Genomic DNA, 288,358 nt, shown 5'->3' with positions numbered 1-288,358 from the left:
GAATTTTCCAGTCTTGTGAAATATTTTAAAGACATGTTGCACAAGAATCAATACCTGTCAAACCCATACAGCCCCTCAGAACTCATCCGCATTTGCTTAATCAAACTGCCTGAACATTTACGACATATTATTTTAGCAGGACGTTGCAAAGACGACATTGAAGCTTTTCAGGGACTGTTACAAGAATTAGAAATTGACACAGACAGTCGCGGGATGCGAAAACAGGAAAACAATCACTACAGGTCACTTCCGTCACAATTCCGTGACGACAGAAACGATAACTGGACACGACAAGGTTATTCTTACAACGCAAAGCGTGACCAAAACAGACACCACCCGTATGACAACCGTTGGCAGAGTAATAATAGTTACAGAGAAAGATCGCATTTCTGTAGTAATGAATATGACAGAGACAATCATAGAAACAGACAATATGGCAATCAGAACAATTATTATCAAGGGAGACGGAATAACTTCAGATGCAACGGTCCACCGCGCAGTTACGATTCCGGGAGAAATTCTCCACCACATGACCAACAAAACAGAAACTATGTAAACTACCGACAAAACGACAGATCTGAATTCCATCAGAACTGGCGAACTTCAAACAGGGCAGAGCCTTCTCGTCACGGTGAATTTGTGGAAGTTAGGTCTCCAAATCCCAATAACGACGCGCGCCAACAAAGAAACAGACAATGACTCGCACCGCAGGCAGCCGCGTGCGCCGGCTGGCTCCGAGAAAAATAACATTGACGCTAACCTTGAGCAAAATTCCAGTATTCTTTACGGACGAATACCGCATGATAATTGCATTCAAGTTGAAATTCTGCGTACTATGAAGAGTAAAGTATCGCACTACATTTCACATGTAAAACCGTGTATTGAAAGATAAGCTGTTTTTTAATTTAGTCTTTGCTATAAAATTTTTCACTTCACGTTACTAGTACTCTTTGTCACACTTAGAAACTGTTAACATGCAACAATGTTTGAAGTTAAATATCCAGTCAAGAACCAAGAGAACTTATTTAAACAGAAATTACGAATGCATTGTTATTGTGAACAGACGTCACAGTGTTATCGTGTGTATGCATTCTTGCTTGTTAGTTGCACGATTACGTAACGACTGTAAGTCTCACATACTTAGAACATTTACCAGTACTGCTAATGAGATTCTAATGCAACATTTTGGTTTACTGGAAAATACATTTGAGATTTAAAGTACTTTCTGTGAGATTAAAGATGACTTAGTATTTGGTTTCTTTGACAGCTACACGGTTATGTTATGACACTACTAATGTGTGACACAATTTACATTGTTGCTTTTGCGGTGAATCTGTTTTATATCTGCACGGTTCTTCTGAATTCTTCTGGAAAGCAAAACATGTTTTAGTAGTAACCTTTGTGGTATAGCTACAAGGAGACAGCCTTTTCTGTAGCACAACAATACGTTACAGCACAGTACTTTCTTCATCACGGCAATAAGCGTAATAAGTAAGATATCTATACGCAAAGCATTTCACTTTTGTTTATCATGAGGTAAGTACTGATTTCTGCAGAACTTAGCTTTTGGAGGACGATAATTACGACACTTCCACAGAGATTATCTTACAGCAAGATGCACATTTAACGCTACAGGACACGTATTTGAGTGATTAATTTTGTACTTAAAACATTTATTTTTAAAGATTTTTGAATTGCAAAGAAGGTTTTCCGTAATACATTTCATTCCATTCTTGTAAGCTGTAACACCTGAGGGTATAATTACATTAATCCTCAGGGGGGTACGCGCCTGCTTTGTGTACCATGTGTTTGGCAAGCACAAGGAGCCCTAGCTAATATGGTATTTGCTTATACAACTTTACACATCGGTACCATATTTCTCTAACACACAAATTACCCAGCTATCTGATCATTTAACTGAGGGAGACAAACTTTTTTATTACATCAGTGACACATGTTTACGCAATTACACAGTTGGGTAACTTCACACTTACGAAATTGTATTTTGTCTGTACTTTGTGCACTGTTCATATTTTTTTGGAACCATTGTGATACTATGAGAGCTTTGAATGATATATTTGGTATGAGATCATGATTTTTAAAGTATGTTTGAGGTATATGACACTACTGAAATGAGCAGAGAATTTCTTTAGGTTTTGAAATTATTGGAGGAAGCTACGACGATTTTGAGATTTGACTAAGGTGTTATGATGTTATTTTTACGACGACGATGTGTATTATGCTGTTGAGGTATGTTTATGTCAATAAGATGATGCTACCATATATGACACTACTGAAATGAGCAGATAATTTCTTTAGGTTTTGAAATTATTGGAGGAAGCTACGACGATTTTGAGATTTGACTAAGGTGTTATGATGTTATTTTTACGACGACGATGTGTATTATGCTATTGAGGTATGTTTATGTCAATAAGATGATGCTACCATATATGAGGAATGTGATTACGTGTTTATACGAGTATGTATATGAATAATGAATAGAAGTTAGCGACGCTTGACTTGTGAAAAAGGATGTTGGAAACCAAGAATCGTACTTTAAGAGTTATGAAATGGGTGTAAATGCGTGAATGTATCACAATGCCGGCGAAAATTTTTTTGGACACTGTTATATTCATAGGATTTTGTTTCTACACATTTGTAAATTCTCGACCTGTGAAATTTTCATATGAGACTGTCACTGTAGCGGAAACTGGTGTCGTAAATATTTCCGTAAGAAAGTTAAGTGACCACCTGCACGTAATGCGTCATGGGCACACAGCTGTGTCAAACACCTGGAGAACAAGCCATTAGGGTGTGCCTTTCCGGAAGCACAGGTAGAAAAAAAAAGAAAAGAGGCAGGCCTTTATCCTCGCCATTGACATTCCTTTAGAGAAAATATTGCAAATGTGACACCCTCATTACTTCCATTAACCTTGCTATTGACATTCCTTTGTAGAAAGCATCGCAAATATTACACGCTCATTACCTGAAAACATATGATTACTCGTACTTTGTGCTAATTACTGAAATGCTTATGAATTGATGGGAAATATTCGTACATCTGCACACCTGATTATGACAAGTGTCTTTCTACGAGAGTTGAAAGCTACTGACTTACGAAATGCCACATGACTATTGAATGATATTTTTATGCTTTGGTTTGCGTAATTGCTTATTTCATTTGATATCTGGTTTCCAGCTGTGTTGCAGCATTGCTTTTATAAAATAAAATGCATTTGCTAATGTGAACACTTTCTGTCAACAGATCTATTAAATAATTATTTTATGATCCACATTCTTTAAAAAAAGGAGCACTTGGAAAGGAAAGAACAATAAGAAGGGACTAGTAACAGTAACTGGACACATAATTTTCTTTTCAAGTACATGGTAATATTTTTTTTACAATAAGTTGTTGTGGTGCACCACTTTGATTACATAGACATTAAGATGTGAATATACATTTCCCTTATCTGCATTGTTGTTTTTACTATAATATTTTTTCTGCTTGAGCTATGTCATGTTTAGGTATAAGTTGCTGCTGTTTGCCAGGCATAGTGTTATTGAATTTGACTTTGTATTATTCTGTTAAGCCAGTTTTACTAATAATTCATTTTTATTGTTTGCTGCTCATTGCCTTATATTAGTTGTAATTTATGCTGCTTGCTTTGCTAATTTCTTACTGCTGCTTGCTTTGCAAATCTGCGTTTTTTTTCATTGCTGTTTATATTAATTGTTTTATGTGATGCTGCATTGCCTTGTCCCTTGGTATATATATCTGAGCTCAGTAGATTTAAGTTAGCTTAAGAGGGGTAGACTATATAAGAAACTAACTATGATGACTTGGAAGAAATGTATTGAGAAGCTATATGAAAATGGTTTGGGCGAAAAAGAAGGATACTGCACAGTGGAGAAAAACTATTTTTGACAGAGGATGTGAACAGAATACAGAAGGCAGGCTTAGATAGGACTTTTGGGAATAATGATGAATGAAGGGAGATCTCCAAGAAGCAAAGAAAGTTTTGTTTGAAAATACTGCAATGAAACAAACCCTGTCCTTTCCTTTTGTGTTATCCCACTATGTGTTTGTGTACCCTTGTGTAGTTGTTTTCTTCCTGTCTCTGTGTAGTTTCATAGAATTTTTTCTTCTTTTAATATTAAGCTACATTCACTATGATGAGGAATACTGTTATCCTCAAATATAATTGGCATTAATAATATGTTATTCACTTTGTAAAGATGTCAGACATTATTTATTCTGTTTTAATGCTCATGTGTGAAGTTGATGTTTCGAAAGTGATTCTGATCTTTTATGTATGTACTTATCTCATAATTCCTGTAACACTGATGTATATGTTAGTTAAATTCTTTTGTAAAGCCTGTACTACAAATGTTATCTGTATTGTTATGTTCTTTAATGGTGTATTTTGTATCTTTGTAATTGTATTCTTATGTTATAATATTGTAATTGACACCAGTTCATCTAATTAAGTAACTTGTACGTTACATTTCACTGCACACATTCTGTTGGTCATAGTATATGGAAAATATGTGAGAAGTAGGGACTGTTAGTGTTTGCACGTGTGTTAATAATTCAGCAAGGGACTGGATAACAGCATTGCAAGACTTGTAAGGACAATTCCAAAAACTTTGTGCGTGCACAAGTGGTGGTTTATGGACTTGCTATCTTCTCTGCAAGACTCTTCGATGGTGATTGTGCACCTGCACAGTCGCAGCAGATGGCTGCTGGCCGTCTCTACAAGGACTACAGTGGGTCTACACCTTTGCTGACTCACCAATACCATTATTTCTACAAGGACTGCAGTGGGTCTGCACCTCTGGTGGCCCACCAATACCACAATCTCTACCAGGACTACAGTGGGTCTACTCTGTGATGACCTACCTACCAATCTTCTTCAAAATGTCGAATGACTCTGCTGTGGGTTTGCTCTGTTGTGGCCCATTACCTGTCAGCATGTCAAGAGTCAGCACTGTCTTTCCGTTGGAAGGACAACACTACTTCTTCAAGACTGCATGGAAATCCACTACTTCTGTGTGCAATTTCTTTTACTAATGAGAAACTGTAATTACTATTATGATGAATGATCAGGACTATCTTTATGGACTGTGAGAAAATTTTAGCTTTTGACCAACATTGTATCAATAAGTGTGTGCATTTTATATCTTTGTTACTGTAATTGTGAAAAATTTTTTTCAAATCTGTATTGGCCAGTGCCCAACACCATTTGTAAAAATTTTTTGTGGGGAGCATGGGGGCTATGTAAGTAGGCTGTTTAGATTTTTATATTGGTAATGCCACGTAGCGCTCTGTATGAAAATCACTGGCTGTGCTGTGTGCAGTCTGTGGCTAGTTTGCATTGTTGTCTGCCATTGTAGAGCGGCAGCTGGATGTGAACAGCGCGTAGCGTTGCGCAGTTGGAGGTGAGCCGCCAGCAGTGGTGGATGTGGGGAGAGAGATGGCGGAGTTTTGATAATTTGTAATACTGGATGTCAATTATGAATATTAAGGTAAATACATTGTTTGTTCTCTATTAAAATCTTTCATTTGCTAACTATCCCTATCAGTAGTTAGTGCCTTCAGTAGTTTGAATCTTTTATTTAGCTGGCAGTAGTGGCGCTCGCTGTATTCCAGTAGTTCGAGTAATGAAGATTTTTGTGAGGTAAGTGATTTCTGAAAGGTATAGTTTAATGTTACTCAGGGCCATTCTTTTGCAGGGATCTTTGATAGTCAGATTGCGTTGCGCTAAATAATATTGTGTGTCAGGTTAAGCATAGTCTTGTATAAATTGTTCTAAGGGGACGTTTCATAACGTGTGACATCCTCTGTTTCAATGCCATTATCATCCCAGAGTGTCTGAATATGCTGTTTCGATCCACTTACTGATTTACCGTAAGATCAGAACTTCCTAGGATTTTCTGTCAAATCGGTAAATAGAATTTTACTTTCGAATTCACGGAACGCTTCACGCATAGCCCTCCTTACGCTAACTTTGACATCGTTTAGCTTCTGTTTGTCTGACAGGTTTTGGCTACGTTTAAATTTGCAGTGAAGCTCTCTTTGCTTTCGCAGTAGTTTCCTAACTTTATTGTTGAACCACGGTGGGTTTTTCCCGTCCCTCACAGTTTTACTCGGCACCTACCTGTCTAAAACGCATTTAACGATTGCCTTGAATTTTTTCCATAAACACTCAATACTGTCAGTGTCGGAACAGAAATTTTCGTTTTGATCTGTTAGTTAGTCTGAAATCTGCCTCCTATTACTCTTGCTAAACAGATAAACCTTCCTTCCTTTTTTATATTCCTATTTACTTCCATATTCAGGGATGCTGCAACGGCCTTATGATCACTGATTCCCTGTTCTGCGCCTACAGAGTCGAAAAGTTTGGGTCTGTTTGTTATCAGTAGGTCCAAGATGTTATCTCCACGAGTCGGTTCTCTGTTTAATTGCTCGAGGCAATTTTCGGATAGTGTACTCAGTATAATGTCACTCGATGCTTTGTCCCTATCACCTGTCCTAAACATCTGAGTGTCCCAGTCTATATCTGGTAAATTGAAATCTCCACCTAAGACTATAATATGCTGAGGAAATTTATGTGAAATGTATTCCAGATTTTCTCTCAGTTTTCTGCCACTAATGCTGCTGAGTCGGGAGGTCGGTAAAAGGAGCCAATTATTAACCTAGCTCGGTTGTTGAATATAACCTCCACCCATAATAATTCACAGGAACTGTCCACTTCTATTTCACTACAGGATAAACTGCTACTAACAGTGACAAACAAGCCACTACCAGTTGCATGCAGTCTATCCTTTCTAAACACCGTCTGTGCCTTTGTAAAAATTTCAGCAGAATTTATCTCTGGCTTTAGCCAGCTTCCCGTACCTATAACGATTTCAGCTTCGATGCTTTCTATGAGCGCTTGAAGTTCCGGTAATTTACCAACGCAACTTCGCCAGTTTACAATTACAATACCGATTGCTACTTGGTCCCCGCATGTCCTGATTTTGCCCCGCACCCTTTGAGGCTGTTGCCCTTTCTGTACTTGCCCGAAGCCATCTAACCTAAAAAACTGCCCAGTCCAAGCCACACAACCCCTGCTACCTGTGTAGCCACCTGCTGTGTGTAGTGGATTCCTGACCTATCCAGCAGAACCCGAAACCCCACCACCCTATGGCGCAAGTCGAGGAATCTGCAGCCCACACGGATCAAGTAGATTTAACTCAACACAACAAACACAATTTTGTTCATGACATGACTGATAAATTCAAATATAAAATGGTTAAAAGATTTATTGAAGGATAAGTGGTGTCCTGGGCTAATCGAATAAATCATGCAAATATAATCTGCAAGGAGTAGCCACACTACACAACGAAATTTCATTGATTTTCTTCGTGGCCTTCAACTGGTGGGCCACCAAGGTTCCTTCAGATGACCAGATATATAGATCTGGTAAAGTTCTCCCAGACATCAGTGTTTAAGAACGGCAGGCGACCAGGAGTAAAGTGCAACTGCAGTAGTGCCATATGAAGAGTAACTGCTCGATAAGCAGAGACTTTCTTATTCAATTTACTGGCGTCACTAACTTGCTGGTTTGCTTGCCTGTGCGTGGCAGCAGCAGCGCGAATCGATAGTGCACTGTTGAACTATCTCTGGAGCGACCGCTAGTATTTCCGGATCGTCGAGTGTCGGGAGTTTAGACGGGGACGGAGCGCCAGTGATGTGCGGACAGCCAGTACTTGCCGACCGCTGGCCACACACATGAACTGCCCGACAGAAGGAGATTGGAGCGGGAACGACTGTTGGTTGGTCGTTCGGTCGATCGTCTGATCGGACGACATGTATTTGGTCGCTGATCGCTTCTGGGCCCCTTCAATTGATCATCTCACAGGACTTGGGTCGGTTGCTTGCTTCTGCGTAGATGTCGGATTGCCAGTGGCCAAGTGTTCCGTCTGCATGGTTGGGTCCGAGCCAATGTGCCAGGTTCGCTGTGTCTCCGAATTTCGAACGGACATCGAGTTGAGTCGGGTTGCAGCTGCTGTGAGCTCCGGACAGCCAAGATGCGCCCGACCATTGACGACGCACATAATTTCAGTGGGGACGACCTTGATTGGTAGTTCGGTCGGTCGTCTCGTCGGACGACGTGTATTTGGTTGCAGACCTCTTATGGAAACTCTGTGTATGTGCGTCGACTTATCATTTCTCTTTATTGTTCCACGGTGATTGGTTTTAGGATTGTCAGAGTTCTTGGTGCAAGTGTTCACGTGGAACTGTGTGTAGCTTCTGTGGTTTCCACTCCGCAGATGAATGCTGTCTGCATACTGGAGTAGCCAGTCGGTCGGTTGCAACAGAGCAGTGAGTGTGTGTTTTCCTCGCCGTGTTGATGCTGTCCAGCACGGCATGTAGTTCGACAGCCTTGCTGTTTTTCATTTCGCCTTTTAATCGTTATTGTCCCTTGACTGTGTTTAGACACCAATTTTCAAGACATAGTGCTGCTGGAATCTTCCTCGTCACTGATATTTTCGGTTGTCGTGCAGTTGGTTGAATGGAAGGGAACTGATTAGGTTGTTGGTTGGTTCTTCAGCCGTCCCTAGGTCGTGCTGTCACCCGATTATTTGGTGTTATGCTTGGCTGCCTGTCTCACTTAAACTGTTGTTAGAGTTTCCTCCCCAGGCCGACCCTTGGAACACTTCTGAGCACCACTGTTCTGTTGTTTGTGATTTTCATTTTATTGGGTCGCAGGCATTGTGACAGGCTTTCAGCCATGTATTAATATTGTCTGTTTTATGTTTAGTATATGGCCTTCAGCCGAACTTCATAACAGCTTTAAGATTAGGCCTTCAGCCATGTTTAATTGAAAATTCTTGTTGCTCTGTATTTAGGCCTTCAGCTGCGTTTGTTTAAGAATTTGTGGCTTTAATATGTAAATCCTTGTCTGTATGGTTTATTTTTAATTATCTTGAATTCTTGAAACAGCCTTCAGCCGTGTTCTGTAAATGTTTATCTTAAGGTTGTCTTTTATTATTCTTGAGTAATGGTTTGGGTCTTCAGCTGACAAGATACTTCAAGTTTTCTTAAGATGTTTTTCTGTTGTACTGTATAAAAGCTAATCTTTGAAGTCTCTCTTTTATTATGTAAAGAAAAAATTTTTTAACTAGGCTTTCAGCTGAAGAATTAACTTAGCTGCAATTTGTAAATGCTTGGCTTTTAAAGAATTTCCTTAGCTGACCTGAAATATTATTTCGGCCTTTAGCTGAGAAGATATTGTAATTTTACTTAAGTAAGGCCTGCAGCCATTACTCTAAATCCTGGTCTTCTAAAAGCAATCATTTAAAATTATTCTGGAGAAGTTACTTGGGCCCTCAGCCATGAATTGATCTTTGTTGTTTTAAAGAGAAAACTGTGCATTGGTTTCAGGAATAAAGTTGTATGTGTTATTTTATAAATAACTGTAATTGACCTTGGCTCCTTTCCACAACTTGATCCACTCTGTCCTGCGAAACAAGATTTCAAATATAATATGCAGTATATGCTGTGACAATAATAAAGATTTCAAATGTGAAGTACATTTGCACTGACATGGAAATTCTTGGAATAATTCCTTTATCTTATCCACCAGTTTATGTATTTCAGAGCTAATTTGCAACTAATTTTATAAAACAGAAGAGTAACTGGCATGCTTAGGAGCAAACACAAGGCAGTATGAAGTTTGGGACAGCTACACACTTGACGATGGCAAGTAAGGAACTACAAATGGGCTATCAGAGGGTTTGACTGTGACTCAATGTACAATGCGGCTTGCATAGTCAAATGGTTGATTATTCCCATAGTGAAGATGGATAATATTTAAAAATTAGCAAAGCACACCTAAGTCGTATTGCTAAGGTGTATTGGAACATTATTCAGTTTTCGTCCAGTTATGGTCCTTTTTAGCTACTAAAAACAGATGGCATCCTAAATTATTGAACTTTCTTCATAGTAACAGAACCACTGCAACATGTCAGTATTCGTTTGATGCAGCACTGCAACATTCAGTGATCTGTTTTCTCTTTAAAATGGGTCAACGAGCTGAGGGATAACTATACAGTGCACTACTTGAAAGTATTAGTATTATGTTAATTAAAAATTACTATTTCAGCGAAATTGTCTGTATGTGGCATAATATTGCTATAATTGATAAAATGCTAAAAACAATATAACAATACTATGCAAATTCTACTCACATATGATCAATATCTTATAGACTTGTTAAAACACAATCAAATGCCCCTTGATAATTATTCAGGAAAACAAATATACTTCTAGCTGTCACTTTGCTTTACAACTTGGTAGGTCAAATATAACATTGACTCTTTGTAATGTGAGTCACTGTCCATTAGACACAGCACAGGCCAGGGCCTATTCCACACAATACCTTAAATTTACTGGCAAATTCATCAATAAACCTGTTTCGTCTTCGTCTCCAGCTTTGTTAGAAAAAATATTATTAAACAATCTGTGCTGATAGTAATGTGTCTGTAAAGCAATAATGTAAATTTTAAATGTGCCACATCATTGCTCAGATGGCACTGCTCCAATGATGATGTTTTTGCTCCACTGCAGATTATGAAAACTGGGATTATTTCACACTGGTTGAACACTTCTATAAACAGATGTTTTGATATATATTACTTTAGGTATATTACAATAAATTTTTAAAACTAGAAGCAAAATAATTTAATTAAGGTCTTTCATTGGTTTTTAAACATTTTTTTCAACTTTCAAACTGTCAAAAAGTTTACTTTATACTGTTTCCACATGTATGTTTACATCCTCCAAATTAACATCTTTATCTAAGTCTGTACCCTGTAAGCCAGTAGCTGATATGTTGTACTTGTGCACTATTCAATTCATTCCCTGGAAGAACAACTGTCAGTAAAATTCTTGTAGGGTAGTATCACACCAGTTTTTGTATTGTGCTCATTGCTGAAGAGTAATGAGTGCATTGAAACACAGTAATATCTGATATCCTGTACAATTTCATGAAAATAAATTTAAAATGTGTATTATATTAATGCACTTTGTTTCACTCACATACACTATTAACATGTCTTAAGCTCATTTTTGGAAGTGTCAAATTTCCTATACAAAGAGGATATGTATTCATCTTATTTTTATCACTAGACATGCTAATAGTTTTACTCTTTTACTTTTTTGACAGGCACAAATATCCTTACATACAACAGTAAAAGAACAAGTAAAATTATTTGTATACACTATGCGATCAAAAGTATCAGAAACCTACAAAAACATGTTTTTCATATTAGGTGCACTGTGCTACCACCTACTGCTAGGTACTTCATATTAGCGATCTCAGTAGTCATTAGACATAGTGAGAGAGCAGAATAGGGTGCTCTGCAGAACTCAGACTTCGAACGTGGTCAGATGATTGAGTGTCACTTGTGTTATATGTCTGTACACGAGATTCCCACACACCTAAATATCCCGAGGTCCATTGTTCCCCATGTGATAGTGAAGTGGAAAAGTGAGGGGATACATACAGCACGAAAGCGTACAGGAGGACCTCGTCTGTTGACTGACAGAAACCACCAACAGTTGAAGAGGGTCATAATGTGTAATAGGCAGACATCTATCCAGACCATCACACAGGAATTCCAAACTGCATCAGGATCCACTTCAAGTATTACGACAGTCTACATGTTATTAAAACATATATGTTGATAGCGACTGAAAGTTTAAAAATATAACATCTGACGTCATTAAAAATGCACCTGCAATGTAGTAGAACTGCTTAAGATGGTATGCTTAAACAGTTGCACTGAAACACATAATATTTGGTACTGGTCAGGTAGTTTGTTGTAGAGCTGTATTCCTTTTTGCAAATGTTGATTTTCCTTCATTTTTGTATGTGAATGTTCTGTATGCATCAATTGCTAATTCTTCCTGATATTGTAGGTGTGGATTTTCTGGTTTGTACCAACAAGTTGGTGTCAGTTCTCTCTAATTTTATTTACGAATTATGTGATCTGTAAGGCAATGTAAAGCATTTTTTACTTGCGTGACAGTTTCCCCAAAGAATTACTTTATTTTAACAATGATACCATCTGTACACAGTACATATTTTTTAGCCTGCTGTGTTGTATATCTTGTAAGAATTTTCATACAATAATATTTGGTAATTAATTTGTTGGTTATAAAGTTCACATGTGCGTCCTATTTTAAATTATCTTTATCCGTTGTAGATGGAATTTAAATTCATTAACAAATTTTAGTTTGTTTTTAGACAGAATTACTTCTGAATTTTGTAGGCTTTTTTTGTGAGGCATGTAAATGCCTACAAATTGTTTAATCTGCATTTTTCTGTGCTTTTGGATACTTATTCTGCATTCTGTGAACGTATGTCATATGTGTGTTAAATAACTGTCTTATTATGAAACCTTGTTTCATAATTTCACTAGTATTACTACTACTTTGAAATGTTCTCCACATCACTTTTTATTAGACCAGAAGAATGTATAAAACCACACTTGCCATCAGTGCTCCATTTAGTCTGGCAGTATTACTTGTGTAAACTTTTTAGCTGATTTAGCAGTCAACACTTTGCTTTGGTATGTAATTTACTATGTACTTATCACTGAAATTTATTTGCAAAGTTCTAAATTTGTCAGGTATGGGTTCACTTTTATTAGTTGGTAATATTTATTAATGCTTCTCATTAATCATGTTCTTAATTATAGTGTCAGAGTCGAAATGTGTAATTTAAAATTATATACCAGGCAGTTGTCAGACATGGTCAAGCACATGGGTTTACTATAATTAAATAGAATTGAAGACTGACCACATTTTACAAACACTGTATCCACATTGTCTTGCAAAAAGTTAATGCCCATAATGATTATTTCAACTGAGTGGCAAACTGCTTCTCGACAAATTGTGAATAAGTCCCAGTAAAGATTTACACTGCTGTAATGTGTGTATTTTTTAAACTGAAGTTCAGTTGTCCACCAAAGAAAACTCTGTCTTTCATTGAGCGCCAGTCACAATATTCAACCTTGGGTTATGAAGTTCCTAGATAGACAATAATTGTTCAGATGCGCCATAATATTGACTGTCTAGGAATGAAAGTGAAAGGTTGCATACTAATACTGAGAACATCGCCAACTTTGGAAATATATGGCACTGTTTGGAAGTATGGTGCTGCCTGTGAGCGGAATCGACTATACTATTGACAGTTTTTACATGCTGCACGGTTAAGGATACTGGGTTAGATTTACTTTTTTCTGTTTTTGTGTTGTAAATGAGTTCAAAACAAGACGAAAGAACATTGTAATTAGAGTACATCAATATGTATAAATCATTGCAGATGTTAGGACTGATGAATATAACACAGCAATGTAAAGAATTATTTCATGACAATTTTCCGTAAATATGTCTCAAATACTGTAAAGTGAAAATGCACTAGTGAATTACAAGTCTTCAAAAGAATCGCCAGTAGCAAGGTGTTGTTGCATAATTGTTAAGCCCTGACTTGGTGGAACTCCATCTCTCATTGAATTATTTTGTTTTTTGATGATGGGACCCCAATAAAAATTTATCCATTGGAGGGGGAAGGGGAGGGGGCAACAAGTGCCTATGTATGGAGGTACCAATGTATGGGAAAAACAAATTCCAGTAAAAATTTTGGACTGTCAACACATAAAGTTATGACAATGTTTTTTTAACGTTCAACTATATTTCCCTCAAGAAGTTTTCATGGGTGAACTTTCATACCCCTTGAACCCACTTTTCCACCTTTGTTTTTTTCTTGCAACAAAGTAGAGCACTTATCAGAGCAGGAGAGTGTTTTACCGTTCAACATTCGAAATCACAGTATTACTGCACAACATTATTGACAGTATTATTCAGTTACCTCGGGAGAAACACAATAGTGTTGCTTAACATTATGTGCAATATTATTGACTCTCCAGGAGCTGCTTTATACCTCCATATGTTCAATGAGAAATATCTAAACCTGCCTGGTGGCAAGATTTGTGGAGAAACTGTATCTCAGGAGTGTACTTTGTCAGACTATAGACCATGTATTTGTATAAAGTTTTGTTAGAAATAATGTAACAGAGTTGATGTCTGATTGTTGTTCCCCAAAAGAACTGCCTTGTTTACACTTATTATTTGCATGTTTGCTTCTAGAAGTCGCATGTTGTATACTGGAATTCGTGACATGTTCAACATATGAGACATGGTCATTATTTAAGTAATGGCAGGTGTGATGTGGCCTAAACTGGTTTAAACCTAATCTATGAAACTGGTGTGTGGCTGAAACCGGTCGGTATTTGGGTTTAAAATAAAAGCAGCTGATCCTCAAACATGCATTTTATACATTACTTGATGGCTGGTGATAGTTTCCACCCAAAAATGTTTAAAAAATGATTAATACTATTGTTTGGTGGCCAGAAACTTGTGGTGGACGCCACGTTTTATGTGCACAACTGTAACAAACTTTAAGGTATGTCAACTCGCTTTGAATATAATATGGCAGATGCGTTTGCAACACTTCCCTCCAAGAGGCACATAAAAAACATGCAACTGCAGCAGCATTAATTTAAAAGAGATACCTTAAATAAAAGAAAAATGCTTACAACTAAATTTGGGTCGACAAAGCTACACTAAAAGTTAATAATTCACTTCAAGCACTTTTCTTTATATAGTAAAAGTTACGAAAGGTAAACATAGAAAATAGGTTTACAATGAAACAAATGATTTACAATATGAACTATTGAATTCTGTTAGTCTTTAACTTTGGAATGTGTATGGCAATGCAGCTTATCTGTTCATTGTTGGAGATGTGTGGCAGAATGTTAAGATGACAGTGGTGACTTGTGATGTTGCAAAGTTGTTTTAACAACTCTGTTTGTTGTATTTCCATGGCGAATAATGCTGGTGACATCTATTCTCAATTGGGCTGCAAAGTCATGTGTAGTGCCGTTTAATAGGCCACTTCCTGAATAGACATAACTGTTGGTGTAATCCACATGTTTAGTATGAGCACATTTAATACACGTTATACACGCCCAATTCTCGTTTCAGTACTTAATACGCTCTTTGTGATAATTCCCAATCATGATACGACTGTTTGTCATGTTTGCATTCAACTATTGCAATCCCAAATTCATAGTCAGTAAAATGGTTATTACACCTGATCTACATTTCTAATTACGTTAATCATGACAGCTACAGCTTTGAACACTCGTCTGCTCACTAAGAAGACAAATACGATGTGTGATTTGAAAGTTTTAAGAATAGGCTTGTAATTGTACAATGGTGGTGCTTACATGCCACTGTGATGCATCACCTTTAAAATAGTCCCCTTCTGATTGAACACACCGACTCCAACTGAGTTTCCAATTTTGGAAACGTTCCTCGAAGTGTGTTAAGGACCCTCTCTGTATCTGCCTGGATGTCTTCAATCTAGTGAAATCGCTCCCCTTTCAGATAAAATTTCAGTTTAGGAAACAGGTAGAAGTCCACAGGGGCCAAATCAGGGGAAAATGGCGGTTGTGGAAGCACAGGAACTTTGAATTTGGTCAATAATACAACGATGGAGAAGGCAATACGAGCCAGAGCATTGTCATGGTGTAGCACCCAACTCTTGTCTTTCCACAATGCAAGCCTTTTCTTGCGCAACTTTTCGCGGATACGCTCAAGGACAAGTTTGTAGTAATCTTGGTTAATTTTCTGTCCTCCAGGGTTAATTTTATGATCCATCGAAAAAAATCACCTTCGACCGATTTTGCCATGCTTTTTTCGGCTGTGGTGAACCTGGAGTCTTCAACTGCGAGGACTGCACTTTGGTTTCAGGATTATATCCAAATACCCACGATTCGCCACCTGTAATTAGCCTAGTTAACAAATCTGGGTCATTTCAGTCCTATTATTCAGTTCTTGGTACACTTTAAGTCGGTATTATCTCTGGTCACTTGACAATACGTTTGGAATGAATTTTGCGGATACTCGATGCATGTTCAGATCTTCAGTTAAAATTGACTGATCTTCATAGAAGTTCATCAGCCATCTCCCTAATTGTAAGTCTACAATCAGAGCACACTAAGTCGCAAACTTTCACAACAGTTTCATTCGTTTTTGAAGTGGAAGGACGACCGGACCATGGTTCATCTTCAAATGATTCGGTGCCATTTTTAAATCTGTTGAACCAGACAAAAACATTTGACTGGCTTATACAATTATCTCCAAAAGCTGTTTCTAATAGTTCATAAGTCTCAGAAGCTGATTTACTGGTTTTAAAACAATTTCGCACAAACTCATTGCTCCGTTTTTGCGTCCATTTTCACGCAGACAGACTCCGACAACAAACCCTAACAGACCTGCACTCAGCCAGCTGTCACAACGAACTGAATAAAGGAAACGCAGTTTCCTGCAGAGGGCGTTCAAGGACAAGGCAATGGCTCACTCTCCATCCTCTGTGTACTTGCCTGCCAAACCACTAAGCAGTAGAGGATCCATTCTTAAAACTTTCCAGTCACATCTCGAATACTGCACAGCGGTATGGAGCTCTCGCGATGTGGATAAATATAAAAGGAGTTTCATTCATACGGTAGCTAGAGCTGTAATGACTACTCGCGACAGCACTATCAGTACCAATTAAGACACAGTTCATGTAGTAATACTCACATTGTGCGAACTTTCTCTTCATAACGAACACTTCAACTTTCATAACACTCTGTGTCAGTAATCTGAATTGTCAATCTTAAAGTTACACGGTTCTCTGTTTCACCAAGTTTTTCATTTCTAATCAACAATGCACGCCTCACCATACTGCCGCCGTACACATTCTAACACTTTCTCACTATATATCGCTGCTCAACTATTCCTCTTGATATTGCTTTTGTGCTTTCAGGTCTGTGATTTACATAACAGTTCTTCACATAGCAGTTAATATTATAAATGTGTATAACACAAACAAAAGAATTTAAAGTCTTTCCATATTCAAGCAAAAATAAGGAAACATATTTACCTCTAAGAGAAAAAGAAATAAATTGCAGTTATGTTTTAACATTAGTACCAGACACAGCTATGCTACACCATCAAAGATATAAATACTTAATATAAGAAAGCAAAACAAATTACAAAAAAAGAGAAAATTCTCTATCACTAATGGCTATTTCTTCATATGCAGCCTTAATTTTATCATAAGATGTTCCCAAGAATCTATCAGGATAAAATGTTCTTGACACATGTCAGACATTCACTACCCCAGAATTTATCAAAATTTTTTTAAGTATTAGCTTATAATGTTCAAAATTACTGAAATCCTTTTCTACATTAAAGATCACCTAAATAAAGAAAAATTAGTGGGCAGTTTTCTCAGCAATAACGAACACAACACCTTACATTACATAAACAAATCTTTGAATGATTGATTAAGTGATACATTATAAAAGTAACACAAAGCAATGGGTGAGTTCTAGTTTACAATCTCAAAATTAACAGTAACGTTTTACTCGGGTGAAGATCAACATTGTGGATTTTTCACTTATCAGTTGTCAGTTAAAGTATGAATGTCAGTGTACCTCGTCGATTTCTTACATTTCAGTATTATCTTTTACTCACATACGTCAAATTACATAAAACGAAATTGAAACTAAGTGAATTACACAATATAAATACTAAAAAATTGCTCTTTAAATGTATAACTCAGCTAATTAAAATTGTCATTGTAGACTACTATTCTAACATTCCCTCTGGATCCCCTGTACTGCTCTCAATGGACCACGTTCCATAACATTCATCTTCACTGATTGTGCCACTGTAGCCTGATACAATTTTAAAATCCACTATGATCTTAAGACCAAATTTCTACATTGACTTTAGATAAAATAAATAGAATGCATTCAGGTGTGATACATTCATCACCTAAAATGGACCTATCTGTACATAAAAAAATTTAATATCCCATTATTTGTTTCTCTGGATTTTTCATATGCCGTGACTAACACTGAATTTTCCAGTTAAATATCAACCTTCTTTATTTTCTCATTATATCTTCTCTTTCTCTCCTCCAGTTTCGTTTCCACCAATTCCCTCATTCTTTTCTTATTTTCGTTCCAATTTAATTCATTTCGAATGGGAAAAGGCGGTTTCTCCTCTACAAAACTCTATGATCTCATTACATATTCAATACTCCTACAATATCTCCACATGAGATATAATTGTTGCTACAGTATGTGTCTCACAACTATCCAAATTCCTGCATATAACACACTGGAGGATGCCCTGCTGGATTATAGGTTGACATATATATTACTGTTATTATGTGATCTATAAGACCTTCCTTCCATTTTCGATATGTTAACCGTGACCTGTTATCAGTAAGCATGGCTTTTGGGTTTATTAAATTTAATAAAATATTCCTTTTTATTCCTAACTTAGTCAAAATCGCTTTGCCAGTTGCTTTACACAAAAGATAGAGCTTTACGACTGTAAAGAATACCTCCAACATTACAAAAATATAACCAAAACCTCCTTTTGTCTTCAGCAAATGGACATAAGAAACCACTGCTAACAGTTCCATCAAGTCGTTGTATGGGAAGTCTGAACTGTGGCTGGTAGCCTTCGCTCTCTGACACTTGTCACACATTTTAATATGGTTATTTACCCTTCTCACCACGTTGTCAACAATTACACACTCTCTTAGTTTTTGTATACACTTCATAGCACCTACATGTCCGAAACTGAAATGGACGTAGTCAATACATTCTCATGAATTTACAAATTCCTTCTATTTTATTCTCTTTCTAAACTCCTTCTATATGAAACAATTTTACATGTACCTCATCTACATCTTGTCTTATCTCATTATTCTCACACAGTGATAGTCTGGATAATGCATCGGCTACTTTGTTCTGCGTACCATTGGCATACTAGATTTGAAATTCAAATTGTTGCATGAACATGGTCCATCTTGTCAGTTGTGTATGCATTAGTCTAAAATTCTTGAAAAAAAAAAGGGCTCAGTGATCAGTATAAATGATAGTTTTGATTCTTCACGGATAATCTCAGAACTTTTTATTTTTAATTATCCACTAGTTTAATTATCCACTACCACCCCATCGAAAATTACTTTCACTTCTGATCTTTCACTACTGAAATTGATAAAATTGTCTCCACAAGTAATTTATGCTCTGAATTCCATTAAGCAATCCATCCCTAAAATAATATCCATACTCAGACCAGTTACGACAAAGAATTGTGGACCAGACGAATGCTCCCAAGACAGAATTCCAAAATAATTTGATGCTTAACAGTTTTAGCCAACAGCCTTGCCGTAGTGCTAACACCAGTTCCCATTAGATTACTGGAGTCAATTCTGTCAGGCTGGGCTAGCACTAGGATGGGTGACCATCCGGTCTGCTGAGCACTGTTGGCAAGTGGGGTGCAGTCAGCTCTTGTGAGGTAAACTGAGGAGCTACTTCATTGAGAAGTAGCAGCTCTGGTCTCAGAAACTGACATACGGCTGGGAGAGCGTTGTGCTGACCACCCTCCATATCTACATACAGTGACGCCTGTGGGCTGAGGATGACACGGCGGCCTGTTCGGGGAGTTTTTAACAGCTTTACTCAGTTTACCTGTAGTGCACAGTATCTTCAGCCCTAATACTCTCACATCAATTATCTCGTTATCATCTGTTATACAATTATAAAATTCCTCAGCAACTGTACCAATTCCCAAAAGAGCTTTTTCTTTCCTACTATAAGACCTTATTCTCACAAATGGTTGTGCAGATTTAATGTCATCGACATCCTCTTCCTCATGTAATAAATCTCTCTCAATATTGCATGTTCCTAGTCTCTTTAACCTTACTTTGACTTTACTTCTTCTCCTGACTTCTTTCCAGTTGCACATAAACTTCTTTCCTCCTCCTTACAAGTTGCTATTCTCCTGCTTTTACCAGTGATGAAAATGTTATCCTTCTCCTCTAAATATGCTTCTTTGTCACTGTTTATAGGATCTGTAGAAGTCTCCTCTCCAACAATTTCAGAAATTTGCCCTTCTCGTTCCTTAAAACTTTCCTCCAACCTACCATACTTCTTCATTACAATTACTTTCACCAATATCTCGTTCTTCACTCTGAACAGTTTCAGTTTGTATCATTTTATCTTCATTTATGATATGTCTCCACTCCTCTTCATATTCTTTAATACCATCATACATCTGGAAAACACTACCTCTACATTAATTATTCAATTAACTTCAGGCACTATCTCCTCAATCACAAAATTCTGACTTCCACATCTCATATGACAATGACTAATATTGCGTGTATTGTATATTAGTGTATTGCCTCACCATGGCGACTTGTAATATTGGAAGGCCTGAACATTGGAGCTACCCCAGTGTTGGCCCTCACTATTGTGAGGTACCATTGCCCATCTGAAATTCTCCTCTTCTGTCATAAGTTCTACTGTTACCTCTAAAATATATTCGACCCCTTCCTCTGTGCCTCTCACATTTATTTGCTTCACTCTCTTTGTCTACTCTCAGTTCTTCTGCAACCACTCAGACTTGCTGTTTTCATGAAATGAACGATGTGTTTTCCATCTGTCTACATGCCTCACACTACTCAAAAAGTCTTTAATAATATTTTTATGCCCTATAAATCTACAATCTTGTTAGGAGGTAAATCCTCCATAAATATCTCTTTAGTTCCCTATCAATCCAATTACTACCCAAATGTTTCATATTATTGATCTACCTCTCCCAAAATTCTCACATATTCTCCCTGTTTCTCTTATCCTAGAAGAGAGCTTTCTTAAAAAGTTTTGTAACATCACTTTGTTTTTCTTTGGACCAGTACCCCGCCAGAAAAGCTGACTCAAAGTCCTGAGAAGTTTCATATTTATCAGGTACATCTGCCCACCAATGCAAACATTCTCCTTTTAAGCATGCACTGGCCATCCTTAACTTATCTTTCTCTGTTCACGATTTGCATTCCCTTTATGTTATTAAAACTACTGCCATTTCTCACATGTACTATCAGAACTGAAGCTGCATCACTTCTGCCTTGTACTATTCTCTCTAATGTCTCTATCCTATCCTCAATCACACAAGCAGTTCTTTTTAACTACTTTCATTTCCACCTTAGTCTTTTGGCTTTTGAAAATGCGATTACAATGTTCGTTCACTTCAGTCTCCCTTTTTCCACTTTTGGACTTCAACATTTTTAGCCAAGCGTTCTACCTTTTCCTGTACTATGCTCTCAAACTCAGTTTCCTTAAAAGGCTCTCTAACATCATCTTTGAATTTATCAGAATCTTTATTTTCCTCGAACTTGAGCTCAGACATCCTCTTTTGTATCCCAGCCAGCCGGAGTGGCCGTGCGGTTCTAGGCGCTACAGTCTGGAACCGAACGACCGCTACGGTCGCAGGTTCGAATCCTGCCTCGGGCATGGATGTGTGTGATGTCCTTAGGTTAGTTAGGTTTAATTAGTTCTAAGTTCTAGGCTAGTGATGGCCTCAGAAGTTAAGTCGCATAGTGCTCAGAGCCATTTTTTTGTATCCCATCTTCCAACTCCCTTTTAAAATCCTTCAAGCTATGTTTGAATCTTTTATCCAGCTCCTTTTTTGACTGATCGAACTTTTACCTAACAGTTTCTATTTGTTCACTAAGTTGTTTCTTCAATTCTTTCTGTCCTTTTTTATTTTCTCTTCCCTTTTTTCCTGTGGTCTGATCTCGGATTTCATCTGCTCACTCAGTTCTTTATGTCCTTGCTCCATTTTCGCTAACAGCAATTCAAACATCCTTTGTACTCATCCCTTTCCATCTATTTCTCCTTTAACACCTGGACCCAATTTCATGGATGCTCCTTTTTTCTGCATATTCCATAACAAGTCCTGGACCTTTATCTACCAATTGTTCACTGTAACTAGCCACCCAATTATCCTCTTTAACTGTAATTTTGTACACTCTATGAAAACAACACGAAACAAAACAAGTCACCTCCTACCAAATTCCAAACTTTGATCCTAAGATTAACAGATTCGTGAAGACAGTATTAAAATAACTCTCTCCTGTCACAGCATAGTTAATATATGTGGAGAAAACTTATCCCAGAAGTGTACTTTATGCGACTACAGGCCACAAATTTACATGAGGTCTGTTAGAAGTTGATGTCTGATTATTTCACCTCAGAAAAACTTGTTTTACTTCTATATTGTATTGGTGTGGAGAAAGTGATTCAACCTACTCACTGAATTATGTAAATCACACACAATTCCGATACTTATCCTGTTAATACTGTAGGATAAGACTCTTTATCCGTTCACTTATCCCTGTTATCATCAACAACCATGTTATTACACCTGAAAGTGTGGCAACATGACTCCAAGTACGAAGTAAACATAGCCCTCATGGTTTGACAGTTGTCACATCCAATTTTCCCTCACCGTGAAGCTTAGACCAGTAGCAAACAAGTAGCTTTAATTCTATTGACCATTGGTCAGAAATTAACGATAGATGTCACGATTTAAGTGCATGACCGTATCATACTTTAAGGTATGCCAGTTCGCTTTGAAAATAACACTCTTCATGTGTTTACAAGACATCCCTCCGAAAGGAACATAAAAAAACATACAACTGCAGCAGATTTATTTAAAAGAAAGAGATAGTTATAGTAAAATACAATTCTTGTAACTAATGGTGGGTCAGCAAAGCTATATTGAAAGTTAACATTTCATTCAAGCACTTTTATTTATGTAGCAAAAGCTAAAAAGAAAGAAAATAATTTTGTAGTGAAACAAATGATTTGCAGTCTGAACTACACAATTCTGATACTTATAACTCGAAAGAGCACATGATAATGCAGCTTATCTGTTCGTTGCTGGAGAGGCGTGGCAGTGTGTTTAGAAGATGATTATGGCTCGTGATGCTGCAGACAATGTTATTACAGCAACTCCATTTGTCGTATTTCCATAGAAAAATATGCTGGTTACGTCTCTTCTCGATCAGGCTGCAAAGCCATCCACATAATTGTTGGTGAGAATCCACATGTTTAGTATATGCACGTTTATTACTCATTATACACGTCTAGCTCTCATGTCAGTACTTTATTCACTGTTTGTGATGATTTCCGATCACACTACAACTGTTCGTCACATTTGCATACTACTATCGCAAACGCAAATTCACAATCAGTGAAATGTTTCTTATACCTGATCCACAATTGTAATTATGTTCACCATGACAGTTAACTGCTTCAAACAATCGGCTGTTCACTAAGAAGACAAATATATTACTCGTGTTTAAGGAACCTTGGCTCTCTCGATGTAGTCAAATGGCAGAAAAAACTGTAATATCTACTCTCAAAAGCATTGTTGCTAGAGTTTGAGACACAGTCCATTTCGTAATAATCAAACCATATAATCTTTTTGTTTGTAATGATGACTTCAGCTTGGATTATGCTCTGTGACAGTGATCGGAATCGTCAGCTGTAAAGTTCCACAATTCACTGTTTCAGCAAGTTTTTCAGTCCAATGGAAGAACACACCCCTCGCCATATTTTAGCACACATATTAACACTCCCTCACAGTATACTGCTGCTCAATTGTTACTCTCAATATCGCTCTCTGTACTTTCATGTCTAGAATTTATGTGGCAGTCCTTCATAACACAGTTAATATTATAAATTCAGATAAAATAAACAAAAGTATTTAAAGTCTTTCCATATTCAAATAATAATAAGCAAACACATTTATCCAATAGAGAAACTGAAATAAATTGCAGTTACATTTTAATATTATTACCAAACACAGCTATCCTACACTATCAAAGATATGAATACTCAGTCTAATAAAGTGAAAGAAACTACAGAAGGAAACGAAAAAAATTTACCTATTAGTTATTGCTATACCTTCACTGACCACAAACAACTCGTAAAATGACAAGGGTTGGAAAAGTTACTTTTTGAAAGTAACTAAGTTACAGTTAATGTTAATTCCCAAGAAAAGTAAATAAGTTACTATACACCAAAATTAACTTCATCAGTTACTGCTTGTTCTTTTTCAACAAAAATAGTTGTTTAGATGTTTCATCTCTCAATTTCTTCCTCATTGCCTTAAAAACAATACCTCCTATACTGAAAGGTCATTCTATATGTGCTCTAGTTGGTATGTCTGTGTTATATTTAAGAATGAACGTCTTGATTGTGGGAAACTTCTGTATATCTGCTGGAGATTGTAGTACAAATTGTTGAAGGTCCTGTTGATCACATAAGGTAAATGTATTAGGTCTACAACTTTGCTTGCTTCGTTTTGCAATAGACGGCAGTAGCGACAAGTGGGGATTGGGTGGTTGGTCATAAGTGTAATACGGTAAGCTTATGTATCGGTAAACATAACACCATAAAAATATTAGTCGATTTGTGATTGCATTATAAGGTTATTCTCGATTAAGTACGTCAACTTACGTACCCATTTCTCGCCATTTGCGGGATGTTTTAATTTTCTTCTTCAACAAGAAGAAATCTGTGGTTGTGGTTCTTAAAATGCTGGGTAAGACCAATGGTGAGGGAACTGTTAGTGTAAGAACATGTAGAGAATGTTTCCAACGCCTTAAGAATGGTGATTTTGATGTTGAAGACCAGCATGGCGGAGGAAGACACAACGTTGTCGTAGCTACTGAAACAGACGAACATAGTCACAGGACATCATTATCGAAACGACCGCCCCCAGTAGCTGACTGGTCAGCGCAAAAGAATGTCAATCCTGAGGGCCTGGGATCGATTCCCGGCTGGGTTGGAGATTTTCTCCGTCATGGACTGGTTGCTGTGTTGTCCTAATCATCATCATTTCATCCACATCGTCTCACAAGTCGCCGAAGTGGCGTAGAATCGAAAGGTAATTTTGCAGCAGGTCAGTGCTCGACCCCATGTCGCAAAACCCGTCAAAATGTACATTGAAAAGTTGAATGAGAAGTCCTATCCCTCCCGTCGTATTCTCCATACGTTGCTCTCTCTGACTGCCACCTTTTCGATTAGTGGCATACAGTCTGGCTGACCAGCAATTCCGATCAGATGAACGAGTGCAAAATTGAATCGATTCATGGATCCCCACAAAGGCGCCCAGTTCTTGTGCCACGGGATTCTTATGCTATCCAGAAGAAGGGAGAATGTAGTGGCCAGCGATGGGCAATAGTATGAATCATAATTGTTTGTAGTTTTTCACGATAAAGCACCAAACTTCGAGAAAAAACGGTGGAAGCAAAGTTGTAGACCTAGTATTATGTCTCTCACAGCAGAAAAAAATCTTTCTCCTCATCATCGAGTACTTCTGACTCTTCTCTGACAGTGTCTCTTACAGTTATTGTTTGCAGCATAGGTTCCAGCACGTGAGCCTTGTCTACACAGAAATGTGGTTGATTTATCCAGTTGGTTTTGAATTTTTGGAGGAAGCATGTAGACAGGATTAGGTCTTATTTTCAGATACAACTGCAGAATGACTGCATCAAGCAGAGTTCTGCACTGTGTCAGCTTAGAGGATAAATTTTTTGGCTTTTGTTCCAAAGCAGTCAGAGTTGGGAGAAAGAATTCCATGAGAATGTTGTTTAACCTTGTAGCAAGTTCAGAGCCTGTGCCAGTGAACTCAAAACATCACAATATTCTCTTAGGAAAGTAACTTCTTCAGGAGTCAGGGTTAGTCTTGGGAATTAACAAAAGGTCCATGTCACTGTTTTTTCATTGTCACTATCTATCAATTTTTGGGCCCATTGGATAGCCTCATACATTGAATTCCAACTCATAATTACAAATAGACACCGCAAGCATCTCAAGTATGGTCTGCAACTTGGGTTGACTGATTCTGTTTGTCCCAAAGCCTGTAACACTTTACCACAGAGTTCCTTGAAACTTTTTTGAATTTTATATTTCCAAGTGCATGTTAATAATCTTTCATGGTAATCAAATTTAACGTATGAGTTGCATAATGTTGGTAAGAGGTCACTAGTGTCTCGTCTTCAGCACTTTCTGTTCCACTTACTGATTCTAATATATTGAAGCCATTTATAAATTGTAAATCATTATAATCATCATCAGTTTCACATTGTATTCTTACTCATCAACAATATTTTCCCTCTGGAACAATCTAGAAGTCTTGCCAACGTTTGTGCCATTGTCTGTTGTGGATACTTTATTTGGTATGTGATATCCTAACAATGTATCACTTATTTCCTTTGCCATGCCATCATATGTATGTCTTCCTTTCATAGGTCTACATGCTAAGTCTGTCATTCTTCTTTTTAGTGTGATTGTATCAAGCCACTGACCAATTATTCCAGTGAAGCTCCTGAAACACAATAACATAAGACAATTGAAAAGTCAATGATTAGACCTTGATGACACAAGAAAAGTGTGATCTCCACATTAAATTACAAAATATGTTTAGAAAATAAATAAAAGATAAATGATGTTATCTAAAATATGAGGTATTTATGAGAATACCTTTTCCCTTATTCCATACATTTATGGTCGATGACACCTCATATACTAACTCAAGTTCATCTTAGTTTTGGCTTTACATTCTCTCAAATCACTTATTTAATCTTAGCATTTACAGTTTTGCTAGCGCAACTGACAGAGACTTTTGGAATCCCAGACATACAAGATGTTTAAATGATGGCTACAGTATGAATTGCTTCCCATAATTTGGACAACCACCTTATGACATCTGGTAGGTCAATTCCCTTCAGAATGGTTACACAGTCTACATAATTATCAATCACTGGTATCAACAACAGCGATACTTTTTCTTCAGCACCCCATGGTCCATTGGCTGGCAAAAAACAGTCATGTTTGGTGGTAAAAATAAGGCTTTTGTTAAAAGAAAAGAAAAAATTCCTTGACGTCTATATTTATGTGCTGCTCCATGACTCTGCTGTCAATATCTTTATTCTTGGCTTGTGTGTAACTTCTGTGTTTTTCTTACAGTAAATGTTTTTTTTCGTATCCAGGGTGTAATTACAAAGCTAATAAAATGTTTTCTTGCCTTTGAATAATATTTTTCATCAGGTTATGGGCCCAGTATACGTATAAAGGCAAAACACAGTTTAATTAAAACAATATTTGAAATGAGCGTATGTCTGTAAAGAAACATGATTGCTAGCGGCGATTATAAGGTCAGCATTAATAAGCTTGAAGGACCTGACGTCTGGGCCAAATGGAAATGGCATATTTCTATGGTGCTACGTTCATATGGACTAGAAGATATTATTAACGGTACACGTGAACGTGTAGAGTTGCCACAAGATGCGACAAGTGAACAAAAAGAAGCGTATGTGGAATGGCTCAAGGACGACGCAAAGGCAGCAAGTCTTATAGCAAGTGCGCTAAGTAAACCTGTTGCAGAACTCGTCTTAACGTGCAAGAATGCTAAAGAAATCTGGGACAAATTACGCGCCCGATTTGAACGTAGCAGTACTCAGCGTTTGAATATGTTGATTGAAACATTTTTCCGTGTTAAACGTGATGAATCGGAAGATATTAGTGCGCATGTGGCCAAACTGCAAAAGTTATTTGTGGATCTGAACGATGAATTAGCAGAACATGAAGAAAATACGCTATCTGAAAGAATCTTAAATGGTCGAATTTTGTCTACACTGGGAAAAGACTACGACAATTTTAAGGATCTCTGGGATACGATACCGACAGAAAAGCAAAGCTTGAATTTATTGATAGAAAAACTCTGTACTATTGAACTGCGTGAACAAGACGTTAATGGAAGTGCAGCTTTTGTCGTTTCTAAAACAAGAAAACGGCAAACAAGCAGTTCACTGACATTCTTATTGCTAAATTCTTTGCCACCATCACATCTAAATTGTTTGTCAACATGTCCATTAGTTCGTGCTTCATTTAAAAACTGCTTAAGCACAGTACACACTTCACTTTTGTGTCTTAAAAAGAAAATTCGACGAAATTTACTAAAATCGTCTTTGAAACATACATAATAATGCTTGCCTCCAAAAGATTTCGTGCTCATTGGTCCATTTACATCCGCGTGGATTAATTCACCAGTAGGACAACTTGATCGTCTCAAAATTTTTGGCACAGGCTGCTATGTTCACATTAACAAACAATTCCGTTCCAAGTTTAATGATAAGGCAGTTTTTGGACGACTTGTTGGATATGTTAATGACAAAGATGGGTTCAGAGTTTGGATTCCATCTAAAAGAAAAGTGGTGTTGAGTCACGATGTAAAATTTAAGCCAGAAATTGTTTGTGATTTACATAGTGATCATGTTGAATTTGAAGTCCCTCGGGAAGAATTTAATGATCCGAATTCATCTAAAGATGACCAATGTAAATCTCCTAGGCTGTACACTTCTGAAGGAAGCCAAACTCAAGAAAAAATTGGCACTCTCGATTCTAGAGAAAGTCAAGAGTCGAGTGAATCTGAAGAAAATAAAGGAGGAGGAGGAGGATCTTGGTGTTTAACGTCCCGTCGACAACGAGGTCATTAGAGACGGAGCACAAGCTCGGGTGAGGGAAGGATGGGGAAGGAAATCGGCCGTGCCCTTTCAAAGGAACCATCCCGGCATTTCCCTGAGGCGATTTAGGGAAATCACGGAAAACCTAAATCAGGATGGCCGGAGACGGGATTGAACCGTCGTCCTCCCGAATGCGAGTCCAGTGTGCTAACCACTGCACCACCTCGCTCGGTAGAAAATAAAGAATTAACAGAATTTCTAAAAGCAGAAGCTGCTGAATTTTCTAATGAAGAGAAACAGAAGAATAAAAGACAACGAAGAAAACCAACCTGGATGGAAAGTGGTGAATTTTGTATGGCAACAAAAGTTGATGCACTTGGATACAAAGATCCAAACTGTTTTTCAGAAATATTGCAGTCAAACGAGAAGGAAGAATGGATGCAAGCTATTAGTGAAGAACTTCAATCACTTAAGGAAAACAATACCTGGGTGCTGGTTGACCGTCCGAAGAATGCCAAAGTATTGCAAAACCGCTGGGTTCTATGGCGAAAGGTCGCAGTCAATGGAAGTACTCGCTTTAAAGCCAGATTGGTTGCAAAAGGCTGTATTCAGAAAGCAGGAATTGATTATGACGACGCCTTTAGCCCTGTGGCACGTTATGACACCATACGAACTCTGTTGGCTGTAGCTGCTTCAAAGAAAATGCTGCTAGAACAATTCGATGTAAAGACAGCTTTTTTGAATGGAATACTTGAAGATGAAGTACATATGGAACAACCAGAAGGTTTCGAAGATGGTACAGGCCGAGTATGTTTCTTAAAAAAAGGTCTTTATGGGTTGAAGCAAGCGCCACGTTGCTGGAACAAACGTTTTGTTGAGTTCATGAAGAAAGCTGGTTTTTCAAACAGTGATGCAGACCCATGCCTATTTTATCGTAGACAAAATGGAAATAGCCTTTATGTGGCAATCTACGTTGATGATGGCCTGATTGTCGGCAGTAACAAGAAAGAAATTGCTGTTTTTATGGATGTTTTACAACATGAATTCGAAATAACAACTGTCAGTCTTGACAATTTTCTTGGCATAAAAATAAAGCAATATGAAGATGGAGCAATAATGATAAGTCAAGACAAATACACAGAAGAAATTCTGCAAAGATTTCGAATGGCAGAATGCAATACAATCTCAACTCCTATTGGACGTGAGGACAATAATCAAAACGAAGAAGTTTCGTCATCTGTACCCTACCGTGAAGCAATTGGTTGTCTCATGTACCTTTCAACAGTAACTCGTCCAGACATCACTTTTGCAGTCAATAAAGCTGCTCGAGCTATGGAGAAACCAACCACTGAAGACTGGAATAGAGTAAAGCGCATTTTCCGGTATTTGAAAGGGACCTTAAATTTTGGAATTGTATATAATAAAAAAGAAGAGTTAAAGATTTACGCTGATGCAGATTTCGCAGGTGATAACCGGACAAGGCGCTCAACAACTGGAATTCTTGCAAAGTACTCAGGTGGTGCAGTGTCATGGACAAGTCAGTTGCAGAAAGTAGTGGCCACATCCATAACCGAGGCGGAAATAATTGCAGCTAGTGAAGGAGCAAAAGAGTTAGTTTGGTTACGTCGTCTGCTATCAGAATTAGTGGAAATGTCAGGGCAGCCTCCAGTTCTTTACATTGACAATGCTAGTGCATTGAAGTTGGCAAAAAATCCAGAATATCATCGACGTTCTAAACATATAGAGGTCCGACATTTCTATGTTCGTGAAAGATATCTGAATGGTGAGATTTTCTTGGAACACATTGATGGACACAACCAGTTGTCAGATATTTTGACGAAACCTCTTGAACAAGTTCGATTTAATTTTCTATGTTCAGAAATTGGCATGCAAGAGACAAAGCAATAATTTCATGATTTTTTCTTTTGGAGGAAGTGTTAAAAGAAAAGAAAAAATTCCTTGACGTCTATATTTATGTGCTGCTCCATGACTCTGCTGTCAATATCTTTATTCTTGGCTTGTGTGTAACTTCTGTGTTTTTCTTACAGTAATGTTTTTGTTTTTTTCGTATCCAGGGTGTAATTACAAAGCTAATAAAATGTTTTCTTGCCTTTAAATAATATTTTTCATCAGCTTTGATATCTCCATCTGTGAGTTTGGCACTGGCAGGATGTAAATGTGCGTTGCCAAGAAGGAGTTGAGTGTTCCTCAGTAAACTGTTGTCTTTCAAATATTTCTCTACAACTGGTAAATATTATTTTGGGAACGTGGTTTTAAAGATTACTGAATTCATTTGTGCTTTCTTTTTGAAAGCTCTAGATTTCTGTGTTTTCCCTTTTAATGTAAGCTTCAGCTTGTGGTTGCCAGTTGTATTAAGACAAGCAAATATGGGAACTCGTTCCTTACTTTTATTGTACCTGGATGTCACAACTTCCTTTTTTGAATCAAACTTTACAGAAATCAGTTTTCCATTCACAGTCACTACAAGTTTTTTCACTTATCACCAGTTTTGGAATCTTTAAGTAAAGCACAGAGGACAGCGCAAAACAACAATTTAACAATGAATGTACCTTGGGTGTCTGATATACAGCTGAAGAAAGAAAGAACACAGGGTTGTCAACAGAGCTGATTTTTACATATGGTCATTGTTGTTTGTAAGTGCTAGAAGAAGACTTGTAAGTACAATTTGTTGAAGAGTGGTTCCAATAATTGATTTAATATTATTAATAGAGCATGTTTGGTACATTACAACTGTAACTCGAGATGTGTCAGAAGGACAAAAGAAACATAAAACATTTTGAAAGGCCACACAGCATTGTAGCTGGCGCCTGTTTCCTAGAGCCTGTGAAAAGTACAGTACATACAGTAAATTAACCATTATTTTATCATGGAGAAGTATTATTATGATATTAATTAAGTTGCCCAGTGGAACAGAGGTCAGATAGTGATGAGCTGCATTGTGGAGAGTCTACTGTATTTATAATGCTGAGAATGTTCCCTATTTGAATAAAGCAATGGTATCCATCACATTTTTATTTAAAGACCTAATGCTAACAGCAACAGAAAATTAACGTGCACATTTTTTTAAGTTCGCTGTGAAGCTCCAACTGCTTTGCATTCTTTTCCCATCGGTGCACTATCTGCAACGACAGGAATTATTTACTTCCATCTGATGTCGAAAATTCAACCACGTCAGTATAATCCAGCCAAAGCATGCTTGTGTCGTCTTCCTTCTCAATGTTGTAGAGACGTGTGAAACTAAACATAACATTAGAGACTGCATGCTATTCATAAGTGACATTTCACTTGACTGTAACCTACTCATTGGTGTGTACCAGTGCATATTTTCAAATAAAAATGTTATGAATAAATGAGCAGGAATTAAATGCAATAACAGCACTAAAAATTATAATTCAGTCATTTCATATGTTCATTGTTGAAAAGATTTAATTTCTGAACAAATGTCACGTTTTTTAAACTAAAGGCTGATATTACCCTGTCTTATGATACTTACAACAAAATTTGTTACCTGCAATAAAAAGTAACGACACTTTCGTTAAATCGTTACCAGTGTTGCCAACAGTTAAAGTGAGTTCCTCATCTGTTTCAAGTGCAAAAAACCACCATAAAACCACTAACAAAAATACCCCTACTCCCATAATAGCTAAAATTTCCAACAAAATTATTTAATTATTACAACAGAAAACAGTAAGTATATTAGTAATTAGTATCTTTTATTATTAAATAAAATCTTCACAATCATTAAATGAACATACAATAAATCAATCAACAAGTCAAGATCAGGAGCATATAAAGAGCTCTGTAACAACAGCTAATCACATAAATGAATTCGCCTTCTTCAGATGAATCATTTTTGTGTGCATCATCATCATCATCAGTTTCAAACTGGTATGATTATTTCGTACCGAATTTTGTACAACGTATATCGGAATTTCATATTCGTTGCAGCATTTTCCTTCCAACCTTAAACCGCAGCTATACGTAATACAGTAGTTAAAAGAGTTAACTTCATTCTATTCCTCTGCTTGTTTTTTATGACATTCATACTGCTACATAGTCTCTCAACATCAGCGTTGGAATGGGGCAGTATAGAGAGTAATCGCAAAAGTCACTAATTCCTCAAATGTGGATTCCCCTTGAGCATCTTTGAAACGCAATATTTCATTCCAAAATTTTTTGTGTCTTTGGTTTCGTGCCAGTTCAACAAATGAAATTGTCGCCACTGATCATCCACTCTTGCTATAAATTCTACACTTCTATTGAACTGATCCATCATCAATTAGATTTTCTTTGTTGTGATTAAGTGCTTGTTCAACACTTATCCCAGAATTTTTTTCATCAATTTCAAATTTTCTGCCAACCTGTTTTTTATCTCTTCAATTAGACTGACTTGCTATAAATGTTATGCACCGATTACGCAACATTTCTTCGTCTTGCCATGGTTATACTTTTTCTCTCATTTCAAGCAACTGCCTTTCAAAGCGAAATCCGCGATAGCATCTTCGATCGAAGAAATCACGAATATTTCTAGTAAAATAAATAACTTTATTTGCAGATAAGGTAACTTTGCTGACAAGCATATCTATCAGGTTGGTCAACTCTTCAAAGAATTTGGTGTGATCTGTATCTTTCGATACGAACATTTTATTCATTATGTTTATTTCAATTAATATTGGATATAAAAATGAAATATATGCGTAATTACTCTCGTTTGCACACACAGCGTGCAATAACTCTGCCATGTGACACCTTTCGCGCACTTTAGCTGATGAAAAATTTGTTTTTAGCTCTGATCATTGTGTGCATGTTCTTGATACAGCGGATTCTATTGATAGCCACCTTGTATGACATGCTTGAACTGTTTTTGACGGTTTCTGTCCATCGTTGATGGTTTTGTATAGCTCCTTATAAAGAGATTGTCTGGTAGAGGAGCAACTAAACCAATCATGATGTTCTTGTTGTGGTCTTCAGTCCCGAGACTGGTTTGATGCAGCTCTCCATGCTACTCTATCCTGTGCAAGCTTCTTCATCTCCCAGTACCTACTGAAACCTACATCCTTCTGAATCTGCTTAGTGTATTCATCTCTTGGTCTCCCCCTACGATTTTTACCCTCCACGCTGACCTCCAATACTAAATTGGTGATCCCTTGATGCCTCAGAACATGTCCTACCAACCAATCCCTTCTTCTGGTCAAGTTGTGCCACAAACTTCTCTTCTCCCCAATCCTATTCAATACTTCCTTATTAGTTATGTGATCTACCCATCTAATCTTCAGCATTCTTCTGTAGCACCACATTTCGAAAGCTTCTATTCTCTTCTTGTCCAAACTATTGACTGTCCATGTTTCACTTCCATACATGGCTACACTCCATACAAATACTTTCAGAAATGACTTCCTGACACTTAAATCTATACTCGATGTTAACAAATTTCTCTTCTTCAGAAACGCTTTCCTTGCCATTGCCAGTCTACATTTTATATCCTCTCTACTTCTACCATCATCAGTTATTTTGCTCCCCAAATAGCAAAACTCCTTTACTACTTTTAGTATCTCATTTCCTAATCCAATACCCTCAACATCACCCGACTTAATTCGACTATCATAGGTCTCTTTAATTAAAAACTCCAAATCTCTTCGTAAAAATTCTTTTGCAGCAACAGAAACAGCCAGTTGCAAGGAATGGCACAAGCAACGTACTAAAATTCGGTGTGGTACCTCTTCTTTCAATTTCGTAAATACTCTGTTATTTACTCCAACCATGACAGAGGCATTATCTTTTCCAATTTTCATGTCACAAATCAGATCGTTGAAGTGTCTTCTTTATAGCAGAGACAATAGCTTCAGCATTACATTCGTGCAGTTGAGCGAGATCAAGGCATGTAGATACTAGTTTTTAGTGTAATTTACTGTAATAAACTATAATTAACCCGAAGTATTTATGTACAACAATATCAGTAGATTCATCAGTTAATAAGCTAAATGGTTGATCATTGCAATCTTGTTTTAGAACGTCAGTGAAATGCAGTGCTAACACATTTTTTTGTAACTGAGGTGCACTTAGTTCGATGTCTGTTTCATGACTGTGATAATTACCTGTCCCGCATGGTCAACTACATGTATACTTAGGCTGACCAGACGTCTGGTTTAATCCGGACATGTCCTCCTTTTTAGCTCTTTGTCTGGGGTCCGGGCGGATTTTTACAGTGTCCGGCTTTTTCACAAAGTTGAGCGTAATACAGTTAAATTTACAATTCGTCCCGTTCTATTGCTCTTTTCTTAAATACTTTAACTATTGGCACCAAGCCCCTACCACGCCGTAGCGAAGAAGTGAGGTAACTGTCCCCCAATTGAAGCAGCTGATCGCCGCCGTTTGCAGGGATGAATCCTAGTACTGGTCTTGTGATTGGAAGTATATGAGACGCAACAAGAGCAAATTGAAGCACAAATTAAACACGTTTGTTAAAAAAAATACTGAGTATTCGAGATTATTTTGAAAGTATACTTAAATGAAAGGAGTTTCCTAATTTCTGAAATACGTCTGCATAGAGACGCAAGATTTAAGAATGTAAGGCTCTTTCCTGACGAGGTGGAGCGAGTTTACATCGAGTTATTTGCGTTAGATAATTACGTGAAACTTTTAAAGTAGCAAACAGTACGATTATTATTTAATTCACGTAATTTTTCTGTCAGGTCCTGTTTGCTTTTTTTCGACTACTGTGTACATTTTGCACGCTTACTTTTGTTTAGCACAGTATTGTCTACACTCGATTTTTGGTGTGATTAATTGTAATAACCCATATCGCTTTAATAACCCATATCGCTTTAAATAACGTAGGAATTTCATTCGCACATTAGTTTTTAACACTGATAGCACCTCTGAAAGTGGTTTGCAACATTTGATCAAATATTTTACCATTTACGAAGTATAATCACCAACTGACAGTACATGTTAAGTATCTAAACGCAATTATTCGACCTACCTCCGATTCATACTTAATATATATTTGATTAAAAATCTAAATACCTATCATGTGCCTAGTTCTTCATTCAGTTCATTTTAGTACATTAACCCTGTTAGTATTTTTAGTAATTATATGTAAATACATCATAAGTACTTGACATGCAACAAAGTACCTTTGTCTGTAATCTAACACTGCAAATTTTTCCCTATGTAGCTTGCAATTTTTGTAGCAGAAAGTTTATTAGATACAGTATAAGATATAAGTTTAGACATCAGGTTAGGCTATAGAACAATCTTCTGTCAGCTACATTTAGCATTTGCATTAATTGGATTTGTGTACAAATTGTTACTTTCCAATTTATCCTACAACTCAGAGACATCACATATTGGTTTATCACAACCAAGATGTAGTGTCACTTCAAAAATATCCTGTAACAAACTATTATTGGTATTTTGACAACTCTCCATTAATACCCTTTATCATTATCAACATTTCTCACTTTAAATAAATAGTGAAAGCAAGGAAATAAAATACTAGGACCAAAAAGAGCCTCTGCAAAGACCTAAAGGTATTAAGAAGAGTCAGCTATCCATGTTTTCAGTAACTTACCAGAGCACATTAAATGTCAAGTAGTGGAGGTCAAAACAATCAAAGAACTTTCTATGTGGCAACTCCTTGAAATCTATTCAGTAAATCTTAAATTTATTATTTTGGTTATAGAATTAGCACTTTAGTACAATGATGTAATGATGTTTCACTGTCTTACACCGACATGTACATTCCCAACTTCATTCTACACCTCATGGAATACTACTGATGTAAAGTTTAGTAGAAGGAGGTAAGAGGTGTGAGGAAGGACCACCACACTACAGACATTAATTGGCATAATTAGTTTCACACAATTTAATTTTGTACGCATACATAAGAAAGACATTTACAACTGTCTGAATTATTCATACACAGGTGGTAAATGCAAGAGTTGGAATGATACAACAACGCTATTTTCAATTTTAAACAGTTTGATTTTTAATTAAAAGTATCATATTTCACCCATCACAGATTTTGAAATAAAATTGATTTTGTCAGTGTCTGTCTAATAACTTTTTTGTGTAATTTTGCATTGCATGTGTTTGCAATATGGTGACAACAAACAGTAACATACTGCCTTACAATTTATTTTACAATAATGTACAAATGATTCTCTGGGAAAACATTTTCCATCATATGGTCCTTCAGTTCAGGAAATACGTCCTGCTGCATTACTATTGGCACAACATGTGACATTATTTCAATGAGTGTATTGCTTTTCTGAATTACATTAGTTGATTTTACAACCTGTAGCCATATTATCTTCTCAGCTTCTCTGAAAACCACAATTACTCCTGCTGATGGCATAATCAAGCCACCATTGTTTTTCCTCCTTAACAAATCAGAGAACTGAACTGCTTCTCCACTAAATAAACTATGTACACAAGAACTGCAGTTCAATTTCTTTACCAGCAAAACCTGAAATGTATACAACAACACTACTAGTCTACTCTGTTAAGTTATTTGGCAATATCACATAATCATGGTCAGACGCAGACTCCACATTTCTTTCATCAGTACAGTCATATCTCCTGTTATTGCAAAACTCAACTGGGTCATACGAAACACGATTATTTTTCCCATGCCAAGGTAAAAGACATCATTTTGAACCTGACAGTTAGCAGTTGCCTTAGGTCTGATCTCATTTGAAAGGAGGAGGTTCCTATATGCTGCTCTGAACTGCAGGTAGGATGGATTGTTATTCCATCCTAACCTAGATCTAACTAAAGAAAAATACATTTCCAGATTATTCCGGCTAAACTTGTACATCAGCAAGTAGTTCATCTTTTTTGTCATGATTACATCATTATACCCGCCTTTAATAGTTTCACACAGTGCTAATATCCCAAGTATGGCTGTCTTTCTATTACTTTTACATAATAGATTCCCATATGTATCTCTATGGAATGTCAAATAACCAGCTACTGTGTCAAGAAAAGGCTCCAAAACACACTTATTACTCTACCGTATTGGTGCTTTGTATCCCTTAGCCAAAGGATTTTTTGAATTGAACATATCAAATATTTGATCAAAAATGAGACAAAAGTCTGCTGTTTCTTCAGATCCCTGAAATTCCTCTAATTTTAAATCGCAGCGTAAATATTGCAGTGCAGAACTAACTGAAGCTAACTTCAATTTCATTTTTTGTTGTCCAGACTTCAAGTGCAATAATTTCAGTCTATTAGCTAGAGTAAGCCCCTCCCTTTCTTGTGTACAATGCAGCTTTTCTATATATTGCCAGGAGACTTTCCTTCCACTTCCATCGACTAAATTCTTGTATGTACCAAACATATTTCTAAGTAACTTGATCCTATGGCAAGGATCTAAAATTATATATACATTGTCACCTGTAACAGGATGAGAAAAATAGGGTTTCATATCTTCAACAGTAATATTTGCCCCTAACTCCTTTGCCATTGCAATGTTAGTGGAAAGTCCATCACAAGTAACAGCTAACACACTGACATTTACATCATACAACATTGTAATGGCCATTCCAATAACTGTTTTCTTCTCCCAGGCAGAAACATGATCAGTTAGGAAGTATCCTGGAGGGGTCTTCCAATGATGGTTGACACCTACTGCCATAAGAACTAATGCTTCTTTACATTCAACACCCTCTAGTCCTGATGTTGGCACACACTCAAAATTAACATAGCCTACAAATTCACTTCCATCCCACTCAACACACTTTTTCATTGACATTTCGTCAAACATTAACGCACAATACACTTCACAAGACGATTTTGCAACTCTTGCCTTTATAATGTCAAAACTTTCTGACGTAAAACCTGGCAAACCTTCTACGCAATTGTACCGTCTATGTAAAGTACTTGCATGTGGTAGGGATAAATTAAATGTAGGCTACTGCAAACATATCTGTAAGCAGCAGGTGAATAAAAATTACAGCAAAAACGTTTAATCTATCCGAATATTGCTGTTATCTGTTTTTGCTTCAATCTAGGATCTCCAATAACATGTCACTGTGAGTAGCGTTAATAAGTGAGATTACTTTATCGTTTACTAAGTTTTTAGCTTTTAGTTCTTCTAAAATATTTGCTAATTTGCAAATTTTCTGCGTCTGTCTTTTGCACTTTTTGTTCACTGTATTTAACTTAGTCTTATATTTCACAATTTTTGCTGCCTTCCTTTCTTCAAGTTTTTTGGACTTTCCCTTCAGCTTACTTGGGCTTGATGGAAATGAATAATTGTCGTCTCTAGTGTAACCAGAAACGTGCACATCCACACACGTTTTCTGCTATCTCAACATTTCTTGGCTTTGAAGGTTTCCTTGCCTCGGTAACCTGGAAAAGTAACGTTGAAAATTATACACACTGACAGTATTTCCACACTATTTAACCTAGGCCTATATTGTACAATTTCCAGGCCACTATACCTTTTTCAAATGAGTTGGAAATCCAAATACTGTCGGTATAGCATCGTCCTTCAGTTGACATCTATTTACATAATTTTCCATGTAACAATTCTCTTCAAAATGAGGAGTGCACAGCAGATGATTTGCTGTCCGTTGGAAGTTCTCTCTCCGGGTAGCAACTATCCATTTCCGATTTAGAAAATCATTTGTAAGGGGAAACCTAAACAAAAACAAACGTTCATGATGTATTATTTCTCCATGAAAATACTAAATACAAGTAATAGAAAGTAACAAACAACCAGAAATGACTGACCTGTGAAATGTAACATTGTTTCTGTCTTCGTCTTTGCTTCCATTCTTACTGTTACAATTAAAAGCAGCACACGAACGAACCATGTTTACGCACTGTTTCCCTGCTAATGGCTTTTATCACGTTCATTGTGGGGACGCGACGCTAGCGCCAATGCGCAGTCTAGTTTTTATTTAGTAAGTTTATGATTGGCACAGCCTTCGAGAAGGCGGTGTTAGTTGGTGGCACCAGGATCGTTGATGTTATCGTTGATCAACCTATAAGCGAATGCAAATATCGATTATTTAAACTTTTCGTTTCGTATCTTCACTTTGTATTGGCTTGGCTTCCTGTAGTGCACGTGTGATTTGTGAGTGTAATTTTTAACCGAGTGAGTTACGTAAAATATTTGGCTATGCCTACACGAAAGTGTACATTTTCTGATGTCCTTTCCTGCAAATATCCGGCTTTAAGAAAGGGAGAAACGAATTTGAAGCAGAATGTAAGATACGTGGAGCTAGAACGAACGTCTCAGTGATCAATAAAGGTAAGAAATAACTCGACAGATTAACTGTCATGGTTTTATTTCATTGTTTCATTGTCATTCAATTTATTTGTATTCGGAAGGTTAAAGTGCAGTTTACACGTCGTCAGCTGCTCCTTGAATTGTAGATCTTGGTAGCGGTGTGTCGAATGAAGGGAGGTGAATGGTCTTACGTTTTTCACTTTATAAACAATTCCGTGTTGTTGACATAAAACAATTGATGCCACACTGTCACCACAATCAAAGTTTTTAATTGTTTTTATATTGCTCAGTTAACCACCACCTGACCATCAGTAACAATTAACTACTAGTTTTACCGGTAATTCCCGGCAGTCACATGACTTGTATCCACATATGCAGTTGACCCGTTTGATGTTTCCTCTTTTTTCTTACTTTGTCCTCCTTTTTGAAGCCGTTTGTCCTCCTTTTTAAACAATTGATCTGGTCACCCTATGTATACTAGTATGCAAGGCTGTGTTTAATGCAAGTCTTGCTTCTTCCTTTTTTTCTATTCCCAATGGGCTCTGACTTAAAAGAAATTTTAGGCCGCTTAGTTACAATCTTCATCAATTTACTTAATCAAAGAGTGGTCAAAGACGTAAAACAGATTAATGAATGGCTAATCAATCTGGAAAAAAGGTTGCTTACCTTTTTATTTTGTAGAGGCTTCTTTGACTCCTCATGAGACGTCACATCTCCATAGTGACTCCTAAAAACTATGCCACAAAATATTGCAGTTGACTCCCTAACCTGTAGTACTTTCAATAATTTGATGCCAATTTTTAAATGTGGGTCTTCAAGCCAAGAATCCAGAAACTTTTGCGTATGTTGTGGTTTCGGCATAGCTATACACGCATCAAGTCGTGAAATAATACCATTCACAGAGAATCACATTTGTATAGTGCATACCTCGAACGACGACAGTCAAGTTCCTTTTGCGGCACGTCTGACATGACGCACCCTGTCTGAGCCACCAAGCGTTCAGTGGTTATTCGAAGCGGCAAAGAAATAAGTGAGCACCCATTGTTTGAAACCAGATGCTGCACTCCCTACCTCTGCACAAGCCGCCTTAGCTCGTGAAATGAACTATAACTATGTGCTACTAAATACTGTTCATTCTGAAGGGAATCCCCGCATGTAGCCTATCGAGTGCGATGGTTGATTCGATGCCACATCGTTACGCATCAGTGTTGTCTTCGCAGTAAAAGTTAAATACTCCTGAAATCAAAGAAAGTAGAAATAACGTATTTCGAAACATATAAATAGCTTAGTGGTGTAGAGATCGCATTTTCAGTAACTGAAACTGAATTCTATTAAACCACTATAAAATCCACCAGCCGCTAGAATCAATATTTCGCCACTAAAAGGATGGTAGAAACCACCAGTTTTAGTGGAAAATCCACTAAGTTGGCAACACTAGTCGTTACCGATAAGATAAGAGTAACTTAGCTACAGTTTACCTTTAAAAGCTAACTGTTACTAGTAAAGTAGTGATGGGCTAAACTGCGATTTTCCGATATCAGTGATTTCTGTGAATGCTACTTTTGAGTATCTGTGATTCTTAACTGTGATTTGTCGCAGTTAAGAGTCGCAGTTAAGGAACATAGGTCGTGTATCCCTCCGCCACTGCTATTTCTGCGATTTCTGCTACTTCCGCGATTTCTGCTACTTCTGCGATTTCTGTGACTTCTGCTACTTCTGCTACTTCTGCGATTTCTGTGACTTCTGCTACTTCTGCGATTTCTGTGATTCCTGCGATTTCTGCGACTTACCACCGTATGAGAAAGTTACATCTGTCAACACAGAAAATTGCATCTCAACAAACCTGTCTTTGGCAAGTATGTTTTACGTTTTTTCTTCCGTTGGCTTTAATTTTGTATTAAAGAAACAACTGTGAAAATATTAATAGTGTAATTAATATGTAAGTAGCCGTACAGTACCGTAATAGTTCGTATTTAGAAAATGAATTGTAACATATTGTTATGTTCACAGGTACCTGAACTACATTTCAGTCACTCAGTAAAGTGATAACTCAAAATATCATTGTCAACAGATCTGAAGAAATTGCCACTGCGTCTTTAGACCGTTTTCGTCAGACGAGAGGTGAGTTTCTAAGCGTTTCGATGGACTTAATTACTTCAGTGTGATCGTTCTTGCAAATGTGATATTCATTATAGCAAATATTAGCAATCTACTCTGTCAATTATATTGCTAGTAATTAATGACAGCAAAAATTGTTTAATAATCCTTGTGTTTTTGCAGACACAGTTCTGACTCTGATTACTGGTTGCTGTACGTATCTATCCACATCAAGGCTGTTTTTGAGAGAGACTCGTGAAGATTCAAGACAGTTCTTAGAGGATTTGCAGTTTAAAAGTGAAATAATTGTGAAATAAGTGTGTGAATGATTAAACTGTGTTTTATTGAAGTTGTTGTGCGATTTTAAAGGAATAATAAATGTCGAATACAGTGAGTGAATAATAAAAATCTCATTTTCCACATGTTTAAGCCGCCCTATACCCATAATTTTCCGCCACTTACTTATTGGTAAACACTTGTTGGAGAGTGACATGCCGCCCCCACCCCCTTTCTCCACAATCGTGGTGTGACACTGACCTGTAACATATCCCGAAGTCTACAATATGCATTTTGAGGCTGTTGATATGAAACTGGGAAGTACAGATCTTCCAGTTACATCAGGAATAGCTTAAGTGCATTACTTGAAAGTAACACAGGAAAAGCTTACTTATGTAGGTGGTAGTAGTGTCGGTAAAAAGTTCTTGTGTGTGAAGTTGCCATGTAGAACACCAGGTGTAAAACTTTTCTCCCGAGTCTTGAACTGTGTCGGAACAAAAGTGAGGCATTCATATGACTGTTTTCATTTCTCTACACTTATACAGATGTCTGAGTTCTGCTGTGTAAACACTACAAAGTCCTGTAGGCATGTGGAGTATTAACCAAAACTGTCATATTGGAAGCAGAATCAAACACATTTGTTACGTTACTTGATATTTTCAGGAGAAAAAGGCAATGTTGTTTCTTATTAATATAATACATTCAGAGTCACAGCAGTATTTGACCAACCATAACTGATGTTGAATGTGCATGTCGTCATATAATATGAAGGGCTTATTTCAATAGTGGTACAAGTCCATTACCTCCACTTTTCTGTCTACAATGCGTCTGAAATTAGTGATCCAAACAAACATAAATAAAGGTTCATCTCTAGCAAGAAGCCATATGCTTGAATATTTCTGGTATCTCAAATGCAGATTTGTCAGCGCTCATTTAACTTTACGACTCTGTATCTCAAAATGAACAAAAATGGACTTGTACCACTATTGAAATAAGCCCTTCATATGCACACACAGCACATCGTTCTCGTGAGGCACAAGGCTCTCATAACGAAGTACGTACGTCGGTCAACAGATGACACTAGGAAAAGTATGTTAACTGCGCTTTTTAGTTGCTACTTGTGACTCTTACTTGCGATTTGTCACAGAAATCGCAGTTTGACTCGGTAGCGAATAGCGTAGTATGAACTTTGCTCAACAGATGGCAGTGCTAACTGCGCTTTTTAGTTGCTACTTGCGACTCTTAGTTGCGACTTGTCACGGAAATCGCAGTTAGACTTGATACCGCATAGCAGAGATGGACGTAGTACGAACTTTGGCCAAAAGATGGCACTGTTAACCGCGCTTTCTAGTTGCTACTTGCGACTCTTAGTTGCGACTTGTCACGGAAATCGCAGTTAGACCCGATACCGTACCGCAGAGATGGACGTAGTACGAACTTTGGCCAACAGATGGCACTGTTAACCGCGCTTTCTAGTTGCTACTTGCGACTCTTAGTTGCGATTTGTCACGGAAATCGCAGTTAGACCCGATACCGTATCGAAGAGATGGACGTAGTACGAACTTTGGCCAACAGATGCCACTGTTAACCGCGCTTTTTAGTTGCTACTTGCGACTCTTAGTTGCGACTTGTCACTGAAATCGCAGAAAGCAGTGCTAAATTCGAGCAATAGATGGCTCACGTCTTTGAATATGAAATACTACTTGCGACTGCTAACTGTGACTGAAATCGCAGTTAGATTCTGTAAAGTTGCTACTGTGATATCTGTGACTTCTCAGTCACTGTGATTTCTAACAGATACGCGATTTCCTGCCCACCACTATAGTAAAGGCGTTACAAGTACGCGTTACTCACCAACCCTGAAAGGAGCGAGTAGTTTTTCGATAGAACTGCAATTACGAATATCTTTTGGCGATCTAGAAAAAGTTGTGCACAACGCTCGTTATGATTATAGATACGTAACGGGAATTTATTTTCTGTAGCAATAGGAAATTTTATCTTTCATTGCAGTAACTGCTGCATTTTCATAGCAAATAACGTTTTATTTTGATGTTATGCTCTTGTTCATGTTTTATTACTGGATTATTACTGTGCGGCTGAAGTAAAACGCTTTGTTGGAATTCATAATATTAAGGGGATTTCAAATTGTATGTCCGCGAAAATGCAGTGCATCTTTGGTACCACAGGTCATATTTGAGTATTCTCTGTGCAGTATTTACCTTACATACATTACACACTACACAGGACATCCAGTCATATATTACACTGTTCAGAGTGGAAATTCAGCGCGTGAGATGCGTAGTGCAATTATTGTGTAACGTAGACATGTCGTTCCAGCAAATAAATCCTCGACAAGGTAATGCAGATATCAGGATGTCAATAAATGCCAGTTGAACGTAACTCATAATTTTAATAATGGGCGGATAGATTTTTTTTTTTTTTTTTATTTGTAAGAGGATGAAAAATGTGTTAGAACAGTGTAAAAGTGGACTGATGCTTTCTTCTAACCTACATTAGTTTATGAGCATTAGGAACTTTAATGTTGGTAAATAGGAAAGAAATGTTAATTACCAAACAAAAGCAGAGTGCTCGTATGAAATAACTGAACAATCACACATTTGCTCTGTAGAATTAGATACGTTATGGAATCATCCCACCTCAAAAGTGAGAAATTAATTCCATTTTCAATTAACCAAATGTAATCATAACTTAGTGACTGCAACAATCGGTGAAGTCTGAGGAAACACTTAGGCACCCCGTATCACCATTGAGACTTTTTGAACAGAATATCTTTACCATCAGCTCCGTAGTTGGAATGTTTATCAGATTGTGCTACTAGTGTAGTAGGGCTTGCTTAGAAAGCACTCAAAACATTACTGTATTCTTAGTTAATATAGGATTTCCTTTGTGAGAATCAGTGTGCCATATTGGTAAAGGTCCATATTAGAAAATAGTGATTCAAAATTAATATTTGCAATGTTTCAAACTTGCTTGAAGTGTTGTATGTGTTGGGAAGAGTTTTTCTTGTATGGATAGACCATTCTGTACAGTTCAACCATGGGTAACTCCTTGTATCATAAGCATTTACAACCATAGTTCGTGTATATTTTCCTCGGCACTTTATAATGGGATAAGATATAATTGATATTAGGTGTATCTTGATATTTTAGTGCTGCTGGCCATGGTAATGGAACTAATGTGTGCAGATCATATTGATAACTGATCATATTGATATTTAAGCAGTTAAGAGTAATGTCAATGATACATTTAAAATTATATCTCACCCCCTCCCCCCCCCCCCCCCCCCCCCATGAACGATGAACGTTGGATGTTGCTGTTGGTTGGGTTGCTTGTGTGCGTGTGCAGTAGGCTTACAGGTAGCCATACCATAGGTGCAGCCACATAGGAGGCTTATCTGTTGATAGGCCAGACAAATGTGTGGTTCCTGACGAGGGGATGCAGCCTTTTCAGTTGTTGCAGGAGCAACAGTCTGCATGATTGAATGATCTAGCCTTATAACATCAACCAAAATGGCCTTGCTGTGCTGGTACTGCAAACGGCTGAAAGCAAGGGGAATCTATAGCCATAATTATTCCTCAGGGCATGCAGCTCTTCTGATAGTGGCATCCTTAAGGGTAAAATAGTCCAGAGGTAAAGTAGTCCCCCATTCAGATCTTAGGGCAGGACTAATCAGGAGGATGTCATTGTTGGGGGGGGGGGGGGGGCTGGCATATGTATCGGAGCGTGGAATGTTAGATCCCTTAATTGGGCTGATAGGTTAGAAAAATTAAAAACAGAAATGTGTAAGCTGAAGTTACATATTGTAGGAATTAGTGAAGTTAGATGGCAGGAGGAATGGGACTTCTGGTTAGATGAATTCAGGTTGTAAATATAAAATCAAATAGGGGTAATGCAGGAGTAGGTTTAATAATGAATAACGAAATAGTAACATGGGTAAGCTACTGAGAAACAACTTAGTGAAAACAATATCATAGCCAAGAGGGACACAAAGCCTGCACCTATCACAACAGCAAAAGTTTATGTGCCAACTACCTCTGCAGATGATGAAGAGAGGAAAGAAATGTATATGATGTGATGGGAGGACTCTAATTTGACGGTAGGAAAAGGAAGAGAAGGAAAAACAGTAGGCGAATGTAAAATAGGGGAAAGGAATGAAAGAGTAAGCTGCCAGGTAGAATTATGTATAGAGTAGGAACAATTTAATCGTCGCTGGCACTTGGTTTAAGAATCATGACAGAAGGCTGTAAATGTGAAAGATACCTGGAGCCATTGGAAGATTTCATATTGATTATATAATGGTAAGTCAGATTTTGGAACCAACTTTGAAGTTGTAAGACATTTCCAGGGGCAGATGTGGACTCTGACCACAATTTATTGGTTATGAACTGTAGGTTAAAACTAAAGAAATTGCAAAATAGGAGGATATTTAGCAGAGGGGACCTTGATAACTTAAAAGGACTAGTGTTGTTGTGACTATCATCAGTGTAGGAAAAGATAGATTGCTAATTACTGTAAAGAAGACACATCATGTTGCGGAAAGGCACAATTGAGACACTTGAATAAAGCTTTTGGCCACAGCGTTCTTCAGCAAAAGGAAATTTACACCATCCATATACACTGGCAAGCACACATGTTGCAGTTGAAGGCCATGACCGAAAGCTTTATGAATGTGTCTTTTAATTGTGCCTATCTGCAATGTAAGGTGTCTTCTTTACGGTAAGTAGCAATCTGTTTTCCAACGTTATTAGTTTAAGAGGGAGCATTGGGCAACTACAGGCTAGAACAGGGAAAAGGAAAACAGTAGAAGATGAATGGGTACCTTTAAGAAATGAAATAGTGAAGGCAGCAGAGGACCAAATAGGTAAAAAGAAAAGGCCTTGTCAAAATCCTTGGATGACACAGGAGATGTTTAATTGATGAAAGGTGAAAATATAAAAATGCAGCAAATGAAGCAGCAAAAGGAATACAAATGTCTAAAAAATTAGATGGACAGTAAGTGCAAAATGGCTAAGCAGGAATGGCCAGTGGACACATGTAAGTGACGTAGAAACATACATCACTAAGGTTAGATTAATGGCACCTATACAAAAATGAAGAGATATTTGTATAAAAGAGAACCACCTGTATGAATATCAAGAGCTTGGACTGAAAACAAGTCCTAAGCAAAGAATGAAAAGGAGAAAGCTGGAAGAAGTGTATAGAGGGTCTGTACAAGGTAGATGAACTCGCAGGCAATATTATCGAAATGGAAGAGGACATAGGTGAAGAGGAGATGGGAGACATGATACTACAAGTAGAATTTGATAGAGCACTGAAAGACCTAAATAAAACAAGGCCCCAGGAATAGATGGCATTCCATTAGAACTACTGACGGCGTGGGGGAGCCAGCCATGCCAACTCTTCCATCTGGAGTGTAAGATATGATACGGGAAACACCCTCAGACTTCAAACAAGAGTTTAGTAATTCCAATTCCAAAGAAAGCAGGTGCTAATAGGTGTAAGTATTACCAAACTATCAGTTTGATAAGTCACAGTTGCACAAATTCTTTACAGAAAAACAGGTAGAAGCCAACCTATGGAAAGATCTGTTTGGATTTCAGAGAAATGTAGGAACATGCGAAGCATTACTGACCCTATGACTTATCTTAGGTGATAGGTTATGGAAAGCTAAACCTAAGTTTATAGCATTTGTAGATGTAGAGAAAGCATTTGACAATATTGACTGGTGTTTAACACTTTGAAATTCTGAAGATGGTAAAATACAGGGAGCGAAAGGCTATTTATAATTTGTGCAGAAACAAGACTGCAGTTAGGAGTCGAGGGGCGTGGAAAGGAAACAATAATTGAGAAGGGAGTGAGACAGGGTTGTAGCCTGTCCCCAATGTTATTCAGTGTGTACATTGAGGAAACCAAAGTAAAATTTGGAGAAGGAATTAATGTTCAGGGAGAACAAATAAAAACTTTCAGGTTTGCCAATAATGTAATTCTGTCATTGACAGCAAAGGACTTTGAACAGCAGTTGGGTGGAATAGACAGTGTCTTGAAAGGTGGATATAAAATGTATATCAGCAGAAGAAAATCAAGGAAAATGGACTGTAGTCAAATTGAATCAGGTGATGCTGAGGGGATTAGATTGGGAAATGAGATACTTCAAGTAGCACATTAGTTTTGCTATATGGACATTAAAATAACTGATGATGACTATAGTAGAGTGTACATTAGCATTTGCAAGAAAAGTCTTTCTGAAAGTATTTGTGAGGACTGTCGCCAAATATGTAAGTGAAACACGGATAGTACAGTGTAGACAAGAGAATAGAAGTTTGAGATGTGGTGCTACAGAAGCAGCTGAAGATTAGTTGGGTAGAGCACCTAACTAATGAGGAGGTACTGAATAGAACTGGAGAGGGAAGAAATTTGTGGCACAGCGTGACTAGAAGATGGAATCAGTTGATAGGACACATTCTGAGATATCAGGGGATCACCAATTAAATATTGAATGGAAGTGTATTGGAGGGGGGGGGGGGGGGCTAAAAATCATAGAGGGAGACTTGACACATGAATACAGTAAGCAGATTCAGAAGGATTTAAGGTGCAGTAGTTGGATGGAGATGAAGAGGCTTCCACAGGATAGAGTAGCATGAATAGCTGCATCAAACCAGTCTTTGGACAGAAGACCACAACAGCAACCCTTGTATCTTTTGATATTGTGTATTCAGAACAAACCAAGACACTGTAATACTCCATATTCCAGCACTTTTAAGCTAGTATCTTCCAGGTTTTAGTGTAGAAACTGCGTTAATTAATTCATAGTTGTTGATATTCCAACCTGGACACAAATATTTCTGACACAGAGGAATAAATAAATGATAGGATAACAAGAAAGTTTTCCTATACCAGATTTCAGTTCTAGAAAAGCATGTAGATTGATAAACTATTGTGCACCAGGTGAAAGATAGAGTAGTATTTGAACTTATAAAACTAACTAATACTACATGAACTCGTAACTGAGACATGGGAAAGAAAACATACACCAAAATATCATAAAACTCTGTCTAGGCATAAAAAAAGAGAAAAGTTGGCTCGTAAGAGTCCTGTCGTTTGAATACAACATAAAATATCATTTGTATATAAGTGGAAAAAGGGTAAAGAGTACAAAAATATCCATGAAAATGTGATTTTCAACCAATTAGAGGTGTCTTGGATCAGTTTTGTCACTTGGAGCATTAAGAAAACAATTTACAAATGACAGACTCAATTACTTGGTGATTGTAAACAGCAATTGGAGAGCTCTCCTGGTGACAGTGATCTGTAGCATTATTTGTTTTCACGTTTCCCTATTGGCCTTACTCCCTCAGGTTTTTTTTTTTTCCCACCCATACTTCATCTGTCCTGTCCTTTTTGTGTTTTTCCCCGCGTGTTTTTGAGCTTGTCCCCATTCATTTTTATGTAATTTTTGTTTTTACACTTCTTTTATTCTCCAGTATGGATCCTTGTTCCTTCCATCTGAACCAAAACAGAAAAGTTTCCTTATTCATAGGCAGAACCCAACCCCACACACTGTTCCTAAGTTGTTGTCGAGCTCATGGAATCTCTTCCTCGCACCCCCAATCAGATTAAGCATCTCTGGCTGCAACCACTTTTCATAATGACCTCTATTTGTCCAAATTTTGCAGTCCATAGCTCTCGTTAACCTTGTTCCACAAAACCGTGCAAATTGGGCCCAAAACCCTTCCAATGCCTCCTCTCCGTCCATAAAATTCTCCTTCTCTGCAGTCCCAAATTACTGCATCTCGTGTCTCTCACTGAAACCACTATCCACCACTGCTACAACAGCCTCAAAACTTCCTTCATATCCCCTCATAGCCGACAACCCTGCCTCACAGACCTATGCTGTTTACCACTCTCTCACAAGCTCCCTTACACCGCCATACAGAATCCAAACTAAACAGACCCTAAACACTGTTGTGAACGTTTGCTCTAAAAACCATTTAGTCCCACAGAAGTATTGGTCCTTTCCAGGTGCCTTGTCTTTTGCCACATTCTCAAAGTCAGTCACACTGGAATTGTTAAACACTTTCTCCCCTTCTCAATCCATACTGTGGAAACACTTTTTTGATGAAAACTGTGTCACTCAACCTAATGCCAATGTTGAGCCCTGCCTGACTCAGTTCACTCCTTCAGTCAACCATGATGCATCCCACTGCCCTTCAACTTGCCCCTATGAACATTGAAGAATTTATTAATCCCAAACCTTGCCTCACCATCATTTTTCAAATCCCTTAACATGGAAACCAACCTTACATCTGCAGAAAGAATCATAATCCACCACATGAAAACTTAACCCTACTTGCTGACAAAGGATCAACCAGTATAGTTTTGACCTGCAGGGATCAACTGACAGAGGGACTCCACCAGTTGTTAGATTGCTCCACCTACAAATCCTGCCACAGTGACCCAAATCCAACAGGATATTGAGTCTTTCCTCAAATTATTAGGCTCTATGCAGAACTCCCCCTCTTCCTGTGCTCCTACCTTCTACATGCTTTCTAAAGTCCATAAAACCAACCACCCAGCATGCCCATTGTATCCGGTCAGTGTACCCCCATTGAGAGAATCTCTACTCATGTAGACAAACGCCTTCAGCATATTACCCATATCATACCCTCCTATATAAATGACATTAATCATTCCCTGTACCAGTTCTCCACAGTTCTTGTCCCTTTACCACATAATTTTATTGCTACGATGAAATAGAATTCTGTTTAACATAAACCACAGACTAAATTACGATAAAATCCATACAGATATGTGCATATGAAGATATTGAAATTTTTGCAAGAAATAGAAGTGCACATATGGAAAAATTAAGGCATAGTTAGTTTCAATTCAGGCAGGGTACGAAAAAATCTTACCTTCATAGTCTCGGATGTTATTGAATTTAGCTTACGTTAAAATGAAGGACTAAATAAGGAACACTTTTTTGCTTTCTCCAAAAAAAATTCTGCTCAGAGATTCAGCCCTCCAAAGATGATGCTGTGCATACGATTTTGAAGATGCGAATTTTGAAAAAATTTTATAATGCCATATCTGAAACAGTTCTACATATATTATTGGTTTTTTGTTATTTGAAAGGTACTTGCTTTATGATTACAAAGAAATCCTCCATTTGGACTTATCTGTCAAAGTTCTTTTACAATAGCATTCTGAACTTTTTATAATTTATGGAATTTTTTCAGAAATGCCAGTCCATATTTTTTTTTTTTTTTTTTCTGTTGATTAGTACCATAGGCCTATAGTTCTACATTCCCTGAAAAGGAGAGCTTTCATATTTTGGTTGATCAGGCTTTATAAACAATTGAAATTTTTGCCATACATAAAACCTGTTTTATTACCACAGTATCACATAACAGGCTCATAAAAATCAAAACCTAGCCTTATTTAATATGATTTTAGTTTTGAAAGATGAGGAAGAGACTCATTTTTCAAGCATTTTAAATGGTTCCGAGATGTGTGTGAAAGGTCCAAAGACTTAAAAGTTTCAATGTATACAACTTCTGTGCACTCTGTTTTGTACTGAAATTAGCCAGTCAATGAACTAAAAGTGTGTTGCATTGCTTCAGTATCTTCCTTTGATATAGAGTGATACCTTCCTGTTGAACCAATAGGAACTGGAGCACTTACAATCTTCGAAACATTGTGAACAGGAAGTGAGCACTGATGGTGTTATTGCTGTCTTTCAACTGGAAACTTATATCCAGCAGCTGGTCTAAGTTCACTACAATTTCATTTAACTCACAACTGGTGTCTGTAATCTCTGCAATCCACCAATCACCATCATACACACACCCCACAAATACCCCCTTCGCAGGTTGTGAATCTGAATATTATCCTGCTGTTACTGAGGTGTTTGGCGGAACGAACGAAATTTCTTCTTTCTTGCTCAAAATATGAGTTTGACCATCACTTTGAATCCAAAAATGTGCCTTCTGAATTCCTTTCACAGGAGTAGTTTGGTTGGACCATTCTTCTTTTTTCTGCTCACGGAATTCGATTTCCTCTTTGGACAAAAGAGTGAGGGCTGTGGATGTGTAAGATTTCAAGACTCTCAAAAAAATTCTCAGCATTCTGAAGTACAGCTGTATTTGGTCTGGAAAGATTGTTTTGTAGCATGGTTCTTCAGCAGGCCTTCTACACTATCACAAGGCCCCTTCCTGTGACCAGTAGCACTGTATACCCAGTCAGTTGGCACAAGCAACTTACTCAATTCAAACAGCTGGAATGATTTTTAAAATGACTGGGAGCACCATCATAAATAATGATAATCTTCCCTGCTCCTGTTTGCTGTTGAATTTTGTGCATTGCTAGCAAAGCATGTGCTGAGTCACGTCCTGTGTCATCACTTATAACTGCAACACTTGTAGTCTTGTTTTGAAAATACGTCAGTCCTGTAAAAACTGAAACCTGGTCATTACTCCAATGATAGGCTTGTACTTCTTGTGGGAGAATTACAGACTAGTTCTCAGCAAATTCACAGTGAAGCACTAAACATAGGCTAGTTCTTCAGCCTGTACACACCCTTTAACTTCTGCAATGTGTTGTTGCAATTTCTTCAAATGCTGGTGTGTTAGTGCTTTCACTGACCATTTACCAAGTTCATCAGTGAAATTGTCAAAGGCAAGTTTGTTTTCTTAATTAGTTTATTTTTCTCCCATGTTGCATATGTAATGTCTGCAGAGTTATCTGCTATGTCTTCCAGGCCAAGTGTCTGTAAAGACAGTCCTCCCTTTCCAGGGCAGTCACCACATTCTTGAAACAAACAAGTCACTTGCTTTAAATCACAGACTGCTAATGACTTAACACGCCCAACCAAGGTGTTGTATGTCAAGTGCTCCAGTAAGTTCTTCAAAGTTACCACACAAAGTTCAAAATTTGTGCAGTAAAAACATAAACAGACATCTCTAGGTGGGTGTGGAACAACTACCTGCTTAGGTCATAGTGCATAAAATGTTGATCTTCCAATATGTGAAGTTGTATATTTGCTCTTATTAACTGCAAAAGTTTCTTTAATACTGCGAGTCATGTACCTCCTCACTTTCACAACTTTTTGACCTTCAACTGTTACAGTTTAGTGCCTTTTTTGTTGGCACTCTGGTGAGAACAGTACTATTTATCTTCCAGATAAAGTGACTGCACTATTTGAACTTGGTATGCTCGTACAAGATGACCATAATAAGGATCTGGTGTTCCAAAGACTCCTTTTAAAGGCCTCACATTTCTTGATTTGTCTACCGTGTACTTTGATACTGATGGAATGTGATTCAAAATTGTTTTCTTTGAAAATGTCTCTGGAATATTAGTTAAAACTTGCACATTTTTACAGTAGGTTGCACAGTATTAAACATCTGAATTTACATTTGGTGGAAAAACTGCTGGCAAGAGGTGTAAGAGTGCTTTGGTTCATTTTCTTCTGAAGATGGAATTCCTACTTTGAAGAGTGTGGTCAGCTTTGCCGTAGTGTATTCAACCATAGTTTTAGTAATTTCTTTGTTTTCTTGATGTTTAGAGCTTATGACTCGACTTCACTGACCACGGTTCCTTAACAGGACTAACACCTACCTCTGCAGTTGACTGATTCAGGTTATTTAATTCTCCTCTATTGGTGCAAAATCTTCATCTGCAACATGGGAGGCTTCACCATGTTAACATACTATCATTGTTATTCAGTCAAAAGATTTAGAACACAAAAAATAGTCACTGGAAACATCTTCACTTCTTCCCAACCCAACAGTCTTATATATATATATATATAACTCTTTTATGGATATTCAGATAGTCAGCACACTTCACTCTCCTGTGGCCCCTGTCAGAAAACATTTCAAACAGTCCTTTTCACAGAACAAGCTGCAACTGTGTCAACTGGCAAATTCCTCACAAAAACACGGAACTCACTGGATGGTCTCAGATTTCTTATAAGCCTCTTCAGGAAGCAAATTAGCACTGAACAACTAGAATACAGAAACCTGCAATGAACAACCACAACAAAGACACTGGCAAGAAACTACAACAAAGTGTAAGAAATAACTGCAACAATGAAAGTGAAAAGAAATAACTACAACAAAGACAACAGAAATAAACATTGTAACAAGGAAATTATCAAGAAACAACTTTAGTAAAGACATAAATTACCCTTGAAAATGGAAAAAAAAAATAAAACCTGTCCTGGAAGCTCTCCTTCACATAGAATATAGTACTAAAAGGTGCTAATCAACAGAAGAAAATCTAACTTTGAACTGGCATTTTCGAAAAAAAATGCTGTAAATAAAAAAAAAATAAAAGATGACAGTAAAAGAACTTTGACATATAAGTCCAAACAGAGTATCCATTGTAATCATAAAGCAATTATCTTTAAAAAAAATTCTGAAATTTGCATCTCCAAAATGGTGTTCGCAGTGTCATCTTTGGAGGCCTGTATCTCAGGGCAGGAATTTTTTTGGAGAAAACAAAAAAATGTGTGTTTCTTACTTGCTCCTGAATTTTAACATGTGCTAAATTCAATGACATCTGAGCCTATGAAGGTAACCCCTGCCTGAAGTAATGAAAACAAATGGAACACCATTTGGACTAACTGTAATGAAAGGCAAAGTATATAATAATGTTAATTTCGTAGGTTTTAATGTCATATGGCTATGACTGCTAACAAGTCTCTGAAAGGTGTTGCATGCTTCAGTACTTTCGTTCAGTGATGATGATAATATGAGAGTATGAGTGAAAGGATGCAAGCTGGAAATAGGTTTTGTGCAAACTTACAGAACTGCTTAATTACAAGAACAAAAAATGTTGATGCTACTATACTGGAAATTCTAGGATGAAACAACAGAAAATGAGGGAATGCAGCCAATCACCATAATCAATCTAAGAGCATTTGAACAGCTCCGTGAGGCTATTTGCAGATGACACGGTTGTCTACAAGAAAGTAGCAACATCAGAAGACTCGTACGTACTCCAGGAAGACCTGCAGAGGATTAATGCATGGTGCGACAGCTGGCAGCTTTCCCTAAACGTAGATAAATGTAATATAATGCGCATACATAGGGGCAGAAATCCATTCCAGTACGATTATGCCATAGGTGGTAAATCATTGGAAGCGGTAACGACCGTAAAATACTTAGGAGTTACTATCCGGAGCGATCTGAAGTGGAATGATCACATAAAACAAATAGTGGGAAAAGCAGGCGCCAGGTTGAGATTCATAGGAAGAATTCTAAGAAAATGTGACTCATCGACGAAAGAAGTAGCTTACAAAATGCTTGTTCGTCCGATTCTTGAGTATTGCTCATCAGTATGGGACCCTTACCAGGTTGGATTAATAGAAGAGATAGACATGATCCAGCGAAAAGCAGCGCGATTCGTCATGGGGACATGTAGTCAGCGCGAGAGCGTTACGGAGATGCTGAACAAGCTCCAGTGGCGGACACTTCAAGAAAGGCGTTACGCAATACGGAGAGGTTTATTATCGAAATTACGAGAGAGCACATTCCGGGAAGAGATGGGCAACATATTACTACCGCCAACATATATCTCGCGTAATGATCACAACGAAAAGATCCGAGAAATTAGAGCAAATACGGAGACTTACAAGCAGTCGTTCTTCCCACGCACAATTCGTGAATGGAACAGGGAAGGGGGGATCAGATAGTGGTACAATAAGTACCCTCCGCCACACACCGTAAGGTGGCTCGCGGAGTATAGATGTAGATGAAAGAAAGCTATGGGCAGTGTGTTGAAAAATAACATGTAGGCCTAACAATGTATTACTGAAATATATACAAGGGTAAGCGTCATTGCTGTTTGGAAACTACAAGCAATTTTATGAGATTTTTGCCTTTGTTTGTATTTTATAATCTTTTGTCCACAGGACACTAATGCTCAATAACTGTGAATCCAACTGCTTATCTCTTGTGTTTCTGTAGTGCCTGTTACAGTTTGTGGTTGTCAGTCCAGCACTAATAAGGTGGGTGTTGGAAGAAATTATGAAAACTGTGCCATTCTTTTCTCATTGGGAGAGCCAGTTTTACTCCCAATATCTTTCTCACTCATTTAAATGCTATTTATGTTTCACAACATCATTATCAGACCTAGTAATGACATTAATTTATTATTAAAGTCCTATATTTTTCCTCAGCTATTATGTGAAAAACAGTTAATAAATTATCTACACTGAGGGTTGTCATTGTATTGATGGCCAAAATGTCGATGCCGTGACACACACAGGCAGCAGTGAATAGCACTCGCTATCAGGAATGTAGTGTCTTTGATGCAGAACTAGTAGCCATTATGCCAGCTTTGCAGTATATCAGCAGCTGCTCACATTTAACTTTCGTAATTTTTGACTGGCTCTTTGAGAAGTTTACAAGCTGTAAGTTACTGTTATCCATGACACCCATTTATACTGTTCGCTCAAGACCTTTCTGAGCCCCAAAACACCAGAAGGCCAATCATTTCTCCCTGCACCCTCAGTCATGTTGAAATACCTGAACATGTTATCACGTATGATTTTGTCAAGGAGAGCACCAAAGACGACGCCTGGGAAATAAAGGTACCAGCCCTGGCTTAGGGTGACCGTATTCCATTACATACCAGTGCCATGGCATAGTGAGTGGTATGCTGTAGCAAACATCAGCAAACTAGCCTATGTACTGTAAAGGATCCTACATTTGCATGGATGCCTTCATACAGAATGTCCCACTCGGAATCTAGAATCTGTGCTGATGCCACGTCCACAACAATAGAATGACCCATTTGTATGATTTTAATAAGCTGTCCCACCTTACTGCAATAAGGCGAACTATGAAGCCAGTGGGCTCATTATCTGCAAATTTAACAAGTGACATCCAGTAGAAATTTGTTTTACATTTTGTCAGACAATGTTGCGTATCTGAAAGTCGGACACTGAATTTTGCTGGCACCCAAGTGGGGTGATTTAGCTATTTTACCAGTCTTTTAAAATGATAGGGGTGTTCACTGTTTGGATGTGGAAGGTGTGCCTAGCCCCATTTGTCAAGCCCAGTGGATCTCCATTTATTTTCAGCGAGGTTATTTTCTGCCTCCCAATGGTTATGGTACGTTACTCTTCCAGTATTTTGGTCCCTTAACCCATCAGTCCAATCCAGTTTCACATGACAGTTAATACTGTATGAAATTTGTTCATTATTCAACATTGATAATGATCAAAATAATTTGTACTTCTATGTTTTTAGATCTTGCAAGCAGGAAGATACTTGAAGAAATCCAATTAAAGAAACAGATGCTTTTGAAGCAAGGTGTGGCGCCTACTCTTAACTCCTCTTCAATCAGTGCTCTGCCTGTCGGAGTAACAAATGTTAGTAATAAACATCTAACTTAAAATACACAGTACTGTACTGTAATGGCTGGAATTATTCTTAGTGTATTGTGAAGACAGAAATGGATTAACACTTTTGCTGTTTGATGGATGCAGAATTAAAATATGTAATGCAAACTTATAGTAAAAGTTAAGAGCCACTAGTTTCCTGAGAAACTTGCTAGCTAAAAAATATTTGATCTTCACATTCTTGAGCTCTGATAACTTTTCTTTCTGTTCTAGCCATCGTCGATGTCGGCTGAAGCCCATATGCTTTCTCCATCACAGAGAGTTGCTATGCAGCAAGCCAATTCCATGTCATTTGGTTTCTTTATTACTCAGGATTCACTATTTGGCAACCTTATACTACCGGTGCTTCCTCGCTTTCACAAGTAGATAAACTATTGTAAAATGGCGTGCTTGAAATTAAAAGAACTTGAATCTTGGCTTCAAGATATTGACATTTTTGAAAAACCAAAGGTGTGGCTAGAGCAATATGCAACCTCTCCACACATCAGCAGCCGTATGCTATATACAATGCAGTCTTGTTATGGAGACATAGCAGGGAAGTTGGTAGCAGATTTGGGCTGTGGGTGTGGTGTTCTTTCGGCAGGTGCTGCAATGCTTGATGCAGCACAGTGTGTGGGATTTGAGATAGATACTGATGCATTAAGTATTTTTTCGCAAAACATATCAGAACTTGAACTTACAAATGTTGATGTAGTGCAGTGTGATGTGACTAATGGGTTGTCGGTATGTTTTGACAAAGTGTTTGATGTTGTTGTCATGAATCCACCATTTGGTACAAAACACAATCAAGGTGTAGATGTTAAGTTTCTTGAAGTGGCTGTGAAATTAGCCAGTGAGGCAGTTTATTCTCTTCATAAAACCTCAACAAGAGAATACATCCTAAATAAAGCCTCAAACTGGAACATGAAAGCTGAAGTTCTAGCAGAGCTGCGTTTCAATTTACCAGCTTCATATAAATTTCACAAAAAGAGTTGTGTTGACATCGATGTTGATTTCATTAGATTTTCATTTTTATCATAAAATAAATAATGTATGTAAATACTTTTGTTTTATGGCAACAGTAATTTTAAACCATGTAATTCCTTATGTCCTATATTGATATGCTCCTAATAACTGTCTGTGTGTGTGTGTGTGTGTGTGTGTGTTTGTTTTTCCTTCCCCTACAGTTTTCACTTACTGCAGCATTGCAAAATGTGTGGCTGTACATACAATTACAATTTTGTAATAATTTTAGCAGGAGGCAGTGTTCGGTTTTTATCATGGTGGACCACATTTCCTTTGAGTGTGTACCTCAGTATTTATCCTACGACTAAAACTGCTTTAATGTGACATTTGTTCATTGTTTACATGAAGTGACATTCGTTGTACGACCAGTCCACCATATCCAGTCGTTACATGCACTGCTGTGAAAATTGTTACCCTTAGATAACTGGTTAATGCCCCTAGTGGTGAGAAGCCAGCCATTAGATTGATTGTTTTTAATTATTTTTCTACTTCATTAACAAAGTAGTTATTATATTATTGCATTCCAAGCATTAGTAAAATATCAGTAGATTGTGACATAAACATAAAATCACCAATTCAGTGACATAATTTGTAAACGATATCATTCCACTTTAAGCTGTTTAAAACATTATTTATTGCAATTTTGACACATTGTTATTTTCAAGCATGTTGGGAATTTGTAACCCACTCAGTAATATAAAATTGTGACATGCTGTGTAAGAGGCAGTTGCATATGATGGTTTGAATTTATCTGCTGTTCCATATACCGTACCCATGATAAAGCTGGTGAAATAATAATAATAGAAACACTTAAGTTTAAATCTCACAAGATATCTGTGACAGAAGCTACAAGTTATTCATGAAGATACATTGACTGTGTATATAATTGCAGCTTACTCTGCTGAAAGCAAGAAAGTATAAACAAACATTTCATGCTTGATCAACATATATTTCTATTGTCTGTTATTATGATAGGCACTTTCCTTGACATACAACATTTTCGTATGAGTCTTAAGATTTGCACATCCTTACATTTCACTCAACTTTCTAATACACAAACATTTTTGTAAATGTAGCAACTTGTGCTTCAGAAGCAAATGTGTTTAAGGTTCTTGCTGTTTATGGTTCAGATGTAGCAAAAATTGTGGAATTGGTTTCTTTCGTGTTGGGGGACCTTCTATTTCTTTTGACGTTTTATCATTCAAATATGTGTGGGTCCCTCCCCCTCCCCCTCAGCTGCAGTTGTGGTCTTATTTGCTATGTAAATAAGTATTGCATTTCATACAAGTTTCCGATGCTCCACTTTCACTGATTTGCTGGGAGTGTAATTGTTGTGTAGATATATGATGAAAGATAACGTCCTTTGCTATTTACTAGCCACTTTTTGTTTGTTAAAGAAACAACTGTAAGTCACAGCAGAATCATAAATAAGCTGCTTTGTTTTATACTGTTTCATACCATTCAGGGTGTTTAGGCAACTAAATAAAGACAAATTGGTGTCATTTTTTATTTAGTGCTGAGTTTTATGGTACTCCAGATACTCCCTTTTCCAAAAACTGTTTCAAATCGATGTAGAAAATACTGTTCACACTCATCTGACATTGTATTCAGAAATATAACTTTCCGTCCACTTGGAACACTGCTGTCAAAGTGTGTAACAAGAATGAGCAGGAGCATTATGACTGTGTGCGTTAATCTGTGGTATGGTTTTCAATATTGTATAAGAAAAAGGACAACAGTACTGACAAATGGGTGATTAAAGACTTTCCCCCTTCCCTGACCATACATACATACATTCATTGGTCATGATTACGAGCAGGTAAGGGAATATATTGAGTTGTGATGCAAAATCCAGTGTTCTTGTTAGAATAAGGCATAAATCCTTAACATTATATACATGATAGAATGAAAGTTCAGCAAATGGTCATTTTCAGAAATCGGAGAACTTAATTGTGCACATATTGATTTTATTGAAAATATATTATTGTATAATTTATTATCAGCTTGATAGAAGACAAATTGATTAACATTATTCTCTGTCTGGTATCTATAGATATTATCCTGTTGTGTGTGGGATGACCAAATTTGTTGGTTGCTCTGGGTTAGAGTTGGTACTTCAGTCAGCTCTCCACAGGCCAAAGAAAATGGTGTCCCACACTGTGCTGCCTGAATGTCACGCTCTTAATCACCGTTAAATGCTAGTGACCTCTATCAGGTCGCATGTCAGCCCTTCGCTGTCTGTCAATGACTTTTGCATCTGGTGCAGTTCCCACTCAGTAGCCCTGGCTGAATGCCAGCTTCCCTCCTGCAAAAAAGCGGGTCATAGTCTTGCCACCATACCACGTTCCATCCTGACTCGGAACCCTACTTGGGTATCCAGCACTTGTAATTGTTGCAGAGTCCAATTTTTTGGGCCTCCTTTTTGATAAGAAACTGACTTGGCTGCCCATATTCACCAACTTAAGACTAGTTCACATGGAAGGTTAATGCTGTCTGCTTTCTTGCCCATATCTCTAAGGGTGTGGATTGTGCTACTCCACTCCATATGTACTGGTGCTTTCTGCTTTGAAATTTAGACCCAGCCCATCATCATGGAGTTTGGCCATTGGTGCCTTCCAGACTAGTGCTGTATACAGTCTGCTTGCTTAAGCTGTGAACTTACCTCTTTAGTTCTGATGGTACCAACTTGTTGTTTCGTATGCGGTCACCATTCAACTATTTCCTGATCATCCAACAATCCCATTCCTTTCGCATACAAGGGGCATCGACCTCCTGATACTTGCCCTCGTGGTATTACCAGTAAGATTGTGCCTTCCAACTCGTTGCCAGAGTCTCCACCTCGCCTCCCTGGAATTTGCTCCCCAAGTTTCCGTGCATGTCTCCTTTGATCGGTGCCCAATCCATGAATTAGGATAGATATTTTTCTATGTTATAAAGCATGTCACCCCCATGACCATTTGGTGTCTCTTACTCTGTTCTTCAGGAGTTTGTGTGCTCCCATCTTTTACATTGTCTGCTCTAAAATAGTGGACAAGACACAATATGCTTTTGCAGTCTGTGTGGAACACAATTTGTTGCTGGGAACATTTAGTGTCTTCACAGCTGAGCTGATAGCTGTTAACACAGCCCTCCGCTTTATCAAACAGGTCTCCTGTGGCCATGTCTTAATATGTAGTGGGTTACTCTTTTCACCTGTTGGTCTCTACTATTTAAGACCTTCTTGCGTAGTTATCTTTGTGTGTCCTAAGTCGTATGGGTATCACAGGGAATGAACTGACCAACCATTTTTGGCTAGAGGGGTGATTACCTGCTGCTGCCCCCCCCCCCCTCCCCCATTTGCTTTGCTGATCCCGAGTGCAGATTTGCATGGCAAATAAGACCTTTCACTCAGAGATGGAATGACATAGGTTAGCTACTGCACCCACTAACAATCTCCACACTATCAAGAAGACTACTGCTGCATGTCATTCTTCTTTGTTCCCCCTGAAAGGAATCCACCATTCTATGTCACCCCTGTATTGTTCATAGTTTCATTTTGCATAATGAACTACCCCAACATTGTACTTGGGGTGCCTTACAAACAGTTGCTTATATCCTGGTGGAATACCCCCTTCTTTGGGCCCTCAGTGCTGAGTGTGGCCTTCAGAATTCTATGTTTCAAATACTGTCAGACAATTCATGGATGGTGGTTTTTGCATCCTACTTTCTGTTTTAGAGGTCTCTGTTGAATGGTGGGAGTTAAAAGCCTTGACTACAGTGGGGACATCAGTGTTGCCTTCAATGCCTCAGTCTTACTGCTCATACATACTTTCATACTCGGAACATGTACATGGTGGATGTCTTGTGGATGAACTACTCCTGGATAAAGGGGCTGATGACCTTGCTGTTTAGTCCCTTAATCCCCAACCATCTGATGGCCAAGAGCAGAGTTGACCACCTAGTGCTGGAGCATGCAGCCGAGCAGAACATACTCAACTTCAGTGGCTGCTTAACAAAACGTCATGGATCTTTTCCCTGAACAGCAGCTTCTCTGAATTAGATTGGAACTGTCCTTACAACACAGCCTTCAGTCCCTCCTGCACTTAATCTTCACTGATCCGTGCCCATAAACATATGTCTGTCTCTGCCCCCATTTCATTTAGCAATTTCTAATCTTCTTCGTGCTCTGTTCTATCCCCTTACGCCAATCAACTCCTCCAATTCATTGTGTGCCAAATAAAACTCCCCTTCTTGCACCAGGGCATGTGCACTAGTGCCACATTTCTGCCGGTCTCTTGATACATCTCCCTCTCTGTTGTCATCCACACCTCCTCTCACCAGCTCCCACCAAAACAATTCCCTGATCCCAGTTGAGCTGCAGTGCAGAGCAGGATATGTCAGAGACCTCAGCAGTGAACTCGTGCTTATTTAGGTGTGTATCAACTGTATCAACATGCAGCTCTACTGTATGATTATATGATGATGGCGTCCTCTTGGGTAAAATATTCCGGAGGTAAAATAGTCCCCCATTCGGATCTCCGGGCGGGGACTACTCAGGAGGACGTCGTTATCAGGAGAAAGAAAACTGGCGTTCTACGGATCGGAGCGTGGAATGTCAGATCCCTTAATCGGGCAGGTAGGTTAGAAAATTTAAAAAGGGAAATGGATAGGTTAAAGTTAGATATAGTGGGAATTAGTGAAGTTCGGTGGCAGGAGGGACAAGACTTTTGGTCAGGTGATTACAGGGTTATAAATACAAAATCAAATAGGGGTAATGCAGGAGTAGGTTTAATAATGAATAAAAAAATAGGAATGCGGGTTAGCTACTACAAACAGCATAGTGAACGCATTATTGTGGCCAAGATAGACTCAAAGCCCATGCCTACTACAGTAGTACAAGTTTATATGCCAACTACCTCTGCAGATGATGAAGAAATAGATGAAATGTAAGACGAGACACAAGAAATTATTCAGGTAGTGAAGGGAGACGAAAATTTAATAGTCATGGGTGACTGGAATTCGACAGTAGGAAAAGGGAGAGAAGGAAATATAGTAGGTGAATATGGATTGGGGGGGAAGGAATGAAAGAGGAAGCCGCCTTGTAGAATTTTGCACAGAGTATAACTTAATCATAGCCAACACTTGGTTCAAGAATCATAAAAGAAGGTTGTATACCTGGAAGAATCCTGGAGATGCTAAAAGGTATCAGATAGATTATATAATGGTAAGACAGAGATTTAGGAACCAGGTTTTAAATTGTAAGACATTTCCTGGGGCAGATGTGGATTCTGACCACAATCTATTGGTTATGAACTGCAGATTGAAACTAAAGAAACTGCAAAAAGGTGGGAATTTAAGGAGATGGGACCTGGATAAACTGAAAGAACCAGAGGTTGTAGAGTGTTTCAGGGAGAGCATAAGGGAACAATTTACAGGAATGGGGGAAAGAAATACAGTAGAAGAAGAATGGGTAGCTTTGAGGGATGAAGTAGTGAAGGCAGCAGACGATCAAGTAGGTAAAAAGAAGAGGGCTAATAGAAATCCTTGGGTAACAGAAGAAATATTGAATTTAATTGATGAAAGGAGAAAATATAAAAATGCAGTAAATGAAGCAGGCAAAAAGGAATACAAACGTCTCAAAAATGATATCGACAGGAAGTGCAAAATGGCTAAGCAGGGATGGCTAGAGGACAAATGTAAGGATGTAGAGGCTTATCTCACTAGGGGTAAGATAGATACTGCCTACAGAAAAATTATAAAGGACTTTGGAGAAAAGAGAACCACTTGTATGAATATCAAGAACTCAGATGCAAACCCAGTTCTAAGCAAAGAAGGGAAAGCAGAAAGGTGGAAGGAGTATATAGAGGGTTTGTACAAAGGCGATGTACTTGAGGACAATATTATGGAAATGGAAGAGGATGTAGATGAAGACGAGATGGGAGATAAGATACTGCGTGAAGAGTTTGACAGAGCACTGAAAGACCTGAGTCGAAACAAGGCCCCGGGAGTAGACAACATTCCATTTGAACTACTGATGGCCTCGGGAGAGCCAGTCATGACAAAACTCTACCATCTGGTGAGCACGATGTATGAGACAGGTGAAATACCCTCAGACTTCAAGAAGAATATAATAATTCCAATCCCAAAGAAAGCAGGTGTTGACAGATGTGAAAATTACCGAACTATCAGTTTAATAAGTCACAGCTGCAAAATACTAACGCGAATTCTTTACAGACGAATGGAAAAACTGGTAGAAGCCGACCTCGGGGAAGATCAGTTTGGATTCCGTAGAAATGTTGGAACACGTGAGGCAATACTGACCTTACGACTTATCTTAGAAGAAAGATTAAGGAAAGGCAAACCTACGTTTCTAGCATTTGTAGACTTAGAGAAAGCTTTTGACAATGTTAACTGGAATACTCTCTTTCAAATTCTGAAGGTGGCAGGGGTAAAATACAGGGAGCGAAAGGCTATTTACAGTTTGTACAGAAACCAGATGGCAGTTATAAAGAGTCGAGGGGCATGAAAGGGAAGCAGTGGTTGGGAAAGGAGTAAGACAGGGTTGTAGCCTCTCCCCGATGTTATTCAATCTGTATATTGAGCAAGCAGTAAAGGAAACAAAAGAAAAATTCGGAGTAGGTATTAAAATTCATGGAGAAGAAGTAAAAACGTTGAGGTTCGCCGATGACATTGTAATTCTGTCAGAGACAGCAAAGGACTTGGAAGAGCAGTTGAACGGAATGGACGGTGTCTTGAATGGAGGATATAAGATGAACATCAACAAAAGCAAAACGAGGATAATGGAATGTAGTCGAATTAAGTCGGGTGATGCTGAGGGAATTAGATTAGGAAATGAGACACTTAAAGTAGTAAAGGAGTTTTGCTATTTAGGGAGTAAAATAACCGATGATGGTCGAAGTAGAGAGGATATAAAATGTAGACTGGCAATGGCAAGGAAAGCGTTTCTCAAGAAGAGGAATTTGTTAACATCGAGTATAGATTTAAGTGTCAGGAAGTCGTTTCTGAAAGTATTTGTATGGAGTGTAGCCATGTATGGAAGTGAAACATGGACGATAACTAGTTTGGACAAGAAGAGAATAGAAGCTTTCGAAATGTGGTGCTACAGAAGAATGCTGAAGATAAGGTGGGTAGATCACGTAACTAATGAGGAGGTATTGAATAGGATTGGGGAGAAGAGAAGTTTGTGGCACAACTTAACTAGAAGAAGGGATCGGTTGGTAGGACATGTTTTGAGGCATCAAGGGATCACAAGTTTAGCATTGGAGGGAAGTGTGGAGGGTAAAAATCGTAGAGGGAGACCAAGAGATGAATACACTAAGCAGATTCAGAAGGATGTAGGTTGCAGTAGATACTGGGAGATGAAGAAGCTTGCACAGGATAGAGTAGCATGGAGAGCTGCATCAAACCAGTCTCAGGACTGAAGACCACAACAACAACAACATCAACTGATCGACAACTCATCTGTATAGTGAATAGTTACCTTTACTCCTTTTAATATTTGTATTCCACTTAGGATCTTCCATTACATTTTTAAATAACACAACTTTGATTTTAACACTTAAGCGCCGATGCCCGTAGAAATATGGGTGTGTGCGGCCTGCCCAAAAGTCCGGCACCCGTAATTTTACGGGCACATGTTCTCATTCTTCCCCTTCCTTCCTTTGTGTTTTCTTATGGCTCCCGCTTGTCCGGGAGGTGCTGCAAGGACTGTAGTTCAAGTATTGGTCACTAGATGGTGTGGGCATGCTGTGGAAGGGTGTGCTTCCCTTTTTATTTGTCGGGTTTTGTGAGCGATGATTTTTTTCCCGCGTGATCTCAGTAGCGTCGACATGGCAAAGCGTGGCTTGACGGACAAAGAAATTGCTCGCGTGTTATATCGTGATTTAGAAGAAAGTGACATTGATTTGTCAGAGGAAGGTATTGTAGATGACTCTGATGATGATGTGGACTATGTTCAAGAAGTAGTTTCTGGCAGTTCAGGTAAAGAATTCTGACAACAAAACATGTATAATTTTTGTTCAGATTTTCACTGAAAAAACTCGCAGTATGTAATTATGATTTTATTTGCAAATACTACTATTCTGATGGATTCAGAAGAGGAGAGCAGGTGTCCAAGCACTTCAGCAGCAAGTAATCCCGTCAATATCGGCGAGGGGGGAAGCAGAGACCTGCGCGCCGCACCGATTCTGAGGTAGGTTGGACGACTACTGATCGTGCACCAGATATCGATCTATTCTCAGGACAATCCAGAATATGCAATGTTGACAGTTTGGACGAGAACAGTGCACCTCTAGAATTTTTTTTCATATTTCCTGACAGACAGTATGATGAAACATGTAAAGGATCAAACTAATCTGTATGCTCAACAATGCATCAGGAAATTACGAAGCACAAATTCCCTTTCACCCACCTGCTCATTATCAAAGTGGACAGTAGTTACACTTATGGAAATAAGGAAGTTTCTGGCAATTGTAGTCCATGTGTGTGTGTAAGTGTGAGGCCACGTATACGAGAGCACTGGTCCAAGAACCCTGTTGTGTCATGTAATTTCTGTCCAAACATCTTGAGCCCTGACAGATTTCTTTCTATTTTGAGAAACTTCCACATTAGTGATAATTCCTTAGCTAAGAGGAAAGGAGAAACTGGCTATGACCCACTGCACAAGGTGAGACCCCTCCTAGATAATGTGTGCGCTAATTTCCAGCGTGCATATACACCATCTCTAAAAATTACAATAAATGAAGGCATGAGTAAATTTCGAGGTCATGTGTATTTCAAACAGTACATGCCACAAAAACCAAATAAATATGGTATGAAACTGTACATGTTGTCCAAATCTGACACAGGTTACATCTGGAATTTCTCTGTTTACGTGGGTGAAAGGTCTGACACAGTGACGCTGGTCAAGACATTGCTTGCAAATCTGTCAGGAAAAGGCTACACTTTGTTTACAGACAGATTCTACACAAGTCCAATACTTGCTTCAGAAATGGAAGCTGCAAAAAACTGCTCTTGTGGGAACAACAAGAAAATCTTGGCAGGGATTGCCTCGTGGTATAAAAGATCCGAACCTTCAGCTAGGTGAACTTATTTTCAGGCATAAGGAAATATGTTAGCACTGTGTTGGAAGGACAAAAGAAATGTGCATATAAGTACAAGGCACACTGCTGGGATGGCCACTTTCACTGATCAGAGAGGGAGAGAGAAGTCAAAGCCAGCCTGTGTAGTGGACTAAAAAAAAAAAAAAGTTTGGTGTTGGCTTATCAGATCAGCGATTGTCATACGGTGCATTTGAACATCAAACTGTGAAGTGGTGGAGAAAGTTGGCATTCCATGTTATACTAATGGCGATTGTGAATTCCTGCATATTATACAGTAAGGTTACTGGAAAATGCCTCACATCTCACTTCATGACAGTTATCTGTGCAGATCTTGCACAAAGCAAAGATCTTGAACCCTGACCTGGTCCATCTGGACTCTCAAGACTTCAGCTGGAAATCATTTCCTGGAAAAGATTGAGACAGAAGTAGGTAAGAAACAGAAACAAAAAGAGTGTGTAGTGTGTCCTCTGATGGGGAAAAAACTGACTGGAAAAGTGTGGCGAAAAGACACAAGCTACCAGTGTAGTGAATGTAAAGTAGCATTGTGCAAAATGCCATGCTTCAAAATTTACCACACAAAGAGCAAAATCGCATCCTAAAATAGTTACAGGAGATAAGACATATTGTATCCATCATAATTACAATTTTTGTGTAAAATAAAAAAAAATTCCTTCTAGAAAATAGTGACTATACCTTTGACCAATTTTTTTCCTTTTTTTCAAAAACAATGTTGTAATAATAATGCTTGTCAAAAGTATGTATTAATTCAAGAGAAAGGTATTTATATGGTTTTAAACAAGAAAGTCTAGGGTTTTTCAATAAGAGTAATTTTATTGCTATAACTGAAAACTTTCATGAGTTGTAGTAGTTTGAAATACGTTATCAGCCAGTCTTTATGACAGACACCTTCGCACAATGGCTCAGGACCCAAAGTGTCAAATTATATATTACTTTCCACTCTAATAGAGGACTGGAAAAATAAATGACAGGAAAATGCTATAGAATCAGAATTGTTAAATCAGTTTCCTTCAGTGCATTGTACCACCAAAGTGATGGTGTTTTGAGTGATGAGTGGATTTTGTCTTAGTGGAGTGCGTGGAAATATCTTGGCCTCAAGGCCAGGAACATAAACTGGTTGTAATGCTGATGCATGCAGTTTGTTTCATATGCATGTAGAAATTGGAGACTGAGAAGAGTGTAATTTAGAGACTGTTACTGGCTTTGAATTTAAAAAAGGCATTTGATAAATGCAAAAAGTATACGCTCATTGGACTAAAACATGTTTCTTTCACTATTACGACACAAAGCCCACATCAAAACACACATTTAGGCACATGATGGCATCAGTTCAGACAAATCAAGAAAACATGGAGCACTACTGTGAAATTATTTTAAGATATTTTTGGATGCTATAAAAATGGAAACAAAACATGACTGTTTTCCAACATAGCGGTGAAGTAGTAATTTACGTGCAGACACTGTTGTGGTAGTTACACAGGCTTATAGGGGCAAAATTCTTTTTAAAAATATAGTTCATTAATGTGGAGTGGCAGTATACTCCCACATTATGCAAGTGATGGCTGGCTGTGAAATATAAACTGAGGAATGCTGAAAGTAACTCACACAGAGAAGAATGGTAAAAATGTGAAATGTTGCAAATAAGTACAATGAGATCCAATAAGCAAATGATCCTGGTTAGGTGCCATTGCCCTGACCACAGTGACAGTGACAGTGCAATTAGGTAGGGGGCCCTATTTAAATGGCACATAGTGGACAATTAATACACGTTACGATCTCATCCCAACTCGGAGATGACATTAGTAGGCCCAGAATGCCAGGTAGACATGTTAATTACATTTCTCACAGTACATCCAGTTTGAGAGGGACCTAATCATTGGCATGAAAACTGCAGGTTGGTCAATACATCAGGTCGATGATCATTAAGTCGAGTTCCAACAGATGACAATTGGAGCAGTGGCCATGAGATGGCACACACGACATACTGGGCCTGGAGCAACCCGAAAGACGACGATGAGAGAGTCGAAGGATTGTGGGGCAAGCAGTCAGGGATACTACAGTGACTCACTTCATGATACAAGCAGAGGTACAGGTGCCAGATGTTCCGCAAATGATATCCAGGCACCCTTGTCTTGTACGGCTGTTAACACTGAGACATCATCGACTCAATCTTCAGTGATGCTGAGCCAGAACAATGTGGACTGCCACAGATAGGCAAAACATAATGTTTAGTGATGAATTCCAATTTGTTTTGGGGACAGATAACTGTATATGGATATGGTGAACAGTACAGTTCCACCCACACCGTCACGTGCTGCCCCATCTACACAGCTGGTGTAATGGTATGATCCCCTAAAATTGTGATACGTTGGAACCTTAATGGGTAAGTGTTATGCTGACTGACATTCTTCATCCTGATGTTGGACCTTTTCTACGTAGTGTACCAGGGACATTTTTCCTGCAACATAATTCTCATCCTCATACACTGTGAGTTGCTCATGACTTTGTACATCATGTTCAAACCTTTCCATGAGTGGCCTGCTCTGTGGACTTGTCCCGTATACAGCACATGTGGGACTAGCTGAAATGGTAGATGCCGTCGTGTCACTGTGTACATTATTTGGAGGTGGCTGTGCAAGATTTTTGGATCAATCTTCCTCAGAACATCAGATGTTGAATCAGCTCGATGCCAGACCATGTAGCAACACATATTGCAGCAAAAGGTGGTCCAATGTGTTACTGATGTTGCATTGTATTTGTCTACTTGTACTATCTATTTGTTTACATGTCTCGATTTTGGGATCAAGGGAATCTTGCATCTGCATCATTGTCTAATAAATTTCATTTCGATCTGATGCTTCCGTCGTGGTGCACTATTTTCAATGTTCCCTAGTGTGTTATACATGGAAATTCCAAAATTCTGTAGCTTCTGTTTTTTCATTATCTTGAACCTGAAATGTTCCCCATAGCAATTTGTTTTCATGACATCATTAACAGCATCTGGTAATATAAATGTAGAAAAGTGATCAAACTTGTGTTTTAAAAAGGCAGTTCACCGGTGAAATAAATTACAATATTTAAAGAATAGAAGGATAATTAGAACAGTTAAGGTGCAGTTTCATAAATTGTTGGAGAGGGAGGAGGAGGTGGTGTAATGTGATTATGGCTACGACTGATGCATTATGTCCCCTCACATGGTTGCATAATATGTGGTTTGGTTTGCATCTGAATGCTTCTGGTAAAACATTACTTACACAGGTAATAGGCAGTATGACCTAGTTTGACAAAGCAGTATCCATCTTTTCCCAGTGATATCCAATGTGGTCCCTGGGCCTTTAAGGTGAAATAGATTTGAAAGGCAGCGATGCAGAATAAATATGTTGTTGATGTGGTCTTCAGCCCGAAGACTGGCTTGATGCAGCTCTCCACTCGGTCTTTCCTGTGTTCCTCTTTCTAACTACAGTAAATCCTTTTGAATATGTTTACTCGAGTCAAGCCTTGGTCTCCCTCAACGATTTTTACTTCGATACCTCCAACTTTGTCCCTTTTTTTTAGTCAAGCAGTACCCTAAAAATATTTTCTCTTAAATTAAATCACCTCATTAAATGCACACTACACCCTTCAGCTTTCTTCTGTAGCACTAAGTTTCAATGGCTCCTATTAACTTCTTAACTGTTCATCATCCACATTTCTCTTCCACACATTACACTCCATACTGTACTTTCAGAAGCAACTTCCTAAAACTTAAATTTATACTAGGTGTTAAAATGTGTGTCTTTTTCAGAAACATTTTTCTTGCTATAATAAATCTGCATTTTACGCTCTCTCTACTTTGGCTCCCGTCTCCGGCCATCCTGATTTAGGTTTTCCGTGATTTCCCTAAATCGCTTCAGGCAGATGCCGGGATGGTTCCTTTGAAAGGGCACGGCCGATTTCCTTCCCCATCCTTCCCTCACCCGAGCTTGCGCTCCGTCTCTAATGACCTCGTTGTCGATGGGACGTTAAACACTAATCTCTTCCTTCTCCTCTACTTTGGCCAGCATGTTATTTCTGCTCAAACAGTAAAACAGGTCGTCACCTTTTAATGTCTCATTCTCTTGGCATTACCCAATTTAATTCTATTACTTTTGCTGATACTCTCTTTTCAAGATACTATCATTGTGTATAACTGATTTTTCAAGTCCATTTCTGTCTCTAATAGAAATGAACCTTTAAAAAATTTTGTCTTCTTTAACTCAAGTTCCCTTTATTGCTTGGTCAATGCACAGCCTTAACATCGGGTGTCAACTGCAATCCTGTGTAACTCCCTTCTCCACCACTACTTCTGTAAACACTACTAACTGCAGTCTGGTATCTGTACAACTCTTCTTCTCTGCTAACTTCAGAACTTCAAAGAGAGTAGAGAGTATTGCAGTTAACACTGTTAAAAGCTCTCTCAAAATTTACTAGACCTGAAAAAAGAGGGTGTGCCTTTCTTCAACCTAAATTCTAAGATAAGTTGTTGGATCAGAATCACCTCATATGGTCCCACATTTCTCTGGGACCCAAACTGATCTTCCCAAGGTTGTCTTCTTCTGCTCTTTCCATTCTTTGGTATGTAATAACCCCACACACACAAGAAAAAAATGGAAATAATCTTGCCTGTAATTTACAACCATAATGGATCAGTAAGGTTCACACCTGTCAGAAACTGTCTTCCTTGGAATTGGAATTATTACATTTACGTGAGGACTTAAGGTATACCTTGCATATAAGGTGGAATAGTTTTTTTTTTACTCCAGGTGCCTGGTTTTCACTTAGACTTTACGAGGCTCTGTCAAATCGTCCTCTCAGTATTGCATCCCCCATTTCATTGTCAAACATTTCCCTTTCCCTTTCAGTAATATTTTCAAGCTTTTTTATATAGCTCTCCTATACAAGATGTGATCAAAAAGTAACAGGAATTTTTGTTTTTCATAAAGAACCTTTATTTATACGTCAGCATCAACTTTGTCCTCTGTAAAGTAAACCCCTTCAGATATAATACACTTGTCAGCACTTTCTCCAACCTTGGAATCACTTCCGGAACTCACTTTTTATTATGGTGTTTAGCTCCTTCAGCAATTCTGTTTTATCTCAAAATTATGTGCTTTCATAGTTCTCTTCAACCTCGCAAATAGAAAGAAGTCACAGAGGGCCATGTCCAGCGAATATAGTGACCAAGGCAACATAAGTTTTGTTTTTTGCCAACAAATAATGAACAGTCTTTGAGGTAGGAGTGAGAGCATTATCATGATGCAATTTCCACGTGTGGTTTTGCCACAGTTCTGGTCATTTACTTTGGATTGCTTCATGTAAATGGCACTTAACTTCCAGGTACTGCATTTTATGGACTATAAGACACACCTTAACCCTGAAGCAATTTTTTTAAAATAACATTTTTACCATTTTTATTATTAGATTGCAAAGCCAGACTAAAAAAAGTTACTTATATTATAAAACTGAAGTGACCTTTAAAATCCCTGAATCTCATCAGTTGAACTTTCTCTCTCCCCTTCTTCCATCATTGTTCTCCTCTTCATATATAAAATGATTTTCACTGCCACCAAGAGCATTACTCATGCCGCACTTCTTGAAAGATTTAACAGGAATGTCAGAGTTACTTGAGACCATGACTCTCTTTATCCATTGACACACTAGTTTGACTGAAGGTCATTTTAAAGCTCCCTTCGGTGTGAATTCATGTTGGGTTTCATCAATCATATTATCCATTTGTTCCATTCCTCTCTCATACGTAGTTCAAATGGTTTATTTATTGAGACATTAAGAGGTTGCGATTGTGAAGTCAGTCCTCCTGGAATAACAGCAAGCTCTGTACGTCTCTGTTTCAATTTCTTTCTTTTTTTATTTCTTCAAATGACTACTAAACTGATCCAGCACAAGAAGAGAACTCTTCTTCACCTTTCCTTCTCTCCCACACTCTGTTAATCCAAAATTTCATTCCAGTCTAGTCCATCCAATCCTTGTCATGTACCCAGTATATGAACACCACCACCTGGTTGAAAAGAATCATTGGATTAAGTTTAGTATTGTCAGCACAATATGAAAGGACAACAATGTAGTGCACTTTTTGTCCAAGTCCACTTGTTTTTATAGTTACAGTTTTAGTACCTTTCTTGGCAACAGTTCTGTTACTCAGCACATCAGATGTCAGAAGAGTTTCATCCATGTTTGCTATTTGGCTTAATTCCACACGGCTTTTCTGACAATGTTGAATAATAAAGTGATAGAAAGATAATATTTTCTCTTTGTACTCCTGTGGCATTTTTTGAGATATTTTGGTTTTGTTCTGCATGTTAAGTCCTTAACACTTCATAAACCTCTAGCATCAACCAACTCCACCATTAAAGTCTGTTAAGTTCCACTGTAATGCTAGCTTACAAGAGTGTATTTGAATAATTTTTGTATTAGTTCCAATGCCATTTTGACGGTGTCCTCGATATCATTTCAATACAGCATCATCTAGTTTTGGCCAGCTTACATTCAGTTTTCTATTTGCACATTTAGTGTTCATTTTTACAGTTTTTTACTAGTCCACCTATCACAAATGGTAATTTTTTTCTGTTTAATGGAGGGCCGAAATGCTGCTCAGCTACTCTGTTTCCATGTTCTTCTACATATGCTATTACTTTCAATTTACAGCCTTCATCATATTTATTTTTTCCATCATGAAACTAGCTATTAACAAGAATATTGTACTGTTACCAATAACACAAATAACTTTCAATTACAGTTCACTGGCACCATAGACTGCTATGACACTTCGTATGCTACACAGTGTTCTGGGTTTGTGATGTTGGGGCAGGAGGCGCCGGTGTTTTTAGCGCATCGAATATTAAGATGCACCTGAATTTTTGAGGCAATTTTTTTTGAAGAAAAAAGTGTCTTATCACACCTCGTTTATTCCTTCCATCTATCAATCGTACCATCTTTGTTTAGTACCGGCTTTCTAAACAGATGTTTCTCTTTTCTTCAGTTGTTTGTTTAATTTTCCTATAGGGTACACATATCAATCCCATAGTCATGGATGCTTCTACAGCTTTGCATTTTTCCTATAGCCATCCTTGCTTTACTTTCGTACACCATGTCACTCATATTTTAGCTGTCTGTATTCCCTTTCGCCTAATTTTTTAAAAAAATTTAATCTCCCAAAGGTATTCATTAGTCTTCGATTGTATTCCTTTCCCTGTTTCAGGTAATAGATGTCTAATGGTTATTTTGATACATTCAGCAACCTTTTGTTCTGTCAATTTATCCATATCCCATCTCTTCAAATTCAGAAATTTCATTTTAATCTGTTATAAAATTATCAATTAATTATGTCCTGGGTCCCCAACCCCATCTGGAAATGTTTTCCAGTTTAAAATGTAGCTTTTGGGATCTAATAACGAAACCCTTTGGGCCTCTCCACTTGGACAACCTTCTTCCCTGATTGTTAGTTAGTGTTAGCAATGAGTAAATTGTTTTCTGCGCAGAATTCTACCAGGCAGCTTCCTCTTCCTTTCTCTCTGCTATCCATGTTCTGTTATTTCTCCTTCTCTTCTTTTTCCGACAGTTGAATGCAGCCTCATCATCTTTAAATTTTTGTCTCTCTCAACTTGTGAATAATTTCTTTAAATCCCATCATCTGTGGGGATAGTAGGCTTTAAAAGCATACTTCCGTAGTTGTTTGGTCTGTATTTATATTGGTTTGATAATGTGCTCACTATGTTGTTAATGTTTATTCTTTTTAATTCATTATTACATGTATTCAGCCGATCAGAGGTCCTGTTCTTCATGCTACGGCATTTCAATAATTCATGCTATCTAACTTCGACCGATCTATTTCCATTTTTAATTCTCTAACTTACATACACGATTCAGGGATCTGACATTCCATACTTTGACTCTTAGATATTTTGTTTTTTGTAATGCTGATGCAACTATTGATGGGCATGTGTGCTGATACTTGTCCAGCAGTAATTAAATTAAAAATACATTCTGAGTATGATAACCTTGCATGTTGCAGAGCATCATGCTATTGCTACTTGTCCCAGTTTTCTACAGTGCATTTGGAGTCATACAGGGTGTTCAGAGCTTCCCTGCGACAACACTGTAGTGGACTGACCCGACAGCCAATCCACTATGACTTGTAGCCGAATAGAACGTGTTTAAGCTCACGCAGACTGGCGTGAGGTCTGGAACAGATTAAGTAGTTGAGTCTAATAAATAAAGTACGGAGTTGATGTAATACTTAACTTTAATCCATAATTGGAGAACATCGCTCTTGTTGATACATTATATAATCTCAATATAAACTGGTCATGGCGCCTTGCTAGGTCGGAGCAAATGACGTAGCTGAAGGCGATGCTAACTATCGTCTCGGCAAATGAGAGCGCATTTGTCAGTGTAGCTTTGCTAGCAAAGTCGGCTGTACAACTGGGGCGAGTGCTAGGACGTCTCTCTAGACCTGCCGTGTGGCGGCGCTCGGTCTGCAATCACTGACAGTGGCGACACGCGGGTCCGACGTATACTAGCGGATCGCGGCCGATTTAAAGGCTACCACCTAGCAAGTGTGGTGTCTGGCGGTGACACCACAAACACTAAATCAGGTTCATACTGCAGGCCACGCCATTTTGCCCCAGGTTTCCAGTTTTATGTGCAATATGGTTCCTGTCCCTCCCATGAATTACAGACCTTGCCGTTGGTGGGGAGGCTTGTGTGCCTCAGCGATACAGATAGCCGTACCGTAGGTGCAACCACAACGGAGGGGTATCTGTTGAGAGGCCAGACAAACGTGTGCTTCCTGAAGAGGGGCAGCAGCCTTTTCAGTAGTTGCAGGGGCAACAGTCTGGATGATTGACTGATTTGGCCTTGTAACAATAACCAAAATGGCTTCGCTGTGCTGGTACTGCGAACGGCTGAAAGCAAGGGAAAGCTACAGCAGTAATTTTTCCCAAGGGCATGCAGCTTTACCGTATGGTTAAATGATGATGACGTGCTCTTGGGTCAAATATTCCGGAGGTAAAATAGTCCCCCATTTGGATCTCCAGGTGGGGACTACTCAAGAGGACGTTGTTATCTGAAGCAAGGAAACACGTTCTATGGACGGAGCATGGAATGTCAGATCCCTTAATCAGGCAGGTAGGTTAGAAAATTTTAAATGGATAGGATAAGTTAGATATAGTGGGAATTAGCGAAGTTCGTTGGCAGGAGGAACAAGACTTTTGGTCAGGTGAATACAGGATTATAAATACAAAATCAAATAGGGGTAATGCAGGAGTAGGTTTCATAATGAATAAAAAAAAAAATAGGAGTGCGGGTAAGCTACTACAAAAAGCATAGTGAACGCCTAATTGTGGCCAAGATAGACACGAAGCCCACGGCTACTACAGTAGTACAAGTTTATATGCCAACTAGCTCTGCAGATGATGAAATGTATGATGAGATAAAATAAATTATTCAGGTAGTGCAGGGAGATGAAAATTTAATAGTCATGGGTGACTGGAATTCGAGAGTAGGAAAAGGAAGAGAAGGAAACATAGTAGGTGAATATGGATTGGGGGTAAGAAATGAAAGAGGAAGCCATCTGGTAGAATTTTGCACAGAACATAAGTTAATCATAGCTAACACTTGGTTCAAAAATCATATAAGAAGGTTGTATACATGGAAGAACCCTGGGGATATTAAAAAGTATCAGGTAGATTATATAATGGTAAGACAGAGATTTAGGAACCAGGTTTTAAATTGTAAGACATTTCCAGGGGCAGATGGGGACTCTGACCACAATCTATTGGTTATGAACTGTAGATTAAAACTGAAGAAACTGCAAAAAGGTGGAAATTTAAGCAGATGGGACCTGGATAAACTGAAAGAACCAGATGTTGTAGAGAGTTTGAGGGAGAGCATAAGGGAACAATTGACAAGAATGGGGGAAAGAAATACAGTAGAAGAAGAATGGGTGGCTATGAGGGATGAAGTAGTGAAGGCTACAGAGGATCAAGTAGGTAAAAAGACGAGGGCTAGTAGAAATCCTTGGGTGAAAGAAGAAATATTGAATTTAATTGATGAAAGGAGAAAATATAAAAATGCAGTAAATGAAGCAGGCAAAAAGGAATACAAATGCCTCAAAAATGAGATCAACAGAAAGTGAAAAATGGATAGGCAGGAATGGCTAGAGGACAAATGTAAGGATGCAGAGGCTTATCTCACTAGGGGTAAGATAGATAGATACTGCCTACAGGAAAATGAGAGAGACCTTTGGAGAAAAGAGAACCACTTGCATGAATATCAAGAGCTCAGATGGAAACCCAGTTCTAAGCAAAGAAGGGAAAGGAGAAAGGTGGAAGGAGTATATACAGGGTCTATACAAGGGCGACATACTTGAGGACAATATTATGGAAATGGAAGAGCATGTAGATGAAGATGAAATGGGAGATATGATACTGCGTGAAGAGTCTGACAGAGTACTGAAAGACCTGAGTTGAAACAAGGCCCCGAGAGTAGACAGCATTCCATTAGAACTACTGACAGCCTTGGGAGAGCCAGTCCTGACAAAACCCTACCATCTGGTGAGCAAAATGTATGAGACAGGCGAAATACCCTCAGACTTCAAGAAGAATATAATAATTCCAATCCCAAAGAAAGCAGGTGTTGACAGATGTGAAAATTACCGAACTATCAGTTTAATAAGTCATGGCTGCAAAATACTAACACGAATTCTTTACAGACGAATGGAAAAACTGGTAGAAGCCGACATCGGGGAAGATCAGTTTGGATTCCGTAGAAATGTTGGAACACGTGAGGCAATACTGACCCTACGACTTATCTTAGAAGCTAGATTAAGGAAAGGCAAACCTCCGTTTCTAGCATTTGTAGACATAGAGAAAGATTTTGACAATGTTGACTGGAATACTCCCTTTCAAATTCTGAAGGTGGCAGGGGTAAAATACAGGGAGTGAATGGCTATTTACAATTTGTATAGAAACCAGATGGCAGTTATAAGAGTCGAGGGGCATGAAAGGGAAGCAGTGGTTGGGAATTGAATGAGACAGGGTTGTAGCTTCTCCTCGATGTTATTCAATCTGTACATTGAGCAAGCAGTAAAGGAAACAAAAGAAAAGTTTGGAGTAGGTATTAAAATCCATGGACAAGAAATAAAAACTTTGAGGTTCGCCGATGACATTGTAATTCTGTCAGAGACAGCAAAGGACTTGGAAGAGCAGTTGAATGGAATGGATACTGTCTTGAAAGGAGGGTATAACATGAACATCAACAAAAGCAAAATGAGGATAATGGAATGTAGTCGAATTAAGTCAGGTGATGCTGAGGGAATTAGATTAGGAAATGAGACACTTAAAGTAGTAGAGGAGTTTTGCTATTTGGGGAGCAAAATAACTGATTATGGTCGAAATAGAGAGGATATAAAATGTAGACTGGCAATGGCAAGGAAAGCGTTTCTGAAGAAGAGAAATTTGTTAACATGGAGTATAGATTAAAGTGCCTGGAAGTCGTTTCTGAAAGTATTTGTATGGAGCTTAGCCATGTATGGAAGTGAAACATGGACAATAAATAGTTTGGACGAGAAGAGAATAGAAGCTTTCGAAATGTGGTGTTACAGAATAATGCTGAAGATTAGACGGGTAGATCACATAACTAACGAGGAGGTATTGAATAGAATTGGGGAGAAGAGGAGTTTGTGGCACAACTTGACTAGAAGAAGGGATGTTGGTAGGACATGTTCTGAGGCATCAAGGGATCACCAATTTAGTATTGGAGGGCAGCGCGTGGAAGGTAAAAATCATAGAGGGAGACAAAGAGATGAATCCACTAAGCAGATTCAGAAGGATGTAGGCTGCAGTACATACTGGAAGATGAAGCAGCTTGCACAGGATAGAGCAGCATGGAGAGCTGCATCAAACCAGTCTCAAGACTGAAGAAAAGAACAACAACAACAACAACAACAACATGGTTGCTGTAGTGCAGGGTTCCAACATGTTCACAAAATTTCATAATATGTAAATCAAGAGACTGGGATATCTTAAGCTGTTTTAGAGTATGTACAAGAACAACATTACAGAATTTGTGGCAATATTTTTAGTACCTATTGAAAGATAAATTGTTTTCTTCTACATCTATACTCAGCGAGCCACAACATGGTGTGTGGTGGAGGATACATCATGCCCTGTTTCCATCCAAATCTAGTTTTTTTTTTTCCTCTCTCTTCACATTTTCTTTCTCTGTTTCAATATATCGTGTTGCTCACTATTCCTTAACTGAAAATGCAAGTCTCCAATTCCAGTCCGCCTTATTACGCAAGCCCAAGAAGCGAGTTAATCACCTCCTTTATTTGGGGCTGGAATTATTGTACATTTGGAATGCAACTCTGGATGTGCATGGTGTAAAGTTTATAAATGTAAGAGGAGATATCAAGCTAAGTAAATAATAAGTGTAATATATATATAAATGTTGCTTTCATTAAGAGGTGAATAAACTATGATCTTATATTTCTTACTGACCACAGAATATTTATGATTTTGAATTCAAAGTTTAGAACAAAGTAAAAATCATGCAAGAGAAATTGCAATTCTGTTTGATGGAGAATAAAATGTTGGAATCTGAATACAATCAAAACTGTGTTTGGTTGAGTTACTTCTTGTAAATACTTATTTCCATATTATCTTAGAATAGATATACACTGATCAGCCAAAACATTATGACCACCTATGTGTATCTAATAGACAGCATTTCCATCTTTGTCATGGATAACATTGATGATGCAAGGAAGCAATGAAGTCTTGGTAGATTGCTGGATGGAGTTGGTGCCACATCTGCAAGCACAAGTCATCTAATTTCGGTCAGTTCCTGGAAGGGGTGTGATGAGCTCAGACACCATGTTCAGTTCAGGTCTGGAGAGTTGGGGGGGGGGGGGAGGGAGAGAGAGAGAGAGGGGGGGGAGCAGCTCGTCAGCTGGACCGTCGCACTCCTCGCCTTGTGGTATGGCGTATAATATTGTTGAAATATGCCAATGCAGTCAGGAAACATGACTGTCATTAAAGCTGTACATGGTCTGCAATCAGCGTATGGTACTCTTTGTCTGTCATGGTGGCTTGCACAAACTCCACTGGACCCATAGATGCCCACGTGAATATTCTCCAGAGCATAATGGAGCCACTGCCAGCTTGTCTCCATCCCACAGTACTAGTGTCAAGGAGCTGTTCCCCTGGAAGACGGATTCACACCCTCCCATTGGCACAATCAGACCATGCAATGCTCTGCCACTGTGCCAACATCAAGTGCCGATGGTCATGTGCCCATTTCCACTGTAGTAACCGATATTGTGGTGTTAACACTGGTACATGCATCGGTCGCCGACTGCAGAGGCCCATCATTGGGAGTGTTCAGTGCACTGTGTATGTAGACACACCTGTACTCTGGCCAGCATAAATCTGATGTTATTTCCACCATAGTTCACTGCCTGTCCTGTTTTATCAGTCTGCCCAGCCTACGACGTCCGACGCAGTAATGAGGGGGCAACCCAACCTCACGATGTCTGGATGTGGGGTTTGACCTTGGTTTTGCCACTTGTTGAAGACTCACCACAGCATTCATCGAACACCTGACAGGCTGTGCAGTTTCCAAACTGCTTGTGCTGAGCCATCACAATCTGCCCTTGAAAACTCACATCATGCCCATTCCCCATTCTACACGTGGATAGCACTGATACAAAATGCACTGTACGTGCATCTGACTAGCAGTTATTCCTCGCCAGGTGATGCTACTATTACCTGGACTGGTTTATAATGATAGGTCAATTTTCTGGATGTTCAGTGTGCATGCTCTGTAAACTATTGAAAAGCAGGGGCATTAGGCTTAACTTGGTAGCTACATTCTACAGACTAGTTCTTACAATAACAGTGCATTGATTTTCGCATCAGGTGAAGAGAGGGCAGAACAGTTCAAAGTTTCTTAAGTTTGGTTATTTTTCTCCAGACTCTTAACGTGTGACAAATTTACATTCCTGGTGTGTGCCAATTTTAGGGCAACTTCCCCTGTCGTAAAGTGACAGCACATTGTCGAAGCATGAAATCACCCTTAGAGACATGTGGCAGACTGAACAGTGGTTCACTCCAAAGAGAATTCAGGCATTCTTTTATGTCCAGTACATAAGTGGCTATACCTATAAATTTGCTGTGGTCTATAAAAAGTATTGAGAAAGGGGTCTGCAACAAAAAGTCATGAAGGTGTTGCAGAACTTTCGAGCAGTTTATTTATAATACTGAAGAGAAAGTCATGTTACTAATTTTCCATTTTTTATACAAAAGAAGTTTAAGTTACACAATCGGACATTTTCTACTTTTTATGTAAATGCAGATCAATGAATATTTACACTCTTACTTTTATACTCTATTATTGTTTGAATTAAATATAAATCATAAAAGTACAAAATTAAACATTTTGAGAAAAAATGTAATCTACAGAAAATATACAAGATATAAAGTACATGCTATGGAATCAAGGTGCACTTGGTGTACCAGGTGAACCTACTACATCAATAACTTCTGAAATTGCCTTCTGTTTCACAGCTGGAGCATCACCTTCAGCACTCTGTGTACGAGATTCTTCAGAGTCTAAAGATATTGCACTTGGTACAGGGAGAGTCTGAAACATATACATCACTTTCACTTAGAAACAACTATATGGGTACCAGATGGAAATAGCTTAATGAATAAGTGTAGCAGTTCTAATTTTTTTTCCTTTTATGGGACAAGAACTTCATATAAATTTCATCCGATAATCCAAATCAAATGGCAAGAAAGATTCACAAGAAAATAATTCGTAATTAGAATTTGTGCTTGCAGCCTCCACTGGACAAATTCTACAGTGTTAGAAATGGCAGAGTTAACAGTTAAGAAGATTGGGAGGGGGGGGGGGGGGTGAAAGAACTTAAAGCAACAGCCATCCACCAGACCTCAACTTAGGCTTTTTGTTTCCCTCAAGTACATTCTCTTTTTCCCTTTCTCACATCTTTTACCATGGTTCAAATGTTTTAAAATTTATTTTATCTTTTCTTCATATTCTGTGGACTGTCCAACTGCCTTTCTTTCCTTGGCTGCAGCTGCTGCATCGCCATTTGCCTCTTCCTTCCATACCTCAGATGTCACTAATTTTTGCCTCACATACTGTAAATCAGTGAGATACCGAAATCCTTTTCTGTCACTTTAAAATTCCATCTATTTCTGGCATTTTATTATTTTCTCAGTCATTCTGTCTTGTTGTGTATTGACCTGTGTTTCTGGGAGGCTTTCCTGATTAACTTGCAATGGGTACACAGGTCATTTCAAAAGTCCTGCACACAGTGCATGCACAGGCGTTATGATGGTGTGATAAAGTTGAAATTCATGTCAGTTGTGAGCGAGACTTCAGGCGTGATGGTTGTATATGTGTTCGCTGGTTCGCATGGCTGAGTCATGAGTGATTCAGTCTTAAAATGGAAACTGAAACAGACTTATCTTGGATTACCCATAGTAACCTGCATTACATCAAAATCGAATCCCTGCATGGAAAGAACCCACTGGAAATTTACAACGCTTTGAGAAAGGTGTGTGGGACTAGTGGAGTGGATCATAGGTTATCTTAGGCTGTGTCCTACGTGATCGACAGAAGCGAGTGTCTTCTGGATACGCGACACTCCAGTGACAAACAGCAGCATCGGGCGAAAACTTTGGTGTACTGCGTGCGAGCAACCATGTTGCGCTTCAAGATGGCTGCTCAGAGCCAACCAGCATCCCTAACGTGTAGAATACTGTAGCTGGAGAGTAAGGCTACAGAATTAGGATTACTTAAGAAAATAAAGTGAAAAGGAATGCTGTGCATGAAACTTACAAGGGAGGAATCTCCATGGAGAATTTCATAAATATCAAATACGAAGATTACCAGACAAATTCTTCGAATGCACCTGAATGAGCAGAGGAGCATTATACTCTCATCAATATATATATTAAAAAAATGCTGTTACTTACCAAACGGGAAAGCGCCGGTAGATAGAAAAAAAACACAAACACACACACAAATATCAAGCTTTTGCAACCCATGGTTGTTTCATCAGGAAAGAGGGAAGGGGAGGGAAAGACGAAAGGATGTTGATTTTAAGGGAGAGGGTAAGGAGTCATTCCAATCCCGGGAGCGGAAAGACTTACCTTAAGGGGAAAAAGGGACAGGTATACACTCGCGCGCGCGTGCACACACACACACACACACACACACACACACACACACACACACACACACACACACACACATATATATCCATCCGCACATATACAGGCACAAGCAGACATATGTAAAGGCAAAGAATTTGGGCAGAGATGTCAGTCGAGGCGGAAGTACAGAGGCAAAGATGTTGTTGAAGTGACAAGTGATGTACGAGGGGCGGCAACTTGAAATTAGCGGAGGTTGAGGCCAGGTGGGTAATGGGAAGAGAGGATATATTGAAGGGCAAGTTCCCATCTCTGGAGTTCTGATCGGTTGGTGTCAGTGGGAAGTATCCACATAACCCGGATGGTGTAACACTGTGCCAAGATGTGCTGGCCATGCGCCAAGGCATGTTTAGCCACAGGGTGATCCTCATTACCAACAAACATTGTCTGCCTGTGTCCGTTCATGCGAATGGACAGTTTGTTGCTGGTCGTTCCCACATAGAAGGCTTCACAGTGTAGGCAGGTCAGTTGGTAAATCACGTGGGTGCTTTCACACGTGGCTCTGCCTTTGATCGTGTACACTTACCGGGTTACAGGACTGGAGGAGAAGGTGGTGGTGGAAGGGTGCATGGGACAGGTTTTACACCAGGGGCAGTTACAAGGGTAGGAGCCAGAGGGTGGGGAAGGTGGTTTGGGTATTTCATAGGGATGAACCAAAAGGTTACAAAGGTTAGGTGGATGGCGGAAAGACACTCTTGGTGGAGTGGGGAAGATTTCATGAAGTATGGATCTCATTTCAGGGCAGGATTTGAGGAAGTCGTATCCCTGCTGGAGAGCCACATTCAGAGTCTAATCCAGTCCCAGAAAGTATCCTGTTACAAGTGGGGCACTTTTGGGATTCTTCTGTGGGAGGTTCTGGGTTTGAGGGGATGAGGAAGTGGCTCTGGTTACCTGCTTCTGTACCAGGTCGGGAGGGTAGTTGCGGGATGCGAAAGCTGTTTTCAGGTTGTTGGTGTAATGGTTCAGGGATTTGGGATTGGAGCAGATTCATTTGCCACGAAGACCTAAGCTGTAGGGAAGGGACCATTTGATATGGAATGGGTGGCAGCTGCCATAATGGAGGTACTGTTGCTTGTTGGTGGGTTTGATGTGGACGGATGTGTGAAGCTGGCCATTGGGCAGATAGAAGTCAACGTCGAGGAAAGGCCTTTAAATATGTGTGTGTGTGGTGTGTGGTGTGTGTGTGTGTGTGTGTGTGTGTGTGTGTGTGTGTGTGGGCGAGCGCGCGTGCGAGTGCGAGTGTATACCTGTCCCTTTTTCCCCCTAAGGTAAGTCTTTCCGCTCCCGGGATTGGAATGACTCCTTGCCCTCTCCCTTAAAACCCACATCCTTTTGTCTTTCCCTCTTCCTCCCTCTTTCCTGATGAAGCAACCATGGGTTGCGAAAGCTTGATATTTGTGTGTGTGTTTGTGTGTTTTTTATTGTGTCGATCTACCAGCGTTTTCCCGTTTGGTAAGTCACAGCATCCTTTTTTTAATATATTTTTCCCATGTGGAATGTTTCTTTCTATTATATATAATATGATCAAGAACTTTTAACAGCCAATAAATGCGGATGACTAACTACGATAAATACAAAAAAGTACACAGATTGATACCAGTAAACAACAGCTAGCTGTGGTGTAGAGTTAGAGTTTGCAGTTCATGATTACGTGTTAGAAAAAGGTCCTGGGTTCAATTATGGATCATTTTTATATTTTTACTGATGGTTCAAATGGCTCTGAGCACTATGGGACTTAACATCTGTGGTCATCAGTCCCCTAGAACTTAGAACTACTTAAACCTAACTAACCTAAGGACATCACACACATCCATGCCTGAGGCAGGATTCGAACCTGCGACCGTAGCAGTTGCGCGGCTCCGGACTGAGCGCCTAGAATATTTTTACTGACACAGTTACAATTCTGTATACTAAGTTTTATGTATACTGTTCACATTGCATTGCTCAGTATATTTTTAAGGTCTTGCCAAAGAACACTGGAATAGATGTGAAGATCAAGTTCTTTGGCAAGACCTTAAAAATCACACACATTTAGTTCCTAGTAAATTACAATGAACCATGAAATTTTACAGATATTTGATGTTGCGAGCATAATTCATCAGCAGTCAATGTTAAGGCAAAGTGTTTCAATTACTCTAAATAGTCTGTAAAAGTAAAGCTTACAAGATTTTTGAAGAGGAAGTCAAACATTTTGTGTAATGATTTGTCTGAAAGTATGAAATAAAAAACATTAGGGAAATTTTTGGTGGACCTCATTTTCAGTTCATGATTTCGACCATCATTCAAAGGCACGCAGACCATTTCTCTGATCTACTTTTTTTTTTTTTTACACAAATCAATTCATTAAATATTTGACTGATTTCTTTCATTTTTTAATTTCAAATTTTATTCAAAAAGCATGATCTTACTGACTCCTCATTTGCCTTCCTACCATACTTGATTCGAAGGAAGCCTTTTTGACATTTAAATACCGCACCAATGTATCTTTTTATGTGCAAATAGCTAGGTTCTGAACGGATGAAATTTTTGAAACTTCATTTACATATCTTGGCAGCAGCTTTTTGTGTAATACTTCAATTTTCCTCAGATTATTAATTAAGTTTTCTTTGCTTACTCAGATTACTTTCAAGCAGTTAAAATATTTTCATGCCAAACTAGACCTCATGATGGTCACTTTTATACACCGTTTACCTATTTCTCTCCCTTTGTTTGGCTATGAAAATTTGGACAAAATCTCATGGTGTAAGTTATGGGGAGTCTTGTTTTTGCTCTGCTCACGCATTTACAAAAACGTATTGAATGTTAATCATGTGATAAAATAGTCATATCTGTGAGCTGTCATTTCCAAAATTTGTCGTTTCGATGTCTTGAACCTTTTATGAGATATGATGATTTTTACGACCACTTGATTCCTAAAGGAAAGGTTCGGACGTGCCACGAGCGACCCGTCCGCAGATACAACAACCAATATCTCAAGAATGAAGAGAGAGATCATTCCGGTCTCAACTTTAAATACAATTTACATACATTGGTTACATTTCATATGCAATAATGTATGGCTTTAAATGAACTATACAGAAAGTCTACACAATGTGATTTTACCTCTGCAAATTCTTAAAAATTTTGTGCAGTCATATACTCAATTTTGTGCAGCACAGTAATGATGACGAATAACAAAAATAAATTTAGACCTTTATCGTTTAAAGATATCAAGCTATAGGTTGCTGAAGAATCGAATTTTTTCACCAAATAGTTTTCTTAAAATCGGATGTTAAGTAATTCATAGCTGTCATCATGTCCGCTCCACTGCTGTGCCGAGATGACACATGGCTGTCGCTCTATGTCGCGCGTGCTGCAGCAACAAGCTTCAAACGTGTTTGAATTCAAACGTCGCCAGCTGCAGCGGGAGATAGGCAGCGACACAGATGTCGCTCACGTAGGACACTTCCGTAACTACACCTGCGGTTGTGTTTTGTAGCCTGAACCTGTTGCTCACTTCTGTCACTCATGTAGGACAGGGCCTTAGTGGCCTGCTCATTTCCAAGAATGATCGGGTAAACACTGAGGACAACCCAAAACCAGATGACCATCAATGCAACAGACTACACCTCTCATGCTATTGTTAATGACACTTTGAGAGAGGATTGATGAGAAACATGAGGCAATTGCATACAATGCCAGAATGTCTGTCACTTCAGTTTACAGACTCATACTTGAAAAGTTGAAGAGAGAAAAAGTTGTAGCCTTATTCAATGGAAGGAGAACAGTTTCTGAAAAGGATTGTTGCACTCGATAAAACGTGGATACAAAATTTTGCGCCAGAACTGAAGTCTCAGTCATCGCAATGGAAATGTTCTGACTCTCCATGCCCAAAAAAATTTCAAAGGTGAAACTGATAACGATCTTTTGGTATGACATGAATGGAGTCGTAGCTACAAAGGAAGCACCACAGGGGATGTAACATGCGCATACTGGAAAATGTTTCATGCCTAAAAAGTTGTCAAAGAAGGCCTTACATGTTTGCAGCTGGTGTCCTCATTTTACATGATAATGCGAGACCGTATATTGCCCTTCCAGTGAGAGAAGTGCTCAAAATATATGGATCGGAAATATTTCCCCATCCACCATACAGTTCTGATAAGAGACCACCAGACTTTGATTTGATTCCCAAATTGAAGCAACAAGTCTATGGAAAACATTCTGGTACAACTGTTGAAGATTCCCAAGTAACCAGACAGCTCAACAATGAAGGTGCACTACCCAGAATACCGAAGTAGCCAAAATGTTGGGAAGCTGTCACAAGCACCAATGGAGATTATGTTGAAGGCCTGTACAGGTATTTTGTTTTGTAAAATAAATGCAGAACTTTTGAAATAACCCACATGATATTTAGCATGGAGCCACAAGATGTGGACAGGATACAAAATGTGATACAAGGTCTCACATACACAGTAAGATTTTACTGTGAAAGTGAAACTGGTACTACAATTGTGACTAACCCCATTTTCTTCAGTCCTTTTGTCTATGATGCTATATGAAGGTTCCCTTGGTTCCTAGCTTTAAATCGTTCATTTTGAATCTAAGTTTTTTATTTATTTAGGAGGCTATTGATGAGTGGGGAGTTTTCAGTTAGTGAATTCTATGATGTCTACCCCAAAAGTAGGACTCTTGAGTCTTCTCAAGTACATTCTCCTCTTGATATAAATAAAATCAAAGCTATTTCTATTGAAAATTTATAGCTATTGAAACAAACTGCACTATATAGTATTATGTGAAGAACCTTTTCCTGAAATAAAGGAAAAGGCTTTGTCATCTTGTTGTCACTTCTTTTGTAGAAAGTATTTCTCTTATTTTCTTCTGGCCATTGTCATTTTCAAAAAAGACATAATTTAATGGTTTTGACAAACACAAACTCTGAAATAATAATAATAATAATAATAATAATAATAATAACAATTATGATGATGATGATGATGATGAATTATTTGTGGAGTACTAACCTTTCCTGGATTGAGGGCTTCATACTGATGACGAAGTGTTTGCAGTTCAAATTCACATGTTGCTAGTGCCATTTTTAATTCATACAGAAGAACCATATCACTACGCAATTCATTAAAATGTTGGCAAATGTCTTCTGTTGGCATGGGGTTTAATTCTGCAACATATAACATAATAATACATGTGACAAGAATAGAATATACAAGTGCAAACTGAAAAGTAAGCGGAGAATTTCAAACATTTAGAAATGTGTGTCTTTTGTGGAGGTAGAATAAAAAAAAATGGGAAAATGTGTGTGCTGGGAAAGGCAGGATACATCATATGCGATACTTAATACATAGTACTGTCTTACCAAATATTAGGCTACACAGAAACAACGCCAATGCAGAAAGATGTCTCCATTTGTAATAGTGTGTACACTTAGTAAATGAAAAGGTTGGGCTTTGGAGCACTGTATAAGATTGCAGAAGCTATGCCCAAATAGTCTGAAGTTTAATTAGCATATAATTAATGAATTTTATACTTAAATGACATTAGTGTTTCAACCGAATGGAAAAAAATAAAAATATTGATTCCACCTGGAATTGAACACAGGCCCCCCGCACAGTGAGCAAACACTCTACCACAGAGTCACACTGCTCACATTTGTACATTCATCTTATTTTAGTATATTAAATGTGACTGGAAAAATTAAAAAGTCCATTTTCTCAAGAATTTTTGACAATTGCATTGAATGGCTTTGGAGGAGGTATTTTTGAGTTTTGAACCTCATGCATCATAAATGTAAAAAAATTACAAAAATCTTGACTGGCATGTGGTACCCTTGCAAAACAAAAAACATTCAACACAAAGTGTTTTGAATAGTGTCAACTTTTAAACAATCAGTTTTTGGGGGCTGACAGCTAACTTACCACACCCTTACTATGGCTGGTCCATTGAGGGCTCATAAATTACTAATTTATGTAGGTTCTGCATGAATAATAAGATCAGTACATAAGCAGCAAGTTTGACAAATGCTGACCTAATACTTCACACAAAGCATTTTAACTTTGCACAGATCACTATCAGCTTTGTACATACTGGCAATATTAGAATCTGTCTGATAGAAATATTAGGGTTAGGCAGAATTTAAATTCCTGAATCCAAGAATTCAGACAGATTGTAGAAGTAATGGCTAATGAGGTATTATTTTACTTTGTGTTTTAAGTATTTGGGGATTTTGAATTTTCTATCATATGCCCACTGGCAATGTGTTACAGACTTCTGTACTGGAACATAAGACTCCATTCTTAACCCTAGAGGGGGATGCAGTCTATATGGAAATTATTTCTACTTCTAGTATAGTGACAGTAATCTTTTTCATATTAACCACAAACACTGTTTGGGAGTATGTGTACTGGCATGTAAATGTAAGTCTGCTACAAGGTGTTTAGTTATCAACTTCACACAATATTCTTACTTTATGCTTCTGCAGAATAAATATTTTTTATCCACCTTCACTGCAATGCCCTTGAAGATTGCTGCATAGGACAGAATTGAGCAAAAACGTGCAAAATATGCTAACAACACTGTGAGAGAAGACTTTTGAGTGCAAAGCTGCTAGAACTGAACTTTTTGGTTAACTTGACCACATGCTGGCACCACCTTAGTTTAACACTCATCTTGATGCCCAAGAACTTCACATACTGGTACTCAGTGTAAGCCCCTTGTTCTCTACTTCTAGTACCTGTAAGTCATATTTATTTGTTTGGAATAGCATAATAAGAGTTTTGCAATATTAAGGATTAAAATGTTGGCTGTGAACCGGTTGTAAGATTGTTCCATTATCCTCCTGGCTGTGTCTGATATGAATTTGTATGGACCTTTGATCAATATATTTGTGTCGTTAGTGAACATTCCAGTTTTTGGTGAGTCCTCCATTGTCTTTTATAAATTATTTACGTAGATCAAAAACAGGAGCAGGCCAAGCACTAAACCTTGCAACACACCATATTTAATGTTTCACCAATTTGAATTCAATCGTATTCCTATTATATCTGATGTGACCCTTGCTTTTCTACTGATAGTTTATGACTCCATTCATACAAGGGAAAGACCTTTAATGCTATACTATTTGCATTTCCCTATCAGAATTCTATCATCTACACTATGGGTTCCCAGACAGTGGTACTTGCACCACTGGTGGTATGCAAGGATATTGCAGGTAGTATGCATACAAGTAAACAAAACACATACTGAAATAAGTAAAATTATTAATTTACATTACCTTATTTTTAAACTTAAAATGATAGTGAGAAAATTGACTGATAAAATTAGTATATGTGTAATGTATCTTTGACAGGCTTCGCATTTTGAATATGGGCCTACACGGACAAGGCACAACAGCTTTTTTAGCAATAACAAAATACTGTCTTCTGAAAGAGAGGCGATTCCTTTTAGATGACAAGTACTGAACAATACCTTTTTCACATTCTCTTCTTTTACATCAGTTTTGGAAGACAATGAACTAGCTCCCATGAAAGATTTAGTTTGGGACATTATCACACATTTAGAGATCATTCAAAAAAGTTTTGAGAACTACTTACCTGTAAATTACACAAAATGTGACTGGGTAAGAAATCCATCAACAGAAAAAGTAGCAAAAAAGTAATAATAAAAGAAGCTTTAATTGAAATGGCTAACAACAGTTCAGTGGCAGATGCTTTCAAAATGAAAACTCCCCTTTTTTTGGGAGTGAATAAAAACAGATTACCCTCTTTTGAAATAAGCAGTCTGATTATTGGTGCCGTTTCTTACTACTTACATGTGTGAAACTGGGTTTCCTGAGTTGTACGATAAAAATAAATAGAGAAACAGACTTGGGAGCTACATTGAGTTCAATCGAGCCAGATAAACAGCAACATGTCTCCTACTGAAACACGTAAAGTTCTTTGATCAGAATCCAAATATGAAAACTGACTTGCTGATTTTGAAGTCTAATTTACCATAAAAATTTGATTCGAGTCTGAATTTTTTTGCTTTTTGCACTCTAATTTTTTGTACTTCATATTCAGTTTACGTGTCTCTTGCACAACTGGTTTATTTTACTTGTGATGTAAAAGTTTAATAAATACTTTTATCAGTAAATACTGTAAATGTCATTCCTAGGGACATTAAATTTTCACGAAAATGATAACATAACATTGTCTGTTTTAGAGAAATATGACGAAATTGGAAATTTTTGCGAAATATTATGAAATTTGTCGTTCTCCCTTATAAAAAGTGTAGTAAATTTGAGGACAATTTACCAATATTCTTAACTGATGGTTACTGAATGGTGAAATTCTATTTTGCCTTCTTCCACCTCGAGTTTGAAGTTCATGTATAATCTTAAAAAGCTATAATGTGACTTTGAAAACAGCTTGAAAAGAGGCCAAAAATAACAGTGTTATTAGTACAAAAACACTGAATACATAGAAAAAAACACCGAATGTGCCAAAAAATATCACCAAACAGGAAAAAACAAACACAAAAAGAAAAAATATAACACCGAGTTTGTCAAAAAAAGACCAAATTTGGTGGAAAAATAACAGTGAAATTAGAATTTGGCATAAAAGTCACACTGAATATGGCAAAAAATATTCAATGTTTCAAAACATTGGCCAAAAAAGCCCTGAAATAACAGCAAATTTGGCAAAAATAAACCTTAATTTACAGAAATGCACCAAAGTTGGCAGGGAAAAAAAACTGCACTGAAACTTGAAAAAAATAACAAGGAAATTAACTTGGAAATTGGGGAAAAAAAAATAACACTGAGAGTGGGGAGGGGTGGGGGTAAATTAGTTACAAAATGGCACTGAAATCGGGGGGAAAAAAAACTGAAATAGAAAAAAATAGCACCAAATATGGTGATAAAATAAAATGATTTTCCTGTCACTAGTCATTGCTCTCTTACATTTGCATTTATTTCATTTTATTTCATATTATTTGCTACAAATAAATAACACGTAAGAACATGAATGACTGTAAAAAATGCTTCCACGTAACCTTTTTACTTGTGTGTGTGTCACTTTTCTATCATACATAGAAGTTGATCAGCTTGATGCAAAATCTGTGTGTTGTCAGCACTGAGCAAGATGGTGAAAATTATTCCCCTCATACTGTAACTCCCCCCCCCCCTTTCCACCACCTCAGCAGGTTCCATCAAGTGAATAAGCTGTATGGGTAGGCCCAAATGTCTAAAAATGTGAAGCGCTACACAGTGAACCCCTGGCCTTTACAGTCAAAGGTCTTGGCAAGACCACAGATAATGACAACAGTGTAATTTTTGTTGTTTGTATCTGCTAGAATTGCTTTTGTGGGTTCATAAATCACATTCACACAAGAGAACACATTACAGAAGCCAAACAGGGCTGTTGTTAAAAGGTTATTCTCAGAAAGATGGTTCAGTATTCTGTTGTAAGTTGCTGTCTCAAAAATTTTTGACAACACGGGAAGGAGTGAAGTCAGTCTAACAGTTCCAAAAGCTAGGATTCTATCATTACTTTGCTTTTACACGTTTTTATTGGTTGAACCAAGTATTTCGTCTTCTGAAGATATGTACTGGCCAGCAATTCTGTCTCATAATTTATTAGTTTTCTCAATTGAATTTGCTTCTGATAAAATTAATATTATAAATAAAAATGTAGTGGGAAAATGTACTACCCCTTGCAATGAATTACTTTAATTTCTATGCAGAAAAGTATTGTGAAAATACTATATTGTATTACAACAATTTTCTCAGACATTTAAATTTTACTATTCCTGCACTATGATGAGAAGAGACATCACCTCACTAGCATGCATTATGTGACATCATGATAAACAGGTTAACATTACAGTTTCTGGAAAAGCCAGTAAACAAAATGCTTGTTTGTACTACATCTAATGTTACAATACCAATGTGAAGTTCATGAAGCAGCTGCTCAATAGCTTTAGTTTTCTTCTGGCCAATGTTTGCTGGTAGCTTCATACGCTGGGAACGCAGAGACACACCACTACCCTTGTAATCAGGGAATTTTATTCCTGCAGTTTCCACCATCTGTAACATACATCAGAGAATAATTCCAAAAGCACTATTTTTGCAACATACGTATATACGCTCTTATATCGTGCACTTACATTAGCATCTAGCCTCGGCCTCATTTGATGAGTCAGCTTTTTTTTTGTTATTTTCTTTTCTGTTCGCCGGACATCTGACTGGCTGTCAGCAGCTGTTATTAATTTTTGAAGATCTTGTTGTTTCTTTTCTCTTTCCTTCTTTCTTGCTTCAATCTTCCGCAGTTCATTCAAAAGAGTTTGTTCCTCCTCTATCTGCACATGTACAAAAACAGACTGTACAGTGATGAAACTAATGATCTTTAAATTTCTATAAAAACACTCAACAGACAATACCTTACAAAGTGTACTATCTAATAAGCAAAATTTTTCATGTCAAATTCCCACATTTTACTATTTATATATTTACTCCTATTTATAAATGACCTGCCACCTAGGGAAAGACAGGCCAGGTTTAACTCTACTTCGAATTGAACAATGGAAAATCCAGGATGCTACTCACCATATAGCGGAGATGGAAAGTCGCGATAGGCACAATAAAAAGATTCACACAATCACAGCTTTCGGCTATTAAGGCCTTTGTCAGCAGTAGACACACATACACACACACACACACACACACACACACACACACACTCATGCAAACGCAACTTGCACACACGTCTGCAGTCTCAGAGAGCTGAAACTACACTGCGGGCAGCAGCACCAGTGCATGATGGAAGTGGCAACTGGGTGGGGGTAAGGAGGAGGCTGGGTCAGGGAGGGGGAGTGATAGTATGGTGGTTAGTGGCGGACAGTGGAGTGTTGGAGTTTAGACAGAGGGCAGGACAGAAGGTGAGGAGAGAAATAAAAAGAAATTAAAAGACTGGGTGTGGCGGTGAAATGACGGCTGTGTAGTGCTGGAATGGGATCAGGGAGGGGGCTGGATGGGTAAGGACAGTGACTAACGAAGGCTGAGGCCAGGAGGGTTATGGGAACGTAGGATGTATTGCAAGGAAAGTTCCCACCTGCGCAATTCAGAAAAGCTGGTGTTGGTGGGAAGGGTCCATATGGCACAGGCTGTGAAGCAGTCACTGAGATGAGGGGTACCATGTTTGGCAGCGTGTTCAGCAACAGGGTGGTCCACTCGTTTTTTGGTCACAGTTTATTGGTGGCCGTTCATGTGGACAGACAGCCTGTTGGTTATCATGCCTACATAGAATGCAACACAGTGGTTGCAGCTTAGCTTATAAATCACGTGACTGGTTTCACAGGTAGCCCTGCCTTTGATGGGATAGGTGATGTTAGTGATTGGACTGAAGTAGGTGGTGGTAGGAGGATGTATGGGACAGGTCTTGCATCTAGGTCTTTTACAGGGGTATGAGCCATGAGGTAAGGGATTGGGAGCAGGGGTTGTGTAAGGATGGATGAGTATATTGCCAGAATGAGATTTTCAATCTGCAGTGGACTGTGCGCTGATATGAAACTTCCTGGCAGATTAAAACTGTGTGCCCGACTGAGACTCGAACTCGGGACCTTTGCCTTTCGCGGGCAAGTGCTCTACCATCTGAGCTACCGAAGCATGACTCACGCCTGGTCCTCACAGCTTTACTTCTGCCAGTATCTCGTCTCCTACCTTCCAAACTTTACTGAAGTTCTCCTGCAAAACTTGCAGAACTAGCACTCCTGAAAGAAAGGATACTGCGGAAAATAATTTGATACAGAAATGAAACAGAACTGTCTCATAGCTCTTAAAAGAGCAAAAGCAGCACTTTCTTTCAGCAATGGATAATTTCTGAAAGAATATTTTGTGAATACTGCAAAAATTTTATGTACAGCTGAAACCATTCTTCTCAAAGTATTTCCTCTGTCAATGTGAAGCATTTGCAGATGTACTGAAGAAACTGTGAGCGACATGGAAGTGCAGTTCAAATACAGAAAAAGATTGGGTTATTTTCTCCTCAGCTCTGGATAAAAGCAATGCTACAATTGACGCTACTCAGATTGCCATTTTCATGAGTGGTGTTGACACTGATTTCAATGTTGTGGGGGGAACTCCTTGACTGATTCCAATGCAAGACAACTGTGGCTGACAATAAATTTTCTTGCTTAGAAAGCATAATTGTTGTTGTGAAAATTTTCCTCGATTGCAACAGATGGAGTCTTTGCATTGACTGGTCGCAAGTCTGGGGTTAATGAGAAAATTAGCAACTTTCAGAAAGTTTGTGTGTGCACTTTCTAAAGGTGAAGGAATCGCTAATCCAGTAAATTTTCTAGCTGTAGCTGACTCCAAAGTGGATAATATTTTTGGGACATACTCTTTCCATGCTTTTGGATTTATATTTCATGTAACAGCAAACCCTCTTGCTCCAGAACGAGCCATGTAACTTCCATTGAATGTTGTCCTGCCCTGTCTTCCATCTTGGTGCACATGAACATCAGTCTACCACCACTCCCTGTTGCAGCTCATATGGATCAATCACCACCTACATTTTTCTCTCCTGGCAATCACTGCAGGACAGGGGGTAATAATAATCATAATAGTGAAAGAACTCAAGCTTGTCTCAGGCACAACAACAACATTAATATTCAGCACATACAAGGATATAACGTGATGCAGACAAATGTCTTTTCTGCAAATGTAAAATAGCATGTAACATTACAAAGTTGAAGTATGTAACATTACATCCCAATGAGATACAATGGAAATATTCTGTATTATCTCTCTCAGAATGAGTATAAAAAAGAAGGTAATTGTTGAAGGAGGTTATTCACTGCCAAGTTATAGATAAAAAGCACAGCTGTTATAACAAAAGTGGATGCTGAGCAGCACTTCTGACACACCTCATAGACTTCAGGGAATGTTATACAAGATGAGAATTTTTGTAACACACAATTTCAATTCAATGTTATAGCACTATACTGGGTCCAGACCAGATCTGGAAGAACTTACAATATTATCGTACCAGATGTTAAATATTGTGCAACAGACTCTACCAGATCTCACTAGGAACTCCTGGTTACTTCCTATGATCTTGCCACTATGTAAGAAGATAAAAGCTGGTGATGAGGTGTTCCAGCTCTGCCACAATACATCAGTTGCAGGTATGGCTGTCAACTAATAATCAAACATCTTGTCTCAATGAATTAACACATCTTGTCTCACTCGGGGCATCTGCCTGCCTCGCGAACCAAACACCTGTCGTCCTGCCAGCTGCTGCCACTCTCCTCGGTTGCCGATGCCCAACATTTGAGAGATGTGTCCGGTGGCTGCTGTGGATAGTGACTTTTTTTGCTCGGCTGCTGATGGACAGAGTTTCCAGAGACCCAGTCATCACCAGCAGCTGTTACATGTTGAGCCATGCTCCCCTCCACTGCTGAAGCCTGTCATCCAGAAAACTGTGTCCTCCCTCTGGCAGCCGCCACTGGTTTAGCCATGCTTCCTTCGGCTGTCACTTCCCTATATCCCACAGGTTTCATCGTCCTCAAGGCTATCACTAGCAGTTTGTCCACCTTCAGTCAAAACCAGGCAATGTGATCCCACACACATCGCCTCATCTGCGGCCACTGTCCTGTGCGACCGGCACTGTACAGACACAGCTGGTAAAGTGGTTGTTCCAGCAACCCCAGCATCTTCATCAGGCAGCTTACATCTGGACGTGGCTGCTGCTGTGTCCTCCTGGCTGAGCCAGTCAACATCATCGTGACTCCAGCACTCATGTTTGTCAAGTCAACCTCATGGCAGCTGCAGACATCTGATCAATGTCCCAATGGTCCATCTGCTTTTGGCTGAGCCCACTAGTGTCCCAGCTGATGTCCCACTGGCCTATTGGCATCTGGCCACGCCACCAGTGTCTCAATGTACGCCTTGCTGCTGTGCTGACATCCTGTTAGTACCTTCACATCTCCAGCAGCCACTGATGGCTGAGCTCCTTGCTCCCACTGGCTGCTACTGACCCTTCAAATACTTACATGGCTCCCAGGCATTACTGTGTTTCAGGTGGTAGCTGTTAGTCGAGCTAGTCTCCCATTGGTCGCTGATGGCCTGCCAATGCTGTCTCTCTGTTTCCCGCGTCACAGGACGCCGTTCAGTCCATTCTAGCATTCTTCTGTGTCTCTTCGGCACTTCCACACCCAGCACCTGTCGTCCACCTTGTGAAGTAAATTGTGTTTCCAGCACATGCTTCTTTTCTGGATGCATAGGTGTCATGCTATTCTTATTTTCAGTGGTGCTTGTTATTGGTGTTGCCCCTGACATGCTTCTCTGTTTATCATAGCATGTACTGTTTTGCATATTTTTTTGCAAGCCCTTGTTACTAGATGGCTGTCGCCATCACCATCAATCTAGCCTTCACTTCCTGCAGGAACTAACAATCTTCTGGCCCATCCTTTCCTTATCCCATTTTGGTGCTCCTAATGCCCAGTTTGCCTAGGTTCGCGTCTCTGACTTCTTCTCTCCTTCTTTCTCTTTCATTTTGGCCAAGATGGCTCTGCTATCTCGGCCCTGCCATCTCCTCCTAAGGAGGTGGGCTATTGTAGCTGGCCATTAAACAGGCCACTACAACCACCAACATTACCTCACATCCTGTGGGTTGTCTCATAACTGAGCCACACGTATTTCCCTGTTAGAAGCACTAGTTTCACGCTAAACTGCGCACACACAGCCTATAGTGGCACTGCGATTGCGAAACAACTTTTTCATCCAGTACACACTGTCTGTAGTACCACTGCGATCAATCACATAATTATGCAAATATCAACCTGCCTGCCTTTATAACTCACAATGAGGCCACTACCAGGCAGTAGATTCTCCAGCTCTGGGCAATTATGCTCGCCACTTTTGGACCATCAGTCAGATTTTCACCATCTGTCTCACTGGCTCATCCATATCATGGGCCACTGCTGGTCAAGTTGTTACTTCCATCAGTCCCCAAGAGCTGATGACATCGTTGCCAGCTCACTAGCTCCTAAGACTGCACACTCCATTGGTATCCTGACGTCTCAGGTGATACCGTTGGTTAAGAGTTACCTCCCAGCTGCCACCACTACCTTCACAGGGCTGTCAGCTCCACTGCACCCCAGTTTGTCACTGCTGATTGAGAGCTGCCTCACCAGAGACTGCCAGTACCTGTCACGGCCTTGATGGCTCTTTGGGCTATAGACACTGTTTGTCTCACTAGGTGCCTGCACACCTCTCTTGCCACAGCATCAATTGCCCTCATCAGGCCGCTCACACAGTTAGTCTCACTGCAACACCAATCACCAGGCAGCTGCTGTGCCTTGCCGAGCATCACCAGGCATCAGCTGTGCACACATCAGAGCATTACATTGTGTTTGTAACAGTTCCGGTAAACCCTTCAGTCTGTGATACCAGATGTTAACCACCGTGCAATAAACTCTTGCAAATGTTACTGGGAATTGCTGTTTACTTCCTGTATCCTTGTCACCTTGCAAGGACATAAAAGGAGGGAGTAAACCAACTGTCCTTTTCAAACAAGTGATCCTGGCAATTGCTCTCTCTGATTTACACAATAAAAAAATTAAATCTGGATAATAAAATGTATTGTTAAAAAGTGTACTTACTATGACTCTCTATCAAACATAACAAAGTGAACAAATTAAAACTGTATGGCACAATGAGTATTTAAACTTCTGGCGTACAAAATATGTGTCCAGTGTCTGTTTGGTTATTCCATATGCACCTGCGATGAATACAATATAACGAAAACTAACATATAAAATGCGACATACTGTATCCTCTTTCTCATTTCTGTTATAATGCTCTATTTAACTGAACCAATTCTTGCTGTGTCAAATTGTGTAACTGTTTCCTTTTAATAGGTCCCACTTTTTTTTTAGTATATTTCAGTCTTTCAGTTATCATTTTCCACTCTGCCTCTTTTAGATCATTCTGAAATATACAATATGGTTGGTCTTACTATGGTACTTCATTGTCTAAAATTAAATAACACTGATTTTATTTTGTACATGCTGCTCTGACAGAGTTGAGAAGCTTATCCACATTTTGTGCATATGTGGTTTATTGCATGATACCTACTAACGATAGAGCTATCTATTCAGGGAAATTGAGAAGAATGCCTATCAGATTTTGGTCAACAAATCTCGTTTTGATAACTGTGATCCTCAATCCTGCTACTTTAGCTGCTACGTAGTTGAGAGAGAAGAGTAGGCAAATAGCTTCTTTCACACTAAATGCATTCTCTTTCAGAGCACACATTCTATCACCTCTGTGGTCTGACTGTATTCACTCACTGTCCAATGCCTTGTTTGTATGGCTATCCATCACTTAACGTCTCATGTCAATAGAGACTATTTGTCTCTATTCATTACAGTGTTTGCTCACAAACTGAAAAACACATTTCTATCAAACTGCAGAATACAATTAAGATGCCTAATATGAGCAGGCAAAACATGTTTCATTAAGAAACCACCCCACAATGACAAAAATGATTTTTGCAGAGCCAGCTAGTTGTTAAAATATGTCCCACAGTGTATAGAAAAGCAAGAAAATTATGACAAAATACAGAATTAATAAAAAATGGTTACAAGTGCAATGGCTTCTCATACTTCTGCATTATCTGTTAGGAAGCAGCATTCACAATGGTAAACAATTGAGAAATGAGCCTTCATACTGCTGCTGAGTGAACTCACTGAGCCTCACTCAAAGCACTCAACTTTAATTTCCTAACACCCTCACTTCAACTGTGAAGTTAATAATATGTAAATGTGACTGGAAAGTCAATATGTTGTTACAGAACATACAGAGTATTTATAATGCTTCTAAGACAAATTTTTACCTGTTCAGGTGTTCTTTCAAAAAGCCGCCGCAGCTGTTCCTTCCTTCGCCGTTCGTGGTCTGCATCAAACACGTAAACTTTTGCTTCTGCACTTGAACTGGCCCGCACCTGAATGAGTGGTATAGGTAAGAACATATAAATCTGTTAACTCTACAGAAGAAACAATTATAATTTCAAAATGAAGAATCATGAACAATGAACATACCCTGGTAAGAATTGCACAGACTTCATAGTAGCGCTCTTTTAGATCTTCAACACTTCTATCACCAAAGCGAGTGCGATCCCATCGGTCTTTCATCACAATAAACCTTAAATCAAATCGCCTACATAAATCAAACAGGTGGTCAGTTTCCTGGCGGCTCCATGATTCACTATGTAAATAATGTAGGTACTCTGAATCCGTGTACGTTGGAACAGGAACTTTCTAGAAAAGGAAATACTAAAGAAATTCACAGTAAATCAGAAAGTGCATGACTTTTGTATAAAACAACAGAGCAATGGTCAAGTTATAAGGTAGAATGAAGCTGTAGCTCAGAGATGATGTGAAGGCTATCATGAGGCATTGTGCTAGATTAAAGGTGTGTGCTGGACTAGCTCAGAAATGATGTGAAGGCTATCATGAGGCATTGTGCTAGATTAAAGGTGTGTGCTGGACTAGGGACTTTAGCCTTTGTCATTATCACTCTTACCAAATGAACCATCCAAGCACATTTCACAACTAGTTCAGAGCATTAATCTCACAGTTCCTCTCTTGTGCTCTTCCAAAAAGCTACCACATGAGGCCACAATCGAGGACTGAATCACAATAGGCATCATCATATTTTTATGTCAAGAAGTACTGTCTATGGTACCCACTCAAATCAATTAAATTAGTTCACTAACATAGTTGTCACAATCTTATTAATCTAATACAACTTGACATGTGACCCAGACCAGGTTTTGGACACTTATTTACTGTTTATTGGGAACTATCACCTTAAGAAGTGGGACTATCTGAACACATATCCAGGACCAACGTAAACTTCCACTGTCACTGGTTTTACACACAAATCATAAGTGACATTGAAAGTTTGAGTCATACTTGGAGGCATGTTTGGATGGCCTACCAGGTGAAAGGACTGCTTGCAATAGGCATTCTTCTTATCCCTGCCTTGAAGCTTCAAGTTGCAAACAGGTACACCTAAATGACAGATGATATGTAGCAGTAAGGCAACCAACATTTGATCATGGTTTTAGGGGAGATGACCAACAACTGAACAAGATTTTAAGTGAGGTTTAAGGGAGATTTAGTGTTAGTCGTAATAAACTTCCACTACACAACTATGTCAAATTATCTTGGAATGGGTGACAATGGAGATAAAAAAAAAAATCCTGCCATATTTTGTTTACTTTGACTCTACATGTCATATGGTATCATATTCTGGAGTATCTCGGTAAACCGAGAGAAAGCTTTTAAAGTGCAAAAGCATGTAATTAGACTCACTTGTGGTATACATTAAGAAATGACTGTAACACTCAAGTGTTTAAAACATGTTTCTTATTTTATATTTTCTAACATGTACCTTCTAGATGCCTACACTATGTCATTCTTTCTCCACTCCTCGCATTCCCTTGGGTCAAACCGTCTTCTTTCTGTAGCAGCCAAAAACAGATCATGTCTGTCATGTAAACCAGTCCTACCTGTTACCGAATAAGACTCGATAGCTGAGCAATTTTGCTGGATCATCACCCGAAAGTGCTGTAGTAGGAATTATTAAAATAAATAGCCAGACACTTCTTTTTAAGTTCAGAAGTTTACCAGTCTTTTATCAAGTCTTTAAGATCCTACCAGTGATGACCAGGTCACTTACAGTCTCTAATGTTTACAGACAGGTAGTTATTTTGGACATACGCAGAGCATAATAGTTCTTATTTCTTCAAAACTAAAATTTCACACAATACAGATGGAGTGAACAGTTCGCTTTACTTTGGCTATAACTAACACTGGAAGTTATGACCAGGTGAAATCTCTAACTAACAATATCTTTTAAACTAATTAGGTTTTGATTATTAGAAACAAAGGGGAAAAACAGCCTCTTTAATTTAGAAGTGGTCTTTCTTTCTGAATTTACCTGTTAACTCATAAGATTTTCCCTATGACTAAATGTACAAAATTTTATAACTGCAGTAACTTTTGATGGCCATTATTTCTGATGAAACTAACTAGCTCATTGCAATCAGGCCAACAAAATGAATGATCTGAATAATAAAGTTTTGTGGGGTGAGTTTGTTTCTACCATTCTGATGGTTTAACTATATGTGCTTAATGTAGGAACTTTAACATTGTAATTTTGGAAAGAAAATTAGCAAGTATTTCATACATACCTTAATACATGAAAACAGGAGAGCATGCAAAGCAGGACAGAGCTCTCTCACATGTCAATAACCATACTGATACTCACACAAAACTTTTCGAGATGAGTCATTCAGGGAACTTGAAAATGGTTTAAATGGCTCTGAGCACTATGGGACTTAACATCTGAGGTCATCAGTACCCTAGAACTTAGAACTACTTAAACTTAACTAACCTAAGGACATCACACACATCCATGACCCCAGTCACGTGGTTCCAGACTGAAGCGCCTGGAACCGCTCGGCCACAGCGGCCAGCCAGGGAACTTGAACTACCAATAGTAGTTCATGAGATTAATACTTGCAACAGTGATTATTGTCAAAATACATGGGAGAAATTGGTGGTCAGTAATGAAGCTGGCAGGATTATGAAAATATTGCTATTATACAGGAAATCCTGGGAAATATGGGAGAGCTGCTCACCTTACATCCCAGGTAAAACCTCTAGAAGAATAGACATTGGAGCACAGCGTAACACTATCAATGACAACTTCAGAAAGCACTGCTTTCCTCTACAGTGTGTGTCCGCTGCTCTGAATGTAACTTCTAATGTTACTGGAAGAGATCTCTTTGTCATATGTTTAGTGGGCTTATGAATGACTGCACACCAATACACTCATGTGTTTCGTATTTGGCCATTCCTTAATATTGCATGTATGGAGATATGTGGATTGGATTTGATTGTGGCAGGTTGGGGTTGGGTGGGGATGGGTCCTTACTGTATTGATTAGCAGCTATTTGTTGACTCTGTTGGTTTCTTCTGTGGGGGGACAGTTGAATGCCAGCATTTATTGTATCCAATAAAACTAGAATACACTATTGCGTACATTCACGACAAAGCTGCCTTGCTGGAAGCAACTACAACTGTTTTTCATGAAATTTGTTCTCTTTCTGTTACACAGGTCAGTGTAAGGTGCACAAGATCTAGGTTATTTATAGGTTATTTCGCTGGTGGGCTTAATACTTTGAGTACTTTCAAGGGATTTTTTTGGGGGTGGGGAATGTAATATTCAGACTAAAAACAGAGCCCATTCTATGGATACTGACATGATAAGAGTCCAGAAATAAGGATCACTTCTCTCTCAACTTAAGTCATGTTGCTCAAATGAAATAGTATTAATAGGAATACAACAAAACTGTTTCCACATAGAAAATTGAAAATATATTTGGCAAACGAATCAGGCCAAGACTATTGAAAGTTCTTGAAATTTTATGAGCAACAAGAAATACAGGGTACAAATTTAATCAACAAAAAACCCAACTTACTCATAGTAGCACTATTATTTTCAATGACATTATTAAAGCAAATTAATACCAAGTGCTGATAAAATTTTACAAATTCAAATTTTTCACTTGCAACACCAATACACATAATCCAATCTCAAACATGTTTTCTAGAGCATTAACAAATTTGTTTTGATTGAAACAACAAAACCAAATTTGTTTCCCTATCAAGAGGCTTAGATAGAGAAACTTGAAAACAAAATCTGAATAAAATGTACAGGTGTGTGACCAAAGTAGCTTAACTTTATAGTACAGAACACTTACAGATTATAAATCAAGCTTGTGTACTCAATCAGTGTAGAACAAATGATAATCTTTTATTTATTTGAAAGATTATGTAAACTGTTCAACCTGGTTGTCTGAGAAGGTGTCTGGGATTTGATTGAAAGGGAGTAGAGAATGAAAAGAATTTGGGTTATGAAACAGCTTTACAGTAAATTAAAACAAAACAACAAAAATAAAGGCAGCCTGTCTGAAAGTGCATCTGTGAAATCAAACTTTGCTTGTGGGTAACATTCAACACCACGTTTCTTCAACTCCCACACTGTATTATGCTCAAATCTCACTTGGCATACTGTCCCACTCTTCAACAGTGGTCAGTGGTCCCCCTAGGATCATTCAGTGTGTTATGAGGGTACCTGGTACGTTGCACAGAAAGTTTAAATGAGTCCCAAGCACATTCAATCGGGTTCAGTTCAGAAATTTCACAGCTCATTCCATTTAGCTGAATCCTGCTTTCTGAAGGACGATGTTTATGAGGTGTGCACAGTATGCTCAAGAATTATCATCATGGGTAGATGGACAGCAGGGTGGAGGATTCTGTCTAGCTAATACACAGCCCTCAAACGATCTTTCATAGGAAAGAGAGGTGTCTGACATCAGTAAATGATACCAGGCCAAAACATGACTGAACCCATAGGACTGCATGCCTGAGATGTACTTTGGTACATCATTGCTTTCATACACATCTACAACAACTGTCAGGTATCAGACAAATCCCACATTGTTCAAAAAGATTTTGGGCTTGCAACCGGTCATCATAAACTTCATTGCACGATATTTCGGCTGGACAACTGCCAGCCATCTTCAGGTGAGCCGAACGAGGACTGACGAAGACGTTCTCCTCTCCAGCTTATGTAGTGCACTGATAGGACTGCCGCACATGCATTGCAGTTGCGGGGACAGATGGGCCACACTGCCCAGAGACAGCGCCCTCGCTGGTGAAACTGCAGTACTCAGCTGCCATCGGTACTGTCGCTGGCTGCAGCTATCGAAGTCTTCTGGCGTCTTTGTCTCGAGCAAATTTCGGAGATGATGGGATTCCATGCGTTATTCAATTGGTAACCACTGTCAAGGTTCATTACATTTCCTGCAATGCGTATTTCAACAGATTCTTTGATAATGGAGTCCCAAAAAGTTGTTGCTGTGGCCAAAATCGAAGTTTTGTCGTACTCCATTAAATGACCGTTAGAAATATAATGTTCCGCAACTGCAGACTTACTTGGCTACAGTAGGTGAGTGCAACATTGATGTTCTGTACAACACTCTTCCACTGTACGCATTGTCTTTCCTATATAGGCCATACCACATTGACACGGTATTTTGTAAATTCCCGCCTTCCGCAGTAACAAATCATCCTTCACCGATCCCAGCAAATCCTAAATCTTAGAAGGCAGGCAAAAACCCACTTTCACATGAAAATTATTAAGAATCCTCACTATCTTGAAGGAGATATTTCCAACGAAGGGAAGAAAAGCTAGGGACTTGGCTGGCACATTCTCCTCTTTATCCATTTCCAGTTCCTGGCTCTAGTTGAGAAGGCCCTGTTAATTTGGCGGGTCGAGTACCCATTGTCTCTGAACACTGTCCTCAAATGTGCAAGTTCCTTAGGCAAATTCTCTGTATCCGACACCGTATGTGTCCTGTGCACAAGGGTTTTAAGTACACTCATGGTCTGGGATGGGTGATGGCAACTTGAAGAATGCAAATACAAATCAGTGTGAGTGGGTTTACGATAGACAGAATGTCCCACTGTGCCGTCACTCTTCCATTTAACCAAAACACCCAGGAATGGAAGGCAGCCATCTTTCTCTAGTTCCTCCATAAAACGGTTAGCCACCAGAGGAGACAGAGGGCTGCCCATGGCGACACCATCAGACTGTTCAAAATATTCCTGGTTAAACATAAAATAAGTTGAGGAAAGAGCATGTCGAAACAAAGCAGTAATGTCTGATTCAAACTGTTGACCAATTAGAATCAAAGAATCTGCAAGAGGTACTTTTGTGAAAAGGGATACTACATCAAAACTCACTAGAAGATCTGAACCACTTACGTGGAGAGCCGCCAGTCTGTTGATAAAATCAGCAGAGTTCCGTATATGAAGCTAGATGTTTGGCTAAATCATATGTGGGTGCATCAATATTACTCACTATAGGCCATAAAGGCAGACCTTCTTTATGCACTTTAGGAAGACCATACAGTCTCGGTGGTACGCTGCCATGTGGTCTTAACTGCTTGATGGTCTCTGGAGCTAGCAAGGAAGAGTTCAAAAGTGCACACATCTTCCGTTGCACACGTGCTGTTGGGTCTTGATCAATTCTCCGATACATATTATCACTAAGTAGACTACACATCTTCTCCAAATACAACCTTTGAGGTAACAAAACGGTAGAATTACCTTTACCAGCCTTAAGCACCACTATTTCCAGATATTCTCAAAGGTTCTGTAGTGCAGCCCTTTCTTCAGCGGTTATATTACTGCATTGGGGAGGAGCTTTCAGAAGAACCCAACCAGTTTCCCATCTTATTTCTTCAGTAACGTCCATAGGAAGGTGAAGTACAGCTTGTTCAACACCACTTACGAAACTTATAAGAGGTACTGCACTTGGTGTAGGTGCAAAATTAAGACCTTTGCCCAAAACTGACAGTGTCGCACCGTCTAAAATCTTCTCCGTGAAATTAACCACGGAACATCGTGCAGTTATTTCCAGTGGCATCAGCTGTTGTGGCACGAAGCAATCAAATTTCGACATCTGCCGGGAACTAGCAGCCTTATATACCCAGTCGAACTTGGCTGAAGTCACTCCATCCACCCAGTCCCATGATATAGGAGAAAGAAGTGCTGCAATCTTCAAGTGTATATCATGTATGAAACTTGGATGCACCACTATACCCCAGAGACAAAACAACACTCAAAGCAGTGGGAACATTTTGATTCACTGCCACCAAAGAAAGCAAAGACATTTCCTTTGGCGGGAAAGGTCATGGCATCAGTGTTCTGGGATGCGAAGGGGATTCTGTTTGTAGATTATCTCCCCACTTGGCAAACAGTTACTGGAGAATACTATGCTAACCTCCTGGACAAATTGCAACAAAAGATCGCGAAAAAAGGCCAGGTTTAGCAAGGAAGAATGTCATCTTCCATCAAGACAATGCGCGCCTGCACAAATGTGCCGTCGCCATGACAAAATTACATGAACTGAGGTAGGAATTGTTGCCACAGCTGCCTTATCCACCTGATATGGCTCCGTCAGACATCCATCTCTACCCAAAACTGAAAATTTTTCTTGCTGGACAAAGATTCACTTCAAACGAATAATTGATAGCCGGAGTTGACAAACTCATTTTTGAGATGGGATCAAGGCACTGGAACACTGTTGGATCAAGTGCATTAATCTACAAGGAGACTACATTGCAAAATGAAAAAGTTTCTGTGATGTAATACTTTTTTCCTATTCTGTTCTACGAATTTTTCAAACCACCCTCGTAAGATTCAGAATTGTGGGATCTGAAGCCCAACTTGTGGCTCTCTACAGACGCATGGTAGCAGCAAAGTGCTGGATCTTGGCTGCATTGGCAGTAGTTTTTGCAAAAAAGCTCTGCCACCATCTGAGTGATACCTCCAGCTGTTGTTTGGAGACACCCTTGTTTCAGAACTGCTGCCATCAGTATAAGATTGTGTTTACCGGAAATCCTCCAGATGGCTTCCCATACTGTTGTAAAACAAGTGGAACGATTGATAAAGTCCACGAACACTTGCCATATCCTTTTCTTGCTCTCCTTAATTATTTAGAGCAATGGCTTTTGTGACCTGAAAGGCCAAGTGGTTGTCGGGCAGCATTTAAGACATTGGAGAGCCACACGGTTGCCCTAAATTGCTGAATGGCACTCGCCTGTCCACCAAGGTACAGGTTACCAACTGAAGACCTTGGAATTGATAGATCAGTGGCATGATGGATCACTCGTATGATGTGGTCTACACATTCCTGGATGCTACAGTGTTTAAACACAGCCAGCTGACTGAACAGTGTCCTGTTAGCTTTGCTGGTGGCTTCTCCTCAGGTGAATGTGGAGTGGGAAATGGTCACTAGATTGTAGATCATTGAAGAGAGTCTGTGAGGGCTGGAGAGCAGAAAGAAAGGTTGATGCCTGAGAATGACCCAGTAGCAGTACAGGAATGATAAGAGTACCCATGCTGAAGACGCACAGGTCATGAGGTATCACGAGGCTCTTCAAAACCTGACCCTGAGGGCAAGTAGAGGTTGAGTCACACAAGACATGACAAAAAATGGTCACGGGAGTTTTCCACAAGATCTAGAAGAGCCTCAGAGGCTACTGCATCTTGCAGAGGTAGACACAGTGAGCAAACAGTGACCCTCTGACACACATGAATTTCAACAGCAACTCCTTGCACGTCAGTAGCCAGAGGGAGAGCAGAGGAGTGATGTGTATTATCGACAAACACAGCAACCCCTTCCTCGGTTCTGTTCCCAGTCACATCATCTTTTCAGTGAAGGCTATAACCCTATAGCACAGGGGTGTCAGTGGCTTTTTAAAAGTGTTTCTTGTAAACACAGGCACAGGGGGTATCCTGTGTTAGCAGTTTCAGTTCCTCTACATGTGTCCTGACCCCACTAATTTCCCACTGTAATGTAGGAGCCATCTATCACAGATGATGTACTTTCGGCCTGTGTTTCCACCAGGGAGGGGAGCCCATAATTGGTGGGGGCGATGATTGCCCCTGTCCCACATCATGGTTCATTAGCTGTACCCATCAGCAGAGACATTCAACAGGATGACATCGACATTATTGGACTGTTTACTTCATGACTCCATCAGTGGTGGGCTTGGCTTTTGATTTTTTGCATTGGGTAGGTTCCAGAGCTACAATCACAGTAGTGGTAGCAGCAGTTCTGGATGGTGGACCAGACTGAACCTTTGGGGGAGCAGGAAGCTCTGCAACATTAGTGACCACAGATTTTTCTGATAATTTGGAAGGAAGTGTAGGCTGTGAAGTAACTGCAGCAGCACAAGTACACTGACAAACACAGGTACTAGTGCTAACACTAGCTACCTCTGTTTGTGTAGCAACATTGGGTTTCTGTACTGGCTGTTTAACAACTGAAGCAAAGGAGATACAGAATGTCGGGGGCTGCATGTTCTTATAAATATTCTTGGCCTTACCATAGGATATCCATCTTGTTGTTTTAATTTCCTTCTGTTCTTCAAGGAAGACACAGTAGTCCCTACTCCAGACATGGGGAGAGCCAGAGCAATTCACACACTTTGGAGAACATGAACATCTGGCTCCTTCGTGGGCAGCCTTACCACATTTGCCACAACTGGCTTTTCCCTTACATCAAGAGTGGTATGCCCAAAGAGCTGGCATTTAAAACAGAGTATTGGGTTATATATCAAGAGCTCAGATGGAAACCCTGTTCTAACCAAAGAAGGGAAAACAGAAAGATGGAAGGAGTATATAGAGAGGGTCTATACAAGGGCGATGTACTTGAGGACAATATTATAGAAATGGAAGAGAATGTAGATGAAGATGAAATGGGAGATACGATACTGCGTGAAGAGTTTGACAGAGCACTGAAAGACCTGAGCTGAAACAAGGCCCCGGGAGTAGACAACATTCCATTAGAACTACTGACGACCTTGGGAGAGCCAGTCCTGACAAAACTCTTCCATCTGGTGAGGAAGATGAATGAGACAGGTGAAGTACCCTCAGACTTCAAGAAGAATATAATAATTCCAATCCCAAAGAAAACAGGTGTTGACAGATGTGAAAATTACCGAACTATCAGTTTAATAAGTCACAGCTGCAAAATACTAACACGAATTCTTTACAGACGAATGGAAAAATTGGTAGAAGCTGACATCGGGGAAGATCAGTTTGGATTCCGTAGAAATATTGGAACACGTGAGCCAATACTGACCTTACGACTTATCTTAGAAGAAAGATTAAGGAAAGGCAAACCTACGTTTCTAGCATTTGTAGACTTAGAGAAAGCTTTTGACAATGTTGACTGGATTACTCTCTTTCAAATTCTAAAGGTGGCAGGGGTAAAATACAGGGAGCGAAAGGCTATTTACAATTTGTACAGAAACCAAATGGCAGTTATAAGAGTCGAGGGACATGAAAGGGAAGCAGTGGTTGGGAAGGGAGCGAGACAGGGTTGTAGCCTCTCCCTAATGCTATTCAATCTGTATATTGAGCATGCAGTAAAGGAAACAAAAGAAAAATTCGGAGTAGGTATTAAAATCCATGGAGAAGAAATAAAAACTTTGAGGTTTGCCGATGACATTGTAATTCTGTCAGAGACAGCAAAGGACTTGGAAGAGCAGTTGAACGGAATGGACATTGTCTTGAAAGGAGGATATAAGATAAACATCAACAAAAGCAAAACGAGGATAATGGAATGTAGTCGAATTAAGTCGGGTGATGCTGAGGGAATTAGATTAGGAAGTGAGACACTTAAAGTAGTAAAGGAGTTTTGCTATTTGGGGAGCAAAATAACTGATGATAGTTGTAGTAGAGAAGATATAAAATGTAGACTGGCAATGGCAAGGAAAGCGTTTTTGAAGAAGAGAAATTTGTTAACATCGAGTATAGATTTAAGTGTCAGAAAGTCGATTCTGAAAGTATTTGTATGGAGTGTAGCCATGTATGGAAGTGAAACATGGACGATAAATAGTTTGGACAGGAAGAGAATAGAAGCTTTTGAAATGTGGTGCTACAGAAGAATGCTGAAGATTAGATGGGTAGACCACAAAACTAATGAGAAGGTATTGAATAGAATTGGGGAGAAGAGGAGTTTGTGGCACAACTTGACAAGAAGAAGGGACCGGTTAGTAGGACATGTTCTGAGGCATCAAGGGATCACAAATTAAGCACTGGAGGGCAGCGTGGAGGGTAAAAATCGTAGAGGGAGACCAAGAGATGAATACACTAAGCAGATTCAGAAGGATGTAGGTTGCAGTAGGTACTGGGAGATGAAGAAACTTGCACAGGATAGGGTAGCATGGAGAGCTGCATCAAACCATTCTCAGGACTGAAGACCACAACAACAACAATATACTGGGTTGGGAACATAGTGTTGCACGGTTAAGCAAAGAAAACCCGCCTTATTCTGCACATCTACAATGCCTTTTGGGCCCATTAAACTTCCAGCTCTTCTTTGGGGATGTCCACAAAGTCTCTGTGTGTCACAACATCTTTACTGTAGTTCAATGTGGTGCAGAGGTGGCAGACAAAAGTTTGAAGGATCCACCCTGGTCCCATGAGCAACTATGGAGATAAAAGTCCACCTAGACGGAGCCCCATGTGGTTAGGTAGGCCCCATACAACTGAGGTGTGGCAGGCAGTTTCCACAGAGGTTGTTCATTAACAACTATTCCATGTCGACAGCCGTGCATCTCATCAGTGCGCACAGCACCACCTTGAGACTGAGGGATTTTTTTTTATAGAGGTTTTTACCATCCTCACAATCCGGGCCGTCAAGCCAAGATCCTTGACACACAATGCTCCACTGCCGGGCCATACATGGTTGTCGAAACATGCCCACAACTTATGGTAACAGAGGACTGAAGGCGTGTACCAGTCCCCAGTTCAGGAACCACAGGGTCGTCAAGTCTGTCCTTAGCAAATGAATACCAAGGCTTTGAGGGCTGTACTTATGTAATCAAAGCAAAGTTTCTGATGTAGTTTTTCAGAACAAATATTTTGGAGTCACATGTTCCTTCGTTATGTAGATGTTCTCAAACTATAGCAGGGAAGATAGTGCTTGAAAATATTTGATTATTTCAAACTGTAGGTTTCACAACACAACCCAATGATGATGTCATTATCTTTTCATTATTGGTCATATGTATTACTATATTTTACAGTTGAGTAACTCACTGCCCATTGTTTGAAGAATTTGCAATGCATTAAGAATGCAAATTGCTATTAATAATCTGACGGAAGCAGAAACTGACAGTCAGAATTCATCATAATTGTACAAAGCATTTATAAATGACATACATACCTTCCTTGTGAATCTGTGTATCTATTAGACAACACTGGATAGAAGTCCCTACAGCAGTTCCTGAGATGGATATACAGACAGATGCAAGTGACTTCAGTTTTTACATAAAAAAGAGATGTTACAAAACCTACAGATTTTATGTTGTATATCAACAATGGAGGTCAAGAATGCAAATTTCATATCATTCTAGTTGGTAGATTTTGAATTATAAAGGGAAAATATTAAATTTCATGGGCACTCTATAAGTAAGAGAATTACTCATGAGTGTCCACAGGTGTTGTGTTATAAGGAAACATCATCACTCGCAACTTCCAAGTGAAGCAACCAATTATTTTAGGCATTGTAAATTTTGTGTTTTATTGCTATGCAAACTTACTGCATTATAAATTAAATGACAGAAGTTACTGGAGTTTACATGAGATATTGTAACACCAAATTCATATTAATATAGTATGAAACTATGTCAGAAAGCATAATTGTTAAGCAAATTCTCGATCATGGCATAAAATTTTCTTATTTTCCGTGGAGTGTCTGATCACACTCATAGTGTTTTAGGAAAACTGAGTAGCTTTAGCTTTTGAGTGAGATTGGTATAGTTTGCTTAATTTCACTGATCAGATGAGCCTCTCCAAAGGAAAAGCAATCAGATGAAACTGACTATCTGATTTTGGTAAGATGTTTCACATTTGATTTTACAAATTGGGTTGCTCTCCTTCAGCCCACTGTATGAGAGTATAATATTGTATGCTGTGAATGCTAAGCACTGACTGGCATGTGCTTGAAAGAATGATGGTACTATAAAGTTGACACAGGCCATCACTCAAGTTACAGTGAAGTCATTGAAGATTTAGATACAGAGTAGTCAGTCAGTAAGTCTATCTGTGGTTGTGAGCTGAGGTGACAAATGTGTCTTTTGTCTCGGTGTTTTGGATGTTGGTTCTGAGTGATCAGACTTAGAATTTGCAAAAATTTTGTGCAACTGGTACAGTGCATATTGTGTGCTGTGTAAAACTGTTATTTTGGACATCCACAAATTGAAGCGAGGCTTTTGCTACCTATATGAATGATTTGGAGGCAACTGCTTCCATGAACTTTGTTTTGTTATAATGCCAATAAATTGACAGACAGAAAAGCCATGCGGCAAGTAGGATACCGATAACAAACTCTATTTCATGGAAAGCAAACTATCATCTGGACAATAATGGTCATCACAGAGTGCACCAACTGAATATGAACAATGTACACTAGTTGGAAACGCTGTGCTGCTGGTTAAATAAGAGTGTGAAGGTTCTGTGACTCTATTTTACACAAGAGTTTTCAGAATACACCAACACTATTTCTAAAGTTTTCATACGAGAATTTAAACTACTCAATTTCAAGGTTTCAAAGTTTTCAGTGTTCATTAAGCTGAAGATGCCAACCGAGAACTATAACTTCAAGATTAGCTGTCTGACAGCAGTTTCTTTTAACCTTTTCTTGAGCTAATTAGAGGTAATACTGAATTGGTACATAATGTAAAATGGAGGATCTGTTACAAATCATTAACATTTTTATTACTGACATATTTATTCTTATTAAATAATTACATTTTACCCTGTAGCAAATGATTGTCAAATTGTGTATTTGGTGAATACAATGATACAGGTTTACTAAAATTACTGTTGATTTTTGAAGACCCTGTACATCATGGTTAATTGGTTCTCATTGATGTGAAGATATGCCAGGAATGACATGGTGTTCAGATTCCTCATTAAACTGTTAGGTCCCCTTTCTCTGGTAACATTACAGGGGTCGGTTAAGGGCACACAAATAACTGAAATGGCGTCCAATTAAGGGACTCCCACCTAATAATGCCATACAAATTTACTTTACTTTTGGTACAGTCAAACAGCTGGTCCCACAAATACTCAAGAGAAGAATTTAGTGATCCAAGCAAGAACAGTCTTGCATGTTAGTATAAGCCTAATATTACTATGGCATTTAGGATTGAGGGTATAGTAGTTCCTGTTGTGTACAACTTTGTACACAACAGTAAGAGAGCTGGGCTACAGTGTAATATAGCAAATTTTGTCAGAAGAAACAGGAGATTTACTTAACTTTTATTTCTCTAGGCATCCAAAGACTTAACACAAATATTGCAGCAAGAATCACCGTCCAGCTATCTCAGTGTCACCAAGGATAAACACAAACAAAGGTGATGTTGCATAGTGGTTCCAAGTGCAAGTAGGTCAAACAGCTGCTGCTGGTTGTCCTATATTGTGGTGGCAGAGGATGGTTATAGGAGAGAGCTGCTGGAGGTTGGCTCAGCAGATGCACACCACTGGGTCCACAAGATCCCGCACAACCGCTATTGATGTCAGACAGAAACTTGCCGCTCTAGTATCAACTTGATATGCCGTGAGGTGGTATTGATATGTGATGCCACAATTCCACCTGGATCTGTGGCTGCCAACTTGTAGATGGAAACTTCAAAAAATCAAACCCTTGTACTATAAATGAAGAGCAGCTAGTGAGTTTTATGATGCTGATGCCTTTTCAGCATGGATCGTTGAGAGGAAGAACCTGACAGCTATTACAACAAAGAAAGAGTATAGACTGGCAGATTCATTTCAGTACAGAGAAGGAGATGTATGAAAAACTTCCTTCTTAGATGCAAAGGTGTCAAGATGCTGAGATTCAATATGGTGACATAGACCACTCACCGAATAGAAGAAGCACTGAGTTATTGACAGGCACACATAAAAGATGAAGGAGGGAACTTTATCCAAGACCTTTTCTATCCCTCCAACCTAAATGATATCATGGTCCATCCCTCGGCTTCTCCCACTCCCAATTGCTCGCCATAGGAAACATATTCCTGTGGAAGACCAGGTGCAAGACCTGCCCAATCCACCCACTCAGCACTTCCTATCCCAATCCTGTCATTGGTTATTGTGAGGGTTCAGCTAGTTTTTTTATTACCTTGTCACTGGTCTTAAACTCCAAGAAGTCTGTGAACCACCAACTCGTTAAACTCTACTTATGTCAGTCAAAGAATTCGACTTGTATCCAAAACCAGAACAACAACAATTCTGATTTGTATGAATGCTTTTATTGTGACTTTTATTATAACCTGAACATCAGTTAGGTACATCTCCTATGAAACAACTCCAAGCTTACAAAGCAAGAAAAACAAGAGTATATACATCAGCAATTACATTATTATCTTCTGGAAGACCTTCTCCTTCCTGAATCTTCCCACAAAATAATTAAATTTTTAACCTCTGTACAATTTTTCTAGATGAACAGATCTTTTGTTAAAAACATTTGTTCCTTTACATATCCCCTCCAATCAACAAAATTATTTAATTTCAAACACTTTGGCCACAAAACTTCTGGGAAATCTCATATAATCTCGTACCCTAACACCTGCCGCACCCTTATAAATGAACAAGCGTCTGACTAATTACCAGTTTCCACCTACAGTAATCCAATGTGAAAGTAACTTTTAATTAATCATGTTATACTCTATAAATTTCACTCTGGCCAATGTCTTTCTTCTTCCTTTTTAGACTAATCAAAAGTCTGTAATGCAGTATATACAAAATCATGTATAACCATAAGTGGCATCACCAAATGAATCAGGTAAATCATCAATGCGACAATTAGAAACAAGTAGTCCTTTTTGTCCACTGTACAGTAGTAGTTCCACAATATATCAGAAGACATGTTACCTAATTTGGTACTGAAAGTTTCACTCATACCATTCCCTTGCAAAGCGTATTCAAATTAAAATTAGCTTCCCATAGAAAAGATACTAACCATTTCCCAGCGTTCGAGAAGGAGTGAGACAACCATTCATAAATTACAAAATTTTACAGACTTGAAAGTGGCACAAAAATTTATCTTTCCTGATGACCCATCAGTAGGTTTAGCCTAATATTCTAGATTACATGGCCACTTCACAACCTCCATAGATAAGAGACCATGGAAAGGTTAAGGTTTTATCCATTTTCATTGCACACAATTCTTACGACAGCTCTGGTATTCCATGTTACCAGGTCCTTTACTACAACATTTACATTTAACCTTACTACTCACACCTTTAGTATTCTTCGTGCTAGGATGACAGGTTCAATCATTTTCAACACCAAGGACAGCCTCTCTTCCTATAGTAGCTGTCTCCAAGTGCACTTCCACTTACACTCAATCATTACTTTTCGGTGACGACGATGATGATGATGATGTTTGGATTGTGGGGTGCTCAACTGTGCGGTCATCAGCGTCCGTACAAATTCCCAGCCTTTTCTCAGTCCAATCTTGCCACTTGCATGAATGACGATGAGATCATAAGGACAACACAAACACCCAGTCATCTCGAGGCAGGTCAAAATCCCTGATCCCGCTGGGAATCGAACCTGGGACCCCGTGCTCGGGAAGCGAGAACGCGGCCGCAAGACCACGAGCTGCGGACCATTACTTTTTGAGTACACTAAGCTTTTTACACCAAACTTTAAAATAATCTCAATTAGTTCACTTCCCAAAACAATATAACATGAAAGTTGCCTGTGAAGATCCATAATGACACCTTTAATATCTTAAGCATCAACAACATACCACCTCTTTTCCAGGGCCTCCTTTCAAAACATGCTCCTTCATAGTCCTACACTGAAGCAATATTACGAATTGTCTCTTCCCTATGTCTATCTTTCCTCTTATACTTCCTTACTACACATCACAAAAATAGTTATAATCTTGCACATCTTTTGACTCAGCTGAATAGTAAACAATCCTCTCATAAATTTCTGAAGTTTTGTAACATCCTGGATTTTCCATTGTTTAAATATACTATAGACAATTTTGAAACTATGTCGATTATTATTACTCTTTTTTTTTTGCTAATGAATGGTCTCAAGTCTTATTGTACATACCTTTATCCTTTCCTGTCCCCAGGCCAGTTAATATGGCTACTTTCGGGTGTGACATCTTCGATATTAAGGGGTGAAACTTACTTATAATTTTTCATTTTTTGGCTCTTTATGACTCAATTAAAACTAAATCCCCTACCTTGTACTGTGTGGGTGTACCTTTCTTCCATCTCTTTTTCTTTCTCTCAGCCTCTCTTAATAGCAAATTATTCACATCATTATTCAGTGACTTCTGTGGTCCAACACCCCCCTCTAGCCATTTAATTCATTTCACGGGTGAGTCTCCTTCTATCCGCTTTCCTACTATTCCATTGGGGCAATATTTGCAAATGAATATTGCACCTCATTTAACATTTTCAAAAATTCCATCACCATGTCGGTCCATTTTGAAAGTCTAACCACATAATTCACACATGACACATTTTGCTGCATTACTTTGAGAGTGAAATTTAGAAATTAAGATGTGGTTCATGCCTTCCCATGCCACAAATTCTTTAAACTGTTTGGTTGGAAACTGAGTTCCATTATCCAAAAGCAAATTTTTTGACTTACCCACATTTTTAAAATGTTTTATTAATATCATTACAACATTATGAGATGCAGTCTTTCTTGTTGTTTTTGTTGTGGGCTTTAGTCCTGAGACTGGTTTGATGCAGCTCTCCATGCTAATCTATCCTGTGCAAGCTCCTTCATCTCCCAGTACTTACTGCAACCTACATCCTTCTGAATCTGCTTAGTGTATTCATCTCTTGGTCTCCCTCTACGATTTTTACCCTCCATGCTGCCCTCCAATGCTAAATTTGTGATCCCTTGATGCCTCAGAACATGTCCTACCAACCGATCCCTTCTTCTAGTCAAGCTGTGCCACAAACTTCTCTTCTCCCCAATCCTATTCAGTACCTCCTCATTAGTTACGTGATCTACCCACCTAATCTTCAACGTTCTTCTCTAGCACCACATTTCGAAAGCTTCTATTCCCTTCTTGTCCAAACTATTTATCGTCCATGTTTCACTTCCATGCATGGCTACACTCCATACAAATACTTTCAGAAACGACTTCCTGACACTTAAATCTATACTTGATGTTAACAAATTTCTCTTCTTCAGAAACGCTTTCCTTGCCATTGCCAGTCTACATTTTATATCCTCTCTACTTCGACCATCATCAGTTATTTTGCTCCCCAAATAGCAAAACTCCTTTACTACTTTAAGTGTCTCACTTCCTAATCTAATTCCCTCAGCATCACCCGACTTAATTCGACTACATTCCATTATCCTCGTTTTGCTTTTGTTGATGTTCATTTTATATCCTCCTTTCAAGACAATGTCCATTCCGTTCAACAGCTCTTCCAAGTCCTTTGCTGTCTCTGACAGAATTACAATGTTATCGGCGAACCTCAAAGTTTTTATTTCTTCTTCCTGGATTTTAATACCTACTCCAAATTTTTCTTTTGTTTCCTTTACTGCTTGCTCAATATACAGATTGAATAACATCGGGGAGAGGCTACAACCCTGTCTCACTCCCTTCCCAACCACTGCTTCCCTTTCATGGCCCTCGACTCTTTATAACTGCCATCTGGTTTCTGTACAAATTGTAAATAGCCTTTCGCTCCCTGTATTTTACCCTGCCACCTTCAGAATTTGAAAGAGAGTAATCCAGTCAACATTGTCAAAAGCTTTCTCTAAGTCTACAAATGCTACAAACGTAGGTTTGCCTTTTCTTAATCTAGCTTCTAAGACAAGCCGTAGGGTCAGTATTGCCTCACGTGTTCCAACATTTCTACGGAATCCAAAATGATCTTCCCTGAGGTCGGCTTCTATCAGTTTTTCCATTCGCCTGTAAATAATTCGTGTTAGTATTTTGCAGCTGTGACTTATTAAACTGATTGTTCGGTAATTTTCACATCTGTCAACACCTGCTTTCTTTGGGATTGGAATTATTATATTCTTCTTGAAGTCTGAGGGTATTTCGCCTGTCTTGTACATCTTGCTCACCAGATGGTAGAGTTTTGTCAGGACTGGCTCTCCCAAGGCCGTCAGTAGTTCTAATGGAATGTTGTCTACTCCCGAGCCCTTGTTTTAACTCAGGTCTTTCAGTGCTCTGTCAAACTCTTCACGCAGTATCGTATCTCCCATTTCATCTTCATCTACATCCTCTTCTATTTCCATAATATTGTCCGCTAGTACATCGCCCTTGTATAGACCCCCTATATACTCCTTCCACCTTTCTCCTTTCTCTTCTTTGCTTAGAACTGGGTTTGCATCTGAGTTCTTGATATTCATACAAGTGGTTCTCTTTTCTCCAAAGTCCTTTATAATTTTTCTGTAGGCAGTATCTATCTTACCCCTAGTGAGATAAGCCTCTACATCCTTACATTTGTCCTCTAGCCATCCCTGCTGAGCCATTTTGCACTTCCTGTCGATCTCATTTTTGAGGCGTTTGTATTCATTTTTGCCTGCTTCATTTACTGCGTTTTTATATTTTCTCCTCTCATCAGTTAAATTCAATATTTCTTCTGTTACCCAAGGATTTCTACAAGCCCTCGTCTTTTTACCTACTTGATCCTCTGCTGCCTTCACTACTTCATGCCTCTACTGTATTTCCTTCCCCCATTCCTGTCAATTGTTCCCTTATGCTCTCCCTCAAACTCTCTACAACCTCTGGTTTAGCCAGTTTATCAAGCTGCCATCTCCTTAAATTCCCACCTTTTTGCAGTTTCTTCAGTTTTAATCTACAGTTCGTAACCAATTGATTGTGGTCAGAGTCCACATCTGCCCCTGGAAATGTCTTACAATTTAAAACCTGGTTCCTAAATCTCTGTCTTACCATTAGATAATCTATCTGATATCTTTTAATATCCCCAGGGTTCTTCCAGGTATACAACCTTCTTTTATGATTTTTGAACCAAGTGTTAGCTATGATTAAGTTATGCTCTGTGCAAAATTCTAACAGACGGCTTCCTCTTTCATTTCTTAGCCCCAGTCCGTATTCACCTCCTATGTTTCCTTCTCTCCCTTTTCCTACTGTCGAATTCCAGTCACCCATGACTATTAAATTTTCGTCTCCCTTCACTACCTGAATAATTTCTTTTATCTCATCATACATTTCATCAATTTCTTCGTCATCTGCAGAGCTAGTTGGCATATAAACTTGTACTACTGTAGTAGCCGTGGGCTTCGCGTCTATCTTGGCCACAATTAGGTGTTCACTATGCTGTTTGTAGTAGCTTACCTGCACTCCTATTTTTTTATTCATTATTAAACCTACTCCTGCATTACCCCTATTCCATTTTGTGTTTATAACCCTGTATTCACCTGACCAAAAGTCTTGTTCCTCCTGCCACTGAACTTGTTGTAACAACTACTAATGGATTATTGTAACAACTATCACTATTAGTTAAATGCCATCTGATTTTTTAACAACTACTAATGTATTGTTAAACTTCCAAAATGAGACAGCAACATTCATATATGGACATGAAGAGGATTTAGCTGCCATACATTTTGAGCAAAGCAACACATCCAGATTAGGACTCACTTTAATGACAGGAAGTACACTAGTACAGGATGACAGGCACCAGTTAGTTGTAGATGTGAACAAGTGAATGAAGCAGATATAGTTGATAACATTAACAGATCAAAGAACCTGTATATTCATGAAAAGAAGGATATGATTTCTTTATTACATGACATGTACCGTATTTACTCGAATCTAAGCCGCACTCCAATCTAAGCCGCACTTGAAATATGAGACTCAAAATAAAGGAAAAAAAAAAATTCTTGAATCTAAGCCGCACCTGAAATCTGAGACTCGAAATTTAAGGGAAGAAAAAAGTTTTAGGCCACACCTCCAAATCGAAACAAAGTTGGTACATTCTAATATGAGACACAATTTAGGTTGAATGAATGACGATGCAGCTACAGTAGAAGGGAAAGCAGAAAGGTGGAAGGAGTATATAGAGGGTCTATACAAGGGCGATGTACTTGAGGACAATATTACAGAAATGGAAGAGGATGTAGATGAAGATGAAATGGGAGATACGATACTGCGTGAAGAGTTTGACAGAGCACTGAAAGACCTAAGTCAAAACAAGGCCCTGGGAGTAGACATCATCCCATTAAGAACTACTGACGGCCTTGGGAGAGCCAGTCGTGACAAAACTCTACCATCTGGTGAGCAAGATGTATGAGACAGGTGAAATACCCTCAGACTTCAAGAAGAATGTAATAATTCCCTTCCCAAAGAAAGCAAGTGTTGACAGATGTGAAAATTACCGAACTATCAGTTTAATAAGTCACAGCTGCAAAATACTAACGCGAATTCTTTACAGACGAATGGAAAAACTGGTAGAAGCAGACATCGGGGAAGATCAGTTTGGATTCCGTAGAAATGTTGGAACACGTGAGGCAATACTGACCCTACGACTTATCTTAGAAGCTAGATTAAGGAAAGGCAAACCTCGGTTTCTAGCATTTGTAGACATAGAGAGAAAGATTTTGACAATGTTGACTGGAATACTCCCTTTCAAATTCTGAAGGTGGCAGGGGTAAAATACAGGGAGCGAAAGGCTATTTACAATTTGTATAGAAACCAGATGGCAGTTATAAGAGTCGAGGGGCATGAAAGAGAAGCTGTAGTTGGGAAGGGAGTGAGACAGGGTTGTAGCCTCTCCCCGATGTTATTCAATCTGTATATTGAACAAGCAGTAAAGGAAACAAAAGAAAAATTCGGAGTAGGTATTAAAATCCATGGAGAAGAAATAAAAAGTTTGAGGTTCGCCGATGACATTGTAATTCTGTCAGAGACAGCAAAGGACTTGGAAAAGCAGTTGAGATAACGGACAGTGTCTTGAAAGGAGGGTATAAGATTGACATCAACAAAAGCAAAACGAGGATGATGGAATGTAGTCGAATTAAGTCTAGTGATGCTGAGGGAATTAGATTAGGAAATGAGACACTTAAAGTAGTAAAGGAGTTTTGCTATTTGGGGGGCAAAATAACTTATGGTGGTCCAAGTAGAGAGGATATAAAATGTAGACTGGCAATGGCAAGGAAAGCGTTTCTGAAGAAGAAAAATTTGTTAACATCGAGTATAGATATAAGTGTCAAGAAGTCGTTTCTGAAAGTATTTGTATGGAGTGTAGCCATGTATGGAAGTGAAACATGGACGATAAATAGTTTGGACAAGAAGAGAATAGAAGCTTTCGAAATGTGGTGCTACAGAAGAATGGTAAAGATTAGATGGGTAGATCACGTAACTAATGAGGAGGTACTGAATAGAATAGGGGAGAAGAGGAGTTTGTGGCACAACTTCACAAGAAGAAGGGACTGGTTGGTAGGGCATGTTCTGAGGCATCAAGGGATCACATATTTAGTATTGGAGGGCAGCATGGAGGGTGAAAATCGTAGAGGGAGACCAAGAGATCAATACACTAAGCAGATTCAGAAGGATGTAGGTTGCAGTAAGTACTGGGAGATGAAGAAGCTTGCACAGTATAGAGTAGCATGAAGAGCTGCATCAAACCATTCTCAGGACTGAAGACCACAACAACAACAACAACAACAACAAATTATTGTCTGACACTCAATCTATACCCAAAATCATAGGTACATTTAAACCTTTCACAACAAGCACAGATTGTTGAAATGTGTATTTGTTTAATGTAAACGTAAGTTAGTTAGTTACTTTCATTTCCCACGGATCGTTTTGCACGATATATTGTCATGATGTGGAAAAAGCCATTTTACATTGATATTGCAAATTACTTTGCACATCTATTTGTACTCTAAACATGACCATATAATAATAATAATAATAATAATAATAATAATAATAATAACAACAACAATACATTATTGTCTGACACTCAATCTATACCCAAAATTATAGGTACAGGAGTCATACCACACAATATCCACCAGTACATCGACGCAATACAGCTACATCCATAGGTATATATACAACTACAGAAATCTGTAATTATTGATACATGTTCAATTACCTGAAAGTTCCTAAATGCAATGTAACATATACCGTACAGTTAAAAGGAAGTCCTGCTTGATCAAGGTCCGTGTCACTTTCCATTTTTAACCAGACATAACGTCTGAGAAAAAAAAAGAAATAATAATAATAATTATTATTATTGTTAATATTATTATTTTTCCCATGAAATGAAAACAAGATATACAGATTGTGTTAGCTATTCCTACCCACCATCTTTTATACATTACAGACATAGAAATTCTTCAATGGCATAGGATGGATTGTCAAGGAGAAACTTTTTCAATTTATTTTCATATTTTACCTTGCTCTCTGTTAGACATTTTTTATCACTGAGTAAGTGGTCAAAAATTTTTGTTGAAGCATTGTGCCCCCCATTTCTGTGCTAAAGACAACCATAATGTTGAGTAATAAACATCATTTTTTCTTGTATGAAACTTCCTGGCAGATTAAAACGGTGTGCCGGACCGAGACTCAAACTCGGGACCTTTGCCTTTCGCAGGCAAGTGCACCATTTGCCTGTGAAATGCAAAGGTCCCGAGTTCAAGTCTCGGTCCGGCACACCATTTTAATCTGCCAGGAAGTTTCATATCAGTGCACACTCCTCTGCAGAAAATTTCATTCTGGAATCATTTTTTCTTCTAGTATTGTAGTTATGTACCTCTTTGTTCCTTCTGAACTGTAGTGGATTATTTACAACAAACTCCATGAGGGAATAAATATACCGTGAAGCAGTATTCAGAATGTCCAACTCCTTAAACAGATGTCTACAAGATTATCACAGGTGAGCAACACATATTATTCTTAAAGCACGTTTTTGGGCAATGAAGACCTTCTTTCTTAAAGATGAGTTACCCCAGAACATTATTCCATATGACATTACCTAATGAAAAAAAAGTAAAATATGCCAACTTACTGATTTCTCTCTCCCCAAAACTTGCTATTTGCTCGATGAACTAAGTTTTTTTAGGAGTTCCAAAATGTCATTATTTTCATCATGGCAGTGACAACAGCAACCATTAAGAAATTGTCTCGAATGAAAAACAGCCCACAGTTTTGCTAAATTATGATTATTTTAAACCTTGACCATGGTTTATGCTATAATAATATAGCCTTCTTCAGAAGTCACATACACTAATAAATGAAAAATATCTTAGCCCAGCATCTGTGTCAAGACCAGCCGTTGGGCTAAGATATTTTTCATTTATTAGTGTATGTGACTTCTGAAGAAGGCTATATTATTATAGCATAAACCATGGTCAAGGTTTAAAATAATCATAATTTAGCACAACTGTGGGCTGTTTTTCATTCGAGACAAGTTCCAAAATGTGTTTTTTTCCAATTTAAATTCTCATCAATATGGACACCTAAGAATTTTGAAGTTTCTACACTATGTATTATTTCATCACCATGTGTTACATTTATCACTGGTGCAATACCCCTAGAGGTGCAGAACTGAATATGATGTGTCTTTGTGAAATTCAGGGTGAGGCCATTCACAGAAAACCAGTCAATGATACTTCTGAGAACTTTGTTCACCATATCTCCCATTTCTGAACATATACTGGGAGTGATTATGATACTGATGTCATCTGCAAAAGAACTAATTCTGCTTGTTGTACATTACACAGTACATCATTTACATATATGAGAAACAGTAGTGGACCTAAGACTGAGCCTTGGGGAAGCACATATATAATTTCTCCCCAGTCAGAATTATGTCCCTGGATTTTGTTGGTTGAATTACTGTGAAGTACAACTTTCTGCATTCTTCTGGTTAGATATGACATGATCCATTGGTTGGCTATACCATCAATCCCATAAAACTTCAATTTATCAAGGAATATACTATGATTCACACAATGAACAATCCTGCATATACTGGTTTGCCTGTCATGTCTGTTATCTTTATTCTTGTGACTGGTAACTGAGGGAAAGCATCCAACAAATGAACCTACCACTCATATGTCACCATTCACTATCTAAAATAACTTTCACAGTTACACTACTTAAAATGGATGTTAATTTTGATTTCATATATTCTTTTATTTGTGTGTCATCTTCATATAATAAAACATACGTTAAACTGTGATCATAATCATACTTCATTAAGCTTGCAACGATTTGTTGTGGCTCCCTTGGTATTGCTTCAGAGGACCAAGCCACTTCTTGGAAGTGTATTAGTTTTCCCTCTTCATGGTAGTAGCACCATTAAATGTGTTTTTGTGATAATTTTTGCTGTTGCATTTCTGTATCTATTCCCTGAATGATTATAATCATGTCCATTGCATACCTTGTTTCCTCAATTTATAGCATCCTCTTTAGTGAGGTGAGACTCCTCTGTTAACATTACTGTATTGGTTATTATAATTGGTTGTGCTGCCTGTGTCCCATCTTTCAGCTTCCCTCTCCACTGTATCTACGTGTTCTAAATATTCCAGTAAGTTGTTCACTTTTCCCCAATCCTTTGCTAACAATCTGTCCCTTACTCACCATGGTAATCAGCTAATGACAACTGTTTCTCTCTCATAAGATCATCTAGATATTTCGTTTTGTTGAGATGCCACTACATAAAATCTCTAAATATCTCTATATCTGCTCTATGAACCATTATTGTAAGGTTTTGATCCTGAAAGTTCTAATCTCAATTTCTTTTAGGCCCCCTCACTACAATACTTAGACTTAAATTGCTGTCTTGAAATCAACGATGTGAATTCTTCCAGCTGTAACATACCCCACTGTGCAGGTCTGTCAAGTGGATTATTACAAATTGTATCTTATTAGAATCTGACCAGGAATTGGATAACATGCCCTCAAATGACTTCAGAAATAAAACTGGGCGAATATTGCCTTAAGGTGAAAACTTAAGAAATCACTTATTTAATCCTTTGCCCAGTGTTACAGTAAAGTCACCACAATTATTAGGTATTATCACATTCTTTAATAACTGGGCTTCTACTTCTTTTCTTAATTTTTCTTTGTCTCTTCTAAGCTCAAAGCATTATTTGATATCAATGCATTTATGTCTGTACTAAAACTATCATTGCTGTGAACTGTTGGTGTTTCTGACAATGCACACGTAAACATTGTAGGTGTATATTTGTTGTCAACTAGTTCTGTAGTTTTAGCACATACTGCTGTACAATGCACATCCATAGTTAATTCAAGTTTTTGTAATCTCAGTTCCAATTCATTAAACATTATTGATATAACATCAATATTCTTGTGAGTATAAATATATAACACTGTTTTGGTATCCATCAGTTCTTTCTCTAACATCTCAATTCTTCATATTAATTTGGCATTTTTGCCTTGATAAAATGTACATGCTCTAAGGTACTGTCTTGTTTAGTTTCCATTATCTGCCTGTCTATTTCAGAAATATGATCGAAGTCCATGTTCAATCTTGTTTCCAATGTATCTATTCTGCCATTATGTTGGGTAGTAAATTCATTACCATGTTCCTAAATTCATGAGTTTGGTGTCAATTTGCAGCAGTCTGTTTTCAACTTGGTTAAACTTGTCATCCATATGCATAACTGTTCTATTTAAATGAACCAGCTATTGCATGACTGATGGCATTAATTCTTTCAAGGTCATGCTGTGGTCAAACTAAAACAAATTTATACCTATATATTGTAATAAAGTATCTGTAGTGAACTACATCCAACTTAAGGTGATGTAATAGTGTAATGGGTGTATGTATATTTGTTGTAATGACCTGGTTGGAAGTTACTGAATGTAACAGCACTCGTTGTAACAACAGAATGTATAAGTGACACAATGACCTGATAATAACCAACTATATTCACAAGTCATCGTCATAATAAATACTTCACTTTAATCTCTGTATTCACACGTTCACACCACTAGGCTTTACAAAGAAGGAAAAAACAATCCGAGTCCACCAAATTATGGCATTTTGTACCTCATCACGTATGGCCACAACACTGTTTACTGTTTGGTACTGGCTGTTGTTGCTGATACAGCATGCTGTCTGGCACTGGTTAGTCGAACTGCAACACCTCACAGACAGATGCTGACGTTCTATGCCTTGGATGACATGCAGGGCCACTCATCATTAGTGATCCAGCGGTCCATATCTCGGTAGCTGTAGCTGAAATTCTTGATTGTTCACAGGATTACTTGGATGAAATAAGCACTCCGAATAGGTATTACGCACTGTGGTTCAAATTTCGTCTTCACTTTTCATAAATGGACCCAGACTGTATGAAGTATTCTCCTAATTCCACAACAGAACAGCTTAACAAATGAAGTCAAATCATGGTGCTATAAGCAGATTTATTCATGAACAAAAATTCCAATATATGAATCTGTCAGCTTAAAACCATATATTATTAAAATCTATCTAAAAATAAAGATGATGTAACTTACCAAACAAAAGCGTTGGTATGTTGATAGAGACACTAACAAACACAAACACACACAAAATTTAAGCTATTGCAACCCACGGTTGCTTCATCAGTAAAGAGGGAAGGAGAGGGGAAGACGAAAGGATGTGGGTTTTAAGGGAGAGGGTAAGGAGTCATTCCAATCCCGGGAGCGGAAAGACTTATCTTAAGGGAAAAAAGGGACAGGTATACACTCGCGCACGCACACACACACATATATCCATCCACACATTTACAGACACAAGCAGACATATGTAAAGGCAAAGAGTTTGGGCAGAGATGTCAGTCGATGCGGAAGTACAGAGGCAAAGATGTTGTTGAATGACAGGTGAGGTACGAGCGGCGGCAACTTGAAATTAGCGGAGGTTGAGGCCTGGTGGGTAATGGGAAGAGAGGATATTTTGAAGGGCAAGTTCCCATCTCCAGAGTTCTGGTAGGTTGGTGTTAGTGGGAAGTATCCAGATAACCCGGACGGTGTAACACTGTGCCAAGATGTGCTGGCTGTGCACCAAGGCATGTTTAGTCACAGGGTGATCCTCATTACCAACAAACACTGTCTGCCTGTGTCCGTTCATGCGAATGGACAGTTTGTTGCTGGTCATTCCCACATAGAAAGCTTCACAGTGTAGGCAGGTCAGTTGGTAAATCATGTGGATGCTTTCCCACGTGGCTCTGCCTTTGATCGTGTACACCTTCCGGGTTACAGGGCTGGAGTAGGCGGTGGTGAGAGGGTGCATGGGACAGGTTTTACACCGGGGCCGGTTACAAGGGTAGGGAAGGTGGTTTGGGTATTTCATAGGGATGAACCAAAAGGTTACAAAGGTTAGGTGGATGGCGGAAAGACACTCTTGGTGGAGTGGGGAAGATTTCATGAAGTATGGATCTCATTTCAGGGCAGGATTTGAGGAAGTCGTATCCCTGCTGGAGAGCCACATTCAGAGTCTGATCCAGTCCCGGAAAGTATCCTGTCACAAGTGGGGCACTTTTGGGGTTCTTTTGTGGGAGGTTCTGGGTTTGAGGGGATGAGGAATTGGCTCTGGTTATTTGCTTCTGTACCAGGTCAGGAGGGTAGTTACGGGATGCGAAAGCTGTTTTCAGGCTGTTGGTGTAATGGTTCAGGGATTCAGGACTGGAGCAGATTCGTTTGTGTGTGTGTGTTTGTGTTTGTTAGTGTCTCTATCAACATACCAATGCTTTCGTTTGGTAAGTTACATCATCTTTATTTTTAGATATATTTTTCCCACGTGGAATGTTTCCCTCTATTATATTCATATTATTAAAATCTCTTGCATTTCGCTTTTTGTGCTTTTGCCTGTACTGCTTCTTAGTATTTCAGCGTCATACAATCATTTATCTTGGACACTGAACAGTAACATCAGCACTGTCAGTCACTGCTTTAAAAGCGTTACTACTGAAAGCAGAATATATAACTCCACTACAACAGTCTTGTCTGGTTGCTAATGGTCTGTTGTAAGAGCACTGTTTCTTTCATACCAAAATTTTCCTCGTTGATCTTGAATCTTCTTATTCAGTTTTCAGTTTGATGTACCGGTATTGCTTAATCGTGTCTTCCAGTTCATTTTTCACCAGGGTTGCCACATACGAGTATTCAGTTAGTTTTTAAACTACATTGTTACTGATCTTCAGCTCAGAGCAGTCTGTGGACACCTGATTCATTGTTCAACTTGTCTTATGGCTGTTGAAGAACTCTATTCATACCCAAAACCAGAACTCAATAACTCTGATTTGTATGAAAGCTTTTATTATGCCTTCTATTACAAGTGTGATCTGAACTTAATCAGTTATGTACATTTCCTATGAACCATCTCTAAGCTTACAAAGAAAAAAGCAAGAGTATATACATCAGCATTTACATTATTAATATTCTGGTCATTGGTATTCCACGTCATGCTTTGTGCAGAATATTCTTTGCCGTCACTGAACAGTCCACATGTCATGACAACAGTCACCATTTTAATGTTCCAGAGATGGAACGAAGCTCATGCAGAATACCTCAAGAAAAATAATAGATGAACAAATAAACAGACCTGCTAATAACACTTGCTCATTTACATTCAAAACTGGCGTGATATTTCCCCCTCAATCAATGAAATGATTTAATTTCAAAAACTATGATCAAAATACATCTGGGAAATCTTGTACTCTCACATTGCCTACCCCACAAGAGGCAGAGCCACATGTGAAAACAGCCATGCTGTATACCAATTCTGCTCTAATTACTGCACAGCTTTGTTGTCAGTATGTCCGACCCGATAGCTGAAAGGTCAGAGTGACGGACTGCCGTCCTAAGGGGCCCGGGTTTGATTCCCGGCTGGGTCATGGATTTTCTCTGCTCAGGGACTGGGTGTTGTGTTGTCTTCATCGTCATTTCATCCCCGTTCGGTGTGCAGGTCGCCCAATGCGGCGTCGAATGTAATAAGACTTGCACCAAGGCGGCCAGACTTGCCCCGTATGGGGCATCCCGGCCAATGACACCAAACGCTCATTTTATTTCCAGTATGACAACCAACGAGCTGTTCACCAGAATGGATGACCCCTGTCAAACTATGACCAAGAACAAAGCTGACCACAACATGCTTGATTTCAGTGGCAGCTTCACAACCCACCCCTTCTGTTCTGGATTCTTCTCTCCACCACCAACCTTTCTGGCATACACAGATCGGAGTTATCCCTGCAACACATCCTTCACTCCCGCAGCCCTCTTAGACTGTCTCTCTTAACCCACTGTCCCCACATTTTCCACTCTATTTCCCATTCTTCTGTCATTTCACACCCTCCCAATCCACGTCTCCTTTGTGTGAAACACCAACACTAATTCCGGTATCTATGCATCACATGCCTAGCCTGTGTAAATGCCTCCCCCCCCCCCCCCCCACCTTGCACTCCCGCATTCCTAGGCAGCAAACATGCTACCTCCCTCTGAATACACCCTCAATCCTCTTGCTGCCTCCTACCTCTCTCCCCCTCTGCCCATCTCATCCAACACAATCCCCACTGCACCATCAACCACTTTCCAACATGCAATCACAGCACTGTATGCCCAGCCAGCACAATGTCAGTGCACAGGTGTGTGTACAGGCTTTTGTCAGGTCAAAAAAGATGACAATAAGGTGATGACGGCAGAAAAAGACTGTTCCGATGGAAGACTCCAGATATACCAAGTTGTCAGTGGTGGAGTGACCTTGGCGAAAACTGCCCTGGGATGGAGCCAGATGGCCTCAAGACTCAAGGAGCCAACACAACTGCCGGTTCACCATACATTCAAGCAGATTGTACAGAATGTCAGTGAGGCTATCCATATCTATCAGGGTCTTACCAGGTTTTAGCACTGGAATGATAATGCTTTCTTGCCATTGTGACAGGAATTTGCCATCGCTCAAAATGCAGCTGAAGATGGCAAGGATGTGGCATGGTAATCTGCTGATAGATGTTTAATCATTTGGGGATGGATGCTGTCTGGACCAGGGTTGTGTTGGGACAACAATGTGCAAGGTCACTGAGAAATTCCCACTAACTGAACAGAGCATGATATGGCTCAATATGGTGTGCAGCAAAAGATAAGTGCTTTTGTTCTGGTAATTCTCAGAAGTAGAGATTCATGCATAATGCTCAGCAAAACGATCTGTGATTGCATCTGGGTCAGTATTGATAGCTCCATTCACGGAAATCACAGGTATACCTGCAGGGGTCTAATATCCATAAAGGCACCTGATCTCATTCCAAACTTGGAAAGGAGAGACCCGCTGTTATAACGTCAAGTTTAACACATATATTTCAGAACGACACAACACATATAAGTCACAGAGTAAGTTGACAAGCAAGACATGTGTACACGTTAGCATTCGAATGAGCACTGAGTCCCAGTCTAGCGGCTGCCGCTCGGCTGGCCGCTTAGGTGGCGCAGCTGCTGCATGGCTGGCAGACAGTGCCGCACGTAGAGGACGCGCATAATTGTGCGGCGGCGTTGAATGATCGGCAAGTCACAACACTTTTCCCCCCTTTGAAATTGTTGCACTGGTCTTGATGGAGGTGTCCTGGAGATGGCTAACGTCCATAGGCGTTGTTTGACTCGCCGTAAAGTCTCGAGGAGGAGGCTTCCCGTACAGACGGAAGTGTCCCCGATGATAACGGGTCGAGATGACAGGAGACGTAGAGGTCGAATCTGCTGGAGCCCCATGCACCAATCTGCCCGTTGCGGCAAGTCCAGTTGATATGACAGGAGACATGGGCGATGTGCCGGCGTCCGTTGGAGGAGGAGGCGAGTAGATTTGCTCTGACAGAGGATGGTCATCCGGTTCCTGCATGGGCACGTCTCCTGGTGGCGTCCGTTCTTGTGCTGGCATCGCGATGACGGTGAGAGGACTGCGTTGTGATATTGAGAGATGCCAAGATCCCGAGTGTCAGGTAGAGCCAAAGATGGTGTAGTGGCATTCGGAACAGGCGTTGCTGGCACATGAGGCCGAAGCTGGTCTGAATGACGCACTGCAACACCCGTGTCCGTCTGGATTTCATACAGGCGTCTGCCACGGTGTCTTAAGATGCGGCCCGGGCTCCATTTTGGCCGCCTGCCATATCCCCGTACCCAGACGAGGTCGTCGGCGGTGAACCAGCCAAGTGAAGGCACCCGCGGCCCTGAGGTGGAAGGCCGCAGAAGATGAAGTAGCGTGCGGGGCTGTTGGCCATGTAAGAGCTCAGCTGGGCTGTGGTCGCCCATGAGGGTGAAACGGTAAGATGCCAGAAACTGGAGAAGCGCATCATCATCAGCAGAAGAAGTCAGAAGTTTCCGCATCTGAGCCTTAAATGTGCGGGCCAGTCGTTCAGCCTCACCGTTGGATTGTGGATGGAACGGCGGGGCCGTGACATGCATAACGCCGTGACGAGCACAAAAATCCGCAAATTCGGAAGAGGCAAATTGAGGGCCATTATCAGTAACAAGAGTAGAGGGGAGGCCTTCCAAAGAAAAAATGCGGGCGAGAGCACTGGTGGTTGCCGCGGTGGCAGGCGACATGCAACGGACAATGAAAGGAAAGTTAGAGTAGGCGTCAATTACAAGGCGCCAATAAGTACCTAAAAAGGGTCCCGCAAAGTCAGCATGAATGCGCTCCCAGGGCTTCTCAGGCGAAGGCCACGGTGACAAAGATGACTTCAGGGCAGCGGCCTGTGACGCACAAGGGCCGGAGGCAGCGACCATGTGTACTATTTCAGAGTCGATGCCAGGCCAGTACACATGATGGCGCGCCAGAGATTTTGTGCGAGACACACCCCAGTGCCCTTGGTGAAGGAGGCGCAAGACCGAAGCACGCAAAGACGCAGGTACCACAACACACGGCGAAGCATTGTCAGTGGAGAGGAGGATAACACCATCCAGCCGTGAGGTGGTAGCACAAAGCGTAGTAGTTCCGCAACGGATCAGAAGTCTTATCGGATGGGCGATCTGGCCAACTCTTCTGAATAGAGCATAAAACCCAGGAGAGGGTAGGGTCAGAACCCATAGCAGCCGCCAGCCTGTCCCCAGTGATGGGGAACCCATCCACAACCCGCTGCTCGGCAACATCCAGGTGGAAACACAGAAGTTCGTCCCTATCGAATGCCTGATCAGGACACATGGGAAGGTGAGACAGACCATCAGCATTTGCATGTTGAGCTGTTGGCCGGAAATGAATGGAAGTTGCCAGGGGTTTTGCTGCAGTTTCTTAGCGGGTTGTTTACGGCTAGGCCGAGGCTGCGCATGGGAGCGCACTGCGGCCACATCGGCCGGCGGGGACGCGCCGCACGCGTCGTCAACAGCGCACATGCCTCTATTTGCGCACCAGCGGCGCGAGAAATTTCAAAAGACTGCGCAATGGAGAGAACTTCATCTAGAGTCGGATTCGCCAACTGAAGGGCACATTGCCGAACTTCTTTGCCGAGCACTGACCGGATAATAGCATCCCGTACCATGGAATCGGCATAGGATTCTTTGTGAACGTCAGTAACAAATTGACACTTTCGACTGAGGCCGTGAAGTTCAGCAGCCCAAGCGCGATAGGATTGATGTGGCTGTTTATGACAACAATAAAAGGCAACATGAGAGGCTACCACATGCGTTTGCTTTTGAAAATAGACAGACAGAAGTGAGCACATTTCAGCAAAGGACAAAGACACAGGATCCTTCAAAGAAGCCAATTGCGACAACAACCGATACATTTGAGGTGAAATCCAGGAAAGGAACAGAGACTTACATGATTGTTCGTCCCTGACATGAAATGCCAAGAAGTGCTGTCGAAGACGTTTTTCATAATCAGACCAGTCTTCCGCCGTCTTGTCGTAAGGAGGTATAGCCAATGACGAGAAACGCCCCACATTTGACGCCGCGACGAAATCGCGAATCGCCGCCGTTAGAAGCGTTTGCTGCTCAAGGAGATTTTGCAATAGTTGCTCGACAGTAGCCACGGAATCCTGTGGGTCAATGGTGAAAAGGAAAAATCCCATCCCCATCGCCAATTGTTATAACGTCAAGTTTAACACATATATTTCAGAACGACACAACACATATAAGTCACAGAGTAAGTTGACAAGCAAGACATGTGTACACGTTAGCATTCGAATGAGCACTGAGTCCCAGTCTAGCGGCCGCTGTTCGGCTGGCCGCTTAGGTGGCGCAGCTGCTGCATGGCTGGCAGACAGCGCCGCACGTAGAGGACGCGCGTAATTGTGCGGCGGCGCTTTGAATGATCGGCGAGTCACAACACTCGCATTCCAGTGGTGATGTACCATTCCCAACACTCCTGCTTCTGTCTTTTGATTAGTTGATGGACCTGGGTATGGAGCCATTTGAAGGCCATACATTGATGGGTGCCACTTATGACGTTGTAGGGCCCGCCTACGATCTCTAATGGCCACAGCAATTTCCAGTAACCAACAAGGCACTATCTTCTGCCGTGAGCAACCTGAGGAGCAAGGGTCTGCTGATGCTTCTGCAGGAACAATGGTTGTAGTATTATTCTGGATCACCACATTGATAATGCCATGTGATGGAGATCAAACAGTGGAAGCAGACATGAAAGCATCCAAGTCAGCATTGATAAGAGCCCATCTGGGCAAGCATCCAGGTGAGTGGTGCTGGAGGACGTACAGGAAGAGTGGAAAGTGGTCACTACCACACAATTCATCGTCAACTCTTCAGTGTATAGATGGTAGAAGACCAGAACTGCAAACTAAGAAATCAATGGCCGAGTATGTGCCATGTGCCACACTGAAATGAGTGGGGCATCTACACTCCTGGAAATTGAAATAAGAACACCGTGAATTCATTGTCCCAGGAAGGGGAAACTTTATTGACACATTCCTGGGGTCAGATACATCACATGATCACACTGACAGAACCACAGGCACATAGACACAGGCAACAGAGCATGCACAATGTCGGCACTAGTACAGTGTATATCCACCTTTCGCAGCAATGCAGGCTGCTATTCTCCCATGGAGACGATCGTAGAGATGCTGGATGTAGTCCTGTGGAACGGCTTGCCATGCCATTTCCACCTGGTGCCTCAGTTGGACCAGCGTTCGTGCTGGACGTGCAGACCGCGTGAGACGACGCTTCATCCAGTCCCAAACATGCTCAATGGGGGACAGATCCGGAGATCTTGCTGGCCAGGGTAGTTGACTTACACCTTCTAGAGCACGTTGGGTGGCACGGGATACATGTGGACGTGCATTGTCCTGTTGGAACAGCAAGTTTCCTTGCCGGTCTAGGAATGGTAGAACGATGGGTTCGATGACGGTTTGGATGTACCGTGCACTATTCAGTGTCCCCTCGACGATCACCAGTGGTGTACGGCCAGTGTAGGAGATCGCTCCCCACACCATGACGCCGGGTGTTGGCCCTGTGTGCCTCGGTCATATGCAGTCCTGATTGTGGCGCTCACCTGCACGGCGCCAAACACGCATACGACCATCATTGGCACCAAGGCAGAAGCGACTCTCATCGCTGAAGACGACACGTCTCCATTCGTCCCTCCATTCACGCCTGTCGCGACACCACTGGAGGCGGGCTGCACGATGTTGGGGCGTGAGCGGAAGACGGCCTAACGGTGTGCGGGACCGTAGCCCAGCTTCATGGAGACGGTTGCGAATGGTCCTCGCCGATACCCCAGGAGCAACAGTGTCCCTAATTTGCTGGGAAGTGGCGGTGCGGTCCCCTACGGCACTGCGTAGGATCCTACGGTCTTGGCGTGCATCCGTGCGTCGCTGCGGTCCGGTCCCAAGTCGACGGGCACGTGCACCTTCCGCCGACCACTGGTGACAACATCGATGGAGACCTCACGCCCCACGTGTTGAGCAATTCGGCGGTACGTCCACCCGGCCTCCCGCATGCCCACTATATGCTCTCGCTCAAAGTCCGTCAACTGCACATACGGTTCACGTCCACGCTATCCCGGCATGCTACCAGTGTTAAAGACTGCGATGGTGCTCCGTATGCCACGGCAAACTGGCTGACACTGACGGCGGCAGTGCACAAATGCTGCGCAGCTAGCGCCATTCGACGGCCAACACCGCGGTTCCTGGTGTGTCCGCTGTGCCGTGCGTGTGATCATTGCTTGTACAGCCCTCTCGCAGTGTCCGGAGCAAGTATGGTGGGTCTGACACACTGGTGTCAATGTGTTCTTTTTTCCATTTCCAGGAGTGTATATTCTCGACATCTTTGCCACCACCAGTAATCTTGGTTCCACCCCAAGAAGGCTGTGGGCATTGAAATCACCCAAAAGTAGGAAAGGTGGAGGAAGTTAAGAAATTAGTGCAGCCAATACATTTTATGATACTTCACCACCCGGAGGAAGGTAGATGTTGCAAATGGTAATCTACTTCGCTGTCCTCACCCTGACAACTACAACTTCTGAAGTTACTTGAAGCGGCACAGGTTTGCTGTAGGCAAAGGTAAGAACATATGTACACATTCCACCTGACACACTGTCACAGTCATTGCAATTTTTGTAATACCCCTCCCGATAGCCACAAAGGTTGGGGGTCAGTGCTTCCAGAAACTAGGTTTTTCTGAAGAGCAACACAGAAAGCAGGTGTAATGCTTAAGAGTTGTTATAGTGCAGCCAAGAGAGGGAAAAAACTACCACCACTCCACTGGAGGATGATGCTCTCTGTAATCCGGGAAGGCATGAAGGGACCGAGGAGGTAGTTTATGCCTCAGGATCATCTGCAGCCACCAGTTGAGTGCTTGTATTTATTACCATTGTTGCTGAGGCATCTGCAAGATTTAAGTCCTTGGGGGATGCTACAATCTCCGCCTCATCCTCAGATGCGGAACTGGCAGGAAGTGGTGATATGGGAGTCACCGGAGTTTCTTGTTTCTTACCAGATCTCACTTCTCTTTAGGGGCTTGCTGGGAGGGCTTCTCTGAAGTAGCTTCAGGTACAGATGAAGAGTGTGAAGCCCTTTGACCAGCAGCTTGTGGCTCCTTCAGCCACTGGCTGGTGTCCACTTTTGCATGGGGTGAGACCTTGGGGACCCCTTCCATGTGAGAGGGGGTGGAGGAGGCTGTTGCTTCTCCGGCTGGGGGGGACTGATGATGTCCTCAGTGTTTGGGGGGACATAGCTCTCAAAGTAGGTGCTATGGAAACAACACTGAGGGCCCGCTGTTGGAGGCAGAGACAAAGGGACTATCGTCACTGGCAAGGTCAATGTCTTTGTAGCTGCAGCACAGAAGGATGTCAACCGAATGGGGTCCAACTGGTCAAATTTCTTTTTAGCCTCTTGGTAAGTCAGCCTGTCTGGGATCTCGTATTCCATAATTTTCCTCTCCTTTTGAAGAACCATGCAGTCCAGTGAGCAGGCACAGTGGTGTTCTCTGCAGTTGACACAGGTGGGAGGAGTGGCACATGGAGTATTTGGATGCAATGGGCATCCTCAGTCTCTAAATGTGGTGCTGGAACTGCACCAGGAAGACATGTGCCCATACCTTCAGCACTTACAGCACCACACAGGGGGAGGGATGTATGGTTTTACATCACATTGGTATACCATCACCTTGACATTTTCAGGTAATGAATTATCCTCAAAATTCAAGATGAAGGCACTGGTAGGAACCCTATTATGTTTTGGTCCCCTATAAATGTGTCGAATGAAGTGAACACCCCGTTGTACTACATTGGTGTGTAGTTTGTCGTCGGACTGCAAATGGGAGGTCTCAATGAAAAATAATCCTCTGGACCACATTTAGCCTTTTATGGGGAGTCGCTGAAACGAGAATATCACCCAGCTTATCACAGGTGAGCAGCACCCATGACTAGGCTGGGGATGCTGGCTTAACCAAGGCTGACCTATTTCTCATTTTGGACAGTGCTGTCATTTCCCCAAACTTATCCTCCAGGTTTTCAACAAAACATAGAGGCTTTGTAGCCAGAAAGGAGTCCTCATCAGTTCTGCTGCAAACCAAATATTGAGGCTAATATGACTCTTTCGGCTTTATTTTTTTATTTTTATTTACACATCAGGTTCCACAGGACCAAACTGAGGAGCAAATCTCCAAGGTCATGGAACGTGTCAGTACATGAAATTACGACATAAAGATAATAACAGATAAAAATAAATGTTTATGAACCCAAAAAAGTCAGTCCATAAATTTAAGTATACGCAATCAACAATGCAACAAGAATTAGCTTAATTTTTCAAGGAGCTCCTCGACAGAATAGGAGTGATCCATGAGGAAACTCTTCAGTTTTGATTTGAAAGCACGTGGATTATTGCTAAGATTTTTGAATTCTAGTGGTAGCTTATTGAAAATGGATGCAGCAGTATACTGCACACCTTCCCGTACAAGAGTTAAGGAAGTCCGATCAAGCTTTCTTGGGATATATATATATATATATATATAGTGGCCAATGTCAAAATACCCAGACTCATGCATAGGGTCGACAAGAGGTTCGTAAACTTTCACCTCTTATTGCTTAGACCACCTGTTTCTGCCTGAAAAATACCTTTTAGAATGGGAGGAGTTACCCCAAAATATAATACCATATGACATAAGAAAATGAAAATATGCAAAGTAGACTAATTTTTGTGTCGAATGATAACTCACTTAAGATACTGTTCGAATAGTAAAAATGGCAGTATTAAGTCTTTGAACTAGATCCTGAATGTGGGCTTTCCACGACATCTTACTATCTATCTGAACACCTAGAAATTTGAACTGTTCAGTTTCATTAATCATATGCCCATTCTGTGAAATTAAAACTTCAGGTTTTGTTGAATTGAACTGAGGATTACTGTGATTTAGAGTTAGTTTATTTTCTACAAGCCATGAACTTAGGTCATGAACTACACTATTTGAAACCGAACCAATGTTTCACACAACACCCTTCACTACCAAGCTAGTGTCATCAGCAAACAGAAATATTTTAGAGTTAACTGTAATACTAGAGAGCATATCATTTATATAAATAAGGAACAGGAGTGGCCCCAACACTAATCCCTGGGGCAGCCCCCACTTGACCATACTCCACTCAGACCCCACATCATAGCCATTCTCAACATCGTGAATAATGACCTTTTGCTGTCCATTGCTAAAGTAAGAGGTGAACCAATTGTGAGCTACTCTCTGTATTCTATAATGGTCCAACTTCTCGAGCAATATTTTGTGATCAACACACTCAAATGCCTTAGTTAAATAAAAAAATATGCCAAGTGTTCAAAACCTTTTGTTTATTCTATAGCCCTATGTTTCTCCCATGGTGTAGCCACGGAAGGGAACAATTTAGGATCATACTTCTCAGCACTGAAGTATAGCATTCCTTTCTTAGAGACTGCTGGGGCTATTCAGCCATCAGCAAAAGATGACTTGGTCAGCCTCACTGCGGGTCATCTTTTCTGAGGCCACCCACTCTGACCAGGGACTGTCTGTCCCCACAGGTGCCATCCAACCTCAACAAAGGCCACCTGGCACGATGACTGTTGTCAGGAGTGTTGATGCCCCACGAAGCTGGGCATCTGCTGCTTGGCATATGTGGGGCATTTGCCGCTCAGGCAGCAGCAGTGCAATTCCTGTGTTGTCAGGGGGCTACAAGTAAGAGGGTAAATGATGGCCCCTTGACAATGGACTGGCTACTGCACTGGACATTGGGTGTGAAAAGATTCATTATTATTATGGGTGCAGAAGATGACAATGCACAAGGTTTGTAGATTACGCACCCTGTAAGGTGTCCTTGCCCAATGGCTGGATTACGAGTGGAGTTACAGAGGCATGAGAATATTAGGCGCACAATGGATACATGTGTCCTTCCCCAGATGGCCCACACTTCTGAAAAATTTGGAAAATGTGGATGTCAAACCCTAACAGGCAACCATAATACTTCAGGCTGGAAAGTAGGAGACTCCTTTTAGTCACCTCTTATGACAGGCAGGAATAACTCCAGTCGATTCTGACCCTCGAACCAGCAGGCGAAGGACAATTTAGCCAATGTCACACCAATACCCAAGAAAGTAAAGAGGAGTAATATGCTGAATTACAGACCCATATCACTAAAGTCGATCTGCAGTAGGATTTTGAAACTGTGGTGTGCGTACTGTAGACCTTCGGTACACACACCATCAGATTATTTGACTTGTCGCTTTAACGAAGTAGGCGAGTGTCAGCAGTATGTCTCGTGGTCTTATCGTGGCATGTTTATCTTCTGCTGTTAGGTCAGATGATAGAAATGCCACTTGCACTCTTAGAGTAGCAGATTGACGGTGACCAACTTTAAACAGAACTTAATTAATTTTCACACACATTTATTAAAATAATAAAAATCATAGACATTACGTAACTTGATTCTGGATGCTGTTTACAATTGACAATCTGAAGTTCCTTTGGTCTTGGTACGTTAATCTTATTCTCACATCTCTCTGATACTTGACAATGTGTCTATACATTTCTCTTCATGGCTATGTACAGGAATATGGTAATCTTATTAGGCATAGACTGAAACTTGACTATAGACTGGTACAGACTGGTGCAGACAAATGCAGACTAATGAAGACTAATGCAGACTGATGCAGAAATTACAGCAACCAATAACTCCGTGACCAAAGAGAGATTTGAAAGTGCATGGATTTCTCTAATCTGTCAATAACTATGATTCTACTATATAACTACACATGTAGCAACTTTCTGCGTCACTTCATATTATTCTTTAAGGCACCATTTTTACTTCTCCTGTAAAATGTAACAAAATGCAGTTACGTGGGTTTCACTGGCTACGATCGATATACTGTGTTCTAATGTCATGAATTACCTCAAAGAAAATTATTTACTAACATACAGTCTGCAAAGATCCCCCCAAAAAATTGTTCTTGTGAAACAAAACTAGTTCGTTATTCTCATAAAGTAATGAGTGCTATCTCATAAAGTAACGAGTGCTATCAATAGAGGATGTCAAATTGATTTCAATTTTTTAAATTTCCAGGATACTTTCGACACCATTCCTCACAAGTGACTTCTAATCACATTGCATGCCTATGGAGTACCACCTCAACTGTGTGACTGGATTTGTGAGTTACTGTCAGAAAGGTCACAGTTTGAAGTAACTGACGGAAAGTCTCGAGTAACACAGAAGCCACAGATGGCATTCCCCAAGAAAGTGTTATCTACATAAATGACATTGGGGACAGTCTGTGCAGCCCTCTCAGACTGTTTGCAGATGATTCTGTCATTAATTGTCTCGTAAAGTCATCATATGATCTAAACCAATTGTAAAATTATTTAGACAACATACCTGTATAGTGCAAAAGGTGATAATTGATTCAAAATACTGAAAAGTACTAAAGTACTAAATTTCTGGTAAATGATAAGTCACACAAATCTAAAGGCTATAAATTCATCTAAACATTTAGAGATCACAATTACACATAACATAAATTGGTATGAATACAAAGGTAATATTATGGGGAAAGCAAACCAAAGACTGTAATTTATTGGCATGGCAGAACACTTAGGGAGTGCCACAGATCTACTATCGAGACTGCTTACACCACATATGACCACCCTCTTCTGGACTATTGCTGTGTGGTGAGGGATCCCCATCAGATGCGACTGACGGAGGACATCAAAAAACTTCAAAGAGCAGCAGCTCATTTTGTTTTATTGTGAAATAGGGGAGAGAGTTTCGTGAAAGTTCAATCACCAATATTCTGTTGGTACCCACCTACATAGGAAGACACGATAATCATAATAAAATAAGAGACGTCAGAGGTCACACAGAAAGATTTAAGTGCTCGTTTTTTCTATGCGCAACTCATGGGTGGAACAGAAGAGAAACAGCTTGAAGGTGGGTGAGTGAACCGCCTGCTAAGCACTTAATTGTGAATTGCAGAGTAATCAGATAGATGTAGATGGAATATTTCATAAAAGGAATTACAATCCAATAGGACAGAAATGGTTGCTTGTGCTCCCAGCCCATTTCCATCTGTTCATTCTGGAGTATTTTCATGATGCTCCAACATCAGGTCACCTGGAATTTACGAAGACCCTTGACAGACTGAGAATCCAATGTCATTAGCTAGTGGTCTACCAAACTGTCAGACATTTTGTAAGCCACCGTAGAGCATGCCAAAGATGGAAACATGTGCCTAGCACCAATTCCTTGATTTCACATGATCAGAATTTGACCCCTTGGAGAGGTTTCCCAAGTCAACAAATGGGAATAAATGCATGATAGCATACACTGACTACCCCACCCACTACACTATCACCAGAGCTGTGCCCACTGCTGAAGCTCCAGAAATCACCAGGTACATTGGAGAAGACATAATCTTGAAGCATGAAGCACCATGCTAATGATCTCTGATTGTAAAAAAGTGTTTCAATCGAGACTCGTGTCGAAGCAGTTTTGCAATGCAATGTGGTCCACAGAATGAGAACAGCCAACCACATAATGGCGAATGACATCACAAGACATTTTAATAGTATGTTGGCAGACATTACATCAATGTACATTGATGTCAAACAGAAAGATAGAGAGACAATACTGTCTGTCATGACTTTTCATATAAAACAAGGCACAACAGGGCTTTACAAGCTTCTCACCATTTTTCCTGATTTGCTGCTGCGAGGTTGAAATAACTTTATTTCCATTTCAACCCAATTATGCTCATGATGATTATAATAAAACACTCATCACCAGAACTTAAAATGCAATAATAATAATAATAATAATAATAATAATAATAATAATAATTACAGTGCAGCTTTGACCTGTACTGGATCCTAACCCCTAAAGTCAAAGATGGTGATCCAACAGCGAGGCGACAAAAGTGCAGAGACACTGTCTATGTCCTCTGCATAAAGCCCTATCATATTAATGAGGAGCATTTCAACAGCAGGGGCTTTCCATACAAGAAACATAAATCTGTCCAACAATCATGATGCCACAATGGAAGTAACTTTATTTAATCTTTGCAGTGACCATAAGGACATAACAATTCAATGAGAATGCAAATATCCATCAGCACTGCCATACTAAGGATGACTGGTTAGATCCAGATCCAGGAATCTGCAATTCAGTCTGAATTAGCATGCTGCTGTTTGTGCATATCCACTTTGGTGAAGCAACCATAGTCTCTGGCTGGTGACGTGCAGGCCACCTGTACGATACTTGCCTCCAGTGAATACTTATGAGTTGATGCTTCTGATTTGTGAGACTTGCTTATTTATGAAATTTTGTAATTTGCTAGAACATTACTTGTGTGTATAAGAAGGAGCACACTATGCTTAGGCAGTTGATTCAGCTCTGCAAGTGCTTCATATGTGCTCAGTAAATGCGCTTTCAAATTGAACTATTGGTTCTTGTTGACGACCATGCTCTAAAAACTACGATGTGATTCTGGATTCAATGTGACAATACAGTAGAAAAATGATGCTATAGTGAGTTCTTACAGGAATACTATAACGCTTTATAGGGATTAGTGACAACTATTAGCAGCTTCAATATTATCACATAGTACAATGACTGAAACAAAACACAAACACTTACCTTATTAAACTTGGCAAATGGGTAATCCTTTCCTTCATCAACAGTACGACGCCAGTGATGAAACACTGCTCCGTCAGTGCGTGCAGGGTTTGTGAAAGGCATCCACTTCCATGGACGTACTTTCCGCATTCCAAGTTTAGCTTTCATTTGTTTGTAGCCCTGCCCTAAAACAGATATCAGACAGCATTCTTTAGCAGTAGTAAGACTACAAAAATGTTTGGATAAAATCTGATAGCATGTTGTCCAAGTGTTGTGCTAGGAAGCCAGAGGTCCAGAGTCTGAGGTCTGTGCAATCCTGGGAATTTTTGGAGAATTATTATGATTTCTATATCTGGCAATATTTTGTGAATACAAAATACAAAGTGCACTTGATGTGAATTCTACATATAACTGAAAGACAGTAATTGGTTGAGATTGCTATGTGGTTATTGTACAACAGTACTGAAATTGTAAAGTAAGTAAAAAATGTCTCCCTGTGTACGGCAAAGTTTACATTATTTACCAGTATTATTATTTGTCCTTCTATTGTATTATTAAATGAGTGTGGGAAGAACTGTTAGTTTACCTCCACATCCTGTCTGTGAATCTGGAATACACCAATTTTACTGTCATGGTCATTACGTGAGATGTATTTGCCCCCCGAACATCATGTGACCACTGGAATATGCATGTACACACGCTGGAAAGGCATATTACCTCCAACAAGCCCTCACCTAGAGAGCACTGCAGCACCAAAGCAACATTTCAATTGACGATTACTGTTATTTTGACTGTAATATACACTAATTTTAAGTGACATTTCTACTTTAATTGTACAACGATGGATCTTTCAGAGTTTTTGAAGCAGAAATTTGACACAAAATTTGTAGTATTGAAAAAAGAGAATGGCAATGCAAATGTTGGGAAGATACAATGTAGTTTAGTGGGTGTTTTCAGCCACACTGCATCTGTTTCCTATACTTCAATAAGTACTTACACTCCAGAGGATTACGGTGTCATGTTAAGAACAGTCAAAAGAGAGAATAAAGTACTAAAAACCTTAAGTGCCTGTGACTCAAGTACGTTATTAGGGTACTGGAGCATCCTGTGAATCTCTTGTGGTCATTATAGATTTGATATTGTTATTCCACTCATCTAGGTGAAAACAGATGTTCAACAAGATGATATCTGTATTAATAAAATTGTTTTGTCATTCACATCATGAGCACTATAGAAATCTCTCCAGTTCACATGTTTGAGCAGTCCCTTTAAATTATTAATTTTTGGTTTATTTACTACCCACCCATAATCAGACAATAAATTTCATATCTTGATCAGTATTATGAGTCAACAAGAAGAACAACATGCCTAGTTTTACAAGTTCATTAAATCTGTATCCAAAGGAAAATTCACATGAGAAAACTTCATAATTATGAGACTTAAATGCTGGCCTATACTTACCATCAGCAGGCAAAATTCTTAGTACTGTCAACAGACACACACACACACACAAGTACAAGACCTTTGTCTTCCACCATTCTCACTACAAGTGGGTTCCTCTCACTCTGTGGTTTAAAGCAACTTCTTTTCCTTCCTATTCTTCCCACAATCTATCCCTCTTTCCTTCCCAAGAAAAGAAATATTAGTCCCAACAGCTAGGGTATTTTCTTGTACTTTAATTGGGTCTGTTAGCAGTATTACGAACTTTGCCTGCTGCAAGTTAAGTTTATTAGATTTGTATCTAAAGATTTTACCAGTGTCTTTTTAAAACATTTAGCTATCCAAGTAAGAACTCAACTGAATGACCATGTTTCTGATTCTAATAAATGTTTACTGGGAGAGTCTTCAGAAAAGCTATATCATACTCACCAGTGGCCACTGTTCCTGCCTTGTTTTTCTAATTTAAAATACTAAATAAATCAAAAGAACTTCAAGACAATTTATGAGAACATTAAAGTTTTCTGGAGATTCTAAATACACAGATAACTTTCAAAGGATTTCTTATTAAATTATTCTTCTGTCACATACGCTTCTAGATGTTGCTCTAAATAAAATTTATCGACATCAATGTTGTTGAAATTCTGTAATATAAGGGAAAGATATATTGCTACTTACAGTAAACATGACACATTAAGTTTCAGACAGGCACAACGAAAAGCCACTTACACATTAGCTTTCAGTCAAAGCCTTTGTCAGAAAAAGAAACACACACACACACATTCATTCATACAAGCAAGCACACCTTATGCACACATGATGGTCACCTCTGGCAGTTCAGACAGGAGACAGGAGTGTGTGTGTGTGTGTGTGTGTGTGTGTGTGTGTGTGAGAGAGAGAGAGAGAGAGAGAGAGAGAGAGAGAGTGTCCTTTTGTGACTAAGACTTTGGCTCAAAGCTAATGTGAAAGTGCCTTTTTGTTGTGTCTATCTGCAACTTAATATGTCACTTTTATGGTAAGTAGCAACTTATCTTTTCCTTATATTGTTGATATTACAACTTGGAGATTCCATTCCTTTAAATTCTGGTCATTTCTAATGTGGCAGTTTGTTCTCTCTCTATATATACTATTCAGAAGTAAGATGCTAACCTACCTCATGCACCATTAACATACGTATACCAGTGGTCACATGACAGTAAAATTACTGTGTTCTGGGTTCACAGATAGGATGTGGAGGTAGACCAACAGTTCTTCCCCCATCCATTTCATTATATGACAAATAACAATACTGATAAATAATGTAAACTTCGCCATACACAGGGAGACATTTTTTACTCCCTTCCCAATTTCAATACTGTTTTACAATAACCACATTTTTTAGCTACATGAAGGTATGTCCCCCCCATGAACCATGGACCTTGCCGTTGGTGGGGAGGCTTGCGTGCCTCAGCAATACAGATAGCCATACTGTAGGTACAACCACAACGAAGGGGTATCTGTTGAGAGGCCAGACAAACGTGGTTCCTGAAGAGGGGCAGCAGCCTTTTCAGTAGTTGCAAGGGCAACTGTCTGGATGATTGACTGATCTGGCCTTGTAACAATAACCAAAACGGCCTTGCTGTGCTGGTACTGCGAACGGCTGAAAACAAGGGGAAACTACGACCGTAATTTTTCCCGAGGGCATGCAGCTTTATTGTATGATTAAATGATGATGGTGTCCTCTTGGGTAAAATATTCCGGAGGTAAAATAGTCCCCCATTCGGATCTCCGGGCGGGGACTACTCAAGAGGACGTCGTTATCAGGAGAAAGAAAACTTACGTTCTACGGATCGGAGCGTGGAATGTCAGATCCCTTAATCAGGCAGGTAGGTTAGAAAATTTAAAAAGGGAAATGGATGGGTTAAAGTTAGATATAGTGGGAATTAGTGAAGTTCGGTGGCAGGAGGAACAAGACTTCTGGTCAGGTGACTACAGGGTTATAAACACAAAGTCAAATAGGGGTAATGCAGGAGTAGGTTTAATAATGAATAGGAAAATAGGAATGCGGGAAGCTACTACAAACAGCATAATGAACGCATTATTGTGGCCAATATAGATACGAAGCCCACACCTACTACAGTAGTACAAGTTTATATGCCAACTAGCTCTGCAGATGACGAAGAAATTGAAGAAATGTATGATGAAATAAAAGAAATTATTCAGATAGTGAAGGGAGACGAAAATTTAATAGTTATGGGTGACTGGAATTCGAGTGTAGGAAAAGGGAGAGAAGGAAACATAGGAGGTGAATATGGATTGGGGCTAAGAAATGAAAGAGGAAACCGCCTGGTAGAATTTTGCACAGAGCACAACTTAATCATAGCTAACACTTGGTTTAAGAATCATGATAGAAGGTTGTATACATGGAAGAACCCTGGAGACACTAAAAGGTATCAGATAGATTATATAATGGTAAGACAGAGATTTAGGAACCAGGTTTTAAATTGTAAGACATTTCCAGGGGCAGATGTGGACTCTGACCACAATCTATTGGTTATGACCTGTAGATTAAAACTGAAGAAACTGCAAAAAGGTGGGAATTTAAGGAGATGGGACCTGGATAAACTGAAAGAAACAGGGGTTGTACAGAGTTTCAGGGAGAGCATAAGGGAACAATTGACAGGAACGGGGGAAAGAAATACAGTAGAAGAAGAATGGGTAGCTTTGAGGGATGAAGTAGTGAAGGCAGCAGAGGATCAAGTAGGTAAAAAGACGATGGCTAGTAGAAATCCTTGGGTAACAGAAGAAATATTGAATTTAATTGATGAAAGGAGAAAATATAAAAATGCTGTAAATGAAGCAGGCAAAAAGGAAGTCAAAAATGAGATCGACAGGAAGTGCAAAATGGCTAAGCAGGGATGGCTAGAGGACAAATGTAAGGATGTAGAGGCTTATCTCACTAGGGGTAAGATAGATACTGCCTACAGGAAAGTTAAAGAGACCTTTGGAGATAAGACACCCACTTGTATGAACATCAAGAGTTCAGATGGAAACCCAGTTCTAAGCAAAGAAGGGAAAGCAGAAAGGTGGAAGGAGTATATAGAGGGTCTATACAAGGGCGATGTACTTGAGGACAATATTATAGAAATGGAAGAGGATGTAGATGAAGATGAAATGGGAGATACGATACTGCGTGAAGAGTTTGACAGAGCACTGAAAGACCTGAGTCAAAACAAGGCCCCCGGAGTAAACAACATTCCATTGGAAGTACTGACAGCCTTGGGAGAGCCAGTCCTGACAAAACTCTACCATCTGGTGAGCAAGATATATGAAACAGGTGAAATACCCTCAGACTTCAAGAAGAATATAATAATTCCAATCCCAAAGAAAACAGGTGTTGACAGATGTGAAAATTACCAAACAATCAGTTTAATAAGTCACAGCTGCAAAATACTAACATGAATTCTTTACAGACGAATGGAAAAACTAGTAGAAGCCGACCTCGGGGAAGATCAGTTTGGATTCCGTAGAAATACTGGAACACGTGAGGCAATACTGACCTTACGACTTATCTTAGAAGAAAGATTAAGGAAAGGCAAACCTACGTTTCTAGCATTTGTACACTTAGAGAAAGCTTTTGACAATGTTGATTGGAATACTCTCTTTCAAATTCTAAAGGTGGCTATTTACAATTTGTACAGAAACCAGATGGCAGTTATGAGTCGAGGGACATGAAAGGGAAGCAGTGGTTGGGAAGGGAGTGAGACAGGGTTGTAGCCTCTCCCTGATGTTATTCAATCTGTATATTGAGCAAGCAGTAAAGGAAACAAAAGAAAAATTCGGAGTAGGTATTAAAATCCATGGAGAAGAAATAAAATGTTTGAGGTTCGCCGATGACATTGTAATTCTGTCAGAGACAGCAAAGGACTTGGAAGAGCAGTTCAACAGAATGGATGGTGTCTTGAAGGGAGGATATAAGATGAACATCAACAAAAGCAAAACGAGGATAATGGAATGTAGTCGAATTACGTCGGGTGATGTTGAGGTTATTAGATTAGGAAATGAGACACTTAAAGTAGTAAAGGAGTTTTGCTATTTGGGGAGAAAAATAACTGATGATGGTCGAAGTAGAGAGGATATAAAATGTAGACTGGCAATGGCAAGGAAAGCGTTTCTGAAGAAGAGAAATTTGTTAACATCGAGTATAGATTTAAGTGTCAGGAAGTCATTTCTGAAAGTATTTGTATGGAGTGTAGCCATGTATGGAAGTCAAACATGGATGATAAATAGTTTGGACAAGAAGAGAATAGAAGCTTTCGAAATGTGGCGCTACAGAAGAATGCTGAAGATTAGATGGGTAGCTCACATAACTAATGAGGAGGTATTGAATAGGATTGGGGAGAAGAGAAGCTTGTGGCACAACTTGACTAGAAGAAGGGATCGGTTGGTAGGACATGTTCTGAGGCTTCAAGGGATCACCAATTTAGTATTGGAGGGCAGCGTGGAGGTTAAAAATCGTAGGGGGAGACCAAAAGATGAATACACTAAGCAGATTCAGAAGGATGTAGGTTGCAGTAGGTACTGGGAGATGAAGAAGCTTGCACAGGATAGAGTAGCATGGAGAGCTGCATCAAACCAGTCTCAGGACTGAAGACCACAACAACAACAACATGAAGGTATGTTGCTCTTTTTATTCCTAACATTAAAGCATTCAAAATTTAATATAATGAAGAGAGATCAAAATGACAAATGTCACGTAAGGAAAAGTGTTAAGACATACCCATGTCTGTTGGGAAGACTGGAGGAGCATCCTTATTGTCAGTATAAAGTAGAGCGAATACTTCACGATGCATTCCTTCTGGCCGTTTTGAGACCTTTGGAGTGAATGGCTTTCTCTTTACCTTCTCAGGTCCCAAAATAGCCTCTTTTGTTATTTCAGGGGTTGGAGGCCTTTCAAGCTCCAATATGTCTCTGACGTCAGCCATCACTGAAAACAGTTAACTGCACCTAAAAGAAAAAAAAAAATATTTTAAAAAGCTTACACATGAACACACTTTATAATAAAATTCAATTAATATAAATGACGTGCATTCTGCCAACCAATTTAAGTGATGCAGCATGTGAAAGTTGCTGGATTGGGACGGGTTACTCTTGTAACCGAAATATCAGGTACGTTCTGGTACATTTGATGTTGATTAGATAGGACGAAAAAGATTTGCATTTGTGAAATAGTAAATTAGTATCATTATTGTTACAGATTTGAAGATGGTTCTGGATGAACCGAAACCGGTCATATGAATAAAAATTTTGCAATAAAGACGGATTATAAGTAACATTGTAAAATTTATTGATTGCTGCTATCCTATTAGACATTATGTCTGTTTTTGCAATGCATGTCAACTGACGGGCATTTTCATTGAATGAAAAAATCAAGGAAGACTTTTCAGAAGAAGTTACTCTTCTATTCTCTACAGGAGTGGTTTGTAATGTTGAAAATTCCTGACAGCAGTTATTGTGGGGGTTGTCAAAACTCTCTTCTCGAGCTTCTTGCGTAGGAAATCTACATTGACTTTCTCTAAGATGTGAAAAAAACATTCGTCAATATTAGCTTTGCAGAAATCATAAACACTATATACAGTTGTTATTTGTGCATCATCCGCTAGTTGAAGACCAGCTCTTCTCGATATACATTTTATAGTTCCTCCCAAACCATTGTACACAGATTTACTGTGGCTAGTAGCAAAAAAGGACTGCTCAGCATTAATAGAAAAATTGTTTTTGTGCTCACACAATTTTTTAAAGCTTTTTTGATTCTTATATTCAGCAGCACATCCATCGGTGAAATAACGCACTTTCTTCGCTTGTGGGTAATGCACTGCCAGCCACTTAACCATTTATTTCTGGACAACATTTACAAATACTACATCATATTTCCTATCATCACTTATAAAGTAGTGGTTCACTATTACCAATTTACTTTCTTCATTAATCACATAAACACACATGGGATGGATTGTACAGCTGCTCCTTGTCTGGTGGCAACTCTGAATTTCATTCGGAATAACAAAACTGTAGTTTTCAGCAAAGTCTATTAACTGAATTGCTTTTTCCGGGATTAGAATTTTTTCAATGACTGTGACTGACATATATAAGTGAGTGTGGTTAAGTGCCAGTAATTTTGTTACCAACAAGTCTATGTATTCACCAACAGTTGCAGACTGCTTTACCAATTCTGCTTGATGGTCTGTATTTATCCACTGGCTAAACCCAATTTCATTATCAGCATCATTGTAAGCTAATTTCTGTTTAATAATTCTGACAGTCTGTCATCACAGGGACGATTATCATAGTGATTAAGCATGCAGTTGTCGTTTACAGAGTCACACACAAGAAATTATACAAGTTCTTTGTATGTTTCTTCAATGTGTTCCACATCTAAAACCAGTTTTATATTCTAGTAGATACAAAAAATACACACACACACACAAACACAAACACTAAATGAGTGGTACCAGCACCAGTTAAAATACACAACTTCAGTCTTGGCAAATAAAATTTAAAAAGACCAACATTAATGTTTGGATTCTCCCATTTAAAATAAGAGTACAGTTCTCTTAAGTTGCGAAGCTTTTTATTTTTTTTTTTTTATTTTTTTAAAAAATATATACACTCTCCTGAATGCTAACTTTCTCTTTTGCTCCTGGTGACACTCGTGTTTATTCATCATTTTGGTAGAAATTGTGACAATTTTTACCACTTCATCAGCAATATCTTCTCCCTTGCTTGTCAAACCACACACTCACTAACACTGAATTCTGACACTATGTTTTCTAGTGCCCAAGAGGATGGAGCTAAAGTTAAATTTGAATTTTTTCAGGTACTCTTACGCTAGCCACTTTTTCTTTTATTAACAATATCATGACATCATAATCTTTGGCTTTCTTTACAATTTCATCATCAAACTGTTCTCCTCTACAGTCAGAATCTTCAATACTGCAATATAATGCCTGAACACTTTTTTTTCCAAAACATCCCTCACTTTTTCTAACTGCTTCTTGTCATATGAAGCCTCACTGTGAATTGGATTGGAGTGAAGTTTTAGGGGAGAGCACCCCAAATAATGTTAAGTGTTATTCACATCTTCAATACTTTGGCTTCTTAGTACTGATTCGTGAAATGTCACCTCCGGGTCATCCGTGTCACTTTCATTTCTATGATATCACTGATGATAGTTTTCTGTTCACAAATCTTATGACATGTTGTGCACAATTTTTGGCCTGGTTTTACATATATTCTTTTAGCACTTAATCCTTTAGACAAAGACAAGCAAACTGAGCTCAGAGATTTTTTAACTGTTTGTGGTTTTTGTAAGGATCACAACAAGTTCTTTGATGACCACTTTCAAAAAGTTAAGTAACAGTATCTGTGATACTTTTTTTTATCACTGTGAGCAGATGATTGGCTGAACACATAAATCATATGTTATAGTCTTTAAAACATTACTGAATTAGTCAAATGAAAGGAAATAAAATTTCACCCTTGAGGTTAATTTGCCTGCCTAGAACGAGTTACACTTAAATATGCTAATTTGATACCCCTCCATCTGGGGGAGTGAGACAGTGGGAGCTTACTTATGACCCTTATCCACCACAGCAAAATGTATTTTGATTTCACATGTGTGCGTCAATTAGCAGAAGACCCATTCAAATTTTTATTTTACTAGAAAGCTTACAATCTGTGGGATTATTTACAACCAAAATAGGGTTCCTGGCGGGTTGAAGAAATGTTATATAAGCACATCCTCACAATTTTTCTGAAATCGAAAATTGACATACATTAATATTTTTTAAAAACAATGCTCTGTAACTTTACAGCTTGAAAACTGGATATCTATAAATTATGTGCACTTAGCTTCTGAAAAAAATTCCAAATCAAAAGCTTCATAAACATCTAAGTTATGGGCATTTATGTATATAGAACCATTTTGCACTGACATTCTTTGAGAGCCCTGTTATAAGAATATCACTACATTTAGAATTCGATGTAAAATACAGTTGCAGTCTGAGACAAAAAAGATTTTGCAGAAGTTCCTGTGTTATAAGTATAAGCAAATGTGCAAAGTTTTGTGAAAATCTGAGAGAGAGGGTTACAAATCCTTCAATTATTGCATGTTTCGATGTGGAATGACCTGCCAACCAAAGCACATTCGCAGGATGATTAATCGCAATGCCTTGCTTCAAGAGGATTTTCCTCTGGTGGCCTGTGCTCATATAAAAAAAAAGAGTCAAAATTTTTTGTGGGTAGTTGATTTATGTTGTAGATGGTTATGCAATTACATTTTGTAGAAAAAATGATTCAAATGGAAAGATACTAATATTTCCCTCAAAGGAAAATAAATGTTTGCCGGTGTGTGTGTGTGTGTGTGTGTGTGTGTGTGTGTGTGTGTATAGAGAAACTGACTGCACCTACAGTAGAGCTGAGTAATAAGCCCCATTTTTCCCACCAAATCAACAATGCAAATGAAACGAGTAACTTTCAAGTGAAAATGTCATTCAGTTACTATAAAGTATCCTTGCATTATCAGGGATTTTTTTTTAAAATTTCATTAGCACAATATTTGTTCAATGCATTTATATTCTACACCATTCTGTTTCATATTTATTCTCTCTATAACAGAATCTTTGTGAATTTATACAGGAAATCGACGAGTTGTACATAGCGTATGTCTCATTATATGAATGAAAGAAACTGTTACACTAAAAAATTATATTTCTTTGTTTATGTAGAAAATACAGTAACAGAATTTGTCCTTAACAGTGATTCTTGATATTTTTAAGCTTAAAGTGGAAAAAAATATTCACTGACTGTCTTTCAATTACTCTTGAAATTGCCTAGAGTATTGTAGGAAAATTTGAAGCAAATAATTCAAGAACTTTTCGGGACTGTTGTCAACAAAGTTTCCACCACTTGCTATGTGTCTGTGTATATGCGGATGGATATGTGTGTGTGTGTGAGTGTATACCCGTCCTTTTTTCCCCCTAAGGTAAGTCTTTCCGCTCCCGGGATTGGAACGACTCCTTACCCTCTCCCTTAAAACCCAAATCCTTTTGTCTTTCCCTCTCCTTCCCTCTTTCCTGACGAGGCAACCATTGGTTGCGAAAGCTAGAATTTTGTGTGTATGTTTGTGTTTGTTTGTGTGTCTATCGACCTGCCAGCGCTTTTGTTTGGTAAGTCTCATCATCTTTCTTTTTTGATATATATTAAAAATATTTAGCCTATGTTTATTACAGTTAACCACAAAAATTTGAAGTAAATAGGTCGTGGAATTTTCAAGTTTTTTGGAAACAACTCTTTCCCTTTCTATACTATATATATCAAAAAATGAATAGCCTATACCCGCCTGGATGTTTATTAGAGCATCATGTAAAAATCTGAAGTAAATCGGCCACAAAGTTCTCAAGGTTTTTGGTAATAATGTTAAACAACATTTTGTCTTTATAGAGTAGTATAGATGATGTGACTTACCAAATGAAAGTGCTGGCAGGTCGACAGACACACAAACAAACACAAACATACACACAAAATCCAAGCTTTCGCAACCAACGGTTGCCTCGTCAGGAAAGAGGGAAGGAGAAGGAAAGACAAAAGGATATGGGTTTTAAGGGAGAGGGTAAGGAGTCATTCCAATCCCGGGAGCGGAAAGACTTACCTTAGGGGGAAAAAAGGACAGGTATACACTCGCACACACACACATATCCATCCACACATACACAGACTCAAGCAGACATTTGTAAAGGCAAAGAGTTTGGGCAGAGATGTCAGTCGGGACGGAAGTACAGAGGGAAAGATGATGTTGAAAGACAGGTGAGGTATGAGTGGCGGCAGATTGAAATTAGAAATTAGCGGAGATTGAGGCCTGGCGGATAGCGAGAAGAGAGGATATGCTGAAGGGCAAGTTCCCATCTCCGGAGTTCTGACAGGTTGGTGTTAGTGGGAAGTATCCAGATAACCCGGACGGTGTAACACTGTGCCAAGATGTGCTGGCCGTGCACCAAGGCATGTTTAGCCACAGGGTGATCCTCATTACCAACAAACACTGTCTGCCTGTGTCCATTCATGCGAATGGACAGTTTGTTGCTGGTCATTCCCACATAGAATGCATCACAGTGTAGGCAGGTCAGTTGGTAGATCACGTGGGTGCTTTCACACGTGGCTCTGCCTTTGATTGTGTACACCTTCCGGGTTACAGGACTGGAGTAGGTGGTGGTGGGAGGGTGCATGGGACAGGTTTTACACCGGGGGCGGTTACAAGGGTAGGAGCCAGAGGGTAGGGAAGGTGGTTTGGGGATTTCATAGGGATGAACCAAGAGGTTACGAAGGTTAGGTGGACGGCGGAAAGACACTCTTGGTGGAGTGGGGAGGATTTCATGAAGGATGGATCTCATTTCAGGGCAGGATTTGAGGAAGTTGTATCCCTGCTGGAGAGCCACATTCAGAATCTGATCCAGTCCCGGAAAGTATCCTGTCACAAGTGGGGCACTTTTGTGGTTCTTCTGTGGGAGGTTCTGGGTTTGAGAGGATGAGGAAGTGGCTCTGGTTATTTGCTTCTGTACCAGGTCGGGAGGGTAGTTGCGGGATGCGAAAGCTGTTGTCAGGTTGTTGGTGTAATGCCTCAGGGATTCCGGACTGGAGCAGATTCGTTTGCCACGAAGACCTAGGCTGTAGGGAAGGGACCGTTTGATGTGGAATGGGTGGCAGCTGTCGTAATGGAGGTACTGTTGCTTGTTGGTGGGTTTGATGTGGACGGACGTGTGAAGCTGCCCATTGGACAGGTGAAGGTCAACATCAAGGAAAGTGGCATGGGATTTGGAGTAGGACCAGGTGAATCTGATGGAACCAAAGGAGTTGAGGTTGGAGAGGAAATTCTGGAGTTCTTCTTCACTGTGAGTCCAGATCATGAAGATGTCATCAATAAATCTGTACCAAACTTTGGGTTGGCAGGCCTGGGTAACCAAGAAGGCTTCCTCTAAGCGACCCATGAATAGGTTGGCGTACGAGGGGGCCATCCTGGTACCCATGGCTGTTCCCTTTAATTGTTGGTATGTCTGGTTTTCAAAAGTGAAGAAGTTGTGGGTCAGGATGAAGCTAGCTAAGGTAATGAGGAAAGAGGTTTTAGGTAGGGTGGCAGGTGATCGGCGTGAAAGGAAGTGCTCCATCGCAGCGAGGCCCTGGACGTGCGGGATATTTGTGTATAAGGAAGTGGCATCAATGGTTACAAGGATGGTTTCTGGGGGTAACGGACTGGGTAAGGATTCCAGGCGTTCGAGAAAGTGGTTGGTGTCTTTGATGAAGGATGGGAGACTGCATGTAATGGGTTGAAGGTGTTGATCCACGTAGGCAGAGATACGTTCTGTGGGGGCTTGGTAACCAGCTACAATGGGGCGACCGGGATGATTGGGTTTGTGAATTTTAGGGAGAAGGTAGAAGGTAGGGGTGCGGGGTGTCGGTGGGGTCAGGAGGTTGATGGAGTCAGGTGAAAGGTTTTGTAGGGGGCCTAAGGTTCTGAGGATTCCTTGAAGCTCTGCCTGGACATCAGGAATGGGATTACCTTGGCAAACTTTGTATGTGGTGTTGTCTGAAAGCTGACGCAGTCCCTCAGCCACGTACTCCCGACGATCAAGTACCACGGTCGTGGAACCCTTGTCCGCCGGAAGAATGACGATGGACCGGTCAGCCTTCAGATCACGGATAGCCTGGGCTTCAGCAGTGGTGATGTTGGGAGTAGGATTAAGGTTTTTTAAGAAGGATTGAGAGGCAAGGCTGGAAGTCAGAAATTCCTGGAAGGTTTGGAGAGGGTGATTTTGAGGAAGAGGAGGTGGGTCCCGCTGTGACGGAGGACGGAACTGTTCCAGGCAGGGTTCAATTTGGATAGTGTCTCGGGGAGTTGGATCATTAGGGGTAGGATTAGGATCATTTTTCTTCGTGGCAAAGTGATACTTCCAGCAGAGAGTACGAGTGTAGGACAGTAAATCTTTGACGAGGGCTGTTTGGTTGAATCTGGGAGTGGGGCTGAAGGTGAGGCCTTTGGATAGGACAGAGGTTTCGGATTGGGAGAGAGGTTTGGAGGAAAGGTTAACTACTGAATTAGGGTGTTGTGGTGCCAGATTGTGTTGATCGGAATTTTGAGGTTTTGGAGGGAGTGGAGCTGGAAGTGGGAGATTGAGTAGATGGGAGAGACTGGGTTTGTGTGCAATGAGAGGTGGTTGAGGTTTGCTGGAAAGGTTGTGAAGGGTGAGTGAGTTGCCTTTCCGGAGGTGGGAAACCAGGAGATTGGATAGTTTTTTGAGGTGAAGGGTGGCATGCTGTTCTAATTGGCGGTTGGCCTGTAGGAGGATGCTCTGAATAGCCGGTGTGGATGTGGGAGAGGAAAGATTGAGGACTTTTATTAAGGATAGGAGTTGACGGGTGTGTTCATTGGCTGAGTTGATGTGTAGGTGAAGGATTAGGTGGGTGAGGGCAATGGATTGTTCAGTTTGGAACTGGTATAGGGACTGATGGAAAGAAGGGTTGCAACCAGAGATGGGAACTTTAAGTGTGAGGCCTTTGGGGGTTATGCCAAATGTCAGACAAGCCTGAGAAAATAAAATATGTGAGCGTAATCTGGCTAGGGTGAAGGCATGCTTGCGGAGGGAATGTAAATAAAACTTAATGGGGTCGTTGTGGGGGTGTTGTGAGGGTGACATGGTATTAGAAGGTGGAAAGTTTAACATGAGGTTGAAATGAAAAAGAAAGATAGAAATATAGGGGAGAGATAAAGGTGAACTAGAAAGCAATTGGAGATCTGGTATGAAAAAAAGGCGAAAAAGTGTTGGTTAAGTTGATCTTGTATTGAACTTGGGTTGGTAGACAGCGATGTGCAAAAAGGTTAGGTGGTTGTGTTGCCGCTAAATCACGTTAAAGGACGGAGAAATTCGGGAAAATTTCGAGAAAATTTCGAAAAAACGTATTAAAGGAGTGGTGTTGTGGTGAAAGACTACGAAAATGGGGCTAACAATTGTAGAAAAAATGACGTTAAAACCTGTGGGGAGCGGCTAAAATGACGTTAAAGGACGGAGAAATTCGAGAAAATTTCGAAAAAACGTATTAAAGGAGTGGTGTTGTGGTGAAAGATTACGAAAATGGGGCTAACAATTGTAGAAAAAATGACGTTAAAACCTGTGGGGAGCGGCTAAAATGATCAGTGATGTGCGAAAAACGGAAGTGGAAATAAAGTTAAAGTTATTAGAAGTAGCCGAAATGGTTGTTAAATACGTGAAAGCAGCTGTTATTGAACTAGAAACGGTGGATTTTATAGCAGCGGTAGTGTTGAAAGCGGAAAATAAAATCTTTTGGTTATGGTTGGGAAGTGGGTTACGTATTGTTGAGCATATATATGGCGGGATAAAATTGTATAGTAGATTACGGTAAAAACGGGGGTGAATACAAAGTGAGACTACTGGTAAAAACAGAAAGAGAAAATAAAGAGAAAAAAGAGAAATAAGACGACAGGAAAGATTTCGAAATGCAAAGGCGACAATAACAAACGTAATTGTTGGGTTCAAATTAGTGATATGGTTATAATAGAAGGAAACATTCCACGAAGGAAAAATATATTTAAAAACAAAGATGATGTGACTTACCAAATGAAAGTGCTGGCAGGTCGACAGACACACAAACAAACACAAACATACACACAAAATCCAAGCTTTCGCAACCAACGGTTGCCTCGTCAGGAAAGAGGGAAGGAGAAGGAAAGACAAAAGGATATGGGTTTTAAGGGAGAGGGTAAGGAGTCATTCCAATCCCGGGAGCGGAAAGACTTACCTTAGGGGGAAAAAAGGACAGGTATACACTCGCACACACACACATATCCATCCACACATACACAGACTCAAGCAGACATTTGTAAAGGCAAAGAGTTTGGGCAGAGATGTCAGTCGGGACGGAAGTACAGAGGGAAAGATGATGTTGAAAGACAGGTGAGGTATGAGTGGCGGCAGATTGAAATTAGAAATTAGCGGAGATTGAGGCCTGGCGGATAGCGAGAAGAGAGGATATGCTGAAGGGCAAGTTCCCATCTCCGGAGTTCTGACAGGTTGGTGTTAGTGGGAAGTATCCAGATAACCCGGACGGTGTAACACTGTGCCAAGATGTGCTGGCCGTGCACCAAGGCATGTTTAGCCACAGGGTGATCCTCATTACCAACAAACACTGTCTGCCTGTGTCCATTCATGCGAATGGACAGTTTGTTGCTGGTCATTCCCACATAGAATGCATCACAGTGTAGGCAGGTCAGTTGGTAGATCACGTGGGTGCTTTCACACGTGGCTCTGCCTTTGATTGTGTACACCTTCCGGGTTACAGGACTGGAGTAGGTGGTGGTGGGAGGGTGCATGGGACAGGTTTTACACCGGGGGCGGTTACAAGGGTAGGAGCCAGAGGGTAGGGAAGGTGGTTTGGGGATTTCATAGGGATGAACCAAGAGGTTACGAAGGTTAGGTGGACGGCGGAAAGACACTCTTGGTGGAGTGGGGAGGATTTCATGAAGGATGGATCTCATTTCAGGGCAGGATTTGAGGAAGTTGTATCCCTGCTGGAGAGCCACATTCAGAATCTGATCCAGTCCCGGAAAGTATCCTGTCACAAGTGGGGCACTTTTGTGGTTCTTCTGTGGGAGGTTCTGGGTTTGAGAGGATGAGGAAGTGGCTCTGGTTATTTGCTTCTGTACCAGGTCGGGAGGGTAGTTGCGGGATGCGAAAGCTGTTGTCAGGTTGTTGGTGTAATGCCTCAGGGATTCCGGACTGGAGCAGATTCGTTTGCCACGAAGACCTAGGCTGTAGGGAAGGGACCGTTTGATGTGGAATGGGTGGCAGCTGTCGTAATGGAGGTACTGTTGCTTGTTGGTGGGTTTGATGTGGACGGACGTGTGAAGCTGCCCATTGGACAGGTGAAGGTCAACATCAAGGAAAGTGGCATGGGATTTGGAGTAGGACCAGGTGAATCTGATGGAACCAAAGGAGTTGAGGTTGGAGAGGAAATTCTGGAGTTCTTCTTCACTGTGAGTCCAGATCATGAAGATGTCATCAATAAATCTGTACCAAACTTTGGGTTGGCAGGCCTGGGTAACCAAGAAGGCTTCCTCTAAGCGACCCATGAATAGGTTGGCGTACGAGGGGGCCATCCTGGTACCCATGGCTGTTCCCTTTAATTGTTGGTATGTCTGGTTTTCAAAAGTGAAGAAGTTGTGGGTCAGGATGAAGCTAGCTAAGGTAATGAGGAAAGAGGTTTTAGGTAGGGTGGCAGGTGATCGGCGTGAAAGGAAGTGCTCCATCGCAGCGAGGCCCTGGACGTGCGGGATATTTGTGTATAAGGAAGTGGCATCAATGGTTACAAGGATGGTTTCTGGGGGTAACGGACTGGGTAAGGATTCCAGGCGTTCGAGAAAGTGGTTGGTGTCTTTGATGAAGGATGGGAGACTGCATGTAATGGGTTGAAGGTGTTGATCCACGTAGGCAGAGATACGTTCTGTGGGGGCTTGGTAACCAGCTACAATGGGGCGACCGGGATGATTGGGTTTGTGAATTTTAGGGAGAAGGTAGAAGGTAGGGGTGCGGGGTGTCGGTGGGGTCAGGAGGTTGATGGAGTCAGGTGAAAGGTTTTGTAGGGGGCCTAAGGTTCTGAGGATTCCTTGAAGCTCTGCCTGGACATCAGGAATGGGATTACCTTGGCAAACTTTGTATGTGGTGTTGTCTGAAAGCTGACGCAGTCCCTCAGCCACGTACTCCCGACGATCAAGTACCACGGTCGTGGAACCCTTGTCCGCCGGAAGAATGACGATGGACCGGTCAGCCTTCAGATCACGGATAGCCTGGGCTTCAGCAGTGGTGATGTTGGGAGTAGGATTAAGGTTTTTTAAGAAGGATTGAGAGGCAAGGCTGGAAGTCAGAAATTCCTGGAAGGTTTGGAGAGGGTGATTTTGAGGAAGAGGAGGTGGGTCCCGCTGTGACGGAGGACGGAACTGTTCCAGGCAGGGTTCAATTTGGATAGTGTCTCGGGGAGTTGGATCATTAGGGGTAGGATTAGGATCATTTTTCTTCGTGGCAAAGTGATACTTCCAGCAGAGAGTACGAGTGTAGGACAGTAAATCTTTGACGAGGGCTGTTTGGTTGAATCTGGGAGTGGGGCTGAAGGTGAGGCCTTTGGATAGGACAGAGGTTTCGGATTGGGAGAGAGGTTTGGAGGAAAGGTTAACTACTGAATTAGGGTGTTGTGGTGCCAGATTGTGTTGATCGGAATTTTGAGGTTTTGGAGGGAGTGGAGCTGGAAGTGGGAGATTGAGTAGATGGGAGAGACTGGGTTTGTGTGCAATGAGAGGTGGTTGAGGTTTGCTGGAAAGGTTGTGAAGGGTGAGTGAGTTGCCTTTCCGGAGGTGGGAAACCAGGAGATTGGATAGTTTTTTGAGGTGAAGGGTGGCATGCTGTTCTAATTGGCGGTTGGCCTGTAGGAGGATGCTCTGAATAGCCGGTGTGGATGTGGGAGAGGAAAGATTGAGGACTTTTATTAAGGATAGGAGTTGACGGGTGTGTTCATTGGCTGAGTTGATGTGTAGGTGAAGGATTAGGTGGGTGAGGGCAATGGATTGTTCAGTTTGGAACTGGTATAGGGACTGATGGAAAGAAGGGTTGCAACCAGAGATGGGAACTTTAAGTGTGAGGCCTTTGGGGGTTATGCCAAATGTCAGACAAGCCTGAGAAAATAAAATATGTGAGCGTAATCTGGCTAGGGTGAAGGCATGCTTGCGGAGGGAATGTAAATAAAACTTAATGGGGTCGTTGTGGGGGTGTTGTGAGGGTGACATGGTATTAGAAGGTGGAAAGTTTAACATGAGGTTGAAATGAAAAAGAAAGATAGAAATATAGGGGAGAGATAAAGGTGAACTAGAAAGCAATTGGAGATCTGGTATGAAAAAAAGGCGAAAAAGTGTTGGTTAAGTTGATCTTGTATTGAACTTGGGTTGGTAGACAGCGATGTGCAAAAAGGTTAGGTGGTTGTGTTGCCGCTAAATCACGTTAAAGGACGGAGAAATTCGGGAAAATTTCGAGAAAATTTCGAAAAAACGTATTAAAGGAGTGGTGTTGTGGTGAAAGACTACGAAAATGGGGCTAACAATTGTAGAAAAAATGACGTTAAAACCTGTGGGGAGCGGCTAAAATGACGTTAAAGGACGGAGAAATTCGAGAAAATTTCGAAAAAACGTATTAAAGGAGTGGTGTTGTGGTGAAAGATTACGAAAATGGGGCTAACAATTGTAGAAAAAATGACGTTAAAACCTGTGGGGAGCGGCTAAAATGATCAGTGATGTGCGAAAAACGGAAGTGGAAATAAAGTTAAAGTTATTAGAAGTAGCCGAAATGGTTGTTAAATACGTGAAAGCAGCTGTTATTGAACTAGAAACGGTGGATTTTATAGCAGCGGTAGTGTTGAAAGCGGAAAATAAAATCTTTTGGTTATGGTTGGGAAGTGGGTTACGTATTGTTGAGCATATATATGGCGGGATAAAATTGTATAGTAGATTACGGTAAAAACGGGGGTGAATACAAAGTGAGACTACTGGTAAAAACAGAAAGAGAAAATAAAGAGAAAAAAGAGAAATAAGACGACAGGAAAGATTTCGAAATGCAAAGGCGACAATAACAAACGTAATTGTTGGGTTCAAATTAGTGATATGGTTATAATAGAAGGAAACATTCCACGAAGAAAAAATATATTTAAAAACAAAGATGATGTGACTTACCAAATGAAAGTGCTGGCAGGTCGACAGACACACAAACAAACACAAACATACACACAAAATCCAAGCTTTCGCAACCAACGGTTGCCTCGTCAGGAAAGAGGGAAGGAGAAGGAAAGAAAAAAGGATATGGGTTTTAAGGGAGAGGGTAAGGAGTCATTCCAATCCCGGGAGCGGAAAGACTTACCTTAGGGGGAAAAAAGGACAGGTATACACTCGCACACACACACATATCCATCCACACATACACAGACTCAAGCAGACATTTGTAAAGGCAAAGAGTTTGGGCAGAGATGTCAGTCGGGACGGAAGTACAGAGGGAAAGATGATGTTGAAAGACAGGTGAGGTATGAGTGGCGGCAGATTGAAATTAGAAATTAGCGGAGATTGAGGCCTGGCGGATTGCGAGAAGAGAGGATATGCTGAAGGGCAAGTTCCCATCTCCGGAGTTCTGACAGGTTGGTGTTAGTGGGAAGTATCCAGATAACCCGGACGGTGTAACACTGTGCCAAGATGTGCTGGCCGTGCACCAAGGCATGTTTAGCCACAGGGTGATCCTCATTACCAACAAACACTGTCTGCCTGTGTCCATTCATGCGAATGGACAGTTTGTTGCTGGTCATTCCCACATAGAATGCATCACAGTGTAGGCAGGTCAGTTGGTAGATCACGTGGGTGCTTTCACACGTGGCTCTGCCTTTGATTGTGTACACCTTCCGGGTTACAGGACTGGAGTAGGTGGTGGTGGGAGGGTGCATGGGACAGGTTTTACACCGGGGGCGGTTACAAGGGTAGGAGCCAGAGGGTAGGGAAGGTGGTTTGGGGATTTCATAGGGATGAACCAAGAGGTTACGAAGGTTAGGTGGACGGCGGAAAGACACTCTTGGTGGAGTGGGGAGGATTTCATGAAGGATGGATCTCATTTCAGGGCAGGATTTGAGGAAGTTGTATCCCTGCTGGAGAGCCACATTCAGAATCTGATCCAGTCCCGGAAAGTATCCTGTCACAAGTGGGGCACTTTTGTGGTTCTTCTGTGGGAGGTTCTGGGTTTGAGAGGATGAGGAAGTGGCTCTGGTTATTTGCTTCTGTACCAGGTCGGGAGGGTAGTTGCGGGATGCGAAAGCTGTTGTCAGGTTGTTGGTGTAATGCCTCAGGGATTCCGGACTGGAGCAGATTCGTTTGCCACGAAGACCTAGGCTGTAGGGAAGGGACCGTTTGATGTGGAATGGGTGGCAGCTGTCGTAATGGAGGTACTGTTGCTTGTTGGTGGGTTTGATGTGGACGGACGTGTGAAGCTGCCCATTGGACAGGTGAAGGTCAACATCAAGGAAAGTGGCATGGGATTTGGAGTAGGACCAGGTGAATCTGATGGAACCAAAGGAGTTGAGGTTGGAGAGGAAATTCTGGAGTTCTTCTTCACTGTGAGTCCAGATCATGAAGATGTCATCAATAAATCTGTACCAAACTTTGGGTTGGCAGGCCTGGGTAACCAAGAAGGCTTCCTCTAAGCGACCCATGAATAGGTTGGCGTACGAGGGGGCCATCCTGGTACCCATGGCTGTTCCCTTTAATTGTTGGTATGTCTGGTTTTCAAAAGTGAAGAAGTTGTGGGTCAGGATGAAGCTGGCTAAGGTAATGAGGAAAGAGGTTTTAGGTAGGGTGGCAGGTGATCGGCGTGAAAGGAAGTGCTCCATCGCAGCGAGGCCCTGGACGTGCGGGATATTTGTGTATAAGGAAGTGGCATCAATGGTTACAAGGATGGTTTCTGGGGGTAACGGACTGGGTAAGGATTCCAGGCGTTCGAGAAAGTGGTTGGTGTCTTTGATGAAGGATGGGAGACTGCATGTAATGGGTTGAAGGTGTTGATCCACGTAGGCAGAGATACGTTCTGTGGGGGCTTGGTAACCAGCTACAATGGGGCGACCGGGATGATTGGGTTTGTGAATTTTAGGGAGAAGGTAGAAGGTAGGGGTGCGGGGTGTCGGTGGGGTCAGGAGGTTGATGGAGTCAGGTGAAAGGTTTTGTAGGGGGCCTAAGGTTCTGAGGATTCCTTGAAGCTCTGCCTGGACATCAGGAATGGGATTACCTTGGCAAACTTTGTATGTGGTGTTGTCTGAAAGCTGACGCAGTCCCTCAGCCACGTACTCCCGACGATCAAGTACCACGGTCGTGGAACCCTTGTCCGCCGGAAGAATGACGATGGACCGGTCAGCCTTCAGATCACGGATAGCCTGGGCTTCAGCAGTGGTGATGTTGGGAGTAGGATTAAGGTTTTTTTAAGAAGGATTGAGAGGCAAGGCTGGAAGTCAGAAATTCCTGGAAGGTTTGGAGAGGGTGATTTTGAGGAAGAGGAGGTGGGTCCCGCTGTGACGGAGGACGGAACTGTTCCAGGCAGGGTTCAATTTGGATAGTGTCTCGGGGAGTTGGATCATTAGGGGTAGGATTAGGATCATTTTTCTTCGTGGCAAAGTGATACTTCCAGCAGAGAGTACGAGTGTAGGACAGTAAATCTTTGACGAGGGCTGTTTGGTTGAATCTGGGAGTGGGGCTGAAGGTGAGGCCTTTGGATAGGACAGAGGTTTCGGATTGGGAGAGAGGTTTGGAGGAAAGGTTAACTACTGAATTAGGGTGTTGTGGTGCCAGATTGTGTTGATCGGAATTTTGAGGTTTTGGAGGGAGTGGAGCTGGAAGTGGGAGATTGAGTAGATGGGAGAGACTGGGTTTGTGTGCAATGAGAGGTGGTTGAGGTTTGCTGGAAAGGTTGTGAAGGGTGAGTGAGTTGCCTTTCCGGAGGTGGGAAACCAGGAGATTGGATAGTTTTTTGAGGTGAAGGGTGGCATGCTGTTCTAATTGGCGGTTGGCCTGTAGGAGGATGCTCTGAATAGCCGGTGTGGATGTGGGAGAGGAAAGATTGAGGACTTTTATTAAGGATAGGAGTTGACGGGTGTGTTCATTGGCTGAGTTGATGTGTAGGTGAAGGATTAGGTGGGTGAGGGCAATGGATTGTTCAGTTTGGAACTGGTATAGGGACTGATGGAAAGAAGGGTTGCAACCAGAGATGGGAACTTTAAGTGTGAGGCCTTTGGGGGTTATGCCAAATGTCAGACAAGCCTGAGAAAATAAAATATGTGAGCGTAATCTGGCTAGGGTGAAGGCATGCTTGCGGAGGGAATGTAAATAAAACTTAATGGGGTCGTTGTGGGGGTGTTGTGAGGGTGACATGGTATTAGAAGGTGGAAAGTTTAACATGAGGTTGAAATTAAAAAGAAAGATAGAAATATAGGGGAGAGATAAAGGTGAACTAGAAAGCAATTGGAGATCTGGTATGAAAAAAAGGCGAAAAAGTGTTGGTTAAGTTGATCTTGTATTGAACTTGGGTTGGTAGACAGCGATGTGCAAAAAGGTTAGGTGGTTGTGTTGCCGCTAAATCACGTTAAAGGACGGAGAAATTCGGGAAAATTTCGAGAAAATTTCGAAAAAACGTATTAAAGGAGTGGTGTTGTGGTGAAAGACTACGAAAATGGGGCTAACAATTGTAGAAAAAATGACGTTAAAACCTGTGGGGAGCGGCTAAAATGACGTTAAAGGACGGAGAAATTCGAGAAAATTTCGAAAAAACGTATTAAAGGAGTGGTGTTGTGGTGAAAGATTACGAAAATGGGGCTAACAATTGTAGAAAAAATGACGTTAAAACCTGTGGGGAGCGGCTAAAATGATCAGTGATGTGCGAAAAACGGAAGTGGAAATAAAGTTAAAGTTATTAGAAGTAGCCGAAATGGTTGTTAAATACGTGAAAGCAGCTGTTATTGAACTAGAAACGGTGGATTTTATAGCAGCGGTAGTGTTGAAAGCGGAAAATAAAATCTTTTGGTTATGGTTGGGAAGTGGGTTACGTATTGTTGAGCATATATATGGCGGGATAAAATTGTATAGTAGATTACGGTAAAAACGGGGGTGAATACAAAGTGAGACTACTGGTAAAAACAGAAAGAGAAAATAAAGAGAAAAAAGAGAAATAAGACGACAGGAAAGATTTCGAAATGCAAAGGCGACAATAACAAACGTAATTGTTGGGTTCAAATTAATGATATGGTTATAATAGAAGGAAACATTCCACGAAGGAAAAATATATTTAAAAACAAAGATGATGTGACTTACCAAATGAAAGTGCTGGCAGGTCGACAGACACACAAACAAACACAAACATACACACAAAATCCAAGCTTTCGCAACCAACGGTTGCCTCGTCAGGAAAGAGGGAAGGAGAAGGAAAGACAAAAGGATATGGGTTTTAAGGGAGAGGGTAAGGAGTCATTCCAATCCCGGGAGCGGAAAGACTTACCTTAGGGGGAAAAAAGGACAGGTATACACTCGCACACACACACATATCCATCCACACATACACAGACTCAAGCAGACATTTGTAAAGGCAAAGAGTTTGGGCAGAGATGTCAGTCGGGACGGAAGTACAGAGGGAAAGATGATGTTGAAAGACAGGTGAGGTATGAGTGGCGGCAGATTGAAATTAGAAATTAGCGGAGATTGAGGCCTGGCGGATAGCGAGAAGAGAGGATATGCTGAAGGGCAAGTTCCCATCTCCGGAGTTCTGACAGGTTGGTGTTAGTGGGAAGTATCCAGATAACCCGGACGGTGTAACACTGTGCCAAGATGTGCTGGCCGTGCACCAAGGCATGTTTAGCCACAGGGTGATCCTCATTACCAACAAACACTGTCTGCCTGTGTCCATTCATGCGAATGGACAGTTTGTTGCTGGTCATTCCCACATAGAATGCATCACAGTGTAGGCAGGTCAGTTGGTAGATCACGTGGGTGCTTTCACACGTGGCTCTGCCTTTGATTGTGTACACCTTCCGGGTTACAGGACTGGAGTAGGTGGTGGTGGGAGGGTGCATGGGACAGGTTTTACACCGGGGGCGGTTACAAGGGTAGGAGCCAGAGGGTAGGGAAGGTGGTTTGGGGATTTCATAGGGATGAACCAAGAGGTTACGAAGGTTAGGTGGACGGCGGAAAGACACTCTTGGTGGAGTGGGGAGGATTTCATGAAGGATGGATCTCATTTCAGGGCAGGATTTGAGGAAGTTGTATCCCTGCTGGAGAGCCACATTCAGAATCTGATCCAGTCCCGGAAAGTATCCTGTCACAAGTGGGGCACTTTTGTGGTTCTTCTGTGGGAGGTTCTGGGTTTGAGAGGATGAGGAAGTGGCTCTGGTTATTTGCTTCTGTACCAGGTCGGGAGGGTAGTTGCGGGATGCGAAAGCTGTTGTCAGGTTGTTGGTGTAATGCCTCAGGGATTCCGGACTGGAGCAGATTCGTTTGCCACGAAGACCTAGGCTGTAGGGAAGGGACCGTTTGATGTGGAATGGGTGGCAGCTGTCGTAATGGAGGTACTGTTGCTTGTTGGTGGGTTTGATGTGGACGGACGTGTGAAGCTGCCCATTGGACAGGTGAAGGTCAACATCAAGGAAAGTGGCATGGGATTTGGAGTAGGACCAGGTGAATCTGATGGAACCAAAGGAGTTGAGGTTGGAGAGGAAATTCTGGAGTTCTTCTTCACTGTGAGTCCAGATCATGAAGATGTCATCAATAAATCTGTACCAAACTTTGGGTTGGCAGGCCTGGGTAACCAAGAAGGCTTCCTCTAAGCGACCCATGAATAGGTTGGCGTACGAGGGGGCCATCCTGGTACCCATGGCTGTTCCCTTTAATTGTTGGTATGTCTGGTTTTCAAAAGTGAAGAAGTTGTGGGTCAGGATGAAGCTAGCTAAGGTAATGAGGAAAGAGGTTTTAGGTAGGGTGGCAGGTGATCGGCGTGAAAGGAAGTGCTCCATCGCAGCGAGGCCCTGGACGTGCGGGATATTTGTGTATAAGGAAGTGGCATCAATGGTTACAAGGATGGTTTCTGGGGGTAACGGACTGGGTAAGGATTCCAGGCGTTCGAGAAAGTGGTTGGTGTCTTTGATGAAGGATGGGAGACTGCATGTAATGGGTTGAAGGTGTTGATCCACGTAGGCAGAGATACGTTCTGTGGGGGCTTGGTAACCAGCTACAATGGGGCGACCGGGATGATTGGGTTTGTGAATTTTAGGGAGAAGGTAGAAGGTAGGGGTGCGGGGTGTCGGTGGGGTCAGGAGGTTGATGGAGTCAGGTGAAAGGTTTTGTAGGGGGCCTAAGGTTCTGAGGATTCCTTGAAGCTCTGCCTGGACATCAGGAATGGGATTACCTTGGCAAACTTTGTATGTGGTGTTGTCTGAAAGCTGACGCAGTCCCTCAGCCACGTACTCCCGACGATCAAGTACCACGGTCGTGGAACCCTTGTCCGCCGGAAGAATGACGATGGACCGGTCAGCCTTCAGATCACGGATAGCCTGGGCTTCAGCAGTGGTGATGTTGGGAGTAGGATTAAGGTTTTTTAAGAAGGATTGAGAGGCAAGGCTGGAAGTCAGAAATTCTTGGAAGGTTTGGAGAGGGTGATTTTGAGGAAGAGGAGGTGGGTCCCGCTGTGACGGAGGACGGAACTGTTCCAGGCAGGGTTCAATTTGGATAGTGTCTCGGGGAGTTGGATCATTAGGGGTAGGATTAGGATCATTTTTCTTCGTGGCAAAGTGATACTTCCAGCAGAGAGTACGAGTGTAGGACAGTAAATCTTTGACGAGGGCTGTTTGGTTGAATCTGGGAGTGGGGCTGAAGGTGAGGCCTTTGGATAGGACAGAGGTTTCGGATTGGGAGAGAGGTTTGGAGGAAAGGTTAACTACTGAATTAGGGTGTTGTGGTGCCAGATTGTGTTGATCGGAATTTTGAGGTTTTGGAGGGAGTGGAGCTGGAAGTGGGAGATTGAGTAGATGGGAGAGACTGGGTTTGTGTGCAATGAGAGGTGGTTGAGGTTTGCTGGAAAGGTTGTGAAGGGTGAGTGAGTTGCCTTTCCGGAGGTGGGAAACCAGGAGATTGGATAGTTTTTTGAGGTGAAGGGTGGCATGCTGTTCTAATTGGCGGTTGGCCTGTAGGAGGATGCTCTGAATAGCCGGTGTGGATGTGGGAGAGGAAAGATTGAGGACTTTTATTAAGGATAGGAGTTGACGGGTGTGTTCATTGGCTGAGTTGATGTGTAGGTGAAGGATTAGGTGGGTGAGGGCAATGGATTGTTCAGTTTGGAACTGGTATAGGGACTGATGGAAAGAAGGATTGCAACCAGAGATGGGAACTTTAAGTGTGAGGCCTTTGGGGGTTATGCCAAATGTCAGACAAGCCTGAGAAAATAAAATATGTGAGCGTAATCTGGCTAGGGTGAAGGCATGCTTGCGGAGGGAATGTAAATAAAACTTAATGGGGTCGTTGTGGGGGTGTTGTGAGGGTGACATGGTATTAGAAGGTGGAAAGTTTAACATGAGGTTGAAATTAAAAAGAAAGATAGAAATATAGGGGAGAGATAAAGGTGAACTAGAAAGCAATTGGAGATCTGGTATGAAAAAAAGGCGAAAAAGTGTTGGTTAAGTTGATCTTGTATTGAACTTGGGTTGGTAGACAGCGATGTGCAAAAAGGTTAGGTGGTTGTGTTGCCGCTAAATCACGTTAAAGGACGGAGAAATTCGGGAAAATTTCGAGAAAATTTCGAAAAAACGTATTAAAGGAGTGGTGTTGTGGTGAATGACTACGAAAATGGGGCTAACAATTGTAGAAAAAATGACGTTAAAACCTGTGGGGAGCGGCTAAAATGACGTTAAAGGACGGAGAAATTCGAGAAAATTTCGAAAAAACGTATTAAAGGAGTGGTGTTGTGGTGAAAGATTACGAAAATGGGGCTAACAATTGTAGAAAAAATGACGTTAAAACCTGTGGGGAGCGGCTAAAATGATCAGTGATGTGCGAAAAACGGAAGTGGAAATAAAGTTAAAGTTATTAGAAGTAGCCGAAATGGTTGTTAAATACGTGAAAGCAGCTGTTATTGAACTAGAAACGGTGGATTTTATAGCAGCGGTAGTGTTGAAAGCGGAAAATAAAATCTTTTGGTTATGGTTGGGAAGTGGGTTACGTATTGTTGAGCATATATATGGCGGGATAAAATTGTATAGTAGATTACGGTAAAAACGGGGGTGAATACAAAGTGAGACTACTGGTAAAAACAGAAAGAGAAAATAAAGAGAAAAAAGAGAAATAAGACGACAGGAAAGATTTCGAAATGCAAAGGCGACAATAACAAACGTAATTGTTGGGTTCAAATTAATGATATGGTTATAATAGAAGGAAACATTCCACGAAGGAAAAATATATTTAAAAACAAAGATGATGTGACTTACCAAATGAAAGTGCTGGCAGGTCGACAGACACACAAACAAACACAAACATACACACAAAATCCAAGCTTTCGCAACCAACGGTTGCCTCGTCAGGAAAGAGGGAAGGAGAAGGAAAGACAAAAGGATATGGGTTTTAAGGGAGAGGGTAAGGAGTCATTCCAATCCCGGGAGCAGAAAGACTTACCTTAGGGGGAAAAAAGGACAGGTATACACTCGCACACACACACATATCCATCCACACATACACAGACTCAAGCAGACATTTGTAAAGGCAAAGAGTTTGGGCAGAGATGTCAGTCGGGACGGAAGTACAGAGGGAAAGATGATGCTGAAAGACAGGTGAGGTATGAGTGGCGGCAGATTGAAATTAGAAATTAGCGGAGATTGAGGCCTGGCGGATAGCGAGAAGAGAGGATATGCTGAAGGGCAAGTTCCCATCTCCGGAGTTCTGACAGGTTGGTGTTAGTGGGAAGTATCCAGATAACCCGGACGGTGTAACACTGTGCCAAGATGTGCTGGCCGTGCACCAAGGCATGTTTAGCCACAGGGTGATCCTCATTACCAACAAACACTGTCTGCCTGTGTCCATTCATGCGAATGGACAGTTTGTTGCTGGTCATTCCCACATAGAATGCATCACAGTGTAGGCAGGTCAGTTGGTAGATCACGTGGGTGCTTTCACATGTGGCTCTGCCTTAGATTGTGTACACCTTCCGGGTTACAGGACTGGAGTAGGTGGTGGTGGGAGGGTGCATGGGACAGGTTTTACACCGGGGGCGGTTACAAGGGTAGGAGCCAGAGGGTAGGGAAGGTGGTTTGGGGATTTCATAGGGATGAACCAAGAGGTTACGAAGGTTAGGTGGACGGCGGAAAGACACTCTTGGTGGAGTGGGGAGGATTTCATGAAGGATGGATCTCATTTCAGGGCAGGATTTGAGGAAGTTGTATCCCTGCTGGAGAGCCACATTCAGAATCTGATCCAGTCCCGGAAAGTATCCTGTCACAAGTGGGGCACTTTTGTGGTTCTTCTGTGGGAGGTTCTGGGTTTGAGAGGATGAGGAAGTGGCTCTGGTTATTTGCTTCTGTACCAGGTCGGGAGGGTAGTTGCGGGATGCGAAAGCTGTTGTCAGGTTGTTGGTGTAATGCCTCAGGGATTCCGGACTGGAGCAGATTCGTTTGCCACGAAGACCTAGGCTGTAGGGAAGGGACCGTTTGATGTGGAATGGGTGGCAGCTGTCGTAATGGAGGTACTGTTGCTTGTTGGTGGGTTTGATGTGGACGGACGTGTGAAGCTGCCCATTGGACAGGTGAAGGTCAACATCAAGGAAAGTGGCATGGGATTTGGAGTAGGACCAGGTGAATCTGATGGAACCAAAGGAGTTGAGGTTGGAGAGGAAATTCTGGAGTTCTTCTTCACTGTGAGTCCAGATCATGAAGATGTCATCAATAAATCTGTACCAAACTTTGGGTTGGCAGGCCTGGGTAACCAAGAAGGCTTCCTCTAAGCGACCCATGAATAGGTTGGCGTACGAGGGGGCCATCCTGGTACCCATGGCTGTTCCCTTTAATTGTTGGTATGTCTGGTTTTCAAAAGTGAAGAAGTTGTGGGTCAGGATGAAGCTGGCTAAGGTAATGAGGAAAGAGGTTTTAGGTAGGGTGGCAGGTGATCGGCGTGAAAGGAAGTGCTCCATCGCAGCGAGGCCCTGGACGTGCGGGATATTTGTGTATAAGGAAGTGGCATCAATGGTTACAAGGATGGTTTCTGGGGGGTAACGGACTGGGTAAGGATTCCAGGCGTTCGAGAAAGTGGTTGGTGTCTTTGATGAAGGATGGGAGACTGCATGTAATGGGTTGAAGGTGTTGATCCACGTAGGCAGAGATACGTTCTGTGGGGGCTTGGTAACCAGCTACAATGGGGCGACCGGGATGATTGGGTTTGTGAATTTTAGGGAGAAGGTAGAAGGTAGGGGTGCGGCGTGTCGGTGGGGTCAGGAGGTTGATGGAGTCAGGTGAAAGGTTTTGTAGGGGGCCTAAGGTTCTGAGGATTCCTTGAAGCTCTGCCTGGACATCAGGAATGGGATTACCTTGGCAAACTTTGTATGTGGTGTTGTCTGAAAGCTGACGCAGTCCCTCAGCCACGTACTCCCGACGATCAAGTACCACGGTCGTGGAACCCTTGTCCGCCGGAAGAATGACGATGGACCGGTCAGCCTTCAGATCACGGATAGCCTGGGCTTCAGCAGTGGTGATGTTGGGAGTAGGATTAAGGTTTTTTAAGAAGGATTGAGAGGCAAGGCTGGAAGTCAGAAATTCCTGGAAGGTTTGGAGAGGGTGATTTTGAGGAAGAGGAGGTGGGTCCCGCTGTGACGGAGGACGGAACTGTTCCAGGCAGGGTTCAATTTGGATAGTGTCTCGGGGAGTTGGATCATTAGGGGTAGGATTAGGATCATTTTTCTTCGTGGCAAAGTGATACTTCCAGCAGAGAGTACGAGTGTAGGACAGTAAATCTTTGACGAGGGCTGTTTGGTTGAATCTGGGAGTGGGGCTGAAGGTGAGGCCTTTGGATAGGACAGAGGTTTCGGATTGGGAGAGAGGTTTGGAGGAAAGGTTAACTACTGAATTAGGGTGTTGTGGTGCCAGATTGTGTTGATCGGAATTTTGAGGTTTTGGAGGGAGTGGAGCTGGAAGTGGGAGATTGAGTAGATGGGAGAGACTGGGTTTGTGTGCAATGAGAGGTGGTTGAGGTTTGCTGGAAAGGTTGTGAAGGGTGAGTGAGTTGCCTTTCCGGAGGTGGGAAACCAGGAGATTGGATAGTTTTTTGAGGTGAAGGGTGGCATGCTGTTCTAATTGGCGGTTGGCCTGTAGGAGGATGCTCTGAATAGCCGGTGTGGATGTGGGAGAGGAAAGATTGAGGACTTTTATTAAGGATAGGAGTTGACGGGTGTGTTCATTGGCTGAGTTGATGTGTAGGTGAAGGATTAGGTGGGTGAGGGCAATGGATTGTTCAGTTTGGAACTGGTATAGGGGCTGATGGAAAGAAGGGTTGCAACCAGAGATGGGAACTTTAAGTGTGAGGCCTTTGGGGGTTATGCCAAATGTCAGACAAGCCTGAGAAAATAAAATATGTGAGCGTAATCTGGCTAGGGTGAAGGCATGCTTGCGGAGGGAATGTAAATAAAACTTAATGGGGTCGTTGTGGGGGTGTTGTGAGGGTGACATGGTATTAGAAGGTGGAAAGTTTAACATGAGGTTGAAATTAAAAAGAAAGATAGAAATATAGGGGAGAGATAAAGGTGAACTAGAAAGCAATTGGAGATCTGGTATGAAAAAAAGGCGAAAAAGTGTTGGTTAAGTTGATCTTGTATTGAACTTGGGTTGGTAGACAGCGATGTGCAAAAAGGTTAGGTGGTTGTGTTGCCGCTAAATCACGTTAAAGGACGGAGAAATTCGGGAAAATTTCGAGAAAATTTCGAAAAAACGTATTAAAGGAGTGGTGTTGTGGTGAAAGACTACGAAAATGGGGCTAACAATTGTAGAAAAAATGACGTTAAAACCTGTGGGGAGCGGCTAAAATGACGTTAAAGGACGGAGAAATTCGAGAAAATTTCGAAAAAACGTATTAAAGGAGTGGTGTTGTGGTGAAAGATTACGAAAATGGGGCTAACAATTGTAGAAAAAATGACGTTAAAACCTGTGGGGAGCGGCTAAAATGATCAGTGATGTGCGAAAAACGGAAGTGGAAATAAAGTTAAAGTTATTAGAAGTAGCCGAAATGGTTGTTAAATACGTGAAAGCAGCTGTTATTGAACTAGAAACGGTGGATTTTATAGCAGCGGTAGTGTTGAAAGCGGAAAATAAAATCTTTTGGTTATGGTTGGGAAGTGGGTTACGTATTGTTGAGCATATATATGGCGGGATAAAATTGTATAGTAGATTACGGTAAAAACGGGGGTGAATACAAAGTGAGACTACTGGTAAAAACAGAAAGAGAAAATAAAGAGAAAAAAGAGAAATAAGACGACAGGAAAGATTTCGAAATGCAAAGGCGACAATAACAAACGTAATTGTTGGGTTCAAATTAATGATATGGTTATAATAGAAGGAAACATTCCACGAAGGAAAAATATATTTAAAAACAAAGATGATGTGACTTACCAAATGAAAGTGCTGGCAGGTCGACAGACACACAAACAAACACAAACATACACACAAAATCCAAGCTTTCGCAACCAACGGTTGCCTCGTCAGGAAAGAGGGAAGGAGAAGGAAAGACAAAAGGATATGGGTTTTAAGGGAGAGGGTAAGGAGTCATTCCAATCCCGGGAGCGGAAAGACTTACCTTAGGGGGAAAAAAGGACAGGTATACACTCGCACACACACACACATATCCATCCACACATACACAGACTCAAGCAGACATTTGTAAAGGCAAAGAGTTTGGGCAGAGATGTCAGTCGGGACGGAAGTACAGAGGGAAAGATGATGTTGAAAGACAGGTGAGGTATGAGTGGCGGCAGATTGAAATTAGAAATTAGCGGAGATTGAGGCCTGGCGGATTGCGAGAAGAGAGGATATGCTGAAGGGCAAGTTCCCATCTCCGGAGTTCTGACAGGTTGGTGTTAGTGGGAAGTATCCAGATAACCCGGACGGTGTAACACTGTGCCAAGATGTGCTGGCCGTGCACCAAGGCATGTTTAGCCACAGGGTGATCCTCATTACCAACAAACACTGTCTGCCTGTGTCCATTCATGCGAATGGACAGTTTGTTGCTGGTCATTCCCACATAGAATGCATCACAGTGTAGGCAGGTCAGTTGGTAGATCACGTGGGTGCTTTCACACGTGGCTCTGCCTTTGATTGTGTACACCTTCCGGGTTACAGGACTGGAGTAGGTGGTGGTGGGAGGGTGCATGGGACAGGTTTTACACCGGGGGCGGTTACAAGGGTAGGAGCCAGAGGGTAGGGAAGGTGGTTTGGGGATTTCATAGGGATGAACCAAGAGGTTACGAAGGTTAGGTGGACGGCGGAAAGACACTCTTGGTGGAGTGGGGAGGATTTCATGAAGGATGGATCTCATTTCAGGGCAGGATTTGAGGAAGTTGTATCCCTGCTGGAGAGCCACATTCAGAATCTGATCCAGTCCCGGAAAGTATCCTGTCACAAGTGGGGCACTTTTGTGGTTCTTCTGTGGGAGGTTCTGGGTTTGAGAGGATGAGGAAGTGGCTCTGGTTATTTGCTTCTGTACCAGGTCGGGAGGGTAGTTGCGGGATGCGAAAGCTGTTGTCAGGTTGTTGGTGTAATGCCTCAGGGATTCCGGACTGGAGCAGATTCGTTTGCCACGAAGACCTAGGCTGTAGGGAAGGGACCGTTTGATGTGGAATGGGTGGCAGCTGTCGTAATGGAGGTACTGTTGCTTGTTGGTGGGTTTGATGTGGACGGACGTGTGAAGCTGCCCATTGGACAGGTGAAGGTCAACATCAAGGAAAGTGGCATGGGATTTGGAGTAGGACCAGGTGAATCTGATGGAACCAAAGGAGTTGAGGTTGGAGAGGAAATTCTGGAGTTCTTCTTCACTGTGAGTCCAGATCATGAAGATGTCATCAATAAATCTGTACCAAACTTTGGGTTGGCAGGCCTGGGTAACCAAGAAGGCTTCCTCTAAGCGACCCATGAATAGGTTGGCGTACGAGGGGGCCATCCTGGTACCCATGGCTGTTCCCTTTAATTGTTGGTATGTCTGGTTTTCAAAAGTGAAGAAGTTGTGGGTCAGGATGAAGCTAGCTAAGGTAATGAGGAAAGAGGTTTTAGGTAGGGTGGCAGGTGATCGGCGTGAAAGGAAGTGCTCCATCGCAGCGAGGCCCTGGACGTGCGGGATATTTGTGTATAAGGAAGTGGCATCAATGGTTACAAGGATGGTTTCTGGGGGTAACGGACTGGGTAAGGATTCCAGGCGTTCGAGAAAGTGGTTGGTGTCTTTGATGAAGGATGGGAGACTGCATGTAATGGGTTGAAGGTGTTGATCCACGTAGGCAGAGATACGTTCTGTGGGGGCTTGGTAACCAGCTACAATGGGGCGACCGGGATGATTGGGTTTGTGAATTTTAGGGAGAAGGTAGAAGGTAGGGGTGCGGGGTGTCGGTGGGGTCAGGAGGTTGATGGAGTCAGGTGAAAGGTTTTGTAGGGGGCCTAAGGTTCTGAGGATTCCTTGAAGCTCTGCCTGGACATCAGGAATGGGATTACCTTGGCAAACTTTGTATGTGGTGTTGTCTGAAAGCTGACGCAGTCCCTCAGCCACGTACTCCCGACGATCAAGTACCACGGTCGTGGAACCCTTGTCCGCCGGAAGAATGACGATGGACCGGTCAGCCTTCAGATCACGGATAGCCTGGGCTTCAGCAGTGGTGATGTTGGGAGTAGGATTAAGGTTTTTTAAGAAGGATTGAGAGGCAAGGCTGGAAGTCAGAAATTCTTGGAAGGTTTGGAGAGGGTGATTTTGAGGAAGAGGAGGTGGGTCCCGCTGTGACGGAGGACGGAACTGTTCCAGGCAGGGTTCAATTTGGATAGTGTCTCGGGGAGTTGGATCATTAGGGGTAGGATTAGGATCATTTTTCTTCGTGGCAAAGTGATACTTCCAGCAGAGAGTACGAGTGTAGGACAGTAAATCTTTGACGAGGGCTGTTTGGTTGAATCTGGGAGTGGGGCTGAAGGTGAGGCCTTTGGATAGGACAGAGGTTTCGGATTGGGAGAGAGGTTTGGAGGAAAGGTTAACTACTGAATTAGGGTGTTGTGGTGCCAGATTGTGTTGATCGGAATTTTGAGGTTTTGGAGGGAGTGGAGCTGGAAGTGGGAGATTGAGTAGATGGGAGAGACTGGGTTTGTGTGCAATGAGAGGTGGTTGAGGTTTGCTGGAAAGGTTGTGAAGGGTGAGTGAGTTGCCTTTCCGGAGGTGGGAAACCAGGAGATTGGATAGTTTTTTGAGGTGAAGGGTGGCATGCTGTTCTAATTGGCGGTTGGCCTGTAGGAGGATGCTCTGAATAGCCGGTGTGGATGTGGGAGAGGAAAGATTGAGGACTTTTATTAAGGATAGGAGTTGACGGGTGTGTTCATTGGCTGAGTTGATGTGTAGGTGAAGGATTAGGTGGGTGAGGGCAATGGATTGTTCAGTTTGGAACTGGTATAGGGACTGATGGAAAGAAGGATTGCAACCAGAGATGGGAACTTTAAGTGTGAGGCCTTTGGGGGTTATGCCAAATGTCAGACAAGCCTGAGAAAATAAAATATGTGAGCGTAATCTGGCTAGGGTGAAGGCATGCTTGCGGAGGGAATGTAAATAAAACTTAATGGGGTCGTTGTGGGGGTGTTGTGAGGGTGACATGGTATTAGAAGGTGGAAAGTTTAACATGAGGTTGAAATGAAAAAGAAAGATAGAAATATAGGGGAGAGATAAAGGTGAACTAGAAAGCAATTGGAGATCTGGTATGAAAAAAAGGCGAAAAAGTGTTGGTTAAGTTGATCTTGTATTGAACTTGGGTTGGTAGACAGCGATGTGCAAAAAGGTTAGGTGGTTGTGTTGCCGCTAAATCACGTTAAAGGACGGAGAAATTCGGGAAAATTTCGAGAAAATTTCGAAAAAACGTATTAAAGGAGTGGTGTTGTGGTGAATGACTACGAAAATGGGGCTAACAATTGTAGAAAAAATGACGTTAAAACCTGTGGGGAGCGGCTAAAATGACGTTAAAGGACGGAGAAATTCGAGAAAATTTCGAAAAAACGTATTAAAGGAGTGGTGTTGTGGTGAAAGATTACGAAAATGGGGCTAACAATTGTAGAAAAAATGACGTTAAAACCTGTGGGGAGCGGCTAAAATGATCAGTGATGTGCGAAAAACGGAAGTGGAAATAAAGTTAAAGTTATTAGAAGTAGCCGAAATGGTTGTTAAATACGTGAAAGCAGCTGTTATTGAACTAGAAACGGTGGATTTTATAGCAGCGGTAGTGTTGAAAGCGGAAAATAAAATCTTTTGGTTATGGTTGGGAAGTGGGTTACGTATTGTTGAGCATATATATGGCGGGATAAAATTGTATAGTAGATTACGGTAAAAACGGGGGTGAATACAAAGTGAGACTACTGGTAAAAACAGAAAGAGAAAATAAAGAGAAAAAAGAGAAATAAGACGACAGGAAAGATTTCGAAATGCAAAGGCGACAATAACAAACGTAATTGTTGGGTTCAAATTAATGATATGGTTATAATAGAAGGAAACATTCCACGAAGGAAAAATATATTTAAAAACAAAGATGATGTGACTTACCAAATGAAAGTGCTGGCAGGTCGACAGACACACAAACAAACACAAACATACACACAAAATCCAAGCTTTCGCAACCAACGGTTGCCTCGTCAGGAAAGAGGGAAGGAGAAGGAAAGACAAAAGGATATGGGTTTTAAGGGAGAGGGTAAGGAGTCATTCCAATCCCGGGAGCAGAAAGACTTACCTTAGGGGGAAAAAAGGACAGGTATACACTCGCACACACACACATATCCATCCACACATACACAGACTCAAGCAGACATTTGTAAAGGCAAAGAGTTTGGGCAGAGATGTCAGTCGGGACGGAAGTACAGAGGGAAAGATGATGCTGAAAGACAGGTGAGGTATGAGTGGCGGCAGATTGAAATTAGAAATTAGCGGAGATTGAGGCCTGGCGGATAGCGAGAAGAGAGGATATGCTGAAGGGCAAGTTCCCATCTCCGGAGTTCTGACAGGTTGGTGTTAGTGGGAAGTATCCAGATAACCCGGACGGTGTAACACTGTGCCAAGATGTGCTGGCCGTGCACCAAGGCATGTTTAGCCACAGGGTGATCCTCATTACCAACAAACACTGTCTGCCTGTGTCCATTCATGCGAATGGACAGTTTGTTGCTGGTCATTCCCACATAGAATGCATCACAGTGTAGGCAGGTCAGTTGGTAGATCACGTGGGTGCTTTCACATGTGGCTCTGCCTTAGATTGTGTACACCTTCCGGGTTACAGGACTGGAGTAGGTGGTGGTGGGAGGGTGCATGGGACAGGTTTTACACCGGGGGCGGTTACAAGGGTAGGAGCCAGAGGGTAGGGAAGGTGGTTTGGGGATTTCATAGGGATGAACCAAGAGGTTACGAAGGTTAGGTGGACGGCGGAAAGACACTCTTGGTGGAGTGGGGAGGATTTCATGAAGGATGGATCTCATTTCAGGGCAGGATTTGAGGAAGTTGTATCCCTGCTGGAGAGCCACATTCAGAATCTGATCCAGTCCCGGAAAGTATCCTGTCACAAGTGGGGCACTTTTGTGGTTCTTCTGTGGGAGGTTCTGGGTTTGAGAGGATGAGGAAGTGGCTCTGGTTATTTGCTTCTGTACCAGGTCGGGAGGGTAGTTGCGGGATGCGAAAGCTGTTGTCAGGTTGTTGGTGTAATGCCTCAGGGATTCCGGACTGGAGCAGATTCGTTTGCCACGAAGACCTAGGCTGTAGGGAAGGGACCGTTTGATGTGGAATGGGTGGCAGCTGTCGTAATGGAGGTACTGTTGCTTGTTGGTGGGTTTGATGTGGACGGACGTGTGAAGCTGCCCATTGGACAGGTGAAGGTCAACATCAAGGAAAGTGGCATGGGATTTGGAGTAGGACCAGGTGAATCTGATGGAACCAAAGGAGTTGAGGTTGGAGAGGAAATTCTGGAGTTCTTCTTCACTGTGAGTCCAGATCATGAAGATGTCATCAATAAATCTGTACCAAACTTTGGGTTGGCAGGCCTGGGTAACCAAGAAGGCTTCCTCTAAGCGACCCATGAATAGGTTGGCGTACGAGGGGGCCATCCTGGTACCCATGGCTGTTCCCTTTAATTGTTGGTATGTCTGGTTTTCAAAAGTGAAGAAGTTGTGGGTCAGGATGAAGCTGGCTAAGGTAATGAGGAAAGAGGTTTTAGGTAGGGTGGCAGGTGATCGGCGTGAAAGGAAGTGCTCCATCGCAGCGAGGCCCTGGACGTGCGGGATATTTGTGTATAAGGAAGTGGCATCAATGGTTACAAGGATGGTTTCTGGGGGGTAACGGACTGGGTAAGGATTCCAGGCGTTCGAGAAAGTGGTTGGTGTCTTTGATGAAGGATGGGAGACTGCATGTAATGGGTTGAAGGTGTTGATCCACGTAGGCAGAGATACGTTCTGTGGGGGCTTGGTAACCAGCTACAATGGGGCGACCGGGATGATTGGGTTTGTGAATTTTAGGGAGAAGGTAGAAGGTAGGGGTGCGGCGTGTCGGTGGGGTCAGGAGGTTGATGGAGTCAGGTGAAAGGTTTTGTAGGGGGCCTAAGGTTCTGAGGATTCCTTGAAGCTCTGCCTGGACATCAGGAATGGGATTACCTTGGCAAACTTTGTATGTGGTGTTGTCTGAAAGCTGACGCAGTCCCTCAGCCACGTACTCCCGACGATCAAGTACCACGGTCGTGGAACCCTTGTCCGCCGGAAGAATGACGATGGACCGGTCAGCCTTCAGATCACGGATAGCCTGGGCTTCAGCAGTGGTGATGTTGGGAGTAGGATTAAGGTTTTTTAAGAAGGATTGAGAGGCAAGGCTGGAAGTCAGAAATTCCTGGAAGGTTTGGAGAGGGTGATTTTGAGGAAGAGGAGGTGGGTCCCGCTGTGACGGAGGACGGAACTGTTCCAGGCAGGGTTCAATTTGGATAGTGTCTCGGGGAGTTGGATCATTAGGGGTAGGATTAGGATCATTTTTCTTCGTGGCAAAGTGATACTTCCAGCAGAGAGTACGAGTGTAGGACAGTAAATCTTTGACGAGGGCTGTTTGGTTGAATCTGGGAGTGGGGCTGAAGGTGAGGCCTTTGGATAGGACAGAGGTTTCGGATTGGGAGAGAGGTTTGGAGGAAAGGTTAACTACTGAATTAGGGTGTTGTGGTGCCAGATTGTGTTGATCGGAATTTTGAGGTTTTGGAGGGAGTGGAGCTGGAAGTGGGAGATTGAGTAGATGGGAGAGACTGGGTTTGTGTGCAATGAGAGGTGGTTGAGGTTTGCTGGAAAGGTTGTGAAGGGTGAGTGAGTTGCCTTTCCGGAGGTGGGAAACCAGGAGATTGGATAGTTTTTTGAGGTGAAGGGTGGCATGCTGTTCTAATTGGCGGTTGGCCTGTAGGAGGATGCTCTGAATAGCCGGTGTGGATGTGGGAGAGGAAAGATTGAGGACTTTTATTAAGGATAGGAGTTGACGGGTGTGTTCATTGGCTGAGTTGATGTGTAGGTGAAGGATTAGGTGGGTGAGGGCAATGGATTGTTCAGTTTGGAACTGGTATAGGGGCTGATGGAAAGAAGGGTTGCAACCAGAGATGGGAACTTTAAGTGTGAGGCCTTTGGGGGTTATGCCAAATGTCAGACAAGCCTGAGAAAATAAAATATGTGAGCGTAATCTGGCTAGGGTGAAGGCATGCTTGCGGAGGGAATGTAAATAAAACTTAATGGGGTCGTTGTGGGGGTGTTGTGAGGGTGACATGGTATTAGAAGGTGGAAAGTTTAACATGAGGTTGAAATTAAAAAGAAAGATAGAAATATAGGGGAGAGATAAAGGTGAACTAGAAAGCAATTGGAGATCTGGTATGAAAAAAAGGCGAAAAAGTGTTGGTTAAGTTGATCTTGTATTGAACTTGGGTTGGTAGACAGCGATGTGCAAAAAGGTTAGGTGGTTGTGTTGCCGCTAAATCACGTTAAAGGACGGAGAAATTCGGGAAAATTTCGAGAAAATTTCGAAAAAACGTATTAAAGGAGTGGTGTTGTGGTGAAAGACTACGAAAATGGGGCTAACAATTGTAGAAAAAATGACGTTAAAACCTGTGGGGAGCGGCTAAAATGACGTTAAAGGACGGAGAAATTCGAGAAAATTTCGAAAAAACGTATTAAAGGAGTGGTGTTGTGGTGAAAGATTACGAAAATGGGGCTAACAATTGTAGAAAAAATGACGTTAAAACCTGTGGGGAGCGGCTAAAATGATCAGTGATGTGCGAAAAACGGAAGTGGAAATAAAGTTAAAGTTATTAGAAGTAGCCGAAATGGTTGTTAAATACGTGAAAGCAGCTGTTATTGAACTAGAAACGGTGGATTTTATAGCAGCGGTAGTGTTGAAAGCGGAAAATAAAATCTTTTGGTTATGGTTGGGAAGTGGGTTACGTATTGTTGAGCATATATATGGCGGGATAAAATTGTATAGTAGATTACGGTAAAAAGGGGGGTGAATACAAAGTGAGACTACTGGTAAAAACAGAAAGAGAAAATAAAGAGAAAAAAGAGAAATAAGACGACAGGAAAGATTTCGAAATGCAAAGGCGACAATAACAAACGTAATTGTTGGGTTCAAATTAATGATATGGTTATAATAGAAGGAAACATTCCACGAAGGAAAAATATATTTAAAAACAAAGATGATGTGACTTACCAAATGAAAGTGCTGGCAGGTCGACAGACACACAAACAAACACAAACATACACACAAAATCCAAGCTTTCGCAACCAACGGTTGCCTCGTCAGGAAAGAGGGAAGGAGAAGGAAAGACAAAAGGATATGGGTTTTAAGGGAGAGGGTAAGGAGTCATTCCAATCCCGGGAGCGGAAAGACTTACCTTAGGGGGAAAAAAGGACAGGTATACACTCGCACACACACACATATCCATCCACACATACACAGACTCAAGCAGACATTTGTAAAGGCAAAGAGTTTGGGCAGAGATGTCAGTCGGGACGGAAGTACAGAGGGAAAGATGATGCTGAAAGACAGGTGAGGTATGAGTGGCGGCAGATTGAAATTAGAAATTAGCGGAGATTGAGGCCTGGCGGATAGCGAGAAGAGAGGATATGCTGAAGGGCAAGTTCCCATCTCCGGAGTTCTGACAGGTTGGTGTTAGTGGGAAGTATCCAGATAACCCGGACGGTGTAACACTGTGCCAAGATGTGCTGGCCGTGCACCAAGGCATGTTTAGCCACAGGGTGATCCTCATTACCAACAAACACTGTCTGCCTGTGTCCATTCATGCGAATGGACAGTTTGTTGCTGGTCATTCCCACATAGAATGCATCACAGTGTAGGCAGGTCAGTTGGTAGATCACGTGGGTGCTTTCACACGTGGCTCTGCCTTTGATTGTGTACACCTTCCGGGTTACAGGACTGGAGTAGGTGGTGGTGGGAGGGTGCATGGGACAGGTTTTACACCGGGGGCGGTTACAAGGGTAGGAGCCAGAGGGTAGGGAAGGTGGTTTGGGGATTTCATAGGGATGAACCAAGAGGTTACGAAGGTTAGGTGGACGGCGGAAAGACACTCTTGGTGGAGTGGGGAGGATTTCATGAAGGATGGATCTCATTTCAGGGCAGGATTTGAGGAAGTTGTATCCCTGCTGGAGAGCCACATTCAGAATCTGATCCAGTCCCGGAAAGTATCCTGTCACAAGTGGGGCACTTTTGTGGTTCTTCTGTGGGAGGTTCTGGGTTTGAGAGGATGAGGAAGTGGCTCTGGTTATTTGCTTCTGTACCAGGTCGGGAGGGTAGTTGCGGGATGCGAAAGCTGTTGTCAGGTTGTTGGTGTAATGCCTCAGGGATTCCGGACTGGAGCAGATTCGTTTGCCACGAAGACCTAGGCTGTAGGGAAGGGACCGTTTGATGTGGAATGGGTGGCAGCTGTCGTAATGGAGGTACTGTTGCTTGTTGGTGGGTTTGATGTGGACGGACGTGTGAAGCTGCCCATTGGACAGGTGAAGGTCAACATCAAGGAAAGTGGCATGGGATTTGGAGTAGGACCAGGTGAATCTGATGGAACCAAAGGAGTTGAGGTTGGAGAGGAAATTCTGGAGTTCTTCTTCACTGTGAGTCCAGATCATGAAGATGTCATCAATAAATCTGTACCAAACTTTGGGTTGGCAGGCCTGGGTAACCAAGAAGGCTTCCTCTAAGCGACCCATGAATAGGTTGGCGTACGAGGGGGCCATCCTGGTACCCATGGCTGTTCCCTTTAATTGTTGGTATGTCTGGTTTTCAAAAGTGAAGAAGTTGTGGGTCAGGATGAAGCTGGCTAAGGTAATGAGGAAAGAGGTTTTAGGTAGGGTGGCAGGTGATCGGCGTGAAAGGAAGTGCTCCATCGCAGCGAGGCCCTGGACGTGCGGGATATTTGTGTATAAGGAAGTGGCATCAATGGTTACAAGGATGGTTTCTGGGGGTAACGGACTGGGTAAGGATTCCAGGCGTTCGAGAAAGTGGTTGGTGTCTTTGATGAAGGATGGGAGACTGCATGTAATGGGTTGAAGGTGTTGATCCACGTAGGCAGAGATACGTTCTGTGGGGGCTTGGTAACCAGCTACAATGGGGCGACCGGGATGATTGGGTTTGTGAATTTTAGGGAGAAGGTAGAAGGTAGGGGTGCGGGGTGTCGGTGGGGTCAGGAGGTTGATGGAGTCAGGTGAAAGGTTTTGTAGGGGGCCTAAGGTTCTGAGGATTCCTTGAAGCTCTGCCTGGACATCAGGAATGGGATTACCTTGGCAAACTTTGTATGTGGTGTTGTCTGAAAGCTGACGCAGTCCCTCAGCCACGTACTCCCGACGATCAAGTACCACGGTCGTGGAACCCTTGTCCGCCGGAAGAATGACGATGGACCGGTCAGCCTTCAGATCACGGATAGCCTGGGCTTCAGCAGTGGTGATGTTGGGAGTAGGATTAAGGTTTTTTAAGAAGGATTGAGAGGCAAGGCTGGAAGTCAGAAATTCCTGGAAGGTTTGGAGAGGGTGATTTTGAGGAAGAGGAGGTGGGTCCCGCTGTGACGGAGGACGGAACTGTTCCAGGCAGGGTTCAATTTGGATAGTGTCTCGGGGAGTTGGATCATTAGGGGTAGGATTAGGATCATTTTTCTTCGTGGCAAAGTGATACTTCCAGCAGAGAGTACGAGTGTAGGACAGTAAATCTTTGACGAGGGCTGTTTGGTTGAATCTGGGAGTGGGGCTGAAGGTGAGGCCTTTGGATAGGACAGAGGTTTCGGATTGGGAGAGAGGTTTGGAGGAAAGGTTAACTACTGAATTAGGGTGTTGTGGTGCCAGATTGTGTTGATCGGAATTTTGAGGTTTTGGAGGGAGTGGAGCTGGAAGTGGGAGATTGAGTAGATGGGAGAGACTGGGTTTGTGTGCAATGAGAGGTGGTTGAGGTTTGCTGGAAAGGTTGTGAAGGGTGAGTGAGTTGCCTTTCCGGAGGTGGGAAACCAAAAGATTGGATAGTTTTTTGAGGTGAAGGGTGGCATGCTGTTCTAATTGGCGGTTGGCCTGTAGGAGGATGCTCTGAATAGCCGGTGTGGATGTGGGAGAGGAAAGATTGAGGACTTTTATTAAGGATAGGAGTTGACGGGTGTGTTCATTGGCTGAGTTGATGTGTAGGTGAAGGATTAGGTGGGTGAGGGCAATGGATTGTTCAGTTTGGAACTGGTATAGGGACTGATGGAAAGAAGGGTTGCAACCAGAGATGGGGTTGGTAGACAGCGATGTGCAAAAAGGTTAGGTGGTTGTGTTGCCTCTCAAACCCAGAACCTCCCACAGAAGAACCACAAAAGTGCCCCACTTGTGACAGGATACTTTCCGGGACTGGATCAGATTCTGAATGTGGCTCTCCAGCAGGGATACAACTTCCTCAAATCCTGCCCTGAAATGAGATCCATCCTTCATGAAATCCTCCCCACTCCACCAAGAGTGTCTTTCCGCCGTCCACCTAACCTTCGTAACCTCTTGGTTCATCCCTATGAAATCCCCAAACCACCTTCCCTACCCTCTGGCTCCTACCCTTGTAACCGCCCCCGGTGTAAAACCTGTCCCATGCACCCTCCCACCACCACCTACTCCAGTCCTGTAACCCGGAAGGTGTACACAATCAAAGGCAGAGCCACGTGTGAAAGCACCCACGTGATCTACCAACTGACCTGCCTACACTGTGATGCATTCTATGTGGGAATGACCAGCAACAAACTGTCCATTCGCATGAATGGACACAGGCAGACAGTGTTTGTTGGTAATGAGGATCACCCTGTGGCTAAACATGCCTTGGTGCACGGCCAGCACATCTTGGCACAGTGTTACACCGTCCGGGTTATCTGGATACTTCCCACTAACACCAACCTGTCAGAACTCCGGAGATGGGAACTTGCCCTTCAGCATATCCTCTCTTCTCGCTATCCGCCAGGCCTCAATCTCCGCTAATTTCTAATTTCAATCTGCCGCCACTCATACCTCACCTGTCTTTCAACATCATCTTTCCCTCTGTACTTCCGTCCCGACTGACATCTCTGCCCAAACTCTTTGCCTTTACAAATGTCTGCTTGAGTCTGTGTATGTGTGGATGGATATGTGTGTGTGTGCGAGTGTATACCTGTCCTTTTTTCCCCCTAAGGTAAGTCTTTCCGCTCCCGGGATTGGAATGACTCCTTACCCTCTCCCTTAAAACCCATATCCTTTTGTCTTTCCTTCTCCTTCCCTCTTTCCTGACGAGGCAACCGTTGGTTGCGAAAGCTTGGATTTTGTGTGTATGTTTGTGTTTGTTTGTGTGTCTGTCGACCTGCCAGCACTTTCATTTGGTAAGTCACATCATCTTTGTTTTTAAATATATTTTTCCTTCGTGGAATGTTTCCTTCTATTATAACCATATCATTAATTTGAACCCAACAATTACGTTTGTTATTGTCGCCTTTGCATTTCGAAATCTTTCCTGTCGTCTTATTTCTCTTTTTTCTCTTTATTTTCTCTTTCTGTTTTTACCAGTAGTCTCACTTTGTATTCACCCCCCTTTTTACCGTAATCTACTATACAATTTTATCCCGCCATATATATGCTCAACAATACGTAACCCACTTCCCAACCATAACCAAAAGATTTTATTTTCCGCTTTCAACACTACCGCTGCTATAAAATCCACCGTTTCTAGTTCAATAACAGCTGCTTTCACGTATTTAACAACCATTTCGGCTACTTCTAATAACTTTAACTTTATTTCCACTTCCGTTTTTCGCACATCACTGATCATTTTAGCCGCTCCCCACAGGTTTTAACGTCATTTTTTCTACAATTGTTAGCCCCATTTTCGTAATCTTTCACCACAACACCACTCCTTTAATACGTTTTTTCGAAATTTTCTCGAATTTCTCCGTCCTTTAACGTCATTTTAGCCGCTCCCCACAGGTTTTAACGTCATTTTTTTCTACAATTGTTAGCCCCATTTTCGTAGTCTTTCACCACAACACCACTCCTTTAATATGTTTTTTCGAAATTTTCTCGAAATTTTCCCGAATTTCTCCGTCCTTTAACGTGATTTAGCGGCAACACAACCACCTAACCTTTTTGCACATCGCTGTCTACCAACCCAAGTTCAATACAAGATCAACTTAACCAACACTTTTTCGCCTTTTTTTCATACCAGATCTCCAATTGCTTTCTAGTTCACCTTTATCTCTCCCCTATATTTCTATCTTTCTTTTTCATTTCAACCTCATGTTAAACTTTCCACCTTCTAATACCATGTCACCCTCACAACACCTCCACAACGACCCCATTAAGTTTTATTTACATTCCCTCCGCAAGCATGCCTTCACCCTAGCCAGATTACGCTCACATATTTTATTTTCTCAGGCTTGTCTGACATTTGGCATAACCCCCAAAGGCCTCACACTTAAAGTTCCCATCTCTGGTTGCAACCCTTCTTTCCATCAGTCCCTATACCAGTTCCAAACTGAACAATCCATTGCCCTCACCCACCTAATCCTTCACCTACACATCAACTCAGCCAATGAACACACCCGTCAACTCCTATCCTTAATAAAAGTCCTCAATCTTTCCTCTCCCACATCCACACCGGCTATTCAGAGCATCCTCCTACAGGCCAACCGCCAATTAGAACAGCATGCCACCCTTCACCTCAAAAAACTATCCAATCTCCTGGTTTCCCACCTCCGGAAAGGCAACTCACTCACCCTTCACAACCTTTCCAGCAAACCTCAACCACCTCTCATTGCACACAAACCCAGTCTCTCCCATCTACTCAATCTCCCACTTCCAGCTCCACTCCCTCCAAAACCTCAAAATTCCGATCAACACAATCTGGCACCACAACACCCTAATTCAGTAGTTAACCTTTCCTCCAAACCTCTCTCCCAATCCGAAACCTCTGTCCTATCCAAAGGCCTCACCTTCAGCCCCACTCCCAGATTCAACCAAACAGCCCTCGTCAAAGATTTACTGTCCTACACTCGTACTCTCTGCTGGAAGTATCACTTTGCCACGAAGAAAAATGATCCTAATCCTACCCCTAATGATCCAACTCCCCGAGACACTATCCAAATTGAACCCTGCCTGGAACAGTTCCGTCCTCCGTCACAGCGGGACCCACCTCCTCTTCCTCAAAATCACCCTCTCCAAACCTTCCAGGAATTTCTGACTTCCAGCCTTGCCTCTCAATCCTTCTTAAAAAACCTTAATCCTACTCCCAACATCACCACTGCTGAAGCCCAGGCTATCCGTGATCTGAAGGCTGACCGGTCCATCGTCATTCTTCCGGCGGACAAGGGTTCCACGACCGTGGTACTTGATCGTCGGGAGTACGTGGCTGAGGGACTGCGTCAGCTTTCAGACAACACCACATACAAAGTTTGCCAAGGTAATCCCATTCCTGATGTCCAGGCAGAGCTTCAAGGAATCCTCAGAACCTTAGGCCCCCTACAAAACCTTTCACCTGACTCCATCAACCTCCTGACCCCACCGACACCCCGCACCCCTACCTTCTACCTTCTCCCTAAAATTCACAAACCCAATCATCCCGGTCGCCCCATTGTAGCTGGTTACCAAGCCCCCACAGAACGTATCTCTGCCTACGTGGATCAACACCTTCAACCCATTACATGCAGTCTCCCATCCTTCATCAAAGACACCAACCACTTTCTCGAACGCCTGGAATCCTTACCCAGTCCGTTACCCCCAGAAACCATCCTTGTAACCATTGATGCCACTTCCTTATACACAAATATCCCGCACGTCCAGGGCCTCGCTGCGATGGAGCACTTCCTTTCACGCCGATCACCTGCCACCCTACCTAAAACCTCTTTCCTCATTACCTTAGCCAGCTTCATCCTGACCCACAACTTCTTCACTTTTGAAAACCAGACATACCAACAATTAAAGGGAACAGCCATGGGTACCAGGATGGCCCCCTCGTACGCCAACCTATTCATGGGTCGCTTAGAGGAAGCCTTCTTGGTTACCCAGGCCTGCCAACCCAAAGTTTGGTACAGATTTATTGATGACATCTTCATGATCTGGACTCACAGTGAAGAAGAACTCCAGAATTTCCTCTCCAACCTCAACTCCTTTGGTTCCATCAGATTCACCTGGTCCTACTCCAAATCCCATGCCACTTTCCTTGATGTTGACCTTCACCTGTCCAATGGGCAGCTTCACACGTCCGTCCACATCAAACCCACCAACAAGCAACAGTACCTCCATTACGACAGCTGCCACCCATTCCACATCAAACGGTCCCTTCCCTACAGCCTAGGTCTTCGTGGCAAACGAATCTGCTCCAGTCCGGAATCCCTGAGGCATTACACCAACAACCTGACAACAGCTTTCGCATCCCGCAACTACCCTCCCGACCTGGTACAGAAGCAAATAACCAGAGCCACTTCCTCATCCTCTCAAACCCAGAACCTCCCACAGAAGAACCACAAAAGTGCCCCACTTGTGACAGGATACTTTCCGGGACTGGATCAGATTCTGAATGTGGCTCTCCAGCAGGGATACAACTTCCTCAAATCCTGCCCTGAAATGAGATCCATCCTTCATGAAATCCTCCCCACTCCACCAAGAGTGTCTTTCCGCCGTCCACCTAACCTTCGTAACCTCTTGGTTCATCCCTATGAAATCCCCAAACCACCTTCCCTACCCTCTGGCTCCTACCCTTGTAACCGCCCCCGGTGTAAAACCTGTCCCATGCACCCTCCCACCACCACCTACTCCAGTCCTGTAACCCGGAAGGTGTACACAATCAAAGGCAGAGCCACGTGTGAAAGCACCCACGTGATCTACCAACTGACCTGCCTACACTGTGATGCATTCTATGTGGGAATGACCAGCAACAAACTGTCCATTCGCATGAATGGACACAGGCAGACAGTGTTTGTTGGTAATGAGGATCACCCTGTGGCTAAACATGCCTTGGTGCACGGCCAGCACATCTTGGCACAGTGTTACACCGTCCGGGTTATCTGGATACTTCCCACTAACACCAACCTGTCAGAACTCCGGAGATGGGAACTTGCCCTTCAGCATATCCTCTCTTCTCGCTATCCGCCAGGCCTCAATCTCCGCTAATTTCTAATTTCAATCTGCCGCCACTCATACCTCACCTGTCTTTCAACATCATCTTTCCCTCTGTACTTCCGTCCCGACTGACATCTCTGCCCAAACTCTTTGCCTTTACAAATGTCTGCTTGAGTCTGTGTATGTGTGGATGGATATGTGTGTGTGTGCGAGTGTATACCTGTCCTTTTTTCCCCCTAAGGTAAGTCTTTCCGCTCCCGGGATTGGAATGACTCCTTACCCTCTCCCTTAAAACCCATATCCTTTTGTCTTTCCTTCTCCTTCCCTCTTTCCTGACGAGGCAACCGTTGGTTGCGAAAGCTTGGATTTTGTGTGTATGTTTGTGTTTGTTTGTGTGTCTGTCGACCTGCCAGCACTTTCATTTGGTAAGTCACATCATCTTTGTTTTTAAATATATTTTTCCTTCGTGGAATGTTTCCTTCTATTATAACCATATCATTAATTTGAACCCAACAATTACGTTTGTTATTGTCGCCTTTGCATTTCGAAATCTTTCCTGTCGTCTTATTTCTCTTTTTTCTCTTTATTTTCTCTTTCTGTTTTTACCAGTAGTCTCACTTTGTATTCACCCCCCTTTTTACCGTAATCTACTATACAATTTTATCCCGCCATATATATGCTCAACAATACGTAACCCACTTCCCAACCATAACCAAAAGATTTTATTTTCCGCTTTCAACACTACCGCTGCTATAAAATCCACCGTTTCTAGTTCAATAACAGCTGCTTTCACGTATTTAACAACCATTTCGGCTACTTCTAATAACCTTAACTTTATTTCCACTTCCGTTTTTCGCACATCACTGATCATTTTAGCCGCTCCCCACAGGTTTTAACGTCATTTTTTCTACAATTGTTAGCCCCATTTTCGTAATCTTTCACCACAACACCACTCCTTTAATACGTTTTTTCGAAATTTTCTCGAATTTCTCCGTCCTTTAACGTCATTTTAGCCGCTCCCCACAGGTTTTAACGTCATTTTTTTCTACAATTGTTAGCCCCATTTTCGTAGTCTTTCACCACAACACCACTCCTTTAATACGTTTTTTCGAAATTTTCTCGAAATTTTCCCGAATTTCTCCGTCCTTTAACGTGATTTAGCGGCAACACAACCACCTAACCTTTTTGCACATCGCTGTCTACCAACCCAAGTTCAATACAAGATCAACTTAACCAACACTTTTTCGCCTTTTTTTCATACCAGATCTCCAATTGCTTTCTAGTTCACCTTTATCTCTCCCCTATATTTCTATCTTTCTTTTTCATTTCAACCTCATGTTAAACTTTCCACCTTCTAATACCATGTCACCCTCACAACACCCCCACAACGACCCCATTAAGTTTTATTTACATTCCCTCCGCAAGCATGCCTTCACCCTAGCCAGATTACGCTCACATATTTTATTTTCTCAGGCTTGTCTGACATTTGGCATAACCCCCAAAGGCCTCACACTTAAAGTTCCCATCTCTGGTTGCAACCCTTCTTTCCATCAGTCCCTATACCAGTTCCAAACTGAACAATCCATTGCCCTCACCCACCTAATCCTTCACCTACACATCAACTCAGCCAATGAACACACCCGTCAACTCCTATCCTTAATAAAAGTCCTCAATCTTTCCTCTCCCACATCCACACCGGCTATTCAGAGCATCCTCCTACAGGCCAACCGCCAATTAGAACAGCATGCCACCCTTCACCTCAAAAAACTATCCAATCTCCTGGTTTCCCACCTCCGGAAAGGCAACTCACTCACCCTTCACAACCTTTCCAGCAAACCTCAACCACCTCTCATTGCACACAAACCCAGTCTCTCCCATCTACTCAATCTCCCACTTCCAGCTCCACTCCCTCCAAAACCTCAAAATTCCGATCAACACAATCTGGCACCACAACACCCTAATTCAGTAGTTAACCTTTCCTCCAAACCTCTCTCCCAATCCGAAACCTCTGTCCTATCCAAAGGCCTCACCTTCAGCCCCACTCCCAGATTCAACCAAACAGCCCTCGTCAAAGATTTACTGTCCTACACTCGTACTCTCTGCTGGAAGTATCACTTTGCCACGAAGAAAAATGATCCTAATCCTACCCCTAATGATCCAACTCCCCGAGACACTATCCAAATTGAACCCTGCCTGGAACAGTTCCGTCCTCCGTCACAGCGGGACCCACCTCCTCTTCCTCAAAATCACCCTCTCCAAACCTTCCAGGAATTTCTGACTTCCAGCCTTGCCTCTCAATCCTTCTTAAAAAACCTTAATCCTACTCCCAACATCACCACTGCTGAAGCCCAGGCTATCCGTGATCTGAAGGCTGACCGGTCCATCGTCATTCTTCCGGCGGACAAGGGTTCCACGACCGTGGTACTTGATCGTCGGGAGTACGTGGCTGAGGGACTGCGTCAGCTTTCAGACAACACCACATACAAAGTTTGCCAAGGTAATCCCATTCCTGATGTCCAGGCAGAGCTTCAAGGAATCCTCAGAACCTTAGGCCCCCTACAAAACCTTTCACCTGACTCCATCAACCTCCTGACCCCACCGACACCCCGCACCCCTACCTTCTACCTTCTCCCTAAAATTCACAAACCCAATCATCCCGGTCGCCCCATTGTAGCTGGTTACCAAGCCCCCACAGAACGTATCTCTGCCTACGTGGATCAACACCTTCAACCCATTACATGCAGTCTCCCATCCTTCATCAAAGACACCAACCACTTTCTCGAACGCCTGGAATCCTTACCCAGTCCGTTACCCCCAGAAACCATCCTTGTAACCATTGATGCCACTTCCTTATACACAAATATCCCGCACGTCCAGGGCCTCGCTGCGATGGAGCACTTCCTTTCACGCCGATCACCTGCCACCCTACCTAAAACCTCTTTCCTCATTACCTTAGCCAGCTTCATCCTGACCCACAACTTCTTCACTTTTGAAAACCAGACATACCAACAATTAAAGGGAACAGCCATGGGTACCAGGATGGCCCCCTCGTACGCCAACCTATTCATGGGTCGCTTAGAGGAAGCCTTCTTGGTTACCCAGGCCTGCCAACCCAAAGTTTGGTACAGATTTATTGATGACATCTTCATGATCTGGACTCACAGTGAAGAAGAACTCCAGAATTTCCTCTCCAACCTCAACTCCTTTGGTTCCATCAGATTCACCTGGTCCTACTCCAAATCCCATGCCACTTTCCTTGATGTTGACCTTCACCTGTCCAATGGGCAGCTTCACACGTCCGTCCACATCAAACCCACCAACAAGCAACAGTACCTCCATTACGACAGCTGCCACCCATTCCACATCAAACGGTCCCTTCCCTACAGCCTAGGTCTTCGTGGCAAACGAATCTGCTCCAGTCCGGAATCCCTGAGGCATTACACCAACAACCTGACAACAGCTTTCGCATCCCGCAACTACCCTCCCGACCTGGTACAGAAGCAAATAACCAGAGCCACTTCCTCATCCTCTCAAACCCAGAACCTCCCACAGAAGAACCACAAAAGTGCCCCACTTGTGACAGGATACTTTCCGGGACTGGATCAGATTCTGAATGTGGCTCTCCAGCAGGGATACAACTTCCTCAAATCCTGCCCTGAAATGAGATCCATCCTTCATGAAATCCTCCCCACTCCACCAAGAGTGTCTTTCCGCCGTCCACCTAACCTTCGTAACCTCTTGGTTCATCCCTATGAAATCCCCAAACCACCTTCCCTACCCTCTGGCTCCTACCCTTGTAACCGCCCCCGGTGTAAAACCTGTCCCATGCACCCTCCCACCACCACCTACTCCAGTCCTGTAACCCGGAAGGTGTACACAATCAAAGGCAGAGCCACGTGTGAAAGCACCCACGTGATCTACCAACTGACCTGCCTACACTGTGATGCATTCTATGTGGGAATGACCAGCAACAAACTGTCCATTCGCATGAATGGACACAGGCAGACAGTGTTTGTTGGTAATGAGGATCACCCTGTGGCTAAACATGCCTTGGTGCACGGCCAGCACATCTTGGCACAGTGTTACACCGTCCGGGTTATCTGGATACTTCCCACTAACACCAACCTGTCAGAACTCCGGAGATGGGAACTTGCCCTTCAGCATATCCTCTCTTCTCGCTATCCGCCAGGCCTCAATCTCCGCTAATTTCTAATTTCAATCTGCCGCCACTCATACCTCACCTGTCTTTCAACATCATCTTTCCCTCTGTACTTCCGTCCCGACTGACATCTCTGCCCAAACTCTTTGCCTTTACAAATGTCTGCTTGAGTCTGTGTATGTGTGGATGGATATGTGTGTGTGTGTGCGAGTGTATACCTGTCCTTTTTTCCCCCTAAGGTAAGTCTTTCCGCTCCCGGGATTGGAATGACTCCTTACCCTCTCCCTTAAAACCCATATCCTTTTGTCTTTCCTTCTCCTTCCCTCTTTCCTGACGAGGCAACCGTTGGTTGCGAAAGCTTGGATTTTGTGTGTATGTTTGTGTGTCTGTCGACCTGCCAGCACTTTCATTTGGTAAGTCACATCATCTTTGTTTTTAAATATATTTTTCCTTCGTGGAATGTTTCCTTCTATTATAACCATATCATTAATTTGAACCCAACAATTACGTTTGTTATTGTCGCCTTTGCATTTCGAAATCTTTCCTGTCGTCTTATTTCTCTTTTTTCTCTTTATTTTCTCTTTCTGTTTTTACCAGTAGTCTCACTTTGTATTCACCCCCGTTTTTACCGTAATCTACTATACAATTTTATCCCGCCATATATATGCTCAACAATACGTAACCCACTTCCCAACCATAACCAAAAGATTTTATTTTCCGCTTTCAACACTACCGCTGCTATAAAATCCACCGTTTCTAGTTCAATAACAGCTGCTTTCACGTATTTAACAACCATTTCGGCTACTTCTAATAACTTTAACTTTATTTCCACTTCCGTTTTTCGCACATCACTGATCATTTTAGCCGCTCCCCACAGGTTTTAACGTCATTTTTTCTACAATTGTTAGCCCCATTTTCGTAATCTTTCACCACAACACCACTCCTTTAATACGTTTTTTCGAAATTTTCTCGAATTTCTCCGTCCTTTAACGTCATTTTAGCCGCTCCCCACAGGTTTTAACGTCATTTTTTTCTACAATTGTTAGCCCCATTTTCGTAGTCTTTCACCACAACACCACTCCTTTAATACGTTTTTTCGAAATTTTCTCGAAATTTTCCCGAATTTCTCCGTCCTTTAACGTGATTTAGCGGCAACACAACCACCTAACCTTTTTGCACATCGCTGTCTACCAACCCAAGTTCAATACAAGATCAACTTAACCAACACTTTTTCGCCTTTTTTTCATACCAGATCTCCAATTGCTTTCTAGTTCACCTTTATCTCTCCCCTATATTTCTATCTTTCTTTTTCATTTCAACCTCATGTTAAACTTTCCACCTTCTAATACCATGTCACCCTCACAACACTCCCACAACGACCCCATTAAGTTTTATTTACATTCCCTCCGCAAGCATGCCTTCACCCTAGCCAGATTACGCTCACATATTTTATTTTCTCAGGCTTGTCTGACATTTGGCATAACCCCCAAAGGCCTCACACTTAAAGTTCCCATCTCTGGTTGCAACCCTTCTTTCCATCAGTCCCTATACCAGTTCCAAACTGAACAATCCATTGCCCTCACCCACCTAATCCTTCACCTACACATCAACTCAGCCAATGAACACACCCGTCAACTCCTATCCTTAATAAAAGTCCTCAATCTTTCCTCTCCCACATCCACACCGGCTATTCAGAGCATCCTCCTACAGGCCAACCGCCAATTAGAACAGCATGCCACCCTTCACCTCAAAAAACTATCCAATCTCCTGGTTTCCCACCTCCGGAAAGGCAACTCACTCACCCTTCACAACCTTTCCAGCAAACCTCAACCACCTCTCATTGCACACAAACCCAGTCTCTCCCATCTACTCAATCTCCCACTTCCAGCTCCACTCCCTCCAAAACCTCAAAATTCCGATCAACACAATCTGGCACCACAACACCCTAATTCAGTAGTTAACCTTTCCTCCAAACCTCTCTCCCAATCCGAAACCTCTGTCCTATCCAAAGGCCTCACCTTCAGCCCCACTCCCAGATTCAACCAAACAGCCCTCGTCAAAGATTTACTGTCCTACACTCGTACTCTCTGCTGGAAGTATCACTTTGCCACGAAGAAAAATGATCCTAATCCTACCCCTAATGATCCAACTCCCCGAGACACTATCCAAATTGAACCCTGCCTGGAACAGTTCCGTCCTCCGTCACAGCGGGACCCACCTCCTCTTCCTCAAAATCACCCTCTCCAAACCTTCCAGGAATTTCTGACTTCCAGCCTTGCCTCTCAATCCTTCTTAAAAAACCTTAATCCTACTCCCAACATCACCACTGCTGAAGCCCAGGCTATCCGTGATCTGAAGGCTGACCGGTCCATCGTCATTCTTCCGGCGGACAAGGGTTCCACGACCGTGGTACTTGATCGTCGGGAGTACGTGGCTGAGGGACTGCGTCAGCTTTCAGACAACACCACATACAAAGTTTGCCAAGGTAATCCCATTCCTGATGTCCAGGCAGAGCTTCAAGGAATCCTCAGAACCTTAGGCCCCCTACAAAACCTTTCACCTGACTCCATCAACCTCCTGACCCCACCGACACCCCGCACCCCTACCTTCTACCTTCTCCCTAAAATTCACAAACCCAATCATCCCGGTCGCCCCATTGTAGCTGGTTACCAAGCCCCCACAGAATGTATCTCTGCCTACGTGGATCAACACCTTCAACCCATTACATGCAGTCTCCCATCCTTCATCAAAGACACCAACCACTTTCTCGAACGCCTGGAATCCTTACCCAGTCCGTTACCCCCAGAAACCATCCTTGTAACCATTGATGCCACTTCCTTATACACAAATATCCCGCACGTCCAGGGCCTCGCTGCGATGGAGCACTTCCTTTCACGCCGATCACCTGCCACCCTACCTAAAACCTCTTTCCTCATTACCTTAGCCAGCTTCATCCTGACCCACAACTTCTTCACTTTTGAAAACCAGACATACCAACAATTAAAGGGAACAGCCATGGGTACCAGGATGGCCCCCTCATACGCCAACCTATTCATGGGTCGCTTAGAGGAAGCCTTCTTGGTTACCCAGGCCTGCCAACCCAAAGTTTGGTACAGATTTATTGATGACATCTTCATGATCTGGACTCACAGTGAAGAAGAACTCCAGAATTTCCTCTCCAACCTCAACTCCTTTGGTTCCATCAGATTCACCTGGTCCTACTCCAAATCCCATGCCACTTTCCTTGATGTTGACCTTCACCTGTCCAATGGGCAGCTTCACACGTCCGTCCACATCAAACCCACCAACAAGCAACAGTACCTCCATTACGACAGCTGCCACCCATTCCACATCAAACGGTCCCTTCCCTACAGCCTAGGTCTTCGTGGCAAACGAATCTGCTCCAGTCCGGAATCCCTGAGGCATTACACCAACAACCTGACAACAGCTTTCGCATCCCGCAACTACCCTCCCGACCTGGTACAGAAGCAAATAACCAGAGCCACTTCCTCATCCTCTCAAACCCAGAACCTCCCACAGAAGAACCACAAAAGTGCCCCACTTGTGACAGGATACTTTCCGGGACTGGATCAGATTCTGAATGTGGCTCTCCAGCAGGGATACAACTTCCTCAAATCCTGCCCTGAAATGAGATCCATCCTTCATGAAATCCTCCCCACTCCACCAAGAGTGTCTTTCCGCCGTCCACCTAACCTTCGTAACCTCTTGGTTCATCCCTATGAAATCCCCAAACCACCTTCCCTACCCTCTGGCTCCTACCCTTGTAACCGCCCCCGGTGTAAAACCTGTCCCATGCACCCTCCCACCACCACCTACTCCAGTCCTGTAACCCGGAAGGTGTACACAATCAAAGGCAGAGCCACGTGTGAAAGCACCCACGTGATCTACCAACTGACCTGCCTACACTGTGATGCATTCTATGTGGGAATGACCAGCAACAAACTGTCCATTCGCATGAATGGACACAGGCAGACAGTGTTTGTTGGTAATGAGGATCACCCTGTGGCTAAACATGCCTTGGTGCACGGCCAGCACATCTTGGCACAGTGTTACACCGTCCGGGTTATCTGGATACTTCCCACTAACACCAACCTGTCAGAACTCCGGAGATGGGAACTTGCCCTTCAGCATATCCTCTCTTCTCGCTATCCGCCAGGCCTCAATCTCCGCTAATTTCTAATTTCAATCTGCCGCCACTCATACCTCACCTGTCTTTCAACATCATCTTTCCCTCTGTACTTCCGTCCCGACTGACATCTCTGCCCAAACTCTTTGCCTTTACAAATGTCTGCTTGAGTCTGTGTATGTGTGGATGGATATGTGTGTGTGTGCGAGTGTATACCTGTCCTTTTTTCCCCCTAAGGTAAGTCTTTCCGCTCCCGGGATTGGAATGACTCCTTACCCTCTCCCTTAAAACCCATATCCTTTTGTCTTTCCTTCTCCTTCCCTCTTTCCTGACGAGGCAACCGTTGGTTGCGAAAGCTTGGATTTTGTGTGTATGTTTGTGTTTGTTTGTGTGTCTGTCGACCTGCCAGCACTTTCATTTGGTAAGTCACATCATCTTTGTTTTTAAATATATTTTTCCTTCGTGGAATGTTTCCTTCTATTATAACCATATCATAGAGTAGTATAGATATAGACATGGGAATGCCAAGCAGCCAAAATACTTTCATGCTATTAAAATCAATCATTTATTTATTTACACGTCAAGTTGCATAGGACCAAATTGCGGAGCAAATCGAAGATCATGGAACATGTCACCACATGAAATTACAACATAAAAATAATGAAAGATAAAAATAAAATGTTTATGAACCCAAAAAAAGTCAGTCCATAAATTTAAGTATACGCAATCAACAGTGCAACAAGAATCAGGTTAATTTTTCAAGGAAATCCTCGACAGAATAGAAGGAGTGACCCATGAGGTTCTGCTTTGAAAGTGCGTGGATTACTGCTAAGATTTTTGAATTCTAGTAGTAGGTTATTGAAAATGGATGCAGCGGTACATTGTACACCTTTCTGCACAAGAGTTAAGGAAGTCCGATCAAAATGCAGGTTTGATTTCTCCAAGTATTATCCGAGTGAAAGCTGCTTATTCTTGGGAATAAGCTAATACTGTTAACAAGAAATGATAGTAAGGAATATAAACATTGAGAGGCCAATGTCAAAATACCCAGACTCGTGAAAAGGAGTCGACAAGAGATTCGTGAACTTACACCACTTATTGCCCAAACTGCCGTTTCTGAGCCAAAAATATCCTTTTAGAATGGGAAGAGTTATCCCAAAATATAATACTCTATAACATAAGCGAATGAAAATAAGCAAAGTAGACTAATCTCCATATCGACCAATCACTCACTTCAGATACTGGTCAAATAGTAAAAATGGCAGCATTAAGTCTTTGAACAAGATCCTGAATGTGGGTTTTCCACGACAGTTTACTATCTATCTGAACACCCAGAAATTTGAACTGTTCAGTTTCACTAATCATTTGCCCACTCTGTGAAAGTAAAATGTCTGGTTTTGTTGAATTGTGTGTTAGAAATTGTAAAAACTGAGGCTTACTGTGATTTAGCATTAGTTTATTTCCTACAAGCCATGAACTTACGTCATGAACTCCATTATTTGAAATCATGCCAATGTTGCACACAACATCCTTTACTACCAAGCTAGTGTCATCAGCAAACAGAAATATTTTAGTTACCCATAATACAAGAGGGCATATCATTTATATAAATAAGGAACAGGAGTGGCCCCAACACTGATCCCCCACTTGACCATATCCCACTCAGACCCCGCATCACAGCCATTCTCAACACAGTGAATAATGATTAGATTAGATGAGATTTACTTTCATTCCTAATGTTCCATAGTGATGAGGTCCTCCAGGATGTAGAACATGTCAGAAAAACAATAACACATGACAAATATTTACAACTGAAACAAATAAACGAATGTACCTTCCATAGGTCCCAAGTGAAATTATCGTCATTTTTTTTAATGAACGCTAAATCAAAGAATCATTTTACAAACAATAATGCACTGAATTTAAAATAAAAAAGTTTTTTTTATTTATAAGGTAATAAACATGTAATAGAGCTACTACAATACTTATTTACATGGAACACATTACTGCACTGAAATTGTGCAGAAGTTATATTGCACTTATATACACACATACACAAATCAGTTGGTTCTACTAAGAAATTCCAAAATGTGTGTTCCTAAATAATGCACACCTTTTTCAACACGAGTAAGTCACTTTAAATCCTTGTGAAGATTATTCTTATTTCTAGTATTGATTCCATGAACTGAGCTGTTGGATTGAAAAAGTGATATATTTTTAATGACAAATTTCATTGAGGAATAAATATATTGGGAAGCAGTAGGTAGTATCCTTAGCTCCCTAAACAGGCTTCTGCAGGATGTTCTTGAGTTCACGCCACATATAACTCGTACTGCGCATTTTTGTGCCCGGAAAACTTAGCCTGGCTTGATGAATTACCAAAAAAAATTATCCCATATGACATTACGGAATGAAAGTAAGCATAGTATGCCAGCTTTTTCATTTTTATATCTCCTATGTCTGACTATCCCCGATGTTATTCAAACTGTATATTGAGCAAGCAGTAAAGGAAACAAAAGAAAAATTCGGAGTAGGTATTAAAATCCAGGGAGAAGAAATAAAAAATTTGTGGTTTGCCGATGACATTGTAATTCTATCAGAGACAGCAAAGGACTTGGAAGAGCAGTTCAACAGAATGGATGGTGTCTTGAAAGGAGGATATAAGATGAACATCAACAAAAGCAAAACGAGGATAATGGAATGTAGTCGAATTACGTCGGGTGATGCTGAGGGAATTAGATTAGGAAATGAGACACTTAAAGTAGTAAAGGAGTTTTGCTATTTGGGGAGCAAAATAACTGATGATGGTCAAAGTAGAGAGGATATAAAATGTAGACCGGCAATGGCAAGGAAAGCATTTCTGAAGAAGAGAAATTTGTTAACATTGAGTATAGATTTAAGTGTCAGGAAGTCATTTCTGAAAGTATTTGTATGGAGTGTAGCCATGTATGGAAGTGAAACATGGACAATAAATAGTTTGGACAAGAAGAGAATAGAAGCTTTCGAAATGTGGTGCTACAGAAGAATGCTGAAGATTAGATGGGTAGATCACATAACTAATGAGGAAGTATTGAATAGGATTGGGGAGAAGAGAAGTTTGTGGCACAACTTGACCAGAAGAAGGGATCGGTTGGTAGGACATGTTCTGAGGCATCAAGAGATCACAAATTTAGCATTGGAGGGCAGCTCGGAGGGAAAAAATCGTAGAGGGAGACCAAGAGATGAATACACTAAGCAGATTCAAAAGGATGTGGGTTGCAGTAAGTACTGGGAGATGAAGAAGCTTGCACAGGATAGGGTAGCATGGAGAGCTGCATCAAACCAGTCTCAGGACTGAAGACCACCACCACAACAACAACAACAACAACATGTCTGACACAATTCGCTTTGCAAATAGAGATTTATTAAGACGCTTCAGCAGTTCTGTGGTGTGCTCCTCCCAGTTGAATTTATTATCAAGTTGTAATCACAAGAATCTAACACTGTCCACTTCTTCTATCTGCTTGACATCGTATGTTAGGCATATACTTGTAGGACACACCTTGCAAGTTCTGAACTGTATGTAGTGTGTTTTTTCAAAGTTTAGTGACAAAGAATTGGCTAGGAACCAGTGGTTAATGTCCACAAATATTTTATTAGCCGGTTTTTCTAAGACTACACTTGTTTTGCTATTTTTTGCAATGTTTGTATCATCGGCAAACAAAACGTACTTGGCATCTGGTAATGTTACTGATGAAAGGTCATTGATATACACAACAAAAAGTAAGGGCGCTAAAATGGAATCTTGTGGGACCTCACATGTAATTAGATCCCAGTTGGATGATGCCTGGAGGACTGATGACCACAGATGTTAAGTCCCATAGTGTTCAGAGCCATTTGATGATGCCTGATAGCTTAATGCTTGTCTCTTACCTAATAACACCCTTTGTTTCCTGCCAGAGATAAGATTTGGACCATTTTGCAGTATTTCCTGTTACACCACAATATTCTAATTTACTTAAAAGGATATTGTGATTTACACAGTCAAATGCCTTTGACAGATCACAAAATATACCAGCCTTCTCAATATCAGAACCCTTTAGAAATCCGAACTGTGACTTTGACAGTATGTTACTTGAGATAAGATGTAAAGCCAATTGTACATTACTTTTTCTAAAATTTTTGAGAATGCTGACAAAAGTGAAATTGGATGGAAATTTGATGCTATTTCTTTATCTCCCTTCTTAAACAGTGGCTTAACTTCGGTATATTTCAACCATTCAGGAAATATTCCACTGATAAATGACTGGTTACACAGATAGCTTAATACGTTACTTAATTCAGAATTACATTTTTAATTAACTTTGTTGATATTTCATCATACCCACTAGATGTTTTTGATTTGATTTTATAATGGGCATTATTTCTTCTGGGGTAGTGAGGGTCAAATTCATATTATGGAAGTTACTTGAAGTGTCTGGTCTGGGGTATTCCATAGCAGCATCTACAGAACCTGACAACCCCATCTTTTCAGAAACAGTTACAAAATGTTTGTTAAAATGTTCTGCAACACTATGCACATCTGTCACCAATGTATCACTTACTCTTAATGCTATTTGTCCCTCTTCATGTCTGGTTCTACCAGTCTCCTCCTTCACTATTTCCCATATCATCTTTATTTTGTTATCTGATATTTTCCTTTTAATATAGTTGCTTTGATGTTCTGTATTACAGTCTTTACTATTTAGCAGTATTTCTTGTAATGTGCTATAGCATCAACATCAGAACTGTTTCGGATTGACAGATACAGTTTTCTTTTTGTTTTACAAGATATCCCTATTCCTTGAGTAATCCATGGCTTCTTTGTAGACTTTGCTCTAACCTTGGTTAGTTTTGGGGGAAAACAGTGTTCAAATAAGGTAAGCACTTTCTTAGCAAAAGTGTCATATTTTTCATTCATGCCATGAGCACTGTAAACATCAGTCCAGTGAATGTCTCTGAGGAGTGTCCTAAAATAATCAATTTTTGGTTTATTGATTAGCCTTTTGAGATCAGATTTAACAGATTTTATATCCTGTTTAGTATTAACATTTAACAGAAGGAACTGCATATCATGGTCTGAGAGGCCATTGACTATTGGTTTTGTAATATAATTTTGTTAATTGGACTTTTCTATAAAGATATTATCAATGGCTGTTTGTGAGCAATTGGCTACCCTAGTGCGGAACTTTACGGAGGGAATTAAGTTGAATGGTAGTGTTACTAACTCAAATAAGTTCTTATTGGGAGAGTCTTTAAGGAAATCTACACTGAAATCACCAGCTATTTCTTTGTTTTTGCTTGTTAAATGGGCCAGTACAGCTTCAAGATGGTTTATGAACAGATTAAAGTTACCTGCAGGTGCTCGATATACACTTAATATTATGATGGATTTTTTATGAAATTCTGCTCCTGTTGCACATGCTTCCATGTGCTGTTCTAAGCAAAATTTATGAATGTCTATGTTCTTAAATTTATGACAGATCCTGATGAATGTGGCAACTCCACCCTCCTCCATTTCTGCTCTACAAAAGTGAGATGCTAACCTAAACCCTGTAACACTTAAAAGTTCTATACCAGTGGTCACATGATGTTCAGAGAGGCAGATTATGTCAGCTGGGTTTGAGGACTCTAATTCATCTATGCAGATAATTAATTCAAAATATCTGCTGACTGTTGAAAATTCTTAACCAATAGCTGTTTATGCTGATGTAATAAGATAGAATTATGTTTTTTGGTTTCTTTCTCAAACTGAAGGTTTGTCTCAGTCCTAACCTCTCTTAAAATTTGGTTTCTTTCTGTCCTCCCTACCCTTAAAAACGGTCTTTTCTTAACCCTATAACCACTGGTATTTTATCGCTCATTGCAGTGCCTCCCCCCCTTTAACTTTCCTCCTAATTTCCCAGACAGTTTACCCTTCCCTTTCCTGATGAGGTGAAGGCCATGTCTAGTATAATCCCACCTACTGAGAGAATCAACAGGAACCACACTAATATGTGACCCTGCATCTGACATAAGCAGCCATTCCAACTCCAAATTAACTCTCTTGACAGAAGAGTTCAAACGAGGTCAGTCATGGTGCCCAAGCACAGATACAAACTCAACACTAGTATGCTTTGATGCTGATTCAATCTTTGCCAGGTCACATTCTATACTGTATCCAGGATCTCTGTCAATACTATTAGGTCTGCCTGCCCCATCCACTATAACCACAGTGTCTTCCTTTGTGAAATCTTTGCAAAATGATCCTAAATCCTCTGTCACCTGCTCCAGACCAACACTAGGTTTAAAAAAAATTGGTGACCTGGTATTCTGATTCTAGTTCATCCTGCAAAAGTTGGCCAACAACTCTTCCATGGGAGTTACCTAACAACAACACTTTCTTTCTCTTTACTGATTTCCCTACATTCTTATTTTTCAATTTGCTGTTGAAAGTTTGTTGTGCCCTGTCTACACCTGCAACTGCTTAAGGCTCACCAGCTTCTGACTGAAGCAACAGGTCAAATCCATTTTTCACATTCACCACAAAGCTGTCAGACAATGCTCTAGGCCTGTTCCTCCTGTTGCCTGTTGCCACTTCCCACCTCTCTTTACCCTTCTCCTTCCTTAACCTGTCAAGATCTCCCCTGGCCTTGTCTCTAGTATCTTCCTATCTCTACTACATATTCTACAAAACCGCTGATGAGTCTCATTTACATCCCCTATTCCCATGCCACTACAGTCACCCACATGGAAAAAACTACAGCACCCATCACACCAAAGCCCCAAGCTAACAATTCTACAGCAAGTCAAGCACTTTACACTCATGATAAAATTAATACTTTATTAAGAATAAGTCAGTTAAATTACAGATAAACTTGAAAATATAGTTCCACAAATTTGGCTGTGCATAAACAAAAACAACAGTGCAAAGTTTCTGAAACAACAACTTAATCTTTACACTACTTTCCAGAAATGTGAGTTAAATAAGGAAGAGGTATGCTACTGTCAAATTGCTGGAGAGAGCAAAGGACAACTAAACAAAATTCTATTGATTTGCTGCAGCAAAACGTAAACAGAAAATACGACTGTATGATCTTTTCGCATTTTCTGCTATATTACATAAAGAAAAATGAAACCTTTAATGGTACGCTTAAAAGGCACACTAATACACCTATTTACCATGTAATCAGTACTAAACTATATGTTTTAATAACCTAAAATGACTTATCTTTATGAGAACACCAAAATTCGCACTAGTTGCCTGGCTACAGGGCTCCTCATGACCTTTTGCTGTCTGTTGCTATCGTAAGAAGTGAACCAATTGTGAGCTACTCCCCACATTCCATAATGGTCCAACTTCTGCAGCAATATTTTGTGATCAACGCAATCAAATGCCTTAGTTAAATCAAAAAATATGTCTAGTGTTCGAAACCTTCTGTTTAACCCATCCAGTACTTCACAGAGAAAAGAGAATACAGCATTTTCAGTTGTCAAATGACTTCTGAAGCCAAACTGTACATCTGATAGCAAATCATGTGAGATAAAATGATCATTTATCCTTACATACACAGCCTTTTCAATAACTTTAGCAAACACTGATGGCATCAAAAATGTCTACATTATCCCTTTCTCCCTTTTTATAAAGCGACTTTTATTACTGAATACTTCAACCGTTCAAGAAACGGACCATTCCTTAAGGAAAAATTACAAATATGACTAAATACAGAGCTAACGTGTGCAGCACAGTACTTTAATATTCTGCTAGGCACTCCATCATATCCGTGAGAGTCCTTATACTTCAGTGATTTAATTATTGTCTCAATCTCACCCTTGTCTCTATCACAAACGAGTATTTCAGACAGCAATCTCGGAAAGTCATTTGCCAAGAGAGTTATACGATTCCCTGTAGAAGCTTAATTTTTATTATTTGCATGCACCTTCAAAAGTGTGTATTGTCTGTAGCTTAAGTTACCCTAATCATTCTGAGTTATCAAGCCTATACTTCTGACATGATCTCTTTTTTCGTTTATTGATATAATTTTTGAAACTATCCTTATTCTTTAAAATGACATTCTAGCAACGCTGAATCACATATCTTGAACCCCACTGATTTATTCAGGATCGGGCTCTGTGTGAAATACAAAACAGGGCAAGAGACCCACTGTTAATAAATGACTCCTTTCTTATTGGCATGCAGAACATAATGTGTTATACCTTGTCACACAGGGAAGCATTTTGAACCAATAGTAAATGTGACCTTATGAGCAGGAAGAAAAGGTCCTTTTCAGAAAAGGACTGATATTCTAGATGGGATGGTAGAGTGATAAGATTGCCCTTTGTGACCTCAGTAATCCTCAAATAGAATTTTTATATCTGGTACAGTGAATTTTACCATTCGCACGTATCACTGTACCGTTAAAAAGGGGACAAAAGAAAGGGAACCCCAATTCTGCCAGGAACTCGTGAACTGAAGTGTGGTTTTAGAGTGGACAGTGGGTAACCATGGGTGAATTCGATTAACTACATAAAAGAATTGTGAATTATTAGCAAATTAATTAAAGAGAATCAGGAAACAATCTCGCTGTGATAGGGTCTAGACCGGCTAATTTCGAAACATTCAACACAAGCAAAATTTAAAATGACGAAAATTTGCGTAATTTCTTAATTTAAGATGAAAACAGCAAGTGGTCGTTATCTGCAGTAAAAAACATTACCTTATTTCAAATCAAAATATATGATTTGTGACTGGATAATAATTTCTACTGTATAATTCCTCTGACAACCACATAAACCATACACAAACGTAAACAGTACACAAATACCAACGTTTGAATAACATATACCTTGACTCGTTCAACTGTTATCGCCAACTTATTCGGCACATGGAGTTTAACAGTAACATCTTTAGCATGACTACAACGTCAGAAGAGCTACAGTTCAAAGCGAACTTAGCACTTTATGAAGTTTAGAGATGGAAAAATTCGAATAAATTATTCCTTCGTACTAATAAGTAGCGATCTCATTTAGTGTTGTAACTTTACGGTGTGTTTGCGTACTACTAGGATCTTTGATTTAGTGTGGTGCGTTGAATTGTTTGTTTGTGTTTTTAGTGTTGTTATGAAATGATGCTGCGCCGACTTGTTTCTCGAAGTAGACGTTTATTTGCACCTGAACCTGTAGTTAACTTCGCACCTTCACCATATAAAATCCGCAGATATTTCTGTGCACACCGGAATAATTCTGTTGAAGACTCAAAGAAACAAAATGAAGAGACTCAGATTTCGGGAGCTTTTGCGGGCAAATACCGCATATTTAGGGATGAGGATTCGCCTATAATTCTAGATGTTCAAGAAGAGAGACTTATTAGTGATGGCGTTGCCCAAGATATTGAAACACACGAAGACTTCGACGAATTCTATGGATTATCTCTTGCTCGTAGGTGATTTATTTTTTAAGTTATAGTTGAGAGGCACTTACAAACTAACTGTAAGAAAATTAGAACATCGTTTAAGAATCGAATATTCAATACCGTAGCGACATTTGAATTGACCATTTTACGGCAGATACCATACATCAGGGAAAACTACACTATGTATTTGAATTGACGAACTTATGGCATATACGGCGATTACTATACGTCAGGAGAACTACAATATGTATCTTTACGTAGACGTATTTTCAGTTATCTCTTACAATGTCATATGACGATATTATATCATTTCATTTCATAAAACAATATTTTTATCTACCCTTTCAGTGTCCGCCCATGCCACTTATTTTAAACTATCCAGAATGTTATATGTCTGCCCTCATTCTGACGCAGTCTCTGGATTTCTTTTGTTTGAGTTTCAATTTCAGATGTAAGAAAAGCCTAGATTATCCATTAACTGACGACTTTTGATCTCTGATAGGCTTTTGATTTTGTAGGATGTCAGTTAGGAACAGATACGCACATATTTTTTGCTAGTATTTCATTCGTTACCAAAGTAAAAAATTGGCAAATTTAGAACCGTAGAATTGCAATATACCTGGTAGGTCAAATAGAAAACCACTTCTGTATTTTCATTTATTAATAGTAAGCCTGTCAACTCTTAGCTTGCTGCACCATTCTACTGTATCTACTGCAATGTCTCATAATGGCAAATTTTCTCTCATAGATATTCGGATTTAGGTCTTATTTGATTTCTGTAAATCGCTTCCCTCCACATCCATGTGCAATCCAAGTCATAACCCCCCCCCCCCCCCCCTCCCCTTCCCATCCTACCCTTTGCTTCTCTCCAACTCAGGCTTGTGGACAGTCATCAGTTGGAGGTAAAACAGAATCTAATCTCCCTCTTTTTTTTATTTGTAAGGAAGGTGATTCAAATTCCTGTCCAGTCATCCAGATGCAAGTTTTTGTATTATCCTGTGGCTAAATCTCAAAGTGACTATCGGTGTAGTTATTTAGAATGACCATGCCTGATTTCATTTCCCATTTTTTCCCAATTTAAATTAAGCTCTGGCTGTGATGACCTCATTGTCAATGTAATGTTAAAAGTACATCCATGTGCATGTCAGAGGGACTTCCCATTGTACCACATGTTAAAGTTTCTTCTTGTTCCATTCAGATATGGTGTGCTGGAACAATGAATAGTTCAAATAACTCTGTGCCGAACTGTATGTACCACAATCCTCAGCTTCATCAACTCATAACTGCTCAGTCACTTTCCAGCCTAGAACAAAAAGAACTCAAGACCTCAGTCTGTGCTACATGTAAGTCTAACAACACAGCTGCTGCCATCGGCTGGAAACCAGGTAGCTGATTGTGTGTGGGGTTCACACAAGGATCTTTGTTTTTCTATTAGGCATCTCTCCATCCAATCCAGTTGGTGATAGCTGTAGAAGACCTGGAAGAATTAGTGTAAATCCAAAGAAATGCACCCCCCCCCTTTCCCCCCCACCTAGATGAGAGTATTAAAATCCTAGGGGTTCACTGATGAAGCATTCACTGTGGAGTGCCAGAGATTCAAGCGGCCCTAAAAAGCCTACATAATACTAGATACAGAAAGCTGGTTAAAACCCACAGCTGACAGCAGTGAGAGTTTTGGGGTAGATTTAACTATTATATAGAAAGGATAGGCTAATGCAAAGCAAGATTAGAGTTTAATGCCTTGTCATCCTGCAGTCATTAGAGACAGTGCACAAGCACAGATTACGAAAGGATGAGGAAGAAAACCAGCCATGCCCTTTTCAAAGAAACCATCTTGGCAATTGCCTGGAGCAATTTGGGGAAACCACGGAAAACCAGAATCAGGATGGCTAGACGGGGTTTGAACTGTCGTCCCCATAGTGGAGTCCATTGTGCCGACCATTGCATCACTTCGCTTGGTAGGCCAATGGGAAATGAAGGTAGTGTATTTGTCATAGTAGACAAGAAACTCAAGTGTACTGAGATAGGAATTGAAGCTGCAGCTGAGATTGTTTGGGCAAGGCTCAGTATTAGGAGTGAGCATAAAATTGTAATTGGATCTTTCTGGTCACCACCAGACTTGCCTCAGAAACTATTGAGGAAACCTCAGGGATGATTACAGTTTTGTTAGTTGTGGACTTGATGCATCCTGTGAAACATTATGTAATGCCTTCTCTGAAAACTACTTAGAACAATCTCATGCTGGAAATATATTAGATCTAATGGCAAAAACTAGACCTCAACTCTTTAAAGATTTATTTATTTATTTATCTTTTATTCATCCAAGGATCATCTTATAATGATATATGGGCTTTGTTAAGGCAATAGAGTGCAAATCAATAGGCCAAAATATACAACACACAGCACAGTAACATGCATTATGAGGATGGGACAGGTAGTATGTGAGGATAGGACTGGTGGTCAGCCATGGCCTTCATTAGGTAACCATCCCAGTATTTGCATTACTGATCCAGGTAAACCAATGGTCTTGAGAAACAGTTGAAATTGTCAAAACAGAACATAGGTTCAGGGTCTGATGGTCATGTCCCTATCTGATTCTATTCTTAATTTGCAGCCAAGTCAACCCTTCCCTTAACTATAATCGACCATAGATCCCTTGAACAAAAATCTGTATTAGTTGGAAGAAAGCATAAGTCACACCCATCTACCAGAAGGATAGCAGAAATGTTCTACAAAACTGCCACCCAATACCCTTGACATCTCTTTGTTGTAGAATGTATTCTGAACTCAAACATAATGACGTACCTCAAACAGTGTGACCTCATATGTGAAGTAGTGTGGATTCCGAAAACAACGATCAAGTGAAACCTATGTGTCATGACATATTGAAAGATATAAAGCAAGACATCCAGGTAGATGCAATATTTCTTGGCTTCCAAAAAGTAAGTGACTTAGTACCACATCTATGCTTATTATTGAAAGTACAATCATATGGGGTATCAAGTTAAATTTGTGACTTGATTGGGGATTTTCTGGTAGGGACAACATAGCAGGTTATATGAGGCTAGTGAAATGAGACATACTGCTTGTTGTGCACTTCACAGTGGTTTGGGAGGTATAAATGTAGAAGTAGAGTTAAAAAACCAGAACAGATCAACAGTACCGAGATCTTCAGTAAATTCGTCATCCGCTCTAGACCTATATAGGTCTAGTGCACTACCAGTGCAAGCTGCCACCCACAATACCTGAACACAAACAACATTAAAACTAGAACACACAACCAAAAACATTGTGATTGCCAAGTACTTAACATGATGTTACACTTGACAGGATACATTGATGGTTGAGTAGACTCAGTCAGATATCCCTGTTACCATTCATGCCATTCTTCTGTGTGTACATTCAATATCTCCTGCTACACATAATCTGAGGGCTTCCACATACTTCATAAATATATGGAGATGGTATATGTTCTTTCGGACATGTCCAAAAGAATGCAGCTCTCGAAGAATGAAATTACAGTGAAATCCAGACCATGATCTGCTTACAGGCGTTGATAAATATCAACGGGGACAGTTGAAAATGTGTGCCCCTGACGGGGCCTCAAACCTGGGATTTCCTGCTTACATGGCAGATGCTCTATCTGGCTGAACCACTGAGGACACAGAGTATAGTGGGACTCCAGGGACTTATCTCTGGTACGCTCCTTGTGAGACCCACACTTCCAACTTGCAGTCCACACACTACATTTGTAGTGCCCGTACCCACTATACTCATTACTCGCGGAAGTCAATCTACTGATTCCCGTAAGAGTTTGAGCAAATGTGAGTGCATCTGCATTGAAGAAGATCATTGGCCAGTAAGCCTTATTTATATATGAAGATGGTATCTTTTCTTTCATACATGTCCGAAAGAATGCAGCTCTCGAAGAATGAAATTACAATGAAATCCAAACCATTAGCTGCTTACAGGCATTGATAAATATCAACAGGGGTACTTGAAAATGTGTGTCCTGACTGGGACTCGAACTCGGGATCTCCTGCTTGCATGGCAGAGGCTCTATCTCATTGAGCCACTGAGGATACAGAAGATAGTGTGACTGCATGGAATTATCTCTGGTACACTCCCAGTGAGACCCACATTTCCAATTTACTGTCCACACACTACATTTGTAGTGCCCCTGCCCACTATACTCATTACTTGTGGCAGTCAGTCTACTGATTCCTGTAAGAGTTTGAGCAAATGTGAGTGCATCCGCACTGTAGAAGATCATTGGCCAATAAGCCTTATTTATATATGAAGGTGGTATCTGTTTGGACATGTCCGAAAGAACAAATACCATCTTGGGATGCAAAGGCTACACAACTTATGGAATATGTGGTGAAGCAGCCTGTAAACTAGAGATTTCCATACTGTGTTAACAGCACAGGTACATGTGCAGTCTGGGGTCAGGAATTCCCTGGAGTCAGGAATTCCCAAAGTTTAATGAAGAAGGAAACACAAATGTTACTAATAAGACACATATTGTATGCTGAATCCGGAAGGTTTTTAAGGCAACCAGCTATAGAACATTTTTTTTTTTCTCTGTACTCCAGAAACCAAATGAAAAGACCAGTGCTTCAAATAAGCAGGAACAAAGAATGCTGGAATATCACCTATGGGTGCAAATCTGCAAATAAGAACTTGATAGCTGATTCACTCCTGATTCTGGCAACCAAATAAGTCCATTAATCAGTAATGGCTGAAAAAAGTATGAATTTAGATAATATTTTCCCAGCTAAATGTTGGGTCTCTCTTGCAAAAGAAGGGGTATGCTGCACCCAAAAATGAAGAGATATGCAGGCACAAGAAGTGGTGGCCTGGCCAGAGATGGGAGAGGGAGGGTATTTGATGGGAGGTTCGAAATGAAAGAGAAAGAGAAACTGATTTTTTATTATATTTTGAAATTATAGGTCACATAAGGGCTTGTCCAGGCTGAACAGTGAGGTGTCTGCCTGTTGGGTGATGGTAAAGTACAGGTATAGGAAGGACAGAGAAGACTGTTCATGTCAAGTTTCACTGGTGGCCAGTCATGGAGTGCAGAGACAGAGGTGTTCAGTGGGAAACCATTTGCTCAGTCTGAAAGCTGGATCACAAGAGAGCGTCTTTGTGGTCTGCTGCTCCCCAGGATGAGGTCAGCAACCACAATGTGACTCCTTTGTCACATGTCCCTGTTGGTCATCTGGATGGCATGTGGCACTAGTTTATTCAGCAGAATACTGGAAGTGTGTCCTGTCAGCAACCCTTGCTGCTTGTGTCCTGAAAGACAGGGTGGCTTGGAAATATGCCACTGTTGGAAGAAATGTTGGTAGCTTTGTCGAAGCTCCAAATGTGAAAGTAAATTTAGGTGGTCAATAAAATATTAATGGATTACTTCCAGTAACCCAGACTGGCTAGGTGTCCTGTACATAAAAGACAAGGAAATAGATACCAAACCATAAGAACAGAATACACCAATAACTTTTGGAGAAGTGTAGGCTTTCCCAGCATAATAATTTAAAGTGTGCCTGTGCTTGTACACTTTACTAAAGCTTTTGGCCCACATACTGTGGGTATTTCGTGCCCTGTTTAGGGGTGATGATTCTGATGTCTTCGTGGTGTTTGCAATTTGCAGCCAGTTGGAATGCCAAAATGTCATGTCAGCTGATTTTATGATGCATCTGCAACTCTGACAGATGTACCGCCTACTGGAATAGTTTATGGACATATTAGTAACAGAACCATCTACCCCTTCTGCTCCATCCCTCTCATGCAGTGTCACCTCCACGCCAAAGAGAAAAGGGGAAAGAGAAACGTTTGAAGTGCAGCCTGTCCGTAGAGATTGCAAACTCCATAGGAAGGATGACCCTCAGTGGTGAAAGGATAAAGTGTGGAGTAACTCAACTACAAGCAATAAATGTATTGGTGCACGTTCCTTGAGCAACAACAGTGTGCAATTTCAATTTATATCATCACAAACATATCAATAGTCAAATCTCACAGGCGTCATTCAAGAGCTCCTCCCACCTTTTTTCTAATTGGAGATGTTAACATACTTTGTGTGTTATGGATTTCCTCAGACATTTATTCTTGAGGAAGAGATATTGAGAATTTGCTTTCTACCAGAAGAACTGTGTCTTCTAAACACATGTAAAATGAAGCCGTTTACCACTTCTGTGTGGTTGTTCTTGGCCATAGATCTCTCCCCTTTTGCAGATGTTTGATTATGTGAAGCTGTCAATGTGTTCATTGAAGACATTGTATTTTAATCAAGCTGACTGGGACAACATTATCTGAAAGAAGACGTGTAAAATGAATACTTAGCATGGTGACCTGGATTTTATACTGGGGTCATTCCATGTTAAAGAGACTTTGTGACAGAAAAATTAAAATGACAATATTTCAAATATAATCTTCAAAATGCCAAGTTAAAAGTACATTTGTTCATTGCAAAGTAATCATGACTATGAAAAAATTAAATTTCTACCTTCACTAAGTGTTTAAAGTGCACTACTCTGTGGCGCCACAGAGAGGTATGTTTTATGCTATTTCCAGATGAGTATTAGTAGTGTTATCTATGGCTGATTGTTCTATTGTTGCAAAGAATATTGAAGTCAACATTGTTATAGCTCATAATAATTTGTTTTGTTGAGCTAAGCTGATTGCATTTCTTTATTTTGTTAGTTTTATAATATATGTGCAGCTTGTAACACCCGTAACAAAAAGATACAAAAGTTTAATTTGTAATCTAGTAAATTTGTTCTGTACAATACCTTTCTGTAAAAGTGAGGTTATGCACATGTTTTACAATATCATACCATTACATGGCATTTTGAAATCTTATTTAACACTCTTAGAGCTGTTACGGGTGTTACTAATTTTTGTTTCGGGTGTTACTTAACACATGTGTAACACCCGTAACTTGAATTGGAAGGTTTAATGCCACCTTCATCTTTAGTAGGCCTAGGCCCTACATTTAAATTATAACCAAAGGGTATTATTAAGAATGAAAAAAGTTTTTTAACTATGTTTATTACACATGAAAACAGTTTTAAGCATGAAAACAAAAATTTTTATTCCTCTGCATACACTTGTTTGAGCACTACACCTACATTATAAAAGTTAATTGGGGCATTAACCTGACTCAATTGACATTCTCCTAAAAAGTTAATTAAGCCCAAAATTCTTTAGATCACCTATAGTTTATGTTTTCCATTGTAACTTTTCCAAGAACAACAATATTGCTAACCTCAGTTTTAAATTTTATATAGGCCCAGTAAACTGCTTATTGAGGCAAATTCGAGTCATTCAAAAGAGCCTACAATTTCATAAGCATACTTGAGTCTTTGAGCAAAGCTGTTCCGTCTATTCCAAGCAATCACAAGGAATTATTGAACGAATTAAGTTGTAATTCACAGAACAAAGACTGTGTTTTTGGGTCATGCCAGGAATGTCAAATTAAATTGAGCAAATTTATCCCAGAAGGCTTTGACTTAACTAAAAAGATTGTCTGGCAGCAGTGGGAAAATGATACGAAACATCGTCCTTGTCTTAGTGAACATTCAGGGAGCTGTGATGATGCCTTAGCATCACTGGTTGACAAATTGCTTCAGTTTAAAAAACATTGCTACATTAAGATAAAGCAGAGTGATTTCTTCCAAGGAAAGAAAAACAGCCTTGATGTCGAAGAATGTGTTCTCCAAATGGACTTTGCAGAGAATTATGCTCTAATTACACAAGATGAGGTACAGAGTGCAGAGTGCACACTGGGCGCATTCACAAATAACTATTTGCACTTTCTGCATTTGGTTTGCAAACCATGAAGTCAGGTCCTATGCAGTCATCAGTAACGACCTTTCACACACAAAATATTTTGTGTGGACTTTTCTTAAAACTGTTATAACGGAGATTAAAAAAGCGTTTCCTAAAGTTAAGAGTTTTTACATTTTCTGACAACTGTGCTGGGCAGTTCAAAAATAAATATACTTTGTCCAATCTATGTTATTTTGAGAGAGACTTTGGATTGACAGTTGAGTGGATTTTTTTTGCCAGTTCACATGGTAAAGGAGCCATGGATGGCATTGGAGGTGCACTGAAGAGGAGCGTGTGGACAGCTGTTAGATCTAGGAAAGTTATTATTAACAATGCAATTGACTTTTATGACTACACTCTGACGAGTTTTTCTAAAATTAAAGTACTATGGGTTGATAAAATAACAATGGAGCATAACATTCCTATTTTGGATGAAAGGTGGAAAAATTTACAAGCAATTCCTCAAATCCAGGGCTGCCATCACTTTCGGCCTTATAACACAACTGATTTGCTGGTTTCAAAAACAGCAGTCATTAATGACAAGGGTGTAAGTATTTATTACTGAGGAGGCCAAAGTTAAAACATTACATGCAAAAGATGCATAAACTTCATTACATGCAAAAGATGCATAAACTTCTATGAAGTGTGCAGTTCTGATGATTCTGATCAGGAGACTGTTTCACTATCTGAATCACAAGACAATATTGGAAGTGCTTGTGAGTTAAGCCTAACTAATAAAATTGAAAAGTCTGATTTAAAATTTGGGTTATTTGTCTTGGTTGACATTCCAAGTGACAAAAAGAAGCCAACCTTATCCAAAACTCAATACCGTTACTTGGGAATCTGCCAGAGTGAGGTTGATGAAGAGGAGGATGTGAAAATAATGTTTCTGAAGTCAGTAGGAAAAAGTAAAACACTTTTTAAACTAGATGAAACTGATGTTTGTTTTGTGAAATTCAGTCAAGTACTATCTAAGATAACAACACCAGAAATCAAACAACAAGGTAACCGTTTGTACTAAGAGTTCAATTTTGAGTTGGATGTTCCTGAAAATGATTATTAAATGAAGTTTTTAAACCAATCAATAATAAGAAAACATTTTTGTCATAAATTTATTAGGCCTACAAAATGAGGTAAATGTTAAGTAAGTTACGATATCTTGGCCTAGCTGTAGTATAAAATTGTAACAAAATTTTTTGTGTAATGAATACCTTTATCCTTCAAATATGTTTTCTTAAGTACATACTTTTATTCCAAATAAACTACAATACTTCTTTTCTTTTTATGCAATTGTAAGAGGTAAATTTATTCCTTCAAGAATCAAATCTGATGCATCTATGTAACACCCGTAACATTTAATGTAACACCCGTAACAGCAAAAAATATATATATATACTGAGTTATGATGTCCAAAAAAATAAACATTTATATTTCAAAATAAAATTTGAGGCAATACCTCTTAACAGTTGTTTTACAAGAATAAAAGCTTCATAAAGTTTGCAGAAATTAGAGAATTCCCTAACTCATATAAGGGGCCAGGTCTACTTTTGGTAACACCCGTAACACTACTTTTTTGATTAATAACCAGGAGAACAATAAAACAATTCCAGTATAAACATTTCTAACATGAAATATAATGCAAGCCTTAAAAGTTTTCAATATTAAATTCAATAAATATTTTTCCTTACATTATTTTTCCTGATTTTAAGGTGTGCACATGTAACACCCGTAACTGTGGAATTGCCCACTGCTTACTGGTAGTGATAAAATTTTACAATAGCTGCCAGGAGCGGGTGGACCACATGATTGCAGAGGTCATCCAAAAAGCTATTGATCCATCCACATCAAAAGTTTGCTGATTGTTTTAGGAGACAGACTGTTCCTAGACGGAACCATGATTATCAGACTGCGTTGAGGAATCGGCAGACTGCACTGTGGAGGTTCAGAATCAGTTTGTCTACAACTGTGGTTCACACACACACACACACACACACACACACACACACACACACACACACACATACACACACACACACACTCACTCTATCTGATTAGAAGTATCCAGAAACCCTATGTAATGTGAAATTAACCACTATATGTCATGAGAGGTGGATCCACCATCATAAAAGGACGTGGGGAGTATTGTGTTATCAGTAGAGAAGCAGTAACAGCAGTCGAGGCTAGTCAGGAGTGCTCTGTGACTTCAAATTTGGTCTTGTCATTGTGTGTCACTTGACTATCAGTTTCATCAGGGTCATTTCAACTCTTCTCAAGCTCCACTAGTTGACTGTTGGTGATGTAATTGTGAACTGCAAACACAAAGTAACGAAGACATCTAAATTGAGACCAGGTGGGCCTCATGTACAGAAGGACAGGGACCACTGAGCATTGCAGAGGATGAATCTAAATTCTCACATGAAATCAGTGGAGGGAATTACTCGTGAGTTCCAAAATGCTGTCAGCAGTCCGACTTACACAATAACTGTGCATAGGGAATTAAAGAATGGGGCACAGTGGTCAAGCAGCTCCTCATAAGCCACACATGCCTGTAGTCAGTCGTAACCAGTGCTTGAGATGATGTAAAGGATGATGCCACTGGACTGTGGACAGCTGGAAATGTGTGATTTGGAATAATGAATGATGTTATTCCCTGCAGCAATCTGATAGAAGGGCTTGGCCTTGGCAAATGCCTGGAGAATGTTACCTGCTATCATGTTTAATGCCGACTGTGAAGTACGGAGGGGCTGTTGTTACGGTATGGAGGTGTTTGTCATGGTTAGATTGTGGTCCCCTTATTGCACTTCAAAAAATGCTAAATGAGTTGTGTCCTGCATACAGTACAGGAACGATTTGGAGACAGTGATTGTTTGTACTAGCATGACAGTGCCCCTGACATAAAGCAGTGTCTTTAAGGCAATGGCTTGTGGACAGTAACATTGCTTAAATGGACTGGCTTGCCCAGAGTTCTGACCTGCACCCTAGTAAACACCTTTGGGGTGAGTTAGAATGTCGAATTTGCTCCAGAACACAGCGTTCATCAACACTAGCTTCTCTGGTTTTGACTTTTGAGGAAGAATGGGCTTCCATTCTTCCATAGACATTTAGACAACTTATTGAAAGTGTCTCCAGCAGAGTTAAAGGAATCGCAAACTCAAAGGGTCGCCGCACTTCATATTACCAGTAATATCGACTAATAGGTGTCGGAGTACATAGGTTATTGTGAGTTCTGTAGGAAAGGTAACAGATCACTATACCTAACAACATTGGGAAGAGCAAGAATGGGTCATGGCATAAGCTGTTTTTCTGAATAAACTGTTGTGTGCCATCAACCAAAGTATGGGAGTACACAAAGATTTCTGGAAGAGAACAATTATATCCACTCATTAATGTAGTGAAAAATAGCTCCCTTGCCTCTGCAACAGAGGTTGTAGCCCAAGAAATAGTGAAAAATTTCTACAAAATTAACAGCTCAACCAGAGTCCTACATGTTCTGCTAGTGTCGTGAAACTGTGATAAGGAACAGCCTGAATTTTACCTTGAATGTACAGAGTTGTACAACTGATTTGTCACAATGTGTGACGTGGAACCACATCTGTCAGCACACTATTTCATTTGGACTAAACAAGATTCACTAGAGTATGCTGCAGAATCTCAGACTACAACAAAAAATAGCTTTCTTTGTTTTATTTAATGCAGTTTGGACTGATGGCCACTACTCAACATGTGAAGAGTGGTAGTTCTACTGCATCATCTACAACTGGAGGAGGACAGTACACTACTTAGCAGCTGTTGCAACATTTCCTTGACATCTCACATGATAAAGCCCTGAATGACTTGCCAGTTGTGTTCTTCCGTGGCTTCTAGAGTCCAGGGAGCTATTTAGCTGCTCCCAGTGTGGGTTTAGGAGACACTATGCGACATTTGATAACACCACCCTGCCAATATCAGGAGTCATCCTCCACAAACAACACATTGTAGGAGTCATCCTCAATTTTTAGAGAGGCTTTTGATACTATTATGGAATTATCCAAACAACTGTTTTTTTTAAATGTCCAAACACACTTCAACACCTTTATGCCATTCTCGGACAGTTTTTATACAATTTGGAAAATGCACACATGTTTTAGGTAATAATTATTTGTAAGAAAGTAGACCTAAAAACAGTTTGTCTGACAAGATTATTACGTTCTTTTCTAGGATGTTGTTTTTGAGGGATCCTCTGTACTTTATTGTATATGGATAGCTTGCCATCTGCAACTGAATGATGTTATTGTGATTTGGCTGGTGATGTAACACAATACTTCATCTATAAACTTAAGCTGGTTGTACAAAAATATTTCATAATTGTATTTTGCAGTAAGTAATTCTGCTACTTACAGTGAAATATTTTTATACAACAAAACTGCACTTATTGATAAAGTGATCTGTTACATGACCAACCAAACTCACAGTAAAATCATTTAGATGCAGATGGCAAGTTATTGGCATACAGTAAAGATGTTCCCAAAGAAACCAACATTCTAGAAAATAAGGTAATAATCTCTTCAGACACTGTTTTCAGGCCTTATTTCATTAGAATAATTGTTACCTAAAACAGAAGTGTATAAAGGTACCCAATGATGATGGAACAAGGATGTGAAACATGTTGGGGCATTTAAGAACAACAGTTGGATGCATTATAGGAATACCTAAATTTCCATTAATGCTAAAGCTTCAAACCCAAACAATTATTACTGTGATAGTAATTAGAGCAGAACATTTCCCAACAACTTCATGAATGGGGTATATGAGGACACTTTCTCCTTTCTAATATGATACTACATATTTTCATTATAAAAACAGTGGATGTCTGCCAGGCCACTTATTACATGCAAATAGTGCACCTTGAATTCGTCGTTCAAAGTCTCCACTGAGACTATGATTTCCTGAAATTAGGTGCACCAGAGCTACTATTTCTCCAAGTCACTCAGATCAGCTTTTTGTTATCTTTTGAAACTTTGCAACATTATTGGCAAATCTTATCCCCTCCTCAACCCATTTTCATGCCTTATGCATCATATCCTGTGACTACTTGTGCAGTAAAACACATCCTATACACATTCTCAGCACAGCTTTCTCCTGTTATTGGTAAAACCACTTTTGGGGTGACCAATGTTATACTCTGCTGGCTTCCAGCAACTGTTTAGTTTTCTGTGTTGAAATGACAGGAAGTTTGAATGATAAAAGAGGAAATCTGTATTGATCAGACACAGTGCCTTGTCATGTGCTGTGACATTATAATGTTGATGTTATTCCATCGTGATTTTTTCACTTTATGATGAACTGTGTGCTGTGGCTATGCCTTTTCTCTGCAGTATATTTTCTTTCAGTTGTGCTGTAGTCTGATTCATGAATAATTATGCTTTGATCAGATCAAGGCACAGACGAGTATTGCTGTGTTGCTGGTTCCAAGCACCGGTTGTGGTACACACATACACATGTTTTGCACTTTTGAAAAAAAGTGTGTATACTGCAAATTATGTCTCTCACTTGCTTATGTAGATTTTGTCACTTACCATTGCCATCAGTGATGACAACTTGCAACAAATGGAATATAAATTCACGTTCGACCCTCTATGATCACGTTTAATGCTCACATTGGCTACAACATTTACAGTAGGGCTCTCAGAACACTACTGAACACTCATTGGCTATTAGAAAATGTGTGATGTAGGCATACAAAACGAGCTTAAACTTGACTATCATTGTTTGTGACTACAACTATAGTCCAGCAAGGTATTCAGGAGAGCTTCTGTGAAATTTTAGAAAGTGTGGTGGAGGTACTGGCAGATACGAAGTTGTGAGCAAAGATTGTGTTTGTGCCTGGATATTTCAGTCAGTAAGGCCAGTTCGAAAAGAAAAAAAGTTTCCAGGTTTGAGTCCCAGCGCAGTACAGAGTTTCTATGTGACAAATTTTTTCATTCATGGCATATGTGCATGCTTCATTGCATAATTCAATACTCTAAATCAACAGTAGCTTTAATTACAGCAAGAAACATTAGGACCAGGCTTCTACTTCACAGTTATTGTGAAATTGAGTGCTAGTCTCGACCAAGTAATAAATTACTTTCAGTCATGGAGTTGGGTTTTGAATGAAGAGGGTTAAGTACTTTTAGTTGGGCCAACAGGCAGCAGTTGGTTCCTAACCCAGATGATGTAGTTGTTGAGATGTTCAAAGAAAACTTGAGTATTATCTCAGAAATGTACACCACTCACAGAATTATAGTTAATGGTGATTTCAATCTAACCCCGAAATGCTGGGGAAGATACATGTTCATAGCTGATAGTAGGCATACAACATCATCCAAAATTGTATTAAATGCTTCCTCCAAAAATTATTTTGACCAATTAGTTCAGAAACCCAATCAAAATTTAAACAGTTGCAAAACTTACTTGACCTCTTAGCAACAAATAATCCTGATCAATTGGGGAGCACCATGACAGATAATTTATAATATATATAAATTACTAAGAGACAGGGCTAATCCCCCATATTACACAAAATAGGTCAGGACACTGTTGCAAAAGCAATAAAAAAAAAGCATGCCAAATTTAAAATAATGCTAAATCCCCAAGATTGATGAAGTTTTACAGAAGCTCAAAATTTAGCATGGATTTCAATGCTAGATGCTTTTAATAGTTTTCTCAAAACAATTCTGTCCCAAAACCCGAAAGAAAATCCATAGCAATTCTGGTCATATGTAAAGTACACAAACTGCAAGGCACAATCAATACCTTCACTGCACAATAGTGATGGTAATGTCTCTAGTGACAATGCCATTAAAGTACAGTTACTAAATAAGGTTTTTCGAAATTCCTTCCCCAAGGAATGTGAAGTAAATATTCCAAAATTCAAATCAAGAACTGCTGTTTACATGAGCTACTTAGAAGTAGGTATCCCTGGTGTAGCGAAGCAACTCAAATCTCTTCCAGTCCACACTGTATACCAATTACATTCCTCTCAGAGGATGCTGATAAATCTTCTCCCTACGAGCAACCATATACAGCTGCTCATTTGACAAAAGTAAAAAGAATGATGTCTAAAGACTGGAAAGTTGCACAGGTCACGCCAACACTCAAGAAAGGGAAGAGGCGTAATCTGATGAAATGCAGACTAAAAATCACTGATGTCAATTTGCAGTAGAATTTTGGAACATATGCTGTGTTCAAACATTATCAATTGCCTTGGAGATAACAATGAGCACGGATCCAGGAAATATCTTGCTTTGTGCAACACAACTAGCTGGCAGTAATGACTGCTATCAACAGCGGATCTCAAATTGATTCCATATTTCTAGATTTCCGTAAGGCTTTTGATACCATTCCTCACAAGCTACTTCTAATTAAACTACATGCCTATGCAGTATCAACTCAGCTGGATTTATGATTTCCTCCCTGAAAGGTCACAGTTCACAGCAACTGACATAGAGTCAGTGGGTGGGATGAAACATAGTTCAGATGATCAATATGCATGCCAATATCCTAGGTTATATTTCAAATATATGTGCTGTGTCTTACTATGTTTGCCTAAAGGTATAGTTAATGGCAATATGTTCATCAAATCAGCATTAATTTGAGCAGTCTGGTGCTATTTGAGAGTGCTGGTACCTGGTTTCATGTGTTTGCTTCTCTTGTTATCATAAACAAAACAAACACCACGTATTGATAGAGTAATCATATTCCTCCATACTCAATATGTATTATCAGCTCACAAAGGAAAGATAAATGGGACCAACTAAATAATACTTTTTGACTTATGCAACTAAACCGTGTCTCATAGTCTCACAACATACAATGTCACTTTGTATTATTTTTTGATAGATAGTTAGTATTTTCTTAGTCAGTGGATATGTAAATGAGAATTCAGAGACATTAATTACTTATAAGGTTTCTACAACTTGTAAGTCTGTGAAGTCCTTCTGTGTATAACACTGGACATTTGCAAAGCTATACTTGTTTTAATTTATCCTGTGATTATGATACATTGAATTTAATTCTAACAGTCAAAAATCCAGGATGGAATAATAACAGTATTATGAGGAAAAAAAAAAAAAAAAAAAAAAAACAGATTACTATTCACAATACAGCAGAGATGCTAAGTCTCAGATAGGCCCAGCAAAAAGACTGTCAAACAAATAAGCCTTTCACCAAAAAGGCCTAAACTGTAGTATGGCCTAAGAATCAGAAATATTTTTCAGGCAGTTACACTGCTTTCCATGAACTGAAAAAACAGTTAGTTGAGGAAGCAAAGAAATTGATGTGAAAGGTATGTATGTTGTTGCAGCAGTGATGATGCACTAAATTAACACAGCAGTACACTTGTATCTTCTGTATATGGCAGACAGTTGCATTTATATGTGTAGTACAGCAGTTAATATTTTAAGGGCAAGAGAAGACAGCCAAAATAGTGAACTTTGTTGTGTAGAATTTATGTTACATACTATGATGGATCTTTCTCTAATGAGCTTCTAATTGATGAGTTGTGAAACTCAAAGACTTATGTGACGAAGAATGGTGGAGTGACCAGCTCTATCTTCTTATCTGAATCCAATACGATATGTAAAGATTCTATTGGCAGTGTGATCAACTTTCTAAGAAGAATGACATTCATTTCTCATGGAGCTCATAGAGACCATTAAAAGCAAGAAACATTCCTCCATATTCTGTTTTGTGATCACAGTCTATTTTAAAGTTACTTGTGCTGTAGCAAACTAACACACCTTTTTTGTTTGTTGTTTGTCTTCATTTTGCTTAAGTTTCATCACCATGATATCCAATATTTTGGGTTTGTATTGTTGTGTAATTGCTGCATACTCCACTTCTTTCTATACCATGCTTAGGCTAATGAATGGATGATGAGTATCATTTTTTTTCTTTTGTTTTTGAATATCACTGTTGTTTTTTAAACTGTAGTTGAATGTCGGCAATGAATTTAATAAAGAAACCAGCTTTGTGAAACTGTTGTCAATCTGCCCTGTTGCCGAGAGATCTGTCTTCAAAAGCTCTGAAAGTGGACTCCAGAGACTTTAATTATCCAACAACTGATTGGGAAAGTTACAATTTTGTAAGTAGTAGGTGCGACAAGATATCATGTGAAAAAATAGTTAATACTTTGTCTGGAAACTACAGAGAACACACAGTTCAAAAATCCACTCATGGTGGAGAAGTGTTAGATGTAAAGGCAACAAATTGACTTAATCCATTTGAGGATATACATGTTGAAACTAGTATCAGTGACCGTGAAGAAACTGCAGCAATAATGATTAGTAAAGTACTAAAAGCAGGTATAACAGGTTGAAAGATTTAAATGTTTAGTATAGTAGGTAAAGAAACAATATCCTCTGTAATCTAAGAGAGTTGCTCAGATTGTCTCCTAAATCATTTATGTAAGTAAAAGAAAGCAATTATTAATTATTATTGTCATTATTAATATTAATATTAATATTAATTTCTTCCCATACCAGCTCACAGGAACTATCTACTTCAATTTCACTACGAAATAAACTATTTCGAACAGCCAAAAACACACCACACCATTTGTATTTAATTTATCATTATTAAACACCATTAGGTCCTTTTTTAAAATTTTGACTGAACTTATCTCTGGCTTTCACCAGCTTTCAGTATCCATAAAGATTTGAGCTTCAGTGGTTTCTATTAGGGCTTGGAGCTCTGATTCTTTCCCAACACAGCTACAACAGTTTACTACCATAATACTTATGGTTATTAGGTCTGCTCTCGTCCTGTGAGTGACCTAGACTGAAGCCCTTTTTGTTCTTCCTGACATTCTCACATGTAAAAATTCACCCAGTACACTCCAAAACCTATCCCTGCTACCCATGTAGCTGCCTCCTGTGTGTAATGGACCCTTGACCTATTAAGCAAAACCCAATGCCCCAACAACCAGAGGCGCAAGTCAAGGGATCTGCAGCCTTCGTGGTCACAGGACTGTGTGAGCCTCTGATTCAGCTCCTCCACGTCGCTCTATATCAAAAGTCTGCAATTGGTCCTGTCAACGATGCTACAGGTGGGGAGCTCTGCCTTTTGCAAGCGAGACTGGTAGTCTTTATATCTTCAGTTACACACACAAAACCAGAGAGAATCTCTTCTGATCCAAAGCAATACATACCATTAGTATCAAAGTGAGCCACTACTTGCAGTTGGCTGCACCTTGTGCTCCTCATGACATATGGAAGGACCCATTCCACATCTAGGATAACTTTCCCCGGTATGCACAGAGTGCACAGCAGATTTGTTCCCCTACTTGGCAGCCATATCCCTAAGACGTCCTATTATGTGCCTAACATTGGAGCTCCCAATTACCAGTAATCCCACCCTCTGTGAATGCACAGATCTTGCAGGTCAAGAGACTTATGAAACAGGACATAAGACTGTGTCTGGCTCAGGATCTTTATCAGCCACAGCTAGCCCCTGAAATCTGTCTATCAGACACACTGTGGAGGCCATTCAATTGGCCTGCCATAAAGTCTTTTGCTGCCTGTCACACTTCTGAACGGGTTCCCACTCGACCATGGGTGAGGAAACTTCAGTTGCAGGTAGTAACTGGGGTTACGACAGTAGTGGTTAATTGGGGGGAAACATGGAACATGCTGGACATTCCCTGGATCTCCACCTCCAGCTCCCCACAGTGGTGCCTGTTGGCAACAGACTCAAGTTGTGTGACTGAATCCGGCACCACCTGGAGCTGTGAGTGAAGGCTCACCAACTCAGCCTGCATCTCAACACAAAAATTCCAGTCCCTACCCATACTGAAGATGGCAGGACTGTATACTCATAGTAATTAAAGTGCTAGACTGCACCTGCTAAGCACACAAACATGCAAGAAATTTACAAATTAAACTACTAAACACACAGGTAAATGAAAATAAGTTGTCTCTCCTGAAGCTCATGCAAATAATTCACAAATGAATGATGTTCTTTCCTGTGGTGCTGCTGAGACAAGAGCTGTCACCTTTTTGTATACAGTATAGATAGAGAGATGCTGAATTAAACACATTTTATTGCCAGAGGAGTAGAGTATGAACCATTAAATGACTGCTGTAGTAGAATGTTGTTGAAAAATATCTCACAAAACCTAAAGAATTTCCATTTGTGTGTAGTGGCTACAGGCACTAAACTTAGTGTTCAGATACTTACGGATGACACATGAACTGACGTTAATGGTAGCAAAGCAAAACCCTATATATTGAACTTCCTGATGTTCAGCAGGAAGTTCCTGGTTAAGTGTTGTACTGATCCAAAGATGAGGGACACAGATATTAGCACCAGTGCGATTGAGAAAAAGCTGAAATACTAGTTTAAATTAGACAAGCCCCAAGGGTCTGATGGAATCCATTTCACTTTCCTCAAGTGAGTTAGCCCTTTTTGTAATCGTAATAGACTGCAGATCACTCAGACACAAAACTGTGCTCAGTAGTTGGAAGGAAACACAGGACACACTCATCTACAAGTTAGTTACATGTTCCATGCATCAGTTTGCACACCAGATCGTAATGATGTGGAACAAGACATTTTACATTCACAGTGCAATTTAATTTGTACATATGGTTACATTCTGAACATTTCTAAGTTATTTAAATGTTGTTGTTGTTGTGGTCTTCAGTTCTGAGACTGGTTCAATGCAGCTCTCCATGCTACTCTATCCTGTGCAAGCTTCTTCATCTCCCAGTACCTACTGCAGCATAAATCCTTCTGAATCTGCTTAGTGTATTCATCTCTCAGTCTCCCTCTACGATTTTTACCCTCCACTCTGCCCCCCCAGTACCAAATTGGTGACCCCTTGATGCCTCAGAACATGTCCTACCAACCGATCCCTTCTTCTAGTCAAGTTGTGCCACAAACTCCTCTTCTCCCCAATTCTATTCAATACCACCTCATTAATTTTGTGATCTACCCATCTAATCTTCAGCATTCTTCTGTAGCACCACATTTCGAAAGCTTCTATTCTCTTCTTGTCCAAACTATTTATCGTCCATGTTTCACTTTCTTACATGGATACACTCCATACAAATACTTTCAGAAACGACTTCCTGACACTTAAATCTATACTTGATGTTAACAAATTTCTCTTCTTCAGAAATGCTTTCCTTGCCATTGCTAGTCTACATTTTATATCCTCTCTACTTTGACCGTCATCAGTTATTTTGCTCCCCAAATAGCAAAACTCCTTTACTACTTTAAGTGTCTCATTTCCTAATCTAATTCCCTCAGCATCACCCGACTTAATCCGACTACATTCCATTGTCCTCGTTTTGCTTTTGTTGATGTTCATCTTGCATCCTCCTTTCAAGACACTATCCATTCCGTTCAACTGCTCTTACAAGCCCTTTGCTGTCTCTGACAGAATTACAATGTCATCGGCAAACCTCAAAGTTTTTATTTCTTCTCCATGGATTTTAATACCTACTCCGATTTTTTCTTTTGTTTCCTTTACTGGTTGCTCAATATACAGATTGAATAACGTCGGGGAGAGGCTACAACCCTGTCTCACTCCTTTCCCAACCACTGCTTCCCTTTCATGTCCCTCGACTCTTATAACTGCCATCTGGTTCCTGTACAAATTGTAAATAGTCTTTCGCTTCCTGTTTTTTTCCCCAGCCACCTTCAGAATTTGAAAGAGAGTATTCCAGTCAACATTGTCAAAAGCTTTCTCTAAGTCTACAAATGCTAGAAATGTAGGTTTGCCTTTCCTTAATCTTTCTTCTAAGATAAGTCGTAGGGTCAGTATTGCCTCACGTGTTCCAACATTTCTAGGGAATCGAAAATGATCTTCCCCGAGGTCAGCTTCTACCAGTTTTTCCATTCGTCTGTAAAGAATTCGCGTTAGTATTTTGCAGCTGTGACTTATTAAACTGATAGTTCGGTAATTTTAACATCTGTCAACACTTGCTTTCTTTGGGATTGGAATTACTATATTCTTCTTGAAGTCTGAGGGAATTTTGCCTGTCCCATACATCTTGCTCACCAGATGGTAGAGTTTTGTTAGGCCTGGCTCTCCCAAGGCTGTCAGTAGTTCTAATGGAATGTTGTCTACTCCCAGGGCCTTGTTTCGGCTCAGGTCTTTCAGTGCTCTGTCAAACTCTTCACGCAGTATCGTATCTCCCATTTCATCTTCATATACATTCTCTTCCCTTTCCATAATATTGTCCTCAAGAACATCGCCCCTGTATAGACCCTTTATATCAGGGCTTAACAACTGGCCGGTTTTGAGCACGAGTACTCGAGTCTGCTCAGGCACGTGCTCGCGAGCAGGTGCATGGTCGCGGAGTAGGGAGGGCGGGGAGGGAGGGGAAATGTGCGCGCACGTGTGAATAGGGCCGCAGCTTGCCTATTGAAATCGCGACGACTGTGTAACGTTTAAAGTACTACGATCAGCTCTAACAGTCACTTCGCTGGTTAAGAATCATGACAAGTCGCCGTTGTGTAACCACAACCATGCTTTCGCAGTTGGGAGGAATTGTATCTGTTTACAGAAAAAGATGGTGTTGCAAAATGTTTAGTATGTCACAAAACGCTGAATTCTTTTAGGAAATTTAATTTGCAGCGACATTTTATGTCGTACCACGCGAAAGACTACGGAAGTGGAAAATGTGATGGACCAGATCGTGCACAGGAAGTTATTAAACTTAAAAGAAAGCTATCCGAAGAAGATCTGGACGACGAAGAAAAATGAACTGAGGCAGCTCTCAGAGTGAGTTACAAAATTGCTTTTCTTTTAGCAAAATCCCTGCGCCCCTTCACTGATGGCGATTTAATAAAAGAATGTTTGGTAGTTGCAGCGGAACATTTGTGTCCATCTCAAGTTGAACAGTTTCGGATTGTGCCATTATCTAACATGACCATTATGCGTCGCATACAGAACATGGCTGACGACGTCCAGAGCAAGCTTGCAAATATCTGTAAAGATTTTATGGCTTATTCTATAGCTCTGGACGAAAGTGTTGATATCACTGGAACAGCGCAGCCTGCCATATTTATTAGAGGTGTTAAAAGAGATCTTCAGGTGAGGGAGGAGCTCCTCGATGTAGAAGCCATGAAGAACACTACAACCGGAGGTGATATTTTAAGTAGTATTGAAGAAAGTGTTGAAAATATAGGATTGTCGTGGAATTCTTTAGTTTCAGTGTCTACAGACGGTGCACCATCGATGACAGGGAAATAATCAGGTTTCGTTGCGCTGTTGAAGGAGAAAATGCAAAGACTGACCATGCCGAATGAAATATGGGGCGTTTACTGTGTGATCCACCAGGAAAACTTTTGTGCAAAGAGTATCACTCTAAAAAATGTAATGAGTGTTGTTGTTCGTACAACCAATTATATAAGGAAGCATGGGCTACAACACAGGCAATTTAAAAGCTTTCTTGAGAATGTAGAAAGCCAGTGTGGCAGCCTGCCTTATTACAGCGAGGTCCGCTGGCTTAGTCGTGGCGAATTATTAAATCGATTTTTTTGCCTATTAGATGAAATAAATATGTTCATGGAAATAAATAACATGTGTGTTCCTGAATTGAAAGAGCCTTCATGGAAATGTGATCTCGCGTTCTTAGCAGATTTAACTAGCCATCAGAATGCTTTGAACACTTCACTACAAGGTAAAGATCTGCTAATTACTTATTTCATAGATCGAATACGAGCTTTTAAAATGAAATTGACACTTTAGGTGAGTCAGCTGGAAACAGGAAATCTAGCTCATTTTCCTAAATTATCATCCATGCAAGATGTTCAAAAAGACTGTGAACGTTATTCCCATAGTTTAGTTGCCCTTAAGGAAGAATTTGATCAACGCATTCAAGATCTGACAGCACTAGACAGTGATTTTGATCTGTTATCCTCTCCATATTCAGCGAATATTGAAGAGATTTGTCCTGAGCTGCAACTAGAAATTATTGACCTGCAGTGTGACAGAGAATACAGAGACAAATTTCAGAACAAGAAAAACATTTTGGAATTCTACAGACACTTTCCTCAGGATAGATTTCCTCGTTTGCACAAACTGGCGGCTACAATAATATCAATGTTCGGTTCCAAGTATGTTTGTGAACAACTGTTCTCTGCAATGAAATGTAACAAGACACGCCTGAGAAACGCATTGTCTGATCAAAATTTAAACTGCACGCTGCGCCTACGATGCACAAGAACAATTACTCCGAACATAGACGCAATTGTAAAGGGCAAAAAGTACAAGATAACCGAGAATCTCACACTTCAGTGAAACCTTTTATTGTGTAATAGTTCACAAATTAATACGAATGTAGAGGCATACACCAAGCTAATAAAATTATGTGGCATGTGTACATTCTCCTTTATTTGTTTCATTTGTCGCAGTAATAACTCGTGGGTGATATCCCTGCAGGTGGCTGCGGATTTACATTGACTAGCGGCAGCTGTTGTGTGCCCCACGTGACTCTCCCCACTCTCAGCTCTGGTCCGGTAGTGGGGGTAGCGTGCTCGCGCTGCTCCGTGCTCGCGCCTTGCTGCTCACAGCTTGCTCCACGAGCACGTATGTTGTGAAGCCCTGCTCTATGTACTCCTTCCACCTTTCTGCTTTCCCTTCTTTGCTTAGAACTGGGTTTCCATCTGAGCTCTTGATATTCATGCAAGTGGTTCTCTTTTCTCCAAAGGTCTCTTTAATTTTCCTGTAGGCAGTATCTATCTTACCCCTAGTGAAATAAGCCTCTACAACCTTACATTTGTCCTCTAGCCATCCCTGCTTAGCCATTTTGCACTTCCTGTCGATCTCATTTTTGAGACGTTTGTATTCCTTTTTGCCTGCTTCACTTACTGCATTTTTGTATTTTCTCCTTTCATCAACTAAATTCAGTATCTCTTCCTTTACCCAAGGATTTCTACTAGCCCTCGACTTTTTACCTACTTGATCCTCTGTTGCCTTCACTATTTCATTCCTCAAAGCTACCCATTCTTCTTCTACTGTGTTTCGTTTCCCCATTCCTGTCAATTGTTCCCTTATGCTCTCCCTGAAACTCTGTACAACCTCTGGTTCTTTCAGTTTATCCAGGCCCCATCTGCTTAAATTCCCACCTTTTTGCAGTGTTTTCAGTTTTAATCTACAGTTCATAACCAATAGATTGTGGTCAGAGTCCACAACTGCTCCTGGAAATGTCTTACAATTTAAAATCTGGTTCCTAAATCTCTGTCTTACCATTATATAATCTATCTGAAACCTTTTAGTATCTCCCTGGTTCTTCCATGTATACAACATTCTTTCATGATTCTTGAACCAAGTGTTAGCTATGATTAAGTTATGCTCTGTGGAAAATTCTACCATACGGCTTCCTCTTTCATTTCTTAGCCCCAATCCATATTCACCTACTACGTTTCCTTCTCTTCCTTTTCCTACTGTCGAATTCCAGTCACCCATGACTATTAAATTTTCGTCTCCCTTCACTACCTGAATAATGTCTTTTATCTCATCATACATTTCATCAATTTCTTCATCATCTGCAGAGGTAGTTGGCATATAAACTTGTACTTCCGTAGTAGGCATGGGCTTCGCGTCTATCTTGGCCACAATAATGCGTTCACTACGCTGTTTGTAGTAGCTTACCCGCACTTCTATTTTTTTTATTCATTATTAAACCTACTCCTGCATTATCCCTATTTGATTTTGTATTTATAACCCTGTATTCACCTGACCAAAAGTCTTGTTCCTCCTGCCACCAGTTCAATCCCACGTCCGGCCATCCTGATTTAGGTTTTCTGTGATTTCGCTAAATCACTCCAGGCAAATGCTGGAATGGTTCCTTTGAAAGGGCACGGCCGACTTCCTTCCCCGTCCTACCCTAATCCAATGAGACCGTTGACCTCGCTGTCTGGTCTCCTCCCCCAAACAACCCAACCAAACCTCCTGCCACCGAACTTCACTAATTCCCACTTTATCTAACTTTAACCTATCCATTTCCCTTTTTAAATTTTCTAACCTACCTGCATGATTAAGGGATCTGACATTCCACACTCCGATCTATAGAACACCAGTTTTCTTTCTCTTGATAACGACATCGTCCTGAGTAGTCCCCACCCAGAGATCCGAATGGGGGACTATTTTACCTCCGGAATATTTTACCCAAGAGGACACCATCATCATTTAATCATACAGCAAAGCTGCATGCCCTCGGGAAAAATTACAGCTGTAGTTTCCCCTTGCTTTCAGCCGTTCGCAGTACCACAACAGCAAGGCCGTTTTGGTTAGTGTTACAGGGCCAGATCAGTCAATCATCCAGACTGTTGCCCCTGCAACTACTGAAAAGGCTGCTGCCCCTCTTCAGCAACCACACGTTTGTCTGGCCTCTCAACAGATACCCCTCCGTTGTGGTTGCACCTACGGTACGGCTATCAGTATCGTTGAGGCACGCAAGCCTCCCCACCAACGGCAAGGTCCATGGTTCATGGGGGTGGGTGGGGGGGGGGGAGGTTAAATATAAAAGCATATAAAGAAGAAGATATACAGATGTGAATTAGTAATTTCTACCCACCACCTTTTACACTTTACAGTAACAGAAATTCTTTTGTAGAATAGAAGTAGTTCTCAATGAGGAACTGTCTCTGTTTGTTTTGAAATTGTACTTTGCTGTCTGTCAGACATTTTATATCACTGGGTAAGTGATTAAAATTTTTTGTTGCAGCATTGTGCATCAATTTTGTGCTAAATACAACATTATGTGGAGTAATGAATGTCATTTTTCCTTCTGGTGTTGTAATTATGTACATCTTTGTTCCATTTGAACTATAGTGGATTATTTAGAACAAACTTCATGAGGGAATAGATATACTGTGAAGCAGTAGTCAGAATGCCCAACTCTTTAAACAGATGTCTACCAGAGGATTGTGGGTGATCACTACATATTATTCTTACAGAATGTTTTTGCACAATGAAGACCTTCTTTCTTAAAGATCAGTTAAACCAGAACATTACTCCATATGACATTACTGAATGAAAATATGCAAAATATGTCAACTTACTGATTTGTCTCTCCCCAAGATTTGCAATCATTCTAAGTGCAAACAAGGCTGAACTAAATTATTTTATAAGTTACAAAATTTGCTTTTTCCTATTTCAGCTCTCATCAATATGGATACCTAAGAATTCTGAAGCTTCCACCCTATTTAAGTGTATTACACTTACCATTGGTATAGTACCCCTAGATGTGCAGGACTGAATATGTTGTGTCTTTTTAAAATTGAGGGTGAGATCATTCATAGAAAACCAGTCAACGATACTTTTATGAACTTTGTTTACCATTTCTTCTGTTTTTGCATGTATGCTTGGAGTTATCACAATACTAGTCTCATCTTCAAAAAGAACTAATTCTGCTTGTTGTATATTAGACAGAAGATCGTTTTCATAATCAGGAACAATAGTGGACCTAAGATTGAGCCTTGAGGAATCCCATATGTGACTTCGCCCCAGTCAGAATTATGTCCCTGAATTGTATTGATTGAAATACTAAGTACAACTTTCTGCATTCTTTTGGTTAGATATGACATTATCCATTGGTTGGCCATTCCACCAGTCCCGTAAAACTTCAATTTATCTAGCAGAATACTGTTATTGACACAGTCAAATGTCTTAGGTACATTGCAGAAAACACCAACTGGTGCTATTTTATTATTTGATGTCTGTAAAATCTGGTGAGTGAACATGTAAAAGACATTCTCAGTAGAGAAACAGGTCTGAGACCCAAACTGTAATTTGCTAGGGATCTTATTGTTACTAAGGTGAGATATTATTCTGAAATATGTCAGTGCCTCAAAAATTTTAGAAAATGATGTCAGCAGTGAAACAGGTTGGTAGTTACTGATATCTCACTTATCAACTTTCTTAAAGAAGGGTTTAACAATGGCATATTTCTGTCTCTCTAGAAAAAAGCCTTGAGTTAGTGAGGCATTACGTATTTCAGACGAGACTAAGCTTGTTTTGTAGGAACAAATCTTTAGTACTGTATTGGAAACACTATCAAAACCAGATGAAATTTTATTTTTGGGAGAATGTATCATTTTGTTAATTTCAGATGATGTTGGTGATACATTCACATGACTGAATTTTATGGTAGTCACTTTTTCAACACACTGCTGTGATTTTTCTCTTGAAATGTTTCTCCCTATGCTTTCCACGGTATTTAAGAAGTGATTATTAAATTTATTTGCTACCTAGACTCATCATTTATAGCACTTCCATTCAGTTGAATAGTGACGTTATCTTCTTCTGTGGCTGGTTGTCCTGTCTCTCGTTTCACTACATTCGGTATAATCTTAAGTCTGTTGTTGAAAATATTGATTTCTGATATTATGTGCATACTCCTTGATTTTTAATAACTTTTCTTGCTAATTTTGAGCAATTTTTGTAGTGTGTAACTATTGCAGGATCCCTATTTGTTCCTGCCAAAAGATACATTTCCCTTTTCCTTTCACAGGATATTTTAATCCTTCTAATGGTCCATGGTTTTTACATGCCTGTTTAGTGTCCTTCCTGATTTGCTTGTGCAGGAAAGTTATTTTCAAATAATAATATGAATTTATTATGTAATAGATTAAATTTTATGTTAGCATTTAATTCATTATAAATTTCATCCCTGGTCATCTCCTGTAAATTATTCTTAAAAATGTTTGTCCTGGAGCCATTAATTATTCTTACTGATTTCCATTGAGGAGTATCCAAACTGTAGGGCATGATGTTATGAATCCTAACTAACTGTGCATCGTGAACAGAGAGAGCATTTGTTATTGGGTAAACAGTTATTTTCTTGCTGTGAGCTTCACTAAAGAACGCATTATCAATTAGAATCCTGCTGTCTTTATCCACCTGTGTTGGAAAATAATTACTGAGATCATTTGTAGAATTCAAATAAGGTTTCCAGATCATTTCTCCTATTAGAATCCCATAGAAGGTGTACATTGAAGTCACCTTAGATTATTAACTACTTGCTGCCATCTGATGGGTAGCACAGTAAGGAATCCAGATTCCTCATAAACAGTTCAAAATTTCCCAGCTGTGGTCTATATACAGTTAAAATTAAAAATGAACTATTTTTCAATATCAATTTACAAGCACACTTCTTTGTGCTGATCACTATAAAATCTACTTGTCTTACTGTTTTTGGACTTGTCTTCTGTCTTAATGTACTTAACAACTCCTTCTTTTCCCATATTAGTTCTGCATGCGTAAGCTGCTATAGTTTATTCTTTTACATGTAACTTACCTAACTCTGTGGTTATGTGGTGCTCAGACAGGCACAGGATGTCTGTCTTTTCAGAGCTCTCTAAATTTTCCAAATAGGCAAGAAGCTCTTCTCCTTTATTACTCAGTCCTGTAATATTTTGATGAAATAAGCTAACCTTACTTTTCTGTGCATTCCTAAGCATTTTGTGAGGCTCTTCTATTATTTTCATTTCTTTTAAAGCAGGATGCCTGCATCACGATTCTAACTTTAAGAAGGTGCCTGTCTGACACCAGTAACCACAGGTATCTTTCTGTGTGTGATGGTGCACCCCCTCCCCCCTCATTACATTGTCTGCAAGAAGCTCAACCAACCATTGTTGCCCTTTCCTATCCCTGTGAAAGTCATGTCTAGTATATCCCCATTTCCCAATTTTAGCAACAGGCACGGCACTGATGTGAGAAGGGTAGCGTAAGTGATCCACAAACTACCATTCAGTATCCATGCCATCTATCTGCTGTAGGATTTTAGAACAGATTCTGAGCTCAAACATAATGATGCACTTTGAACAGAATGATATCTCCATGCCACCTGCCAAGTATTCTGATAACACCACTCTTGAGAAATGAACTTGGGCTTTTCTTACACGACCTCCTAAAAGCCATGGAGCAAGGCAACCAGATAGCTAGATGCAGTATTTCATGACTTTCAGAAAGCATTCGACTCAGCACCACACCTACTCCTATTATCAAAAGAATGTTCGTATGAAGTGTCAAATGAAATTTGTGACTGGATCAAGGATTTCTTGGTAAGTGGGATGCAACATGTTATTATGGATGGAGAGTCATTGACAGACATGGAAGTAACTTCAGGCATGCTCCAAGGAAGCATTTTGTGACCCTTACTGTTCCCTCTATATTTTAATGACCTGGCAAACTTTTTGCAGATAGTGCAGTTATATATAATGAAGTATTATCTGGAAAAAGCTGCACTAATATTCAGACAGAATGTCAACTTATTTTAGTTGTTCAGAAATATGAAATTATGAACTTCACAAAACACGAAAGAATAGTGTCCGTGACTGCAATATCAATAAGTCATAGTTGGAATGTCAACTTATACAAATACCTGGGTATAACAATTTGTGCTGATTTGAAATGGAATGATTATGTAGGCTAAAGCATAGGCAAAGTAGGTGGTACTCTTCAGTTGATTGGTAGGATGTGGGGGCACTGCAATGAGTTTACAAAGGAGTTTGCTTACAGAACACTATGCAACCCATCCTAAAATATTGCTCAGTTGTATGGGACCAAAACCATGGAGGACTAACATGGGATATTGAATGTGTTCAAAGAGGGGCAGTACAAATGCTGACATGTTTGTTTGATCCACATGAGGATGTCAAGAACATGCTGAAAAATCTAAACTGTCAGACACTTGAAGAAAGGCACCAGCTATGCCGCAAAAGCGTACTCAGAAAATTTCGAGACCAGTCTTAAGTGAAGAATCTAGAGTTTTTTTTTTTCCCCCTAGATATCATCCCTGTGAGGACCATGAGGATTAAATTAGACTAATTACAACAGGTACAGAATCATTTAAGCAGTCATTCCTCCAGTGTACCATACACAAATGGAATGGGAAGAAATCCTATAGTTCAATTCTTTTATCTTGGCGGCTCGCGCATGCCCGCCTAGACGCGGGAGATTGCTGCGTTGCCAGTTGCACACGACGCACGCGCCAAGAGAAGCAGCGCCATAGTATAGCATAGTTCGCAAGCTTACGTTTAGGGGGGAGCGCGCAGTTCATGAAGTAAAGCCACCACGGCCGCAGTAACCCTTTCGCTGCTACAAAGACGTGCTCCCTGCATTCCGCGCTGTGGGCGATTTTGTCACTGCACTGCTCGCCTGTGCAGACACATTGTGTTCCGACTGCTTTGACACTCTTTATCATTCGATTCCATAAAAACTATTTGGCTCAAAAATTAGATTTTTACCTATCTTTTTGACTGATACCTTCCCCCCATAAATGACTTAATTTTGTTTCGATGTTCAACGCAGTTATTATGCAGCATTAAATACAGTAAACCATTGCACGAAATTTTGAAGAGTTTGCAGAGGTTAAGTCCATAGAGTATACTTTCCGGATGGTCGATTTTTAGTTGCCACAATGTTGAGAATGAAATGTGGACAAGATACCTATATATTTCATTTAATTTAAGTACCACATAAGTGTCGTATGTAATATTGAGAAATATTCCACCTTTCGCGACTGTAACGAAAGTTTTACTTACACTGGGCACGTTTGGCTTTATTTTAAAGCACTTCAATCAATCAAAAGGAAGTAGACAAAATACATTAAACAAAACTGTGGACTTACAAAAACATTAGGACTTGAATATACCGTCTGTCAGTGAAGTGCTCAGAGCTATGTCAAATATAATTTTGTGTGTGGCACACACAAACAGCATTTATTTGCTAAAACACTGATGAGCCAACACAAACGTTGAATATTGTGCTACCGCAGCACAAAACTACGAAAGGTGACTTGGCAATGGAGGACACAAAATACAGTCCTCTTATGATGCTTCAAAAGAGAGAAACGCGTCTGGTCTAAATAAGTCGCTTATTACAGTTGCAGAAGAGGGATATATTTCAATACCATTGGTAAAACTGCGACTGTGGAACGAAAACAAGAAATAGAACATGAATACCATTGTGTATGTGCCATAGCTTTCACCGATGGAAGTGCTTTAAAATAAAGCCAAACGCGCCCTGGGTAGATAAAACTTTTATTACAGTCGCGAAAGACGGAATATTTCTCAATATTACATACGACACCTATGTGGTACTTAAATTAAATGAGATATTGTTATACAGTAAATATTATATGAAATTTAGGTATCTTGTCCACATTTCATTCTCAACATTGTGGCAACTAAAATCGACCATACGGAAAGTATACGCTATGGACTTTTACCTCTGCAAACTCTTCAAAATTTCGTGCAATGGTTTACTACATTTAATGCTGCACATCAAAACAAAATTAAGTCATTTATGGGGGGAAGGTATCAGTCAAGAAGACGTGTAAAAATCAAATTTTTTGGCCAAATAGTTTTTGTGAAATCGAATGATAAGTGTGTCAAAGCAGTGGGAACACCATGTGTCTGCACAGGCGAGAAGTGCAGTGATGACAAAATCGCGCACAGCGCGGAATGCTTGGAGCACGTGTCTGCAGCAGCGAAAAAGTTGATGAAGAGGCAAAGCACTAGAAATTTCATTAAAACAAATAAAATTCGTGAAGTAAGGCACTCCAATATTGTTTTAAAATAAAGAAAATATTAAGCACCGCACAAGGTTTGAACTCATGACCTTCCACTTGGCAGCCCAACACCGTAGCCGTTCCGCTACCGCAGCTCATTGTACAGTGTCACTCCATAAGGACTCTAACACTCACGCAACTACTTATAAACACTGTTGGTATGACTATGAATTACTCACGCTTCGTCGAAGTACAATAGGAAATAAACAATTACCGCTGTTCTTTATTGCGAAAAAGCAGTTCGTGAGATTGAAACAAACACCTTTCCTTGCTATCGCTTGAATTAGGAGTCTTATTGCTTGTTTGGTTTAATTAATTAATAGAATATGAAGCAGTTGGTATAAAGAATGCTTTTTCCAAACTTTCTATAAATGAAAATCTGCTATCAAGACATTGCTTTTGTTCTATTACTTTATTTATGACTGAACGTTTCTAAAACTGAAGACACTCGTCCGTGCTCTGCACTGCAGTCAAGATCTGGCAACGTCGTTCTCTGTTCATTGGCTGACTGTGTTTTTTGACGTCAGATGCGCAGAACGAACCTAAACTCGGCCGCCAAGATATATGACGCGCACTTTAGTACATGGAAAGTACCCTGTGCCATGCAATCCACAGTGGTTTCCAGAGTATGGATGTAGATGTAAATTACACATTTATGAGTAATGAACACACTGTTCTCAGTACACAATTACATACGTCAGCAGTTTGCAACCAATGGGCTGTGGCCTACTCGTCAATCATTGAGGTCAGGGAGTACAGAATGAAATAAGAGTTGAAATGCTCTATAAATATCTTATAAAACTCACATGGAAATGCTCCAGCCTTGGCTGGCTGCTCATGGAGTAAACACATAATGTGCCACAATCTGATCATAATTTTCAATTAGTATATTCTTTGAGACAAGTGTTCACAAGAATGACTCACTTGAATTTTGCTCATTTAATATCCTGACACAAGAAGAAGGAAGGGCAATTGGTGTTTTACATCCTGCCCACAGCTAAGATTATGAGAGATTAGCGTTGCTTAAATTTCTTACTACCGGAGGGGAGGGAAGCGACCATGGCCCTTTTGAGCAACCATCCTGGCATTTGCACAGAGTGACACGGGTGACTTCAGAAAACCAATATGTGGATAGCTGACCTGGTAACTGAACCCGACCTGTATCTCTTGCATGTGAGTTGACGGCGTTAGTTATTATTCCATTTCATTCAGTCTCTCTGGAGATATTGCTAAATTACTATTTACTGAGACACTTGGTGGACTTTTTGAGAAACTATCTATGTGAATGAGCCTTTTCAGTTTTCCTTTTTTTGAAAAATAATTACAGAAATAGATTGACTGTAGATAATGATTTGAGGCTGAAATTAACCAGTCTTGTGGGTGACAAATAATGTCAAAAATCCTATTGCATTCCTTTTAACTATGACCACTCAATTTTGAGTTTTTATATAATTTTGACAGCTAAGTGATTGTAATACAGATCTATTCTTTATAAAGAATATAAATATTTTTGAATTCTCCTTGTACAGTATGTTTTACTGATTAAGTCTGCTGACACACACACACACACACATACACACAAACACACACACACACACACGCGTCGTGTGTGTACAGGAATTACTTATTTACAGAAACCATGGAAAACCTATAACCAGGTGGCTGGACTAATTTGAACCATTGCCACAAGCGTATGGTCCAAACATCTAAAAGATTTGGAACTGCTGACGTGTCAGTGTTTTACAGTCTGTCTAAACTTTCTTTACTATAATGGTATGAATTTCATGCGAAAGTTTTCAAATCCTATAATGAAACACGAAATTCATATGTCATTTTTCCATTGCTTATTTACTGATAAATTCGCATTTTGTCACTAAAACACACCCTTGATTTTAGCTTGTTTTATTATATAAAGCTGGCAGAGGCTGCAAGTAAGATGGGGCTGGACGTTTTAGCTGTTAGTGACATTCGGGTAAGGGGTGAGAAAGAAGAGGAAGTGGGAGAATACAAGGTCTACCTGTCAGGAGTCAAAGCAGGAATAGCACAATGGGGTGTAGGGCTTTACATCAGGAAAGAAATGGAACCCAGCGTAGTTGCAATAAGGTATGTAAACGAACGACTGATGTGGATAGATTTGACAGTGTCTAGCAAGAAAATTAGGATTGTGTCAGTATATTCACATTGTGAAGGGACAGATCAAGATAAGATGGATAGTTTTTATGAGGCACACAGTGATGTAGTTGTTAGAGTAAAGGACAAGGACAGTGTTCTGCTCGTGGGTGATTTTAATGCCAGGATTGGAAATCGAACAGAAGGGTATGAAAAGGTTATGGGTAAATTTGGAGAGGATATGGAGGCCAACAGGAATGGGAAACAACTCTTGGATTTCTGTGCCAGTATGGGCTTAGTAATCACAAACTCCTTTTTTAAACATAAGAACATTCACCGGTATACTTGGGAAGGCAGGGGAACCAGATCTGTCATTGACTATATAATAACAGATCAGGAATTCAAGTAGGCTGTGAGGGACACACGTGTATTCAGGGGATTCTTTGATGACACTGATCATTATTTAATCTGCAGTGAAATTGGGATTGTGAGGCCGAAAGTGCAGGAGGTCAGGTCCATATGTAGGAGGATAAGAGTGGAGAAACTTCAGGATAAGGAAATCAGGCACAAGTACATAACAGCGATCTCAGAAAGGTACCAGTTAGTTGAATGTAGTCAGTTACAGTCATTGGAAAAGGAATGGACAAGGTACAGGGACACAGTACTAGAAGTGGCTAAAGAATGTCTTGGAACAGTAGTGTGTAAAAGTAGGATGAAGCAAACAGCTTGGTGGAATGATACAGTCAAGGCAGCCTGTAATAGGAAAAAGAAGGCGCATCAAAAATGGCTACATACCAGAACCCAGGCAGACAGAGAAAGTTATGTTGAAGAAAGAAACAAAGCCAAACAGATAATTGCAGCATCCAAGAAGAAATCGTGGGAAGACTTTGGAAACAGGTTGGAGACTATGGGTCAAGCTGCTGGAAAACCATTCTGGAGTGTAATTAGCAGTCTTCGAAAGGGAGGTAAGAAGGAAATGACAAGTATTTTGGACAGGTCAGGAAAACTGCTGGTGAATCCTGTGGATGCCTTGGGCAGATGGAGGGAACATTTTGAAGAGTTGCTCAATGTAGGTGAAAATGCGATCATTAATGTTTCAGATTTCGAGGTAGAATGGGATAGGAATGATGATGGAAATAGGATCACATTTGAGGAAGTGGAAAAAATGGTCAATAGATTGCAGTGCAATAAAGCGGCTGGGGTGGATGAAATTAAGTCGGAACTCATCAAATACAGTGGAATGTCAGGTCTTAAATGGCTACACAGGATAATTGAAATGGCCTGGGAGTTGGGACAGGTCCCATCAGACTGGACAAAAGCAGTAATCACACCAATCTTTAAACATGGAAACAGAAAATATTGTAACAACTACAGAGGTATCTCTTTAATCAGCGTTGTGGGTAAAATCTTCTCAGGTATTGTTGAAAGGAAAGTGCGAGTATTAGTTGAGGACCAATTGGATGAAAATCAGTTTGGGTTTAGGCCTCTTAGAGGTTGTCAGGACCAGATCTTTAGCTTACGGCAAATAATGGAGAAGTGTTACGAGTGGAACAGGGAATTGTATCTATGCTTTATAGATCTAGAAAAGGCATATGACCGGGTTCCTAGGAGGAAGTTATTGTCTGTTCTACAAGATCATGGAATAGGAGGCAAACTTTTGCAAGCAATTAAAGGTCTTTACATGGATAGTCAGGCAGCAGTTAGAGTTGACGGGAAATTGAGTTCATGGTTCAGAGTAGTTTCAGGGGTAAGACAAGGCTGCAACCTGTCTCCACTGTTGTTCATATTATTTATGGATCATATGTTGAAAACAATAGACTGGCTGGGTGAGATTAAGATATGTGAATACAAAATAAGCAGTCTTGCGTATGCGGATGACTTAGTTGTGATGGCAGATTCGATTGAAAGTTTGCAAAGTAATGTTTCAGAGCTAGATCAGAAATGTAAGGACTATGGTATGAAGATTAGCATCTCCAAAATGAAAGTAATGTCAGTGGGAAAGAAATATAAACGGATTGAGTGCCAAATAGGAGGAACAAAGTAAGAACAGGTGGACGGTTTCAAGTACTTAGGATGCATATTCTCACAGGATGGCAGCATAGTGAAAGAACTGGAAGCGAGGTGTAGCAAAGCTAATGCAGTGAGCGCTCAGCTACAATCTACTCTCCTCTGCAAGAAGGAAGTCAGTACCAAGACTAAGTTATCTGTGCACCGTTCAATCTTTCGACCAACTTTGTTGTATGGGAGCGAAAGCTGGGTGGATTCAGGTTACCTTATCAACAAGGTTGAGGTTACGGATATGAAAGTAGCTAGGATGATTGCAGGTACTAGTAGATGGGAACAATGGCAGGAGGGTGTCCACAATGAGGAAATCAAAGAAAAACTGGGAATGAACTCTATAGATGTAGCAGTCAGGGCAAACAGGCTTAGATGGTGGGGTCATGTTACACGCATGGGAGAAGCAAGGTTACCCAAGAGACTCATGGATTCAGCAGTAGAGGGTAGGAGGAGTCGGGGCAGACCGAGGAGAAGGTACCTGGATTCGGTTAAGAATGATTTTGAAGTTTAACATCAGAAGAGGCACCAATGTTAGCACTGAATAGGGGATCATGGAGGAACTGTATAAGGGGGGCTATGCTCCAGACTGAATGCTGAAAGGCATAATCAGTCTTAAATGATGATGATGATGATGATGATGATGATGATGATGATTATATAAAATAAATATAAGTTAATTGGTGCACTAAATACCTATGTAAAATTTATTAATTTTCAGCACAATGTTTTAATTATTTGATGCTTGTTTTACTGTTGTGTGTGTTTCTTGAAATCAGTATACATATTATTACCTCTTCCAAACACTTCTTTCATTACTTTTCAACAATAGAAAATGATATAAATTCTATAACCAATATTAAAAATTCTTATAGTATCACTGACTAATTTGCAGGAGGAGTGACTGGTGTTTTTGAAGTAGAGGAACTTGTGAGTGTCCTCCGGAGAGAGAATATGTTAGATATTTTTGTTGTGTCAGTACCCCCTGAAATTAAGTATGTGAATTACATGGTAATAGTCACTGGAAAATCACCAAGGCATATGTATGCAACAGCAGAATTTGTAAGAAGAGTTTTCAAAAAGAAACGACACCCACATGATAGAATACCAGAGATAGAAGGTAAAGACTCAAAGGATTGGATTGCCATGGATCTAGGTACAGTACAGTTTTGTATCTTACTTGTGTATCTTAATTTTGTGCAGTTTTGATAGATAATATTGGAAACATTAAGACAACATTGATACAGCTTGAGGAATGATAGATTCACTAATTATCTTTACTCAAGTTGTTTGTACCTTTAGTTATATTCTGAATCTAGTTATATTCTGAATCCTACAGTATCTTGGGAGTTGGTGTTTGCTAAAAACTGAATCAAATTTGTGAACAGTGTATTTATAAAATGCACAAATCAGTGTTAAGTAGCAATTTTGTAAGCTAATTTAGTTGAGTACACCGCTGGGACGGCACTCAAAGAGTGCTGTAGTGCACTCCAAATAAATTTCAGTTTCTCCAACATATCTACAGAACTACAAATGACAGTGCAGTAGAGTCCTGTTAATCCGAACTAATTGGACTGGACCTTTTTTGGATTACTGATTTGTTCAGATTAGCCGGAATTACGGTGACAAGTTTCTAGAATGACGTATACCAAGCAGATAAGTAGGTACACCATGGAAACAAATGGGAACAAGTGTAGGAACAATGGCTCACTCTCACTCCCTGCCCTTGTTGTTGTGCAGTGTTGAGACCTTTGTAGTGTCTGAGGTCAGTCCACTGCCAGATGGCTGGCAAAGTGCTTGGTTATGTTAGTTATCGATTGCTGGCACGCATAACAGTTGTATTGTATTCATTCAGGTGTAGTGGCGCACATATTTTCATCATGAGTAAATGGAAACATACAACGTTAACTCTCAAAGAAAACCTGAAGCTTTGAAGCAGACAGACAATGGTGAGAATGTATCTAAACTGGCAATGGAACTGTGTGTTGGCAAAGCATCCATTTGTGATTGGAAGAAGAACTGAGTGAAACTTGAACAGTCCTGTGCAGTGTCTACGGGAAAAACTTGAAATTCGGCAGACTTTGAAACAGTCCCAGTATGATAAAGTGGATGAAGCTCTTTTCATTTGGTTTACGCAGGAAATAGAAAGGGGAACTCCTTTGAGTGGAGCACAGGTCCAGGGGAAGGCTGTTTACCTGAACAAGTTAATGAATAATGATGAGTGTTTTAGTGCAAGTATGGGTTGGTTGGACAGATTCAAAAAACATCACGGAATCTGTTAGCTAACAATTACTGGAGAGAAGCTTTCTTCTCACTGTGATGCAGCGAAGGAATACTTGGGGTGAGTTTGAAAAATAGAGGGTAAGTATTCTCCCTGACAAATTTATAATGCTGACAAGACTGACTTTAATTTTAGGGCATTGGCAACAGAAAGCCTGGCATCAAAAGCAGAAGACCATGCACCTGGTATTAAAATGTGCAAAGATCATGTGATCTTATTAGTGTGCAGCAACACTGCTGGTAATCACAAGTTGCCTTTAATGCTAATCAACGAATCTGCTAGGCCCAGAGCTTTTAAAAACTGCAACATGAAGCCCCTGCCTTTATATTATTGCAACCAGAAAAAAGCATGGATGGATGGTAAGCTGTTAAAAGAATGATTTCACGGCCAGTTTGTTGCCTCTGTTTGATGGGTTTCTAAGGAAAATCATTTGTCTCCCCGTGTTATCCTTTTCACTGATAATGCGCCATCTCACCCCAGCACTGAGGAATTACATGATGGAGAAATTGTGGCGAAGTTTTTGCCTCCGAATGTTACACCACTTCTACAGCCGGTGGACCAGGGCATACTGCAAACATTCAAACTGTTTTACAGAAAACAATTTTTAAGAACGCTGATCCAAGATGATAGCATTCCTTTAGTGGACAAAATAAAAAAGAGTAATGAGAAGGACGTTGTTTATTGGGCCACTGAGGCATGGCAGACTATTTCTGAATATACTCTGAGAAAATCGTTGAGAAAACTGTGGACATTTCTTGAATTTCAGGACAACCTAGTTGAAAATGAAGAGGAAAATTTACTACAGATGATACAGACAATCCCTGGATGTGAAGAAGCTAGTGAAGGAGATGTAGGTGAGTGGTTCGCAGTGGATGGGGCATGTCTGGATAAGCTTACTGATACTGATTTAGTTGCTGCTATGACTCAAGACCAGGGTGGACTGCTGTGACGGAAGTGACAATGAGCCTGAAAGCAACAGAGAGCTGGTGCCACACAGTGACACAGCGGAAGCCCTTGACCTCGTGCAATGTTATTTGGAGCAACAGACCACTGCTACACCTTCTGATTTGATGTTATGAGACAATGGCACAACTATGCATCATATAACAGACTGTCTTCATTATGCCAAAAAACAATGAGTTAGTTTTTGTCATGTAAAAAGTAGGGATAAAATGTCCTCTGTATTTTAATAAGTTTGACAGCTTTTCTTTCATTGTTATGCGTTATTTAAACCTAATGTTTACTTGCCAATTTTTCTATTACATGTTTACTGTACTATGTAAATTAAAATAGTGTGTATGTACTGCAGTTTACCACACAGTTTTCCATACTTAGACTAACATTTTTCATGTTCGGATTAACCGGACGTTCGGATTACCGAGGTTTGGATTACTGAGGTTTGGATTAGTGGGACTCTGCTGTATTAATAAGAGTCACTACATTTATTCAAGACACAGTATACGTATTCTCAGTCATATGAAGAGACTGTGGATAAATTACACAAGTCTTCTAAAGATCACTTAGAAGCAAAATCCAAACTGGATATGCTATACATTCCTGATTCAGAGGCCGCGGCCGAGCGGTTCTATGCGCTTCAGTCCAGAACCGTGCGCCTGCTATGGTCGCAGGTTCGAATCCTGCCTCCGGCATGGATATGTATTATGTCCTTAGGTTAGATAGGTTTAAGTAGTTATAAGTCTAGGGGACTGATGACCTCAGATGTTAAGTCCCATAGTGCTTAGAGCCATTTGAACCTGACTCAGAGTCCAATTGAGTCTGTAAATATTTGTAAATTGCAGTAGAAATCTGGAAAGTCACTCAAAGGTTACTCGATGACCATGGCTAAGCAACTCGTGGATAAGCACTTGTAGAATGCAGATGTAGCTGATAATCATTTCACTTCACTGGAGTACAATTCCACTGAAACTGGAACTGGCTTGCTTGGAGCTTTGGCCTCCTAAATACTGGCCAAGTGGAAGATTACTTGCGCACCTCTTTTTGCATGTGTGACTGGCATAAGGAAATAGTTTGCTGACTTTGGCACCGCCTATGGGGCAATCTGGCTGAGTGGAAACTTCCACAAGCATGACCATAAACATGTTGTTATGCTGTTGACATCAGCTGAGTAGGCAACCTGGCAGGCTGGGCTGTACTGCGTGGGTATCAGCCCCAGGATACAACACCACAGATAAAGCCGGGCGGTGTGGCCGAGCGGTTCTAGGTGCTTCAGTCTGGACCCGCGCGACCGCTACGGTCGCAGGTTCAAATCCTGTCTCGGGCATGGCTGTGTGATGTGTCCTTAGGTTAGTTAGGTTTAGGTAGTTCTAAGTTCTAGGGACTTAGATGTTAAGTCCCATAGTTCTCAGAGCCATTTGAACCCCAGATAAAAGTAATGATACTGACAGAAAATGTGGCTGTGTAACAAGATAATGGTAATAAATGGCAATAATGACAATATTTTTGGTGGAACACATGAGGCAATACTGACCCTACGACTTATCTTAGAAGCTAGATTAAGGAAAGCCAAACCTATGTTTCTAACATTTGTAGACTTAGAGAAAGCTTTTGACAATGTTGACTGGAATACTCTCTTTCAAATTCTGAAGGTATCAGGGGTAAAATACAGGGAGCGAAAGGCTGTTTACAATTTGTACAGAAACCAGATGGCAATTATAAGGGTCGAGGGACATGAAAGGGAAGCAGTGGTTGGGAAGGGAGTGAGACAGGGTTGTAGCCTCTCCCCAATGTTATTCAATCTGTATATAGAGCAAGCAGTGAAGGAAACAAAAGAAAAACTCGGAGTAGGTATTAAAATCCATGGAGAAGAAATAAAACCTTTGAAGTTCACCGATGACATTGTAATTCTGCCAGAGACAGCAAAGGACTTGGAAGAGCAGTTGAATGGAATACAAAACGAGAATAATGGAATGTAGTCGAATTAAATCGGGTGATACTGAGGGAATTAGATTAGGAAATGAGACACTTAAAGTAGTAAAGGAGTTTTGCTATTTGGGAAGCAAAATAACTGACGATGGTCGAAGTATAGAGGATATAAAATGTAGACTAGCAATGGCAAGGAAAGCGTTTCTGAAGAAGAGAAATTTGTTAACATCGAGTATAGATTTAAGTGTCAGGAAGTCATTTCTGAAAGTATTTGTATGGAGTGTAGCCATGTACGGAATTCAAACATGGATGATAAATAGTTTGGACAAGAAGAGAATAGAAGCTTTCGAAATGTGGCGCTACAGAAGAATGCTGAAGATTAGATGGGTAGCTCACATAACTAATGAGGAGGTATTGAATAGGATTGGGGAGAAGAGAAGCTTGTGGCACAACTTGACTAGAAGAAGGGATCGGTTGGTAGGACATGTTCTGAGGCTTCAAGGGATGACCAATTTCGTATTGAAGGGCAGTGTGGAGGGTAAAAATCGTAGAGGGAGACCAATAGATGAGTACACTAAGCAGATTCAGAAGGATGTAGGTTGCAGTAAGTACTGGGAGATGAAGAAGCTTGCACAGGATAGAGTATCACTGAGAGCTAGAGGGAGACCAAGAGATGAATACTCTAGGCAGATTCAGAAGGATGTAGGTTGCAGTAGATACTGGGAGATGAAGAACATTGCACAGGATAGAGTAGCATGGAGAGCTGCATCAAACCAGTGTCAGGACTGAAGACCACAAGAACAACAGCATCTCTTAAACAAAAATTACTACAGTAGGGCAGACATTCAAACAAATTAAAAATGTAGTAAGATCCCTAGCTTTTTGAAATTTTCCTGCTTTGTGTAATGATTGTTCTGGGCTACATTTTGATTTGGCAATTTCCTTCCTGTTGAGACTGTTTGACAAACAGAGTTGGGAGGCAGACAGTGAATAATATAAATTGATGTACTTTATTGATTGATTGTGGTTGTGGATACAGTTAATGGGCCAGGATTCCTGTGTTCCAGTGATGTTTATATGTATAATCATCATTAATTTGAAGAATTTCCTTTATTTCAGGTAATATTGCATTGCACATTTTTTCCAAAACTGCAAGACTGACTTATGACCTGGAATCATTATGGTCTGTTGGAGCTGAATATGACAAACTTAGTAACAAGAAAGACGATCCAGTGGTGGAATTACTCTTGCAGCATTCTGTATTTTTAGGAGACATAAAGCCTTCAGAAACCAAAGGTTAACCTAAAGCAGAAAGATGTTTTGTGCCTTGAATTACAGTTCACTGAGTAAACACTGTGATTGTTTTCTTTTTTTTTTTTGTGCGTCGTTGTAGTGAACAATAAAAAGATAAATATCCAGGGTTCCAGCAGCATAGTCAAATGGATTGTTACATAATATTTTGACTGAGTGAATTGTCTTTAGGTGCTGTGAGCAATGATCTCTGATATAATCACTGCAAGAAACAGTAACCAACTGAAGTCAAGACACAGTCACTTTAGTTCTAGAAGAAGCTGAGCAACCATCAAACTGTTTATGAAAAATGAAACCAAGGGACGTAACTGAACCAGGAAATCATATTTTGTCAAGAATTGTATATTCCATCTAAAATATTTGTGTTTAATTTATTGTATGGCAATGGATTAGGATTGTTTGCTTTTATGTACATATTATATAAATATATTTTTGTAGCCACCAGAATGTGTCATAATTAATTTCAGCATTCACTAAAACTTCTGCTTTATTCTCAAATGCAAGTGAATAATCTTCATTGTGTGGACTGATTATTGAAAAATTTGACACCTGTCTATGACCCAGACTTTCACATAGTGAACAATTATAAGCATGTGACAGAAAAACACATTATTATATTTTAAGGGTTTAAAAATACTGTCAGAGTATGTAATATAATGTTCTCCATTTCCACATTTCCATTGCACCCTCCCACACTGCCACCTCATTATATATATATGGTATTGTTCATAAGCCGATTGATGACAAGCAAGCAGAGACGCACATATGGCCACCCAGTGATTTTATGATTTGAACTTAGAGCTTGTGGTAACCCATACACCTGATTTTTTAAACTTTCCCATTGCATGGAAATGTTGCACAATGGAATGATCACAGTTCATGACATTTGCCATTTCTTGAGTACTTTGACATGGATTGTTGTGGATTAATGTGTTTAAATGATTTTCATCAACAACCGAAGGCCTTCCTGAACATAGAGTGTCATTAATGTCAAAACGATCCTTCTTAAAATTAGAAAACTATTTTCTTGCTCTGTTATGTCCAGTGGCTTTATTCTCATAAATGCCATGAATATTTCTGGCTGCCTATGCTGCTATCACCCCACTATTGAACTCACACAGAAGAATATGTTGAAATGTTCAAATTTCTCCACTTGGCACTCCATTTTCTAGCATCCACAGCTTCACTCAGTATCTCCAAATGACAAAATGACAATACGCAAACTCAAATACAAACGGTGAACCATAATTAAAAAATGATAGTTGATAAATAAACACACAGCAACCGGAATATCAACCTTCAAAACAAGAATGCTGCCTACTTATGCACCAATCTAATATTAATTTTAAATTGCTGCTGATTTATGCCCTGAGTTGTACTGCAAGGATTTTCATTTGGCCACTGATGTTCTTTTTAAAGAAATGAGTGCATTGAATCTTTCACTAAATTGGGAAAAAACGTGTTTTTAATGGCTTTGAGTGCTTCAGATCCCTCTTTGTGTCCCTCATTTTGACTGTCAATGACCAAGGTATCTACTTCACACAGATCATATAATACCCTAAGTTTTCACCATCTTGTATGTGGCGTTGTGGCTACATTTCAGTTGTGCTGCATGTTTATAGACCATGACAGAATTTAAGCTTATTGGCTGTGACAGAATTTATGGTATTATTTTATGCTTAATAAGCACTACAAGCTAGTTTTGTGTGTATGCTCCTGAAGTTTGCAATGGATGTGGACACATCATCCTTGTAAGTATATAACAAAAACCACATGCTATGCACAGTTATGCAAGACGTGTTACCTGCGATATGTGTTTTTTTGTTATATTCTCGCATATTGTATGCATGAGAATGAGCTCATGCTCAAAATTGGCTAGTAGCAGCTAGTAAAGTACTCATCTAAACTAACAGACTATTGGAAGTAATGTCATTCATCAAATTTATTGAGGATATGATGACCACCTGAAAGAAGGTTATGATAGGATTGTCCACATGAGACCACTTACTGATAGTTCATGTCTATGATCACAGTATGGAAGTTGTTTGTACTAAATCTGGAAGTTATTTTGTAGAGAGTAATCAGAAGTCGAGAGTCAAAAGACTTAAAAATCACAGAATATTTTCAGTAATGAGTTTATATACCATGGTAGCCTAAACTGAACATGTGCCGTATTAATTCTTTAAACTGTAATTGTTGCAACTGCTAATTATCTAGGATATGAAATAATTGAGGAAATGAAATAACTGAATTTCAAGTTAAGTGATTAGAGAGTATTTGCTGCAACATTAGAAAACAGTTTTTAATAATTCTTACTCACACAATGTTGCAATTTTTGACAGTTCCCAAAGTTACTGTAATTAAAAATATAGTTCTGTGTGCACCATAGTTCATGGTCCACATTAACTGTAACATTAACTGTAATTCCCCCTGTAGTTAGTTGGGCAAGTCAATTCAAAGGTTGGAAGCAGGAAACAGTTTGACGCCTCTTACAGTACCATGTCTATCAAAGCATTGTGGTGTTCAAACCACCCTTCAGGTTGATGACAGCACTACTTTTACTTATTGATATGTCTGTCACTATTAAGTAAACTTGGCTGTAATATTGATGTGTCTGTCACTATTAAGTACTTGGTTGTTGTACTTGAAGCTTAATAATGAGTGCTGGTAATTAGACAGAATCAAATCTCGTAAACAAATTAGGTAACTTAGCAAGCGATGATGCTTTATTATGAGACTGCATATTTAGAATCTTCTGTCATGCACTAGTAGTACTAGCCAGGAGGATCTTTGTGCCCATGCTCACTTGTATCAAAACATCCCACTGTCATTGCAATATTTTAAGTAAATCATAAATATTCTACCTCAAGAGAATTTCCTTATATGATTTCATAAACTTGTCTTTATACCACATGTTTATCTCTCTTTATAATTCTGGAGAGTGCTGGGTGGCATACAAACAATGCAAAGAATAAAGATAATCACTCAGTGTATAGTTGAGCAGTAAGTAGTTGATACACCCAGAAACTAGACTGAAATCATCTCTAAACTTTCAGACAATGTCCGTCCTTGAAACTAAAACACAAGTGTGAAGGCTAAGAAGGGTGATTGCTGCAGAATGAGAAGCAGAAAGGGAATTTGAAATAAATGTAACACTGGCAAGTTCTCCCGGATTCAGGCAGAGGAAGTGGGGATTAGCTTAGGAGGGGGAATGACGACATGATAAAACATAACAAGGGTGAAAGAATAAGACAACAGAACAGTGTGGTATAAACTAACAGATATATGGATTATGCTAGAGTGAAGTTGTTGAGGGGCATAAGAAATGGAATAAGGGGTTATGTGGAGATAGGTGAGAGACAGGGGCTAATGGAGACCGTGGCAAGCAGGACTGGATGACTGCACGACATGCTGTAGGAACAGTTCTCATTTATGCAGTTTACAGAACTGAATGTGGTGGGAGACAGCCAGTCTGTAAGGCATAGGCTGTGAAGCAGCCACTCTACTTGAGAATGTGAGAATGTTATGCTCAGTGGCGTGCTCTTGTCACTGGTCAACAGTTTTGTGGTGACCCTTAATTCAGGTGGTTGGCTGTGGGTGGTCATGTCTGCATGAAAGACTGTGCAGAAGTTACAACAGAGTTGATAAATGATCTGACCACGTTCACAAGTGGCTCTGCACTGTGTGTGGTGGAACAGTGTTTAGCACATTGTATTTACGTTAGGGAAGATGGTCATTCCAATCCACATGCTGTTACCGAGATTTGTGTTTTCCATGATTTCCCTAAATTGCTTAAGATGAATGCCAGAATGGTTTCTTTGAAAGAGTGAGTCCAATATCCCACCCAACCAAAGGGCCTTGCACAAGTACCGATTTACTGGCCAACCAACACGCTGGCATCCTCCATACAGCTCAACCGACGGCACAGACCAATCACTGTGCCACACTCTTGTTATAACTAGTTGTGTGATTGTTATGATCATTTAATCATTCGTACATTCATTATTTTTGTTATATCCCATGATGAAGGATGGCGTATAATGCAGTGGCCACACAGAAAATATAAACAGTTGATTTCTTTCGGCACTCAGTGGCTTGACAACTTTTTCTCTGCATGGGCAGTATGGGCTACTGGTTTTGCTTTGTGGTGTGTCTAATCACTTGTGACTTCTCCCATTTGCATCAGCATGTGCTTTGTGGTGTGCTGTAGGAACATGTAAATGGCCCATGCTGACACAATAGAAACCACGTCTCGACTGCCTCAGCATTTAAAACCACACTTAAAGCTTCATGACACGTGGTGTCTAATGGAGCAGTCCCCACGGATACTGTTGTCCACCTGTCGGTGCCATGGCAGTGCAATGTTTCCAGTCTCCTCTTCATCGTAGATGGCATTTTCTTCTGTGCAACTGTGCACTGCGTGGTGCGATATTGAGGAAACTGTTTAAAGAAAGTGACAATTTCAATTCGTATATTCTCAAATCGCTATTTTTCAGAGGACTAGTTACCTTTTCATTACTGGTCATAGTTGTTACGACATTTTGAATTTCATTAACCTTCTGTCGGGTGCGGTGTTTGTCGCAGCGAGATCGGGCGCGGTGTATCAAATTGATCACACCGTTAATCACGTGATCATTTATTAAATTCTGTTCACAAAACATATTATGAGTGCCAAATATATTTAAAGAAAGACAAAGATGACATACGAACACAACTGCAGTAGAAATATTCACCATTCAGATTTATTATCGTCAATGTTGGACTTTAGTAACAAATGATAAAAACATCGCTTTTTCATTTGCTTCTTTATTATATTTCACTAATAAAACATATTACAAATGACAATTATCTTTACAGAAAGGCTATTATGACAATGAAGCAGAACAACAATGATATTACAACTCATTCATTTGTTTCATCGTCACTTTTTGACTGTGGTAACAAATACGGAATTTTTCCACATTCAGAGCAGAAAGGTTCAATGTGTATCAAACAGATAGGCTTCTGACACATTTTGCAGCAATATTTTGTCAGTCTTTTTTTCTGTGCAGATGTTACACCTTTTCCTCTTGATCCCATCCCTTGTTCTTCGTTTCTGCTTGTGTCTTCTGCTTCTTCTTTACACGTTGGCCTATATTGTTGTAGCTGCAGTTGAAGATCTCTGTGAATTCCTGAGGTGTCCAAGCTTCTACGAACCAAGTGAGGTAGAACTAACGCATGTGAGAGTTGCTTCAGGAATGCTTTTCTTCGGATAAAATTCTCGTTGTTGCCATAGTAAATTACTTGTGAATTGATTCCACTCATATTGATCATTGCAAAAAATATGACCGTGGGCCAACGGCACACATTTCTTGCTACATTGTATGAAGTGGTCAACTTATCTGTAGTGTCGACTCCACCTTTGGTGCTATTGTAAAATGTTACAATGGATGGCTTCTGTTTATCTCCAATGTCAGCATCTACTGAATTATCTCCATGCAGAGTTGATACCAAGATAACATACTTCCCCTTTTTAGGAATGTAGGAAACTAGAGTACAGCCTTTCTTGAAGCCAAAAAGTGAACTGTGGACAGCCCTGCCTTTACTGGTAGGAAACTCCAGAGGAATCTCACGCTTGTTTTTCTTCATCGTCCCAACAAAAGAAAGATTTTTTCTTCTTAGCTCTTCTATCAAACCGATACTACTAAACCAATTGTCTGCTGTCACAGTCCAACCTGACTGATAAATTGGTTCACATAGTCGCAGAACACCATCTGAAGGTCTATTGCTAACGTGGTACAATCCTTTTGGCTGCAGACCGGCGTATATTTCCAGATTATAGAGATAAAATACTTGGGAATCCACAAGAGCGCATATCTTAATTCCATATTTGTTTGGTTTGCTAGGTATGTATTGGCGAAAACTGCACCTTCCACGGAATCCTTCAAGTTTCTCATCTACTGTAACGTTTTCTCCGAGGTTGTAGGATTTCTGGCAATTGTGTACAAACAGAGAAAATATTTCCCGAATCGCTGTTATCTTGTCTAATTTTCTCCTTTCGTCGCGAGTCACACGATTATCAAATCTAAGGCACCGCATGATGAATTTGAAATGTTTTATGTTCATAACGAGACGAAATTTTTCAATTCCATCCCCGTCACTTCCCCACAAATCTTCTAAGCTTTGTCTGTTTCTTTTGTCAACAACAGCCAAAAACAGAAGACCGATGAAAGCTTTTAATTCAATAATATCTATAGGTTTTACGTCTCTCTCTCGCTGAAAAGAAGCTTTGATGCTCTCAATATACTGATTGGTATATAGAACTATAATCGACAAAATGTTGTCATCTATGAGGCGATTGCAACATTCTAAAGGCGTTCTCAATGCTTTCGCTGCACCTACAGGACCAAGTAACTTTCGAATAATATTGTGGGCCCTGAAACGTACTCTCTGCGATGGTGGAACTTTATTCCATTTTGTCTCTTTGTCCCTTCCAGTATAATAATGCTGGCTTTCTTCAAGTACTTCCTCGTCATATTCACTGTCGTTTTCCTCTGTTTCTGAATCTTCCTGCCGAACTTCAACTGCTTCATCACAATCTGTGTCTACTTCATCTTCAAAATCCTCTTGAACTTCATCATTATCCTCTTCGAACAACATTTTTTGTATTTCTGCAACATGATTTGGGTCAAGGAGGTTGTACGCCTTACTGTAGCCTGCCATGATCAAGTGTCTCACACCTAAAATGATAAAATTCCTATAAAATAATGCAGTCAGGCGCAGTGTATCAATTTGATACCTGATACTCAAACATTCTTAACTGACGATTAAATGGTCCAAAAAGAAAATAAGTGCAGTATATAATAAGTGTAGTATATTAACATTGTACTACTTACTAAGTTATGTTGATAACCAAAGAAATGAATTGTTGAAATGCAACACGAATGGGCGCTGTGTATCAAACTGATCAATCAGCACATATATCGACAACAGAGCAGTCGTATCGACACTGAAGCACACAACAATGACAAGCATTCGGAAAAGGCTAGCTACTAGCGAGTAGGCGTCAGTGCTGCCACTCATTGGCAAATAATTTACTGTAAACTTCGAGGTGTATCAATTTGAACATCCACGCCTGACGGAAGGTTAACCAGTTTGCCTTGAAAAAATGTCAACACTGTTATTTTACATCTCAGTACACTAAGGGTCATGCATTCCATTATAAGAAATGTGGATAACATATTGAAATTACTTTTAATGCTGTAAGTAAATTCATATCTATTTCAGTTTGAGGCTAACAAGTAGTAGGGAAGGTATGTCGTGTTCCCACTGTGCTCAAGGCTGCAGGCACAGCCAATCATATATTCACAAGAATATGTATCTATGTGACAAGTATTCCATCTTGTTGTGTGCAGTGTGGAAGCTTTGTTCATAAAACAACATGTAGTAAATGTTAATCGTGTTACTATATTAACAACAATTTAAAGAAAAAGTAACAGTGTCCAGTATTTTGAAAAACTGGTAAATTCGGTGAATTTTTGCATTTTACCTAAAAACTCTGGAGAAAACATGGTGCCCAGCTTGCTTATGGGCAGAGACATTTGCTTGCTTTCTGCTTAGCTTGGTGCAACATTATGCTCACTGTTCATCCTCTTCTTAGTGCTGTGGAACTGCCTGCCATCAGTTTTACAGCACCCTCCACCCCTCCCCTCACTCAGGTCAATGCAACAGCCAGTCAGTGTGGCCTGGCCACAGCCAACCGAGTCGAGCTGTGCAGACATTTGTTGTTGTTGGCATAGTATGGCTTGCATGCCTCTGCTGCGGTCTGACCACACTTCCACAATTTGTTGTTTTGCCGTGGTTGTTTGTTTGTGAAGCGATATGAACCAGCAGAGAGCTGTGAAGAGTATTGGATGTGGTTTACACTTACATCTGTTCAGACGTAACTATTACTTTGTTTACTAACACAGTGTGATGAGGAAGATAGGTCTTTTAGGGAAGTTTGCATTTTATTTGAATCCTTTTATCTAGGAGGTGATAGGATTGCATACCTACATTGCTTTGAATGTATGCAGAAAAATTATTATTATAGCATGCCAACATCTACTTATCTGATTGCTGTTGTGTACAAAAGAGCTTTGGTGGTAGTCATAATGTAGTGTAAGTAGAACACTAACAAGTATGCTCTGTGCTTTCAGCATGTGATAGCTGACTGAAACACTAAGTTAACTCCAGCATCTGGAACAGTTTTCTGCAGGTGGCCAGAAGGCATATGGGGAATGTAGGAATGTAGGAGCACCCAATCAACGAGGGATGTAGGTGAGGGAGTGAGGAGGAAGTTGCCAATAGGAAAGAAAATAGCCCAAGTTTCAAGACTTTTTAATGGCTTTTCAGCTTAATGAACTCCTGGAAAAGTCTTGTTTAGGTGGAATACTGTCTGATGCTTATGTTAACTCGGCACTCACTCGAAGAACTGGAAGTGTGCGTTCAACTGTTGTGGACTGAGGATCCAGAATTTTGGGGGTTCACAGAGCACATGTATAAAAAAGGCAGTATTTAGTCTATGCTCTGTAAAGCGGACTTCTCCTTCAGCAATATGGGCAAGTAGGTCTTGTCCAGTCAGACTAGGGGAAAGAAGCATGCTGAGTCTGAGGCTACTAGAAAGGTAATGGTGCCTATATTGATGCTAGTCTCTGCAAACAGCTATGGCCCCAATGTTACTGCATCGAACATAGCCTCTGTGGTGCCACCTGCCACCATTTGGACACAATCAGATGATCGTCAACTCCAACAATGAAAAGAACACTCCTGATGGTGTCCTCATCTTTGTAAGTGCACTGTAAAATGAAGTTAACAATTCCACTGAAAAACGTATATCTCTAATTAGTCTCCATGTATTTTTACTCTGCTGTGGGCTGTTAGGGAATGTGTCCAGCAACAAGGGCCTACCTGAGGCAATTGTATCATGCACCTACGCAGGAACTTCTGGATGATGGATGACAATGCTAGATTACATGAAGAGGAAAGCTGTAACAAAGGCAGAGTGCCATTTGTGTCTTTTAGCTACTGTGAGACACCAATATTCTTGGGACACTGTCAGCCTTGTTAATATCTTATCAGGTACATTATCAGACAGTGACATTGATTCCAAAGTGCAGGTTCAGAAGTCAAAAGTAAATTATAGAATTGTGTTCAGACTGGGACCATTTTCCACTCAACAACTACAAGATACTGTTGCTGCCTGTGACCTGGTTGCCCTAGGGTTTAATGAGAATTTGAGTAAGGTTAGCCAAAACCAAGACCAAAAACTCTTTTTATGCTTCTGGGATAGTGCATTGGCCTAGGTCTTGAGCAGGAATCTCACTTCATTGTTTTTGGGTAAAGGTGTTGCAAAAGCTGAAGGATCTAAGACAAATACATCCCAATCTAGGGTAAGTCTGGAAAGGTGAGTTATTCAGGTGTCCATGGAAAGCCCCATTGTTAACAGTGCATTCCGAAGAGAACTAAAAAGCAAGCTTAAAGTTGATAGTAATCCAGAGGATCCTGGGCTTTTGGGCTTTGGGACATGTGCTTTACATGCAGTGCAAAGTGTTTCAAAGACATATATTAGCACTGGTTGGAATCTTGTTCAGTTTCTGAGAGCTTTATATAATCTATTTGAAAACATTCGCTCTGGCTGAACTTATTTCACCAATAATACAGGCACTTCTGTTTTCCCACAGAAGTTCTGCGTCATTTAGTGGGCAGAAAATAAAATCGTGGTTAGCTGATTCTTCCGTCTATTCGTAGTAGAACAGCTTACTTATAAATGAAAAACATAATATTGTTTATGTTCTACAAGATTAATTTATTGAATTAACAAGTTTTTGACTCACAAGGCCACCATCAAACCTTAACTATCATCATCAGTGAAGTTACAATGTTTTTAAAGAACATCAGAACAGATGTTACTCATCTAAAGTGAGGCAAAAATATAGAATAAACAGACAGCCAGAGACGGTGAACACATGGGTCTGTCTGGCTGAAAGCTTTGTTTGACAGTCTTTTTGCTTTGCCTATCTACAACTCAGCATCTCCACTATACAGTGAGTAACAACTATCGTTTTCTTAATATTGTTAATTTAATTTAAATCATTACGTAGGCACTGTTTTTTGAGTTTAGTGTTAATATTTTTTCTAGTTTGCTCCCTTTACTTTTATTTACTATTCAACTTTAAACTTTTTAATTGCATTACCACTCCACTGTCAAAGATGATTTTTATTGTGTGTTTGTGCCTCACTCTAGATGAGTAACATATTTTCCAATGTTGTTTAAATTTATTGAATCCTCTTTGATGGCAATATTCAGTTAAAGTCTGATGATGGCCTTGTCAGATGAAAATTGGTTAATTCAATAAATTAATCTGTTAGAACTTACCCAGTCTAGTGTTTTTCAGGGCTCATCAAATATTAACAGTTGTTGAAAACTGTGTGAAGCTAGTAGAAAGGGCAAGGAAAGAACAGTAGGTAAAAATGAAACCTAAGGTCACTATCTGAATTCCTAAGAGTCATATCTATCAAGTAGTGGTTGAGTCTTTTAGGGACAAATGCTGAGAGGTCATCTTCTCTTTCTTGAGACTATGGCTGTTCAGGTTGAGCTGCTTCTGACTAAATTTTAGTCAGATGTCCCCTTAGCTCGTTTCCTCTATACTTCCCTCCAGTCTACCATCACAGAGTTAATGAGGAAATTTTTCAAATCAGAAGTTTTGGAGAAGCAGGCTGTCTGTAACATAGACCTGATGATCTGGTTTTTTACAACCACAGACATTGGATACAAAACCAAAAAAACTCTGCGTCAATGTGACATACCAGAGAACAATATCTGGGCATTCCAGAATAAGTGCCTTACATTTATAAAGAGTACAGTTTCTGAAATGCTGGATAACTGCCCCTGGTGTATTCATTTACAAAGAGCATCATGTGTTTAGACCCTGAAGTGACAATTAATGCAGACCTTGTGAACAACAGCACTGTCACATGTCACGGTCACATGCTTTGATGGTCAAGGGGTTGAGATACCATTGTCCTTGAGTTCCAACACGTTTTAGAAATCAGGCCAGTAAAGGAAATCCCCAAAGAACTTCATGGTGATTGTGATCAAATCGATCAATTCTGCCTGACTGTCATTGGGGATAAGATGGGGCATTAAAAATTGAAGAGATTTATAAAGCTTACTTTCATTCTCTTCTGTTGCAATGCCAGCTTTGAAAGTGACATTTCCTATGCGCTGTTAGAAAATTTGACTGAAGCGTCCCTCAGAGCCCTTTGTACGAGATCTGCTCAAAAAATTCCGGAAGCTTCGTAATTTTGCACCAATGGTGTGCGGAAGCGAAATGCGGTTGGCATCCCTGCACACACCTGTGTTTAATATGTAACTGCCAGAAGTTTCATTGTTGTATGTCTGTGAGTACTGAGTAGAACACTGTGTTGCACAGTTTGCGAATTTCGAGATGGGAGAGTTAGAGGAGCAACGCAGGAATGTCAACGAAATTGTGCGTGTCAATCAAAGACAGATTGTCCGAGAGGTTGCAGAAGAATGTATCATTTCAGTTGGATGATGATATGAAATCCTGACATGCCTGTGTTTATGCATTATATTGCTGCCAAGTTTGTTCCACGGCTCACGATTCAAGACCAGAAAGACCGCCTCGCAATCTGTGAATGGCTTTTGGACTGCGCAAATGATAATATTAACTGGTGATGAGATGTGAATCTACAGTTGATGTTGAGACCAAGGTTCAATCTTCACAATGCATTGGGAAAGGTTCCCCCAAGACTAAAAAAAAGCTCGTCAGGTCTGGTCAAATGTCAAAGCCATACTGATAGTTTTCTTTGACTGTGAAGGATTAGTTCATCGCGAATTTGTGCCACAGGGACAAACTGTCAATCAACGGTACTAACAGGTCATGTTGCAATGCCTGTGAGAAAATGTGAGAGCAGCCTGAAATGTGGAGAGACAATTCATGGGTCTTGCATCACAATAATGCAACTGCACATTCATTGCTGTTGGTGTGTGACTATTGTACAAAGAACGAAATCACTGTGCTGGCTCATCTTCTGTACTCTCCAGATGAATTTTTTAATTTACAAAGTTAAAAACCTCATTGAAAGGCCGAAGATTTGCAACAATAGAAGAGATAAAAGAAAATTCGCAGATGGCACTTCAGGCGATCCAATAAGAGGCATACCAAGACTGCTTCCAGAAGTGGAAACGGTGTTGGGAGCAGTGTATCAGTAGTGGAGGAGAGTATTTCGAAAGAGACCATGCACATTAAGTATAAGCTAAGTTGTGAACAAAGTTCTGGAATTTTTATATCAGCCCTTGTAATGTTCACGATATGGTCAAGGTTGCTTGAGGTGTTGAATGTGTACTCATCGTGAAGCAGTTAATGTACAGCTTCTGAAATGCTATAACATTTTATTTTCTTTGTAGTCTAGTCTCATTTTAGTTTTTCTGTATTTTTTTGTTCATATTATTTTTGTCACATAATTATGTTGTGAGATACTGGTATGTTTTCTTTTTACTCGGGATCTGACCCTCATTATGTTGCTATATATGGACAAAATTTATAAATTTTGTCAAAATCTATCAAAAATGGTAAAGGACTAAGCACAATACTACCCCCGAAAGATGCAAAAATTGGCCTGGAAAACCTGAAAAAGTCAGGGAACTTTTTCTTTAGAATCTCTGTACACCCTCAAGGAAGTACACATGATTTTAATAATGTTTAGTGCATGCCTAATGTAAAAGGGAATATTAAATTTAACCCACAGAGCGTCACTTACAGCTCTTCAACTTGTGACTAAATGATACAATAGAAATGAAAGGTGCTGCGCTGTACTACTACTGGGCAGTGATATTTTGGGGGCTATCACCTCCCAATTATTCATTTTCTATTAGGTTAACAAGATTCTAAATTGGAGTAAAATAATTGTTGATCATTCTTAAGTAAATGTAAAATCATTTCTCATATAGGAGCCTAGATTAAACCTGTGTTGTGAACATACAATTTTAGTAAACATCATTTTCTTACTGACATTTCTCAATACAAATGAGTCCACACTGTCTTGAAGTTATCTTCTTTTCCTTGAATGGGATAGCATAACTGGCAGAGCGTAGTACCAGTTGGAAAAAAAGACAAATCTAACAATAAGCATGACTTCCTTCCACAGCACATTATTGCGGGCCATTTGGTTAATTAAACAGAATCGTCACCACTCAACTGATAAGAACAAATAGGAACCTAAAATTACTGCACAGTAAATATATCTCATAACAGATATCTACAGGTTGGGTAGGGAAGTAGTCAGGATTTTGTCAAAGGGTGACTCTGATTTGTGAAAGAGAACCTTAAAAAGACTAATGTTTTTCATTTTTCTGAAAATTTCCACAAAGAATGATAAACCATTTTATTCAACAATGATTTTGAAGTTTTCACCAAGCAAAAATATAACCTCGTTTCTTCGAAGTGCTGTATTTTGGCAAACCACTAAGAAGCAGTCATGCTCCAATCTCCCATCACCCTCCAAGGTCATTTTACAGTCTTCTTTTTTTCAGTACAGATTTGAGCTGAAAACGTAAACAGGAGTGGATGAACGCTAATTTTTTTGGCACACCGTGATTATTACTGACAAGGCGTACGGAGTACAGAGATCTCTGTTCGACAGAGAGCTAGAAAAATTTTTGGTGGCAAAAACGCGAAGGCTCTGGAATTATTCAGTGTTACACTTTCCCAAGTTTCCTCATTTAAGCATGCTCTTGTCACTTCTTGCAGTGTAAGAAAGAGCTTTTCTGCATTAAAGACTGTCCCCACAGTCAAATGTATGAGCCTGAATGAGGAGAATTGGATTATTATTTATTTATCATATGGCTTTTAGTGGCGGGAGTCTTCAAAGAGATGCTCGGCTCGCCATTTCATTTTAAGAAGAGGGTCAGCATCTCTAACAGAAATGGAATCTGCCAGGAAAGAAAGGTATTTGGAAGGAATTGGCTGTGTCGTGTAGTAAGGGAAGCAGCAGGAAACCATTTTCAAGGTTGCCAGTGGATGGATTCAAAACACCAAACCTCCTGAATCCAGGAATTGCTATCTCAGCAGCTCAACACGCAGAGATACTCTAAGTTGATGGAGAATTTGCAAAAACTGGATGTTGTACATTGTTTTAAAATAAAACAAAATGCATCACAACAAGAAATTGAATTCTGATATTGCGTGTTTTTACTTTAACTGTGCATGTTTAGTCATTTGATAATGCAGGAATGAATTATTATCTTAAAATTTAATTGTGCAAGGAATTGCTGGCTTCAGTTATTATAGTATTTCAAGAGCGCAAAAAGATTTTGAACGAAAGGGGGAGGGAACCTGCTGAAATATCTTTTAGAACTGAATGAACTAAATTGAATACAACTTGGGTGATCAGATAGGGTGATATTCTGCCATCTGCACTGGTAATGACAGAACAGGGATCGGAGATACCTGAGAATGCAATAGATGTATAAATCTATCGTTGGCTTTGCCGGCTGTCAATAGTGAGTATCCCTTTTTAGTTTCATTACACAACAGCTAGGTCTTGTGTAATTTCATTCATGTGATATGGGGGGTTGGGGTCCAGACCCCCTGGACCCCCCTTCTGTCTACGTCCTTGGGTTGGGCAGAATACAACTGGTCTAGAAAATATTTCTTGCACCGTAAAACAGACAGCCCACACAACTTGCATCATCTGCCATGGATTGGCTGTCATAAGGTGCATGAAATATATTTACCATGTTAGGTTAATTTGCACTTCCTTTATAACTGGACACGGTGATCTGCTGCTGCGGCATTGAGCTTGGAGAACCATAACTATAAGAACAAGAATGTAGAGTTCTTCAGTCATGCGTGAAAATTTGCATCCAGACTGACGAGCTCCTAGAATGGGTGGAACATGTGACATGTGGCGACTTAGAATTTTTGTTTTTATTATGATCACCTGGGCTTAACACAAATTCTACAGAGAGAGTATTTTCTTTATTCTTCCACTGCCTGTATCTCCTAACTGAACACTTCTTCAAACACAACTGAAGAAAGCTGCTAGTATGGATGGTCAAGTGGCATGTGGAGGCGGTGAATGTTTATTTAATTATGTGTGTCCAAAACATGGCAAGGAATCTGGAGAGAACGCATTTTTCCATAGCTTTAACCCTTGGAGCACGAAGGTATTTCAGTTTACACAGAGCACTATCCAAGGGCAAATTTTGCCCGTGTTACAATAAGCTGTAAATCTTGTAATATGTATTTATTTTAAGTAATTGTGTTTCCAACGTGAAATCAGTTTAACAGGAAATAGTGACAATGTAACTAAAATTGTAATTTTTTGAACACGTAGGGGCAGGCCGGTGTGGCCGAGCGGTTCTAGGCGCTTCAGTCAGGAACCGCACTGCTGCTGCGGTCACAGGTTCGAATCCTGCCTCGGGCATGGACGTGTGTGATGTCCTTAGGTTAGTTAGGTTTAAGTATTTCTAAGTTCTAGGGGACTGATGACCTCAGATGTTAAGTCCCATAGTGCTCAGAGCAATTTGAACCATTTGAACACGTAGGATGAATATAACAAAAAAAGTGGTCAAATCTTGGACTATGAAAGTTTGTACAAACTAGAAACATAAAGTCTGTACATGCACAGGGTGTCCAAAAGTTCTATGCATGATTTGATCTAATAACTGAATAATGCAGTATTCGCCTTGACAGAAAGTTTCAAAAACAGAAATAAAAACACTTGCACAGTTATAGATTTGGTATATCGAAAACTTTCAAAACTGTTTTTCACTTGGAAAGAATAGTCATTTACAGATGACATTTACTTCCTGCACGCAAAATGGTCGATTCTGAATAACTCTTACACAGATGGTGGCCACAGCTTCCACTTGCTAACTTGGTTTTCGTGATGATGTCTCTGGCTCACTGGCTACTTGCATTCTTCAAGCATATGTAGTTTTATGTTGTCTCATTGTCTGTAGAGCTGTGCCATGGGTGCAAGGAGAGGAAGTTGTTTGGTGGCCAGTATCCTCTATCTGTAATACAAGACTGCACACAATTGTTAACTGGGTTCTTTATTAACATAAACAAAGAGCTACTTAACTTTAGCTTCCATGTGCTGTGATACAAGCTCTCTGTATATTCCACATTAGCCGCACTGCTGGTGAGGTAGAAGTCTGCTATAAGGCTGCTATATACTGCCTGCCTCTGTACTAGAGGCTAGGACTGCAGCTCCGACTTGGTGACGTGCTGGAACTCACTAGGTGTGACTAACTTGAACTAACTGGCCCTCCGATCTGCAGCGGCTATGTAAATACTGGCGGCCAAGAGGTGTTGGCATCACGTTTCCTGCGAGTCTGTTTTTGGCTGCTGTCGATCTTCTTGTAACCTCTACGCCACATGGAGTGCTGGTGCCAGGTTATGCCAGCTCATGTAGCATCTCCTCATTTGCAGCAGTTTTGGTTACCTCTCATTTCTTTCCAAGGATCTGTCCCATTGCACAAATAATAGGCAACTGGAGTCCTTTCAAGCCCTTGGATCGCTGTTCTGCATATGGTTTCAAAAGTTCAATGCCTAATTCTTGGAGATACAGTTTTCTGGCATTTGATTTCATTTCGTTCCACTTAGGGACATTCATCTTGAACTGTGTGTACGAGTTTACTACTATATCAAGTAGGTTATAGAACATTGATAGTGGCTATCTTCTCATAACCGTTTTTGTAGAGTATGCCCTAGCCATTTGATCTATGGCATCCACTCCTCCCGTAGTGGAATTATAGTATAGGTTTATATGGGGTTTCTTTTTTCTGTATCAACTTCTACTCCTGCATCAAGATGCTGTGTTGACAACATCAACAGATGGGTTTTTTGTTTTTGTTTTTCCTTTGTGATGTAAGAGACAATTATTGCTGGAGGCTTCTTAGAATATGGATCTGTGAATGCAAATTTGGAGGAATACAGTTTTCTGCCTGCTGTCGTCTTAAGTTTCTGAGGTATGTATTTTCTGTTGGATTTGAGTCCCAACCAATGTAAGTTCATAATCTTCATACAGAATGCCCACCAGTCCCAGAGAAGTGTAGAAATGGTCAGTTGTAACACTGTAGCTTATATTCTTTAATTGCTTCACTAGTCTCTTCACAATCTCTGGAGGAGCTCATTCACAGGCAGGTCTACAGTGTTTTCCAGCATACATTTCCATTTTTATAATGTTTCGTTCAGTTACAGTTTTGCCTTTGAGGAAAACTTTAAAAGGATGACAACTTCTGAAAGGACATGAAGACATTTCATGAATTTTATTCTGATGTATCTTGAGAATATTCCATTCAGTTCTTCAAATACTTCACGCAGTAGCGCAAATGTGTCACTTACATGTGTTTCTGCCCTGGTGGCTTTACCATCAAAGCGAAGAATTTTCCATAGCTGATATACTCTTGACTTACTCATAGTTCCCCTATATACGGCTCTTCCCAATAAATTTGACTATAAATCAGATAACAAAATATTGGTGTCGTGATAAATTCCCATCAGAATTAAAATTCCCATCGAATCATATATTTCAGAAATGCTAGCAAGAGATGCTTTTTTCCTTCCCACTTCTTCATTTATATAGTCAACAATGTACGGTACTGTTTCAGGAGTGAAAAATTTATTGAACAGTGCACATACTCATATATTTGCTACTTTTCAGCAGTAGTTATTTCCTGATGATCACGGACTATGTTGGCGAAATCACTTTTGCAACACCTTGGGGCTTCTGCAAGATAGACTCTACCAGAACTTGTAATATATTTGTTTCGAGCGTTGCCTGCATAGTTTGTTTCTTCATTGTTCTCCACTTCTTCATTTGAATTCTCGTGTACTTCTGTGTGATCCAACTCAAAACCATTGAAATCTGATAACTGTCTACTAAAAGTTCAGCAAGAATTTCTGTGTTGTTTAAGTCTCTATAACCCATTTTATAAAATCTTCTGTACAAGAAAGGCGTTTGCTCTACTGTGACAAACTGCTAATAGTAATGGCTGGTAATCAACAATGAAATTAAACTCAACTATTACACTATCAACAAGGCACTGTTAGATAGATTAGATTCAGTTTTCATTCCAAAGACCCAAAAAATTGAGATGATTCTCATGGGTGTGGAACATGTCAGAAAGTATAACATAAAACATTTGAATATAATACTTACTACGCTGATCATTTGTCAGGAGATTGTCAAAATAGGTGAATACAAAGCGGTAAACTGGAACAGCTAATATATGCAGAATTAACACGCTGTCAGAATGGAACATTGTTATCCACTATTAATTAATTTATCATACACAAAATACCTAATCTTGACTGTTGTGACCAAGTGCTGTCAAAACTGAACTCTAACAGGCATTATTGCTGAAGCTGGCTTAATAGTCTCTGTTAAGATATTCATCTATAGAGTAGAAGGGGTTGCCTATCAAAAAGTCTTTCAAACTGTGTTTAAACCATGCTTTATATGAAACCAAGTTTTTAATGGTTGCTGGCAATTTATTGAAAATATATGTTCCCAAATGTTGGACCCCTTTTTGGACCAAGATAAGTGATTTTATGTCTTTATGTAGATTGTTCTTATTCCTAGTACTGATACTATGTATTGAGCTATCGGCTGGAAATAGAGATGTATTACTTACAACAAATTTCATAAATGAATAAATATACTGAGAAGCAGTGGTTAGAATACAAAGTTCCTTGAATAGGTTTCTACATGATGTTCTTGAATTTACACTGCAAATGATTCTTATCACACGCTTTTGCACCCTAGAAACTTTTGCTTGGTTTGATGAGTTACCCCAGAATATGATCCACATTACATTATAGAATGAAAGTAAGCAAAGTATGCAAGTTTTTTTTATACATCTGACATCATTCTCACTGCAAATACAGACTTGTTTAGGCACTTAAGCAACTCTGTTGTGTGCCCTCCCCAACTGAATTTATTATCGAGTTGTAATCCCAGAAATTTAACACTGTCAACCTCTTTGATCTGCATGTCTTCATATTGTAGTGCCTCGAGAATTTCGGGGTAAATTCAACAGACCCTCGTATTCCCACCATCTCAAACACACGTTATTTTAGAGATGAGTGTGGTAAAGTAGAACTGTGTCTACTGCACCACAATTATGTGTGTGCAGGACGGACGTTTATCGGATGGATGATTGGCGTGGTCAGGTAGTCGCCGAGCCCACCTAAGATGTTACAGGTCCAGCTCAAGGAATAAACACGCAGTATTCTGTGCGACGTCAAACATTAGTGTGTGAGCATAAGATCCGGACAGTGTCTTGTTAAACTTGGAGAGATTTGTAGACTGTATTTATGGAAAATGAAAGTGATAGTTTCTGACAGACTGCAAGGTGTCGAGCTTCCAAAAAATTTTTTAGTTGTATGAAAACTGTTACGTGTGATGAAAATACAGTGAGATTGAGTTCAAAGTATTCTCAAGAGAGCGGAGTTATTTTAAAAGTATATAAAATTCCTCCAAAGTAGTATCTTATCTTCGGAGAAGAAGTTGTGCAGGACATCACAACCGGCTATCCTAAAAAGAAGATCGGTGAAGCAACTTCAAGTAAGTTCGATAGCCAAAGGAGAGTGTGAGTCTTGCACACTAGTACCACACTGCCACCCTTAATCACCAGAAACAGCCATAACGTGGTGACCAAGGTGAGCAGGACACGAAAAGGAGGATTTCTTTGAAGAAGACTGAGATGAGAAAAAGTTGAGAGTTGCGAAAGCAACATATAATAACGAGATGAAAAAATTGGTCTGCAAGTTTCGATTAAGAAGATTTAGCTGTGGGGAGGAAGCAATCCTCACACATGCAGTAACCAGTAACCAGCCAATGCCGACACAGTAACTAGCCAACACCGACACAGTAACCAACCAATGCCGATGCCGACACAGTAACCAGACGATGCAGTAGCAGTAACCCGCCATCATTGCTGGTTGCTGTTTGAGTTGCTGACTTCGCGTCCACTGACACCACGAACAACATTTGACGCTGCTGGCACCCGTGTGGTTTACCGGTGCCATTTCTACACCTCACCGACACAGCCTACAAACCTATGCCGGGTAAGCTCAAGATAATAACTACTTGAATCTAAATTAGTGTGGTCATTATTCACAGAGGTGATTTTTTTCAGTGATCACAAGATCAAAGAAAATTAGGACTATGGAGAAGGAACAACAACCTACAAAAGGGTAGAACCATCCATGGTGATGACAGTGACTAAGGTCACGCCAGACTGGACTGAAGAAGCCAATTTAATTAAGGGACTAAGTCTGAAGTTAGACTCAGTGAATACTCAGTTAAGTGACCAGAATCTTTCCTTAAATGAAAAACTAGAAGCACAAGGTGAATCTTTAAATTGTAAATTTGAGGTGTTAAATGATAAAGTGTAAAATTTACGAGTAGATAAAATTTACGAGTAGATTTGAAGAATGAATTAAGTAATTCTTTAACCATACAAATGAATCAAATGTTTACAGACTTTAACCAAAAGTAGGATGATCAATTTCAGAAGTTGACCCAGAAATTAGAATTTGATATTGAGGACAATATTTCGGGGGTCAACACTTGTGTAGATGCGGTAGAGAGCAATTTTAATGAAAAGCTAGCAACCTCAGACACAATAAATATAAGTAGTCTGGAGGAACAGGTAGAGGAATTAATCGACTGGAAATTTGCTGAAAGGATGAAAACAGACAATGTTCCATCACATTTAGCATCAGAACTTAATGATACTAAAAAAGGCATAGAAGGAATTTAAACTTATCCAGAATAAGGCAGAGAAAAAGGTAGCTTCACAGAATGTAGTGTTGGCTAGTAAAGTGGTAATTGTTTTGTTGAGGAGAGACTTTCACACAAAATGGAATGAAAAGTGCTGGTCTGCACTTGCTCAAGTGAGGTTAGGAGCAGATCCATGGGATCTAGGCGGAGTCACATTATTCCCCAGGGACGTTAACATTCTGTGTTAACGGGCGGAGTGACAACTGTCAGATCCCGAGTTGGGTCCAGTGTTACATCAATATTCGTTTTCCTACATCGAATTCTCTTAAAGTCTTATATTATCCTGTATTCTGTTTTCTTCCTCTTATACTGTTATATAGTTTAGTATGTAAAACATTCTCGGTATTCTTGCCATGTCAGTTCTGGATAAAATCTCGAGCAGCAGCAGTGAAGACAGTCAGCTCCTGACGATGACGATGGAGGTAATCGTCGAAAGCATGAGATTGTATCCAGAACTGACGTGGCAAGAATACCAAGAATGTTTTACATGTACGTGCCATCGCGAAAAACTTCGTTTCCATATAGTTTAGTACTTGGGCATATTCATCTAGATGTCACGGACAAGCAGGGTTGATATCAAGGTCATACTGCTTCATATGGAGGTAGTAGTAAGTGGTCTCGTCAATATGCACAGTCTTACTTGTTTTACAGGCGCTGTGATTCCCCGTTGTATATTCACCATGATGAATTGGGTTGTTATATCAAGTCAAGACTGAAGCATTGGGTAATATATCATAACATGTGAATTGACGGCATGCTCCGCTCTAGTCTTGATGTAAAGGTGAGTTGACAGCATGCTCCACTCTAGTCATTAAGGATCTTGAATCCGATCATAGTTAGGTTTTATTTTTGCCAAAAGTAGTCTTTGAATGTAATCTCTTCACCAGTTTTCCATACGAACCTGTGTGCAGAGGTATTCATGGATGGCAACAGAAAAAAATTACAGCTGCTGGAACGTCCTCCTCAGGAGCGCTATTGCTGGTCTTTGTCACTGGTCCTGGGGTCTCGTTTGCAGTGTTGACAGCAGCCAACGCAGTCTCCATGGAGTGTTAGGTCATATTTTGGCCTAAGCAGACAGGCTCTTCCGCCACCCGCGTTTAGTTAGGTCATATTTTTGCCTAGCCAACCAATGTACAGTTAGGTCTGATTCAGGGCTAAACTATTGGAGGATACGATATAATATGAATATTTCTATATTTGCAATGATATGATACATAGTTTTTTTACTTACTACTGAATATTTTATATCCTTTGTGCAAAATGATGGGAATGATATGATACGGGGTAAAAGGAATAATGAGATATTGGTGATGAAATGATACATAATTTCTACTTATGATGATATGATACATAGTTTCTGCTTATGATGATATGATACATAATTTCTGTTTGTGATGATATGATACATAGTGTCTGCTTATGATGATATGATACATAGTTTCTACTTATGATGACATGATACATATTTTTCTACTTATTATGGAATAATTTATATGTTTTGTGTAATCGGATATGCATGGGAAGGGTTTATATAAATTTTGAAAGGGGTGGGTAGTGTAGGTACAAACATGACTAACACCACACACATACCACACCTTTCAAACGATCCTTGCATACAAGTGTGACTGATTCTTCACCATTGCCGCTCCATAGGAGCTGCCAAGATCTTTCTTTGGGCACTTCAAATTGAAGGTGAGAATGTCTGTTCTTCAGGAGACATTTAACATCATACCTTCTCCAGCTTCTCACACAAGTACTGACAAAGTGGGGATCCTGGGGAAGAAGGGTAGAAAGGGTTTTCTGTCTTTGGGGCTATCTTCTTTCTCTTCTTTGATCTTAACAACCATTCCTACTTTTTCTTTTCTTACTTCTCTTTTTAGTACCAGTCTATCTTTCCCTCTCTCCATATGCATACACTTCTATCACTGAAGTCCTTCTCAATTTCCATGGTTTTCTATGTGTGTGTGTGTGTGTGTGTGTGTGTTAAATAATATTTCCAAGTGTGATGTCTATTGGGAACATAGGACTGGAAGAGTAATGGAGGACTCTAAAGGGTTAAAGAAAGTATTGAGAAGTAAGTGTAAGGAATGAAGTTGGATGTTAATTTCTGTAAGAGGTATTCGAATTCTAGGGTACATAAAGATGTATATTAGGGCAATGGACTATGAAGCCTACTCAGGAAGGAGAAGGAGGGCGCATCCAGCATTGATGAGATGGAAAAGGGCAGGTAGGCAGACCCAAGAAAGGCTGACCTATACTGTGCAGGTAGGGGATTGACCTGTACCATAGTATATTAGGAATTTGTTTAAAGGGGCATACCTACTAAAACAGAAGGAGGAAGTGCTTTCGTAGTATCAACCCATATCTGGGGTATAGCTACTGTGCCTAAAGGAAAGTATAATGACAAAAGTCACACATTTTGTAGAGATTATTTTGGTAAGTTTGAATTCTTGTTCCCACTCTCATTGTTATGTTTGTGTGACGTTACATGTGTTGGAAAGAACACCTTTATTTACCCACAGTTTCTCCAGATTGTAAAAGGTATTGAATAAATCCATACTTAGAAAAAGTAGTACGCGAAGTAAGGGCAAATAACAGCATACAGTTTGGTAATGCCCACTTCGAGTATATAAATTGATGGATATATAAAGTAATATTATATGAATACAAGATTGATGTACGTAACAAATATGTGTAAAATATTGTGTGTTAGAGCTAAGGGGAGGGATATGTAGTGCCTCGAGAATTTCAGGGTAAATTCTAGAGACCCTCGTATTTCCACCGTCTCAAACACGCGTTATTTTAGAGATAAGTGTGGTAAAGTAGAACTGTGCCTACTGCACCACAATTATGTTTGTGCAGGATGGACGTGTATCAGATGGATGATCTGCACGGGCAGGTAGTCGCCGAGCCCACCTAAGAAGTTAACGTCCAGCTCAAGGAATAAACGTGCCGTACTCCGTGCTCCGCCAAACATTATTGTGTGAAAATTTGAATGTAGTTGAGAGAAGAGAGGAGACAATTATTTATTCATTCATTCTCTTACTTTTGTAAGGTCTGGAAAGTTGTCTTGTTAAACTTAGAGAGATTTGTAAACTGTATTTATGGAAAACTGAATGTGATTGTTTCTGGTGGACCGGAAGGTGTCAAGCTTATGAAAAATGTTTTAGGTGTATGAAAACTGTTATGTGTGATGAAAATACAGCAAGCTTGAGTTCAAAGTATTCTCGAGAGTACGGAGTTATTTTAAAAGTATATAAAATTTCTCCAAAGTAGCATCTTATCTTCGTAGAAGAAGTTGTGCAGGACATCACAGCCAGCTATCCTGAAAAGAAGATCGACAAAGCAACTCCAAGTAAGTTCGATAGCCAAGGGGGAGTGTGAGTCTTGCACACCAGTACCACACTGCCACCCTTAATCACTGGAAACCGGCAGAATATGTTATGCACATGCTGGAAGGAAATCTCTTATAGGTTCTGAACTGCATGTAGTGGGTCTTTTCAAAGTTTAATGACAGTGAATTAGCTTTAAACCATTTATTAATGTCAGTGAAAATTTGATTAGCAGCTATTTCTAAATCTGTACTTGACTTGCTACTTATTTCAATGTTTGTATCATCTGCAAACAAAACAAACTTAGCATCTGGCAACATAACAGGTGGGAGGTCATTAATGTACACAAGAAAAAGCAATGGACTTCTTGAGGAATACCACATATAGTTAATTCCCAGTGAGAGGAAGACTGACTGCTTACTGCACAGGTATTTCGCAATGACACCCTTTGTTTCCTGTTAGATAGATAAGAGTCAAACTACACTCCTGGAAATGGAAAAAAGAACACATTGACACCAGTGTGTCAGACCCACCATACTTGCTCCGGACACTGCGAGAGGGCTGTACAAGCAATGATCACATGCACGGCACAGCGGACACACCAGGAACCGCGGTGTTGGCCGTCGAATGGCGCTAGCTGCGCAGCATTTGTGCACCACCGCCGTCAGTGTCAGCCAGTTTGCCGTGGCATACGTAGCTCCATCGCAGTCTTTAACACTGGTAGCATGCCGCGACAGTGTGGACGTGAACCGTATGTGCAGTTGACGGACTTTGAGCGAGGGCGTATAGTGGGCATGCGGGAGGCCGGGTGGACGTACCGCCGAATTGCTCAACACGTGGGGCGTGAGGTCTCCACAGTACATCGATGTTGTCGCCAGTGGTCGGCGGAAGGTGCACGTGCCCGTCGACCTGGGACCGGACCGCAGCGACGCACGGATGCACGCCAAGACCGTAGGATCCTACGCAGTGCCGTAGGGGACCGCACCGCCACTTCCCAGCAAATTAGGGACACTATTGCTCCTGGGGTATCGGCGAGGACCATTCGCAACAGTCTCCATGAAGCTGGGCTACGGTCCCCCACACCGTTAGGCCGTCTTCCGCTCATGCCCCAACATCGTGCAGCCCGCCTCCAGTGGTGTTGCGACAGGCGTGAATGGAGGGACGAATGGAGACGTGTCGTCTTCAGCGATGAGAGTCGCTTCTGCCTTGGTGCCAATGATGGTCGTGTGCGTGTTTGGCACCGTGCAGTTGAGCGCCACAATCAGGACTGCATACGACCGAGGCACACAGGGCTAACACCCGGCATCATGGTGTGGGGAGCGATCTCCTACACTGGCTGTACACCACTGGTGATCGTCGAGGGGACACTGAATAGTGCACGGTACATCCAAACCGTCATCGAACCCATCGTTCTACCATTCCTAGACCGGCAAGGGAACTTGCTGTTCCAACAGGACAATGCACGTCCGCATGTATCCCGTGTCACCCAACGTGCTCTAGAAGGTGTAAGTCAACTACCCTGGCCAGCAAGATCTCCGGATCTGTCCCCCATTGAGCATGTTTGGGGCTGGATGAAGCATCGTCTCACGCGGTCTGCACATCCAGCACGAACGCTGGTCCAACTGAGGCGCCAGGTGGAAATGGCATGGCAAGCCGTTCCACAGGATTACATCCAGCATCTCTACGATCGTCTCCATGGCAGAATAGCAGCCTGCATTGCTGCGAAAGGTGGATATACACTGTACTAGTGCCGACATTGTGCATGCTCTGTTGCCTGTGTCTATGTGCCTGTGGTTCTGTCAGTGTGATCATGTGATGTATCTGACCCCAGGAATGTGTCAATAAAGTTTCCCCTTCCTGGGACAATGAATTCACGGTGTTCTTATTTCAATTTCCAGGAGTGTATTACGCAGCATTGCCAGTGACACCATAACGTTCTGATTTACTTACAAGAATGCTGTGGTTCACACAGTCAAAGGCTTTTGTCATGTCACAGAAAATGCCAGTAGCCTCTAATTTATTATCTAATGAATTAAGTAAATTCTCACTGTAAGTGTAAATAGGTTTCTCTGTATCAGAACCCTTAAGAAATCCAAACTGTGACTTGGGCAATATATTATTTGCAGTTAGATGCTTAAGGCGACACTCGAACACAAACTTTCCGAATATTTTTGAGAAAACCGGCAAAAGTGAAATTGGTCGAGAGTTTGATGGTATCTCTTTATCCCCCTTCTTGTAAAGAGGCTTAACTTCAGCATATTTTAGCCAGTCTGGAAATGTTCCACTGATAAGAGATTGATTACACAAGTAACTTAAGATTAGAACTCAACTTGCATGAGCACTCTTTGATTAACTTCGTTGATTTGTTATCATACCCACTGGAATACTTAGATTTTAAGGATTTTATAATGGATGCTACTTCTTTGGGAGGGGTGAGTGTCATTTCCATTTTACTGAAGTTATTTTTAAAGACTGGTCTCAGATACTCCGGTGCACTGTTCACCGAACCTGATAACCCCAAATTGTCAGTAACAATATGAAGTACTTGTTTAAGAGGTTTGCAACACTACATGCACTTGTTACCAAAGTCTCATTTATTTTTAGAGCTATCTGTTCCTCTTCCTTTTTGGTCCCTCCTGTATCTGTCTTCACTATATCCCATACAGTTTTTATTTTGTTGCCTGATGTAATTATCTCTTTCTCATAATAAAGCTGCTTCGATTTCTGGATTACTTGCTTCAATACTTTGCTGTATTCTTTGTAATGCATTGCAATTCTAACATCAGAGCTGTTCCTAGATAGTAGATACAGTCTCCTTTTTGTCCCACATAATATCTTTACTCCTTGTGTAATCCCATTCTGTGCGATTTGAGTTACCTGTAAGGGAAAACAATTTTCAAAGGTGTAGGTAATTTTATTAATAAATGCTTCGTATTTTCCATTTGAGTCAGAAGTATTGTGAACATCTATCCAGTTTATGTCTTTGAGCAATTTCCTGAATTTCTCAATTTTTGGCTCATTTACTATCCTCCTGTACTCAGATTTAATAGATTTTTATCATGAAAAACTTCAACATTTAACACAAGATGCTGCATGTAATGATCAGACAGCCCATTTACTATTGTTTTTGTGATATGACTTTTTTCCCTAGATTTGTCTACAAAGATATTAACAATAACAGTCTCAGAGCATTTACATATCCCAGTAGCAAAGTTCACAGTAGGAACTAAATTGAATGATAGTGTTACTGACTGCAATACTTATTCACTGCCAGAGCTTTTCAATAAATCCACATTAAAATCACCAGGAACCACTATTTTCTTGTTTTTTTGCCGTGCGAGGGGACAGCAGAGCTTCCACATTTTTTATGGAAAGGTTAAAATTTCCTGAAGGTGATCTGTGTATACCTACTATTCCACTACTGACCATTAAAATTGCTACACCCTGAAGGTGATGTGCTACAGGCGCGAAATTTAACCGACGGGAAGAAGATGCTGTGATATGCAAATGATTAGCTTTTCAGAGCATTCACACAAGGTTGGCGCCGGTGGCGACACCTACAACGTGCTGACATGAGGAAAGTTTCCAACCAATTTCTCATACACAAACAGCAACTGACCGGCGTTGCCTGGTGAAACATTGTTGTGATGCCTCGTGTAAGGAGGAGAAATGCGTACCATCACGTTTCCGACTTTGATAAAGGTCGGATTGTAGCCTATCGTGATTGCGGTTTATCATATCATGACATTGCTGCTCGCGTTGGTCGAGATCCAATGACTGTTAGCAGAATATGGAATCGGTGAGTTCAGGAGGGTAATACGGAACGCCGTGCAGGATCCCAACGGCCTCGTATCACTAGCAGTTGAGATGACAGGCGTATTATCTGCATGGTTGTAACGGATCGTGCAGTCATATCTCGATCCCTGAGTAAACAGATGGGGACGTTTGCAAGACAACAACCATCTGCACGAACAGTTCGACAATGTTTGCAGCATCGTGGACTCTTCAGTTCGGAGACCGTGGCTGCGGTTACCCTTGACGCTGCATCAGAGACAGGAGCGCCTGCGATGGTGTACTCAATGACAAACCTGGGTGACGGATGGCAAAATGCCATTTTTTCGGATGAATCCAAGTTATTTTTACAGCCTCATGATGGTTGCATCTGTGTTTGGCGACATCGCGGTGAACACACATTGGAAGTGTGTATTCGTCATTGCCTACTGGTGTATACCCGGCGTGATAGTATGGGGTGCCATTGGGTACACGTCTCGGTCACCTCTTGTTCGCATTGACAGCACTTTGAACAGTGGACATTACATTTCAGATGTGTTACGACCCGTGGCTCTACCCTTCATTCAATCCCTGCAAAACACTACATTTCAACAGGATAATGCACGACCGCATGTTGCAGGTCCTGTACGGGTCTTTCTGGATACAGAAAATGTTCGACTGCTGCCCTGGCCAGCACATTCTCCAGATCTCTCACCAATTGAAAACGTCTGGTCAATGGTGGCCGAGCAACTGGCTCGTCACAACATGCCAGTCACTACTCTTGATGAACTGTGGTATCATGTTGAAGCTGCATGGGCAGCTGTACCTGTACACACCATCCAAGCTCTGTTTGACTCAATGCCCAGGCGTATCAAGGCCGTTATTACGGCCAGAGGTGGTTGTTCTGGGTACTGATTTCTCAGGATCTATGCACCCAAATTGCGTGAAAATGTAATCACGTGTCAGTTCTAGTATAATATATTTGTCCAATGAATACCAGTTTATCATCTGCATTTCTTCTTGGTGTAGCAATTTTAATGGTCATTTGTGTATAAAGGACTTATTATGAAATACTACTTCTGTTGCTCAAGCTTGGTCACAACAGTCAAGATTAGGTATTTTGTGTACAATAAATTTATTAATAGTGCATAACAATGTTTCATTCTGACAGTGTGTTAATTCTGTAAATATTGGCTGTTCCAGTTCACAATACTATATTCAGCTATTTTGACAATCTCTTGACAAATGATCAAGTTAGTAAGTATTATATTCAAATGTCTTATGTTTTTATGTTATAGTTTCTGACCTGTTCCGCACCCATTAGAATCATCTCATTTTTTGGGTCTATGGAATGAAAACTTAATTTAATCTAATCTAACTTGTAAAACTCACATTGCAGGTTGCCAAATGAAATTTGACAAAAGAAAAATGTACGGGCAATTTTTGTCTGGGCTTGGTGGTTGTTTAGTTAGACAATAAAATTATTATCACATGTAGTATCAAGTCAGGGCAAAATGGGCCCTTGGGTATAAAATTTCTATTTTTTTATTTGCAATTTTTATAATTTTGACCACAGAAATATACAGTATAGAACTTTATAAGAAGAAAGGCAAATAGGAAAATGCCCATAAACACAGAAGAATATTTGTTATCATTTTTTAATAATAAAAAAATGTACAGGCGATTTTTGCCTGTGCTCTGTGGTTGTATGGTTAAATGGGCTTTAACTGCCAATAGTTTCTTTAATATGATTTTTGATGGTCATGGTGCTTAAATTGGTTTAATTCTCTCATTAGCAGTTGTGGTAGAGGATCATACTTTTCTGAAAAAAAAATATTGTATGGTTTTGATTTTGAAAGGTTTGCAGAGGTCGTGTTATGATCTGAACATTTGCAGTCACTGTATGTTTAGTTCAAGATTAATTCTAAAGTCCTCAAGTGTCTTTGACAGGGGAGTAGAGCTGGTTCTGAGAAACGTTGGGTCAGGAGTCTACATCGGAGGCATGAGGACAGTCATGGGGGCCCTGGGCCAAGTGCATTAAGTGGGGCCTCCCCCCACTCCTACACACCTACCCCCTCTCCCCTCCATTCCCAACTGAACAAAAAGTTACTGACATGTCACTTCAGATAGCCACATGTTCCTCCCCTCCTACCCATCCCCTTTAACACACACACACACACACACACACACACACACACACTACATTACAGCATTATCCCACCATTCTCCTCCCACTTTATTCAAAAAGTGAAATAAGGAAGAAAAACTTTGAAAAAACAGTTTATTTTGTTGTAAATACTTCACCGAAGTGAAATATGATCTTAACGATTTTTTCCAGAATCATCCATGCACGTAACAACTATTAGTTCCCGTATGATTGCATACAACAAATATTTCACACCACCCAAAGTACATCTTAATTAAAAACAAAACCAACTTGTTTCTCCTGAGAATCTTTATTTATATAAAAAGACAATCTTTCTACGTTCACAATGAAAAAACAAAAAATTATTTTCTGAAAAAGTGAATAATATTGGAACAGGTGAAATAATATGTTATGCTTTACTGCAAGAAACAAATACATAATTTCAAGGAAGTCCACAAGTATGAATGTCTATGTAAAAACCTAAACTGCTAATGCAATGTGTGCACTTGGCGACCTAAGTTTTGCCTTACTGAAATGAATTTTGCCTTGTTCTCATACAGAGTGATTGAAAAAGAACTTTACAAATTTGGAATGATGCAGAAGTTTATTGAGATAACTTTCAGAATTGGAAGATGTGTCATTTTGTAGCAAACAACCTCGAGTTTCATTCACTTGGTGCATCAGTACCCTATTGCGCCACCAGGAGTGCCAGTGTAGAGCAACTTTCACTGGTGTGGAGCTCCCCAGACTTGACACCACTGGATTTCTTTCTCTGGAGTTTCATTAAAGACCGTGTGCATTTTCCTCCCTTAGCAGACTATTTAGTGAACCTGAAAAATCGAATCTACACTTCCACTGCATGAGGTGCATGCGATTTACTGCAACGAGTGTGGGAAGAAACTGATTACTGGTGGGATGTTTGCCGCATCACAAATGATAGTCACATTGAACCAAAATGACGCTTGACACTTTTATTTGAAACTTGAGTTTGTTTGCTACAAAGTGACACATCTACCAATTCTTTAAGTTATCTCAATAAATCCCTATATCATTCCAAAGTTGTAAAGCTTTTTTTGACTTACCCTGTGTATGCGCAATGGTCACTTATGTTACAAAAATCAATTTTTCGTACTATTTCAGTTTCTGCTTAGGTATGTATGTCTACATGTTCATCTACATTTGCAAATCACTGTAAACAGTGTGGCAGAGGACACTTTTTATTGAACCATATGTTAATGTCTGTTCCTGTTTCATCGGCGGATGGAGCACGTGAAGAATGAGTGCTTCTGCACCTCTGTGCAAACTGTTCTTTCCATAATTTTATCTGCATGACCTAACAGGATATACACATAGGGGGCTGAAGGGCATATGTGGTTACTACGCTGAAAGATGGGTCCTGTAGTCTTCCAAGAACGGTCTTGAGAGATGTATAGTGTATTGGTTAGAGTAGTGCCAGTTTAAGATTTTTCAATGTTTCTGTGACACACCTTTGCCAGTTAAACTAGCCTGTCATATCACACCATGTCATGGCACAGCACTGTCAAGATACCTTGGGAACAAAGTTTTAATGGATGATATCATCATCTGCTGTTGATCACATGACCCCCCAAGCTCATTTCCTTCCGATAGACAGGCATGCTTCATTTCATCATGGTTTTATTAGGTTGTGGTGTTTGTCGTTGATGTCAGTTGTTAGGTAGTTTACGTCTTTGTTATTCATTATTTGCTAGTTTTGTTTATTGATATAGATTGAAAATAGTTGAGGATAACCATGCGAGTTGAGATCATGTGACTTGAATTGACAGGGAGTGTGAGTACACCCTGACGTGATAGTGCCTTGATGGGATGGTGCTGTGACGACCAGTCTGAATCGACCTTATTGATAGCACAGGGTGGGCCTAAGTCTTTGTACAACTGATGTTGTGGTCTTCAGTCCAAACACTGGTTTGGTGAAGCTTTCCATCCTACTCTATCCTGTGCAAGCCACTTCATTTCTGGCTAACTACTGCAACTTACATCTTTCTGAATCTGCTTACTGTATTCATCTCTTGATCTCCCTCTACTATTTCAACCCCCCATACTTCCCACCAGTACTATATTGGTGATCCCTTGAGGTCTCAGAATGTGTCCTATCAACAAATTCCTTCTTCTAGACTGGTTGTGCCACAAATTTCTTTTCTCCCCAATTGTAACAAGTACCTCCTAATCAGTTACATGACCTACCCATCTAATTATCAGCATTCTTTTGTACCATAACATTTGGAAAGCTTCTACTCTCCTCTTGTTTAAATTGTTTGTCATCTGTGCTTCACTTCCAAACATGGGTACACTCCACACAAATAATTTCAGAAAAGACTGTCTAACAGAAATCTATTTTCGATGTTGACAAATTTCTCTTCTTCAGAAACGCTTCTCTTGGCATTACCAGTCAACATTTTATATCCTATCTACTTCAGCCATGATCGGCTATTTTGATAACCAAATAGCAAAGCCCATCTATTACTGTAAGTGCCTCGTTTCCTAATCTGATTCCCTTAGCATCACCTGATTTAATTCGACTACATTCCATTATCCTTGTTTTGCTTTTGTTGATGTTCATCTTCATCTTATATCGTCCTTTCAAGACATTGTACATTCTGGTCAGTTGCTCTTCTAATCCCTTTACTGTCTCTGAAAGAATTACAGTGTCATTGTCAAACCTTAAAGTTTTGTTTCATCTCCGTGAACTGTAATTCCTGCTCCAAATTTTTATTTGGTGTTCATTACTGCTCGCTCATTGTAAAACTGAATAACATCGGCGATAGGCTACAACACTGTCTCACTCCCTTTTCAAACACTACCTTAGTTGTACGCCCCTGAATTCTTAAAGCTGCCGTGTGTTTTCTGCACACATTGTAAATATAACGAGACAAAATGCCCAGTTACTATGCTGCGGAATATTCGAATACAATAATGAAGAGAAGCACTTGATGTTTAAATGAACAGGCAGTGTGTTGGATCTTCCGCGAACAGCCGACTTTCAGCCAGTGAACGAGTCGGAGCTGTGCAACAGGCATTCTTATGAAGCGTTTCCATATCTACTCGACCCACATCTCGTGGGTGAGGGATTCGTAGGAGCACAGTGCGAAGAATTCTACACAACTGTGCCTTCATGCATAAGACACACGTTGCAGTCAGCTGATAGAACTCGTCGAGCAATGAGGATCTCCAACGAATTTATTTTTCAGATGAGGCTACTTTCCACACATGAGGCAAAGTTAACAACCACAAAGTAAAGATGTCAGACTCGGAAAGTCCACATGTTGTCTCAGATCACGTTAGGGATTCCTGTACCATGAACTTGTGGTAAGGTTTAATGTACAATACGATCAGTGGCCCTTTCGTTTTTGTCGAAAAATCAGTAACAGTTAATATCTATTTGGATATACTGGAACAGTTCACAGAACCACAACTGATAGAATTGCAGCCAGATCTGATTTTCCGACAAGATGGTACACCACTGCATTGGGACTGCATGTTAGAATTTTTTTTAATGAATCCTTTCCCGACAAGTGGATTGGGCACCATAACGGTTCCACTGCCTGGCCTGCAAGATTACCAGACATAACGCATTTAGATTTCTTTTTAAGTGGCTACGTAAGGGACAAGAGTTATGGATCACAACAGATTTAGATACATTAAGAAACATGATAACAGATGCTCTTGCCGGTGTTACACAAGCTTATTGTGTGAAATTGCATGTCCCGCACATGTGTAAGTTTATTGACATCGCAACAGAAACTTTGTGATCTCTTCTTTCATTTGTCACAAACCCCAAAACTGTAAGTATAATTTTTGTAAAATAACTATTGATAATTATAGACAGACTGTAGGCCCATCCTGTATTTTCAGACTGGGTGACCATTCCTCTCCCATAGTAGAATGTAAGTATTTTTAAAAATACAAGGGGTGGATCAAAGGGTATTGCTTCAAAAGCTGTGAAGTCTAGAGTCAGTGTGCTAATCAGCCAAAATCGCCGTGAGCATTAAGGCAATCAATCCTCCACTGCACAGGCTGAAGATAGGCGTTTGGTAAAACACCATGCCCTGCTACGAGAAGAAGTCCGTAACTGCCTGCTGCACGTCCTCGTTCGGCAGGAATCGTTGAGCCTTCAGCGGCTTTATACTCGAATGGGGAGAGGTCAGGACTACAGGCTGGCTGCTAGTGTGTCTCCCATTTGAGTTGGCGTACTGCGTTACGACATTTGCGACGAGGGGCATGTGTTACCACGAAGCAGCAGCACCGCCATTGATCCTGTTTGGACGCATTTGACAATAATGCCCCCCAGTTCACGTTTCCACACTTACCGCACACACGTCAGAAAGACTCCATGCCTACGTGTCGGTGCTTATATGCCCACATCGGAGAAACGGGAAATTTTTGATCGCCCTTATATATGTAGCTTGGAAAAAGAACGATCACCTATTTCAAAAGCCGTAGGTTGTGTTAGATATGACAGTGTGGCTTTAAATACAGTTCGCATTAACATTAGCTGTGCTGGAAACATAAGACGAATGGCATGAGAAATAGGCGTTGGAAAGTTCGTTTTAAGATCTTTGTTGCAGGCGGTAGACACGAAAAAAGGTTGTATTGATACATATCTATAACATACTCCAGTCCTTAATATCAGGTATTTAGCCGCGAATAAATCATTGTCGGTAAAAGTATAATTTTAAGTCGCGTTAGTGCTCTGTCAGCCTCTCGTCCTCAACAAACTCGTCGAAGGGCTTCTTTACCGCTTTTACATTCGTTTGCCAGACGATTTACACTCAATGTTCCAACTTTTACATTTGTTGGGAGTTTTCTTAATCAGTTTGTCCTATGATCTTTTGATGCACCTTTAAGGACTAAATCTGAATTGTGATTTATTCTTTTTTGCACATCACTGTATTCGCCGTTCATGACGGATACTCCTTGGGCGAAAAACGCTCACAGCTAGTTCCTTTCGTTTTACAGATTCAGTTCACAATTGTTCGAGACCTAATGTACATTGATATTTGACCTCGGAAAAGAAGCTAAATTATTCTTTAGATCAGAATGATCACCGAAACAATTTTGGCTCATTTTAATATTGCGAAAGAAATCCTTGATTCATTTTTTCATGCTTTTCTTTCCAGGGATATTGACCCGATTGTTACTGACCTGATTGTTCCAGCCTAATTACATCCCTACTATTATCGCTGGATAGTTTCCTTGTGCTGTGGCCGAGCGGTTCTAGGCGCTTCAGCCCGGAAGCGCGCTGCTGCTGCGGTCGCAGGTTCGAATCCTGCCTCGGGCATGGATGTGTGTGATGTCTTTAGGTTAGTTAGGTTTAAGTAGTTCTAAGTCTAGGAGACTGATGACCTCAGATGTTAAGTCCCATAGTGCTTAGAGCCATTTGAACCATTTTTTGATGAATTTCCGCACATCCTCTTAGAGTAAACAATAAATCTCGAGGTGCTGCAGTTCTCAACAATACAGCCACAGGGGTCTCTGTAGCAGCCCACATCATACCCTAGCATCAGTTTCAGACAAGCCAACTGGCGAACAAGATGAATGTGAAATGCAGTAAGAACACAGAGGAATGATAGCAGTCAGAAGGTAAGTCATCCACAAACGTCGCACTCGGAACACAGGCGTCAAATCGAGTGCACATTTCTGCGGGCGCATAACGTAAATTATCACAGGCGTACGTAGTTAATGAATATAGAGATCTCCAACAGTACAGGTACATTCAGGGTAATCTGATTTTGCGAACCAGCCATCCAGACTATATATCAAGGATTCGTGTGAGGGAGTTTGCTTTGAAGAACAGTGAATTTGAAAAATCTTTTAAGACCAGAAAGAATTAAACATTCTTCTACGACGTTTCCATTTCACGTGATCTCTGTATTCGCCTCAACAGACATTGTTCAACAAGTTGAGCGTAACCATTGTGCTTGAAACATATATTTTCCATGCACTTATCAGAGGAAGTAATAAATGTTTGAAAGAGTTTTTAACGCTTGTTGACGAATTTCAAACAGTAGGCCCTATTTTTCTTAGAAAACATATTTACCTTTTAAATCGTAGATAATGCGATTTGAAATTGTTATTTTTGCTCATACATAATTTAGTAAGGTGGGTCAGCGATATCATTTTCATAATATTGCAGTACCTTTCCTCAAACCCGGTACAGTGCTGCTGTAGTTTCATGGTCTCACTTCTCCGTAGCACTGAATCGGCGCAGGTCGGTGAAATTCAAAGAGCTAGAGGGTTGTTCAATAAGTAATGCCCCACATTTTTTTTCCTCAGAACATATTTATTATTAAGAGTCAGAATTTGCTGACAATATACATCAACATGTCTTGTCCAAGTCCTATTTTTCTACGTAGTCTCCATCACGTCATATGGCCGTGCGCCAATGTTGTGGAAGAGCGTGTATTCCCTGCTGGTAAAAGCTCTTGTCCTGTAGGTGTA

The 288,358-nt window shown here is 40.4% G+C and overlaps 4 protein-coding genes, 1 long non-coding RNA gene and 1 other non-coding gene across 6 annotated transcripts; 4 read left to right on the top strand and 2 right to left on the bottom strand.

Annotated features, from left to right (window-relative positions):
- Positions 1–28,655: 28,655 nt before the first annotated feature.
- Positions 28,656–28,728, bottom strand: Trnaa-cgc (transfer RNA alanine (anticodon CGC)). Its single transcript has one exon. It is a non-coding gene; the product is annotated as a tRNA-Ala (tRNA).
- A 12,753-nt stretch (positions 28,729–41,481) lies between these two features.
- LOC126088101 (uncharacterized) lies at positions 41,482–42,223 on the top strand. Its single transcript, XR_007519942.1, has 3 exons — positions 41,482–41,618; positions 41,773–41,883; positions 42,043–42,223. It is a non-coding gene; the product is annotated as an uncharacterized LOC126088101 (long non-coding RNA).
- Positions 42,224–44,272: 2,049 nt separating this feature from the next.
- On the top strand, positions 44,273–58,068 carry LOC126191470 (SOSS complex subunit C homolog). The gene is made up of 3 exons (XM_049932345.1): positions 44,273–44,491; positions 57,414–57,535; positions 57,779–58,068. Exons 1-3 carry the CDS (start codon positions 44,461–44,463, stop codon positions 57,929–57,931), a joined length of 306 nt encoding a protein of 101 aa, XP_049788302.1. The 5' UTR covers positions 44,273–44,460; the 3' UTR covers positions 57,932–58,068.
- LOC126191469 (rRNA N6-adenosine-methyltransferase METTL5) lies at positions 57,947–58,606 on the top strand. Its single transcript, XM_049932344.1, has one exon. The coding sequence runs from the start codon at positions 57,947–57,949 to the stop codon at positions 58,583–58,585; it is 639 nt and encodes a 212-aa protein (XP_049788301.1). The 3' UTR covers positions 58,586–58,606.
- A 23,404-nt stretch (positions 58,607–82,010) lies between these two features.
- LOC126191048 (DNA methyltransferase 1-associated protein 1) lies at positions 82,011–209,202 on the bottom strand. Its single transcript, XM_049931760.1, has 9 exons — positions 209,079–209,202; positions 150,345–150,571; positions 144,170–144,333; positions 101,043–101,261; positions 100,838–100,945; positions 94,104–94,295; positions 93,882–94,023; positions 88,967–89,121; positions 82,011–82,368 (listed from the first exon to the last, which is right to left on the bottom strand). Exons 2-9 carry the CDS (start codon positions 150,547–150,549, stop codon positions 82,222–82,224), a joined length of 1,332 nt encoding a protein of 443 aa, XP_049787717.1. The 5' UTR covers positions 150,550–150,571; positions 209,079–209,202; the 3' UTR covers positions 82,011–82,221.
- A 202-nt stretch (positions 209,203–209,404) lies between these two features.
- Positions 209,405–252,238, top strand: LOC126191047 (uncharacterized). The gene is made up of 3 exons (XM_049931759.1): positions 209,405–209,799; positions 246,212–246,472; positions 251,600–252,238. Exons 1-3 carry the CDS (start codon positions 209,487–209,489, stop codon positions 251,779–251,781), a joined length of 756 nt encoding a protein of 251 aa, XP_049787716.1. The 5' UTR covers positions 209,405–209,486; the 3' UTR covers positions 251,782–252,238.
- Positions 252,239–288,358: the final 36,120 nt, after the last annotated feature.

This window comes from Schistocerca cancellata, chromosome 6 (genome assembly GCF_023864275.1).
Source record: "Schistocerca cancellata isolate TAMUIC-IGC-003103 chromosome 6, iqSchCanc2.1, whole genome shotgun sequence".
Classification (NCBI taxonomy): Eukaryota; Metazoa; Arthropoda; class Insecta; order Orthoptera; family Acrididae; genus Schistocerca; species Schistocerca cancellata.
This window is presented reverse-complemented; position numbering and strand designations above follow the sequence as displayed.

Excerpts from the sequence above, each read along its gene's own strand:
- LOC126191470 (XM_049932345.1), top strand. The coding sequence starts at position 44,461 with ATGTCGTTCCAGCAAATAAATCCTCGACAAG. Across the intron at positions 44,492-57,413 it reads GCAAATAAATCCTCGACAAG|ATCTTGCAAGCAGGAAGATA; the intron begins GTAATGCAGATA and ends CTATGTTTTTAG. Across the intron at positions 57,536-57,778 it reads TGCCTGTCGGAGTAACAAAT|CCATCGTCGATGTCGGCTGA; the intron begins GTTAGTAATAAA and ends TTTCTGTTCTAG.
- LOC126191469 (XM_049932344.1), top strand. The coding sequence starts at position 57,947 with ATGGCGTGCTTGAAATTAAAAGAACTTGAATCTTGGCTTCAAGATATT.
- LOC126191048 (XM_049931760.1), bottom strand. The coding sequence starts at position 150,549 with ATGGCTGACGTCAGAGACATATTGGAGCTTGAAAGGCCTCCAACCCCT. Across the intron at positions 94,296-100,837 it reads TTGAAAGAACACCTGAACAG|ATAGAGGAGGAACAAACTCT; the intron begins GTAAAAATTTGT and ends GTACATGTGCAG. Across the intron at positions 94,024-94,103 it reads GGCCGAGGCTAGATGCTAAT|ATGGTGGAAACTGCAGGAAT; the intron begins GTAAGTGCACGA and ends TGTATGTTACAG.
- LOC126191047 (XM_049931759.1), top strand. The coding sequence starts at position 209,487 with ATGATGCTGCGCCGACTTGTTTCTCGAAGTAGACGTTTATTTGCACCT. Across the intron at positions 209,800-246,211 it reads CTATGGATTATCTCTTGCTC|GAGGAGTGACTGGTGTTTTT; the intron begins GTAGGTGATTTA and ends ACTAATTTGCAG. Across the intron at positions 246,473-251,599 it reads TTGGATTGCCATGGATCTAG|GTAATATTGCATTGCACATT; the intron begins GTACAGTACAGT and ends CCTTTATTTCAG.